This window comes from Balaenoptera acutorostrata, chromosome 13 (genome assembly GCF_949987535.1).
Source record: "Balaenoptera acutorostrata chromosome 13, mBalAcu1.1, whole genome shotgun sequence".
Taxonomy (NCBI): domain Eukaryota; kingdom Metazoa; phylum Chordata; class Mammalia; order Artiodactyla; family Balaenopteridae; genus Balaenoptera; species Balaenoptera acutorostrata.
In genome coordinates, this window is record NC_080076.1 from 67257455 (window position 1) to 67518186 (window position 260732).

Sequence of the window (260732 nt, forward strand, 5' to 3'; positions counted from 1 at the left end):
AAGTGGAAGAAAATACAGCTTGTGAAGGGTATGTATACCAAGGGGTGTTTGAGAGGGGAGTGGTCAGGGAAGGATTTTCTGAGGAATTGATTGGTAAAAATCAACTTTATTGAGGTATAATTTACATACAATAAAATGTATCCATATTAAGTTTACATTTGATAAGTTTTGACAGGTGTACATATCCATGAACCACCACCACCATCAAGGTAGACCAGTCACATCATCTCCAAAGTTCCGTCGTGCCGCTTTGCAATCAGGCCCTAGGCCCTAGGCAACCGCAGACCTGCCTTCTGTCACTATAAGTCAGATTTCTTTTTCAGAATTTGATATAATTTCATACCGTATGTATGCATTTGTGTCTGGCTTTGCTCCAGATAAAGTTTTTGAGGTTCATGTGTGTTGTTGCATGTATTAGCATATATCCCTTTGTATGGCTGAATAGTATTCCACTGTATGGATATATACCATCATTTGTTAACTCATTTCCCTGCAGGTGGACATTTGGCTGTTTCTAATTGGTTGGTTTTTTTTTTTTAATAAACTTATTTATTTTATTTATTTATTTTTGGCTGCATTGGGCCTTCGTTGCTGTGCACAGGCATTCTCTAGTTTCGGCGAGTGGGGGCCACTCTTTGCCACGTTGCGCGGGCTTTTCATTGCGGCAGCTTCTCCTGTTGCGGAGCACAGGCTCTAGGCATGCGGGCTTCAGTAGTTGTGGCACGCGGGCTCTAGAGCGCAGGCTCAGTAGTTGTAGCACATGGGCTTAGCTGTTCCGCGGCATGTGGGATCTTTCCGGACCAGGGCTCGAACCCATGTCCTCTGCATTGGCAGGTGGATTCTTAACCACTGCGCCACCAGGGAAGCCCTGTTTCTAATTGTTGGCCATGATGAATAAAACTGTTATGAACATTCCTGCACAAGTTGTGTAGACGTATGCTTTCATTTCTTTGGGGTAAATGAATTGCTGAGTTTAATAATGAATGTATCACTTTGTTATAAAGCAGAAACTAACACACCATGGTAAAGCAATTATACTCCAATAAAGATGTTAAAAAAAATAATGAATGTATGCTTAACTGTAGAAGAAACTGTTTTCCTAAGTGCATATACTATTTTACATTCCCGCTAGCACTTGATGAGACTTCTGGATGCTCCAAATCCTCATCAGCACTTGGCACTGTCAGTCTTCTTAATCTAGCCATTCCACTGAGTGTGTAGTGGCATCTTGTGGTTTTATTGAGGTATTTCCCTGATGGCTAATAATGCTGAGCATCTCTTCATGTGCTAATATGACCATTCACGTATCTTCTTTTGTGAAGACTGTTCAAGTCTTTTGCCCACTATTTTTTAAAAAAGATTTTTTTTAGAGTAGTTTTAATTTCACAGCAAAATTGAGAGAAAAGTACAGAGATTTCCCATATGCCCCCTCTCCCACACATGCACAGCCTCCTGTTATCAACGTCCCCCACCAGAGTGGGACGTTTGTTACAATCCACGACCCTACATTGACACGTCATTATCACACCCAAAGTCCACGGTTTACATTAGGGTTCACTCCTGTAGTTGTACATGCTATGGCTTTGGACAAATGTATGATGACATGTATCCACCATGATAGTATCATACAGAGTATTTTCCCTGCCCTAAAAATCCTCTCTGTTCTACATGGTGATCCCTTTCCTGCCCCTGCTCAGCGCCTGGCGACCACTGATCTTTCTATGGTCTCTACAATTTTGTTTTCTCCGGAATGTCATATAGTTGGAATCATAGAGTATGTAGCCTTTTCAGATTGGCTTCTTTCACTTAGTAATATGCATTTAAGTTTCTTCCATGTCTTTTCATTGCTTAATAGTTCTTTTTGCACTGAGTAAAATTCCGTCGTCTGAATGTCCCAAAGTTTATTCACCTACTGAAGGACGTTTTGGTTGCTTTTGGCAATTATGAATAAAGCTGCTATATACATCCATGTGCAAGTTTTTGTGTGGACATACATTTTCACCTCCTTTGGGTAAATACCAAGAAGCATGATTGCTGGATCATAGGGTAAGAGTATGTTTAGTTTTGTAAGAACCTGCCAAACACTCTTCCAAAGTGGCTATACCATTTTAATTCCCACCAGCACTGAATGAGAGTTCCTGTTGCTCCACATCCTCACCAACATTTGGTGTTGTCAGTGATTTTGGCCATTCTAATAAGTGTGTGGTGGTATTTTCTTGTAATTTGCACTTCCCAGATGACAAACATGGAACATCTTTTCATATGCTAATTTGCCATCTGTATATATCTTCTTTGGTGAGTGTCTGTTAAAAGTGTTTTGGGACTTCCCTGGTGGCGCAGTGGTTAAGAATCCGCCTGCCAATGCAGGGGACACGGGTTCGAGCCCTGGTCTGGGAAGATCCCACATGCCGTGGAGCAACTAAGCCCGTGTGCCACAACTACTGAACCTGAGCTCTAGAGCCTGCAAGCCACTGAGCCCGCGTGCCACAACTACTGCAGCCCGCGTGCCTAGAGCCTGTGCTTGGCAGCAAAGAGAAGCCACCTCAATGAGAAGCCCGCACACTGCAACAAAGAGTAGCCCCCGCTTGCCGCAAATAGAGAAAGCCCGCGCACAGCAACGAAGACCCAACGCAGCCAATAAATAAATTAATTAATTAAAAAAAAAACTGGCTGTTTTTAAAAATCAAGTTGTTTGTTTTCTTATTGTTGAGTTTTAAGAGTTCTTTGTATATTTTGGATAACAGTCTTTGATCAGATGCATCTTTTGCAGATATTTTCTCCCAGTCTGTGGTTTGCCTTTTCATTTTCTTGACAGTGCCTTCCACAGAGCAGACGTTTTTATTATTTATTTATTTATAAAATGTATATATATATTTTAATTAATTAATTTAATTTATTTTTGGTTGCATGGGGTCTTCGTTGCTGCATGCAGGCTTCCTCTAGTTGTGGCGAGCGGGGGCTACTCTTTGTTGCGGTGCACAGGCTTCTCATTACGATGGCTTCTTTTGTTGTGGAGCATGGGCTCTAGGCACGCGGGCTTCAGTAGTTGTGGCTCGCGGGCTCTAGAGCGCAGGCTCAGTAGTTGTGGTGCATGGGCTTAGTTGCCCCATGGCATGTGGGATCCTCCTGGACCAGGCCTCGAACCCGTGTCCCCTGCATTGGCAGGTAGATTCTTAACCACTGCGCCACCAGGGAAGTCCCTGTATATATTTTTTAAAGTCCTTTTTTTTTTTTAATTAATTTATTTTATTTTATTTATTTTTGGCTGCATGGGGTCTTCATTGCTGTGCGCGGGTTTTGTCTAGTTGCTGTGAGTGGGGGCTACTCTTCTTTGCGGTGCGCTGGCCTCTCATTGCTGTGGCTTCTCTTGCTGCGGAGCGCAGGCTCAGTAGTTGTGGTGCACAGGCTTAGTTGCCCCGTGGCATGTGGGATCCTCCTGGACCAGGGCTCGAACCTGTGTCCCCTGCATTGGCAGGAGGATTCTTAACCACTGCACCACCAGAGAAGCCCATTTTTAAAGTCTTTATTGAATTTGTTACAATATTGCTTCTGTTTTATGTTTTGGTTTCTTGGCCTGGAGGCATGTGCGATCTTAGTTCGTGGACCAGAGATGGAACCCGCACCCCCTGCATTGTAAGGCGAAGTCTCAACCACTGGACCACCAGGGAAGTCCCCAGATGTTTTTAATTTTAAAAAAGTTCAGCTTATGAATTCTTTCATAGATTGTGTTGTATCTAAAAAGTCATCACCACATCCACAGTCATCTAGTGTCCACCATTTTTTTTTTTTTTTAAGCTGCGCTGCATGGCTTGCAGGATCTCAGTTTCCTGACAAGGGATTGAACCTGGGCCCAGTGAAAGCGCCGAGTCCCAATCACTGGACCACCAGGGAATTCCCTTATTCATTTACTTTTAATGGATGTCCAGTGGTGCCGGCACCGTTTGTTGAAAAGACCATCTTTTCCCCATTGGATTACCTTGGCACTTAGGTCAAAAAAACAATTGATCATTGTTGTATCATAAAGAATTTGTCTGGCTTTCAGTGGGAAGCAGTAACCGCCATATTAGCAGAAGTGGCAAGCAGTAGGTTCTCTGGGGAGCGAGAACTCTCTGAGTCGGGGTCAGGAGAGGTCTCATGGAGAAGTCACCTGGAGCTGGCTTCCTGAGGACAGGCCCAGCTGGGGTTCCTTTGGAGGCAGGAGTGTTGAAGGATGGGACTGAAGGCCTGTGGGTCCGGTAGATGTGGAGCTTTCTGGAAGGCAGGTGTCAGCACTCTGGGAGCCCTCTGTGTGTTCTCCCAGCTTCTCTCTGCCACCTGCCCCATCTCCGCCTCTGCTGACCCGCTCCCCAGCTGCCCCCCCACCCTCGGCACCAGTGGCCACCCTGGCCGCTACTGGCCCTTGGTGAAGATTAGTGAGAAAGGATCCATCCCTCGAAATCCCGTGGTGCACAGGCTGTGAGCAGGGCAGGCGTCAGGCTGTGTCCCAGGTCTGGGACTGCATTGGTCACACTTAGGTGCCCTGGTCCCCAGCATGGACCATAGAGATGCCCCCAGCCCGGGCCTAGCCCTTGGGCCGTGTCCCACTTGCTGTCCACCCAGCCAAATTGTCTCTGAGAGTGTGGGGTGGGCGTTGGGAGTCCTTGTTGCCCAGGGAACCCCTCAGCAGGGCAAGGAAACAGGGACAGGACCCCGCAGACAGGAGAGGCCGTGCCAGGAGAGGTGGGGGAGATGCAGCCTGGCCTCAGGTTTGATGGGATGGGGGAGGGGCGGGGGTGGGGAAGGACCTGGCCACCAGGGAGGGAAAGCACAGTCACCCACACTGACCAGTGCCACCATTAGGGTCAGGCCTGTTAGTCCGTTTTCTGCTCCAGGACACTTGATGACAAAGCAATAAGATCAGGTAGCTTTTACTGAGCACATTCTGAATGCAGGCACTTTGCGCTTGTCCTTAATCTCGTTAAATCTTCACACAAATCTATGGAAAAGGAATTCCCCCAGTTTGAAATTTTGCAGCTGAGCCTCAGAGAGTTTAAGAGGCTCAGCCCAGATCACCCTCTCTGAACCATGTCTCATCCTGTGCGGGAGAGCTGGCCATGACCGCTAGCTCCCCAACAAGCCTAGGCCCTGCTTTTGCAGTGTGGTGGTCTCCTGGCAGACACCCCTCTTAAAATCCTGTACCTTCAGGTACAGCTCGGGGGGGGGGTCTCCAGCAGGGATGATGACCTCCCAGGTCTTCTTCCACTGTGACTGGAGAGGGAAGGTGTTTCCTTTGCTTGTCTTTGCTGCAACTTTTACCACATTCAGCGAACAAGGGCACAGGGACTGGTGCGTGGGGGACAGTTGGGGGCTCAAGGCTGGCTGGGTACTTGCTGTGAGTGATGAACCGCAAGTGCCCGGGGGAGGGATGGCAAGGGCAATGAAGCTGGCGAAGGGGCTGTGGGAGCCGGTGGTCAGGTGGACCGTCCGTGTACGTGGACCGATGGCCAGGTCCGTGTCAGGGAGAGGCAGCAAGAGGACAGCAGTAGCCCTGCATCATGGAGTCAGCAGGCCCTCCCCCTCCCCATGCACCCCTTCCAGCGTGGGTGACTTACGTCCTGCCCACAGAGATGTTCAACCGGGGTGGGGGGCACGGCTGCCAGCTTTAGGGGCCTGCCGGGTGCTTGTGTGGGCCGTATTCCTCCTCATCTAGCTGGCGTTTCCCTACATCCTGAGGTTTCCTTCCCACCCCCTCTCTGCCCAGCAGCCCTCAACTGTGGGGCGTGGCCCTCAAGAAGTCCTCTGTACCAGCTAGGAGCTGCCCTGGGGCTGCAAACGTCAGAAACCCTGACCAGTGGTGCTTCAAGCAGAGAGGGGCTTACTTTTCTCCTGTAATGTAAAGGCAGCTGAAGGGGATGGGCAGAGCCGCCAGAGCCCCAGGCTCCTCGGGGTTGCCACTCCCCCTCCTTTGCCTGTGTTTTTCCAGCTCAGGGTTGCCTGGCAGCTGCTGCACATCTGGCAGTCCTGCCCAGGTTCCAGGCGGGGGTAGGAGGAAGGGCGTAGGGTAGAGCCTCCATCTGCAGGCAGCTGCTTCCCTGTGGACCCTGCACATCACATGGGCCACAGCTACCTCCGGTGGCCATGCCTGGTTGCCAGTGGCTCCGGGGCAGTGAAGGTTCTAAGCAAACAGAATTGGGATGCTGTCAGTGAGGAGGGAGGGGGAGAGGATTTTGGGGGCCAAGGGCTCCTCGTGCGTGTGTGCTGTTGTTCAGCAGGTGATTATAGAGCCCCTGGGGATGCCGGGGGTGTTCCTGTTCTATAGCTCTTAGAACAAATTACCACAAATTGAGCAGCTTAAAACAACACACGTTTATTATCTCAGTTTCTGTGGGTCACAATCGAGTACAAAGTGACTGGTCTTCTTCAGGTCTCACGGCCGAAGTCAAGGCGTCTCCAGGTCAAGTAGGGAGGAACCCACTTCTGAGCTCATTCAGGCTGCTGGCAGAATTCAGTTCCTTGCGGCTGAACGACTGAGGGCCCTTCATCTTCAAAGCCAGTAACGGCACATCTGAGTCCTTCTGCTTCGAGGCTCTCTGACCGCCCCTCCTGCTGCATCTCTTACTTGAGCTGGAGAAAATTCTCTGCTTTTAAGGGCTCATGTGATTACGTTGGCCCCACCCAGATAATCCATGATAACCTCCCTACTGTAAAGTCTGTAACCCTAATTACATCTACAAAGTGCCTTTTGCCACGTAAGGTAACATATTCATAGGTTCCAGGGAATTGGGCGTGGTCATCTTTGGAGGCCCTCCGCCTGCTACCTAGTAACAGGTCAGAAGGTAGGCCACAGCAATGTCCCCCACCTCATGCAGCCCAGAAAGGAATCAGTAACTCGCAAACAGAGATATGGTGACGGCCTTGAAGGAGAGGACCTGACGGGGCCAGGAGCTCTGGGGCTTTCCTGATGAACTGAGCCTGAGGCAGATGAGGGAGAGTACAGGCCTACAGCGTTCCAGGACCAACGCCCAAGCCAGGAGCCAGGAGCCAGGAGCCAGGAGCACGGCCCTGAACAGTGGCTCACCTACAGGGCGTCGCAGGTTATTTGTTGGCGAGGCTTCACTGTGTTACCCACTTCCACTATCAGAGAACTGCCAACCAGGTGCTGGCTCCTGAGTCTTCTGGCTGGAGTCACTTGGGTCAGTTCTGTTCACATTTCACTGGGCAAGGCAAGTCACATGGCCAGATCTACTGCCAGGGGGTGGGGAGACAGACCCCTCCCCCAGGCAGGCCAGGCCAGGCCAAAGGTGGTGCCAGCTAACTTAGACTAAGGCGGGGTGGGGGCAGGAGAAGTGAGGATAAAGGGACAGTGGAGGGAGGCACATTTCACTGGCAGGCGATCAGGGGTGGGAGAATAGTCATGCACTTGGATTTGGACACAGGTAGCAGGACATGCGGAGTTGGCTGCTGGGGCTCAGAGGAACGCCCCGGGCTGGAGACAATGCGTGGGGTGCATCAGTGCATCAGTGGTAACAGAGCCCTGGGCACAGGAAGTCTGCTGGGGTGTGGGAGTGGGGAGGGATATGACCTGGGGCCCACCTGGAGGGATCCACATTTTACAGAGTATTTGCACAGCTGGGCCATGTGACCTCCTGCCTGAGGCTGCCTGCTCCCACAGGCATGGTGGCCTTGCTCTATCACATGGCCAGTGTCCAGGCCAGTGTGTGCTGTGCCACCTTAACCAGACCACACCTGCCAAAGACCAAGGACAGGACCTCCCTGGAGAGCTCTGAGACTTGGCCAAACCAGCATGAGCCAAACCCCCTCGAGTGCCTGCAGAGCTCTGCTCCCCAGCACAGCCCCCTGACCAGGGTCTCCTCGGAGCGGGAGTCGGGTGGCCCTCCTGCCCAGTAATGGCAGGGCCTGCGGCTCCTCCCTGGCCCTGTCCTCTTCCTGCCGTGTCATGGCTAACTTCATTCATTCAGCCAGCATTTAGTCCATGTCTCTTGTATGTTTGGCACCTACTAGGTGCCCCCTGAGCTGACCAACAGTGGAAGAGAGAGACTGCACCCAGGGCTCTGTGAGAGGGCATCCCCACAGGGCCTGGCTAGGGTGGGGCTTCCCTGAGGAGCTCAAGTTTCCAGACCTGCAAAGGGGTTGACCAGGGGACCGGATGGGGCTTTGGGGTGGGCTCTGAGACGGAGTTGCTGACTGCCTTTGGAACCCCTCCTACTCCCTGCCTCTCCCCTGGGCACCTCCCAGCATCCTCACCCACCCTGAAGAGCAGGGGTGCAGGGAAGGCCTCTGGATGGTGACTCGCTTGTGGCAGCCCCCTCCCACCTGCAGCAATGACCACCCCTCCCCATCACACACAGACAACACACACACACACACACACACACACGCACGCGCGCGGAGACTGCGGACACAGGAGGGCTTAGTGGAATGAGCTGGGACTCCATCTGCTTGTCTGGCTGTGATCTCATGGAGGGCCAGGGGCCATCTGTCCCGCTAAAAGCCGCATCCCTGCTGCTCCCGGCACACAGACGTCGCTGTGACTAGATGAAAGGGCTGACAAACGAGGGACAGGCAGATTTCTGGCCGCCGCGTGGAGAACGACTTTGAGGAGGTGCTCAGGGCCAAGGGCCGACTCTGCATGGGCTCCGAGTTCCGCCGGGCGGGCTGGGCCTCCGCAGGCGGTGACGTCACCAGGCGCGAGCGCTCCGCGGCCTCGGGGGCGGGGCCTCCGCCGGCTGTGGCGTCACGGGAGGCTGGGCCGCAGCCGCACTGGGAGGGGTGCTGGGCGGCGGTCACGTAGCTCAGAGGTTTCCCGGCTGTGTTTCCGCGCGAGTCGGTTGGTTCCTGTATCCCTGTCTTCGCCGTCATGCCGATATTCCTGGTGAACACCAACGTGTCCCGCGCCTCTGTGCCGGACGGGCTCCTCTCCGAGCTCACCCAGCAGCTGGCGCAGGCCACGGGCAAGCCGGCGCAGGTCTGCGGGGAGGGCCCGGCCAAGCGGTCCCGGGCTGGGGCGGGGGAGGTGGCTCCGGGATGGGGCTTGGGCGGGGCAGGCGGCTCCGGGATGGGGCTCCGAGAGGGGAAGGGATGGGGGCGTCCGGGCCGGCGAGGCCAGGAGGCCCGCTGACCGCTGCCCCTCCCCCGCAGTACATCGCGGTGCACGTGGTGCCGGACCAGCTCATGGCCTTCGGGGGCTCCAGCGAGCCGTGCGCGCTCTGCAGCCTGCACAGCATCGGCAAGATCGGCGGCGCGCAGAACCGTTCCTACAGCAAGCTGCTGTGCGGCCTGCTGGCCGAACGCCTGCGCATCAGCCCGGACAGGTGCGTGGGCGCCGGGGGACTGGGGGCGCGCGGCCACGGCGGCCACCTCGCAGCCGGCTTAGACCCGCTTCCTCCCCCGCAGGATCTACATAAACTACTACGACATGAACGCGGCTAACGTGGGCTGGAACGGCTCCACCTTCGCCTGAGTGTCGCGCCCCGGACTCCCCTGCCCCGGGCCCGCAGCCTAAGCGCGGTTTTCTGCCCGCCCCGCCCCCAGCGACCCCACCTACCGGGACGGAGAAATAAACGGTGTGGAGACTGCGGCTGCCTCGGGCTTCCTTGGCTTGCGGAGGAATCGGTGCAGGGCTGGGTCAGTGACTGGGCAACCAAGATCGGGAGGGGTGTCCCCAGAATCTGCAGCCTAGCCTCTCCACGCCCCCAGCCCTCAGCAGAGGGCCCAGCTGTGGTTGGCATCCTGCCCGAGGCCGCAGACCCCGGAATCCTACGGGAATTCGTTTTGGATCGTCCCCCACCCCCCACCTCCCGCAGAGGCCGGACTACCTCTTGGGCTAGGGCTGGCGGGGAAAGGGGGAGGGGTCAGAATCTGAGTGGGGGCGGGGGGGGGGAGAGAAAGCCTTCCCCACTCCGTCCAGGGTCACTTTTCGATAGGCTGCTGCCTCAGTGTGTTGACTTGGGAAATCCCGTTGTTCTGGAACTTTGCAACGGCTTTTGGGTCTGGTAGGAGGGAAGGTGCCCAGGAGGTGGAGTTCCTGGTTATGTTGCCCTGTTCACCCCAGTTCTGGGCCTGGGCTCTGCTCCCCTCAGGCACAGCAATTCCCTGAGGGAACATCCCCTGTAATTTGGGTACCATTCAGGTCTTATGGCGCAGCAGCTCTGAAAGCCTCCAGGTGGCTAGTTAACCCCACTAGGCCTCTGGAGGTCCTGGCGCTGAGGGTACCCTGTCAAAACAAAATCAGTGTCAAGGTCCAGTGTAACTGGGGTCTCCTGGCCTAGGATCCATTCTCCAAGTGCAGGGGCTCGCTCCCTCGTGGAGGCAGCGATAGGGCAGCAGGCAGTCCTCCAGCCACGAAGTGCTGCTTGCTCGGGTCCGGTCGCCTTTGGGCTGAACACTTCACCGCCCTGCAGCATGAGCGCCTCCATGGGCCCTGGCAGCGACTCCTTCCAAGTGAGGCCCAGCCATGAGCACTGGGAATTTGTGTGAAGGGCCAGCTCCACCCTTTCTGCACTGCCTACCCTGGGGGAGAAGTCCAGTTCATTGCAGCTGCTGGCACAGAGAAGGGGCTCCTCTGGCCACATGAACCCCATTCCTGGGGGCCTCACCTCTGGATTCCTGCTGGCCCCGAGCCATTGAAACCCTTTGTTCTTCCTCAGCCCCTGAGATAGACAAGAACATCCTAGATGGAGGTGATTTTTTAAAAATCCACAGAATTTAAGTGAATTTGTTTTTGGAAGCTGAGGGGCTCTGGGGAAAAGGGTTATTACTACCTGGACCAAGCCTCTGGAGCTCTTCCCTTCTGATGCTGGGAGTGAGGAGCAGGCCCACCTTTGAGTGATACACAGTGACAAGGGCCACCTTGTATGTGTGCTGGGGCCTGGGGTGGCCACGGGCTCCTTCCTTGGGACGGCTGCCAGTGGCCCAGCCCATGTGGCACCCACTGTGGCTTCAGTGTGAACTCCCAGCAGGCAGGGGCAGGAAGCTTCGGGTGCCCATCCCAGGCTTGTAGCAGGTCACACTTGCCCTCTGATTATGGTAACTTCAGAACAGCCCAGGCCCCAGGGCTGCCTAGCCCAGTCCCTTGGCACTTTCCACTTGGATCCACCCCCCACCCCACACCTCTGGGGCAGTCTGCCACTGCCAGCTTCCTCATTCAGATGCCTGAGGGCTGCTCTCCTTCAGTCCAGGTCCAGGGGGCACTCTCCACCCTCAGCCCCCAGTCAGCTCCCTGGATATTGAGGATTTACTTCCAGGACAGTGGGGACAGTCGTGACCTTTGAAAGGAGGAGAATCCGTTCAAGGGAGTCTGGAGGGTGTGGCCCATCTTTCGGAGGGGACGCTCCTCTTCCACGGAGGTCTTCCAGCTCACCTCAGTCTCATTCTGTCCTCAGTGAGGGGACTGGAGCCAGTCTCCGTGCTGGGGGAGGGGGTGGGGGGTGGGGGGTGGCATGGCTCCAGCTGCAGCCAAACATCCCTCAGCCTGGCTCGTGGCCTGGGGCCTCCCTCTTGGGTATGAGCACCTGCCCTGTGACAGGCTCCTGCCTCGGCCTGGCCTTTGTCACATCCCCTCAGCTCCCCAGCTGTGTGCCCCCCAACCCCCAAGTTCCCAGCACACAGCTTCTTCCCCCTGCTCTTGGCCTTCACCTTGATGCACCACACGAGGTCGTGAGAGCAGGGGCCTAGGTGTCTGTGAGCATCTCATCCGACTCCTTCATTTCACAGGTGAGGACACCATCCCAGTTCCCGGGGTGTGTCAACACCAGGTCACCACCTCCCAGGGTCCGACCTCACATTCCCTCCCATTGCCCCCAGCTAGGACTTTCACCTTGTGGCCTCACATGAGCCATGGGGGTCTCCCCAGCTGCAGGGGTCTCTGAGGGCCAAGGAGGCTGGGCGCCTGCTGTGTTGGGGAGGATGGAGGGGCTCCGGAGGGCAGAGCACAGCTCGCTGCCCCCATGAATCAGGGAGCGCCAGAGGTTCTGGTCAGCTGGGGTGTCACACAGCAGTGGCTCCTTGGATAGGAAAAAGGGGGCATCTGTGGATCAGGGTCCCACATTCTTAACCCTGCCCACCATGCTCCCAAGCCCCCTGGAGCTAGTAATCGTCCCTGCATGCCGAGGAGAGCAGCTGCTGCACCTCCCTCTCAAGACATCTGTCCCCAGCCCCAGTCCTCCCCCACCCCCCGCCCTGCACCCGGCCAGCTCCATTTCCTCTGAAGCATGGGCTCCGCTGCCCACCAAGCAGCCTGTCCCTTCCCCTGACGCCACCAACTGCCCCAAGGCCCACAGGGGTGTGTCGTCAGCCTTCAAAACAGCAGCAGAAACTCATTTCCAAATAACAGCTCGAACTGAGATGTGGGACAGACGGGGGTGGAGGCACAGACTGCCACCCGCTCTCCACCATTGCCCCAGTGGTACCGCGTCACCTGCCAGCAAAGACCCCTGGCTTCTGGGGCAACCAGCGCCTTCAGCCCCGGTTTGCAGCCCGGCACCTCCCTTGCCGGTGCCATTCCTTCTGCATCGAATGCCTTTCCCCCACCAGCCCACTGGGAGCCCCACACTGCACCCTTCTAGGAAGCCTTCCCTGAGGCCACCCAGTGCTGCACAATGCCAAGTCCCCTCTGCTTCAGCCCAGGCCCTGTGAGCTGCTCCTGGGTCCTGTGTCCCCCAGCACCCTCTGGGTGGCTGCACCCGGCTCTGTGATCTTTGCGCCGGTGGCCCGGAGGCCACTTGGGGCTTGTCCATTCTGGAGAGCTGGGCAGCGTAGGCTCCCCCCCAGGCCTCCCACCTTGTCCTCTGCAGGCTTGCCCCACTGCCCTGTCCCCTGGTCTGAGACCCCTGCCTCAGGGCCTGCTTCCCCTGGGAGCCTGATCTTAGGGACCCTGGGGTCGAGAGCCTGCTTGGCTCCCCTTCTGGGCCTCAGTTTTCCCCATCTGTGAAATGAAGAGATTCACCACATGTCTTTCCTACATATTCCCTAAACCACGGAGCTGACAGGACAGCTCAGCCTCAGGGACACGAGTAATGTGGATCACCAGGGGAGCTGAAGCAGGGAGCAGCGGGCCCGTGCCTGCACACAGGTCTTGGTATTATCTGGGGAGGTCAGCCAATCCCAGAGCTTAGGAAGTTTCCAGTGTTTCTGGGCTGCTGATGTCTTCCTTGACTCCTTGGCCCCCTTTGCACTAAGTGCTGGCCCCCAAAACTTTGTTTTTGTAAAGCTCCCTCCTGCCACCCAGCCCTTCTTCCCAGCTGTGCAAAGCCAGGTTCCAGTCCTCCAGGCCTCCCAGGGAGAATTCCAGAATGGGCTTGGAAGACGTGGGGGGGGTGGAGGAGCGGCCATACTGCAAACCCACCAGCCGCTGTTTGCCCAGATTTCCCCTCCTAGTGAAGTGAGCACACCTCACTTCTGTGTTTGAAGCCGACATAAAAGAGACAAAAATGGTCAGTTTTCAGAAATTGGCTCTGTCCCCTCACTCCTGGAGCTTCAGCCCCCCATCTGGGGACAGTGGGGTCTGGACTTGATATTCTCATAAGTCTACCCCCCCAAACATCCAGACAGGGCTCCAAATCCCAAAGCTACAAATGGGAAGTCTCTGCCACCATGCCCCTCTGTCACCTGGTTTCTTTTCCTAATTCTGCTCTCATTTTAATAGGTAATATATTTACATGGCTCAAATTCAAAGCATTCCAAGGATCCCCAAAGAGAAAGCTCCCTCCTGCCGCCTTCCTCCACCAGGCAGCCCTCTCTCAAATCCCTCTAGAGCTATTTTATGCACATATAACACCCCCACCCCTCCCCCCAACTTTTTTTTTTTTCCACAAATGGTAGCATATTCTACACTAGGTTGCACTTTTTTTTTTTTTACTTAAAAGTCTATCTCAGTACCTGAAGAGTCTCCAGTATTCCCTTGTTGGGACCAGCCATGGTTACTTACTTAGCCAGCCCCTATTGAGAACGTTCGGGCTCTTTCCATCCCTCCACTCTTAGCTCTGCGCTGTTGGCGTCCATGTATGTGTAGGTATATTTGGAGGATAGGTTCCTAGAAGTAGGATTAGTCAGTCAAAATCGATGCTGTTTTAATATGGCCAGATGTCCCTCCTAGAAGGGGGTCTAGGGCACCAACCCACCTGGCACAGGAGCATCCCCACCTGTTTTGACTTTGGGCTGCCTGGTGGGGAAAGGCTTTTCCCCAGAAGGTGTTAATTTGCATTTCTCTTCTTCCGAGATGGAGTGTCTTTTCCTCTAGTGAATAGCCATTACCTTTTCCTTTTCTGGAAACTAAGTCAAATCCTCAAGTCCATTTTTCCCACTGGGCTGTTTTTTGTTTTAGAGCTTTTTATATATCAGAGAATTTAACCCTTTACCATGAGTTGCAAATGTTTTCCCAGTTTGGGCCCCAGGGCCTCAGATGTCCCGAGTACTGCGTGGATGAAGTGCTCACAGGCCACATCGATGATGCTAGCAGTAAAAAGGAGCTGCCTCAAATTCCAAAGCTGTCAACTTAGCTTATGAATTAGGACCTCTTGTTGGTGCCAGTGCCCTGCTCCTTAAGGAGCTTCTTCCCTCCCACCACTAGCTCTGCGGGAGATGGGGGGGGCGATGCCCATCTGAACTGTTACTTTAACACATAAGCCTAGACCTTCCTGAGGATAAAATTGGCCAGTCAAAAAAGCAATGTGGGGACTTCCTTGGTGGTCCAGTGGTTAAGACTCCGCAATCCCACTGCGGGGGGCACGGGTTCGATCCCCTGGTCGGGGAACTAAGATCCTGCATGCCGCACAGCACAGCCAAAAAAAAAAAAAAGGCAATGTGGCGGGGAAATCAGGTGGACTCTCTGTCAGAACCTTCCAGTATTTTCCCGGGGAGAACCCAACTCTTCAGGGAGCAAGTCTCCTCTTTTGCTCTCTGATAATTCAGAGGATAATATTCTTGATTCTAAAATAAGCCCATTTCCTTCTTGTTCAGAAAGAAGTGAAAAGACCCTTTGGATTTCATACCTTTCGACTATTCTTTAAATTCTGGTGAACGCCCAGACTTCCACTCCAGCACTGGGAGCGGGGGGAGGGGCCGGAACTAGGCCCCTTCCGGTGAGGTGAGTGCATGGCTTCGGAGAAGAAGGTGAGTGACCCTGCCCACCAGCACGTGGGGCTGTGACACCCAGGTGACACTGCCCCCAGGGAAGCAGCCAAGTAAGAGGTGGCAGAAGCCTCCCATCAGCTTGATCAGCCGTTCAGACTGCGTGACTGATATGATACTAGGGACACCTCACAGCAAAGAGCCCAGGGCCTCCACACCACCAACAGCAAAGCACGAGGAGAGCTGTGCTCTGAGAAAGGTTCAGGAGGGGAGCCCCACTTCCAGGAATGAATCCTTCGGTGAAGGGCTGATTCCTTGGTGAGTTGCCGCCAGTCAGAACAAAACACAGTGACAAAGCCGAGAAGCAAGTGCAGGCTTTATAGCCCCCCTACCGGCATTTCAAGTGTAGACAAGGATAAGGACCCTGGTGATCATGGGTGGATAAAAAAGGCCAAAGAAAGACTCGAAGTGTAAATTCATACAAGTTTGACATTTAAAGCCCCTGTTGAGTCACTTCAATACCATATTTACCAGACAAGCAAGACAAAGAATAGTTAGAATACAGTGAAGACTGGTGCAGAAACAGACATTTTCCAGAATAGGATGTGACTTTACAGGTACCATACAGAATGTGACTTCATACGTGCAGAGAAGAGAAGCTGGCCGGGGAGTAAGGGAAACGAACAGTTCGAGAGTACATTGCTCTGTATCAGGGAATGAAGCCAAGAGGTGCCAATCTCTACAGAGCAAACTAACACCTGGGGGCGGGGTGGTCAATGAAGGACCACATAAGTGGGGAGACCACACACGTCCATGATTGGAGGCAGTGTGGTCTTCACTTCTCTCCATTCTGCCCTCTGATTCAACACAGTCCCAATAGAAATTCCAACAGATTTTGGGTGGAATTTGACAACCAAATTCTAACATTTATGAGACTCCAAAGGGCCAAGAGGAGCCAAAACATTTTCAAGGTGGGAGGACTTGCTTTCCAACGTCAAGATTTCTTAGCAAGCTATATAAATAAGGTGAAGTGAAATCAGCACGGGGCAGACATCTACACACACATATGGACCTGATACAGGATCAGGGCAGCTTGGAAATCTGTGTGACAGGAAGCACAATTCAATTAGCTGTGCAGGGCCACTGGCCACCACATGGGGAGAAAGCGCAAATTGGACTTCTATTTCATACCCACACAAAAATCAGTTCTCTGTGAATTAAAGACATAAAGATCATAGAAGAGAATATCATCTTAATGATTTCTTAAATGAGGTACACAAAGCACAAATGACCAAGGAAAAGATGGACACATTTGACCTTATATTAGTAAGACACCATGAAGAGTCAAAAGACATGCTACACCTAAAGGGTTCACATCCAGATAGTATTAAAAACTGCTACAAATTGGTAATAGACAACCCAATAAAAATTAGCAAAGGATTTTATAAGCCTCTTCACAGAACAGTATATCCAAATGGAAAAGGTGTTCAACCTCAGTAGAGATCAGGGAAATGCAATTAAAGGCACCACAAGATGCTACTGCCACCCATCATGTTGGCTGTAATTAATCCGCCCACAATCCCACTTCCAGGTATAGATCCTAAAGAAACCTGCATCTGGAAACAACCCAAATGTCCATCAAGAACAGAATGGATAAATAAATTGTGGCCTATTCACGGCATGGAATACAACACAGCAGTGCCATGAACAAGCTACAGGGACACTTACCACTATGGATGAATCGATTTCATTTATTTACAGTTCAAAACCAGGGAGCCCCAAACTACATTGTTCAGAGGCCCAGGCCTAGGTGGTAAAACTGTGATGAAAGCCAGGAAACAATTCCCCTCCCATCAAGACAGTGGGCCGGCTGGCGGGGAGGGTGGGAGCTGACCGGGCCAGGGCACACAGGAGTGGATGGGGGCTGCAGTGATATTTTTCCCTCACTCTTCTTACAAGTGTCTGTGTTATACTTGTTAAACTGTTATGCATTTTTCTGTGTGTATGTTATACTTCACGGTACGAGTGACCACACACACACATACACACACACGCACACACACACACAGACACACACACGAAAGGAAAGGGAAGGGAAGACCATCACCACATACCATGCAGAGGTGTTACCCAGGCCCCCACCCCTCTGAGACCTTGCCCGACTCTGGCCTGACAAGAGCTGCCCCACTGGCTGCCTGCTCTCCAGCCCACCCCCAGCCTCCCTGAGCCTCCAGCCACTGTGGGCCTGCTGAGGTGGGGGGCCCTTCCCCCTCATGGCCTCACATTTCCTTGTGAGGTGTTTCCATCCCTAAAGTAGCCCTCCCACCCTTGCCCCCCCATAACCTGCCGGCTAGGCCCTCCTGGGCTCTGCCGTGTGCTGCTTGCCTTCTGGCACACCCTATGACTCCCACGCTACGGCCGAGGCCCCAAAATTGGAATTGGAAGAAAGCAGTGGTCTACGCAGGCCCCTCAAACCCACCATGTTGCACACTGGAGTCAAGCTTTGAGTCCACACCAGTGACCCCACACAGTAGCCCATGTGAAGTCTGAGGCTCTGGGGTTGCCCGGGGGCCTTGGCAGTGCCCCACGGGGTTTTGGTGCTGTGAGCTGATGCCTAGGCTGTGTGGTCCTGATGAGAATCTCCACCTGCTATGTAAGCAGGGTCCTTGTGGGCAGGTTTGTGAGCCGCAGGAGGCCTCGCCTGGGCTCCAGAGAGCTTCCACCTTCTGGGCGGAGGTGGGGGTGGGTGTTCTCCTGGGTCAGTCACAGGGAGGTGGTGGCCCATGAGTTGCTGCCAGAACAGGGGCTGTGCAAGGTCCTCCTGCACCTCCAAGTACATCCGAGGTTCATCCCTGGAGCTGGGAGACAGAGCCTGCCTGGCCTGCAGGAGGTGCGGGGTTGTTAACTGACACAGCATCCCCAGCAGTCGGGGCCCTTCAGAGAAGAGGGGTTGAGATAGTAAAACAACTCAAAGAGATCACTGCACACCCAAAGCTAGCAAGACAGAGCAAAAGGCGTGAGTGGGAGCCGTCTGGACAGGCGTCAGGTTCACTGAGGAGAGCCAGAAGGGCCTGGAGTGGTTTGAAAAACACACCCTAGTCTCACTCCCAGAACAGGAGCAGCGGAAATAAGAGGAATGTCCTCAAAAGAACATGGGGTGTCAGGGGACAGCCTGGGCAGACATGAAGGGGCTGATGGGACCCTGGAGAGGCCAGGCCAACAGAGCAACTCAGGCAGGGGCCAGCAACGCTCCCTGGGGTGGGGGGGGCAAGGCTCCGGACAAGGCAAGGCCACCCAGGGAGCCAGGTGACTCAGAACACTCCTGAGAGGCTGCCGCTCCACACAGAGTTGGGAGAACTCTGCTCAGGGCCAAGATGGCTTCTGTGAGACCCAGAAGCCATCCACGAGCCAGCAGTTCTCAGAGGCTGTGGAGGATCCGGGCAAATGCAAGGATGGAAGATCAGCACCAAACACTGAGAAGATCTGGGGACGCCTTTTGGGACGGGAAGACTGGGGGGTAGGGTCCGGGATCACACAGCCCTAAGGGAACATGTTTTTAAATGTAGGGATTACGTCTCAGGAAGGCTCAGCTGAGCCCTACCAGAGGCGAGCAGAGCCAGGCACAAGAGGAGCCGGCAGCGGGGAGAGTGGCCGATGGACCGTCACTCTTGGGTCTCTGGGGTGGAGCCCTGGGGCTATTTCAACAGTGGATGCTGTGACCAAGCCGGAGTTGACTGGTTTTTCTTTCTCTTGCCCTGGGAGACCCCAAGAGACAAAATCTAGAGGAATATGTCAGAAAAAGTAAAATGTTTGGGCGAGAAAGTATTAAAAGGAGGGAAGGCACTGGAATCCAACAAAAATGGCCAGCCCTCTGTGTGGTCAGGAAAAGGGATGAAACCACCGCCAGGAGCCGACACAGCACAAGTGCACGGGGCTCAGCCTGGAGCCGCAGGCAGCAGCACAGCCAGCATGCTCCCAGGGCACAGAGCCTCGCACCGGAAACGAGGCTGCAGAAACAGCTGCCACGCCAGGCCGGAGTATCCCAGATGGAGAACAGACAGTGTCCTGAGAATCAACCGGGCAGAGCGGCTGCTCCCTGGCCCTTGGTTCAGGAACCTGCTCCAGGCAGGATGCACAGACACTGGGCAGAGCTCAGCCCTGGGTGCCCAGAGGGAAACCGAAAATTACGAGGTTTCGAACATTCTGGAAGAAAGAAGGTATCGTAAATGAGACTCTACAGCTGGGCTGTCCACAGCCATTTGTGAGAAGGCAGGAGTGGCACATATGCGCTCAGAGAGGAGAAGGAACGCAAAGTTGCTCCCTGCCCCGCCCAAAGCGTCCACTGGGCTAAGCTAACCCTCCACCAGGTCCAACCCTCAGGGAGTGGGGTCGGGGGCTGGCATCCTCTTTCCTGTCCACTCTCCTTCCATTCCTGCCTGGGTCTTGAGCCAGCAGGAAGAGAGATCCACATGGGGCTGAGTACTGGCTGGATTCTGAGGACACCCAGCAGGCTGCAGGCTGCCCGAGGGGTTGATTTCCCTGTGGCAGGCAGGGCCTAGTAACTCTGAATCCTTTAAAAGTGGGGCACATGACAGGCTAGCGGAAATCCTGAGGTGTGGAGAAGAACCCCGTTCCAGGAGCCATGCGTGTGGCTGGGCTGGCACGGATGCTTGGAGAGGGAGTTAACAGCTGGGCTCTCTGGGAAGGCTTTGGGCTTCAATCCTCGGACCTTAAGACTTTTAGTTTTTATTTCCTTGAACTTTAACCTAAAAGGGCAGAGGAATTTAATTTTTTGATATGAATTTCACCCTAGGAAATTCACGAGAGAGGGCATTTCTATGTTGACTTTTTAAAAAAAATAGATTTATTTATTTAGTTAGTTAGCTAGTTAGTTAGTTAGTTTTGGCTGCGTTGGGTCTTCGCTGCTGCCCGCGGGCTTTCTCTAGTTGCAGAGAGTGGGGGCTGCTCTTCGTTGCGGTGCGCGGGCTTCTCATTGCGGTGGCCTCTCTTGTTGCGGAGCACGGGCTCTAGGTGCGCGGGCTTCAATAGTTACAGCGCGTGGGCTCAGTAGTTGTGGCTCGTGGACTCTAGAACGCAGGCTAAGTAGTTGTGGCACACGGGCTTAGTTGCTCCGCGGCATGTGGGATCTTCCTAGACCAGGGCTCGAACCTGCGTCCCCTGCATTGGCCCGCGGATTCTTAACCACTGTGCCACCAGGGAAGCCCTATGTTGACTTTTAATTGGAATATCTTTGTCATTTTATCTCTTTGCAGAACGTCTGAGCCAAATTTGGACTTTGAGGTTGGCCCTAATTTAGGATGGAAAGGTTAGGGAGAGAATTCTTGGTTTGGGTTCTAGTGTGCCCTTGGAGTTCAATGATGCCCGGTTCTGGCCCATCCCGAGGCGGCTGAGGTGGGGGAATATTAACTGCCCACGGGCCCCAAAGGGGAATGGATGGAATGGGGCCCGCACCCCTCCCCCTGGGAAACAGTTGAGGCGGCCCTGAGGGCCCTTTCCCTCCCACCCCTTCCCACCCACCACTCTGCTCAGCAAGCAGCAGCAATAGCGCCAACCCATGAATTTGGGAAAAGAAAGTGGGCAGGTTTGATTTGGCTCCTTTGGGGCCTCTCTCGGGATCTGGCCCAGCCTGCCCTGTGGGTGCTCAGCTCCGCCCTCGCTCTCTTTGGGGGTGAAGGGGTGCAAGGTGCCCAGCGTGGGACGGTCTCTCTCCATCGCCCCAGGCCCCCAGCAGGCTGCTGACCTATCGTCCCAGCCCCACGCCCCGTCCCCACCTCCTCCCTGGCCTCCTCCTCCTCCTCGTCCATGCGGCCTTGCTGCCCTGACCGCTGCCAGCCTGTCCCCAGAACCCAACACCCATGCTCTTGGCCGGAAATGAACTCCAAACTATCACTTCAGGTAAGCTTCTTTTGTTTCTTAAAGGGCTCACTCTGCACACATTGGCAGAGGCAGACTGTGGTCAGATCATGGAGGCACCAGGTACCAGGTGGAGGAAAACCAACCAGGGGGGCAAGCGAGCAGGCCCCTGTACCCCATTCCCGCCAGTGCCCGCCAGCGCCAAGCCGCAGCCCCCTGCTGAGTTGGACCCCTTGCTCCTCACTGCCTGTCCCGGGCCCCACGGCTGCCCTATCACCGCCTGTGCTGGCTGTCCTCCCCGGTCCCCGGCCTCGGCTGCTCATCTTCCCTGCAGTCCCTGGAGAGGCAGCTGGGGCTGCACCAAAACAGCAACCCCTCAGTTTTCCAGGCTTTTCCAGTGGCCTGGGGCACTCACTTACTGAGCTTGGAGTTTCTGACCTCAGGCCAGTGCTCTCAGGGGCACCGCCTGCTGCTCCGCCTAAGGCAGGGTCGGCTTTGAGTAAAGGCCAGGGCGGCTTCCCCTAAGAGGCAAGGCCCAGGCCGGGTCCAGGGCCTCCAGGTCTCCTGTCCCCCTTCAGCCAAAAGGATAATGAGGGGCTCCCATGTGAGTGGCCTTTCCCAATTTCCCAAGCAATTTCCCCAGACATTACCTCGTGGTATCCTCACAACAACCCTGTGAGGTAGGTGTTAGTGGCCTTACTTTAAAGGGGAAACTGAGGCCCAGAGAGGTAAAGTAGGAGATTTCCCCTACGGTCACACAGCAAGTTAGCCGCAGGACCGGTGCCCGTCCTCACCCCCCTGCCCTCCCTCCCAAGCCGAGGCCTTCTTGCTTTTCTTCCAATTCTTCTTCTACACTTTTCCTCTCCCGTCTCCCCTCCCCTGTCCTATCAGAGGACAGGCAGGTTAAGAGGAGCTGGCCTGGGGCTCTGCCAGACCTGTCTGGGACCTGAACGGGAATCAGCTTTGCCGGCTCCCACCCCTCTGCCGCTCAGGAAGTGGCCTGTGGCTCAAGGATCAGCTTGACCAGCCCTGTGTGTGCAGGAGAGGGCGGGGTGGGCCCAGCAGGGAGAACTCTGCTCAGGGCCAAGGACCCTCTTCTTGTCCAGAGGAGGGCTTTGGGGGGGGTTTACAAATGCCAGGAACCTCCCTGCTGTGTGTACTGGAGGAGGAGAGCAGGGTGGGTAGGTGTGGGAGCCTGTGTGTCAACACAAAATGAGGCAAAATTAGAGAGTGAACCAGTGCCTGGCAATGGTCAAAGGTGTACACTATCTTCCCTTGAACTCTCCGGTGGCGCTAAATTTGAGCCTGGCACAGCTGTGATTACTCAGAGCAGAGGGGGATTTACAGCCAAAGTAAACAGAGCTGAAGCTTCAGGGCATGTGCTTATCCCTTCAGGGGCCCTAGCCATGCTTTCAGTTGTCAGGTGCTTTTGGAAAATTTGCAGAAAATACTTTTACAAGTTGGTTGAGGCCCATTGTGTTTTTCCACTGCAAATTTCCTCCATCACACATATCCCGTGAGCATTTGGGCATTTGGGATGTGGCTAAGGGGGAAGGTAAAACTGGGGGATCACTAATATATGGGTTGAGTGGGATATGTCCATGGGATTTGAAGTCACTCCTGTGTCTATCATCTTGGTGCATAAACGGCTTCCTGGGACACACTTACTGCCAAAGGAGAGGTGGGGGAATCACCTCTTCTGTGTAGGAAATATAAAATCATTGTCACAATGAAAGGTAATCAAAGAGTCTGCAGTCCAAAAATACAGGGGTGGGGCTGGGGGAGGGAGTATTTGAAAGGTGAAGGCGTGTCCAGCAGTTAAGAAGAATGTCAGGATATTTTTCTTGAGCTTGTGGTACTTGTTTTTAAAATTAATAATTTCTCAATCTAAATAATCGCTTTATATATAAAATAAGGTTGCTTATCATCTTGAGTGTGTTGACAATGACCTGGTTTTTCTGTTAAGCCTGCTTTTCCAACCGACTCTTTAGTCAAGACTTCAACGCCCACCACCCCCACCCCGCCCACCCCGCCCTGGTGCTTATGGGTCAGACTCTTATTGGCTGTTAACGGGCCCCTGATGTTCTCCACAGCTCTGTTCTCACACCAGGCCATCCCATTTGCTGCTCTTCAGCACTGAATACCCCACCTAATGCATGTGAACTGTAATGTGACCTGAAACCTTCCTTATTCCAAGCTTACTGATTCCTGCAGGAATCATCATCCCCAAGTCACACAGGAGGAAACTAAGGCCAAGGCCAATGCTAAGGCTGAAGGAGGCGACAGTGTTGAAAATGACAGCATAACATGAGGGATGAGGTCAAGGCAATTGGTGAGGTCAAGACAGCTGCAGTGCTTTGTCCCATGCCATTCCAGCTGGTGACAAAATAACTGTCTCTAACAGATTCCTGGCCAGGGCTCCTCCCCAACAGCAGCAGCCTTCCTCTGGAGCCAGAAATGCCTCCGTTTATATGGTTTCGTTCACAGGCCACCTTAGCTCTACTTAAGCAGGAAAGGTGAAATGACTTGCCCAAGATCACTCAGCTAGTAAGTGACAAATCCAGGATTCAAATCCAGGTCTCTGGACCCAGAGCACGGACAGGGAGAACGAGGGCAAACAGACTGGCAGCCCATCAAGCCAACCTGGCCCTGCTGGCAAGTGGTGGCAGCAGGCCCTGGCTGGGTAAGGTTGGCTCCAGTCCCTTCCTTCCCCAGTGGCTCCCCAAGCCACGTGGACTGGGCTTTCTGGTAACACGTCCTTGCATTACAGGGCCCCACACCCTTTAAAAGCACTTTCAGCATCTCACTAGGTCTCTGTAACCACCTCCGGAGAGGGTAGAGCTGCAATTACTTTACAGATGACAAGGGCAGCCTCAGAAAACTTTGGGGAGCTCAATAACCTCCCAGCTGTGATGTTCCCTGGCGTGATCAGCGGTAACGTGTCCACAAAGCATGAACAAGATTGGGGGGGGTCCCATGTGAAGTTTCTTATTGACAAGGGTTACTGTGAGGCTTCTTGCCTGGACCCCCTAGTCTTAGACTTGGTCCACCTCACCCAGAAGCCCTGAAATGGGTGGGACTGGGGTGTCATGACAGGGACTTCTCTTAAAACCAGTCTCTAGTTCTCACCAGGGTGGGCCTCCATGGTGATCTCTCCTCCTCCCATTGGCATCCCTTCCTTGCGTTGCTACTGTCCATCTGTCCCTTCCTCTTTCCCCTCCTTAACCCAAAGGTAAGTCTCCCACTGGTAGAGGGAAGACTCAGAGTGGTTAAGAGAGCTCTAGGCGCCAGAAAGAGCTGTGGTCAGACTTCCACCTACACGTGAAAGCAACCTCTGAGGACCCTTCCTGCTTCAGAACTGGGCTCTTGACTCAGGTCTCCTCCCTGCCCGCTCCCCTTTCCCTGACCGTTCTTCCCCTCCCCTATCCTGTGCGTAAAAAATATTGACATTCCAAAAATGAGTAGGGGTCTATTATGCTTTGCTCAGCGATGGGGCGTCTAGGGCTGGGGAATGACGCCATGGACTCAGCTTTGCTGGGAGGTCTGCCAGCTCTGTTTCTTCCACCTCCCCTTTTCCCTCCACTTTTTGAGTCCACCTTCTTCTATTCGCGCCTTCCTGTCTCCCCCTCTGGGACCCTGCACAGCTCCTTCCACTCGACACGGCCGGAGACTGCACCCTCTGCCCTCGCGCGGCGGGGTCTCAGCTCCGAGGCCCCAGACCCTTCCCTTCCGCCCCACAGGCCCCGGCGCTTTCTAGGCCCCCCTCCCGGGTGGTTTTCCCGCCCCTTCCCTTCAGCCTAGGCCGCCGCCCGGCAATAGCGGAACCACCCACCGCTCTCGGGGGCCCTGGGCACAATGGCCGCGCATGTCACCAGACCATAACGATCCAGCGCGCGCCGACCGTTGCCATGGCAACCCCCGCCCGGCAAGCTCCGCGCGCGGGGCCGCGGGGGCGGGTAGGGCTGAGAGGTGGTGGGTCCGCCCACAGCATGCTCCGCGCTCCGGGCGGTGCTCTGAGAGACTGTGCTCTGAGGGGCGGGGCGGGGCGGGGCTGGCAGGTCCCAGCGTGCTCCGCGCGGCGGGGCGGGGCCGAGGGGGGCCGTAGAGCCGGGGGGCCCTGGAGCCTGGCGGTCAGAGGGTCTGTGTGCTGGTGGTGTCTGCCAGAGGGGCAAAGTGAGGTCTGATAAAATGCTGTGCCAAGGGCCGGCATGAGGCACGCGTCCAAGAGAAGGGCCGTCTGGCGTAAGTTTTGTTTTTGCAATGACCTTTTTATTAGTATGGAGGTTTTAATTTATTACTATAGAGAATAATATACAAGTTACTCCTGTATCCCCCACTTGGGTCGGGCTTAAGTGAAGCCCTCGGGTGCTTCCACCTCAACCTCCACACTCGGGAATTTGGTGTTTGCCGTTAGGTATGTGTTTATAATTGAAGGAAGTCAGAACAGTCACCCCCAAATATGCTACTCTGGCATATTGACTATTTTGAGTCAGACGCTGGAAAAACAGCAAATGCAAGAAAAACACTGATTTTCTTTCTTTTTTTTAAAGAAAAAAGTTCTTATCTTTTGCCCAGTTTTCTACTGCGTTGCGCTTTTTTCCTTACCGATAGATTCTCAGGCTGGTTTCACTGGGGATTTACATTTTTAGGCGTAAACCTGGGGAATTTTCTTGCATTTCCTCTCCGGTGGCCTTTTCCTGTCATTTGTGAAGAACGCTTCTTATTCCGTGGCTGCATCCTAGCAGGGTCTCGAGAGGACGCGACGCACGGTCTTTAATCATCACAAAGCCTTCGCTTTGTGTTATAGTCAAGGGCTCCTTACAACCAACCGCGAGCCCAAACACAAACGTTTAGGGAATGGCCCATAAGCGTCCGAAACAGCACAGGTGAAAGCACACCATGCTTTCAAGTTTCTCGGGGTTCTCTTACCCACATTTCTACTTTCTTTTTTTTGGCTGCGCCCTGGGCATGCGAGATCTTAGTTCGCGGACCAGGGATCGAACGTGCGCCCCCTGCAGTGGAAGCGGGGAGTCTTAACCACTGGACCGCCAGAGAAGTCCCCACGTTTCTATTTTCAACAGAGTGATTTATTTGCTTATAGGTGGGGTGGGGCAGGGAAGGGAGGGCAGTCTCCCAGGGTTCCTTACGTGAGAAAGAAGGAAAGAGAGAAGGGAAGGAGGAGAGAAAGAGAAAAAAAGGAGGAAGGGAGGGAGGAATGAAGGAAGGAAAAAAGAGAAAGAGGAAATCCAGAAAGAAAGAAAGAGAAAGAAAGGAAGAGGAGGAAGGAGAAACAGAAGGAAGGAAGGAAAGAAGAAAGAAAGGTAGAGGAAATCCAGAAAGAAAAGAAAGGAAGGAAGAAAGAAAGGAAATCAAGAAAGAAAGGAGGAAGGGAGAAAGGAAGGAAGGAAAGAAGAAATAAAGAGGAAATCCAGAAAGAAAGAAAGAAAAGAAAAGAAGGGAGGAAAGGAGGGGAAGGGAGGAAGGGAGGGAGGGAGGGGCTTCCCTGGTGGCGCAGTGGTTAAGAATCCTGCTGCCAATGCAGGGGACATGGGTTCGATCCCTGGTCCGGGAAAATCCCACATGCGGCAGAGCAACTAAGCCCATGCGCCACAACTACTGAAGCCCGTGTGCCTAGAGCCCACGCTCTGCAACAAGAGATGCCACCTCAGTGAGAAGCTCACGCACCGCAAAGAAGAGTAGCTCCCACTCGCCGCAACTAGAGAAAGCCTACACGCAGCAACGAAGAACCAACGCAGCCAAAAATAAAAATAAATAAAGTAAATAAATTTATAAAAAGACAGAAAGAAAGGGAAAGAAAGAAAGGAAACCTCTGGTCCTGTGCTGTGTGCACCAGGGTGAGAGTCTCGATGGAGGCAGGGCTGAGTCTGGAAGCTGGTGAGGCTGCCAGGCCATCGGGGTCTTGGTTGGGGGGTAAGAGATGCAGGAGGTGGAGGGACAGTACTTGGTGATGGAGGGTCTGGCCTGAGCCTGAGGGGCGGGGGTTCGGGGGGCACGGGAGGAGGGCAGAGGGAGGTCCCAGTAGGAAGTTGGGATAGTTACTCAGAGGGGTGGGGTGGGCATGGGAGTGTCTGTGTGTGTGTTTCTGTGTGTGTATGACTCTGTGAGTGTGTGGGATTGTGTGTGTGGGGTGTATGTGGCACAGGCATGGTGGGAGGGAAGACAGAAATCCTTAAGAACCTGACGTGCGCGTCGCAGCGGACTTGAAGAACAGTGAAAGCTGCCTAGACTGAAGGGAAGCGGGGGTGGGGGTGGGAGTGGGGAGGTGGTCCCAGCCAGATGAAGAGAGCAGGGGTGGGAATATCCACCGGCTTGCACCGCCCCATGAAGGTGGAGAAGGACCAGGCTGGGGACCCTGCTTTTGAAAAACCAGTGACCAGCCCCTCACAGGGGCAGAGGCCATGAGGTGTGGCGGCTTGGCTGGGCGCCCAGCCAGCTGTGGAGGGAGTAGGCTTCGGGGAGGGGCATGGACCAGACCATGGCCCCCATTTTGGAGACCTGAGTAGAGGGCCGATGGGAAGCACAGGGATGGTGCCTGAGCTCTTTCTGGACCTGTACTCAGCCCCCTGCCGTGCCATCTGCATTTTCACCAGGAAGAACAGCATCCCTTTCGAGATGCACCCTGTGGAGCTGGCACAGGGTGGGCAGAGCTAGGTGGGCTCCATGGAGGGGGCGCCTAGGGGCCAGACCCTGCGCTGAGCCTCCTCTGCTCTCTGCCCCCCAGGGGAGCACCTGAAACCCGAATTCCTGAAGATGAATCCCCTGGGGAAGGTGCTTGCCCTCAGGGATGGGGACTTTCTGGTGGCTGAGAGGTAAGGTGCCCTGGGTCTGGGGCGCATTGCTGGGGGGAGGCAGAAGGAGGCAGACAGAAAGCTGGTAGCCCCTGGCTTGAAGATCTTTCCAGACTGCTGGACCCCTTCCTCCTTGCAGCCAATCCAGCTCGGAGGGCTGGGAGCTGGACCAGGGGGCTGCTTTGGGGCTAAAGCTAAAAGCTGGGAGCTTCAGAGTGGAAGTGGGTGTAGGCCACCCCCTAGGCCTGGACAACCTGGATGCAACCGGGAAGACCCAGGCTTGAGGGGAGCCCCTCCCCAGATGTCTGAACATGTCCTTTCAGAGTCACAGGAGCTGGGCAGCCCTGGGGCTGCACTGGGCTCTGAATGCCCGTCCCCTGTCCTCACTTTTTGCCCATGGGCAGGTCACAGAGCTTCATGCCCCAGGCTTCTCTTCTGTAAAATGGGGTAATAAGGTAACCACCTCCCAGAACTTGTCGGAGGATGGAAACTGGGCACCAAGTGCCTGGAGCCCAAGGGGGATCAAGAGTCAGGGGACTTCCCTGGTGGTCCGGTGGTTAAGAATCCACACTTTTGGAACTCCCCTGGTGGTGCAGTGGTTAAGCATCCACCTGCCAATGCAGGGGACACGGGTTCGAGTCCTGATCTGGGAAGATCCCACATGCCATGGAGCAACTAAGCCCGTGTGCCACAACTACCGAGTCTGCACTCTAGAGCCCACGAGCCACAACTACTGAGCTCACGTGCCACAACTCATGAAGCCTGCACACCTAGAGCCTGTGCTCCACAGCAAGAGAAACCACCGCAACGAGAAGCCGGCGCACCGCAATGAAGAGTAGCCCCCACTCACAGCAACTAGAGAAACCCCGTGTACAGCAACGAAGATCCAACACAGCCAAAAGTAAATTAAAGATAAATAAATAAATAAATTTATTAAAAAAAGAAGAAAAAAAAGAATCCACACTTCCACTGCAGGGGCTCGGGTTTGATCCCTGGTTGGGGAACTGAGACCCCACAGGCCGTGAGGTGCGGCCAAAAAACAATAGAGTGGGGGACCCTCCGAGCCCCTCCCCCAGACTCTGAGCACCAGGTAGAACTGGCCCAGGAAAGGAACTTGGAGACCCCCTAGGATGGGGTGTCTGTGGCAGGTCTGCCTCCCTCCCTCTGAGTAGGGACCCTGATACCAGAGAGCTGGGTCCCCAGGCAGAGAGCAGGCTGTAGTAGTAGGGGGGAGGGGGCTTGAAACCCAGGGAGGAGCAGAGCTTGGAAGGGAGGAATGGAGCAGTTTGGTGGGGGAAGATGCCACCTGGAGGGGACATGGCTGTGGGGAGATCCTCCCCAGGGGGTGGAGTTGGAGCACTGGCACAGTCAAATCTCCCTGCTAGTGAGAGATGGAGCCGCCCAGGCGGGGTGGGCAGATCTCTGACACCTCCTGCCCACAGCGTGGCCATCCTTTTATACCTGAGCCACAAGTGCCAGACAGAGGCACACTGGTACCCACCTGAACTGCAGGCCCACACCCGTGTGGATGAGTACCTGGCATGGCAGCACACGGCCATCCAGCTGCCTGCCACCAATGTCTACCTGTGTAAGGTGAGCCTCCCTGCCCTATCCTGCCTGGGTAGGACCCAGGACCCCCAGAGCTGGAAGGAACTGGTTGGCCCTTATATCAACTCCCGTCTACTGCCCTGGGCAGACATCACTAATCTATCACAGCTCTCTTTCCCCTGAGCCTGAATGAAACCTCAGAATCCTTCTGAACGCAGAGCCCCAGAGGGCATCGCTGATAAATGGCTGCTGAGGGAGAGGTGAAGAGGAGGTTGAGGAGGCTTGGAGGGCCCCAAGATAAGCTGCCGCCTCTCTTCCCAGCCCAGTCTCTCCTGCCCCACTTCTCCAGGCAGCCTGTGGATGCCGTGCAGCTGGAGCAGCTGTTGGGGAAGCTGATGCCTGCTCTGCAGCACCTGGATCAGGAGGTCCTGGCGGCCAGGCCCTTCCTGGCCACTGAGCAGGTCTCCCTGGCGGATCTGATGGCATTCACAGAGCTGATGCAGGTGAGGTTCTCCTGCCCACTTGCCCTCTGGGGCTGCTGTGGGCACAGGCTGAGCCCAGGCCCCAGCTGCCCTGTCTCCCCAGCCCACTGCCGTCGGCTGCGACCTCTTCTGAGACTGGCCCCGGCTTGCTGTGTGGTGAGCCCGTATGGAGGCCACCCTGGGCCTTGAGCTCGTCCAGAAGGCCCACAGGTGAGTGCTTCAGCCTCGGGACTCCCAAGAGGCCCAGTGGGACCCCCAGCTGGCCCAGAAGCTTGTGCAGAGGGTGAAGGAGCGGCTCCGCTGAGGGTCTGCCACGCCCCTGTGCTCTGCCATCTGCAGTAAACACTCTGTGTGCCCCCAACTCGTGTCCAGCCTCTCTCTGTCCCGGGAAGTGGGCTCTCCCCATTTCCAAATGGTCAGGGGATCTCCTGAAGTCGCGCAGCTCAGAGTGAGCAGCACTCAGGCCCCCACAGGGACCTTCCTCTGCCGCCAGGTGCCGAGTCCAGGTGCTCGGCCTGGCCACGGCCGGTCCCAACCTAGGCTGAAAGTTTCTGGTCTCCTCTGTGTGGCCCCTTGAGTCCCCTGTGGCGTCACCCCAATGCCCTGACAGCCCCCTGGGCTCCTATTTCTTTCTCCCCACCCATTTCTAGCCACAGTTCAGGCTAGATTGACCTGTGGGCACCCCCGCTCCCTGCTTCTGGAACCCTCCTGGGTTAGTTCTCATCCCGTCCTCACTCTGGACCCTGCAACGCCCCTTCGATTACGTTCTGCCATGAAGGCCTGGCCCCGGGAGCGCCCACGTGGAAGCCCTTCTCAGACCCGGGCCAGGAGTACAAACGGGCACCCCCAGGGAGGGGAAGGGCAAGGTCACAGCCACCCCTGACCCCTTGGCCCCAAGCCACAGGCCTCTCGCCAGCCTGTTCCTGGGTTTCTTCAGAATCTTTGCTGCTGTGAGAATTCCAGGCTTCCTGGCCTTATGACAACACCAAGTGAACAAGAGGTTCCAGAACGTGGGGGCCTGGGCCTGGGCTGGTGGGCACAGAACCAGGGCACAGGCTGCATTTTGGCTGAGGTTGGGTGTTTGCCGGCCGCAGCAGGGGCCCAGCATGGGCCTGGAGCTCTACCTGGACCTGCTGTCCGCATCGTGCCGTGCTGTCTACATCTTCGCCAGGAAGAACAGCATCCCTTTCGACTTGCAGTTTGTGGATCTGCTGAAAGGTCGGCACCTGCAGCTGCCCGGGTGGGAAGGCAGGACACAAGGTCGGGGCGTTTCTGAGAAGCGGAGACAGAGACAGAGGAGACCCCCACAAAGTCCAGAGGGGAAGAAAAGCTTCCCAAGGGAATTGTTGGTGGTGCTCCTGCCCCGCCTGCCTTTGCTGGTCCCCACGGACTCTGCCCCACTGTGATGAACAGGCTCTTCCGGGGGGAAGTGGGAAGAAGAGGGGCGGAGGGGCCCCCACCTAGCGTCCCACCTTCTCCTCGAGGGTGCCCAGTACCTCGTCAGCTGCAGCACCTGCCAATTAGGTTGGCAGAGGTCGCAGAGGCGCATGGTTATTCCTCATTTATTTCCATCCACACCCGTTCCCCCGCTCCAAGTGTTCAGACCTGCTCAGGGTGACCCCCAAGCCTGGGTGAGGTCCGTGGCCCCACTCTCCATCACCACTCCAAGCGGCTCTAAAACCTCAGCTTGCAGAGGCTGGAGCCTCCAGAACACAGAAGAGGAGACCCGGGAGCCCGGACATTATCAGGGTGGCAGTGTTTTCAATGGAGGCAGCTGGCCAAGGAAGAGTTAAAACTCCCCCTCCCGCCCCCCACCCACACATAGGGTTCTCTGTTCGGATCACCTGGTTGAGTGCATATGGAGGCTCTCTTTTGGATTCCATCTGTATGCTGGGGCTGGGGCTCCTGTGCTGGCACCTGCCCTGCTCCCCTTAGAGGGGCAGGGGGCCTAGGGTTGGGATCCAGGCCCCCAGGGCTTCTGTTGATTCACAGGCTGTGGCTTTAGGCCCAGAGTTGGGGGTGAGGGCTGGAGGCCTCCAGCTTCTGTGAGCCAAAAGGTTGTCCTGGTCACGGAGCCTGGGATGGGGGCAGGCATCCTGACCTGGTCCCTGTTGCGCCGCTGATTTGCCCCCTTACCTGGGGTGAGCCATGGTTTTCCTCTGGGACCCAGTTTTCCCTTCTTGAGAAAATGGAGAGAAAGGCATTTCTGCCTCTGGGAGGCCTGGGTCTCTCTTCCCTGGGGTCCCAGCAGCCTCAGACCTTCCTGCCCCTCTCAGGTCACCACCACAGCAAGGAGTACATCGAGATCAACCCCCTGAGGAAGCTGCCCAGTCTCAAGGATGGAACATTTGTCTTATCCGAAAGGTAACGGTCTTCCCTGGCTCTCCCACCATGTGTCTGCTCTTCCTGGGAGATTCAATGGCAGCCCTCCTGCTGGTGCCTATTGATTTTTTTTTTTTTTACTCTGGAAAAGTTCACACATACACAAGTAGAGTAAATAGTAAATAAGGAGGAGTATAACGAACCCATGTACCTACCCCTTAGTTCCAACAGTGGTCCACCCAAGGGCCCATTTTGCATCATCTATACTCCACTCTGTTCCCCTGCCTCCTGGCCACTCCATTCCTTCACCTGTAAATGTTTAGGAATGACCTTCTAAGAGATAAAGGCTCTTTAAAAAAAAAAAAAAGCATCGCCACAATACCATGATGACACCTAATAAAATTAACAATAATTCCTGTATTTCATCACATATCCTGTTCATATTTGACAGTCTCTGAATATCTCAGACATATTTTCTTTGCAGTTTGTGCCTTGGAATCAGGGTCCAAATAAGCTGCAAAGAGTGCAGCTGATTGATCCACCTCTTCAGTCTCTTTTCATCTCCAGCCCCCTCCACGCCCCACCTTGGACCTTTGCATTTTTGCCGTGGTTGAAGAAACCAGCTCCTTTGTCCTGTGGAATTTCCAATGGTCTAAATTTTGCTGACTGCATCCTCATGGTGCCGTGTAACATGGCTTTCTGTCCCTTCATTTCCTGTAAATTGGTAGTTGGATCTCAAGGTTTGGTAAGATTCAGGGTTCATTGTTTCTCAGCCTGCTTCACAGGTGGTCTCATAACTTAAAGTATATCTCCCAAGTGGACCATGGAATTCTGGGTGGCCCAGGGCTAGGTACATTTCTAGGACTGCTGTAAGAGGGTACCACCGACTGGCTGGCTTAGAACTACAGAAATGTATTGTCTCATGGCTCTGGGATAGAAGTCCGAAATCAAGGTGTTGGTAGGGCCATGCTTGCCATGAAGGGGCCAGGAAGGATTTGTTCCAGGTCTCTCCTAGGTTCTGGTAGCCTAGGGTGTTCCTTGTCTGGAAGATGGCCATCCTCCCCCTGTGTCTCTTCACATCGCTTTCCCTCTGTGCATGTCTCTGTGTCCAAATTTCCCCTTTTTTTAAGGACACCAGTCTTTTTTTTTTTTTTTTTGTCTGTATTGGATCTTCGTTGCAGCGCGCGGGCTTTCTCTAGTTGCGGTGAGTGGGGGCTACTCTTTGTTGCGGTGCACGGGCTTCTCATTGTGGTGGCTTCTCTTGTTGCGGAGCATGGGCTCTAGGTGCACAGGCTTCAGTAGTTGCAGCACATGGGCTCAGTAGTTGTGGCTCACAGGTTGTAGAGCACAGACTCAGTAGTTGTAGCACACGGGTTCAGTTGCTCCGAGGCATGTGGGATCTTCCCGGACCAGGGATCGAACCCATGTCCCCGGCACTGGCAGGCGGATTCTTAACCACTGTGCCACCAGGCGAGTCCCGACACCAGTCATTTTGGATTAGCATCTACTCCAATGACCTCATTTTAACTTGATGACCTCTGTAAAGACCTTCTTTCCAAATAAGGTCACATTTTAAGGTACTGGGTATTAAGACACAATTCAGCTCATAACCGTCTGTTCCCTGGCCCCCCCCAAATTCATGTCCTGCTCATGTGTGAAATACATTCACCTCATCCCAGCATCTCCAAAAGTCGTAATCATCCCAGCATCAACTTTAAGTCCAAAATGCCATCCTCTAAATCATCCAAATCAGGTATGGGTGCGATTCAGGGTTTGATTCATCCTGGGGCAAAATTCCCTTCCATCTTTGAACCTGTGAAACCAGACGACAAGTTATCCTGTTTCCAAAATACAGTGGGGGGACAGGCATAGGCTAGACATTACCATTTCAAAACAGAAGGATAGGAAAGAAAAAAAGGCTCATGCATCCCCAGCACGTCTGAAACCTGGCAGGACAAATTGCATTCGATTTTAAGGCTTGAGCATTGTTAAAAATCAAAATTCAACTGAGTAAAATTAAAGATTCAACAATTCATGAACAGAGCAGCATCCCATCTAGAAAGGAGCTCTGATGAGCTGTACAAAATGAAAGGCTTTTTATAGGCAGAAGGAGGCAGGAAAAGGAAGTTTCTAGCAAAGACTGGATTGTTTTAGTCAAGATCACCTTTCTTTGGGGAAGCCAGGGGTCTATCAGGCAGATGACCTCACTAGTGCTGGCCAGGTAATTCCAGATTAACTGGTTAAAGGTCACATTCCTGGGAGAGGCTGAAACTGCAGTTAGGTTAAGGTACTGAGTCTCGGTTTGCTGATGTGGGGCTTAGCACAAGTTACTCCATTTTGGGCCTTTCATTTCTCTCTTAACAAAATCATCCTCTTTAGCTCCATACTCTGTCCTCTGGGCCTATCAGGGTATTGGCCCCACCTTTTAGAACCAGTACCCCAGGCCTGTGGTGGCAGGACAGCCCTACTGGCCCCTGAGCCTCCCTCTGGGTTATTCTTTCCTTTTCTTGAAGGTTGAATAGCCCCATCAGCCCATTTCACAGAGGTGTCTGACAACCTTCTTTCATTTCACCCCATCTGTCTCCTTCAGTACAAGCTGTCAGTGTTTCTGCTGAAATGGTCCCTTAGATCCACAAGTCACCTGCCTAATATCTTTACCAAGTGATTGTCCAGCCACACCCTTGGTTTTCTCTCCAGAGCAGGGACCCCACCTCTGCCCTTGGCCTTCTTATTATGCCACCTTCTCACCCTGCTGGTCCTTCCCTCCCACCTCCCAGTCCTGGGCCTTAGAACGGCTGTGAATCCACTACCATCCCCCTTAGGCCTTCTCCAAAGACCCACCCCTCCCCCATCCCTCCAGCCTCCTGGCCCCTCTGCCCACAGGTGTCTATTAGGGCACTGAGTGAGGGGTAAGGACACCAGCCACGCAAGGCAGAAACTCAGTTCAACTAGTTTGAGTTTATTGGGGGATGTGACAAGCCAGGGGAATCTGGGCCTGGCTATGGTGGTGCTGATGCTTTCCCCCCCATCCCACCTGCCAGCTTTTCTCAGCATTTTCTCCTATTCCCACCACCAGCAACAGCTCTGTAGCCTCATCTTTGAAGCACCTGGTCCTCGCAAAACGAGCAACCCCTCCTTCGTGGGTGATCTGAAGTTCTCAGGAAGGACAGGGGTGGGCCCAGTCGAGTCACCTGCTTACTTGTGGGCCTCTCACTGGCCAGGGCACTGGGACCCATGACTGCCAGTCACCCGGGCCAGAATCACTGTTGGTGGAGTGGGTCCCTGCGGGAAAAGTGGGGGAAAGGGTGCTGGCCAGACAAAAGGCCAGATGCCCATTCCAGGGTCATCCCAGGGACTGTGATGTGGGCCGGGCGCCTGTCCCCCAGGAGGTGGGGCTCCTCCGGTCACAGGAAGCTCTGGTTCACCCTGGGGGCAGGGGGTGTCACAGAACGTGCTGGTGTGTGTGGGCCCCACTTGGTATCCGAGCTCCCAGTGTGGGAGCCGGGAGGGCTGAAGGCAGGGAATAAGCGTTGAGGACCGCAACCTCCAGGTGCAGGATCAGGAGACACGGAAGGTGTGGCGGTGGGGGCAGTGGGCGGTGGGCATGGACAGAGCTGTGCAGGCCGTCTCCGGCTGTCCCTGACCTCTCCCCACCCACCCCCCACCCTCTCCCTGTCACTCATGGGTTCTGCTTTCTCCAGATTTCCTGCACCCCCTCTTACCCCGTGTTTCCCTACGTGTTGTGCCCTGTCTGGACTGCCCTTCCTGACGCCATCCACCAACTCCCACCTGCCCCGCAGGGCCCCTCCCTGCCCTCGCTGATGGGGGCGGACTGACTGCCTTTCCCGGGGCCCTCGGGGCTCATCCTTCTCCAGGTGGGATGCCAGTGCCTAGAGCCCACCTGTGGCTGGAGGGCCCACATTGGGCCCAGCCCCGCTGGATGGTTCGTGTAGAGGGTTGGGGAGGCCAGAGGAGCGCCCTGACTGTCCTCTCTGCAGCGTGGCCATCCTTTTCTACCTGTGCCGCAAGTACAGTGCACCCTCGCACTGGTACCCGCCAGACCTGCACACGCGCGCCCGCGTGGATGAGTTCATGGCCTGGCAGCACACAGCCATTCAGCTGCCCATGAACAAGATACTCTGGATCAAGGTGAGCGGGGCCACAGCGGGGGCTCAAGCAAGGGTCCCTCCTTCCCTGAGCCTCATTTCCACGGCTCCCTTTCCTGCCTGCCTTACAGAGCTGTGGGGAATGTGAACCACTGAGTAGGAAAGAGCCTTATAAAGACAAGGTGAGGGGTGCCCAGGAGGGGCTGGTATCACTGAAGCCAGGATAGGATTCAAGACATTTCATTCCAAACTAGAAAATATCAGAGTTGGGAATTCCCTGGTGGTCCAGAGGTTAGGACTTGGAACTGTCACTGCTGTGGCCCAGGTTAAATCCCTGGTCAGGGAACTAAGACCCCGCAAGCCATGCAGCCAAAACCGCCCCCCCCAAAAAAAAACCACCAGAAAACCCCCAGAGTCCAAGGGCCCATAAAGACTACCAAATTTGAAGATGACAAATAACCAGTACATGTGTCCCTACTTCTTATCCTATGCCTGTGACAGATATCAGTAATCAGTCATAGGATTCTTTCCTGCTGGGACCTCAAATCCTTCTGAACAAGGGCCCCAGGCAACTTCTACCAATCAGAACTGCTAAAAGAGGTGACACCACTTTACATCCTTGGTACTGTCTACCACCTCTCTAGCAGAAAAGGGTACTGAGACCTGGAGGGTCAGATATGGCCTCCTCTCCCTCCCCTCCCCCACCCTGGCCAGCTGCTGATCCCGATGATCGCGGGTGAGGAAGTTCCAGCTGAGAAGACAGAGCAGGTGCTGGCAGAGGTGAAGCACAACTTGAAGCTCTTCGAGGAAAAGTTTCTGCAGGAGAAGATGTTCATCACTGGGGACAACATCTCCCTGGCCGACTTGGTAGCCCTGGTGGAGATGATGCAGGTGTGCGGTGGGGTGATGGGGGGTTGGAGCCTGGGCAGAGGAGGGACTCCTCTGTGACCATAACTTTCAGAAAGGCTGGTGAAGGGGGAGATATGGGGACTGTGGGAGCCACACCTGGGTGTCTGGCCTTGACCCGGGGGCCACAGGAAACAGGTTTTGAACCGGGGAGGATCGTGGTCATTCATGCTTCACCAAGAGTCCTCTGTGGGGGCAGGAGCTGGAGGGTCAGCGTGGGACAAGGAGAAGAACACAGTGTTTCTTGGTCAGTCGGCCAGGATCCTGGATGCCTCCTCCTCCCGCTGGACTCTCCGGGAATTGTCCAGAGGCTTCCAAAGTGTCCTTCCAGCCAAAGTGCCTCTTTTCCAGAGCTCCAGACAGATGGTTGTACAGAGCAACTCCCTGGCTCTGGGTCTGAGGGGCATCCGCTGTGCATGGGGGGACACACCTGGGTGTGGGGCAGCATTTATGTGGTTTCTATGTGCAGGGGAGAGTGGCCAGTTCTGACCTAGCTGGTGTGCAGGACGGTGTTGAGACCCTGGCCAGTATGCAAAGTGGCCCTGGTCAGTGTGCAGTGTGGACCAGCACCGGGAAAAAAACATTCCAATCTTTCTGTCCCAGGTGGTGCAGTCCCCTAAGTTTCACCCCCCCACCCCTTAAATTTAACCCACAACCCCCCAAACATCTTGTGTGCATGTTTCTTAGGCTGCCTGATGGCTTTCTCGTCCCAGCCCCTGTGCTTGATCACAGAGGGAGGTTCAACAGGGGGGAAAAATAACTGAATTCCTCCCACCCTCATCTGGGGACAAGGGGTTTCCCTGGAAGAGGGCAGGACCCCTGGGAGGTTTCATGCTGGAGAAGTGGGAACCCCTGGGCCAGGGGTCCCTTAGAGAGGGATTCAGGATCCTTGGAGCAAGACCAGCGACTGAGAGCCCCCAGGGATCTTCCATCCCCACCCCACATGTGTTACATGGCCTGCGACCCCTGACCAGGCCTCGGGGGTTAGCCAGCTCACTGTCCACAGGGACGGATGGGGAGAGCCCTGCAGCTGTAGGAGGGACCCAGGTGGGGCTGGTCCACAGGCTGACCATGCCTTCCTCTCTGTCTCTCCACAGCCCATGGCGGGCAACCATAACGTCTTCCTGAACAGCTCCAAGCTGGCCGAGTGGCGCATGAGGGTGGAGCTGGCCATCGGCTCCGGCCTCTTCTGGGAGGCCCACGACCGGCTGGTGAAGTTGGTGGAGTGGGACTGCTCCACGCTGGACCCGATGGTCAAGGAGAGGATCTGCGATTTGCTGCAGAAGTTCAAGTAGAAGCAGCCCAGCCTGCGGGCCTGGCCGGCTCAGCCCCCGGCGCCTCCTACCTTAGGGAAGACGCTGAAAATCACTGTTTGCCTAATAAAGAACTGGAACAACCACCACGGTTGCTGAGCCTGGGACGCACGTCTGATGTGGTGGGTCTGGGGGGCGGTCACAAGTCCCCCCAGCTTCCAAAAAGAATTTGAAAGTTAAAGGTTAAACATGATTAAACTGTCAATAATAAGAGTTGATGACTTCAGTGCTCTACTTTCACTAATGGATGAAATAGTGAGACCAAAGATCCCCAAGGAAATGGATGATTGAGCAACACCCTAAACCCATCGGCCTGCCAACTACACATAGCACTGCACCCACAACACAGAATACACGTTCTTCTCAAGGGCACATGCAGTATTCTCCAGTTTAGACCCTTTGTGAAGCCATAAAATAAATCCCAAGAAATTTAAACAGATTGAAATCATACAGTGTGTGTTTCTGAACACAGTGGAATGAAATGAGAGATCAACAACAGAAGGAAAACTAGAAAATGAAATATCTGGAAATTAAACAATCCAATTTTAAATAACCAGTGGATCAAAGAAGAAATCACAAGGGAAATTAGAAAGTACTTTGAACAAATGAAAACAAAAACACAACACACCCAAACTTATGGGATGCAGCAGAAGCAGGGCTATGAAGCAAATTTATAGCTGTAAAGGCATACAGATCTCAAATCACAACCAGCAGAAGAAAAGAAATAATAAAGATTCCAGTGGAGATAAATAGAGAAGAGAAAAACAGTAGAGAAGATCAATGAAACAAAAACTGGATTTTTGAAAAGGCTGTCTCCTGTGCTGTAGTTTTCAGCAAGACCCTGGCTCAAACTTCACTCACAACACTCAGGTTGTGCTTTTTTTTTTTTTCCTTTCAGCAGACAGTTACCATGTTTTTTTGTTGCTGAGAATAATTAAGAACTACTCAGCAAATTTCAGGTATACCATGCAGTGCTGTTAACTATAGTCACCATGCTGTGCATTAGATCTCCATAACTTACTTATTTTGGGTATTCAAAACTTCATACCTTTTGACCAATATGTTTCCATTTCCCCTCTCCCCCTCCAGCCCCTGGTAACCACCATCTACCCTCTGCTTGTTAGAGTTCCACTTTTTTTAGATTCCACACAGCATAAGTGAGATCAGGCAGTATTTCTTTCTGGGCCTGTCTTATTTCACTTAGCATAATGACCTCCAGGTTCATCCATGTTGTTGCAAATGACAAGATTTCCTTCTTTTCAAAGGCTGAATGAAAGATTCCTCTGTATGTGTCAGTGTATATTCTCCAAATTTTCTTTATCCATTCACCCCTTAACAGACGCTTAGGTTGTTTCCATATCTTGGCTATTGTGAATAATGCTGCAATGAACATGGGATTACAGATATCTCTTCCAGATCCTGTTTTCATTTTCTTTGGATATATGCCCAGAAGTGGGATTGCTGGATCTTTCAGTGGGATTGCTTCATCATTTTAAAGATGGGGAAACAGGCCCAGAGGAGGGAAGAAACAAACCCAGGGAACGAGATTGAGGCACTGTGCTGGCAGGAGCAGGAAGACCTGCTCTCAGAGTCCGGGACGCGCACTGGGGCGAAGTGAGTTAGCCCACCACGCTGACCGTAAGCCCTGAGGCTTTGCCTCTTGCTGGCGCCAGGATCTCTGCAGCTTGTGGCCAAGAGCGTAGATGCTGGAGTCACTTTCTGGACCTGTAATCACTGTAGGCCTCAATTTTCTCATCCGTAAAACAGGAACTTCTGACACACGCTACAACTAGGATGAGCCTTGAAGACTTTATGCTCAGTGAGATGAGCTTGGGCCTGGGGGCCCCCTGAGCCTCCACCCCCCGCCTCCCCCAGGGGGACCATGCGGAGCCCCCGCCCAGCCCGCAGACCCGCCGGGCGTCCGCGATTGCACCCAAGTGCGCGGCCCGAGCGCCAATGGGGAGCTACCAGGGGGGCGGGCCGCACTGCTGCTCCTCAGACCCAGCGCTGGGCTTGCTATGTTCCGTATCCCTTGCTTTGCGAGGCTGGTGCGCCCCCGCCATGGGCCTGGAGCTCTACCTGGACCTGCTGTCCCAACCCTGCCGCGCCGTCTACATCTTCGCCAAGAAGAACGGCATCCCCTTCGAGCTGTGCTCCGTGGACCTGCGCAAAGGTGGGCCAGGCCCGGGTCTGGAGGACCGAGAAGTCAGGGAGGGACGAGGAGGCCGAACACCAATTAGGGGGACCCCCCTCCGAGCCACCCCTGTCCTGGGGCCAGTGCCGAATAGGTGAGCCACCAGGGAGATACGAGATTCGGGGATCCCCAAACTCTGCTTGATCCCATGGAATGGACCACGGGGCTCAGCTGAAGCGGAGTAAAAAGTGGGGGAGGCATGAGGAAAGGAGGAGGGACGCTGCGAACAGAGGCGGTGCACCTGGGCATAGGGATGGGGCCCCAGGGAAAGAGATAGGGGCAGGAGGAGAGGGCTTTAGGGGGCCGCATGGGGGGTGTGGCAGAGTGAGTCCCTCCTTTGTGGCCCCAACTGCTGATGCTCTGGCCTGGGCTCTGTCCCTTCCTCCTCCTCCTGCTTTGCCTTCACTTACCTTGTCCTCTGCCTCTCTTATTCCTACTGGAAAGGGGGGCAGCCGATGGGGAGTTCTGGGAGTGGGAGGGGGACTGCAGGGGCTTGGCGAGCCCTGCACTCTTAGCAAGAGGGTTTGTTTCTCTGACAGGTCCCCAAGGTCCCAAGGGCACAGCTGGCATGGCAGCTGGGGTAGGGGAAAGCAGAACTCCCTTTTTGCTGGTGGGGCAAGTAGGGCAACTCTGCCTGGCTGAGCCTTCCACCCAGCGCCCCCAGCTCGGTGGGCCTCGCCTGCCATTCTGCCTTTGTGCCAGCCTGTCCTTCTGCCTGAATCGCCATCTCTTCCCAGCCTCCTCTGGGGACTGCCCACTTGTCCTTCCCAGGGGTTGCCTCTGCAGAGTGTGGGGTAGGGGAGAGGGCATGGGGACAAAGGGATGTCCAAACTGGGCTGTCAAATAGAGGGTGCAGTAGGAGGTGTGTTTCACCAGGAGAGGAGGGGAGGGTTCCTGGTGAAGGAACAGTCTGAAGGGAGGGAAAGGGAGGAGAGAGAGTGGGGCTGAGGCTGGAGGGGTAAGGCGGTAATGGATAGTTTATGGCTTTGAGCAGCTTCCCCCTGCTCCCGTGGTAATGGGGAACCACTGAAGGCTGTTGAGCACGGCAGCAGTGATGCTTAAGTGCCCTTCAGAAGCTTCTCTATGGCTGCATCTGAAGGAGCAGAAAACACTCATATGAGCTTGAGCAGAGGTCAGGGTCCTGGGGGACAGTGGGCTGCACCTTTCTGGGGAGCTGTGGTGGGACAAGAATGCAGAGCCTAACGACAGGGCCAGCTCTGTCCCCGGTGCCCAGGGCAGGGTGAGCAAGGGGACACACAGGGGCCTGTGGAAGTTGGTTGCAATAAGTGGACACCAGGAAGAGGCCACTTGTCTGTGTTTGGTGACCCTACCTTAGAGTCCACAGGGAAAGGGGCACCGTAGGAAATCACAGTACTCAGGGCACCAGCCGCCCGGCCCCTGCAGCTGGGGACACCATGCATGGGCGCTTGTGATGCTGGCAATGGTGGAAAGGCAGTGGGTTGGGTGTCTGTGAGGGCCCGGGCAAGGAGAGGCCCCACCCTGGCCGGAGCTTCTTGAGCTCTGTTTTGGGGGTGTGCTGTTGGGGGAAGGTTATGCCCACCAGGACCTGGCAAGGGGTGTCAAGGTCTTCTGCACCAGCTGGCAGAACAGCCTCCCACTCCTCCCACAGCAGACTTTCCCACACCGGAGAGCAGCCCGGGGCTGGAGAAGAGCCATGAAATTGGGGCCTGGGCCTTGCGAGGGGGGTGGCGTGGGGGGTGGGCGCAGCCAGGCAGGGCTTGGCGTTTTCCTCCCACCACCCACCACGATGGGCTCTCTGCAGGCCAGCACCTCAGTGATGTCTTTGCCCAGGTGAACCCCCGGCAGAAGGTGCCTGCCTTGAAGGGCGGGGACTTCATTTTGACCGAGAGGTAACTGGGGACCCAGGGCTGCTACCAGACCTCGCTAGAACCATCTTGTCCTAGCTCTCTATTTCATAGACAAGAAACTGAAGTCCTCCGAGGTGAAGGGCCCTTTGCCCAACATCCTACAGAGAGTCAGGGCTTGACCCCCGGCTCCTGCCTGTCCACGGTTTCAGTTCACAGGGATGGTTGGAAAAGAACGCATCTGTTTTACATCTGTACCAATCCTGTGGTTGTTGGTGATGGGTCCCCGGGCAGGGGTGCGGGGCAGGGTGGATTCATCCCCTCCAAGGGTTGCCCGCTGGCCAAACTTGTGTTTTGATGCCCCAGTGGTTCCATCTCTGGGCTGCCCCTTCCCTGGGTGGGCCATGCCCGTGGGAGGACCACCAGACATGTGCATGTTTTGCATCACAACAGTCCCAAGAAGTAGAAATCTCTTTAGGGAGGGTGAAATATTTTTCCAGTTCTGCCCCCTTCATCACCTAAGTCATGCCTCCCACAACAAGGGGAACCTGGAACTTTTGAACTCATCTCTGGAATCTTGAGGTGGATGCACCCCCAAAGAATTCCTCCCACCTTCTGCCAACGCCATCTTCCTCCCTGCTGCCCTTACTGTCCTGAGTCCTGTGCTGCCCACTGTTGACCGCCCAAGGGTACCTGCCAGGGGCAGCGTGCAATCTCTGCATTTCTCTGTCTCTTCTCCCCTACTTTGGGAGGTGCATGGCTCTCAGGGACCTGCGGCCCTCCTCGGAGCTTCCTTGAACAATTAGTTGGGAGCAAAAAGAGCAAAAAGACAAGTGAGCTGTTCAGCTGGGTGTGGATGCAGGGAACCTAGGCCAGTGGCAGATACAGAGGTTTTCTGCCCCTTTGGCTGGGGTGCCCAGCCCCTGGGGTATCCCGAGTTCCCGAAGGCCTTCCTATGGCCCCAAATTCCCACGTTCAGTGCCCTTCCAGGTCCACCACCGCCCCAACACCAAGGCAGCCCTCCTAACCCAGGGCAGGAGGGGAGCTGCAGGAGCGTTGTCTGCCCTGCTGGTCCGTGATCCCGCAGCACCCGCCCTCCCCCCACCCCCGGTGTTTCCAGCAGGTGCTTTAGGGGCAACAGGAAAGCCTTTTTGAACCACCAGGCCATCTGGGAGGGGCTGAATGTCGGATGACGAGAGTAGATGCAGACTGGAAAGAACTGAGCTTCTTTAAGGCTCAGCTTTGATGCCAACTCCTCCAGGAAGCTCTCTCTGGTTTTCCCATCAGAAGCTGTCTCAGAACACTTGGCAGGACTTGCTGTGGGATTTCACCTGGTGATAGGATGAGCTTGGGTATTACCCATAGACAGACTTTCAGTTCTGCCACCAAAGGCTGTGTGCCCTGGGCAACTCCCATCCCTGTTCTGAGCCCGGCTTCCTTGTCTGGAAACCGAGCAAATACCTTGGCACATAGTCAGGAAGGTTAAGGAAGGGACTCTGTATAAAGCCCCTAGCTCCATACTTTCCCCCACCCATCATGTCCTCCCCTCCCCCACAGTGTGGCCATCCTGCTCTACCTGGCCCGCAAGTATAAGGTCCCTGACCACTGGTACCCGCAGGACCACACAAGCCTGTGCCCATGTGGATGAGTACCTGGCCTGGCAGCACACAACCCTGCGGAGAAACTGCCTCCGGCTCCTGTGGCATAAGGTGAGGTGCCCCTCCCCAGGCGGGGGCAGTGAGCACATCGCCCCAAAAGGGCTCGGGCAACATTGCATTCTTCCTTTCAGTTTGAATAGCTTCTATTGATCTGACTTTGACTTCCTAATCCTTTCTTCTGTTTGCTGGTAAGCCCATCTAATACATTCTTTATTCGAGATATGTAATTTTCAGTTCTAGAAATTCCATTTGGTTCTTTTTTAGAGTTTCCATGTCTCTGCTGAGATTCACCATCCGCTCACCCACTTGGTCCATCTTTTCTTCTAAATTCTTTAACATATTTATAATAGTTACTTAAAAGTCTTTGTCAGCTAATTTCAACCCCTGGGTTCTCTGCGAGTCTGTCTCTATTGGTTGTTTTTTTATCCTTCTTGATTATGGGCCACATTTTCCTCTTTCTCTGTATGTCTTATAATTTATTATTATGTGCTGCACATTATGTACAAAAGGAGAGTAGAGACTGAATACATTTTAAATGCCCTAGAAAGGGCTTGCACTTTCCTCTATCAGGCAGTCTTGTTGGGAGGTTCCTCCCTTCCAGCTAGTCAGGAGTGGGGCTGGGATGTGGCATTAGTTAGTTTCAGTTCATCTTTGGTTTCAGATATCTGGAGGGTGGAATCAGGTTGCTCCCTTTCCTCCAGCAGGGATTTGGAATCTAAGCATCAACTACCACCGTGAGATGGCTCTGCTTTTCAGCCCTGCCCTAAGTTCCCCACGTGGCTGCTTCATCAGAAAACTCCTATGCTGATGGCAGGCTTGCACCCCTGCTTGCCTGGACCCCAGGGATGAACGTGGCTTACCTAGGGAGGACTCGTGCCCTCTGGAATTTAGTTCATTTAGTCCAGTGCTGCAGCAAAGTACAAAGTGAGACACATATGCAGTCTTAAATCTTCTAGTAGCCACAATTAAAAAGTAAAAAGAAACAGCTGAAATGAATATATTTTACTTAACCCAGTGTACTCAAAATAGTATCATTTTGGCTAATAAACACATGAAAATATGTTCAGTATCACTAATTAGGAAAGTGCAAATTAAAACTATAATGAGATACCACTTCACCCCCACTGGAATGGCTATTACATATATATATATATGAACAAAATAACAAGTGTTGGTGAGAATAAGAAGAAATTAGAACTCTTGTGCGCTGTTGATGGGAATGGTAAGTGGTGCAGCTGCTGTGGAAAACAGTATGATGGTTCCTCAAAAAAATTAAAAATACAATTACCACATGACCCAGCAATTCCACTTCTGGGTATATACCCAAGATAATCGAAAGCAGGGTCTCGAAGAGATGTTCGTAGCAGCAATATTCACAATAGCCATTATTCACAATAGCTGTGGAAGCAACCCCAGTGTCCATCAACAATGACACTTAAGTGCCCCTCAGTGGTTCTGCCTATGTTTTCCTCTAGGAGTTTTACTGTTTCCGGTCTTACGTTTAGGTCTTTAATCCATTTTGAGTTTATCTTTGTGTATGGTGCTAGAGAATGTTCTAATTTCATTCTTTTACATGTAGCTGTCCAGTTTTCCCTGCACCACTTATTGAAGAGACTGTTTTTTCTCTGTTGTACATTCTTGCCTCCTTTGTTGTAATTGACCATAAGTGTGTGGGTTTATTTCTGGGCTCTCTATCCTGTTCCATTGATCTGTGTCTGTTTTCTGGTGTGTATTTTACATGCACAGCACATTTCACCTAAGACCAGCCATATTTTAAGAGCTCAGTAACCTCTCGTTGCCAGTGGTTTCCATATTGGACAGAACAGGTTTAGGCTTTTTTCTTTTTTTTCTTTTTTTGTTCTTTCTTTTCTTTTTTTTAAAGTTCTATATTCTTTGAAGACTTTAAAGAAAAATAAGGTTATTTTCTTTTCAGTGTTATGGTGGGAGCAGTGGTTTTTGGGACTGTCATATCCTCATCAGAAGTACACTCCTCATTTTTGAAAGTGTATGGCTAATTCTGGGTCATGAGTTTTATTGTGTCTTCTATCATTTTTTTATATAAAAAAGGAAACATTAGAGAACAAAAGTCAAAAGACCTCTTTGTTGCCCTCATTCCTTCCTGAGGTGCCCCCTGCTCCCCAGGATCTGGTTCAAGTCCTTTCAGTTCACGATTTTCTACATTATTACATTTATGTGTAGCCATAAAAATAAAGTTTTGCTTTGAGTGCTTACAATTTTATATAAATGCTCTCATATCATTCTGGAACTTGCATTTTTCCATAGTGCTATGGGTGGGTCTAATTTATTTTTTTCTAACTACTCTATAGCATTTCCTGATAAGAATAAATCAGAATTTATTTATTACCCTCTTATGGTCTTTTATATTTAAAGAAGAATAAAAACACTTTTTAAAACCCTAAGAACTTTGGAACCACCCCATGGGAACAGAAGGGAAATGTAGACAGTCTGCTGCTGGGGTGAGGCAGAGAATACACGGGAGGTGGGCTTATGTGGGGTTTGGCAAACTAAGAGCCGTTGTTCCCCCCACCCTCCCACTTCCCCCACCAAGGAGCAGCTTCTCCCCAGCAGCAGCCTTAGATGCTGCGCTGGTGGCCAGGTAGGAATGCTGGCCCTGTGTGGCCAGCACCTTTATGTTAAAAAGAAGCTGGAAATTTCAGAATTTTTATATGAAATGTTTCCACTTTTAAATGTCAGCAAGTGATCCATAGTTTTAAAAAGTCTGCAGCTGAAGGAATGTCATTAGCCCAGCACTGGCCTCCAGGCCACCGGTGGGTGATCACTGACCCTGTCTACCTTGTTTGGGGGAAGAAACAGAAGCCGCCAGGGCTTGTGCACAATCCTAGTCCTGTTTACCTTTCCAGAGTCCCAGCCTCCCCAAGCAACTTTACCCAGCAAAACCCCAGACTGAGCATGAAGCTCCCTCCCCTGCTCCCCATCCACTGTGTCTCCCTGACAGCTCTGGCAAGCCTGAGGTTGTTGATGGCTTCACCCCAAATGCCCTCCTCCCAGAATCCTGAACGCTACCCTTTCCTGGCTCTTCTCCCTAGTCCCTGGCAGCTCCCTGGGTCAGAAGACGTCAGTTCCACGCTTGGCTTAGTCTTTTCTTAGCTGTGTGGTCTCAGGCAACTGTCTGTCTCTCTCTGGGCCTCACTTTTCCATTTACAAGATGAGCCCTGTATTATTATTCCCATATCACAGATGTGGAAATCAAGGCTCAGAGGGTTTGAGTGTTTTGCTCTAGTTCACATAGTTTATAAGCAACAAAGTTGAGACCTTAAAAGCCCATCCTCCTAATTATACTGTATGAGGTACTGATTTTATAATCTGGGGGAAAGAGGTTAAAAAATAATCGTTCCTAAGCCAGGCCCTCCCCCCAAAGTATGAAACTCATTGTTCAGGTCCCCTCTGAGTCATTCTCAAAGGGGTTTGAAGCCTTCTGTCAGATGCCCCAGGCTCAGATTGTGGGAGCAGGAATAGTTCTGGGAAAAGGAGTCCTTTAGGAATTTCCCTGTAGGAAAAAAAAATGCATGGAACCAGGAGGCAGCTCTAAGGGCAGGGAGGCTTGCCTTCCTGCCCCTGAGGCTGGGCTGGGCCCTAACCCCCCACTTTGCCTGCCCACCCACCAGGTGATGCTCCCTGTTTACCTGGGTGAGCCGGTCTCTCCCGAGATGCTGACAGCCACGCTGGCAGAGTTGGACATGACCCTGCAGGTGTTTGAGGACAAGTTCCTCCAGAACAAGGCCTTTCTCGCTGGGCCCCACATCTCTCTGGCTGACCTGATAGCCATCACGGAGCTCATGCATGTGAGTACTGTGGGCGGTTGTTGGGGGGACTAGGCAGGGGAGGTCCTAGGTGGCTGCTGAAGTCCTGCTCACACTGCCCCACCTGGCCATGGGACTGTGCTTATGTGTAGAAACCTTCTGGAGTTCTGTGGCCTCCAAACCAAGTAGATGCTGCCATACTTGGCCTCACCCATCCATCCCCATCCTGTCCCCTGTCTCCCTACAGCCTGTGGGTGCCGGCTGCCAAGTCTTTGAAGGCCGACCCAAGCTGGCTGCGTGGCACCAGCGCGTGGAGGCGGCAGTGGGGGAGGTCCTCTTCCAGGAGGCCCATGAGGTCATCCTGAAGGCCAAGGACTCCCAGCCTGCAGACCCCACCATTAAGCGGAAGTTGATGCCTAGGGTTCTGTCCATGATCCAGTGAGCCGGGAAGCCTCTGCTCTGCCCTTGGCAGTTCACAAAGCACCTTCCTTTCCATGTCCCATGGGAGGCAGACCCAGAGAGCAGGCGTGACTTGCCTGAGTCCCACTGCCCCTCTGCTCCCTGGGCCAGGTCCCCACTCATCTTCCACAGCTGCCTAAAAGCCACGATGAGAATGGCATACCCAGACCTTGTCTCCTTTAATCACTGCATCTTCTTTTCAGTTTGGGAAATAAACCTGGGCTCAGCCTGAGCCTCTGCTTCTAACTCTGACGTGTGGTTTATTTGAACTTCTTTCTGTCCTGACCTTGGTCTTGGCCTCTATTCAAAAGACAACCCCCTTTCCTAGGCCCCATGGATCAGTTTCTCCCTGATGGTTGTAAAGAGTGAAATTAACAAATGCCCCCTTGCCTTCTAGTTCTTAGAGAAAGACAGCAGGGGTATCGGGCATCCACTGGTGTTGGCTGTAGGCATGCCAGCTATCGCTTTGCTGGGCCAGTCACCCAGGACGTGGCCCTTTGGCACCAAGTATTGTAAATCACGAGTCCTGCATCTGTCCTGAGGAATTGGTCGGGAGGGGAAATCCAAACAGCAGCTCTCCTGGTCAGGACTCAGTCATGCGGGGCCTTAAATGCCACACTTAGGAGCTGCAAACCATGAACAGGAACGGAATGCTCAGCTTGCGTTTTAGAATAATATTCTGGCTGCTGTTGGGGGTTGGACTGGACGGTGGCCAGGGAGGAAGCAGGGAGATTTGGATATTGCAGTAATCCGGCCAAGGGTGACATGTGGAGGAGGGCAGTCCACTGGAGGGGGTGGAGAACATGGCCCCGCCCTGGGGGGATAGGTCTTCTTTAAACTGGGAGCCTGGGGCCCAGGAAGGCCAAGCTATTCTCAAGTTTTCCAGTAACCGATCCTCTTGCCAAGGGGCTTTCTCTGAGTCTTGGGTTTGGGGACAGGGTTTTTTACCCAGGAGGCTTGCTTAGAGAATGAGGGCATCATAGCCACAGACTTCAGGAGCTCCAGGCTTGTAGTTGGAGGGGTTTGGCCCTGAAAAGCAAGTGGGGAGGCCCCAGGCCCCCCTGCAAACCTCTAGATGGGCCCCACAGGGCTTCTGCTTTGCTGGAGGGAGTAGCCGGGAGTGTAAGGAAGGTTGGGGAGGGGCGGCTTCCTGAGGTGTGGACCTAGTCTTTGCTGGGTGCAGAGGTCCACACGCCCTCCCCAGCCTCCACCCTGTGCAGTGGGCCCAGGGGAGGCCGTGGCACCTCCTTTCTCCTCCTCTATTTGTGTTCCCGGGGACACTTAAGTCCTTCCTCTTTCGGGTCCCTCCGCGAGTGGGGGAAGGTGGCTTGGGCCAACACTTTCGACTCTAAATTCATTGAGTGTCTGCGTTGGAAGCGCCCTCAACGTCGTCCTCACAATATCATCCCCCCGCCCCATTTGACTCAGGTAGACATTGAGGTCCGGGTTAGGGGAGTGACCTGGCGGCGAGAAACTGTCAGAGTCCGTCTCCCTGTACCCTCTCCACCAGGAAAGGGACCCCAGCCCAGACCTCTGGAGAGGGAAGGCGGGAGAGCGAGGCCGCTGCTGATTGGTCCAAAGTTCTCCGGCACCATCCAATGGGCGGGGAGGGCGTGGCCGGGCTCGAGTAATCAGGCTGCGCCCGGCCGCCGGCTGGGTGGCCGGTGGTCCCTGCCCGCCGTTTCTGCCCCAGTCCTGCACTAATCCTAACCCCCGCCCCCGCCATGGGCCTGCAGCTCTACCTGGACTTGCTGTCCCAGCCTTGCCGCGCCGTCTACATCTTCGCCAAGAAGAACGGCATCCCCTTCGAGCTGCGCACCGTGGACCTGCTCAAAGGTGGGCCCGGCAGGCAGGCCCGGGGTCTGGGCCCCTCTGTGCACACGGACTCCCGGGGCCCCACGGTCAGGCGGCCTGCGCAGACAGACGGCAAGAGACAGACTCCAGTCGGAAACCGTGGCTTCGCCTATAAGTTGTGTATTTTCAGAGTCTTGACCTTTGCCTAGTGAATACTAACCGTTCTTCAAAGTACAGGTTAGGAAGGAGCAGAGCAGGTAGAGAGCAGTGGGAGTGTGGGGGTGTGGGGCCGCGGGAAGTGGAGTGACAGCTCCAACACCTCCACACCTGGGCTTGGAGATAACAGTGAACTGCCTCCTCATTCCCAGTGGAAGCAGCCCCCGTCTCTTGAGTTTCTGGGTCTGCTGGCAGGAGGAGGTTGGACACCTGCATCTGGTCTCCTCTTTACTCCTACCTATGCCTGCCTAGGTCCCCTCCATTTATACAGAATCCGGGGAGGGGGCAGGGCTGTAACTGGACAGTAGGATAAGCTCTGGATTCAGAGCCCCTCCTGCAGGCCCAGAGGGAGACCCCTGCTTGGCTGAGCCTGCCCACCTTCTGCCTCTGGTGCCCCAGCGTGAGCCACCAGCTGCTTTGATGCCAGGTTGCTCTGACTTTTCAATGCTCCTTGGGGTGGGGGCTGGGCACAGAGGCAATTTCTAGAGGGAGGATGGGTAGGGGTGATTCCGTCCATGCAGTAGAAGGGCAAAGAGGCCCACAGGCGGTCCTACGGCCAGGCTGGATCCCGGCTCCACTGAAGCCCTCCGACTCCGCATACATTACTTGGTGTACCCTCTGCACTGGTCCGGGCCAGGGAGGTATGCAGATGTGTTTCAGACCTGGGAATCCCTGTGGGGGAGGAGCCTTGAAGGTTTGGCACAAGAAAGAAAGAGGAGCTGACCTGCAGGAGGTTGAGTGGCTGAGTCGGGCAGGTATTGCTGGTGAGAGCGAGGTTTGCTGAGGGCCGGGAGCAGGTGTGGCTGGAGCTCTGGGGTGTAGACAGGTCACCCAGTTGGCATAGAGAGGGGGACTGCAGCGGACAAGCCTAGAGCCCAGGGAGGAGGCTAGAGTGTCTGATGCGTGGATGGAGTTGGCCGGGGCTGGGGTGGATTACAGCTGCAGTGAATCACCCTCCTCCCAAGTCCAAACTGAGATGCTACTTGACCCAGGTTCCAAGGTGGGGGTGGACACAGGAAGGGGGGACCTCCGGCAGGCTCAGCGTGTGTGATCCGCTGACCAGCAGAGTGGCCTCGTCTTCTCTGATGCCCCACCTGGATGGAGGCCTCAGAAAGTTGGTGCCTGGACATTGGGGTAGGGGGTGGGCAGAGACCTCAGAGGGCTCAGAGTTCTCCCCACCTGCCTCCCTGGTCTCTCCCACAGGTCAGCACTACAGCGATGACTTTGCCCAGGTGAACCCCCTGAGGAAGGTGCCAGCCTTGAAGGATGGGGACTTCACCTTGGCTGAGAGGTAACGGGTCCCTTGGCTGCACCAGTCAGCCATCTGTGTGTCCACCGTTGATGGCTTGGATCATGGCTTGTGTGCCCTGAGCCCCTTGCCAGCCCTAGGGTGGAGAGTGGGTTGAAGTCAGCAGAGCTGTCCAGGGCTGGGAGGGGTGCCTGGTCTTCCTCCTGGTGCTGTCCCTGCCCTGGAGATGTTGGGGAATGGTATTGGAGTCACTCTCATCCTTCGGGACACATGTTGGGCACTGCTTCCTCATGGGAGATTTCTCTGAGCGTACGCCCACTTTCTGAAATCTCATGACATTTTGTTTTTCACTTGGTGCCCTTAGTTCTGATGATAGGATGGCCCAACATAGAGCTGTGTGATCCTGGCTGTCACTTAACCTCTCTGAGCCTCACACTCCTACTCTGTACCAGAAACAGTGAAATGCTCCACCCCCAGGAGCTGGGGAAAGATGTGTGAGGAGCAGGGACCGGCCTCACCCAGGGCCTGGCCCCTGTGGAATGGTTAAAGAGTGACTGGGGCATGTCCCCTGCACCCACCATGTCCCCCAGTGTGGCCATCCTGCTGTATCTGACCCGCAAGTATGAGGCCCCCGACCACTGGTACCCCCAGGACCTGCAGGCCCGAGCCCGTGTGGATGAGTACCTGGCGTGGCAGCACACGGCCCTGCGAACAAGCTGCACCCGGACCATGTGGCAGAAGGTGAGCTTTGGAGCAGGGAGCCCTTCCTCGGTGACCGGGGGATGGTGCTTTCTGTCGAAAGCATTCCATTCAGACCTGAGACCTGAGAACACTAAATTCTAGAATGCCAGAGATGCTCCAGGGCAACCAACTTGTTTCCCAGAGGGGAAACCAAGGCACAGAGCCTGGGAATGACTCCCCCAATATGTCTTGATTCCTGAGCTGCTGGAAATTAATCTTGTGCCCTTTTGCACACTCCAGGCTGCCTGGGAATATCGTCTTTTGGGAGAGAAAAGAATCAAACCTTCACTTTGCTACACATGTACTTTCCAGATGGAGAGGTGTTAAGCGAAAAACCTCAAAGTAGGAAGAAATAAGATATTTCACTAAATGTTGATCTGATTTCTGGGTATGCAAGGATTTATAAGCCTAGTAACAGTGGGAGACTTAAAGAAAAGGCTAATCGATTTTACACAAAATCTGTGTAAGAAAAAAAAAGAATGAAAACAAGCAAAAAAACTGGGAAAGATCTTGGCAAAGAAATGTTAGAAAGAACATTAAAAAAAATTTTATTTTTTATTTTTATTTTTGGCTGTGTTGGGTCTTCGTTGCTGCGCGCGGGCTTTCTCTAGTTGTGGTGAGCGGGGGCTACTCTTCGTTGCGGTGCGCAGGCTTCTCATTGCAGTGGCTTCTCTTGTTGCAGAGCACCGGTTCTAGGCGCACGGGATTCAGTAGTTGTGGCATGCAGGCTTCAGTAGTTGCAGAGTGCGGGCTCAGTAGTTGTGGCACACGGGCTTAGCTGCTCCGCGGCATGTGGGATCTTCCCAGAGCAGGGCTCGAACCCGTGTCCCCTGCACTGGTGGGCGGATTCTTAACCACTACACCACCGGAGAAGTCCAGAATCCACATGCTGCAACTACTGAAGCCCGCGCGCCTAGAGCCCGTGCTCTGCAACAAGCGAAGCCACCAAAATGAGAAGCCCGTGCACCACAAGGAAGAGTAGCCCCCACTCGCCGCAACTAGAGAAAGCCTGGGCGCAGCAACGAAGACCCAACGCATCAATAAATAAATTAAATAAATAAATAAATAAATATGCTTTAAAAAAAAAATAAGATGCTCTTAGAAGCCCATCAAAACACAGGAGAAAAATGCGCAGAAGAAACCAGCAGAGATGTAACTGAAGGACAGAGAGAAAGGGTCAATAAATGGATGAAAACATGTAACTTCAGTAAAAATCAAGCAAATGCACATTAAAAGAGCATGCAGATACCATTTTTACTTATCAAACGTGCAGAGGTTTCTGAAATGTGAACTCTGAGTTATTATTGGTAAAGCACTTACATAGTGTCTGGCACAGAGCAGGCTCCCTGTGTGTGTGAGGGAGTGTGGACTGGCCCCTGCTGCCTGTATGGAACCACTGTTCTGGGGGCCCATTTGTTGTTGTTGTTGTTGTTGTTTTTGGCCGTGCAGTTTGTGGGATCTTAGTTCCCTGACCAGAGATGAAACCCAGGCCCTCGGCAGTGAGCGCTGAAGTCTAACCACTGGACAGCCAGGGAATTCCCTCTGGGGGTCCATTTGGCACAAAGAAGGTTTCCATAGCTTTACAAGCTGTGGGGTGAGGGGGAAGCCCGGTGCATTTGAGGGCAGAATGGAGAGAAGTCCAGGAGAGTGAGTATAGATGTTTGCCACTCAGAGTGTGGGCCATGGGCCAGGAGCATGAGCGTCACCTGGGAGCTTGGAAATGCAGAGTCTCAGGCCCCACCCAGGTGTACTGATTAGGACCGTACACTTGAACCACATCCCAGAGGGATCCGCACGCACATTCCCATTTGAGAAGCCTGGGGTGGAGTGGGAGGTGGGGTGGGAGAGGATGGCTGCTGCCCTGTGTTGAGGCCTTTGCGGTGAGGGCACCAGGGAGCCATGGAAGGCTTTATGCAGGGAGAAGATATGGGCAGACTTGGATTGCCGAAGTATCCCCCGGCTGCCCGATGTGATGACCCAGGAAGAGGTGGAGGCTGTCTGTGCCTGAGTAAGGGATAAGGCCTGGGCTGGTAGTGGCCATGGGCGGGAAATGGTAGATTGGAGTGAGGAGAAATGCGAAGGATGGCTGATAGGTGAAATGAGAGCAGGAACCATGCTGGGCCTTGGGCAGACCCTGAGCCCTCCCTCTGCCTGCCCGCCTACCAGATGTTGTTCCCTGTGTTACTGGGCCAACGGGTGCCCCCTGAGACACTGGCATCTACTCTGGCCGAGCTGGACAGGTGCCTGCAGCTGCTTGAGGACAAGTTCCTGAAGGACCAGGACTTCCTTTCTGGGCCTCACATCTCAGTGGCAGACTTGGTGGCCATCACAGAGCTGATGCATGTGAGTGTCGTGCGGTGGGGGGCCAGCTGGGCATTGAGGTACCCTGGGAGAGAGCCAGTGTACCAGCTCACATTGCCCTTTCTGGCTGGGGGGCCCTGGGCGGGTCACTTCCCCCTCTGAGCCTCAGCGTCCTCATCTGTAAAAAGGGGCTTAAAAACCCCACCCTGCAGGGATATTGAGCAGCTTCTCGGTATTTCCTGGAGGAGAAGCCCCAGCCTATCACCCGTGTGGCAGAGGAGGGAAAATCCACCCAAGGGATCCCTAAGTTGGGACATGCTGCCTTGTGCTTCCCTGGGTCCCACCCCTCCACCCGGCTCCCTCTCCCATAGCCTGTCAGCGCCGGCTGTGACATCTTCAAAAGCCGGCCTAAGCTGGCTGCGTGGCGCCAGCGCGTGGAAGCTGCGGTGGGGGAGGACCTCTTCCAGGAGGCCCACGCGGTCATCATGAAGGCTAAGGACCTGCCTCCAGCCGACACTGCCATGAAGGAGAGGCTGAAGCCCTTGGCGCAGCTTTTGTTGCAGTGAGTACCGGGTGGGCCTGCAGAACCACCGTCGACGGAGCTCTGTCCTCAGAATAAAGAAATGGCACTGCCTCCCCTTGGCTGTGAGCGAGACACCTGCGCAGAGTCCGGTCCACAGTGTCTTCCACATGCCAGTCCTGTGTTCCTTCTTCTGTCTGCCTGCCAACTTCACCCTTACCCCTTGCACGCTGACTTCCATGTGACCTCTGGAAATAGCTTTAGTAAACACAGATGTGACCCTGACCCCGGCCCTCTCCTGTTTGAAACTTACCCTGGTGCCTCACTGCCCTGAGGCTAAAGGACAAAGGATGAGTCACTGAACTTTAGATTTGAGGCTTTGCCCCCGTCCCTCCAGGGCACCCCCTCTGGTTTCCGCCAGTAGCCCAACATTTTCCTGGCCCCACCCCCCCCGCCCCAGCACCAACTCCCAGCTTCCTCCTTGGCCTCCTGGCCTTGGCTCAGCCTATTTCTGCTGCTTACCGGGCTCCCCCTCACCTTTCCTGCCTGGTGCTCTTCCTGGTCTTTTGGCATTTGTTACCACGTCCTTCTCCAGGGAGAATTCCTCCAACTTCTCACCCTAGGCCAAGTCAGGTGACCCCTCTGGGCTCCTCAGCCCCAAAGCTTCCCTCCCTCAGTCCTGGCAGGGAGCTGGTTCCATGCCCCCTGGGCTGGCACATGTCACAGTTGACTTGGTAAAGAGAGTCACAATCAGGAATCACCTCAGTCTCCTAGGTCTCTCTCCTCCCTCTGGGGTGACGCTGTCTCCCACAGGTGGGGTGCAGGGCTGGTTCATGAACCTCCTTGCAGGGAGGGAAATTTCAGGTTAGTTCCTGACCCTCCTGGTGCTGCTGAGGGGCTTTGCTCTCCCATGCCTACTCGTAACCCCGGCCACTGTCTTCTCCAAGCTACACCCTGGGTCCCAGACTTGTCACCTGTCCCTCAGGATGGTCACAATCTACCTGTCTTGTGTCCTAGACCCTCTGATATCTGAATCATCTAATAAACGAAGGAGACAGGGTCATGGACAGACAGAGCCTCAGCCTGCCTGCCTCCCATAGAGGCTCCTTTAATATGTGCACTTAAACAGAATTTTAGATGTGTAATTGAAATTGTTCATATACACCCATACAATTTCAATTATCTTTGTCATTTATAATTCAAACAACTTTACAACGCAGATGAGAGTACCATGTTTGGCTACCTCAACAGACTTACACGGTTTTTTTGTTTTAATTAATTAATTAATTAATTTGGCTGCATTGGGCCTTTCTTGCTGTGCGCAGGCTTTCTCTAGTTGTGAGTGGGGGCTACTCTTCGTTGTGGTGCGCAGGCCTCATTGCGGTGGCTTCTCTTGTTGCGGAGCATGGGCTGTAGGGGCACGGGCTTCAGTAGTTGTGGCTCATGGGCTCTAGAGCGCAGGCTCAGTAGTTGGGGGCATGGGCTTAGTTGCTCCGTGGCATGTGGGGGTCTTCCGGGACTAGGGCTCGAAACTGTCTCCTGCATTGGCAGGCGGATTCTAAACCACTGCACCACCAGGGAAGTCCGACTTCCACATTTTAAATAACAACTTTTGTTTCACCTATAAAAACATAGGGTCCCGTAAACATTGCTGGTAATTCTACTGGGACTTGGCGGCTCTCACCCCCCCGGTGGGCTGTCCTTCACCGTGAGGCAAGGTTGGCACAGGCACAAGAGGCCACAAAGGTAGATGTCTTTGGGGGCCAGGTAGGGATGCAGGGAGCCCGAGGGTCTCTGCCCAGCCCCACTCGAGCCCACACGTATCACCAGGTGTCCTGATCAAAAGAAGTGCAGATTCACACATGGAACGTGAAGTTGCCTGACTTGGAGGCAACCCATTTAAAAATAATTTTAAGCCTCCGTGACGATGTAACGTTTTTAGGGTGGAGCCTGGGGAAGGCTCCTACAGATGTGTGTGTTTGGGGGGGGGTGTTCAGACCTCCATCTAAATATTGGCTAAGAAGCAGATGACTGCAGTAGCGCCGGAAAGCCGCAGGAGACCGGAGACCTCGGCCAGTGTGGCTGGAATGGGGGTGGGGCCTGGCTGTGGGCGGGGCCTGGAGCGGCCAATGTCTCGTTGGGGGTGGGGTTACTCGAAGCCGGCCGGGCTACAGCACTTCCGGAAATCAGCGCCGTCGCACGCGGAGGCTGTCGGCCGAAGCCGGGGGTGTAGTCTAGGCAGCTAATCGGGGGGCGCTGTGTACCTGCCCAGCCAATGAGGAGCGGGTTTCCGCGGCGCCCCGCCCCTGCTCCCTACAGCCCTATCCTGGAGATCACCCACCTGGACTCCGTGCTTTCTCCCTGGCGGCTTTTCTTGCGCCTTCCCGCTAGAAATGCCGTTCGTTGAGCTGGACACGAACTTGCCCGCCGGCCGTGTGCCCGCGGGACTAGAGAAGCGGCTCTGCGCGGCCACTGCCGCCATCCTGGGCAAGCCTGAGGACGTGAGTATGGGCAGGGGAGCACGGAGAGGGAGGAGGTTGGCGGATGGGGTCGGGTTCTGTCCGCCCTCCGGCTTCCCCACCGCGACCCTGACTCTTCCGCGCCCGCCAAGTCTGACCTCCCGCTCTCCAAGACCCCGCGGCCCCAGCCGCCACGTCTGCTCCCTGTCGCCGTCCAGCCATGACCCCGACGTGACCTCCAAGGACCCCGGCCCGTGCCCCCAGCCCTGATCCCGCGGGGCCCAGGCTCCCCCACTCCGCGCTCCCCGGTCCTCGAGGAGCACCATCCCGGCCTACACCGGCTTCAGGCGAAACTTTCGTGTCCCCGCAGCGCGTGAACGTGACGGTGCGGCCCGGCCTGGCCATGGCGGTTAACGGCTCGGCGGAGCCCGGCGCGCAACTGCTCGTCTCCTCCATCGGTGTGGTGGGCACGGCCGAGGAGAACCGCGGCCACAGTGCCCGCCTCTTCGAGCTTCTCACCAAGGAGCTGGACCTGGCCCAGGATCGGTGCGTAGGGGCAGGGAGAGGACCCTGTTGGGACTTCCGCGAGACGGGGCAGGGATCCGACTTGAGGCCCTTCCTAAGGTTGGGGAAAAAATTCATTCCCCACCCTTCGCTAGAAGGATGTGGTGCCGCAGGGCGCCTTGCGTCCCCCGGTGGTGGGCCCACCTTGAGAGTGGTAGTGGAATTGAGTGAATTCCTGGCTCTGTAGTGGTCCCTGTGACACCTGGGCAAGGTGTGGCCTCCAGGACCTCAGTGTTTCCATCTGTGAAGTGGGAAGGCTCTCCTTTAACCACTCCCTGGGGGTACTGCATGGGATGGCACTATACTGCACCTGCCTTGACACTTGGTAGGGCAGGATGTTGTTACCCTGACAAAACCAAGGCCGTTTATCATCTGCCTTCAGGCTTCCCCGCATCTTAGGGAAACAGGTGTAATTTTCTAGAGCTTCTCCAAGCTGGTCGAGGAATTCTGGGTATGTCCTGAGGCTGTGACCTTTGGGCCTATGGCCCAGTTAGGTCCCAGGTAAGGTTCCTGGGAGGGCCACAGAGTAGTGGAAAGAGCATTGGCCTGAATGTCTGGAGACCTGGGTTCTGGGTCCCATGCAGCTGGAGGATCCATACAAACCTGGAAGTGAACCACCTCTGGTTTGTAGCCTTCTCTTCTGTGAATAGAGAGGCATGGATTAAACGATTCCCAAGAACACCTACAGCTCCCAAACCTGGTATTCTGTGGCAAGGTTAAAGTTTCTTCCTGGGTGAAAAATATTCCTGAGCCAATTCCATGCCTACGAGGAACTAAGTATATGAGAAGCTTGAAAGAACCTTCCAGAATGGAGCCTTCATTGGCCCAGAAAGGCTGGTGAAGAATGGTTACTTCTGGGGGGTGCTCAGACCTGATCCTCAAGCTGGGGAGTGATAATAATTCTAACAACATAAGTAATGTGTAATTTACTATGTGCCAGATACTCCATAGGTAACTCACGTGCCTGATCCCATTTGATCCTTAGAAGTTTTGTTCCCCTCTCCACACCCCTCATGTGGACATGCCATCCCCATGAGGTAGATACCTCCATTTTGCCTATTTACAGATGGGAAAACTGAGGTTGTCACATATACCTCCTTGGTCCCAGGCTATCCCAGGTATCCTGTTTCTTCACAAGGAACTTCCTATCACTTCTGTGAGAGGGGCACACTCACTCACTCCACAGACATTACAGGGGTGGTGGGGGGAGTCACCCTGTGCCTGGCCTTCTTGAGCCAGGCTTTGCGAAAACAGGCAGCTTGGGCACTGCAGATGCCCCCATGGGGCCTGCAGTTTGGAAGACAGGGTTCCCCTGTGAACACGCAGACAGAGGATATAGTGACCACAGAGGCCGCCATGTTGAGAGTCTGTTCTTGGTGGGTGATGATGATGTGCAGTCACCATTCCAACCTTGACATGCCCACTGCCCTGTCGGGGGTTGGGCAGAGAGCATTAATGGGTTGAGACAGGCTTGCAAAATGGCTGGTGGGCTAAGGCAGGCTGGCCTGGGAGCCCATGGTGGGAGTACCTGGCTAGGGGTCTTGGAATGTGAGGCATTAGCCAAGGAGCTGATGACATCTTTTTCTCTGTCTCCTGAAGGATAATTATCCGCTTTCTCCCCTTGGAGCCCTGGCAGATCGGCAAGAAGGGGACAGTCATGACCTTTTTATGATTGGCGTGGAGGGCGTCCAGGGCATCTGTGAGCTGGCAGCCCCTTCCAGAGAGGCCTCCTGGCAAAGTGAGGGCCTGGTGGATACCAGCTTCTGGCACCCCCACGTGCAGACAGGCCTGTGACCTCACGGTCCTCTTCCCCATCCTTATGACAAATAAATGAAGAGCGTTCTCTCTCAAACATGACTTCTCTACTTCCCTTTACCCTCCCCCGGCATTCTGGGCCACCCTGGGCAGCAGGGTTGGTTTATGAGGTGGGGACCTTAGGGAACCTGGGAGGTGGGATGTTCCTGTCTTCAGGGCCCCTGTTTCATGTCTTGTATCTCGGCTGCCCAAATCAGAGGGTGGAGGGCTCAGCCTGGAGGCCCTGCTCCCGATGCCCATGTTCAGGCTGGTGGGGAGGAGCTGGCAGCTGGTCCAGCCAGGGCCTTCCTGCAGACTCTGCTGACCAGATGTTCCTGTCCTCAGCCTGGGCTTCAGGGACCTTCCCTGGACATTGCCAAACTTCACCTTCTCCAGTGAGTCTTGATGAGAATTCACTGTAGCTGCGCGCCTTGTAAAAATCCATGTCCCAGAATGGCAAACCCAGAAATGCAACATCTGCTTCTAGAAATGGAATGAATGGGATCCCGCCCCCCCATCTAAAGAATATACCATGCTTTTGCATTTCAGAGGATATACAGATGGGGTGGGGGTAGCCCAAAGGAAGTCGCCTTTTGAGTTTCCTTCCAGATGCAGAGTTTACATCTCTGGGCACTATGTTTCTCTGCACAATTAAAGCTTTGATCATCCTTGTGCACCAATGAAATACCAAATTGAGATTTTCAGTCTATGCAGTCCACCTGGTTAATAAGTTAGTTTCCAAAAGAATGTGCCTGTGCCTGCTGTGTTTACCTGACGACCGCTGAGGACTTGTTAAAAGCTATAGCTTGGAGTTCCTTTCCCTGGCTCGCTGTCCCAGCTGTTTCTGCTCTCATTCCTTCTGCCAACATGGATGTCTTGCTTCCCAAAGGGGCTCAGGGAATGTTTGTGGGTTGAATGCAAATGAATGGTTGAAGTGCCTAAGGAGGGATTCAGGCCTAACCCTTGCCAGGACCATAAGGTAAGAGCCTCCTATCTGGTCTCGCCAGCTTCAATCTCATCCCCACTACTGTGAGTGATATCATCTGTTTGCTGTGAGGACTGGCCCCTCCCCCCACGCGGGCATTACCTCTCCCCGTTGTGGCCCTGAGTTTTACCCCCTGATAACACCATGCTGCAATGAGGCTCCTGCATGGCCAGCAGTGTTTCTCAACTCAAAACCTTGCCACACAGCTAGCTCCCTGCTGCTTGCACCACCCTTCCCATCTTTTTTCAACTTTCACTCCAGAGCATCTTTCAAGATACAACTCTGGTGGGAGCTGCATACAAGGTTGCAAGTCATCCACGAAAGTTTGAAACCATCTGTTTATGCTGTTTAACCCAACCCTGCCGCTTATACTCCTCTCAAAAATCAAGGTTGGCGACAATTTTTTTATCTACTAGCATATCATTAAAGCTTTACTGTACTGAACCGTCTATGAGTTCTTCACCATGGTTTTACTGTCTATAAATAAAGTCAAAGAAAAAGCCATAACATTCGTTCTTTAAGTCATTCTTGCTGGACTCAAGCCGCTATGAATGTCAACCAGTGTGAAGCCCTTCCCTAAAACGCTTAGCTCCCTGTGTCCCAGGCCCTGGTCAGAAACCCGTCAACGCTGGGCCCTCCTTCCGGCTCTGTTCTGTCACTTCCTCCCCGGTCCGTTCATCCCCCGCTCCTCCTCCCCCTTTTTCTTTTGCTTCAGTAGTTGCTTGTATCTGTGACTTTTAGGTTTCAAATCCTTTTCGGAACGAGGTGAGGTCCAGGTAATGTGAGAATGCTCTTCCGGCCCCAGTCCCTCCAAGTGTCCCCAGGTTTCCACGGCCTTCAGAACAGCTGTCGCAGGTTGTAACAGTAGTGCGGCCGTCACTTGGCAGCTGCTGCGGGCCAGGCCCCGAGCTCGGCGCTTCCCGGGTACGACGAGCTGTGGGGAGGGAGCGGGCGGGATTTGGGTAGCAGCAGGCGCTGAACCCCCAGCCGCGCTCAGGCCGAAGTGCAGGATTACGCCGGCCGCCTGCAGGGTCCTCGCGCGCCAGCTCTGCGGGGCGGTGCGTGAGCGCTTGCCGACTGGCTGGTGGAGCCGGCTCCGGAGCCAATGGGAGCGCGCCTTGTTGTGAGGCGCGCAGCCGGCAGGCGCGGGGGTCGGGCGGACAGGCGGTTGCCGTGGAGACGCCTGGTGAGTTCGCTGGCAGCGGGTTTGGGGCGGCCCCGGGTGGGGGCGCGGCTCTGCCCTGCCGGGGGCGGGGGCTTGAGGGGCGGTGGGCGCGGGGTCCGGCCGGGCGGACGCTGGGGCTCCTCGTGGGGAAACCGAAGCCGGGACCCGGAGCGGCCCGACTGGGCCCCGCTGCCGCGCGGGCCTCTCGTCGGCTCCTGCTCGTCCCGGGGGGCTGAGAGGGGCTCCGCGTGGGGGCAGGGGTCACAGTGGCCGCAGCGGGAGCCGCCGTCCGGTCTGCGGCTGCGGTGCCGGGCCCCGCGCTGACCACCGCCTCGTGTCCTTCTACTTCACCTTCACGGCGGCGCTGCGCGGTGAGCGCCTCTCACGGGTGGAAACTGAGGCCGAGAGGACGTGCAGCCGCTTGTCCCGAGTCCCCGGCTCCCCCGTGGGCCATTGGCTCCAAACTGCAAGCCTTGACTGCCCCACCGCCCCAAGGAGGCGGACCCGGGCCAGATAGAGCTTCCTGTTGCTGGCAGCTGTCTGCACAAGGGGCTCTGGGGGCCCCTCCACCTCTGGGGGCCCCTCCACCTCTGGGGGCCTGGGTTACTACAGGTCGTGCTGTGTATGCGGATTCCATGCGGCTGGGCTTCCTTCTGGGTGACTCATAACCGTTCTTAGAACTGGAGTATCCTCGGAGTGGTCTCGTTCAGGGGTCGGCAAACTTTGATTGTAGATATAATGATTTTTATAGTAGTAGTATGTCTTGTGGCTAAAGTAAGTATGAGTATACTTACTATAGTATAAGTATTTGGGTGCTATACTTTACTCAGTACTGTGGTCGCAGCCAAAGACAGTATGTAAGAGAGTGGTGGTGTTTCAATGAAATTTTATTTAGGGACATTGAAATTTGAATTTTATGTAAGTTTTATGTAATTTTCACGTGTCACGAAGTTTTTCAACCATTTAAAAATGTAAAAATCATTCTTTGCTCTTGGGCTGTATGGAAACAGTAGGCTAGTGAGCTTGCAGACACCTGATTTAGTCCAAAGACTCATGCAGTAGAGGAAACTGAGACCCAGAGGGGGTATCTTATGCCATGTCAGTCACACAGCCGGGTAGTGCCCCAACTGAGCTTATTAAGACCTAGGCTTCCCAACTCCCAGGCCAGAGCCTGCTAGGAAACATCACCACTTACCACTGGATCAGGGTACGAGGTGCTCAAAGTGTGCTGTTGTTATGTGTTCTGAAGGACATGAAAACTATAAAGAGTTTGAAAACTTGTGAGGTTTAACTCCTGAATGTGCTGTTCTGAGAAAATGCAACTGTTCTGCTGGGAGACTGAGAAATGAGTACCAGATACTTCCCTTCTCATCTTTATACAGTAGCTTTTTTTTTTTTTTAAACTCCTTTTTGTGGTTTCTAGGGTTTGTGGTGAATAATATGGCTATGGTCTTTATTCTCATATTGCTTACAGATGATAAATATATAATCTCAAATGGTTATTTCTTTGTAAAGTTTTTATTTTAAACTACTTTGTGTGTGTGTTTTTATTGAAGTATAGTTGATTTACAATGTTGTGTTAGTTTCAGGTGTACAGCAAAGTGATTTGGTTATACATACATATATATCTATTTTTTTTCAGATTCATTTACCTTATAGGTTATTACAAAATACTGAGTACAGTTCCCTGTGCTATACAGTAGGTCCCTGTTGGTCATCTATTTTATATATAGTAGTGTGTATCTGTTAATCCCAAACTCTCAATTTATCCCCCCCGCTTTGGTAACCATAAGTTTGTTTTCTATGTCTGTGGGTCTATTTCTTTGTGGTATATAAGTTCATTTGTATCTTTTTTTTTTTTTTTTTTAGATTACACATACAAGCAATATCATATGATATTTGTCTTTCTTTGTCTTACTTAGTATAATAACCTCTAGGTTCATCCGCGTTGCTGCAAATGGCATTATTTCATTCTTTTTTTAAAAAATATTTATTTAATTTATTTAATTTCCTTATTTTTTTGTCTGCGTCTGGTCTCAGTTTGTTTTTTTTTTTAATTTATTTATTTATTTTTGGCTGTGTTGGGTCTTCGTTTCTGTGCGAGGGCTTTCTCTAGTTGCGACGAGCGGGGGCCACTCTTAATTGCAGTGCGCGGGCCTCTCACCGTCGCGGCCTCTCCTGCTGCAGAGCACAGGCTCCAGATGCACAGGCTCAGCAGTTGTGGCTCACGGGCCCAGTTTCTCCGCGGCATGTGGGATCTTCCCAGACCAGGGCTCGAACCCGCGTCCCCTGCAATGGCAGGCAGACTCTCAACCACTGCGCCACCAGGGAAGCCCTGGTCTTAGTTTTGGTACGTGGGATCTTTTGTTACAGGGCGCGGACTCTTGGTTGCGGCGCGTGGGCTTCTCTCTAGTTGTGGTGCACAGGCTCCAGAGTGCGTGGGCTCTGTATTTGTAGACTTTTTTTTTTAACACTTTATTTTTATACATTTATTTATTTATTTATATTTGGCTGCGTTGGGACTTTGTTGCTGCACGTGGGCTTTCTTTTTAGTTGCGGCGATCGGGGGGCTACTCTTTGTTGCGGTGGGTAGGCCTCTTGTTAAGGTGGCTTCTGTTGTCGCGGAGCACGGGCTCTAGGTGCGTGGGCTTCAGTAGTTGTGGCACATGGACTCAGTAGCTGTGGCTCACAGGCTCCAGAGCGCAGGCTCAGTAGTTGTGGCGCACGGGCCCAGTTGCTCCGCGGCACGTGGGAGCTTCCCAGACCAGGGCTGGAACCCGTGTCCCCTTCATTGGCAGGCAGATTCTCAACCACTGCGCCACCAGGGAAGCCCCAGCCCATTTTTTTATTGGGTTGTTTGTTTTTTTTGATATTGAGCTGTAGGAGCTGTTTTTGTATATTTTGGAGATTAATTCCTTGTCAGATGCACCATTTGCAAATATTTTCTTCCATTCTGTAGGTTGTCTTTTAAACTACTTTTAGATTTAGAGAAAAGTTGCAACAATAATACAGTGAGTTTCCATGTGTCTCTCATGCTGCTTCCCTAATGTTAACATCTTATATAATCCTAGCACAATTATCAGGAACAGAAAGCTAGTATTGATACAATATTATTAACTCAACTACAGACTTGGTTGGAATTTTACCAGTTTTTCCAGTGGTCTATTTTCATCCCAGGATTGTATCCAAGATCCCGTATTGCATTTAGTCATTTCTCCATAGTCTCCACCTTAGTCCTTAACAGTTTTTTAGTCTTTTCTTAACTTCTTGACCTTGCTACTTTTTAAAAGTACTGATCAGTTATTTTGTCTAATATCCCTCAGCTTAGGCTTGTCTGATGTTTTCTCATGATTGGAGTGAAGTTATGCATTTTAGGCCAGAATAACACAAACATGGTGTCCTCAGTGCATCGTATCAAGGAGTTCAGGAGGTAGACATGTTTCATTACTGGTGATGTTTACTTTGATTGCTTGGTTTAGTTGGTGTCTGCCAGGTTTCAACACTGTAAAGTTACAGTTTTTTCCCTTGTAGTTAGTAGGTGTCTCTGGGGGAGATACTTTGAGAGGATGCAAATTCTGGTTCTGGCAAATCTATACCCACTGACCTTAGCATCCATCTGTGGATCTTTGTGGCCTTTGCCTAAAGGTAATTATGTTTCTTTCCTTCTGCATTTATTCATTGAAATTCAGTTGAAGGAAGAGCTATTCCTTCTCTCATTTATTTATTTATTTGATTATTTATTTATATCAGTATGGACCCAAGGATATTCATTTTATTCTGTGAGTTAAAATCTAATCTTACCATTATTTTGTTGCTCACTGTTTGGCTTTGGCTATTTAGGGTCTCCTTCAGGTTAGCCGCTGTGTCCTATCAACAAACCCTCATCATTTTTTTGAGTACTTACTTACCTTCAGGCACCACAGGATGTTCCAGGCTCGTCTTGTATTTTCTCTGCCCCAACCCTGGAATTGAAGCTCCTTTTTGTCTTTAGCCTTGAGGTATCCAGTCAAGATACTGTTTTATACAGGTTTGTTCTTTTCTTCCTCATCCCCTTCAGTGTGGTTATGTTATTTGTGATACAACAGGTTCATTACTAGTATTTATATCCCATTTTGGATCCCCCCTAGATCCTAGTTGATTTTGATTGTTTATTTTTGGAGTGTGACACGTGACCGTGGCTCTCAGAGTCAGAGCTGTGCACAAGGTATACGCAGAGAAGGGTCCTTCCCTCCGCATCCCCTCCACCCATTCCCGTTCTCCCCTGCACCCCTTCCCACTCACCTCCTGTAACTAACTGATCTCTCTGGTACCTAGACTGTCCTTTCATGTTTCTTTTGCACAAAGAATAGATGGTTGTGTATTTTCTTATATCCTCTTCTTTCTTATATGAAGGGTGGCATGCTATAAATATTTGTATTTGCTTTTTTTTACTTAACAATATGTCTTGAAAATCACCCTGTATCTGTTCGTAGATATCCTATTCATTTTTTTAAAATTTATTTATTAAATTTATTTATTTTTGGCTGCTTTGGGTCTTCATTGCTGCACACAGGCTCTCTGTAGTTGCGGCGAGCGGGGGCTATTCTTTGCGGTGTGCGGGCTTCTCATTGTGGTGGCTTCTCTCGTTGCAGGCTTCAGTAGTTGTGACATGAGGGCTCAGTAGTTGTGGCGCACGGGCTTAGTTGCTCTGCAGCATGTGGGATCTTCCCGGACCAGGGCTCGAACCCGTATTCTTAACCACTGTGCTACCAGGGAAGTCCCTCCTATTCATTTTTTAAAAAACAGTTTTATTGATATATAATTTATACACCATACAATGTACCCATTTAAAGTTTACAATTCATTGGTGTTTAGTATATTCACAGAGTTGTGCAGGTATCACCACAACCAATTTTAGAACATTTTTATCCCCCCAAAAGGAACCCTGTGTCTATTAACACTCACTTCCCATCACCTCCTCCCCCAGCCCTAGGCATTCACTAATGTACTTTCTGCGTATGTAGATATGCCTTTTCTGGACATTTCATAGAAATGGGATTATACGGTGTGTGATCTGTTGCTGCTTCCTTCACTGAGCATCATGTTTTCATGGTTCATCTGTGTTGTCAGTACTCCATTCCTTTTTATGGCTGAATAATATTCCATTGTACAGATAGACCACATTTTATTTATCCATTCATCAGTTGATGGACATTTGGGTTGTTTCTACTTTTTGGTTATTATGAATAATACTGCTATGAACATTTTCTCACTAATTTTGCAGCTGTGTATTGCTTCATTGTGTGGTTGTATCATAGTTTATTTATTCATCCACTCTATTGTCTGTGGACATTTAGGTTGTTTCCAATATCTTGCAGTTGCAAACTGCTGCAGTGAATAACCCTGTGCGTATGTATTTTTATGTTGTTTGAAGTATGTCTTCAGGGTAGATTCCCAGAACTGCTGGGTTGAAAGGTAAGTGTAACAAGGTAACAAAGGTCATTTTGTTAGCTATTGTCAAATTCCTCTCCAGAGAGGTCTTACCAATTTGCATTCCCACCCAGCGATGCCTGAGAGTAGTGCCTGTTTGCCCACAACCTCACCACTAGGGTGTGCTTTCCTGCCTCACTTTTGGCCAATGTGGTAGAGGAGAAGTGGAGTTTCAATGTTGTTTTAATTTGCATCTCTCTAATTATGAGTGAGTTCCAACATTTTTTCATATGTTTGAGAGCCAGTTGTATATCTTTTTGTGTGTGTGTGAATTGTTTGCTCATATCTTTTCCCCACTTTTCCATCAGGCTTTTGTTTTTCTATCCTTTGGGATTTTTTTTTTTTAAACTTTGGGAAAGTATACTTAACATGAAATGTACCACTTTAACTATATTAAAGTGTGCGTTTCCATAGCATTAAATGCATCCACGTGGTTGTGCAATCATCACCAGCATCCACCTCATCTTCCCAAACGGAAACTCTGCCCACTAAACAATACCTCCCCATCCTTCCCTCCTGCCAGCCTTGGCAACCACCATTCTACTTCCTGTCTTTATGAATTTGCCTATTTTAGGTACCCCATATAAATGGAATCATAGTTTTGTTACTGGCTTATTTCCCTTAACATAATGTCTTCAGGGTTAATCCATGTAGCATGTGTCAGAGGGTACTTCCTTTTTAAGGGTGAATCTTATTCACAAGGGTTCCAATTTCTCCACATCCTCGTCAGCACTTGTTAGTGCATGTGTGTGTGTGTGTGTGTGTGTGTGTGTGCAGTCTAGCAGATAACTCAACATCCTGGTCTATTTAATACTGTCCAGCAGAAGAAAATAACTAATTTCAATTTTAAACAAACGAAACAAAAGGAAGCAAAATCTCTCCATAGCCCTTTCAACAAAGAATGGGAGCAGTTTGCTAGAGCTGCCAGGCATCAGTGTATGGCGAGGGAGGAGGGTGGGGGGTGCTGAGGGCATGAGGCGCGGGTCCCATACTAGTCTTCAGGCAACATATGCTGCCTTGGTGGGGAGCAGGGGCGGAGGGAGGGCCTTTCTTTCTTAGTCCAGAATCTGGCAGCTGAATCGGTTGCTGTGAAGCCTGATCTGTCCACAGTCAAAGGCATGTGTGGAAATCCACTCCCAGAGAAGAGTGAGTCCTTGGGGAAGCTGGTTTGGCCTCTGAAATGTCGACTGAAAGACACCACCCAGAGTTGACAGGGACTTCATTCTCTCCCTTTGCTCTTCACAGGGACACTGCCCCTTGGGATGTGTGTGTGTTTTCCCCAGGTACAGGGTTTTAGTGCTATAGTTTCTACTTTTATCGTCTTTTTTTTTTCAGATTGTATGGTGGTCACAGTGCCCATCGTAGCATAGTTTATGGTCAAGCAGCAGTTTCCAGAGTTAATCAGCAGAATTCTTTTTTCTAAATGTGGAACCCAGGAGATAAAATAGCTATCAGCCTTGTGGGGTTTGAGTCTTCCTTGTCTGTGAAGAAGACTGTACTTTCTTTCTTCCTTGTAGGAACCCTTGGAGAACTCAGAGCCCATTGTGAAGGTCGTAGCTGTGAGCTCTGTTGGCAGTAGCAGTGGTCTTTTTATTTTATACATGTGGAGCACGTGTTCAGTCTCTGCCAAGGCTCATTTCCACTGCCTGCTGGGCCCTTCGGGGCCTTCTGCCAGCCTCTCAGGTGGGACTTTTCCTAGCTCCCTCCTCTGCCCTGACTGGCTTGTTTGGTGGTGCTGCCTCTTCCTCCCCGACCCGCGGGCCAGAACCCCCGCTGTTACCCGGCACCCCTGCTGCTCCCTCCAACCTCCCAGGGGCCCCGTTCTGTGAGTTTTCCTCCTGGAACGTGTTCCCCCCTCTGTCCCCAGTGCCACTTCCCCAGCCAGGCTCCTGGCATCTCTTTGTTTAATAGCAGCACATAGTTCACAGACCATACAGCTCGCCTACGTAGGGTATACAATTCAGTGAGTGTAAGTGTATCCACAGAGTTGTGCAACCATCACCACCATCAATTTCAGAACATTTTCATCACCCCAGAAAGAAGCCCTGTACGTGGTAGCAGTCACTCCCCATGTGTCCCTGTCCCCTAGCCTACTCTACTTTCTGGTTCTATAGATTTGCCTATTCTGGACATTTTGTATAAATGGAATCAGACAATATGTGGCCTTCGTGAATGGCTTCCTTCATTTAGCGTGTTTTCAAGGTTCATCCATGTTGTAGCAAGTACCAGTACTTTAATTTGTTTTATCACTGAATAATAATCCATTGTATGGACATACCACATTTTCTTTATCCATTTGTCAGCTGACAGACATTTGGGTTGTTTCCACCTTTAATCTGTCATGAGTAATGCTGCTGTGAACATTCATGAACAAGTTTTGGTGTGGACATGTTTTCATTTCTCTTGGGGGTGGAATTTCTGTGTTTGACATTCTGAGCAATTGCAATTTCACCATTTTTCGTTCCCATCTGCAGTGGATGAGGTTCTGATTTCTCCACGTCCTCACCAATCCTGTCATTTTTTTAGCAGATTTCACACTGGTCTGCCTACCTCTAATTTTTTTCCTTTTATATTTCCCTCCCACCCTCCAGACCCCCTGCCTCTGCCTCCCCGCCCTCCACCCCACTGCTGTCCCTTCCTGGGGCTTAACACAGGGCTTCCTCCTTCACCTTCCTCCATCCCTTTGAATGACTTGTTCTCCACCTGTTGCCTGTGTTTCTCTTTATTTCATTCAACTTTTGAAAAAATAATTGTTTATCGATCTGTTACCTCTGCTGAGCAGTGAGCCCTGGGGGCAGATGTCGGTCTCACTCCCCTCTGTCCCTGGCCCCTGGTCTGGCAAAGGCGGGCACTCCGTCCCAAGGACCAGGGGCTCCCCGGGTGACAGACTGAAGAGCCATCCCGAGGCCCACTAGCCTGTGTGCCCAGAGCCGGGAGGCCTGTGGGTTTGGACACAGGTTCCTGGTGACCTGGTGCTTCCCGGGCCCTCCCTCAGCCTGTTCTGCTTCCTCCATAGGAGCCACGTGGGCTGGCACTGCCCTGCTGGTGCTGGGCATTGCTGGGCGGCGCTGGGCGGTGTGCCGAAGCCTCTGACTATGGTATGTGCTGATGCTCACCTGCTCTGCGGTGCTCCGGGGCGAGGGGCGTGTTCTTGGCTGGGCCCTGAAGGCTGTCCGAATGGGGCAGCCTTCCTCCCCGGAGGGCTCTTGGCACCCTCGAGGGTGTGGGTGCCCGCTCTCCTGTTGGGTGGTTTGCAGGGCCGCATCACCATGGCTAGAGAGGCACACAGTTATCCCATGTCATTGGAATCTGTTTTTCCAATGCCTGGGTCTTCTGCTGTGTCGGGCCACTGCTGGGGTGTCCCCAGCCTGTTCCTTTTGTAGTGGACATGCTCCCTGAACAGGTTGGTGTGGTTCCCTCAGAATGTACCAGTCCTCCTTTTCCTCCGCATCTGGGGAAGCCGTAGCTGTTTGAGGCCGAGTGTGTTACAGAGTGTTGTGCGCGTTGTGGGTTATTGAAGAGACGAGACACGTCTCATCTAAAAGCAACTCTTCCGTCAAACCTCTGCTTCTAGATTCGAATCGCAGCCTTAAATGCCAGCTCCACGGTTGAGGATGATCATGAAGGAAGCTTTAAAAGTCACAAGACCCAGACAAAGGAGGCGCAGGTATGTGGTCCATGGGCTTCTCTGCAGCTGGACCTTGATTCTCATTTCTGTGGGTGGCACCATGTTTCAGATGTATCCCGATATCTCCTGAATGGGATTTTAGAGGAAAACCCTGTTTACAGAGATGGCCGGCTCTCCATCTCCTGTTTGACCTGCTTCACTTAGAGAGGGTCACGCTGAGGATGGTCACACTGTTTATTCTGAGTGTGCGTGGGCCCTTCTGCAGCCGGGGCTGGCTCTTCCCTCAGCCGGTTGTCTGTGTGGGCCTCAGGAGCTGGCACACCCAGGGGACGGCAGCACATCACTTTCCAGGGGGAGGCCCCGGAGGGTGCTGCCTAGCCCAGGTCTCACTGGTGGTCTGTGGGGAGCATGGATTCTCTGTCTTTCCTCTCTGCCACGAGGTCCGGCACCACTTCCATTCCAGCCTGCCTGCCTTCCTCTCGGCCGTCTCTCCCCCCACGTCCTACGCGAATATAACAAAGGTTTGCTCCAGTCTTTGTTTTCCCTGGAATAAGCATACACCTCCCCCTTCTCGGGAGAAGCCAGGACAGTGTGGAGCCCTCGCAGACGCTGCTAGTCAGTGGTCCCCGGCCCTCAGGGGTGTCAGTGGGGCTCAGCCTGCCCGGTGCCCCCTCTGCCCCTCCCAGCGGCGAGCAGGCTGAGGCAGAGCGGCACATAGAAAGCAGTGGAAGCTTTCCCTTCTCTCTCGGAGTCCCTGGGTTATTCCGGCTGGTGGGGCCACTCTCCCAGAAAGAGTCAGCGGGGCTCACAGAACCTTGGCATTGCTCTGCTCTGTGCCCTCAGCCTGCCTTCTGCTGTTGCTTAGACTCAGGTGAGCCCGTGCTGCTCGTGTCTCCTTGGGGGGCTGCTGAGGGGCTCTTCTCCCAGTGATGAGCTCCTGCGAGCTTGGAGCATTAGGACTGTTACCACCACAGAGCGTGCAGCTGACGAGTAACATGGCCTTGACGGCAGCCCCCTCTCACACATTGTCGGCTTAAAAAGACAAACCTTTGTGCTGTGTGAAAATGTCTTCTGTCTTGGTTTGCAGGAAGCAGAGGCTTTTGCCTTGTACCACAAGGCCCTGGATCTGCAGAAGCACGACCGGTTTGAGGAGTCCGCCAAGGCCTACCACGAGCTCCTGGAGGCGCGCCTGCTGCGAGAGGTGAGGCCCCAGAGGCCCTCTGCCCCCAGTTTCCCCGCCTGCTTGCTCTGAGGGTTGGGTGAGTCCAGAGAAGCATGCAGAACGGTTCTAGGTGCAGAGTAAGAGCTCCGTAAATGCCAGCTGCTCTTCCTACTTGGTCTTCACAGCCACTCTGCCAAGTGTGGGTGCATTGTCCCCAGTTCACAGTGTGGAGACGGAGGCTTAGCCAGGTGTTGGCTCAAAGCCATGCAGCTAGTAAAGCATTAGAGCTGGGAGTGGCATGCGGGAGCCGCTGGCTGGCTTACCGATGCTGTAAATGTCACCATCTAGGCTTGGGCCCTCAGGCGTGGCGGTAGTGCTGGGAGGGTTCCCTCTGTGTCTTTTGGTGCCCAGACGGCCCGCAAATCGCCTCTTGGTGGTCTGGCCTTTCTCCTCTGTGTACTTGGAACTGGGGGGCCCTTAAAGGACATCGGGGGCCACGCTTTCATTTTCCAGTGGAGGGTGGCTCCGGACCGGCCCGAGGGCCTGTGGCAGAAGCCAGCCCTGAAGCCAGGTGTCCTGCTGACTGCCGGCTGAGGCTTCAGGGCCTGGATGTCACTTTGCTCCTCTGTTTGCTTTGTTCTCAGGCAGTTTCGTCTGGTGATGAGAAGGAGGGGTTGAAACACCCTGGGCTGATGCTGAAGTACTCCACGTTTAAGAACCTGGCCCAGCTGGCCGCCCAGAGGGAGGACCTGGAGACAGCCATGGAGTTCTACCTGGAGGTGCTCCCCTCGGCCGGGTCTTCGGGAGTTCTTGGGGGAGGGGTGGGGTTGTTGTCTGGTTGGTTGAAGAGTGTGTGGTGCTGTGTCAGCTGTAGTGCCCAAGGCCCCAGCCAGTGGGTGACAGTAGCAAGTTCAGAGAGGGGTGCATGTGTGTTCTTCCTCTGCCACGCAGGGCACACATGACCATGGGTGATTGCTTCATTTCTCTGGGTCTCCAGGTCTACACCATAGAGTTAGAGTGATATAAAGAGGGTGCTGAACACAGAGCCTGACCCCTGGCACCCAGTACCTACTCAGACTCGTACTGCCATTATTTCTGTCAGGCCGGCTTACCTGTGTGGGCACCTCTGAGGCGCCAGCACCATGCACATGCTCACCCTCACACCCTCTGGCAAGGAGGGCGTCTTTATCCTCATTTTAGGGATGAGGATACTGAGGCTGGCGGTCACGCTGCTGGGCAGTGTGGGAGTATGGATATGAACCCACGTCTGTCTCCCACCCATGCTGTTTCTAGAATCCCAGAAGGCTTCTGTATTTTCTTTTAATTCTACTTCTTGCACTTCTTTTACATATCAAATATGTATGGAATACAGGTGTTCAGAGTGACAGAATGTATTAAGAACATGTTCTGGGTTAGATTAATTGGTCCACGTGACTTCCCTGTCATTCTTTGGGCAGTCTGGGTGGCTGGGCTGGTGCTGTGCCCTCCTGCCACCATGGATGCCCGCTCTGGGGAGCTGACTGAGTGTGCCTGTGCTGTGCTGCTACCAGGCGGTCATGCTGGACTCCACGGACGTCAACCTCTGGTATAAAATCGGACACGTGGCCCTGAGGCTCATCCGGGTCCCCCTGGCTCGCCATGCTTTTGAGGAAGGGCTGCGGTGCAATCCTGACCACTGGCCCTGCTTGGACAACCTCATCACTGTCCTGTACACCCTCAGCGATTACACCAGTGAGTGGGGCGTCGCTGCTTTCTGCCACGTGCTCGTGCATTGGGACCGAGGAGAGCGGGAGGCCTGGATGAGCTTGGAGCCAGAGTTAACACCGAAGGGCTTTCTGCCCCACCTTCAGGGGAAATGGAGATGCCTTTGCTTCCCTGCTTTACTCTGCTTGTCTTTCTTTCTCGGTTGAGACTTACCCCATGCATTGTAGTAGGAAGCATGTCCTCTGAGCAGTTTTCCCTTCAGTCTCTCATTTCGTCTCTGCGGTGTCCCGTCCTGTGCCTGTTCTTATAAGTTGCTGACAGATGGCCTAGCAGCTGCAGCCTGACTCCCGGTGCCGGGAGCTCACTCCCCCCTTTTAGCAGCTGGTCCTTCCACAGAGCAGCAGGGCTGCTGGAAAGATCTGTGCCAGACGGAGCCCTGTCTGCCTTCCAGTTGCTTCACTCTCTGACCCCGCCTGGCCCTCTGCTCGGCCCCTCACGGGCTGTCCCGAGGCGGGCGCTGTTGGGGTTCTGGGCCTCTTGGGCCAGCTCCTCCAGGCAGCTCTGTGGGAGGGCCCCGGGCAGGGCCGGGCGCAGGGCATCTGGCCTCGGGCACAGGCAGTCCTGGCACGGCCTGCTCATTCTTTTCAGGACAGACCTGCTGCCAGCACTTGTCCTCACGTTGAAGGTTACAGCTGGAAGGCTGACTCTTCGAGGCTTTTCCTTCTCTTTCTAAGGGCACATCGAGCAGGTGGAGCAGGATGGGGTAGCGGAGGCTGGGAAGCTGGGCCCTGCCCGCCACCCACGGGACTCCGTCGGTAGCTCTGTATAGTCAGGTGAACCGCGTGCAGCACAGGGCTGGCAGCGGGGTCGGCGTGCCCCAGGGGCAGGCTGCTGTGGCCCCTTCCCAGTTGTCCCTGCCTGAGGTGACCCTGACTTCTCCCTGTGTCCCCAGAGCCAGCTCAGCCCTCTGTCGCTTCCTCCAGGTGGGCCCGGGCGGGGGCGGGTGCCTTCTCCCTGCCCCTTTGCTGTGGGGCCTCTGCCGTCTGCCCTCCTCTGCACCCTCTGACCATCGCATGCTTGCATGTGGGGTTATTTCTGGACTTGGGCCCTTGTGTCCCTCCACGCAAATGTTCTCAGGCGTGTCCTTCCGTGGATGTCCGCACCCGTGGTGTGGATCGCCCGTTTTGACTCCAGTGCTTTCATCTTCAGTGACTGTGGGTCTCTCCCTGGGCTCTTCCTGGAGCTTGGGCGCCCCCTGGAGGCCCCAGCCTCAGCGTCCCGCCTTCTCTCCGGCACCAGGCTCAGTTCTCTCTCCTGGAGAAGCCGCACTTGATAAGCTGAAGTCTTGGCGGGAAGATGGGTTTGGAGGACAGAGCGGTTTATGTGTCTATGAGAGCCGCAGAACCACATCGAAGCCCCAGAGTATGAGCAGCCGGTACATGGGCGCTCGAGAGGAGTAGGCAGGCCTCCCTCTGCTGCGGGTGTGGTCAGCTCTGCTGCTGCTGACCAGCCCATCCAGAGGATTGGTGCCCCCCCTGGTTTTCTCTCTGCTCCCACCACCTTCCCAGAGGAAACCATGTCCTTCTCCTCCTTCCGGTTAGGTGGGAACCTCTGGGCCCCCTGTCCCTAGTTCAGTGGGCGGCTGGTGGGGCAGCCCAGACCCCCTCCTGCTTGTGGTGTGGGCACCGCTCTCCCGCTGCCCTTCTCCCTGACTTCCGCGTGGCATCTCTGCTTCTGCTCTAGCTTTCCTTCCTCCTCTCCTGCTCCATCCTTCTCTGGTTATTCCTGATGGGAGTGCCTTGCACCCACACTCAAACTCTGGAGCTGGGCGGGGCACGGGGCTGTCTGGTGCCCAGGCAGAGAGGAGCTGGCGGCCGTACTCCAGTTTGCCGACAGCTGGTTCCCGAAGGGTTTCCTCGAGGTGGGCTTGCTGGGCTGAGGGTCTGTGTTTGATGCCCATGTTTCCCCAGAAAGGTTGTTCAGCCGTCCTCCCTGGCAGTGTGGGCCTTTGCCCCTCGATCTTGGTATTATTATTTTCAAAAATCGTTCCCGATTGGATCGATTAAAGTGGTGTCTTGTCGCCATTTACCTGGTGTTTCTTGGACTCCAGAGCAGGGACTACTTCCCTGGCGTCACTGGCAAGGCCAGAGAGTCAGAGTGCAGCTTGGAGGTCACGCCTGTTTCTTTCCTGGCCAGCTTGTCTGTACTTCATTTGCAAAGCTTTGGAGAAGGACTGCCGCTACAGCAAGGGGCTGGTTCTCAAGGAGAAGATCTTCGAGGAGCAACCGTGTCTCCGCCAGGACTCCCTCCGGATGTTCCTGAAATGGTGAGTCTGCAGCCCGCCACCTCCTCCCCCAGCGGCTGGGGGCTGTTGAGGCCCCTCGCTTGGCAAACGGCTCTGATCTGCTTGGTTTATTGTTTCCCTATGCACCTCATATGGGCGGTGCCTCTGCCTGTCCGCTGCCCTCCTTCCCTGCTGCCCTCCTTCCCCGCTGCCCTGCGGCTCTCCTCTGGGTGCTCACGGCAGCCTTGTTCACCTCGCTCCTCGCTGCCCACCCTACTCCTTTCCGAGGCTGTGCTTCCTGTGTTGCCCGGCCTGCCTCTAATCGGGCCACCGTGCCTGCCTCCGGGATGAGGCTCATGCTCGGCAGCGTCGCCCAGGAGGCCCTTTGCAGTCTGACCCCCCAGTTCTCCTCATGTTTCTCCCTCCCCCAAGGGGAGAGCTCTCCCAGGGCCCTGCTGTGTCCTGTCTGGTCCTGCACCCTGGCTCCCACAGTGCCCTCACCTGGAATCCCCACCTCTCCCTATTGTGTCTTCGAGCCCCTTCATATTCCAAGACCCACATCCCCTCTTGGCAGCTTTCCAAGTTCGGGCTGCCTCCCCGCCCATCCTCCAGTGGAACCAACTCCTGTGCCCTCTGGTATTTCCTTGGCCCTGGGAGCTCACCGGTTGGGAGTTAGTGGTTATATTGGTGTTTATCCCTCGTAAGACTGTGCCTCTTATTCACATCTGTCCTGAGGGAGCTGGCCTTCTTTGGAGAGGTGGTTGATGAGCATGTAGGACAGATGACGAGTCCATAAGCACGTGGCTCCACGGGGGAGCCCTGTGGGGAGGAGGGCACGGGGCAGTGGGGGCAGGTCTCGCTGGGCCACCACAGGCAGAGGTGTGCCTGTGGGAGGCGTCTGGGGCCTCAAACTCCCACCCTTTCAGTTGATTTCCATAGACTTTGGTGAGCTTGGCTGGTCTGATGACCTTTTTTGGGATAGGTAGGACGGGAGAGTCAAATCCTCAAAAGGTTTTCAGCAAATAATTGAGAGCAGCATTTAATTTTTCTGTGGCTTTTCTGCCATCACTATGATCCTGTTAATACAGATGAAGGTGATGAATTGTAAGCGGATCAAAGGGCATTAATCATTTCTAGTGTAACGTGGGTATTAAGAATGCTAATTACTGCCCTTTCCAGCCCAGACTCAAGTGGTTATTTTATTTGTAGGAAGAATTAATGCAGATTAAAGGATATTAACTGCATCCCTCTGTGTAAGATTTCCATCTTGGCTCTACTGTGACATGGTCACTCCTCTCTGTCTCATGCACTCTCAGTGACATGTCCATCCACGAGGTGTCGGTGAGCGCGGCCGAGTCGCAGGCCATCATGGATGAGGCCCTGGGACTTCGGAGGAGGCGGCAGGCGCTGACTGTGCACGAGAAGGAGCCGGACCTGAAGCTGGTGCAGCCCATCCCCTTCCTCACGTAGGTCGTCTGGGTCTGGGCTGCCGGGTGGCCACTGGGCCCTGCTTGGGAGGGGGCTCAGCCCGCCCGGGCTGCTGCCGTGGCAGGAGCTGGGAGCACGTGGGCAGGTGGCTGCAGGAAGCAGGCCGGGCCTCCCCTGGTCAAAGTCTCTCTCTGTTGCTGTCCTTGACCCACCATCTGCCATGTTCCTGTAAGCCCCTCTCATCTGCCCACCCTAAGGGGAGAAGGAAACCAGCATTAGCCAAGCCCTGGACAGGGGACACCAGGACTCAGAGAGGCTAATGGTGAGGGAGGAGCTGATGCCAGGTCCTGGCTTCCCAATCTCTAGTCCATGCTCCCCTGCTAGGGCTGCTCGGCACCCTGGAAGGTGGGCCTCAGCGTAGCCCCAGGAAGGGTGGTCCTTGGAGTTGGGGTCATTTAGCCCTTCGGTGAGGTCTGTTCCTAACATCCTGACATTGACTCTCGAGCCTATAAGTTGAGAGTGTCTCATATGTGGAGGCAAGTCACGTGGTGGCCCACAGCTCCCCACCAGATGGGACAGACCTGGGTCCAGCCCTGGTGCCCTCGCCGGGTCATTATGTGCCACTCCCTGGAAAAGAGGGAGCAGCATCCCTCTCTTGTAGGGTCATCATGATAATTGAATCGAGTGCTCGGGGGTTGTGCAGAGCCAGCACGCAGGAGGGGCTGGCTCCGACCCACGTTACTGCTCCTACTTGTTCGTTCCCGCACGTTTGCGTTTCCCAGGAAACTGGAGGCAGTCCCAGGGGTACTTAGTCACCAGAAGGAGGGGCACGTGTGCAAAGCTGACAGGCCCCTCGAGGAGAGAAGCACAGCACCGAGAGCTCATAATGGGGTCCGCACTGCTCCGGGGGTTGGGGAAGGCTTAGGGCCAGAGCTGGAGTCCATTGGAGGAGTGGGCATGGATCAGGCAAAGGGGCTGGGGGCTGTGAGTGGGGTGTTGTTTCCGGGCAGGGGGAAGCCTGTGTAAAGGCCCTGTGGTATGTGGGGGGTGGTTTTGTTTGCAGAACTGAAAGCAAGCTATCGAGGGGAGAGTGCAGGGGGCGGGTGGGGGAGGGGGGGCCGGGTTGCAGTGGTGCGATGAGGCTGGGCGACACCGAGGGGACAGGCGGAGGCTTTGGTTTTTAGTCTGAGGGCTGGGAAGCTGTTCAAGGTTGGAAGGGTGAGTACATCATGCTACACTGTGTCATACCATAACACAGCATGACACACAATACAACACATGACTACATGTAAAACACAAAACAACAGACAGCATACAACATAACACATGCTACACCTCACCACAACAGGGCACACAGCACAACTTATACACAGCAAAACACACGACAGTCTCGGTTTGCATCCAGCAAGCCCTGGCCCAAGAGCTGTTCAGCCCCTTTGGACCATATCCCTGTCAGTATTCCTCCCCCAGAAAACCAGACTAGTGGCAGCAGGACAATGACCCGTCGTTTTAAAGATTCGACCTTGTAGGGAAGGGGTTCTTGAGTGAGTCTGTGGTTTCTCCGTGTGCCTGGTAGGTCTGAAGGGGCCTGGGGCTGAGATGCCTCAGGGCTTCTTCTGCGGGCAGTGGAGCGGGTGCGGGCTCTTCTCCAGCCCCGGCTGCTCCACGTCAGCCATCAGTAAACTGAGACCACCCCGCCCTCATGGAGGTGGCGGCCCTGAGCTCCGGGTACCCCGTGTTGTGTGCTGACCCAGGCGGTGACCCTCTCCCTGCAGCTGGAAGTGCCTTGGGGAGAGCCTGCTGGCCACGTACCACCACCTCACCACCTGCGAGCCCCCGCGCCCCAGCCTTGGCAAGAGGATCGACCTTTCCGACTACCAGGACCCCGGCCAGCCCCTGGTGTCCTCTGCCGTGGTGGCACCTGTCAGCGTGATCCAGCCGAGCCCCGTCAGCGCCAACCCCGAGGTGACCGTGGCAGAGCCCGTGCTCTCTTACGCCCCCGTGGCCACGGCCAGCTTCCTGCTGCACAGCCCCAGCCTGTTGGAGACGGGCATCCCTGCGGGTGAGCAGGCCTTGGGGTTGGCTTCGGGAGAGACCCTGTCTGCTGAGCAGGAATGAGAGTCGGGGTGCCCTGGCCTCTCCAGAGGGACGGGTCCTGCTGCCGCTCCTGGCCCCACAGGGGAGCCTCTGGGCCTTCTCGCAGGGCCTCCCTCGTCAGGGGTGGCTTCTGCAGTGGGGCCCCTGCAGGGAAGGGGTTGGCCTCAGGGATACAGCTCCTCAGACCACTCGATGCCCAGTTGCTCAGTGCTGGGGTAGAGTTCACTCCTGCTTGTGACCTGTGAGCTGGCGGGTCCCTCTGCTGGTTCTGCTCAGTTGCTGGCTTACACCCTGCACCCAGTGCTGCTGTGCACTGACGTTCTGAGTTCTTTAGCTTTAAGAAGCAGTCAGCATAGTTACCGCCATATGCAGTAGTATATGTTGGAATGGTTTTATTGGTTTCTATTGTCATTGGAGTTGTAAAAAAATTTCAGACTAAAGTTCCTGAGCCTTTCCTTGATTTTTGTATCACCGATGAAGAATACCTGGCAGTTAAGGAAGTTTCTGAATGAACCTGTATATGATTGTTTTTAACTTTTTAACTTAATCATACATGACACCCCTCTCTTCTCTGTATGATTTATGTGACTCTCTTGCCCACATCATGTCACTGGGCCATGGTGATGGACAGAGTCAGTGTCATTGCTACTTGCTCTGTTCCATCCCAGGCCAGCCAGTGGGAGGGGCAGGGGGATGAGGCGGTTGACTCTGAGACCCTGGCATTCTGTAGGTGTGGAAAGTAGCCTTGAGATCTGGCTTTTGGGCTCTGTGAGTTGGAGAAAGGGGTGAGACTTAAGCGGTTTGGAATGGATTTTTCCCAGGCTCCTTGTTGTTAGAGCAGACAGGAGATTTCCTGAATGTCAAAGAAGCCACAGGTTAAACCTGCAGGCAGGGTTATTATAAAAGAAGGGACCGAGTGCCTCGTGGTGCATTTCCCTAGCCTGCCTCTTGTGAGATTTCAACGTACTCTCTCTGTGAAGGTGATGTTTCTGGGGGAGATAAATCCAAGAAAGCGGTGAAGCGGAAGAAGATTTCTGAGGAGAGCGGGGAGACGGCGAAGCGGCGGTCTGCCCGCGTCCGAAACACCAAGTGCAAAAAAGAAGAGAAGGTGGACTTCCAGGAGCTGCTGGTGAAGTTCTTGCCGTCCAGGTACGGTGCACTTTTTCTGTTTTAGCAAAGGAAGCACACAAACCTCCTGCCTCTGTCACGTCTCTGGTTCCGTGGCCGCCCTCCCCTCCAGGCATGTCCTCCATCTTCTTGTAACATCTGTACAAACGGCCAACGCTTGGGTCTTCCTGGATTGGGGGCTTGGGTTTTCTTGCCTCTCTTGCCTCTGGATGTCCTGAAGGCAGGAATCATGAGTTTTGCGTCTTTTGGAGCTGGAGGTGACCCGCTCACTCCCCCGGGCCTTCCCTTGTTGCCAGGAGGCCTGGGGCTGCTGCTCCTCAGGTGCAGACGTGGGGATGGCCCGTGGAAGGGGCCCCCTGCGCTCAGGGAGGGCGCCTGCTTGGCTTCTCCAGGCTCGGCAGGGTTCCCTTGAACTCTGAGAAGGTGGACGGTGGGCTCAGGAGTCATCCCTTGCTTTCACTGGTTCGCGGTGTTCCTCAGAGGAGCCTCCCGGGAGGAGATGGGCCAGACTGCGTGGAGCTGGGGGGGCTGCGCCTCAGTGCTCCTTCCCTAGGTCTTCGCCAGCCCTTGGTCCTTGCCCTGTCACCTCCCTCAGATGCTATGGGACCTTGATGCCTGAGCCTTCCTGGGGTTTATGGTGCCAGTGCCAGACTTCTTAATGCCCTCACTGAGGGCAGAGAGCAGTCAGTCTCTGCTGGTCGGGCATCTCTCTGCCTTCTAACGTTTGGTGGGCACGTCTTGTCAGCTGGGGCTTCCTCTCTTACCCCCTGTGTGTTTGTGAGTTGACTCCATTTTATTCCTTCCCGGTTACTGGAGTGGAGCTTGGGAGGTAACCACGTGTGTTACGTGAGCATGTGTCCCAGGAGTCCTCAGCTAGCATTTTGGCTCGTGACAGTAGGTTTCAATGGTGATGCATCCAAGCGGAGGAGGAGGAAGAGCCAGGAGCTTTAGGTGGATTGTAAATCTGTTTTGCCACAAGGTTCCTGATTTTCCTAATTTGCTGCCTTTCTGTTTTTGTGTGGTGAGAGGGAAATGCTCAGAAGTGGAGCTGTTCTCAGTGAGTGGAGGACGCGGGCTCTCTGATCAGTTCCTCCCTAGCCGCCCCTCCAAGAGCAGATCTCCCTTCCGAGGGCTGCGAAGAGGAGGTGCCAAGGGGCCCGAGGACCATTTCCCCATCTCCCCTCCGCTCGTTGCCCCGCCCAGGGCCTTGCTCCCAAGCCCCCTTCGTGTGGAATAGTGTCTACCTTCTTTTTTATTCTTTATTTCAACTGCTGGTTTCCTGTGTGGTTTTCACGTCAGCTTCCTCGAATCGTCAGGCAGGGGCACACGGTGGCTTGCTGGACGTGGTCCCTGGGGCAGGGGCGTGCAGTTGTACACCAGGACGTCAGGAGGCGCCTGCCTGTCCATCCTCGGCGAGGTGGCGGGCTCGGCTAAAGTGGAGTCCCTGGGGGGGTCTGAGGTGTGGTGCCTGCTGGGAGAGGCCTCCCTGGGCTCAGAGAGCTATGAGGAGCTGTGGAGGGGCCGCCACCCACCCACTTTCTCCTCGTCCCCCAGGTCCCCCTCGGGCCTTGGCACCTGGAGGCCTGGCCGACTGTGCTGCCCAAGTGGAGCCTTTCGGCCTCTGTCTCTAGCTCTCCGTGGGGGTTCTTTCTCTCCCTTTCTCTCTCTCGCTAGAAGGTCAGCTTCCTGTGGGCGGGGCTACCACAACCCCAGCTGTATATTCTGGTGATCACCTGCTGATGGGAGGGGTGAGGGAGTGGGGCGCAGGCCAGACCCGGCCACAAAGGCCCAGGAGAGGCGGAGCGCCGCTCACCTGGGGCAGCCTCGGGTCCGGTTCAGCTCTCCTCTCTCTCAGGGGAAGGTGTTGGAACATGCGCCGTGGCCTTTGCAAGTTCGGTGTGTTCCGTGCAGGTTAAGAAAGCTGGACCCCGAGGAGGAAGACGACCCCTTTAGTAACTACGAAGTCCCGTCAGAAGCCAAACTGGAGAACTTCCCAAGCGTTGGGCCCCACAGGCTGTCCTTCGACTCAGCCATGTTCATGGAATCTGGTAGGACCCGGGCACCGTGGGCAGTGCTGTGAGGACTCCTTCCTCCCATTCTCCTGGAACTCGCTCAGGCCGCGTGCTGTGGGGACGGGTCTGGGTGGTTTTTCAAGGGTGGTCCAGGGGCTGCCTGGCTCTGTCCTGCCTGAGGTCTGTGGTCAGCTGGAGGAAGGGGGTAGGTACGCTGGAGTGTCCTGGCTCACACTCCACCGTGCTCCCTAGGGGTGCGGGCTTTGCCGGTCGAATGGGTGCATCGCGGCTCTTGGGTACAGCCGGGCGCTGTGCTGCTGTGCAAGGCCACACCCAGGGGTCAGCCCTCTCGTGCCCGCCTGGGCCTTGGAGGTTCAGACAGGTGTGCCCACAGCCGTGAGGCCCGCCCTCAGCGCCCCCCTGGGGTACATGGGCTCTTCCCGCTGGCGCCCGCTCTCATCTCCCAAACAAAATGGGGCCCCTGGCACGGAGGGTCCTCTGTTGAAGTCGGGTCACTTCCCCCGCTCCGGGCAGAGAAGCAAGACGTGCACGCCTTCCTGCTGGGGAACCTGAGCAACGGGGGCATCCTGGAGCTCATGATGCGCTACCTGAAGAGCATGGGCCACAGGTTCCTGCTGCGCTGGCCGCCGGGCCTGGCAGAGGTCGTGCTCAGCATCTACCACAGCTGGCGGAGACACAGCGCCAGCCTGCCCAACCCGCTGCTCAGGGACTGCGGCAACGGGCACATCCAGGTTGGCTGGCTGGGTGGCGGGCAGGCGGGGGCCAGGCATAGGCAGGGGACCTGGGCTGCAACTGCAGGTGGAGGTGTGGGGTTGAGACGGGGGGCGGGTCACGGGGGAGGGAGGTTCACGAGCGGGAGGAGAGCAGTGGAGAGGCTGGAAGGTGGAGGCTTGCTATGTTCTAGGCGCCAGGGACCTGTCGCTACCTGTTTTTTCAACAGGTGAGGAGACACAAGTGCAGAAGTGGAGGAAGGCTGCCAAAGGGATGTTGGTGGCTGCCAGCCGTGGGGGCCGAGCCTACGCACTGCCCTCTGCAGCCCAGGCCCTTGCACTCAGTGCCTCCCAGGGCCAAGAGAGCCAGGGTGCTTTGGCCCCTTCTCCCGTGAGAGGAGGAAGGCCGCTTCTGAGGGGGCAGCACTGGGAGCTTTCAGGGCCCCCTGGGTGGTATTTCTTGCTGGGGGCGCAGAGGTGGAGGAGCTCCAGGTTCACAGGTCTTCAGGGCCGTGTGGGTCAGGGGCCCCTGGCGGTGCAGCCTCCACTGGGACACCACAGGGACTGCCTTCTGGCAGCATCTGCCCAGGCCCGCTCCCCCAGGCCCATCTGCCCAGACTCTCCCGGGTCCTCCCGAGTCTGTTCCAGTGTAGATCCATGTGCCTCTCCTTATGTCCCAGCAGGGTGGAGTGTCGGGAGGGGCCAAGGCTTTGGTCCCTAGACAGACCAGCTTGGTTATTTCCCAGCTGTGCCCGTTGGCCAGGCTGGTGCCTCCTTACTGCTGAGTCTCAGCTTCCTGGTCCACCCAGGGAATGACGCGCCCACCCTGGGGGCTGTCAGGGTTGAGTGCCTGGCGCTTGGCAGGTGGCAGGGCTGCCTCTTCCATAGGACAGTCCCCGAGGACCGAAGGCGGGTCTCCCGGGTGCTCCCGAGTCTGTTCCAGTGTAGATCCATGTGCCTCTCCTTATGTCCCAGCAGGAAGCCAGTGATTACCACTTATGAAATGGAAAGTAGGTAGAGGGAAACTTGATGTTCTCGTCAGAGTAAATTTTAGTTTAGGTTCGTTCCATCCCCCGCCCTTGACCTATGTGACCCTGTTCCTGACCATCCGCGCCCGTCCTGCAGGACATGATGCTGATGTCCCTCTCCTGCATGGAGCTGCAGCTGGACCAGTGGCTGCTGACCAAGGGCCGGAGCTCTGCAGGTAGGCGACCTTCCGTGTTCTGTGTGGGGCGACTTTCTGGACCCTCGGCAGCCGGGAGGGGACAGGAGTGGGGGGCTGAGTCACACCTACAGGGAGTGCATTTCCTGGGTCGGCTTGTCAGGCCAGGAAAGACCCGGGGTCTCTGAGAAGCAGCTGAGCCCCAAGGGAGCCACCTGCCTGCTTCTGTTACTCAGGATGAGGGACGTGACATTTCCGTTTTCTCAGGTTATCACCTGATACTTTACGTGTCCCCAGTCATTGTCCCAGGTGATGTGGATCGTTCTGACTTACACCACCACCTGGTGAGCAAAGATATGCTCCAGATCAGTCTGCCGGATGAGGGCCTCTAGCTGCAGGGTCTCCATATCCCCATCTAGCCCATCTGGCTCTCTGCCGCTTGGGGGCTGTGAGGCTCCAAGGACTCAGGGCTGGGGGCAACCTCAGGGAGCAGAAGGGTGTCTGGGTCCCGCACATGAGGTTGACTCCTTCTGACCTGATGGTTTTCAGTGTCTCCTCGGAACTGCCCTGCGGGTGTGGTGAGCGGCAGGTTCGGGCCCGACTTCCCGGGAGCCCACTTCCTGGGGGACCTCCTGCAGCTGTCGTTTGCCTCGTCCCAGCGGGACCTGTTTGAGGATGGCTGGCTGGAGTTTGTGGTCCGCGTGTACTGGTTGAAGGCGCGGTTCCTGGCGCTGCAGGTTGGTCTGTGGTCGGCTGCTTGGGGAGGATGCGCTGGCACCTAGTGGGAGGGGAGAGAGCTGGCCGCGTGGTGGAGGGTGTGTGTGCGCACGTGTGGCACCTGCCTGGGCACTGGGCTCTGCATGAGGAGGTGGGACATGGTGGGGAACATGCAGCATCTCAGAAATCCCGACGCCCACCATCAGCACAGCTGTAGCGCCATGAGGGGCCTCATGGGCCCCCTATAGACCCAGCGAGGTTGCTTTGGAGCCTTGACCCTTTCCTTATGTTTCCCGAGAGAGCCTGAGCGTGTGTGCAAATGGGTGCAGAGTTTTTTGGGAGGGAATCACTGCCCATCTGTGTGAATGGAGCTTGTCTGGAGGGCCCGGGAGGGCTGGCTGTCCCCCAGCCCCTTGCACACTGTGGCATCCAGTGCCCCACAGTCGGTTCTGGAGCTGGAACAGGCCTGGGTCTAGTCGCGGCTCTGCCAGCTTCGCTCAAGATTTGGAGTAGATACTCAGCCTTGCTCTGATGTCCCGGTGTCCTCACCCCCACCACGAGGGTCATGATGCTCCCCTTGGAGCTGTAGTGTGAATCATTCGTTCATGCGTTCATTCAGCAGGTACTTACTGAGCTCCACCCGCTCTGTAGAGGGGATGGTAGTAGTTGGCTAAAACCGCCCTCATGGTGCCCCCAGTCTGGTGGGCTCAGGGGGCAGGCACCTGGTGCAGCACAGCGAGTGCCCCTCCTCTGCCCAGGGAGACATGGAGCAGGCCCTGGAGAACTATGACATCTGCACAGAGATGCTGCAGAGCTCCGCTGCCGCCCGGGCTGTGGCGGGAGCCGAGCAAAGAGACGTCGTGATCCGCCTGCCCAACCTCCACAATGACTCGGTTGTCTCCCTGGAGGAGGTGAGTGGGAGCTTTTTAATGGTGTTTTCTTGGTCAAAGGCCTGACCTGTCCATGCAGACTAGGAGAGCGGCCCACATGCTGAGCAGGGCAGGGTGGGACCCGGGAGAGGCAGCTCTGAGGCACAGGGTGCCACGGACTCGCAGGCACACCCCCTGATGGAGCGCTCCTCTGGGGGCCGGTGGCTGGGAGCCGGGGTGGAGGTGTCTGCCCACAGGGTGGAGAATGGCTCTTGCTCAGCTCTCTGGCCTGCGTGTGGCAGCAGCCCCAGAGGAACAAGAGGAAAACCCCTGCAGAAGCAGACCAATGTTGCTCTGGCCCTGGGGTGGGTCAGCGGTGTGTGGTTCTAATCCTGTCCTCACTGTGCAGCCTCTGACCGCAGGCCCACAGTTCCACATCTGTGACACATTCGCATTGGCTGAAAGCCTTCAGACTCTTGCAGGGTGGTTTCAGGGCCAGGCCTAGTGCAGTGCCCCTGCTGCCCGTGTCCTGCAGGCCTCCTGTGAGGAGAGGGTTCCGGGGGTTGGTGGTGTGTGCCAGCCTCTGGCCTGGGCTCCCTAGGTCTCTGCAGCCCCATGCTCCACGGTTCTAGGAGTCTGGTTTGCTGAACTGTGGCCATGAGGCTGTCTAACTATTTTCACAGACACTTTCTGGAACCCTTCTGCTTCTGTGGTAGTTTTGTCTTTTGGTATATTTGTTCTTCAAAGACTTGAATGCCTTGCCCTTAATAGAAATACTATTTATAAAGTGTTTTATAAGGTATTTACTTGCTGTAAATACTTCTTGGCTGGGTCTGTTAAATGCAAAACTCTGGGGGGCTTCCCTGGGGGCGCAGTGGTTAAGAATCCGCCTGCCAATGCAGGGGACACGGGTTTGATCCCTGGTCTGGGAAGATCCCACATGCTGTGGAGCAGCTAAGCCCATGCGCCACAACTACTGAGCCTGCACTCTAGAGTCCGTGAGCCACAACTACTGAGCCCGTGCGCTGCAACTACTGAAGCCCACGCACCTAGAGCCCGTGCTCCACAAGAAGAGAAGCCTCTGCAATGAGAAGACCGCTCACCGCAACGAAGAGTAGGCCCCGCTTGCCGCAACCAGAGAAAAGCCCGCACGCAGCAGCGAAGACCCAACGCAGCCAAAAATAAAAAATAAATAAAATAAAATAAATTAATTTTTTAAAAAAATGCAAAACTCTGGCTGCATTCAGGGAGCCCGTGAGGGCTTGGTCGTCAGGCAGTGATTCTGGGCCTTTTCCAGATTGACAAGAACCTGAGGTCGCTGGAACGGTGCCAGTCACTGGAGGAGACTCAGCGGCTGTACGAGGCTGGTGACCACCGGGCCGTCGTGTGCCTGCTCCGCCCCACCTTGTGCCCCAGTGGGTTTGACCGGGCCAAACACCTGGAGTTCATGACGTCTGTGCCTGAGAGGCCGGCCCAGCTGCTGCTGCTGCAGGTGTGTGCTGTCCCGGCCCCTCTCCTGCTTGTGCCTTCTGCTTGGCCGGAGTTTCTTCTCCGGGGGCTTGGAGGCAGCCCTGGAGAAAGTAGAGAGAAGTGGAGTAAAATCCGCCCCCTCGGGCACCGGGAAGACGTGGTGAGAATATACGGCGGGGAATTGGAACCTAGGGTTCTGCTGGGCTCAAGGTGAGCCTGCGCCAGGCTCTGAACTTCCACATGGCAGAGGGGGAAGGGAGACTAGTCAGGGCTTAGCCATCCATCCACCTGATGGTTCATCTGCCTGTCGTTCATTGCTTTTTAAATTAACTATTGAGTACATATAAAATTGATAAAATATCTATACAATGTAAAGAATTAAGAGAAGGTAAATAGTCCCGTAGGATTAAGTAGTTGAAGGAAAGGAACACAAGTGTGGTGTGTGAGGCCCATGTGCCCTGTCGGCTCCTTCCACGCCCCCGTCCTCAGCACGTGAACCTCTGCTGAGAGCTGGCCTGGCACCAAGCCTCTGCTGGGCTGCGTGGTCACTCAGCCTCCCCGCACCTCAACGTCTTGTCTCTGGAGCGGGGATGGTTATTGTACCTCAGAGGCCTGCTGTGGAGTTTCATGAGGCATGTGTGGGCGTCACGCCTGGCATGTGGCAAGCCCCAGATGGGTGCTGGCAGTGGCCGCTGCCGCCATCCTCGGGACGCGTGGAGATGGATGTGGAAGATGATACACAGGATGTGCTCATGGTGTGGGGTGGGCTTTGATTTATTATCTCACTGGGTCCTTCCTCTTCATTCTAGGAAGAGAGCCCAGTCTTCTCTCGGGCTTTTTAAAAATTTTTATTTTTTTAACCTTTTTAAAAATTTTTTTGGCCACACCATACAGCATGTGGGATCTTAGTTCCCTGACCAGGGATCGAACCTGCATCCCCTGCAGTGGAAGTGCAAAGTCTTAACCACTGGACCGCCAGGGAAGTCCCCTCCCGGGCTTTTTGAACTGACTTTCTTGAACTGGGAAATGGTTAAGAGGTGTGACTGGGAACAAGCGGAGGTGAAAGGGGAAGAATGGGGAGAGGAGGGCAGGGGACGAGCTGTGATGACCTCAGCGCCAGTGGCTGTGAGGTGGACAGCTGAGTGTGCCAGGGACAGGCCAGCTCAGTGGCTCAGGTGGTCTTGCTCTGTGGTCTGGAGCTCCTGGGCAAAGTGGGCGGGGGGCCCCAGGGGAGGGGGCTGCTGCTGGGGAGGCACCGCACGGTGCTGAGGCCCGAGATGAGGCCTGGGCCAAGTGCTGGGGAATCTGCTGGGTTTTGCCCCTTTTCCTCTTGAGAGCGTGTGTTTTCTTATTGATTTGGAATGCTTTTTATATATTAGAGATATTAATCTTTTTCTCATCGAATGTTTTTTCCCAGTTTGTTGTCTGCTTTTAAATTGCAGCTTGTGCTTTCTTTGACGTACATAAGTTTTGAAGTTTTAGGTCATTAAATCTCTTGATGTTTTCAAACAGTGGTGAATTTGTTCATTATGCTTAGAAAGCCTTTTCAAGGCTAGAACAACATTCATCCAGTTGTTGCACACACAGGATGGAGCTCCCACAGTGTACCTGACACTGGGCAGCGGGGAGGCCCCCTGACGGAACCTACTCTCCACAAGGGAGGCTGCAGGGGGCGTGTCAACAGACAGACAGAGGCCTGTGCGCCTTGCTTCTTCCTGCAGTGTTAGGTGTTGGGTTCATGCTCGCGTGTAACCCGCTTCACCTAGCTTTTGTAGGGTGGGGGTCTGACTTGGAATTCTCTCTGGGATATGCAGGAGGCTTGGTCTCCCTGTGTAGATGAGCTGCCTGCCACATTCTTCAGTGTAAGTGTACAGTCTCCTCATGGTTGCGTTGATTCTTAGTCCTGATACTTTGGGTTGCTATTTGAGCAGGACGTTTTTGCTGGTCATTATGTCTTCTAACTACGTTTATGGTTTATAGGAACCCTGTTGATTTTTGCGTGTTTATTTTAAATCTGGCCACTTCACTGCATTCCCTTTATTTCTGATGGTTTCTGTTTTGGGTGGATGGTCTGTTGCCACAGTCAGTGGTGATCTGCTCTCCTCATTTGTTGGCAGTTATTCTTCTGCTTTTTAGCTCTTTTCAGCCTCAAGCACTGGGGATCATGTCACATTAGAGTGATGGGTCCTTGTCTTGTCCCTGACTTTCTGTCAACCAGTCCCTTGCGTGTTCTGATCAGGTGGGGTTGGCTCCGGCCTGCGGCCTCCACCTCTGCCCCTGTGGGCTCTGTCACACCTCAGCAGCTCCTGCTCGGTGCTGGCTTTCCCTAAAGAAACACAGACCCCGTTTTCCTGGCAGTTAAGGCTCTTAAGTTGGGGGTGGTTTTGATCTGCGTTCAGGTGTGTTTCTGCCTGTCTGTCACCTCAGAGGGTGGTCGAGGTGGGCGGGCCTGCTCTGCATGCCCTGGACCCCTGTGGGGCCAGGCGTGGCGAGCGTGGCCGTAGCTCTCACAGCGCCTTCATGCCCCCTCCTCCCTCATTCAGGACTCCTTGCTCCGGCTGGAGGACCACCGGCAGTGCTTCGAGTGCTCTGACGTGGCTCTGAATGAGGCGGTCCAGCAGATGGTTAATGCCACTGAGGCTGCCGCCAAGGAGGAGTGGGTGGCCACGGTAACCCAGCTGCTGCTGGGCATCGAGCAGGCGCTCTCAGCAGACAGCAGCGGCAGCATCCTGAGGGACTCATCCTCCGCCGCTGGCCTCACCCGGCTCACCAACAACCTCATCCAGGTAACCCGGCTCCTTCCCGCCCGCCCGCAGCCCGGTTGGCCCTGAGGACGTACCCTGAGGGGAGCTGACCCTGCAGTGACGCCCCATCGCCCCAGGTCATCGACTGCAGCATGGCTGTGCAGGAGGAGCCCAAGGAGCCCCACGTGTCCTCGGTGCTGCCCTGGATCATCTTGCACCGCATCATCCGGCAGGAAGAGGACAGCTTCCGCTCCCTGTGCCACCAGCAGCAGCTCCAGAGCCCGGCAGACGAAGGTGTGGGGATGCGGTCCGGTGGGGGCGGTCCTCAGCCCGGTGTCCCTGCCTCTCATCTCTGCCTCAGGGCCCTGCGGCCCTGTCCAGGCACCGTGAGTGGGCTTGGGCTTGGGCAGCGGATGTTTCGTGGCACTTGGATGGAAGCAGAGGCTCCCCACCATGCGGTGGGGGGGGGGCGTGGCCTGTGCAGTGTTTCACGTCGGGTGCAGGTGGAGAGCACCGTGAGGAGTGGGCCTGCTCTGGGAGCCTCGTGCCGCCAGCTCCTCCAGTCCCTGCACAGCCCGTGGGCCCTCGGGTGTGGGCCCGGGCAGCTGGAGGGCAGCACGGGGCAAGCAGGCGCAGGTTCCACTTCTTGGCCATGTGACCATGGACCAGTCAGGCGACCGCCAGCCTCTGTTCCCCCGTCCACTCTGGGGATAGTGGCACCATCTCAGGGTTGTTGGAGGACCTATGGGGCAGTAAAGCCATTGTTGCCACGGCAGGTCAGTGCTGGCACGAGGGGTGCTGGTGCCGAGTGCAGAGGCCGCAGGGGTGAACCAGGGCCCTGTGTGGAGATGGCACTTGAGCCGGGTCAGCACAGTGGTAGGAAATGTGGTCGGTGCAAGAAATTACATCAAAACAACAGCTAAATGACATTTAAGCAAAGAGTGTAGCTCTACCAAATGGACTTTATTCCTTTGGTTTTCTCGCATTTTCAATCTAAACTTGGCTGATACACGTATACTTTTTATATAGCTATGATTACAATACACGTATTTATGTGTATATTCAACCAGCTTAAAAATGAATTTATTGGGGGGGTTTTCCTCAGTCATTTGACGGATCAGCAAAGCGCACAGGAAGGAAAGTCAGCTGTGTGGCCACAAGCACGGAGTCCACACCCGCTTGCCTTCCTTCCACTTGCTCTCTTGCTCCAAGTGCTTCACTCCTCAGGTGTCTGTCAGCTGCTCTCTGCTTGTCAGGCCTCCGTGGGTGAGAACCTCTGGCCTGGGAAGGTTCACGGTGGGGGTGACAGACGGGACCACTAGCAGCACCCACAGTGCCACGCCTGAGGCCTGACGGGGGACCGGGAAGTGATGGGGCAGCTGGGCAGGGACCCGGAAGGGCTGGGCATGTGGCTGGACTTGGCAAGGAGCCAGACCGAGAAAAGCTTTCGCCCCCGTGTATAAGCTATGTGGCTGTGTTCCATTGTCTTCACGATGCTAGGAGAGGTGCCCTGCTTTGCCCAACTCTCAGGGCAGCGGTGTTTCTCTTACTGGTCATTCTTTAGTCAATACCTCATGCACGTCTTTTTGCTTCTGCTGAATTGATTTTTTTGGATAAATTTTTAAAACGGTTATCTTTAGAGCGCTTGACAAATAGTGCCTCTGTGTTTTACAAAAAAGCTTCAGTGGTGAAAAAAAATTAAGGTTTACACCTATAAATGTAGGTGTAAAAAGACTTCTGGATTAAAGTCTCTTCTTAATTAATTATGCAAGCACAATATAGGTTTTTCTTGGTTTGCTTTTTTGTTTTTTTAGTAACAGGATTTCTTTTGTTTTATTTTAAATATCTGTTTATTTATTTATTTATTTGGTTGCACCTGGTCTCAGTTGTGGCAGGCGGGCTCCTTAGTTGTGGCATGCGAACTCTTAGTTGCAAGATGCATGTGGGATCTAGTTCCCTGACTAGGGATCGAACCCAGGCCCCCTGCATTGGGAGCGTGGAGTCTTATCCACTGTGCCACCAGGGAAGTCCCCACAATATAGTTTTTTAAAAAACTACCAGTAAGCAAGTAAGGGAAGGAGGACAGTGCAAGGCCATAAACTTCAAAATGGTGGGCTAGGGAAACAAAGATCCTGGTGTACTGGCCGCCGGTGTGGCCCGTCCCCTCCTCCACCCCCAGGAGGAGGACTGAGGGGACAGGGTGAGTGGACAGAGTCCTCTGTTCTGTAGAGAGTGGGCTGGTGGGGCTGCCCCCTGTATTGCCCTGGGCCTTGGCAGAGGCAGGAAGGGCTGCTGGGTCCTGCCCCTCCTGGTGGCAGACTACATGGAGGGCACTCTGGCCGGCAGTAAGGGGCCGGCGTGGGGCAATGTTGCATGCTGAGTTCCCTGGAGCAGATGCTGGGATGGTATATTAGGAATTTCTACTCGTGAAAGGAAGAGGGAAGCAGCGGGGAGAACAGGGTGCATCCTGACGTCGTCTCGGCCCCCGGCGGGGGCTCTGTAGCATGTCGGGCAGAGGAAGCCAGGCCTTTGCCCTCTCATCTCACTTCAGTCACTGGACGTGGCTCCCGCGGCTGTAGCCAAGCCGAAGGAACTGCTGGCTGGGGCCGTGTGCTGGCCGCACTGCTCTCCCTGGGCAGCCATTTAGGAGATCTCGGAAGAGAGGACAAAACCCCGGTCTCCCAGTGCGGACTGATGCAGCCCTGGTCGAGCAAGCTCCCTTCTTTTCCCTCAGCAGACACAGGCAGCGGAAAGTGATTGAGAGCAACACCTGCTGTGAGCTCACAGCTTCGAGGAAGGGCAGGCTGGTCTTCTTTGTGGGAGATGCCCCAGAAAATTCCTTTATGGTGATTGCAGCGCTGCCATGGTCTGAGGAGCCGCCCTGGCTGACCATGAGCAGGGTGGAGAGAGGTGACATGGCGGGCGTGCTGACAGGTCATGACCCACCCCTACCCCACAGCCCGCATCAAGTACAGGAAGGGAAGAAGGAACACACCATTCGAGAGACAGGTGAACTAGGCCTGGAAGAAAGCATACAGCAAGGAGCAGAGGCAGAGGCTTGTGGGTGATTGGCCCAAGAAAATCATTTGTTAAAATTTCTAAGACGATAAGCAGAATGAAATGAAATGGAAAACTGCAGAACTAAGGGAAAACGCTGCAAACCACATCTCACCATTATAAACTAATAAACTAAAACAGCGAGGAGCAGAGTGAATATGACTGAAACTGCAGGAGACGGATTAAGAGCTAACAGCACTGGAGAGAAGGTGGTAGATGTGGAAGACAGAGGTGGTCCAGTGTGAGGGTGAATGGGGCCCCTGATGGCAGCAAGGAATCTGATGTCACATACAGGAAGGGTTCTCTGAATTGTAATAAACACTGAATCTGCAGGTTCAAAGTATATACCAAGAAAAGTTGATATGCAACAGTCTACATCAAGATGCATCCTGGTGAAGGATCTATTTTAGGGGTAAAGACTTGTCAGGTTTCTAAACTGAAAAATCAATTTATCTTATTGGGACAAAGAACAGGGCTCATTTCAGATTTCTCCCTGGCAGTGTTCAGTGCAGTTGGGGTCATGTCCATATGTCTGCAGGGTTCTCAGGGCTGGAAAGTGTGGGCCCAGGCATGTAGCCAGTCGTTTGTAATTACAGTGGATTCCAGCTCCTTGAGTGCTTCTTAGAAGCATGGCTGGAGGATGAAGTCAGTAAACCAACATGAGTCAGGATGGAAAAGCCACGGGAAAGAGCTTGCGATGAGCACCAGATCCACTTAGAATCGGAGTCGAAATAGAGCAGCCGGGCTGATTATGGCTGCAGAACAGAATGTACGTGTTATAACCCTACTGCACTAGAAGCAGTATGCACAACCAGATTAGGAGCTGGGGGAGAGGAGTAAAAAGCTACCACAGAGCCATCACTGACCTGGTGTAACAGTCATTTGATGCTGTTGAAAATGGAAATGAAAGGACTTCCCTGGTGGTGCATTGGTTAAGAATCTGCCTGCCAATGCAGGGGACACTGGTTCGATCCCAGTCCGGGAAGATCCCACGTGCCGTGGAGCACCTAAGCCTATGCGCCAGAACTACTGAGCCTGTGCTCTAGAGCCCGTGAGCCACAACTACTGAGCCCAGAGCCCGTGCTCTGCAACAAGAGAAGCCACCTCAATGAGAATCCCGCACACCACAATGAAGAGTAGCCCCCGCTCGCCGCAACTAGAGAAAGCCCGCGCGTAGCAACAAAGACCCAACACAGCCAAAAATAAATAAAATTAAATACTTTTTTAAAAAAGTACAAAACAAATTTCATGAAAGAATCTTGATTCTGTTTTCTCTAGTACTTTCTATCCTAATGTGTTCTGTCCTAATCCTCTTTAAAAATGTTAGTTATAAGACCATGATGGGTTATGGCTCAGAGTTTCAAACACACCAAGGTATCTTTAAGGAACTAGTCATAGTTCTAGTGATGAACAAACATTTAACTGAGATTTGGTAGTTCTTTTTCCTTCTGTAGTAGTTAAACAGACCTAAATATAAGAATTTTTAAGTTAAGCAATGGTATGTGTAGTATGGGTTCCATTGTCATAAATGACTTGTCTCTCTCTTTCAAAATGTCTCATACACGCATAGAAAGATGCTTCCAGTGATGTTCACCAAATGTCACCCTGGTTATCGGGGGCGGGGGGGGTGGGGTGGGGTGGGCAGTGCTGCTGTTTGGTGATGGACCATTCCTTCCGTATACGGTCCTGTGTGATCTGAATTGTTTTTTGATAAGCATGTACTGCTTTAGTAAACCCAGTCACATCATTACTGATTTTAAAAGACAAAAAGATGAAAAAGGAAAGAGGGGGAACTCTGCGGCCCCTTGGTATAGACAGAGGAGGAGGGCCCACTGCTCCCAGCCGTGCTGGCACTGACCCTGTGTGTCGCCTGGTCTTTCCTCAGTGACAGCCGATCTGCCCATGCTCCCTTCCTCCCTCATGCTGCTCAACACGGCCCATGAGTACCTGGGCCGGAGGGCCTGGTGTTGCAACTCCGACGGGGCCCTGCTGCGATTCTACGTAAGTGCTGCTGGGGCACGCCTGCCCTTCTCTGGCCATTGTCACCCCGGGTCTAGAGTGCGTGCCCGTGCTTTCTTGCTTTCTTTCTCTCTCTCTCTTCCCCTCTCTCTCCCCGCTTCTCTCTTGGAGTAAAATTTAAACTATTGACTCTTTTTTTAAGTGATTTTAGGTTCATTTAGATTTTTTCTTCCATGGTCAATTCTGTTTTTGGAATACTGTCCATGTAAGCATAAAGTTGTTCACGGTATTTGCTGATGATTTTAAAAGTCTCTGGAGTACCTCTAGTTATGCCCCCTTTTTCATTGCTAAAATCATTTATTTATGCTTCCTTTCCCTTTTTTGAAAAACCAGTCTTTTATGAGGTTTATCGAAATTAGTTTTTTCAAACTACCAGTTACTGGTTTATTGACCTATTTTTTCTTTGCTTTCTAGTTCACTAATTGACACTTTATTTTTTACTTTCTTTGGATTTGCTTCGTGTTTTTTCTAACTTATTGAAGTAAATGCTTATTTTAGTGATCACCTTCTAATACATGTGTTGGAGATTATAAGTTTTCCCCAAGTACATTTTTAGCTGCATGCCATAAGTTTTGATATTTGCGATCTTTATTTTTATTTTAATTTTTTTTCTATGATAAGGTCTTTTTTTTTTATTTTTGAATTTTATTTAATTTATTTTTTTATACAGCAGGTTCTTATTAGTCATCAATTTTATACACATCAGTGTGTACATGTCAGTCCCAATCGCCCAATTCATCACACCACCACCACCATCCCCCCGCCGCTTTCCCCCCTTGGTGTCCATACGTTTGTTCTCTACATCTTTGTCTCAGTTTCTGCCCTGCAAACCGGTTCATCTGTACCATTTTTCTAGGTTCCACATATATGCGTTAATATACGATATTTGTTTTTCTCTTTCTGACTTACTTCACTCTGTATGACAGTCTCTAGATCCATCCACGTCTCAACAAATGACCCAATTTCGTTCCTTTTTATGGCTGAGATATTTGCTATCTTTATGTAACTGATTTCTAATTTTATCAAATTACGTTTGGAGGATGTGGTCTGTATTATACCTAGTCCTTGGTATTTGTCGAGACTTGCTTTTTGTCTAGTTTTGGTAAAAATACCGCGGATGCTTGAAAAGAATGTATGTTTGCTAATAGTTGGGCATCATAATGGTAGCCATTGCTCTGACCTCTGTAGATTCACCAGTTGACTATCATTCACCTCCTCTGAGATCCTCACTAATGTCTGTCTGCCAGAGAGAGGTTCCCTCGGCCCTAACGGGATTTATCGTCTGACATTATAACTCTTTAATTCACACCCCTCCACGGGAGTCTGAGCTTCCCAAAGGCAGGGACAGTGTCTCGATGTGCCCAGCATAAGACGGTGCTCAGTAGATATTTGGGGAGCAGATGAATGTCTAAATGAACAAGTGTAGCTAGAAACTGCAAGAAACTGCCTGGGGTGCTAGAAGGAGGGAAGGTGGGCAAATCCTCAGCACGCCCTGCGGAGCAGGGCCCAGATGGCTCCCAAGGGGGTGGCAGGCCCGTTCCAGGACACAGGCCCAGACAAGCTCCTCAGGTTAGCAGAGCTGATGGGCCCACTGTGCAGGCGGCTGCCGGCCCTCCCCCAGGTGCCTCTTCCTGCCTGCCCACCACCTAGGTGCGCGTCCTCCAGAAGGAGCTTGCTGCATCCACCTCTGAGGACACTCACCCATACAAGGAGGAGCTGGAGACAGCCTTGGAGCAGTGTTTCTACTGCCTGTACAGCTACCCCAGCAAGAAGAGCAAGGCCAGGTACCTGGAGGAGCACTCGGCTCAGCAGGTGAGGGCCCCCTGGGGGCGGGGCTTGGGCTCCCCTGGTGGGGGTGCTGTGGTGGGGGGGGGGTCAGGGGTTGGGGGGTGGGATTTGCTGCATCAGGTGGACTAGTCCCACCAAAGACAGTTCTTGCTTTCCTCGCAAGAACTAGTTTCATAAATGTTGACTAATCATTCAAAAATGCAGCATGGCAATTTTTCAGTAGATCTTTTTTCCTCCAATTCGAAAAATGCAGATGATTCCTTAGAGGGTTTCCTTTTTTTTTTTTTTTAATTTTTAAATTTTTTATTTATTTATTTATGGCTGTGTTGGGTCTTCGTTTCTGTGTGAGGGCTCTCTCCAGTTGCGGCAAGTGGGGGCCACTCTTCATCGCGGTGTGCGGGCCTCTCACCATCGCGGCCTCTCCCGTTGCGGAGCACAGGCTCCAGACACGCAGGCTCAGTAGCTGTGGCTCACGGGCCCAGTCGCTCCGCGGCATGTGGGATCTTCCCAGACCAGGGCTCCAACCCGTGTCCCCTGCATCGGCAGGCAGACTCTCAACCACTGCGCCACCAGGGAAGCCCAGGGTTTCCATTTTTTTGGTGTTTGGTTTTCAGACCACTAGTGGGTGTGTTACCTCAGTGGTCCTGAACACGGTCAATTATTCTTTGAGGGAGTCCATCCCCTAAGTGCATGCGACTCTGGGCAGGGTCCCCGCCGTGACTGCCATGGCATGCAGAGCGCCCTGGCCCAGAGCAAGTGCTTGGTCAGTATTTGGCAACCAGGTGACCTGCCGTCTGTCATGGCCATGTGGACTCAGAGCGAGCCCTCGGTTCCAGTGTTTGTCTCTATAAAGACCGGGTTTGTGCTGGTTCACTTTTCTGCTCATCACACACTTGGGTTTGGGGATTGCAGTCGGCGAGCAGATGTTTTAAGTATGTGGGAGTCATTTGAGGCTCTCCTCGTCTACACTGGACACTGAGCATTTCTGTAGAAGGACTCTCCCCCGTGTGCTCTCCCTGGACCGCACTATGGCCTGCCTCTGCCTTCTTTCAGGTGGATCTGATATGGGAGGATGCCCTGTTCATGTTCGAGTACTTTAAGCCCAAGACCCTTCCTGAGTTTGACAGCTATAAGACCAGCACCGTTTCCGCTGACTTGGCCAACCTCCTGAAGCGAATTGCCACCATCGTGCCCCGCACAGAGCGGCCAGCCCTGAGCCTGGACAAAGTCTCCGCCTACATCGAGGGCACCTCTGCAGAGGTAGGAGCTGGTGTGCCAGCCGTGTCCTGTCTCCTCCAGCACCTCCACCTGCGTGCCTTGGCCTCTCCCCTGCTCTGTGCCAGCTGGCAGGGCCCTGGGAAGTGAAGGGCCCTGGTCGCACCCTGGTGACACCCAAGTCCCTGGCTCCATGTCCCCTCACCCTTGCCCTCTCACCTGCCAGGTGCCCTGCCTCCCTGAAGGGGCTGACCCCTCCCCTCCGGTGGTGAATGAGCTCTACTACCTCCTGGCCGATTACCATTTCAAAAACAAGGAGCAGTCCAAGGCCATCAAGTTCTACATGCACGACATCTGCGTCTGCCCCAATAGGTCAGCCACCGGGTGCTGGGCAGGCCGGCTGCGGGAGGGCTGGGGACTCGTCTCGGAGAGCTCTTCCTGGGGCGGTTTGGGGTTTCCCTGCCCACAGCAAGGAGGCCAGGAAGAAGGAAGGAGAGGGCGGGTGGGCACTCCGCAGAGGCGAGGAAGGGCAGAGCCTTCTTCCCCAGTCCCTGGGGTGGGGGCGGGGTCAAAGCAGGCAACTGTGTCCTTCTGGTGCCGGCCCACAGCCCTGGGGAGTCGGCTGGGTGGACTCTTGCTTCTTCCACTGCAGTGTCTTTCGTTGTGGTTGTTTTCTTCTTTGGGGGCAGGGGAGGGGGCTCCTTCCTTCCTGGGATGCAGTGCGTTGATGGCAGGAGAGCCCATCATACGTAAGGCTCGTGCTTTCTTCCCAGTGGTCCCTGGTGGCCTCTTCTTAAATCATACTGATTGGCCTGATCCTCGTGAAGGGCCTGCTAAGCTCATACAGTCTGACTCGCTTGATTGAGAGGGAATCTTTTCTGATGGCTGCTGCGCCTAGGAGGGCCAAGGTCGGAAGGAGACCACTCTCTGCTGGTGACCTGTGCCTGAAGGGTCCAGAGTGGCCTCCATAGGCAGCCTTCCTGGGAGTTGTCGGGAACGGAGGGCTCTACCTTATCAGGCAGGACCCACCTGGCCGGGGGAGGAGGGCTGGGGTCTGGGTGGAGAAGCCAATGCATGACTCCCACAGCTGTGGGAAAGGCTCTCCCACAGCCCCTCTTGCTCAGCCTGTGGTTTCCTCCAGGCAGGGGCCTGTGTGGTGGTGGCCCTGGCTGTCCTCCCCGTGGTTGCTGCCGACTGGGGTCGTGGGGCCCAGGGTCGCCCTGGCTTAGGGTTGCGTGGCCCCGGGTGGTGGATCAGAGCTGCACTCAGGCTGGCTGAGTGCTCACTCCCTGCTGCTGCCACATCCGAAAAGTGACAGTGACAACACCCACCTGTCCGAGGGAAGGGGGAGCCTGGCTCCTGGCAGCACCCAGAGGAGCGTTTCAAGTTTTTGTGACAATGTGTCTGTGTTCTGCTTGCTTGTATTTGCAACAGGAGATGATGGTTTCTGTTTTGGTCTCATGCAGGCACGTGGGCACCTGCTGTGGTGTGGAAGGAGCTGCCCAGGTGGAAGGTCCCTGACCATTCCCGCCATGCTCTCTCCCAGGCCCCACCCCAGGAGAAAAGGGCGCTCAGGACCCCTCTCGAGGGGGGTCCTGCACTGTCCTCTCAGGTCTCTTCTGCTCCCTTATCTCTGGTCGCTTGGAGAGCAGCAGAAGTGCCTGGAAGCTTTGTGAGCTGCCCAGGTTCCCCTGACCTTGCACAGCCCAGGGACTCCAGGGGCCGGCTTTGAAGTTTGTGCCACGGTAGTGGAAGACTTGTCAATCTGCGGAGGGTAGCATGCCCGTGTGATTGCTGCCTTTTCTGTTCTCTGTGCTAGAGAATTCCAGACTCTTTCGAGGGCCCAGAAGTGGTCTTGGTGCCTCAGAGAGGCTCCTGCATTCTCACCAGCAGTTTCTCTGGGGTGGTCTCAGAATGATGGGGTCTCATCCATCACATGGTCCCCTCGCTGTCCATCTTGCTGCTGGTGCTTGAGCTGGAGAGGGCAGGGTCCCAGGGGGGAGTGAGGAGCCGGCAGAAGCTAGGTGGCAGGGGTCTCAGGAGTCTGGGCTGCTCTGTGCTGTTGGTCAGGGAGGTTATAGGTCATGAGGTTACGCCTGCGGAGCAGGCCCTTTCCTCCCCCTCAGAGCCATCCTGGGGGTACGTCCTCCAGGCAGGGGAGCAGAGGGCAGCAGGGTGCCAGCATCTGGCTATGCCAGGGGCGATCCTCTCAGGGTGGTGCCTGGGTGCCGTGAGGGGCTGGGTGACTTGTGTCCTGTGCTCTTCTCTGGAGGTGGGCCTGCGGGGCCATGTTTCCTGGCTCAGGAATGCCTGTGGTGGTGGAGTTAGGAAGTCTGGGGGGGGCCCATGTGCCCGTGGGCACCGTGTCTGCAGGGCAGTGAGGGCAGCAGTATGTTGAGCCGGGCTGTGTCATGACCACAGGTTTGACTCCTGGGCGGGCATGGCCCTGGCCCGGGCCAGCCGCATTCAGGACAAACTGAACTCCAACGAGCTGAAGAGCGACGGTCCCATCTGGAAGCATGCCACACCCGTGCTGAACTGCTTCCGGCGGGCGCTGGAGATCGACAGCTCCAATCTGTCCCTGTGGATCGAGTTCGGCACCATGTCCTATGCCCTGCACTCCTTCGCCTCACGCCAGTTGAAGCAGTGGAGGCCCGAGCTGCCCCCTGAGCTTGTGCAGCAGGTGAGGGGCGGGGGCGGCCGCTGTCCTGGGGTCCATGCCAGCTTGGTTCCTGGTCTCTGGACACTGGGTCCGGGGTGGGTGAGTCCAGGGCCAGTCTCCTGTGAGCGCTGGTCAGCCACCAATTTCAGGGCCATGGAGAAGCTGTTGTCTCTTCCCTGCTCCCTCAGAGGAGCTTGTTGAGTCCTTGTAAAATTCTTGACACTGTGCTAGGAAGTTTGAAGCCCCTCCTGGTGGGAGAATGTTCCCCTAGTGTGGGTGCTGGGGGTCTGGCCCGAGGGCTGTGCTGCAGGGGCTCCCTTGGCTCCTTGAAGAGGGACGTGAAGGAGCCACACGGCGTGTCAGTGTGGCAGGTGTGGCAGTAGGACACCACATGGTCTCATTCCAGATGGAGGAGCGGCGAGACAGCATGCTGGAGACCGCCAGGCACTGCTTCACTTCGGCGGCGCGCTGCGAGGGTGATGGGGATGAGGAGGAGTGGCTCATCCACTACATGCTGGGCAAGGTGGCTGAGAAGCAGCAGCAGCCGCCCACCGTGTACCTGCGGCACTACCGGCAAGCCGGCCACTACCTGCACGAGGAGGCGGCCCGCTACCCCAAGAAGATCCACTACCACAACCCCCCCGAGCTGGCCATGGAGGCCCTGGAGGTGACGCCGCGCTGGCCCCGGGCAGGGACGTGGGGAGAGGGTGGGCCGGTCTCACTGTCTCCCTGGGGATGAGGCACACGGTCCCAGTGACTTCCCTGCAACCCACTGGAAACTTCTTTGTGTGCAGTTCAATTAAAACAGCCTTTCCTCTCTCTCTCTAAGGGGTGCTCACCATCCTTTCTGGGGGAGGGAGCATTAGCACGCGGCGTCCCTGGCTCCGGGGCACTCGCGCCTGCAGCCTGGTCCCCAGGTGCATGGGAGAGCTCCCAGGCTGCAGGGGGTGCCCCGAGTACTATCCTGGTGGGACTCAGCCGGGCAGCTGCCGGCCCTCTGGACCCCTGGTTCAGGGTCTTGCTCTGCTCCTCCTGAGCAGAGCGCATGTGCGCTGCCTGGATTTGCATCTGTGGTTCCAGGTGTGTGGCTCAGTGCTCTCGTTGGTGCCCATGGTGGTACCGTGAGGGGGCCACTGAGGACGCAGCGCAGGCATGGGTGCACCAGGCTTCCCAAGGCCCTGGGCTTGTCAGCGTTACCCTTTCTCAGGCTGCCTGTCCGCCCCCACCGATCCCCTGCCCAGAAAGGTGCTTGAAATTTGGGGCAAAATCTGCTTGCGTATGCCTTTTTTGCATTTAGAGGGTTTTTTTCCGTTTATTAAATTAATACATGTTAATGGTTAAGAAAAATGTAATAATCAAATAATTCAGAAGTGTTTAAACTGAAAAGTTAAAGTCCCCACTGATCCTAGTTCCTCATCCGCAATAATCCACTTTAACAGTTTGGCCATGTCCTTATTTTTCTAGGCGTGTTTCCTATTAACATGTAGACACACAGTAACATTTTCTTACCATCTTTCATTTGTTTTTCTCATTGGACTAGATGTAGTGGAAGGAGCTGAGGCTTCCTTCATGTTCTCATGCCCCCTCGCCTGGCTGAGCACCCAGCCCCTTCTTCATGGGTGTGGCCTCTCCTCCACTCCCTCTGTGAAGGGTGCAGGCTGGGCGTGGCTTCGTGTGTGTATCAGGGAGCACTTTTTTTTTTTGGCCTTGCTGTGGGGCTTGCGATCTCAGTTCCCCAACCAGGGATTGAACCCAGGCCACAGCAGTGAAAGCACTGAGTCCTAACCACTAGGCCACCAGGGGTGTCCCAGGGAGCACTCCTCCGAGCCCTTCCCAAGGTCACGTAACATTAGATCAACGATGCCCTGTGCCTGGAGCCTTGTGGTGATCTGTGAGCCTTGTGAGCAAACAAAGAAGTCTCGTTTTAAAAAGTTCGCCTTTTTAAAGTGCTCCATGCTGAGTGGTGTATAGCAATGTTGGGCCACCTCTGGGGGTTCCTTGTGGAGCGTGGAAGGAAACTTCCTGTCTAGTGCTTCCCCGGCAGCATCCTGGTAGGTGTCCGCACAGCCCAGGCCCCATGTCCTTCCTCATCGCATTTCTTTCATGCTTTGCACTCGGCTCAGGAGCCCGTCCTTGGAGGGACTCCCGCTTGGGGCATGAGAAGGCTGCCGCCCAGAGGAGTGGCTGGCGTGCCCTGAGGCCGCTGCGGGAGGGCAGTCAGCACACTCAGCCTGGGCTCTCTCACTCTCGGGAGAACGACTGCTCTCTTTTTCCTGCATGTATTTTCCTTGGACTTTTGGCCTCTGCTGCTGTCTGATAGAACCAGTGAGCAGGCAGGATGCTGGCCCTTCAGGGCCCAGGGCCTTCCGGATGAGGGGCTGAGGCCACCCTCCCAGCACACCACCCGGGCTCTCAGGGGGCAGGCGCTCAGCTGGACCATGTGTCTATCTTGCTTTAAAAATGGCATTCCTCTTTAAGAATTTAACCTTGCCCTGGTGATAATTCCCCTCTGTTGTTGAGCCTTCATTCAAAATACTTTACCTGCTGCTTGGATGACCTTTGCCAGTGGAACACTTGGCTCTCCCTCGAGTTTGGCCACCTGGGCACATATGGGTGCCCCGCATCTTAAAATGGACTTTCTGGGCCAGTTTCTCTGGGGCCCACGGGTTGGCTGGAGGTGGAGGGGCTCTGCGTGTGGGCTCCTCTGTCCGGGGTGCCCGCTTGAGAGTGTGGCCTGGGCTGGACCACCAGGCATCTCACCTGGGTGGGTCCTGGCTGGTGTCTGTCTAGAACTGCCTCTGGGTGAGGAGAGGCTGGTTAATTGGGGCCTGTGGCCACAGCAGCCTTCGTGTCGCCCACTGTGCTGTCCGTGGGAGCCAAGTGGCACCCACACCTGGGTGGGAAGGTCAGGCCTGGTCACCTGTGGTGTGTGACACTTCCTGGGGGCAGTAAAGTGCCCTGAGCTCTCCTGGCTGGGGACCTGGGCCGCTGGCCTCATGCTTGTGAACGGACGAGTGTGGTGAGGACGGAGGAAAGGAGGGAAGGCCTAGGCCTGACTGCTGCAGCACTGCCTGCCTGCCTCTGTCCGCAGGGCGGCTCCGGGGCGGGGACACAGACAGAAGTCCCACTACTTGTGGCCTCAGGAGGCCCATGGTGCCGGGGAGACGTGTGTGCAGGAGCTGTCCACTCTCCGCGGTACCAGGAGGGGGCACGGGTGCTGGGTGGGGGGCTGTGCTGGATTAACAGCTGGTGGGGTGGGGGGGGGTGGGCAGTGCACCTCAGCAGCTGGGAGGGCTGCTCACACCCGCGTCCTTGTCCCAGGTGTACTTCCGGCTCCACGCATCCATCCTGAAGGTCCTGGGGAGGCCCGACTCGGGGGTCAGTGCGGAGGTACTGGTCAGCTTCATGAAGGAGGCTGCAGAAGGGCCCTTCGCCAGGGGCGAGGAGAAGAACGCGCCCAAAGCCTCAGAAAAGTGAGTAGCACATGCTCCCGGCGGTTGGGCAGCAGCTGGGCGGTGGGCATTGGGGTACGGAGGGGTCTGCTGAGTCTCCCGGAGCCTGCAGAGTCAGGTCAGGCCCGAGGCTCCCAGTGGCTGGGCCGAGGCCCTGCTGTTGAACCTGAGACAGACAGGCTGCATGTGCGTGACCATCACCTCCTCGTCCTTGGACGGTCCCTGGAGGAGCCGACTCCCCCTCCCGGCACAGCTCTGCCTGTGTGGATGCTGCACGCGGCAGCCTCCTACCCTGGCACCCTCTGCCAGGGCCTCTCCCTGGGGTGGGGCCCTCTGAGGGCTGCTGCCCCTTCTCCCGAGAGGCCGGGAGGGTGTGAGAGGCGGGGGCTCCTCTCGCAGCACCGGAGAGCTCGTGGTGCTGGGGCCCTCATGGGGTTCCCTTGGCAGGCCTGGGCCAGACCCCCGGGCCTCCCCTTGATTGCGGGTCACCCTGGCATCCGCGTCCTGGAGGTTTGGCTCAGCTTGCCCCATCTCTGGGCCCTTGCCTGGCTGGGCACCGTGCAGGCTCTGCCCAGTGCCAGAGAGACCTGCACCCGGGGCTGTCAGCTATGGGACAGGTGGGCACATGTGCGGCGGGTCACCAGGTGGAGACGGTGTGCCCAGAGACTGTAGTCATACAGGGCCCCCAAGGCACAGTGATATGGCCTTTTTGGGATTGTAATTTTTTTTTGCCTTAAAACTTATACAAATAATACACAAATACATACTAGTTATAGAAAATTCTGGTAATGTATAAATGTATGGACTAAAACGTGACAAATCCTTTCTCACCCCCAGAGTTAGTGTCTGTTCACGGTTGAGTTTCCCAAATCATGTTCTGTGCATTTGCGCACACTTCCACGTAAACATCCAGTTATAGGGGTTCTTTTATTTTATAAAAACAAGCTCCTGGAGGTGTTGCAGAGTTTGCTTTTTCCCAACAGCGAGTCTGGGACCCACTCCGTAGATGGTGCCCACTTGTCCGGGTGCGTGTTATTGCAGAGCACAGGTGCGCCCTGCTCTCTATAGCCATTTCCTTGCACGTTTCAGGTGTTTTTAACTTTTTTCTCAACATTGTTGCAGCATATACCTTTGTACACGTGTGAGCGCGCAGTAAATCCAGATGTTTTCTCTGTCCACACACTGATTGGGATGAATTGTGTCAGGCCGCGGGCGTCACACGAAGGGCGCTGACGTGGCCTGGAGGGGCGCTGGGCGGGTGCTTCTGAGGAGGGGTCTCCCAGGCGTGAGACGTGAGCTGACGGCAAGCGCAGCCGTGAGGGGTGGGCAGCTCCCGGCTGGGGCCTGTGGGGCCACCCCTTCAACCCCTGGACACGGGAGGGGACGGGTGTCACCAGAGGCGCTGGGAACAGGGGCCCCTGCCCTGGGAAGGGCACCATCCAGACCGGCACATGCCCCATTTCAGTGGGCCGCGGAGGTTCTGACCTGCGCCCCGACCCTCTGGTCCACAGGGAGAAGGCCTGCCTGGTGGACGAGGACTCCCACTCTTCAGCTGGGACACTGCCGGGCCCCGGAGCCTCCCTCCCCTCCTCCTCTGGCCCAGGTCTGACATCCCCACCTTACACAGCCACTCCGATTGACCACGATTACGTCAAATGTAAAAAACCCCACCAGCAGGCGACGCCGGACGGTACAGTCCCTGTTCTCCCTCCTGCCAGCCCAGGGCGGCACGCCAATCACGGGGGCGGGTGCTTCGGGGATGAGCCGCTTTGTTTTGCTGAGGGGGGTGCCGGGTCTGGGGTGACACGGGCAATGTTGCGGCTGTTCATTAACCTCATGGACTCACGGTGATCCTGTGCTCCCCAGACATGCTCAGGGTCGCCACCTGCCCCCGCCCACCTGGGGGCCTTTGCGAGCCTGCATTTCCTACCTGTGAGCTGGGGACGTGAAAGGGCGGTTGGGAGGCCGCTGGCGTCTGCAGGCAGCCCCGAGTGGCCCCCGCGTTATTACGGCACATCCTTCTGATGATTGGGGAGGGCCATGACTCTGAGTCTGTCACCCCGGGAATCCAGACGGGTTGGTGGTGGGGTCAGCTGGCTCCCCACATGGGACGGGCAGGTGGTGGTCGGTCACCCACATCCTTACTAACACCGGAGGCTTGCATGCCAGCCTCGCAGCTCAGTCTCTTCATGTTCCCCTCACCTGCACAGCACCGGGCCAACTGGTGGGCCTTGGGGACCACTAAGTGGAACCCTGGGGGCAGTGACAGTGCTGAAGGCCACCCAGGCCCTCACTCCCACGTCACTCAGCTCGGCAGGACCCAGTGCACGGCTCCTGGAGAGCAGGGCTTGGGAGCAGGGCCAGGGCAGAGCTGGTGGAGGGGGGCAAGGTGGCAAACTAGACTCCTCGGGGTGTGGTTTGTGACCCAAGAGGAGAGGACGCTGGCGGTGTCCCCTCCGGGGTTCAGGGTGTCCTGTGGTGTGTGTGGAGGGGCTGTGGTCTGAGCGCGTGCGGGTCTGAGCGTGTGCTGTGTGTCTCTGTCACCTCCCTGCCCACCCCAGAGCAGGGAGCATAGATCCAGGAGCTGACTGGCCTGATCTTCCCGCTGTGATACCGCAGACATTCCTGAAGCAGGGACCTTCCAGGTCTCACTCACCTCAAGTTAAACCCTGTTCTCTCCTTTTACTCTTGAGAATATTGAGAAAACACTGGAAATAAGTCCTTGCTTGGGAATTCCATTCTGCCAGGTACCTCCTGGAGGAATTAGCACCAGGCCGGTCTCAGGAGGGAGGAATGTCTCTCAGGGTGTCCCACGCTGGCACGCCTGTGTGTGCGTGGAGCCGTGGGGAGCAGAGCACTGGGGACAGGTGCCGGTGTAACATGTCCTGGGCGCCTGGTTCTGGAAGCTTGTAGAGGGAGCCACGCAAATACGCTCAGATATTATTTCAGTGGTTGTACGTTTTTGAATGGTTGTAAAAACTTTTTATGCAAAGTGATTCTTGTTAATGACGTGGAGCCTTTGAGATCCCATGGCTCGCTGTGGCCAGCCCCAGCTGGTTGTGCCGGGAAGCCCTGCGCTGGCCAGGCCTATCTACGGTGCTGTTAGAACTCTCAGCCCTCACCTCGGAGAGAAAGCGGCGTCCACAGCACGAGAATGTTTGGGGCCCTGAGCTAGCCGTGGTCTTGGAACATTGGAGTGGCCCTAGGGCAGCCTTGCTGGCTGCCGGGCAAGACCCTGGCTAGGGCAGAAGCAGCAGGCTGCCGATACCGGGGGACGTGCTGGAGCCTCCATGGTCTGCACCAGCCACCTCAGCTCCTACCTCCCGTGACCAGCCTGGGGTCTCCTGCTACAGGAGGTCGGGGGCCGGCATGGAGCCCCTGCCTGGCGAGGAGGACAGCGCCTGCGCCCAGCCCTGGTGCAGATGAGTGTGCAGAGGCTGGGGCCCTGCTCGAGGTCAGACGGGGCGGCCAGGGCAGAGCCACCTTGCTCCCGCCACCAGCTCTGCCCTCGGCAAGGACTTCACTTCTCTGAGCCACAGCTTCCGCACCCGTGGGACGGGGGTGACGTTCTCCTTGTGGGTGTTAAGCGAGGGTGCCTGCGGGTCACAGCCGCCTCCTAGACGCAGGCACCCCTGTCGTCGGAGCTGGCAGGGGCCCCGGGCGCCGCTGCTCAGCCGGGGGAGCTCAGGTGTGGGGTCAGTCACCCTGGCTTTGCGCCCTGACCCTCCAGCTGTGGCGTGGCCTCAGAAGAGGGGCAGGTGGCATCCTCTGAAGTCGGCCCCCGAGGGGCCCTGGTCCCCTGCACCACAGGGCCCATCAGGCTATCTTGCCGCCCGCTGGACGGGCAGCCGAGTGCCAGGCCCTCCCTGGGGTGTGGTGAGGAGACCCAGCCTCAGGGCCGCGCTGCACTTGAGGACGCCTCTGCTTCACCACCAGGAGCCAGCCGGGCTCAGTCTGACCTGGAGAGAGATTGAGGAGAGATTTAGGAAGATGGCTGCGGCCTATGTAGGGAGCTTGACAGTTATTCATTGTCTTAGTAATTACTTAGCATAGGAGGCCCCGGGGTGCTCTCTGAACCGGCCCCACCTGCACGCTTGTGCCCCCCACACCAGGGTGGGGAGCTTCCTGCAGCCCGTCCGCGGCCCTGAGGAGAAGTTCTTGGAACTGGCCCTCGGGCGGCTAGAGGCGCCCACGGCTGACCTGAAGGGCCCTGGCTGGGCCGAGAGGGACGGAGACAGACAGAGCAGGACCTCCGCTCCCGGCAGCCCCGCCTGCCTCACCTCTCCCTTCCATCCATCTTGGGATTCTCCGGCAGCGCTGAAATCTTCCACGTTGGAGTGTGTTGGGACCTTCAGGGGGCTTCCAGAGATCGCCGCTCACACAGGCTCGACCACAGCGTGATGAGGTTCCCAAACAAGCTCTGTGCTCCTCCCCACGTGCGGTGTGCAGTGTGCGCGTGTGTGCGTATATGTGCGCGTGTGTGCGTATATGTGCGTGTGTGTGCATATATGTGCATGTGTGTGCGTGGGGGCCCCACCACGAAGCCGTGCGTGCTCACTCCGTGTGGGGCTCCAGGCTGGGTCCTGGGAGTGGTAGCGGGTACCCGTCCTCACGGTCGCCCGGCGGGCTTGGCCGTGTGTCCTGTCCCCCGTGAGGGAGTGAGCTGAGGGCAGGAGGCTGCGGGGCTAGTTGGGGTGGAGCCAAGGGCACCTGGGGTCTCAGTGTCCTCCCCCACCCGCCCTGGACCAGTGGGGAGGCCACACTGGGGAGGTCCCCGCAGCCTGGAAGGCGCTGGATCTGTGCGTCTCCCTGTTGGAAATTCCCTGGTGGCAGGGCCCAGAGAGCGGGACACTTACAGAACAGCCTGGGCCCTGGCTTGGACTGGCCAGGACCCTCACTGTCTGGCTGTCGTGCTCCACAGCACCTTAGAATGTCAGAGCCAGAGCCAGAGGGGGCCTCAGGGTGGGGCTCTCCAGCCTGCCCAAGGCCCCGCCCATCCTGCAGCCCTGTGCCAGGTACATGGCACAGCCCTGGGCCCTGCCCTGCTGCGGGTGCTTGGTACAGGAGCAGGTGTGAATCCGTGAACAGCAGAGGGTCCCATAGAGACCTGTCCTGGTCTCTTGGTGGGTGGGAAGCCTTCCTGAGGAGGAAGCTTAGCTAAGATCTGAGGGGTGTGTTGGAGGTCACTGTCGGAGAGGGGAGGGCAAGCCGGGGTCAGGCGAGCGGGAGCCACAGGGGCTGGGGTGGGTGCAGGGTGCCCGTGTGGCCCCCTTTACAGTGTGAATTGTGGCTGCCCTGAGCCCCAGGGGTAGGTGTGGGCCGTGTGGGCCTTCGGGGCAGCCCGGCGTGCCTGTGCCAAGCCCCCTCACGACCATCCATCCTCACCTGCCATGCCGTCACCGTCACCGTCTGTGTCGTGTCCCATCTGTGCTCGTCCTTGCCCACTCGCCCATGCTGCCTCCACCAATATTGCCCGTGCTGCCCCTAACCCTGACCACTGTTCTCCAGGCTGTCCTCTGCTTGTGCTGTCACAGCTCGCTTCAGGGACCGAGCTGACCGCATGCTGACCCTCAGTCCGGCTCCCTGCTTCCCGGTGGCCGGGAGCACCTCCGTATTGCTGTCCTGTGGTTTGGAGAGTGTGTGTTTGATGTGCTTGGCTTCTGCCCCGGCCCATCGTCCCGGTTCTGGCCAGACGCACACGCAGCAGTGGCCTCCCTGCCCTGCCCGCCCGCCCGCCTGTCTGGCAGGCAGCTCAGTCTGTGTTTCCGTTGCTTTATTCTTTCTTGCTTAAAAAGGTAGCAAAGGCAACAGACTATAAGATACAAAGTGTTCTTTACAAGGACAAGGGTGTAAAAATGCTCACCGTGCGCTCTGCAGCCGTAGTGTCCTCGGCCTGGCCGAGGGGACAAGCCTACGCTGGGCTTGTCCTGCACATAGACCTTCGCCTCATGGAGCCCAGGTAGTCCTGCAAGTCCCCAGAGGGTGGGACTGGTGTCGGGCCAAGGAGGGAGGCTGGCAGAGGGCAGAGCCCGTCACCTTCTCTGTCCTCTTCTCCCTCATTCTCACCTTTTAAAAACGTCTTTGGACCATAGCTGGTCATGGCATCTGTTAGCGTCTGCTCTGTGCTGGGCCTAGGAGAGGGCGCCGTGGGGAGAGCCGAGATGAGATCTCAGTTGGGTCTGTGTCCCTGGGGCAGTGCTTGGTGTCATGAGGGAGTGCCATGAGCTGGCTCTGGGGTTTGGTGGATCGGGAGGACTTCCTGGAGGAGGTGGGCCTCCAGAGAGAGCTGCAGGGCCATTTCGGGTGAGGGGCCATGGGAGCAAAGACACAGAGGTTGGAGAGTCCTGTGGCATTTGGACACTGAGGTCACTGGGTGGGTGGAAGAGAGACCTTGAGGGAGAGAGCTTGGGAAGCAGCAGGGCCCGAAGGCCACAAGGGAGTGGCGTGGTTACGGTGTCTCTCTGGCTCTGAGAAAGGCAGGTTCCCAGTCATCCTCTGTTGGAAGAGCCTTCCTGGGAACCCCTCCAGGTAGCTGTGGGGTGCTGCTGTCACCTGACCTGCTCTGCCTCCCCTGGTATCGGGGTCAAGAGGCAGCTGCCCACCCGCCTGCTGTTAGGAAAACAGAGCTGCCCGAGGCCTCCCTGGTCAGTGCCTTGCCGGCTCTGGGAGCAGGGTGGTGCATGGTGAGGGCTCAGGGCAAGGGGCATGCCGTGAGGCCAGGTCTTCTCCCCATTCTTCCTTTTTTTTAAAATTAATTAATTAATTTATTTGGCTGCATTGGGTCTTCGTTGCTGTGTGTGGGCTTTCTCTAGTTGTGGCAAGCGGGGGCTACTCTTCGTTGCAGTGCGTGGGCTTCTCGTTGCGGTGGCTTCTTGTTGCGGAGCACGGGCTCTAGGCGCGCAGGCTTCAGTGGTTGTGGCTCATGGGCTCTAGAGTGCAGGCTCAGTAGTTGTGGCACAGGAGCTTAGTTGCTCCTTGGCATGTAGGATCTTCCCGGAGCAGGGCTTGAACCCGTGTCCCTTGCATTGGCAGGCGGATTCTTAACCACTGCACCACCAGGGAAGTCCCCTCCCCATTCCTTAAATTTTTTTTTTTTAATTTTTTTTTTAAATTTATTTTTGGCCATGTTGGGTCTTTGTTGCTACGCGTGGGCTTTCTCTAGTTGCAGCGAGCGGGGGCTACTCTTCGTTGCAGTGCGTGGGCTTCTCATTGCAGTGGCTTCTCTTGTTGCGGAGCACGGGCTCTAGGCTCGCAGGCCTCAATAGTTGCAGCACATGGGCTCCGTAGTTGCGGCACGTGGGCCCTAGAGCGCACGGGCTTCAGTAGTTGTGGCTCGCGGGCTTAGTTGCTCCGTGGCGTGTGGGATCTTTCCTGACCAGGGATTGAGCCCATGTCCCCTGCATTGGCAGGCGGATTCTTTTTTTTTTTTTTTTTTTAAAGGATTTTCTTATTTATTTATTTATTTATTTATTTATTTTTGGCTGTGTTGGGTCTTCGGTTCGTGCGAGGGCTTTCTCCAGTTGCGGCAAGCGGGGGCCACTCTTCATCGCGGTGCGGGGACCGCCCTTCATCGCGGTGCGCGGGCCTTTCTCTATCGCGGCCCCTCCCGTCGCGGGGCACAGGCTCCAGACGCGCAGGCTCAGCAATTGTGGCTCACGGGCCCAGCTGCTCCGTGGCATGTGGGATCTTCCCAGACCAGGGCTCGAACCCGTGTCCCCTGCATTAGCAGGCAGATTCTCAACCACTGCACCACCAGGGAAGCCCGGCAGGCGGATTCTTAACCACTGCGCCACCAGGGAAGTCCCTTCTCCCCACTCTGAGCATCAGGGTCCTGGCTCCACTGCTGCCTCTCTGGGGGTGGGTGGGGCGGGTTTCTGGTGTCTCTTCTCTTGGGGGTCTGTCCAGTCTCCTTGGCCTGCAGGAGGGCACCCATCCCACACCCCAGCCCTACTCTCGGTGGACAAGTCCCTTCCTGGCGGTCATCAGGGCCCAACTGGGGCAGGTTTTGCCCGGTTGAAAGATTTCTCAAAATATTGATTCCACCCAAGTTTACAGTTCTTAGAAACCTGTTGTTTTCTGGTCGGCAGAAAATTGGTGATCTTTTCAGGGCTCAACAGCCAGAGTTGCTGCAGTTTTGATCACACAAGCACGCGTCTTTTTCCTTGAGCTTTCATATAGCTGAGCTAATGGACTAGCTGGCTGTGGCCGTTCCTAGTCTTCCTGCCAGAGCAAATGGAGAAAACACAGCAGGGAACGTGCATCTTGTAACCAAAGAGCTCTTTCAGGCTGGCCTGGAAATCCTGAGAATGTTCAAGGGATGTGAACTGAGTCAAACCCACATAAAGAAAGCCCCGGTGGGACAGGGGCTTGTATCACCAGGCTGGGCCCCTTTCCCTCTGTGCCCCCAGCTCTGTTCGCTTGCCCTGGCTGTGGGTCCCCCTGGAGGTGGTGGTGGGGGTGCCCGGGCTGAGAAAGCAGGTCGACAGATGCACGTCCCTCTAAGGTTCAGAGGAAGGGCTGCGGCGGCCCAGGGGCGTGGAAGTGAACCTCTCCGGTGATTAACAGTAAGAGTGACATATTTATAACCCTGCCTCACGTATGTATTAGTGTGAGCAGGTTCTGTGTGGACAGGTTCTAAAAAAGCGCCCTGGAAGGGGCTGAGGGCCGGGTGGGTTGGTGGGCGTCACTCCAGTGTGCCAGGAACCAAGCAGGCCCTGTGGCAATCCTGTGTGTGTGTCGGGGGCAGAGGCGGGGGGGGGGCAGTGACAAACATGTTAAAGACCGTGACATGGAGGCCTCCAGCAGCCCAAGTGGCAGCTCTGGGATTGGAGTGCAGATCTGGGGCTCCCAGAGCCCAGAGGGTCGGCTGCCAGCCCTGGAGAAGCGATGCCTTCACACTGCCTGTCACCCCCATTTGGGGCTTATGGAGCTTGGGGTTTGCCTTGCAGTCAGGGGAGAGCCCCTCGCCGAGCAGGTCCCTGCCCCCACGAAGTGAGATGCTGATGCCCTGCACTTACCGGGCAGTGGACATGCAGAGGCAGCTATGGAGCTGCCTGAAAGGTCACTGTCCCCAAAGCCTGGTCAGCAGTCAGACGTGGGTGGAGAGGTGGAGCCGCAGAGCTGCCATTGGAAGTACAGGCCTGTTTCTTGGTGTCCTGTGTGCTGCCCGGCCCACCTGGGATGGTGCTGCCTGGTCAGTGTAAGGAGTGGTCAGCACCCTGTAGACAGGCCCTGTGTCCATTGTGGCCTTTAGGACTAAACCCTTGTGTGTCACGTCTGAGACATTAGAGATGAGATGGTCCGGGTTCTCTGAGGTCATACTGGTGATAGTTGAGCTGACATTTCGTGAACGTTCACAGTGTATCAAGCACTTTAATCCTCATAACAATCCCATGAAGTGGGCACATGTATTATGACAGTTCTACACGTCAGGAAACAAGTGTAAAGAAATTATGGCAACTGCCTAGGCTGTCCGACCCAGTAAGTGACAGAACAGGACCTGGACTCAGGCGGCTGGTGTCTCCCAGAGTCCAGGCTCTCAACTTTGCCAGAACAGTTTCCCATTCTGTTGTGAGTTTGCCTGCTAAGCAGCTCATGCTGTCCTGCTGGTGGCCCCAGGGCACTGCCTACTGGGCATCCAGGCTCTCCAGCAGCTGAGCAAGGGTTGAGGGCCAGACCCCAGAAGCCCCCATGGCACCAGCTCCCCTGAGATGATACGTGGCTGCAACTCAGAGGTGGGGAAAGGGCCTCACTTATTCAAGGTCACGTGACTAGTGAGCTTCACCTTCTAGTACACAAAGTTAAAGACAAAAACTAAGTGCTATTTTTTAGTGGTTGCCTTTTATCTCTACTATTGGTTTATTTATAATTATTTTTTTAAAATAATGTAGTGCCTGCATTAGGGTTAAGAAAATACATCTTCAGGTGATCACAGTCTGCCCTTGGAGGACGTGATCCTGCTTCACGTGCAGCGTGAACCTCCCTTCCCTCAGGCTGCTGCTCTCGTTCATTTCATTCTTACACATGCTGCCAGTCCATGATGCATGGCTGCTGGTTTCGCTTTCGTCAGGAGTTAGTAATAGTTTAGAGAAAGTAAATACAAAAAAGAGAGGGGAGGGTCACCTCTGAGCCCAGTTCTGTTGATCTTTTTGTCTCTTGACAATGTTCTTTTCTGCTTTTGCGTGTGTGTGTGTCTTATACTTTTTATATTGAACTTGAGATAGCGTGTGTAGGACAGAAGAGATTGAAATAACTGATATTCATGCCTGGAATGGGCTTCACTCTTAAGCTCCCAGGCGTCCGGTGGGGAAGTGAGGCTGACGAGGTGGAAGCTGAGCAGGGTTGGGTCTTGCTGTTGCTGTGGTTCCCTTGGTGCACCCTACCCCTATGCAAACTGGTGGCCTCCAGTTCCCCCAATGCTGCCTTGTGCTCAGGGTGGGGTGGTTTGCTGGAAGGTTTTCTCAGCATCTGTTTCCACCTTCTGCTTGCTTCAGGCTCTCTGTGTGCCCCTCAGGTGGGTCTCTCCATGTCCTCGCCCCTCTTCCTGTGGCAGAGTGCTTGGCTGTGAGTCTGTGCCTGCCAGCCCGGGCTGGGGGCTTGGCTGGTCCTCTGTTGTCTGGGTGCAGCCTCAGACCTGGCCGGCCGGGTCCCTGTGTCTTGGTGGGAGTGTTCAGGCCCTGGGCGATTCCCTGCAGGTGTTTCCTGTGGGTCTTCACCTGTGCCCTGGAGGCGACAGGGCTAACACTGGGCTTGCTGCCCCTCCCTTGTTGGCTTTGGCTTGCTCTGTTGGGGAGAAAGGTCCAGCCAGGGCTTCACACCCTTCTCACAGCAGCCTGCGCCCTGGGAAGATGTCCCCCAATCTCTCCTGCCCCACCCCCATCTTCCTCAGGAGCAGCTGGGAGGCCGTGGAGAGGTGCCCAGGGGGCACCCCCAACCTGGGGTCTGCAAGTCCCAGTGATCTGTACTGTCACTGCAGACCCACCACACGTGGCCTTTGGAGACTGGGTAAAAGTGTTGGCTGAGTTCTTCCCCATCGCAGTTATGTGTGCCTGTTGCAGTAGGAATACTGTGCAGTGGTGTATAATCACTACTGTGCGTCTCTTCCCAACCCTGCATTCAGATACATCACGTTGGTAGCTCGAAATTGGCCATGGTGGGAGTATTTACACCACAGAAATCAGTAAATGCTACAAACGAAGGCTTTCCCCTCCTGAGAGTCAATTGTCAAACACTTACCAGAACATCGCTCTTGGGGGAAACCCCAGGAAATTGGTGCCTCTGGTGAGTGGCTCGGTGGCCTCCAGGACAGGTGGGCCAGGCAGTGTCAGAGTGGCTGTGCACGGGGCAGTGGCCAGGCCTCTGGCCGAGAGGCTCCGTGGGAGGCCCCTCTGTTCCCCAGGTGCCAGGGTTCACACTGCCACCTCTGTCCTTCTCTCCCCAGAGCGCAGCCAGGAGAGCACGGCCGTGGCGCTCTCGGACTCCAGCTCGACGCAGGACCTCTTCAGTGAGCCTGCCAGCTCCCTGGAGGGTTCCCAGAAGCCCTACACAGAGAAGAGGCCGCCCGCTCCCAGTTCCCAAGTAGGACCGCCCGGGAAAGACCTTCAGGGGGCCGCAGAGGAGAGAGGTACGGAGACCTGACTCAGCGTGTGGGCAGGACTGCTGGGGTGTGCTGGGAGCCTGGGCAGCGCTGGACAACGTGCGTCCTGGCCTCTGCCCTCGCGCCTCCGCTGCTGCCCGGGGACCTCGGTTGGCTGAGCCACTCACCTCTCTGGGCCCCGCTGTTTCCCATGTAGGATGAGTGTGATCCCAGGCCTGCTCCTGGGTTGTGGGGTCAAACACGGCGTCTCAGGCAGGTGCACGCAAGCTCCTGGTATGCAGTGGGCTTTGGTGACGCTGTCCTTGTTGTTAGGACCCCACTGTGGCCCCGTGTGGGAGAGCCAAAAAGCCTTTGGGTACTGTATGTCACAAATGTGCTTTCTTTTTAGCCTGAACCCCTCCTTTCTTGGGGCAGGCCCTGATCTGGCCCTGGAGTCTGCCTAGCTCCTGTGGGGCCCCCAGGTCCCGCTGTGGAAGTCAGTGGGCAGAGCCCACTCCCGGGCTTGCTGGGAGGTTGCAGGCAGGCCGGCGGCCCTGGCACTGTGCTGAGGCCGTGGCTGGTCAGCCGGCCATGGGTTCTGAAAGCTTTCCCACTCTGGCTGGGCCGGGGCACACAGCCACTTGGTGAACAGTAGCAACAACAGCAGCCAGGCCTCCCAGCCTCCCCAGGGAAAAGCACTGGCTGTTCCCTTTTACTGGAGAAGAACCTGAGGTCCAGAGAGAGTCAGTCTGCAGCCTTATCCACTACCCCACGCTGCCTCTTTGGTGGGCTGGAGGGGCAGGCGGGGTGGGGGCGCTGAGCGTGGAGCCAGTGCTGCCCTCGGTGGTGGTGGTGGCCACGCCTGCCCTCTTCGGGCTGCTTCCCCATTCACGTGCACGGCCTGGAGGCGGGCAGCCCTGTGCCACCACCCACAGGGGCACCCTGAGCCCAGCTCGGAGCCCCCATCTCAGCTGCGTGCCAGCTGAGATATCCTGTTTCATCAGGGAGGAGACTGGAAGCCATGGAGACCTCAGCTGGGGGCTTGGGGTGCAGAGGCAGCAAGGGCCCGCGCCTCCTGCCCCTGAGTCGCCTGGGTCCAGCTCCCATCCAGCAAGAGTGTGGACCCAGCTATGCTGATCGCTCACCAAGGTGCCCCTGTCGCTGGTGGTGGACTGCCACGGGGAGAGGGCCTAAAGCCGAGGTGACTTTCTTTTCCTTGTTCTCAATTCAGGAAAAGCCGAGGAGTCCTCGGAGAGCACGGAAGGCTTCCGGGCCACAGAACAAGGCAGCCAGAAGCCTGCTGCCGACCCCCCGGCCTCCGCTGGCACCCCTGCCAAGCCCCCAACTTCTGTGCCTGCCCCGTGGGATGGGAGGAAGAGAGGGGACCCACTGGGGGAGCCAGCTGCCTTCCCCCAGGGGCTGCCGGCTGGCGCGGAGGAGCAGCGCCAGTTCCTCACAGAGCAGTGCATCGCCTCGCTCCGCCTGTGCCTCAGCCGCTTCCCTCAGCACTACAAGAGCCTCTACCGCCTGGCCTTCCTCTACACCTACAGCAAGACCCACCAGGTGAGCACGAGGCTGAGGGAGAGGGGTTGACACATCGGAGCTGGTAGAGGTTTCTGGCGGCAGTGGCGGGAGGGATGGGCGGAGGGCCAAGAGGCAGGTGGGCTGGAGGGGTCCAGCCTTCCAGGTGACAGGGGCAGGCATGGGGCTGCTCCCCCGGCAGGACCACATGCTCAGATTCTGGCTTTGGGGTGAGGGATGGGGGCTGACAGGCTCGTCAGCTCCTGCCTGTGAGGGCCTCGCTGCCGGCTCCCTCCCCCGTGGCCTTAGAGCCCCTCCCCGCCCCGGTCCCCAAGGCTGCATCTTGCGTGGACCTCCTGGCCGTCACCCTGCCCTGGGCTCACCTCTCCACGCAGCTGCCGGCCTTTGAAACCGGCTCCGCACGTGGGCTTTGGCGCTGGCAGCCTCCTCCAGCTTGGAGGGCAGATGATGTAGGGGCTCCCAGCGCTTCCCAGCCAGGCCTCTCCTGCTGGTGCTTAGCGTTTGTGGGGGGAGTGGGGCCTATCTGCGTTCTTTCACTCACCACACTTGCCCTGGAGGCACTGGGAGACAGCTCCCACAGAGCTACGTTGGGGCTGGGGGGGGGGGGGGGGCGGGAATCAAAATTATGCAAATGAGCAGATAAAGCAAGTCCCATCATGACAAACCCTACAGGGAAGACAGTGGGGTGCACACAGGCTGGGGTGCCGCTGCGCTCTGGGAAGGTACCCTTCTGCTGAGACCCCTAGGGTGGCTGCGGGTCCAGTGGGGACATGGTGGCTGGAGGGGAGGGGAGGGGAGGGCAGTGCCCAGACAGGTGAGCGGTTGGTGGGGCGGCCTCGGGGGTCAGGCTGTGGTCTCTGCTTTTGTCTGCTCAGTAAGACCTGAGCTCAGCAGCCAGAAGCTGCTGGCCCCTGGCTGGCTTCTCTGTGGGACGTTTGAAGAACTAGGGAGGGCAGTTGACCTGAGATGGACCCTGGCGCTGGTTGTGACGGGAAGGTCCTGGATGGGGTTCTGTGGGGACCGGCTGGTGTGCTCACGTGGCTTGGTTGGTTTTCATGGAGCAGAGCAGGTGGAGCAGAGCAGGTAGAGCAGTTGGCAGGCCTGGTGGGGGCACCTCGGCAGGGGCTCCGTCTCAGCTGCAGGGCGTCAGGCTTTCCCAGCCGCCCATCGCTGCCTGGCCTGCACTCAGCAGTGCACCTGACCTCCGGTGCCCAGGCCTTCTAGACCCAGGCAGACCTGGATTTTAATAAAACTCCCACTTGAACAGTCTGTGGGGGCCCTGTGGCTGATGCTCCCCTTCTCCAGAAGCAGTTGCTGAGGCGGGATGTAGGGTGCAAGACGCCTCTTAGGGAAGGGCGGCGGAAGTCAGGGTTGGGCGAGGGAGAGCTGGGCTGCGATGTGGGCCCCACGGAGGCCTGCGGCGCCCACACCCGCCTCCCCTTTAAATGGCTTTAATCTGAGCACAGGAGCTGTGCCCATAAAGGGCTCCACAACCTGTTCCCTTGCTGAGTGGGCTTTTTAAAAGTGAAAAACAGTATTTATGTCAAAATTAAAGAAAAATTGGAGGGGGGCTATTCATAGTTTTGCCAGTATAACAGAGAGTACGCTGCGTGTGTCTCTTCTCTCAGCTCTTGAGCACTCACACCGTTGACCATCGGGGGTCGTGTCCTCTGCTTGAAGTCAGGGAGCCTGGCTCTGGGAGCCCAGGCCCTGTCACTCCACTGCCCCCCAACGTCGTGAGTGTGTCCATGCTCACAGTTGGCTGTTTGCTCTTTCCTCGAATTCCCCCAGGTCGTCTAGGTCCCCTGTGATGGTCTGTGGCGGCCATGGGGTGGGGTAGGGTGGCTGGACTGGGTGGAGGAGACGAGGCTGCCCAGGTTGTCTGCTCCTCAGGCGTCACACCCCGTTTCTGCATCTCCTCGGTCACTGTGTGCCCAGATTCACTGCGTGGTTCTCCCAGAGGGAGCGCTGTCTCAATGCGTGAGCCCCCCTTTCTCCTGCATCGGCCATGGAGAGCCCCCAATGTGCACCCGGGCCTGGCCGTGCCCAGGGGGCTCCGTGGGCTGCCATTTGCTTCATCCAGAGGCTTTGCGGAGCAGTTTGTGAACACCTCACTGCCTCAAGGGCTGAGCGCGGGAACCTGTCGAGGCAGCCCGCAGTCCTGGGGGCGTGGCCAGAGCTCTTAGCAGAATCAGTCACTGAGCAGCAGCGACCACTTCCCACGCAGCTGTTGGGTAACAAACGCTTCCTGCCGTGTGGGCTCAACAGCAGCCTGTTTCTTCATCAAATCCGCCTGTGGGCTTGGCAGTGGCATCTCCCTGTTGCCATCTCATGGCTCAGTGGCTGCCTGGAGCAGAGAGGCCCCGGTGGGTCCTTTGTGCTTCTAAGGACACTATCAAAGTGAAAAGATGATCCACAGAATGGGAGAAATATTTGCAAGTCACATATCTGATAAGGGACTTGTATCTAGAATATATAAAGAACTCTTACAACTTGTTAATTAAAAGGCAACCCAATTTTAAAGTGGGCGGGACTTCCCTGGTGGTGCAGTGGTTAAGAATCCACCAGCCAATGCAGGGGACACGGGTTCGATCCCTGGTCTGGGAAGATCCCACATGCCGCAGAGCAACTAAGCCTGTGCGCCACAACTACTGAGCTTGCGTTCCAGAGCCTGTGAGCCACACCTACTGAGTCCACGTGCCACAACCACTGAAGTTCGCGCGCCTAGAGCCCATGCTCTGCAACGAAGAGTAGCCCCCGCTCGCCGCAACTAGAGAAGCCTGCGCACAGCAATGAAGACCTAACACAGCCAAAAATAAATAAATAAATAAATAAATAAATTTAAATAAATAAATAAAAATGGGCGAAGGGTCTGAATAGACATTTCTCCAAAGAAGACATACAAACAGCACAAGAAAAGATGCTCCACACCGTAACCCATCAGGGAAATGCAGTTCCAAGTGACCTGAGATGCCCCTTCGCCCTGCTGCAGTGGGCTAGGGCCCAGGCCTGTGTCTGTTTAGGACTTGTTTGGTTAGGGCTGCCCCCTCCAGGAGGGTTGGCAGAGCTGTGCCCACCACGAGATCTCTGGGGAAGCCCTGACCGACTCATTGTCAGCTTGTGCTCTGCTCTGGGCGGTCCTCTACCCCCTGGGCCACCAGCTCATGTGTGGGACCCTCAGAGCCTCTGAGGAGTGGGCAGGTGTGAAGGGACTGACCCTCCTGCACAGGCTGTGTGCCCTTCTGTAGGCACGTGTGAGTGATCGGGGCCAGGACCTGGCATCACAAGGGCAGGTGGCCACAGCACAGAGCTGCCCACCTGCCTGCAGCCCTGCTCCCCTCTGGGCACATAAAATGCCCCCCACCCCCCAGCCTCTCCACGCAGACCCCAGCCTCTCCACGCAGACCCCAGCCGGGTTCTTGTCAGGCTTTACTCGTGTGGTTTATAAAGTGAGAACTCGATGTTTTTCTCAGCTTAGGAACCTTGGTTATGCACTTCAAAGTCTGTGCCATGTGGTGTGAAGAGTGCTGTGCCTTTGGGGCCAGAGTCAGTGAGACAGATGGGCCTCTCTCCATGGTGTGGAGCCCATCTGTTTGACTAGGTCAAGCCCTCTGCCGGCCGTGTGCATCACAGATACTGTTGTTCACGTTTGGAAAGAGGGGTGAACCCATCACCACGTCGTCCCACGGCCACCACATGGCAGGAGTGCCTGTGCTTGGCGTGCCCTCCAGGGCGCTCACGCATTCCGCAGCAGGCTCCCGGGGGAGGAGAGTGGGGCGAGAGGAAGTGGGTAGGAATGGGCGCAGGAGTGTGGCCGTTTGGGCAGGGCGCCCAGGAGGCCTCTCTAAGCAAAGACCCGACAGGCGAGGGCACAGCGAGGAGCTATCGGGGAGAGGCCTCCAGGTGGACACACAGCCGACACGCATGCCCTGGATGGGGCTCAGCCCGCAGCCCGTGTGATTAGCCAGGCAGGAGGGGAGGGCCAGGAGGCGGCAGAGCTCAGGAGGGCCGGTTAGGTGGGGAGGAGTTGTGGGGCGTCATTCTGAGTGAGGTTAAAGCGTCGCAAGCCTGGGGGGAGGGGGGACGTGTGTGGCCGTGTGTGACTCGGGCGGCTGTGGGGAGAGCCAGTGGGGTGGCCGTGGGAGCCCACCAGGTCTCAACGGCACCATCCAACCGCTGATCTGAAGAGCTGTTAATGAAGGAGACAGGGGCCTGGACCGGGTGGGCAGTGCAGGCCGGGGTCAGCCGCAGTGCCCCTGGAGTGTTTGCCCTTTGGTGGCCAACCCTTGGCAACCCCTCAGGGAGGGAACTTGGGAGAGAATCTCTCTGGCCTCACCCCCACCCCAGCCTCCTACCTCCCAGTGCTGCCTCCCTTCAGCGCTCAGCAGTGGGAGGGCGGAACGGGCGGTGGCAGGGCCAGCTCCTGGGAGAAGGTGTGGGAAGGGCAGGGAGCTCTCCCCGAGGCACCGTGTGTGTACACAGTTGCTTTCCTGTCTTCATTCCTGGGGTTCTCAAATTGACGCTAGGTGTGGCCTGATGGCCACTGCCACCCTCCAAGTGGGCAGTGGAGGTCCAGAGAGGCGGTCCGGCTCTCCGAGGCTGCCAGGCACTTCCACAAAGATCCATGTGCACCACCCCACACCTGCGTGTAGCTCTGCGAGCAGACCGGACCTCTGAATGCCTGTCCGGGGGACCAGCGGGGGTGTTTTCCACAGAAAAAGCTCATGCTCTGGCCTCCCCGGCTCCTGAGTGCTCAAGCAGTCCTTTCCTAGGCTCCCCGGTGTGCTGAGCCCTGGGTGGGCAGCTGCTCTGCACCCTCCAGTGCCCTGGGCTCCCCCGCCCCCTCCAGTGCCCTGGGCTCCCCCCTCCCCAGTGTGTGTTTCAGTCTCCTTCTTGCCTCTGGGCCTTAGCCTGTCCCCTTGGCTTGATGGGCTGCATTTCCTTCAAGCTCAAACTCTGCCCATCTTCCTTTGATTCTTTTTTTTTTTTTTTTTTTTTTGGCTGCGGCAGGTCTTAGTTGCTGCGCGCGGGCTTTCTCTAGTTGCAGCTAGTGGGGGCTACTCTTCATTGCAGTGCACGGGCTTCTCATTGCCGTGGCTTCCCTTGTTGTGGAGCACGGGCTCTAGGCGTGCAGGCTTCAGTAGTTGTGGCACACGGGCTCAGTAGTTGTGGCTCACGCGCTCTAGAGCGCAGGTTCAGTAGTTGTGGTGCACGGGCTTAGTTGCTCCACGGCATGTGGGATCTTCCTGGACCAGGGATCAAACCCGTGTCCCCTGCATTGGCAGGTGGATTCTTTTTTTTTTTTTTTTGGCAGGTGGATTCTTAACCACTGCGCCACTAAGGAAGTCCCCTTCCTTTGATTCTTTCCCCAAATATCTGTCCCAGCCTTTCTATGGACCCCCTACTGATCTAGACCCTGAGGAGCCATCAGTGAAGAGGTCAGTCTGTCCCTGCCCTCGGGGCTGACAGACAGCGGGGCGGTGGACGAGGCTGTTTGAGGGCTGTGGGGGTGAGTGGGGCGGCACGTGGGTTTGGAGTTCAGAAGGGGGGATGGGCCGGGCCTGCTCTGAGGGAGGGGTGCCTTCAAGCAGAGGAGAGCCCCTCACCAGGACCCCCGCCCTTGAGCCGGTGAGGGGCTCCAGCCCAGTGAGTGGGGCCAGGTCACATGAGGCCTGAGAGGGGGCCGCCTGCGTCCCTGGGGGAGCACGGTGCTGAGCACAAGGCAGAGGCCGAGGCAGGTCTGCGACATGAACCCCACCCCACCCCACCCCCGTGGGGCCCAGGGAAGATCCCGGCCTTGGGGTCCCGGCCTGGGCCAAATGCAGGCTCTGCCCCGCCCTTACTGGCTCTGGACCTCAGGCAGCGCTGGAGGCCACTCTCCTTGGCAGTTCCACGTGGTGAGGGTCACAGTGACGTGCTCTGCCTGGGTGGCACACGTCGCCCCACCCCACTGCGAAGCTGCAGGTATGCAGGCGGGTCAGGTGCCCCCGCCGGCCTGGTGCCTGTCCGTTCCCCACGGGTCTCCTTGTCCCCGTCAGCTCCATCCAGGGCCTCGGATGTGAACCTGATAAGGTCTCCTGAGCCGTTGGTCAGTTCCGTCTGGCCCACCTGGGGGCTGCCCGGGGCCTGCTGACTGCCGAGTCTGTGCGAGGCTGACAGGCCCGCAGTTGGGCCCACGCTGTCTGTGCTCTGCTGGGAAGGCCTGCTCTCCAGTCCATGAGAAGGCCCCAGAGAAGGCCTGGCTTCTCACCCTGCCCTGGGTTCCACCAAGAGGCACCACTGCCCAGAGAGCAGCAGCCTGAGCACTGGACAGAGCACCCCGCCCCCCGCCCCAACAAGCACGCATCCCCGGCGTCCTGCAGAGCCCCAGCTCTCCCAGGCTCACGGCGGCAGCTGCCGGCCTGACAAGTCAGGCTTGAGTGTTTGGGCCGGTGGGGGCATCCCCTGGCAGAAGGTGGGGTGCTGGGTCCGTGCAGCAGCTTGCGAAGTTGTCAGGGTGAGGCGTCCCTGTCTGTGCCCTCCTCAGGCAGTCTGAGGCCACGGTCTCCTAGGTCAGCTGTATTAGGCAGGAAACCAGTTCCTGAAACGCACCCCACAGCCAGATGATCAAAGCCGGCAGCCGGGGCCGCCGGGCACTGCGGGATGGATGTCTGCAGGAGCTGCTGCTTTGCCCACGCAGCCTGGAAGGAGGGGACCGCCTCCCTTCCCCGTGGGCGCCCAGAGTTGCCCACACACTCACTTGCAACCTACTTCTTGCTTCCCCAGAACCTCCAGTGGGCCCGTGACGTGTTGCTAGGTAGCGGTATCCCGTGGCAACAGCTGCAGCACATGCCGGCACAGGGGCTCTTCTGCGAGAGGAACAAGACCAATTTCTTCAACGTGAGTAGTTTGCCTTGTTGATTTCCGCGGCTGCTGGCTGCCAGCGCTTTTCACGGAAGGAAGGTGTGGGAATGGACCCCGGCGTGGGCGTTCCCAGGACGCGGGATGGCAGCAGCCTCAGAGGGCAGGCTGGGTGGCACAGTTGAGAGTGCGCCAGACTCGGGAGTGAGGCCCTGCTTGCCGAACGACTTCTGGCAGGTCGCTGCCCCCTCCGGGCACCGGTTTGCCAGCTGTGGGGAGAGGCCTCGACGAGCTCGGTGGTTCTCTGGGGCCGCGGTGGGCAGTGGTGAGAGGGGCTCCAGGCCCGTGCCCTGCTTCCCCTGGAGCAGCCCCACGTGCCCCTTTGGGGTCCTGGGCACCTGGAGATTCTGATTGGAGGCTGGTCTGCTGCTGAAAAAAAACGAGTGTGGCCAGTGCTGGGTCTTCAGTGCCCTTCCAGCTCTGATGTTCCATGTGAAGTAGAGACCCACCCTCAGGAAAGACATGGCCCATCCCCGAGGCCCCGTAGAGCCCACATCCGCCCCTCCTTGCCAACCCGCCTGGCCTGGGCCTCCCGCATTTGCTCTGCCCTGCACAGAGACCACCGGCCCCTCACTCTGCTCCACCTACGGGTCCTCCCCCATCCTCCTCACCTGTCCTCAGCTGGGTGGCTTTGGCATGTCACATGGATCCTCTGAGCTTTGGTTTCTTCTGTATTTTCCTTGCTTCCCCGTCACACCTAGAGAAACCGAAGGGCAGGATTGGCCTGGACAGGAGCCGAGGGGGGCAGGTCTTGGGTCTGGAGGGATGTGGCAGAGGCTGGTTCTTGAGCCGTATGGGCAGAGTGAGGTCCCTGCTGAGAGCCGGCTGGGTGGTGGGTGTCTGGATTCATGGCTTTTCTCCTCTCCCAGGCTTGAGCAGGGACTGGGCAGGGGCTCCAAGCCTGGGAGCCCTGCTCCTGCCAGCCCTCTCCCTATGGGTATTTTATAGACAAGTGGTAGATGTAACCCGTAATCAATCTGCATGGTACCAAGGGATTTGCTGTGAAAGAGATGCTCCCTCCCACCCAGATGCCCAGGCCACAGCCACTGTCCCTCGTCCTGCCCGCTTTGGAGCCTGCGCCCGGAGACGCACACAAGGGCAAAGTGCACGTGCTCCTGCCCCTGGTTTTCCTTCACTTAAGCGTGTGTCTTAGAGGGTGTTTTTGAACTTGCTGTTCTTTTTAATAGCTGCCTGGTCCTCCCATGTGGATGTCCAAGGTTTACTAACCACCCCTATTGATGGGCATTTAGGTTGTTTCCAGTCTTCCACTGTTGCAGACAATGCTGGTGTATACGTCTTTGCACACGCGTGGGGGGTCCACTCCTAGAATACACTCTGAGAGACAATTTCCGGGGCAAGGAGTTTGTGGGGCCTTGAAGTTTTAGCAGATGCTACCCTCCGATCCAGCTCCTCCCCAACCCTGGACTTACTGACTTTCTCTATTACTGAATGGTTTCATGTGTGCTTTTCAGTGGGTGAAAAACACTTGTGTTCTTTGTGAGTGGGACTGTGATTTCATGTAAGCAGTTTTAATTTTTTCTGTGTAGTTTCTACTCATGTTCATTTTCCTATTGGATTATTGGTCCTTTTGTTATTGATTTACAAGAACTGTTTCTATATTAATGAAAGGGGCCCTTCTTCAGTGTTCTGCAAAACTTTCTTCTGCAGTTGCTGAACCAGAGTGAGAGCCAGGCGGGTGGCTTGGTTCCCCTGAACTCCTGCTTGCTCTCCTTACACGTGGGCCTGAAGAGTGACTGAAGACCCAGTTAGATAAGGGGAAGTGGCCTCACTTGGGAGCTGGTGCATGGTTGGTGCTCGGGGAAAGTTTCCCTCCGCCCCGCCCCCCCCCCCCCCCCCCCCACCGGTAGTGCTTTGCCCTTAAAGGCTGTGCAGTAATGTTGCAAGGAGGGACCCAACCCCCCTTTCTTCCTTCCGGGTCAGGCACCAGCCTTCCTAAAAGCAGAGTTTAGGAGGCCAGCCCCTCAGATGTCTGCTTCCCGCAGCTCCTCCCGTGGTTTCCAGAGCCTTCCAGAAATGAGCCCCACAGGCTGAACGGGACGTTTTGCACGGTTTTGCCTCTTCTGGGTCAGCTTTTGTTTCTCTGTGCATCGCAGTGAAAGGTTAACCTCTGGGCAGAGGGCAGACAGGTGCTGGCACCCCCTTTTATGCAGCACCCAAGGGACAGGCACTCCGGCTGGCTGGTGACAGCACGGCCCCTGCTGAACCACCCACTCTGGCCTTGCCATTGCTGCGGCTGGACCCTCGGGGTGGACGTGTCTTCCAGCCGCAGCTGGCTCCCAGCGCCTCAGGGAGCGCTGGCCCTGCACACGTTTGTGGGACAGATCTTAGCAGGAGGGATGCCACCTGCCTTGTTTACGAGGAGTGTTTAAGGCAGCCCTCGGCTGACTGCTGCCCTAGCCAATGGGCTGGGCTGACAGCTGGGCTGGGGGTCAGGACGAGCAGGCTGGCTCTTCTCCCTTCCAGCGCTGGGGTTACTGCCCAGGCCTGGGGTGGGGGCGGGGGTGGGGCAGGGACTGGCCCTGTGAGCAGGTGTGGGGAGGCAAGGGCAGGGCCATCCAAGCCCCCACCACCCTGGGCAGCGCCCTCATCCTCAGGGCCTGGGCTAGGAGACTTGCCTCTTAACTTTTTACTGGCGATTTCTGAAAATCATGTGAGCCGCATTGTCATTGGGCCACATCGTCATTGCAAACCGTTGAGACGCACAGCAGAGCCCACACCCCTGGTCTCCCACCCCAGGCATCCTGCCCTCCTTAGAGGTACCTCTGTGAGCGGCCGGCTACTCCCTTTTCTCAAGTGTATGTGTACCACATCAGACAAGTTTGTCATTCTGCTTTAAAAAATTTGCCTGTGTGTATATGTGTATGGGGGGGTGCTTTTTGGTAACTTGCGCTTTTTCGCCGACACTAAGTCTTGGGGACATTCCCTGTAAGGGGTGCAGGCCGCCCGTGGCTGTGTGTCCTCTGGGTCCCGAGGAGGCGCTCGCTGCGGGTCTGTGGACCGTCTCCCTGACAGCCCGTCTCCAAGCATGTCCTCCTGGTATGGCCAGCTCCAGCTGCCGTGGGCCCTGCCGCGGGACACTCGCGGGCTTGCCCCTTCATGCTTGCCCGGTCGTGTGGGCCTCTGTAGCCTGCTGTGGGGCACAGGGAGAGAGCAGGACCCTCAAGGAGTCCGGTTGGCTGGAGGCAGGGCTCCCACGGGTAGTGGGTGCTGCTTGGCCAGGGAGGGTGCCAGAGGGAGGCCGGGGCTGAGGCTGTGCCGGCTGGGGCTTCTTGGGGAGCATGAGGGGCTGGGCAGAGGGCTGGGTGCACAGGGGACCGGTGGCCTGGACCCTGCAGCAGAGACCTGGCGCATAGCGACCCAGCCATGCGGTAGGACGAGCATCTGAGGGAGAGCAACGAACTTGGCGCATCTCCATCACCCCCCCCGCCCCAACGACTTGACTGAGGCACTGGCTCCCACCCACCCCTTCTCTGCCGTGGAAAATCCCGTCTGTGGGCCATGTGCCGGGCAGGCTGGATCCTGGCCCCGGGCTTGAGTCCGGGGTGGCCGCAGCCCCACCCAAGGGCCCCACACCCCGCCCTCTCCCGACAGGCAGAACGGTCTGGCCTTTGCTAGAACAGAGCTGGGAGTTGTTGGACATTGCTGGTTGAAGTCCTGCGGCCCTCCCCGCCCTGGCACGGCTTGGCCTGGGCCCTGGGGAGGGGCGGGCAGAAGGCGTGTGGCCACATGACTCAGCGGTGCCTCCTCAGGACGACCGTGCAGGGAGCTGGGACCCCAGGGAGGACACAGAGGCCTGGGTGGGAGGCACCAAAGTGGGGCTGGGCCTGGGGGTGGGAGCCCTCCTGAGCCAGTGCCAGCCCTGAGGGGGCTGCAGGGATGGGCTGTCCGTCCCTGGGCAGAGGAGACCAGGAAAGCAGAGGCCACAGGCTTGTCTCTGAGTGCCTGGAAGGTTCCACGGCTTCCTGGGCAGGTGTGTGCACCCCTGGGTGGGGGGCCCGTGGGGGCTGGAGCCAGGCTGCTCTGTCCAGGGCAAACTTGTCTCCCGCTGGTAGTTGATTCGGAAACGTTCCCATAGTAACCAAGCCAGAGATGGCTCTCCCTCCTTCCCCAAAATGTTTGCTGATTTTAGCAAGCAGGGTTTTTTTTCTTGTTTCAACCCAGTTTCCAGCCACCGTGAAAGAAGCAAAGGGAGCGAGGGCCTGGCCGGCACTGTTCCTGCTTCCCAGGCTGTGCAGGCGTCCACGGCTGTGGCCTGAGTTTGAGGGAGTGGAGGGGGAGTGCTGGCCTGCGGGGCCTCCTCCACGGCTGCTCCCGCCCCATGAAGAGGTCCGCCCTCGGCTCAGGAAAGCAGCCCTCGGCTCAGGAAAGCAGCCCGCGCCTGGCGGTGGCTGGCAGCCCCCAGGGCAGGTCCCAGGGCCGCATCGTCACTGAGAAAAGCACAGACTTTAGGCCCCAGCAGGTTTGGCTCCCAGCCACTCACCCCTGACTCAGCCCACACAGGGCATGGGGTTGCTCATTGGCAGGATGGTCATGACAGGTGGATAGGAGCCCTCGGCACACTCTTGGCCAATCACACAACTCACCCTTAGGACAGGAAGTCAGCCTGCTCCAGGCCCTGGGGCTTGTCTGCGGATCCGGTGGTGCTTCAAGAGGGCAGTGCTGGGGACCAGAAGGAACCTGGCTGGAGGGTGGAAGGGCCTGCCTTGGCTCGAGTGGAGCAGCCTGAGATGTGGATGTCGCCGTCCCCATCTACCACCTGGGCCCCCTTCTGTGTGTCCTGGCTCGACTGTCAGTTCCCGTGGATGCAGCTGTGTTCCTTCTTGTCACTGCTGCAGACGCCACTGTCTGGCTGTCTCGGGGTGCCTCTACCTGCCCTCTCCCCCGTGGATCGGCGGCTTCAGTTCTTCACTGGTACAGGAGGGCTGCTTCTCCCCGGTGCCAGGAGCTCCAGGACAAGCGCTCCTTACCCAGTGCTCCCACGCACGCCTGACGGCTCTGCCGAGCTGGGCCAGGTGCCTTCCCGCCGGCCACTGCCCTGCCCCTCCGGGCACTTAGAACCGAAGGAGACTTTCATTTTGGCCCACCTGTGGGGTGACCGGGGAAACTGGAGCACCTTCCCACGCCCAGGCCTGTGCCTTTGCCTGGGCTCTGGTGCACTCTCCTCTGCAGCCACCACATACCCTGTGGCTCTGTTTGTCCTGACTCCGAGTTGCTTAAACTGATGGGAGATAGTCATCAGGAGTCGTCTTTGTTTCGTTAAGTGTTTGTGCCCTGGAGCCTGATGGCTCGCTGAGGGCCCTGATGTGGGAGGAAGGGCCCCCTGGTTGGGCAGCCAGCTGCCGGACAGCTACCTGCCAGAGCTGGGGGAAGGAGAGAAGGTCTCTAAAGCCCCTGGCACCCTGGGCTTCTTGGCAGGAATCCGTCTCACTGATCCTACTCTGACTCGCTACCAGTTGGCTGTGTGACCTGGGGGGTCCCCCAACCCCACCCAGTGGCAGATGCCGGTGTTAGGGAGGGGCAGGTGCAACGGGCCCACCTCCCAGGCCAGGGGCCTCTGAGCCCCAGCTATGGCCCAGCCCCAGGTATGGCCCACTGTGTAGGCCAGGCCTCAGCCAGCACCCTTCCCCCAGGGAGAGAGCCCGTGGTGCTGGGCAGGGCCTGGCCTCTAGAGCTCAGTGCGCCTGGGCATCCGTAGATGGGGGCCTCATCTAGAACAGCATTGCCATTGCCCCTGATGCACCCCCAGCACAGTGCCCGGCAGGCGGGTGTGCCTGGTAAATGTGAATCCCTCCCGCCCTCTAGAGGTCCCTGGGACAAGGTCAGCTAGGAAGCAGCAGCCCCTAGCGAGGAGGCGCCCAGCCCTGGCCAGGCCCTGGGGTCTGTGCCTGGGACAGCCACCTCCTGTTGTGGGGCCAGACTCGGCCCCTCTTCCCCCTACCCTTCCAGCTCAGCGCCTGGTGGGCCGGCAGGCAGCCCCTGCCTCACTTGCATACACCCGTTGACTGAGTCAGTGGCACCGCCCCCGCATGCCAGCCTCAAGTTCAGGGCCTTTGCAGGCTCAACCCAGGGAAGAGGTGTTGGTCTCCACCCAGTTAATTATACCCACCCGCCCCTGGCAGCAGGGCTTTGTGCTGCCTCCTGGCAGTAAACAAGCTGCAGCGTGTCCGTGTGGGGTGTTCCGGCCTGCGGGTGCCCCGGCATGGCTTCTCCAGAGCGGAGTCTGCCCGCCCGCTTGGGCCGGGGCCAAGACAGCCAGAAGAGGAAGCGCCCGCCTGACAGCAGACCGACAGCTTTTCCGAAGTTGGTCCCGCCCACGTCACCTTCCCTCCACTCGGGCCCGGCTGTGACCCGGTCACCTTCCACCTCGGCTTGTCCCTCTGCCCACACCTCGAGGCGAGTGTCGCCTGGGTGTTAGACCGGCTCATGCCAGGCCCTGGGCTGGCCAGGCCCTGGGCCAGTTGACAGCAAGATCCAGGGCCCACAGGCCAACCCACGCAGTGGCTGGATTATTAGTCCCGTTTCACAGAGGCGCCAGTAGGTGAGGTGCCTTGGCCAAGGTCCCACAGCCAGTCTAGGCCGGAGGAGGGATGTGGACCTTGTGCTCTCTGGTGCTGAAGCCGCGGGTGGCAGCCGGCAGTGCCTGTGAGGAGGAAGGGCGGAAGGCCAGTGCTGGCTCCACACTGGGATTGGCCCATTGGCGATGAGGAGGATGGTGGCCTGGTCAGGGGGCACGGGCATCTAGCCCTGCCCTGGGAGGTGAGGCCGCACGCCAGGTTGATGGGGGGTCGGGGTCAGTAGCTGGCTACGGTGTAGACCAGGGCCTCCCCTGGGCAGCGGGGCCATGTGGACATGGCCTCGAGTGACTGGCTGGCTGGGCCCCGCCACCTCTCTGTGTAGACCCCCAGGCCCACCCTGCTGGGGCTCCCGAGGCATAGCACAGCGGCAGTGAGAGTCCAGAGCATCTGTGCCTGGTCTGGCCCGGCCTTGGACGGGGGGCAGTGGCAGGACTGGCCCCATTTACGGGTGCTCACTCTGGTCCCCACAGCACGTCTGTGGTGCGCAGGCACTGTTACCGTCCCCAGGTACAGATGGGGAGGCTGATGCCGGTGGGCATTTTAGGCTGTTAAAACCAAAAGCCCTCTTCTAGTCTCTGTCCACCAGGCTGGACAGCAGAGCTTGTGGCCCTGTTTCCGGGCCCTGTTCACAGCCCCTCCCAGGCTGCCTTGGCTGCTGTGGGTCCTGGGAGAGAATGTCAAGTGGGCCTCTGCACAGTAGCTGCCAGCAGCTGTGACAGCGGCCAGGGCCCTGGGGAGGCTGGTTCTGTTATACCCCCTTTGAATGAGGTACAGGGCCCAGGGAGTAGCCCAAGGTCACACAGCTAACAAGTGGCCAGGCTGGGATTTAAATCCAGGTGTGTCCCACTCCAAGGCCTGCTCCCTTAGCAGCTGTGCCATTTGGAGTTCAGCAGCCACATCTGGGCTATAGAGAGTGTGGGTGTCGGGGAGGTGAGTGTGGCAGCTTGTATCCCGCGCCTCTGCCCCCTCCTGGGGTGGGGGAGAGGTCCCTTGCTCCTCCCTTTCTCTGAGACCTCCTGGTGGCGAAGCACTCTGTACGTGGCCCTTGATTACCTTCCATCATGCCATGAGTGAGACCCACTCTTGAGGGGCACCAGGTCTCTGGGGGAGGCAACCAGGTGAACAACGGCCGTGGGAGCCCAGAGCTCGCAGTGGGTTTGCCATCACTTTTGCACACATGCTTTTTGAGACCCTCAGGCCTGAATAAAGCCCCACCACTCCTGGAGGTCAGAGCCCGTAACCTGAGGGTGAGCAGGAGGTCGAGAGAGGCAGAGGAGGTGGCGTGGGGGTGCCTGCACCACAGAGCAGTGGGAGCCGGGGGGGGCCCCGTGCCCGCAGGGGCGGGCCAGGTCCTCGCAGGGCAGAGGGGCTGGCAGGGGGGAGATGTGACACCAGCTGACGCAGACGTGCTGGAGGGGCTGGGCTGGGACAGGGCCAGGCGTGCTGCTGGCCTCCACTCCTCTGGGCGCCACTGCTCACAGCAGCACGTCACCACTCACAGCAGCGCATTGCATCCTTAGAACCCACAAGGTGTTGGTCGTGCCGTCATCCCTGCCTTACAGAGGAGGAAACCGAGGCCCAGCCACACGGCACATGGGCACCTGAACCGGGATCCAGACGTTCTGAAACAAGTCGGGGCGGTGGGAACGCAGCCAGTGGACGGGCCCCAGAGACAGGCAAGGATGGGCCCAGCGCACCTTCCTGGACCGACAGGGTGACAGGCAGGGCCATAGGGACAGAGAGTGTGAGGGCTCAGGTGGATGTGGGCCCAGGGGTGGGCCCTGGGTCTGCGTGGGTGAGTGAGACACAGGGTGCCTCCACAGGCCCGCAGTTCATCGTCCTACCATTTACCTGAGGGTGGTTCAGTTCCACGTGCTGGTGTCGACTGATTCCCAGAAGAAACTGGGATTCCTTGTCACCAGTGGACACCCCTCCCGGGCCTCTGTTCCTGTCCCCACCCTCGATGGAGGGGGACCGTGGCAGGTCACCGCCTGCCCCATCCTCGCTGCGATCACTGAGGCTGTGCACAACACCGTCCTGACATCAGGGTAAAGGACACCCAGTCACGTCAGTGGGAATTAGAGAACAGAAAAGAAGGGAAAAGTTTAAATTGAGGAAATCGAACACTGGGCTGTAGTAGGAATCGCTGCTGTGGCGCTATTTTTAGCATTATTGAGTTGATTGATGGGCCGGTTGCAAAAGCAAAGTAAACAAAAGAATCACTTCAAGTTCTCCAAGGGAAAAGGCCCAGTTTTTAAGAGTCTTTAAAAGGTTAGCAAACTTGTGACTTCTTAGCATCGCCCTGAGCTCTCCTTCCTTCCCGTGTCCTCGGCTCTGCAAGCTTCATGGGACTTCACAGCCTCCAGCCCACTGGGCCTGGTTCAGCCTGGAGCAGGTGCCCAAGGCCTTCCCGTCTGCAGGATGCCCGGGCCCCCGCCCTGACAGGACCACAGCGGTCATAAATCCCTGCCCAAGCCAAGCCACCCCCATTCACAGCTAGACTTTAAAAAACCAATCAGACGTAAGCAGCCTCTGGACGGGCTGCCCCCACGTTCATTTTTGCCTGGCCCTTGGGGACAGTTTCTGTGTCCAGGTGTGGGCTCACCGCGGTGGCCGTGCCAGGATGCCTGGGCAGAAGGCGGCAGTGTGCTTCAGCCCTTAGCATTCTCGACCCCACCATGATGGTCCCCCAGTGGGGCACGGGACTTGCCCCGGGGCCCACATCCTGCGGGACAGCCTCCACCCCGGAGTTTCTGGCCAGCCCCGGGACAGCAGTGTTTGTATACGCATCCAGAATGGTCAGGAGCTTGCTGTGTAACATTCCTGAGAGAAGAACATTTTCCAGTGTGCACTGCTTTTCCCACTGCAAGTTATTTCTCAGAGGCTTGCTCCTGGAATCAGTGTCTCCGCTGAGTCTTTCTGAGGCAGGCACGTATCAGGCTCAGCTTCATCCCCCTGGGACACTGCCCCAGGCAGGCGCCGTCTGGAGGGCGGCAGGGGGGCAGCTTCCGGAGGAGGCCCAGGGCCCTCTTGAGGGTTTGGAAAGTGGAGCAGGGCAGGCAGCTGCTCAGACCACGGATGGCAGGGAGCCGCAGGGAGCCGTGGGAGAGGGCTGAGGGAGGGCTGTGTTTCCTGAGGCCGCAGGAGCAGGACCCAGCGGGGCAGGGCCAGGAGAAAGGGGGCTCCCCAAGGCCTCGGCTGTGGCAGAATCGCTGCAGGAACCTGTCCTTTGGGAAGGAGGGTGCTTGGCTATGCCAGTCTCTGCTTAGTCCTCTTGGCCCATGGAGTGCTGGGGCTCACTCCAGATGCAGGCCCTCCCTGTGGCTCCCGGCCTGTGGGAGGGCAGTGGCTGTGGCCTGTCCCCTGGGCTGAGGTGGGAAACAATGTCAGGGAGCGGGCCTCTGCCATGGAAGGGAGGCCACAGGGCTTGCTTCCATGGGGCACAGAGGAGCTCGGGGACAGCAGACATTTCTTCCTTCCTGTGGCCCCATGATTCCCATCTCACGGTGAGCAAACTGAGGCCCAGCATCGCGCAGCCCGCAGGGAGCAGAGCTTGGATGCTTCTCACCCCCTGCCCACTGCCCTCCCCACCTAGCCTGCGCCCAGCCCGGCAGGAGTGGAGGTTCAAGCCCACCTCCGCCCTGGGCATCATCCTGCTTGCCTGGCCCTGATTAGCTGGCCCCACCCCAGCCCGGCAGGAGGGACTCTGAAGACCACAAGCTCTGAGCCACAGAGCCAGGGAGTGTGGGGGCTGCGGCTGAGCCAAGGCTCGCTGCTTCTGCCGGGGGGCCGCCCCCGTGGGCCGGCACACCTCTGACCGAGTCAGGTGCCCTGTGACTGCACAGACCCAACCTCCTCATCTGTGAGATGGGGGATGTGAACGTCCAGCGCTTGGCACTCGAGAGCCCTGTGGTCCCAACAGTGTCAAGATGGCCACAAGCCACACACTGGGCCCCAGAGAGCAGCCTGGTGCAATCAGGACGTGACCATTCCGGGCCCACCCCTCCCAGAGTGCGTGACTGCCTTGCCATCATGCCTCCAAGCACCTGTCTTGACAGTGAAAGCAGCGGGCAGGAGCGTACCCCCCCCCCAACAGAGGATTCTGGGGGTGGGAGGGGGCAGGGTGGAGAGCAGCTATGGGTCCCTAAGGGGTCTGGCAATGGGTGGGGGCATAGGGGAGGGCAGGGTGTATCTGGTGGCCTTTGCCTGTCCCCCATCCCCTCAGGGCACCGTGTCTGTGGCTGCTGCTCATTCGCCTCCCCTTCCTTGCGGGCTTCCCGGGTGTGCCCTGGGTAGCTCAGAGTCATCCTGAGCTGGAGTGGAAGCCCCGAGGGAGGACGGCCTTCCTGTGGCGATGGGCGCTGGCCCAGGAGCCCGAGCGCAGGGCTGGGCGGCAACCCCATGGCGTGGAGCGGGGCTGCTGCAGGGGGCTGGAGTGTGGATGGCCCAGCGCCCCGTCCACATGGGGCCCGACCCACAGATCTTCCTGTGCGCCTGCTCTGGGCCTAGCCATGCTGCCCTATCCTCGGGGTTTAGCCCTGCTTTTGACTTCCTGGTCCCGACCCTGACCTCAGTTTCCCCATCTCCAAAGGCGGGCCAGCTGGATGAGGTCAGTGGTTTTCCAACCCTTTTTCCAAAAGAGCCCTTTCTCACACACCCCACTGGGAAACACGAAAGGGCAGCTGCTCCCGCAGAGACAGGAAGGGCTGGGCCCACCTGCTTGGGCTGTACCGCCACCGCCCACTCCCCAGAGGAGGGGCATGAGCCCTGGGGAGGCTATGGGGTCTCTGCCCTGCCACCACACTGGCCACCCAGACAGGGCTTCCCCAGCTTAGGAGCCAGGCCGTCTTTCTGGGGTGGCTTCAGGCTGGGAATTTCTCTCTCTCTTTTTCCTTCCACTTTTCCTATTTGGAAAATTTGACCAAGTTGCTTCTGAGAAAGTGGCATTGGGTTTGAAATCCAAACCAGAGCTGAGGGCTCCAGGGGCCCCTGCCTGGTTTCCATGGTGATGGGCTGTGGCCACCACACGCCCCTGGGGGCAGAGCACGTACTCCGTCACAGGCCAGGCTGAGGCCACTCACAGGCCGCCCACGCCCTCACCCTCGACTCTGCTCCTGGCCAGCCTCAGGCCCTGCACCATGCCTGGCCCCACCCATAGCTGGTGGCTTTGGGCAAGCCGCTCAGTATTGGTAAGACTCAGTTTCTTCATCTGTAAACTGGGGCTGACCAGACCCACCTTACGGGGTTATCGAGGATCATGGGAGACCATTACCACATGTGCCCCGGGGCCACTGTGTCCAGGAGAGGATCCAGGAAGGCCCTGGCAGGAGGAGGAGGCAGGTGGGGGAAGGGACTTCATGGAAAAGAGCACACGGGCTCACTGGGGTCCGTGGGAAGGAGGCGAGGTGGCTCGGGGCCAGTTGGGAAGGATGTGCAGGAACTTGGTTGATTAAAAACAAATTTTGAGATGTTGATCTCTAATTAGGTATAAGAAGTCTAAAATTAAGGTATGCCAAAGCAGGTGGAACTTCCCCATGAAGCCCAGCCCCTTGCCAGGGTGGCACTGACTCTCAGATAACGTCCTGTCACACCCACCCCCCAGCTCCCCATGTGGGGACGCTGGCAAATTTGCTTAGGACAGACGAGCAAGGGCCCGCTCCGGGCTGCAGGGGAGGCCGCCCCAGCCCCAGCGGCTCAGTGCTGGGCTTTATTTCCAGAGAGGGACCCGCCTGGCCCTACTCAGAGGAGGGGTGGGGAACCCTGGGCACCAGGCCCCCCTTGGGTGGGGAATGAAGCCGGCCCTGCGGCAGGGGCACCACAGGAAACCCATGAGGAGGAGACGGCGGTGCTCGGGCGCAGCGAGCTCTCGGAGGGAGGGCTCGACCTGCGGGAGCCCCTGCCTCAGCCCCCCCTTCCTCGGGGCTGGGTGTGAGCAGTGCACCCGGCACCCTGCGTGTGCCGAGGGTGCAGGAGAGGGGGTCGGCCAGCTGCAGCAAGGGGAAGGGGGCAAGGTGGCCGGACAGACCAGGGAGAAGGTGGTCCAGGAGAGGGAACAGAGAGAGGCCAAATGGCGCGTGAGGGTCGGCACTGGGCAGGGCAGGTGGTGCTGGAGAGGGCAGGGCTGGCCGTCCCCAGGGCCACCCACGTCCATGGTCATCCAGAGGCACGTCCGGGGGAGGGTGCACTCTAGCCAGAGAGTGATTGGATATGTGCTGCAACGCTGCTTGGCTCGGCTCGTGGACTCAGGCCTCTGCAAGTTCCGCCACCTGCCAGCAGGAGCGTCCGGCAGGTGTGGGGGCCCTGCTCCCAGGGGCCGGTCCTCGTCCTCTTTCCTTACAGCACAGTGGGAGGCCCCCGGGCCACAGCAGAGGCTGCACGGCGCTCTAGAGAGGGGAGGGATGCTGCGCTCGTAACATCTCGCATTTGTTCTTCTGGTTCGGGGCACCCCTGTAGGTTGGGGACAGAGCCCTGCTCTGCAGGACGAGCCTGGACGAGTTTGTTCCCCTTCTGATGTTCTACACGAGTGTGAAGGGTTTGGGGGAGGTGGCGGGTTGTAAGCCTGCTTGGGACCCGAATGCCAGTGGAGGCACCAGCTCTGCCTGGGATGTCAGCTTTGTCTGTGGTCAGTGCCTGACCCCCGCCACCCCTTCAGCTCGGCCCCTCCCTGCATGAGGATCCTGTGCTGGTCATCCAGGGAAGACACCTGGCACAGGCCACGGCCACTGCCACCACTTGTGGCCTGAACCTGGCCCCACTTACTCAGCACAGATGCCCCCGAGCCCATAAAGGCCATTCATTAGGAGCCAGGGGTCAGATGGTGGATGGGTTGTCCTAGTTTTCTCCATGTGCACATCAGACATGGCTTTTCTAGGATGCGGGCTCCCCTCCTGAGATGAAACGGAAGCAGCTCAGCAGCCCTCCAAAGACTGGGCTATTCTAGAAGCCTGGACGGTATCTCTCATTTCCAACCCTGACGTGGGGCGGGCTCAAAGGAGCCAAGTGTTAGCACCCTCTTGCTCTGAGGAGGCTCTCTTGGGCCCCATCAAACACACGCCGAGTCCCAGATCACCCCGAGAGGCATCAAAGCCTGCTGGCCTCTCTTCTCCTCGCTGCCCATTCCCCAGACCCCTGGCAGTCCCTCTCTCCATGAGGCCACGTGCAGCCCCACTGCACACACTAGGCACCCCTTGCCCTCCACGTGGTCCCATTGGCCGTCCCTGATCGTCCCAGCCACCCCCACCCCCGCTGCCATGTGGGGAGATCCCTGTCCATCAGCATCCAGCCCACAGGCCTGCCACTTCCTGAAGCTGCTCTGTCCCCCACCCCAACCTTGTTTCTCTCCCTCTGAGGCCAGCTCCGCTCCTGAGCCCCCAGCTGGGCTGGAACTGCCAGGTCAGCCAAGCTGACATGGGCCATGGCTGTGTCAGTGCCTGCCCACGACAGCCCTGGCATCCATGACCGAGACCCTGGCTCTGCCCCATGGTGACTGGGGCCTTGGGCAGGCCCTGCAGGTCAGGCACTGGTGGAGGTGCATGCACACTCGTGTGCTCATCCCCGTGGAGCTCAGCGTGGCATGGGCACAGCTGTCTGCTGAGGTGGATGCTGCCCTGGACCGAGGGACAGGGGTCCTTGTGCCCGGCCCTCTGTGTTTCCCTGGGCAGGTCCTTGTTCCCCACCTGTGTCCTTACTCATGGATCAAACAGGCAAAACAGCTGGACTCGGTGACATCAACGATACTTTGCAGCTGCAGAGCATAGTCTGAGCTGCTTTTGAGCGCCAGAGGCCCTAGTGAGAATGAGATGGGGCTGCAGCTGGGGTCTGTGTGCCCAGGGTGGAAGGCGAGCTTCTTTCTCAGCCGTCAGGGAAAGGTGAGGAAGCTGGCTGCCGTGGGCCTGTGAGGCTGGCACGCTACCGGCAGAGAGATTGCTCAGGCACACGACACACAGAGCCAGCATCCCACAGCGGAGAGGCCTGCACCTCCAGACCAGCTGGCAGCTCAAAGCTCCAGTGCTGAGAATTTGGACTGTTAACTCTAAGAAGCATTCTTGCTACCTAAAAGGCAGCGTTGGACTTAGCCTGGGGAAGACTGCAATTAGGTCAAGGCGGGGGCTGGGGTAACGGCCGGCAGGAAGGAACCAGGAGCAGCCTGCAGGTCTGCATTGGGTCAGGTCTTGAGAAGGGGTGGCCGTGAGAGGCCACTGGGCCACATGGTCCCATGGGCAGCACAGCCGGTGGCACCTTGGCCAGCAGCTAGCTCTAGGTCTGGGTCTTGGCTTTGCAGGGCCCGGAGCCCACCTCTGCTGGGGGTGCAGGCCTGGGGTGTGTGAGGCAAAGCACAGGTGCGTGTTTCCAAGGAAGGTGTGGCCACTCGAGGGGGCTGTGCTGCCCGCAGAGAGGAAGGTGACCAGAGAGGTGTGAGCAGGCCCGCCACACGCTCTGCACGCCGCCCCGGGTGCAGGCCTGGGCTCTTGCACACGTTGGTCCATTAGTCTGACTTCCACTTCCCGGTCCACCACACGTCTCTTGGCCTTGGAGTCTTCCCTTCCACTTGCATAGGGATGACAGCCTCTACCCCAAGCTACTGTTTGTCCTCTGCTGCTCCTCACTCAACACGGACGCCTTGAGACAGTCTGGACCTTGTCTCTGACCACCCTCAGGCCAGGGGCTACTCACACAGACAAGGCTGGAGTCGTCCAGTCTCACTTCCTCTGGCTCCTTCTGGCTTTGGCGGCCATCCCTGGGGTCCCGGGCTCACAGCTCCCCCTCTGCAGCCCTGACGGGCATGCAAGTGCTTCACCTAAGAGATGGTGGTAGAGCAGAGAACGAATGGGGATAGCCAGGTGGGGGCCGCAAGAGGAAAGCTGGCTGCCCGACTTCCCAGCATGGACATGGGTGCAGCCCCGGCCTGCCTACCTCCCCGCTGGCCGCCAAGGGGTGCTGGGTGGATGGTGGCTGGGGATGTGAAGGTCAGGACTTCCCAGGGCTGGCCCTTGACCGGGGATGGACCAGAACCTCTTCCTTAGGGCTGAGGAGAAGAAAGACAGGGTCCTGTAGGCAGTGAGGCTGCCTGGGGTGAGGGCCATGGGGGGAAGGCCTGGGCTCTGGGCCGAGGGCAGGAAGGGGCCTGTGTGTGGGCTGTTTCCTTCCCCAGCTCAGCCCTGGCCACCTCTTCCTCCTGCTGGCCCCCAGCCCCCCATCTGGAAGAGGTCAACGAGTAAGGCCCAAGGCAGGGGGAGGTGGCTCTCAGGGCCAATTACCTGTTGCCCTTGCCCTTGCCACCATCTTCCTTGTCTTCTTAGTCACCCACAGGTCCTGGGGCTAGAGTGGGGAGAGGGGTCTGTCAGGCAAAGCCCCCGTGGGGATCAGGTGATGTCCTCAGATGTTTGTTTTCTTCTTATGATGGATTGTTGAAGTTTGCTCTGGGGGGTTAAGGTTAGGTGTCCCTTGGAGAGGCAGTGGGGCACCCTGATAGTGTGGGGCTCGTCCTGCCCTGAGGTCAAGGGGCTTCTCAGGTGCCAGGCCTGTCTGCAGCACGGGGCTATGCACCCCCCTCTGCATCAGTCCTCCCCCCAGGAGCCTGCCAGGCTCAGGCAGTCCTGGGGTGCTTGCTGTGACTAGGCCAGTGACAAGGGTGATTCCAGGGGCAGGCTGGAGCACACCCTTCAGCACCCTGGCAAGGTGGCCAGGGACACCCCCCCCCCCGCCCCCAGGATTAACCCTGAACAGCCAGCTCACAGGTTAGGCCAGCCCCTCCCTGCTCACGGGGGCTCCTCCTGGCCATGGGGGAGCAAGGTCAGGGTGGCCCCAAGGGTGGCATAGTGCTGCAGGAGCTCCCACCCTCTTAGGCCCTCAGGGTGGCCCTGAGGTGGGGAGCAGCTGTTTCTCCGGGGCGGTAGTCAGAGGCCTGTGTCCTGCACATCCAAGTGCTTTGTGGGCAATTAGGACCCTCATAGGGTGCTGACAAGTGCCAGGTGGGGCACAAGGTTTTTTCAGGCCCCAGAAGTTCTCAGGCCCACCAGTCCCGCTATCACAGTGCTGTCGCATGAAGCCCCGGGGGGATCCCCATGTGCACAGAAATGTTTCCCCCTGGGGGGGTCAGGGAGGGTGGTCCCCACTTCCTTGTTCTACGGCCTGGCAGCTAGAGACGGTGATGCCCATCTCTTGGGGCTCTGGAGAGGGCTGGGGTGCAGGGTGCTGTGTGGTGCTGGAGCAGGCCAAGGAGGTGGAGCCCTCAGGAGCCAGCATTCGCCCGGGGCATATCTCCCCAGAGCTCCTGAGCTCCCCTTGCCCACCATGGCCTCCCGCCTGCTGTGACAGCAAGACCCTGAGCCCCGGGCTGCCCCCACCCGCCGCTTCCAAGCTGTGTGGGAGGCCTCCTGCACACAGGGCCCTGTTTCCAGAGAACTACCCGTTCCACACGCACCGTTTCTTTCTGGCCCAGATGTGATGCCCACACACATCTTCAGCCTCCCTGGGTCTGACTCGACCTGTGCAGGGCATGAGCGTCCCATGTCTGCTCTAGCCCTGGGGACAGCTGGGGGGAGTGTCCCCACCTGTTCTGGAGCCGGCCAGGCCTGGGGGTGGCTCTCAGCCATACTGGACTTCCTGCTGTGTGACTCTGAATCTGTCCCCATGTGTGGGTGTCATGACGACATGAGTGTGGACAGTGAACAGCTGTTGTGACTTGAGGACATGCGGCGGGAGCACTCCTCGCCTGAGACCCAGCCCAGTGGGCATAGCCTCAAGGTGGCCTGTCTCCCTGCAGCTGTGTGGCCTCTGGGAGCCCAGGGCCAGACAGAGAGTCCTGATCCTCCAGGGAGTGTGAGCCACTGCCTCTGCGCCCCCCGGAGGGAGGGCAGGCAGGGAGTGCACAGCCCCCTGGCTGAAGGTTGGCCTTGGGCCGATTGGACTGGGGCACGTGGCAAGCCTGGGAAAGCTGGTGGGCAGGAGCCAGCCGGGGCAGGACAGGTGGAAACTATCTGGCTTGGGGAGATGTCACCAGGACAAGTGTCACCAGGATAGGGACCTGGTGGATCCGAGGCATCTGGGTGTTTGGGGAAGGAGGAAAGAGCCGGGCCCTCGTGGTGCTGAGGGCGGGGAGGGATGGTGGGGAGGTCGGTGCCTGGCCTGGGGGCAGCGCCTTTGCTCGGCCTGTCCTCAGCTGGGGCAGGAGAAGCAACTAGGGCGGCCAGCTCCACAGGAAGCCAGAGAGGAAGGTGCTGTGTGCTCGCTGGGGCTGTGGGTGCCGGGGGCGTCCCTTCTGAGCCCACTCCTCTCAGAAGGGGCACAGTCCCACTCCTGGCACCCGCAGGCCTCTGCAGGGCTGCCATATGCCGAGGCTGAGGGGCTCTTGAGCCTGCCTGGCTTCTGCCCAGCCCCACTCCTCCCCCCAGTGTCTAATGCTCCTGGGGTCTCACAGCCAACTGGAAAACGAGCCCCCTCCCAGCTGGAAAGCCCCCTGGGGGATGCCGTGATGCCCCTGTCCTGCCCTCCCCGCTGAGGATGGGCCTGGGAGAGTCTTCACTCCGGCTCCCACTGCCCCACTGGGTCAGCAAGGACATCCCCCACTCACCCACGCCTCTGCCCTGCACCGGGCCCTCGGGGCACAACTCCAGGGGCCCCGCGCACAGAGCGGCCCCGTGCAAGGCGAGGACAGCCCCGGCCCGGCGCGTCGCTGGCCCCTGTCGCCCTGCCCTCCGCACTCCTGGCCGCCCCTACCCGGCTCGGCCTGGGACGCCAGGTCCCACAGCCTCCCGCGGTGAGGGCTGTGCCCCCGGTACCCTCAGCGGCCCGGCCCGGAACCCGCGAGGATTGGCCAGCAAAGTCAGCCGTGCCGCTGGGCCCGCTTCCAGGCCGAACAGCGAGCGAGCGCCCGCGCCCCGTCCGGCCCCGCCGCCCCGCCCCGGCCCGCCGAGCCAGCGAGCGAGCGAGCGAGCCTCCGCGCCATGGCCCGGCGCCCGCCCTAGCTCCCTGCACAGATGCCACAGCGGAGCCGGCGGGTAGGAACTTGCCCGGGGCCGGGGCGGGGGCCGGGCCGCGACAGTGTCTCCCCTCTGCCCGCGGGCTCTGCGCTCTCCCGAGCTTTGGCTCAGTTCTCCGGGCCGGCTCGTGCGGCCGCCCCCCGCCTGGCCCCCGGCCCGCCCGGCGCAGCAGGAAGCCCGCGGGCCGCGGTTTCCCGGGCGCCGCGGCAGAGGAAGTCGGCAGGCGGCGGGGCCGCGGCGCCCCCTGCCCCCGGCCGGGGCCCCGCACAGCGCCAGGTGGGCGACGGGCGGACCGGGGCGGGGGACGGGGGCGGGGCCCAGGGGAGAAGCCCGCCCGCGAGCCTGGGGCGAGCCCAGCCGACCCGCCGGGGCCGCGAGTGGGCGCGCGGGGGTGTGCGCTGCTCCGGCCGCGCGAAAGCGAAAGCCGCTCGCTTGCCGACCCAGCAACTTCGCGGCGGGCGGCGCGGACCGGGAGCTGCGCGGGCCACTACCGGGGATGGTGAGCCGGCCGGCGGGTGGGCAGCAGCACCCCGCGCGGTGCTTCCCCGGCTATAAATAGCTGCCGTGCGGGGGCGGGAAGATGGTGCCGGGGCTTGGCGAGCGCCGGGCCTACGCCAAGCCCCGGGCTGGGCGGGGACCCTGCCCCGCCGCAGAGTGGGCGGGAGGGGGCGGAGGGGTTCGGCGCGGAGGCGAGGGGGTCCGACGGAGTTGCCGGGTGGGCTGCCTCCGCGCTTTTAGTTTGTCATTTCTGCTTCTCCCCGGAGGGGGAGGGGACGGACGGCCTGGCAGTTCTGGGGATCCCGTGTGCGACATCTGATTTGGCAGAAGACGCTGGAAACGGGCGGGCACCGGCCGCAGGCAAATTGCAGGCTTCCCCAGCCCTTGCCTGCGCTGGGGACTCATTACCTGTGGATGGTGCGGGGAATCCCTTTCCCTTCGCAGCCCAGCTTTGGACGGCTCCTGGGGGCAGGGCCAAGGCGCCCCTGGCGGCCTCTGTGCAACCCTAAGGCCAGAGAGGCGGCCCTGATGGTTTTGCAGAGGAGGCTGCAGGGCTTCCTGCCCCCAGGGGTGTTCAGCCTCGCCCGCCCCTGGCGCGCCCTTAACCCAAGGCCTGGAGCAGGATGGTGGCTCCGATTGCTGTGGGAGGTGCAGGGCCCTTAGCTCTGCAGGGCATCAGGAAGATGGGGAGATGGCAACCTGGAAACGCAGTCCTGGCCCCAAAGGCCTCAGGACTCCACCAGGGCAGTTCCTGGAGGCGATGGAGCCATCTGGGCTGGCGGTGGGAGAGGTGATGCCCTGCTGGCCTGCTTGTCTGTGATGTTCACCCTACTTGGGGGCAGGCAGGGTGGAGCGGGAAGAGCTGGGTAGGCTGAGTTCTGCTGCCAGCTCAGCTCCCTGTTGGCTGTGTGCCCTGGAACTAGTCTCTCCGGGGGAGGTGTAAGTGGGGTCATGTGTGGGAGAAGCTGGGAAGGTGCCCTGTGAGTACTGTCGGCCCCAGGGACTCATGGGCACCAGATGCAGCCCTGCACAGCCCTCTCTGCCCTTCTCCGAGTGGTCTCGCTGCTTGGGAGGTTTGCGTGGGTTTACAGGTAACAGGTGTCTCCCCAAGACTGTGGAGGGCGCCGGTATTCTCCCCAGGGCTGCTCTTGACCTCAAGGCCTCACAGTCCAGATACCAACACTTTCTTTGCTCAGCTCAAGGTTGGGCTGCGGCACTGAGGCTGTCCTGGAAACAAAGTTTTTATGCTTCTCTGGGAAAAAAGGCTCCTAAGCTCCTACCCTGACACCTCTTCTTGCTGAGGGGCTCCCTCTCGCCCTCCTGCTCCTACAGCCCCCAGCCCACTGCTCCTCGGAGTGGGATGCCAGCAGGCTCTCCTGGCCTCGCCTGCTCGGAGCGCTGAGTCACTGCTACACCCATGCCAAGGGGGGGGGGGCTGCAGGAATCCCTCTGCTGGGGAGGCGGGCTCTCCCTGGGGTGCTCGCAGCATTGTGTTCTCTGTGAACAGGGATGTTGGGCTGAGCGGCTGTGGGAGGACTTGCTCACCTGTCATGCTGTGGGCGTGGGACAGGTCGGGGCTGGGAGGGCCTGGGCAGGTGGGACGCTCCCTGCATCTTAGGTCAGGAGCCCAGGCACGGCCTCCAGGACAGCACCGGCTGCTGCATGCCCACCATTGTCCCCTCTGTGGGGAGGGATCCACCCCGAGGAGAGGGAGAAAAGCTCTGTGGGGAAGGCTGTTCAGCGACATTCTTCCTAATGATCCTGAAGACTCCGCCCCAAATGTCACCCAGGAGGGGACTGAGTGAGTTAGGGTACACCTGCAGGGTGACGCACTGGGGTCCTTTTAAGTGATGGGGAGTTTTTGATGGTGCAGGAAAATACGCATGCTCTATTACTGAGTTAAAAATTAAGATGAAAGAATTCACGCTCCTCTGTACCTTCTGCTCAAGACACTTGGGTCACAAGGTCGACTCTAGGGGACTGCCCATTTCCCCTCACTTGGTAGGGGCTCCCCTCCCTCTTCCTCCAGTTCCTGCTCCTTTCTGGCTTCCTCCCTGGCTTTTCCTGTACAACCCCCTCCCCAAAGTCCTTGCTCTCTTAGCCCCTTTTTCCTTACCCCAATCTCTCATCTGTCCCCTCGCCCTGGATGGCAGCCATCTGTGTCTGCTTATCCCACCAGCATGGACCCCTTTGGGGGTGTGCCTGACCCATCCATGTGATCCCCCAGTCCCTGGGATGCACTTGGCTTTCTGTGCAGTTGCCAGGCTGAGCTGCCCTGGGGGACCCAGGGGCCTCCCTAGCACCTGCGGGGGCTCTATCTGGGGTGCAGACTCCCCCAGGCCTGACCAGGCCTTGGCTCAGGTGCAGCGCTGGCAACTCCCTCAGAGCCGCCCGAGAGCTGCACCAAGGTTGTGGGGACTTGGGGCCAGGGTTTGTGGTCTTGACCGGGAACATTCCTTTTGTGGAGGGTGTGCAGGCCTGCCTGGTGGCCCCCCAGAAGGTCAGCTCTATTCAGGGGGTGGAGGGGCCAGTAAGCAAGAGAGACTCAGCCCCTCCTGCCTGCCCACCGGCGGCAGCTCAGAGTCTGGGGGGGCTGCGTGGCAGGATTCAGGCCCTCAGGACTGGCTGCTGCCCACGAGAGCTAGGTCGGCCCTTGACACCACCCCGTGGCAGCCCTTGCTCAGGCTGGGCTGGGCCTGGGAAGGCACCAAGCAGACGCGGGCCCTTCTGGGTCGCCTGCCCAACCACCTGCTTCTACCTCTTCCCGCCCTCCAGCCTGCTGTGGGTCCCCTATCGCCTTTCCCTCTTCACTTCCTACATGAGGCTCCTAGGTGCAGCTGCTTCTCGGCCTTTCTGGGTGCTCCTAGCTGTCGTTACTTTCTCCTCTGTCCTTCTGTTTGAGCCACACCTGGTGCCCCGGCTGGGCATGACCCCGGTGGCAGCAGAGTGGGGAAGGGGCCACATCTGAGTCCTGTGGGTGGGGCAGCAGGGGACAGTGGGAGGAGCCCAGGATTCCGGGAAGACTCCCACAACAGGGCCCCAGGGACTTGATCACGAAGACTCTGAGGCCCTCAGGGTGCTGGGGAGGGCACTGGCTCCCCCGTCCCTCTGAGGGCAGGGCTTCCAAGTCCCCAGCTGAAGACTGAAGTGACTTGGTGTCACTGCCTAATTCTCTGCACCCCCATTTCTACGTCTGTAAGTCACAGGTCGTGTTGCTGACTTCTTGTTCCTTTGTGAGCCTTCAGGGAGGGCGCAGAGAGTGGGGGACAAAGGGGTCTGGCCCCTGTGTCCTGGTCCCACCCCAGGGTCACTGGGCAGCCTTGGGCGGGGTTGATTACACACACCGACTGTCCCTGCCGGTGTGGGCATAGGACGAATCCGAGTCTCCACCCACTCCGCATGGCCTGAGCCTCACCCCCTTCCAGACAAGCCTGGCCCTGGGGCTGAGTGTGGCTCGGATGGAGTGGAGCCCGACTGGGCCGTGCCTCTCTCGGCCTTCTTTCCTGCCCTGGCATTTCCCGGCCCCTTGTTTTCCTGGGGAGCCTTTGCCTGGGCCCTTGGAGTGGAGGAGCCTTGACTGAAGGGTGGGGCCCGTGAAGGTGACACATGGGGCTGGGAGCCCTGGAACTACCCTGAAGTATGCCATGGAGAATGGCCCGAGTGGTGGCCCAGCAGAGGGTGGTTGGGTTTGCCCTGTGAACCAGAACTGTGTCTGGATCTCTGCCCTCCGTCTGCCAAGCTCGGAGTTGGCCCCGGGTTGGATGAAGAGGCTGTGCCGGCAGCCCTCCTGGGGTGCAGGGAGCCCGGGCTCCTTCTGGCCCACACTGAGGCGGTTAGGGAGGTGTGGACTGGCTGGCCGATCAGGAATCTTGGGGGAAAGGAGCCCCTGCCCCTCCAGGAAGAAGCTCTCCCAAGACCACAATGTGCTGGAGACAGCGTGAGCCATGGGCCGAGCACGCCCTTAGCCTGGCAGCCAGGAGCAGTGCTCCATGCCAGTGGGGCCATCTGCTGTCCGTCCCTTCCCTGGGGCACCACCTGCCGAGGCTGCGGTGACCAGAGGCCAAAACCTCATGGCCCTCCTGCCCAGGCTCTGGCCTCGCCTTGCTTACCAGCCCCCCTTGTAAGTGGATGGCACGTTCGTGGGCAAGGGTGCAGGCTGGCCCAGCTGCACCCCACCATGCCACTGACCCAGCCTCAGCTCCCTCGGGGATGTCTTTAAGGGTCCCCAAGTAGGGCAACCCACCCCAGCTCCCAGGACCCCTGGCCTGCCCAGCTGTGGGGCTCAGCTGCTGCAGCTCGGTTTCCTCAAGAGCAGCAGGAGGATGCCCAGCTCTCGGGGCTGCAGGGAGGATTTGGTAACTGGTATTAAGCGCTCAGCCCAGAGTCTGGGGTTCCATGAATTATTCAGGTGGTTGCAGTCTGTCTCGGTGACCTCATCTGTCAGCCAGGAGCCCAGAGCTGTTCTGATGGGCTGCAGGGTCGGCTGGGACACTCCGTATGAGCCGCTTGGCACACGGGTGAGCTCTGAGCACAGTCCTGGCATTTCTGAGTGCTCTGAGGCCGCCGCTGCACCCCCTGCACCACCCGCGGCTCTCCAAGCAGGCGGCATCCCAGCCAGGATGGAGTGCCTGCTGCCTGGGAGAGGGGAGTCTGGGGGACAGCACAGTGAGGAGGGGGCCTGAGTCGTGGCCCCCCAGCCCCGCCTGGCACCAGAGCTGCCTCGCTCCCTCGAGGCACCCTGTCCAGGACTCTTCTTGTGGGCTGCCTGCTGTGTGGCTCCGACTTGCTGGGACCCTGCTTTGGCCTGTCCTTCAGGCCCCCCAGCGCAGCCAGTCTTCCTCTCACACACTGCTGCCCCCGTTCTTCTTCTCGGTCCCAGCGCGCCCCCTGCCCTCCCTGGGGCCTGCACACGTGCCCTCTGGGTGGGTGCATGGGGGCCTCTGCTGCTGAACTCTTGTGTGAAGGGATGCAAACTGGACCTGTCGTGGTGGCTGCGTCCTGGCTGCCCGAGGAGGGGCTGCTCAGCACGCTGAGTCAGTGGCTGAGGCGGGAGGGGCCACATGCCTCCGGGCTGGCTGCCGTCCAGCAGTGTGGCTGGGGGCGGGCTGCCCCTTGCTGGCCCAGGCTTCCCAACTACACAGCAAGCAGGTTCAGCCAGCTGTGTGCCTGGAAACGTCCATGATCGTGATGCACCAGACTGTCAGTGCCGGGCTGGGAGAGCAGTCCCAGAGGGTGAGACGGGCAGCGGGTAGTGCCTCCGTGTGACAGGGCAGGTGGCAGGCAGACCCCTCTCAGTGTCACCCGGAAATTGTCTTCATTGAGGCATTGCCTGGCAATTCCCAGTGGGCTGGCAGTGGCGGGGTCTGGGTGGCAGACCGAAGTGGGGGGACACCGTGCCCTCCAGGGAGTTTCTCAGCGTGTGCCTCGGCTCGTTTTGGCACCCCCAACCCAAGGGAAAAAAAAAAAACAGGTAAATGCCTTGTGTCACCGCCCCGTGCAGGCTGTGGTGGGGACCACGGTGATGTCTGAAGTGCCTTGGCGGGCCGGGCCCTTCTTTGGTCTTACACTGCTGGGCCTGGCACCCTCCTGGCCACTGCCATCACACCTGGGGGCGGGGTACCTGGGCCACTCTGGCTGTCCCTCGTTCTCTCCAGTGGCAGCTTTCCCCAAACTGCTGCAGAAGCCACGCCTGCCCAGTAGGAGATGCAGCATTGGTGTTAGTGCAACAGGAGACGGTGGCCTCGGGCCCCCGGTTTTGTCTGAACGGGGGCCCAGCCTGCCCGGGTGGGCCCTCCGTGTCCACTGTGAGCCTGGGGACCAGGCGTGCAGGCTGCGGGGACTCAGCCCTGAGGGTTTCAAGCTCCTCTCGTTTTTTTCTTTTTTTATAAATGTATTTATTTATTTATTGGCCGCGACGGGTTTTTGTTGCTGTGCACAGGCTTTCTCTAGTTGCGGCGAGCGGGGGCTACCATTCGTTGTAGCGCATGGGCTTCTCGTTGCAGTGGCTTCTCTTGTTGTGGAGCATGGGCTCTAGGCACGCGGGCTTCAGTAGTTGTGGCACACGGGCTTGGTTGCTCCGCGGCATGTGGGATCTCCTGGACCAGGGTTCGAACCCGTGTCCCTTGCATTGGCAGCAGATTCTTAACCACTGCACCGCCAGGGAAGCCCTCAAGCTCCTCTCTTGCCCAAATGGATCAGGCCTGGAGGCGCTCTGGCTTCCTTCCCAGGGCTGCTGGAGCAGGGAGGGCGCCGTGGACCGTCCTCCAGCTCCCACGGGAATAGGGCCCTGAGAGGGGCTCCACCTGGACACCCTGCTGTGGGCCCCACGTGGGCGAGGCGGCGGTGCTCACGGCTCTGTCCTTCCTGGGCAGGAGTTTCTCCAGGGGTCAGCTGCAGGGACCCATCTGGGAACCTGCCCCGGAGATATGGCTCAGAGGTGTGAGCTTCTGTTCACTTGTCATTCCCTCCCTCAGCCATCCTGGGCTTCACCTCACCTTGACTGGGTCTGAGCGGGTGTCAGACCCCATGCTGGTGGTGGGGCACCGCAGGGAACCAGACCTCGGGGCTGGTGATAGGCAGGGTGCCAGGTGCAGCGATGGGCTAAGCACGGCCGGGGTGGGGGGAGATGGCAGTGGGGCTCCCCAGAGCCAGTCCTGCCCCCGCTCAGCCGTCAGACAGTGGAGTTAGCCGGACGGGAAGTGGGGAGGGGATCCCAGCCAGAGCAAAGTGCCGGGCCAAAGGTGTGTTGAGGGAACCCGGCATCCTGGGAGCTGCCGGTCATTTTCGGCGGGCCTGTGAGTCTCTGGGCACTGCTGGAGGGAGAGCCGTGGGTTGGGCCCAGGTCTGGGCCTGTCTGGCCAGCACAGCTGCTGTGGTATGGCGGCACCTTTTGACCCTCAACCTCACGAGTTCCTAGAGTTTCCCTCTAGGAAAAGGTACCATGCTAAGTCACCACCTGTGCAGGAGACTCGTAGGCCCCGACTTCTCCCAGTCCTGCCATTTGACCAGGCGCAACCCGTGTGCTTCCCGTGGGGGCCGATCAAGTAAACGGAGGCCGTGCAGGCTTTCAAAAGAGGAGGGTGCAGAACTATGCACGCGTCCTTGTCTCCCATCTGTGGGAGGAAGCAGGTGGGGGGCCGCACTCCCGTCCCCTTGGGCCCCAGGGCAGGCTCCGATTGCAGCGGCCCTCCTCTCATGCCCGCCGCGTCCATCCCGCAGGGCATCTGGCGGATCCCCGTGGACGAGATCGACCGGCCGGGCAGCTTTGCCTGGCACATGAACCGCTCCATTGTGCTGCTGCTCAAGGTGCTGGCCCAGCTCCGGGACCACAGCACCCTGCTGAAGGTCTCCTCCATGCTGCAGCGGACCCCGGACCAGGGCAAGTGAGTGCAGCCGCCCGGCCGGCCTGCCCAGTCCAGCGTGTGTTCAGCCCTGTGGGGGCGGCTGGCACTGCCGTAGTTCAGAGCACAAGCACGTACTGCCTGGAGCCCCTCGGCCCCGTCTGCCTGGGGAGTCTACACTAGCAGGGAGCCCAACCCAGTCTTTCTCTTCAAGGCCCTCTCTGTCCCACTGTCTGGAAACCAAACACCAGCGCCCCTGCCCCAGACTCCCCGGGGCAAGCACGGGCTCTCCCCACTGGGTTTGGTTTCCCCACTGAGACTCTGGACAAGCCAGCCCTTCCTCCTGCTTCCCCCAGCTCAGGGCTCCTGGGGATGCTGTCCGCTCGTGGGGACAACAGGTGTCCAAATGACAGCCAGGGTCCCCAGGTGAAGGCCAGTAATAGTGGGCCGAGCCACAGGGGGCCTGGGCCTCAGAGATAACCAGAGACCTCTTGGGACAGACAGGACTGAGGGACAGCTGCCACTTGCAGTGGTTGGGGGGGGTTCCCAGGAGAGACGCAGCTCAGACGTGGCATGGCCCGGCTGCGAGGCCTCCTGCTGCCAGCACCATGCCTCACCTCTTCGCTGTCTCACTCACCTGTGCCGTGCCAGGGGCTGGGGTGGGGGCTTCAGCAGGGGCCTGGAGCTCCCTGGAGATGGGCTTGTGGGAGAGAAGCCGGGGTCCCCCAAGCTCACTGAGCCTGGCCTGTCCCGCCCTGCCCCTGGGGCTCACAGCCCAGCTCAGGGGGGCCCAGGACACAGTGCTGGGCGAGGAGGAGGCTCGGGGAACACTTCTGGGGAGGGGACCCCAGGCGGGTGGGACTCGGAGGGGCACGGGCCGCCATCCAGCTCTGATGCTCTGGCCACCCCCCGCATGCCTGCAGGAAGTATCTGCGAGATGCTGACCGCCAGGTCCTGGCTCAACGGGCCTTCATCCTCACTGTGAAGGTGCTGGAGGACACACTGAGTGAGCTTTCGGAGGTACACCCCGCCCACCCTGGGCAGGTCCCCACACCCCCACCTGTGGGCAGTACTCACCTGCCTCCCCAGGTGGGAAGGTCAGTTCAAGGAGGAACTCGCAATCACCTTGTGTGAGGCACTGACGCGCTTGGCTAAAGTGAGCTCGTGGTTGGTGAGCAAGGTGGTGACGCTCCTGAGGCAGCCCTGCCCGGCAGGACCAGCTCAGGAGACAGCAGCTCTCACAGTGGAGCAGATGGCAAAGCCAGTGGCCCCGCACCCTCACCCGCCAGCCCCCAGGAGCTGGTGCACACACGGTCCCTCTTCACAGCTGGGTACCCTGAGGGCCCGGAGGCCGGTCACCAGCCTAGCAGGCGGGGCCGCTGGGAGCCAGGGCCATCGGGCTACAATGCCCCCCTGCCCAGCAGAACTGGCTGGGCCCTGGTGCAGGGGCTCACAGTGGACTCGGCTCTGCAGCTAGCACACTTGGTGGCCCTGGCAGGTCACTTCCTCACGAGGCGCCTGCACATAGAGAAGCCGTTTGGCGAGGGCCAGCTGGTCCTCAAGAGCAGAGCCACCTCCAAGGCCTCATCGGCCCCCGTCAAGGCCGGAGCTTCAGAGCAGGGAGGGCCTTCCCAGGCAGCTCTCCAGGCCCAGCCCTGGCCAGCGGGCAGATGGGCAGAGCCTGAGTGGCCTTTGTGGGTGGGCAAACCTGGCGCCCAAGGGTGCTTTCTTGTGGCAGAAACACCAGACACACTGAGTCTTACCATTGGTTTCCTCACAGGGGTCAGAACGCCCAGGGCCCAAGGCCTGTGGCTTCCCCGGAGCCAGGATGACCACCGACGTCTCCCACAAGGCCAGTCCTGAGGATGGCCAGGAAGGCCTCCCGCACCCCAAGAAGCCCCCTCTGGCTGATGGCTCAGGGCCAGGGGCCGAGCCAGGGGGCAAAGCAGGCCCCCACAACCACCGGCCTGTGGCTGTAGACGCAGGAGATGGTGCAGACCAGGGCGGGGAGCGGAAGGACAAGGAGAGCCCCCGGGCAGGCCCCACAGAGCCCATGGACACGGGGGAGGCCGCCACCCGTGGCTCGGACTCGGAGCGGGCGCCACCCCTGCAGCCAGGCCGCCCCCCAAGAGACTGGGGCCCCGAGAGCCGGCCAGCCGAGCTGTCCCTGGAGGAGCTGAGCATCAGCGCCCGGCAGCAGCCCAGCCCGCCCACACCGGCCCCACCAGCCACCGCCGCTGCCCCAGCCACCGCCCCTGGACCCAGGACAGGCAGCCACCCTGAGGAGGCACCTCCACGGCCCAGCCGCAAGAGGAAGCTCCTGGAGGACACAGAGTCCGGCAAGACCCTCCTGCTGGACGCCTACCGAGTGTGGCAGCAGGGCCAGAAGGGCGTGGCCTATGACCTGGGCCGCATCGAGAGGATCATGTCCGAGACCTACATGCTCATCAAGCAGGTGGGTGGCCTTGGGGCGGGCCTGGCGGCACTGTTCCCAAGCATGATCACTGCCAGGCCACCTGGGGTGGGCTTTCAGAGTCATTCCTAGTCACCTCTGAGGTTTTCTACTGTGAGCACGAGATAGGTTCAGATATGTTAAAATTCTATTTGTCAACTAAACGTTAGTAAAGCTGGGGAAACATATACCAAAAAGAAAAAGGAAAACAACATGCTTTTAAATGTTTATATTCACCCATAAAGGAAAGGAAGCCACTTTGCAGAAATCTTGTCAAGTCTGGCACAGGGAGCCGGGGCCCCCGAGTAGGGGGCTGCAGTGGAGGAGCCCTTCTTATTCTGTTTCCTTTTTTAAAAAAAAACTCCATTAGCCATATGTTTTTTTCTGTATTTAGAGAAAAATAGGTTCTTTCCACAGGAAGAACCCTGCACTGTGACTGGCTCGTACAGGGTGACCATCCTGATACACTGTTTTGTTTTTAACTTGTGTTAATTTGCACTGCAACTTGTGAGTGTGTCTGTTTTATCACCACCTCACAAGCATCCAGCAATAACTTTTTTTGTTGCTGATAAACTAGAAAAAAAGCCCTGCATTCCCTGCTGGTGAGGGCGGGCCCTTTCACCACTCCAGCCTGGCTGTCTCCCTCATGCTCTGCCTAATGCTCATCCAGGGCAACCCCCAGGCCTCTCCGGCCTCATTGCCCGCTTGAGGGGCAGGTTCTGGCTCAGAGTCCACCAGCCTCAGCCCCCGAGGATGAAATAGTACAGCCACAGACATGAACGTGGCTTGGCCAGCTGGGCCCAGAGCAGTGACCCTGGCGGATGGGCCTGGGAGACAGGGCTGGGGTCCTGGGGGGAGCAGCAGTGGGAGGGCTCGTCCTGGGAGCTGTCCTCAAACACCAGGGGCCGGGGGAAGGCTGGCCACCCGAGGCCCCTGCCCTCTGACGTTGGGCATCTCCTTGCTCAGGTGGACGAGGAGGCTGCGCTGGAGCAGGCCGTGAAGTTCTGTCAGGTCCACCTTGGGGCCGCCGCCCAGAGACAGGTAAGTGTGACCCTGCCTGTGCCAGCCTCGTCATGCAGAGCCTGCCCCGGGCTGCAGGCTGGTCAGGTGGGCCCAGGGGAGATGGGCAGCTGAGCCTCAGGCCCTGAAGGAGCCCCTGACCACCCGCCTGGGGGTGCACCAGACCCCAGCTCTGACTGTGCGTGTGACATGAAGGTCCCCTCACCCCCGCACCTTTTCTCTAAACAGGGAGGATGTTCCCTACTTAGTCGACTTCAACTGGAAAGGTCGCTTCTTTGCACAGAGGTGGAGCTGGGATACGGGGCTGATAGGAGCAGGGTGGGCGGGGGTCCTGGTGTTTGTCCAGCATCGTGTTTTGGGAAGGCTCCCTGCTGTGGGGTGGAGAGGGTGGGCTGGGGCAGGGGCCAGGTCAGGTGAGCCACAGGTGGGGATGATCCCGGGCCAGGTCACTAGGTCAAAGGGCAGGTACGTGCCATTTGGGTAGGTGCGGCCTCTTTGTCCCCAGGGGTGGCCTGACTGCCCTGCCCCAGCAGCAGGCCCGGCCTTCCCAGTCCTCACTCTTCCTTGGGCCCCCTGGGGAAGGGTGTCATGAGGGAGTCCAGAGGCAGGAGCTGAGGGCAGTGGGCGTCCAGCTGCAGCCGGGGAGTCGTGTCCTAGTCCCTCAGTGGCTGGCTGCCCCTCGGTGTCCAGATGGGCTTTTTCTCAGTGGAGTGGGGCATCGGGCCACTACCCCACCTGGGCTCTGGGTCCGAGGCAGCCCAGGGGTTCAACCTTCACCAGGTGGGCTGTGGGCCAGACAGGTGGGCCAGACCCCCAGCTGGGGGCAGGAATCCCTGGAGACAGGTGCCCCACTGCCGGCAGTCCCCACCGCCCTGCTATTGCCAAGGCAGCAGAGTTCACAGTGCAGCCACCTCGTCACAACCTCTGCTCTGTGGGACAGAAATGACTGCCCGGGGCCCCAGAGCAGGGTCGGGGCCAGGGGTCCCCCTCCTGCCTCCTCCACCAACCCAGATTGGGGGAGGTGGGCAGTGATCACTCCAGAGAAAGGAGGGCTGTTTCTGATGCAGACTTTTAAGGTGCTTGAAATGATAGAACCACACAGGAAACCCCCAGACAGCTTCCCCCTTAACTGGTCTCTGGTCTGAGGTGAAAGGGGGTGCTGAGCTGGCAGGAGCCAAGGGCAAGGAGGGGACATGAGGAGATGGAGGCCCACGGAGGACCAGCACCCAGCTGTGACCTGGCTTGTCAGAGGAGCCTAGGAAGCGACCTCAGGGATGACAACCATGTCGATCACAGCTGTCCTGGGCCCGCCTCTGGCCAGCGCTGCGGGGGAGGTGGCCGTGGCCCTGGGAGCCACTGCTTCCACCCATTTTGTGTCCATTTTGCTGGAGGCATTTCCGAGTTGCCACACAGCCCGACACACGCCAGGAGGGTGCTCGGGACATAATTAGAGACTGAGTGCCATCACCCGTGGCTCCCGCAGGACAGGGACACAGCACCCACCTTCCGCATGTGTCTGCCCACGACAGACAGGTCCTGTCCTGCCCGCCCTCCCACTGGAGGTCTGGGCTCATCCCAGACGCTCACTGCACAGCAGAGTCACCAGGGTGACCGCACCCCGTGAAGCCGGGGATGGGGCGTCTCCAGCAGAACAAATGTCAAAAGAGACAGGGTCACAGGGGAGCAAGGTGCTCCCAGCAGGCGTGAGGCTCCCGCACTTGCAGCCCCGGGCAGGGGTCTCCCCGGCCCTGGTGTGGGCTGGCTCAAAGAGTATGGTGGGCCTGGGGCTGGTGGCCTGCAGGTTGGGGCGTGGCTTAGGCACTGGGGTGCAGCCCTCAGCTCTGCTGCCAGAGGCCGCGCGGGGTCCCTGCCCCACCTCGCATCTGCTCTCAGAGAGCTGTGGCCGTCACACCGCCTGGGGAGTGGGCTTCAGGTGCAAAGTGGAAAAGGCCTAGCGGCAGAGGGAACTGTGTGCACGAAGACAGGGAAGCCCTGAAGGGCCCGGCTCCCTGAGAACCGACGGCCCGTGGTGGGGGAACCACGGGGCAGCCGAGGCCAGGCTGCCGGCAGGGGCCACGCTTGGGGCCACCTCGGGTGCTGTGGCTGTGGGGCTGCCCAAAGCCTAGGAGCTGACTCTTGCGGTGTCATCCCGGCTGTCTCAGGACCCCTCCACCAGTGGCCTTGGGAAGTCGCCCTCCAAGACTGACCTCCCGTACTGCGGTCCCCCCTTGGGGGCCACAAACCTGTGCCCCGGGTCATGGCTGGCATGTTCCTCCCAGGCTGGCACCCAGGAGTGGAAGGGTGAAGATCCCGGCCAGCCTGATGCCCCTCCACTGAGCCCCTGCCAGCGTGGCCTGGACGTTCTCCTAGGGAGGGACTCTGGGCCCCCAGCGGTGTCCCGAGTTGGCAGAATGGGCCTCCCTGGTAGCATTGGGGCCCAGAGCGGGGCACCATGACAGGTGTCCTGGGGGATAGCATGGACTCAGGCCTGCCCAGCTGGCCTCCCTCACCTCCCCTTTGTCCTCCCAGGCTGCAGGGGACACACCCACCACCCCAAAGCACCCTAAGGACAGCCGAGAGAACTTCTTCCCTACAGCTGTGGCCCCTGCAGCCCCCGACCCCATGCCGGCGGATACCCCTCAGCGGCCCAGCGATGGCCACACCAAGCCTCGTCCTGCTCAGGCTGCCGCCCCGGTTGTTGTCACCTGTCCTCCCTCAGCGTCAGCCTCTACCCCAGACCCGTCCAAGGATCCCGGGCCCCCACGGCCACACAGGCCCGAGGCCACCCCCAGCATGTCCTCTTTGGGCCCAGGTGAGTCCCATCCCCTTCACCTGGCGGTGAGGCCCGGCTGGGCCAGAGCAGGGCCCAGACCCCGTTGCCAGCCAGCGGCAAGTCCTGCTCATTGCATGGAGAGTGTGGGCGCCTCCAGCCTGGTGATCCCTGAGAAGCTGTCTCCACCCCACCCCACCCTCATGGCACCCACCTCACCATGTTTCTCCTCCCACGAGGATTCAGGAGTGGGGAGAGGGTCCTGACCCCAGCACACACGAGACCTCTCAGGTCTGTGAGCAGTCCTGGGTGCCTGCTGGGCTGTGGGGCAGACCTGCCCAGCCCCTGCGCCCCCGGGGCGAGGCAGACGGAAGCCAGCCAAGCTGAGGCGGGGGCTGCGGAAGGATGGGGCTGGCGACTCTGTCGGCAGGAGGGAGCCCCAGTTCCTTCCAAATTTAGATGCCACTGGGAACGGGAACGGCAGCCCGCGGGCAGGGGCAGCCAGCAGACCAGGGAGGGCAGACGCTTCAGGACAAACACACACACGCACACACGCCCTGCACCTCTCCCTCCCTGCTCCGCGGACCCGGGGCCAGGCTCCCACCTGCCCGCACATCCCTGCTCGTCCCCGAAGGCCAGGCTCACCTGTCCACCAGGAGCCATCCACGTGGAGGGCCACAGCTGGGGTGCTACTGTCTGCCATGCAGGCTCGGCCGTGTCATTTCCTGACCCATCTGAACAAGGGGACAGTCAGCCCTGGCAGGAGTGCCCGGCCGGAGACAGACCTGGAAGCCCGGTTAGCCGTGACCAGGAGTGCTGCTCCCACAGGCTGCTCTGCCCAGCTGGAGACTGAGGGCGCGGGTCCCTAGTTTGCTCTGAAGGTGGGGAAGTACAGGGACCCTCTACGCAGCCAGTCACAGCGGTGCTGGCCACGGCCTGAGACAGTCACCTCCCCTGGGGTAGCCCCTGCAGCCGAGTGTTTAGGGAGGAGCCTCTGAGGCCGAAGGGCCACAGGTATGGCTCCACCCAGTGGCCTGGGCGTCCCCTCCTCTCTGCTGTCCCATGTGTCTCGGTGTCCACCCCCAGCAGAGCAACGGTGGCAGACGGTGAGCACGGCCCTACAGGCGGGTTTTGCTGGGGGTGACTTCACAGGGCGGTGGTAATGACCATCCATAGCCCGGGGAAGCCCCTCCACGAAGACCTGGCTGCTGTCCCTTGGCCTGTCGCCACCCCAGAGGATCAGAACTTCGGGGGCGTCAGGCCATCAGCTGGTCCCCTGGGCGCTCTCAGGTTGTTGGTGGCCTCAGGTTCTCGCCAGCTGTTGGCTGGAGGCCTCAGTTCTCCACTGCGCGTCCCCCCAGAGGGGCCCTGACACTACCCATCGCTGCCCCCGTCTGCTCACCTCCCTGTTTCCTTGGGTGTCTGCCCGCCACAGGCCAGGGCTTGACTTCCTGCTGACGGTGCCTGGCCCATGAGTGATTGAGGGTCCCTCTTGCTGAGGTGGTCAGGGCTCCAGGGGTGGGGAGTGGGCGCTCCACGCTGTGGGACCAGCTGGGTCAGGACTCAGAGCAGGGGAGCACCTGTCTGTGAAGGGTGCCGCCCACCGGACGGGGTTGAGGGGGCCACAGTGCCGGCCTCGTGCCAGTCGAGAAGCCAGGGAGAGTCTGAGCCTGAGTCAGGGGCGCCGCCAGGACACTGGGCCTTGGGGACTCAGCGACCAGGCTGTGAGTCTGCCTAGGGAGCAAGGAGAGTTGCCCCGATGGCTCAGGATTCCAGCCCGTCCCCCTGCTTCCACAGAGCCTGAGGCCTGGGGGCTCGGGGAGCCCCAGATAGCTCTTCCCTGAAGGCTGAGGCCCCAGGCAGGTCCCTTCCCCGTTGGTTCCCCCCACCGCCCCGCCGTGGTCCTCCTCACAGGGCCGCCTGGCCTGGGAAGCACCTCTCCACATGCTTGAGTGTCTGCTGGACTTCCCTGCCTCGAGTGTCCCTCCTCCTCTGGCCACCCATCAAGAAGGGAGGCCAGACCGTGCCCTGGGGGCAGGAGGGACTGATACCTGCCTCCTGAGGGCAGACCTCGCTTCCTGCCAGCCTGGCCTGTAGACTGCTCGCAGCAAGGTAGCCCCCTGCCCACCCCCCAACCCAAGCAGCCCCTCCAGGTTGCTCAGCCAGGCCCTCAGTGTTGGGCCCAGCCAGGCAGGGCTTTGCCACCTATGGAAGGCCCTGGACCAGACAGCCACCGGGCCTGCCTCGCATCGTGGGTGCGTGTGCAGTGCAGTGACCCATTCCTGCCCCGGGGCCACAGGATTCCTGCTGCTCCACCTGCTCCGCGGGGCCCAGGAGGGCAGCTCTGGAGCCTCCGAGGCACTCATCCCTGCCTGTGGCAGCGTGTGGAGCTGGACCCTCGGAACGAAGAGGCTGTGACTCTGACTGCCGGGCAGTCAGAACTGAGAAGGGAGGGCGTGGCTCGCGGCCAGGCAGCAGGGCAGGTGCTGTCCTCCAGGAGCTGGAGCCGACAGGCAGGAGGCCCATCTGTCCCCCTGCCCAGCCAGGGAGGGGCCAGCGTCACCACTCCTGGCCAAGTGGGGAGCTGCAGGGTGTTGGGGTCATGGCCGGCGTGGCAGGAGAGTCCGGGCCTGAAGGGGAAGGAGGAGGAATGGGAGTGCAAAGAGGCCGGATGTGGCTGGGGGCCCTGGGGGCAGGCGCACCTGTGCCGACTGACCACCTGGCACCACAGAGCCTGATTCCCAGCCTCCTCCTCGTGCCTGGAAGGTGTGGCCTGGCAGGAGGGTGCCAGGCCCGCCACCGCTCCATCTACTTTGTCCTTAGCTGGATTGTTCGGTTCCAGTGGGCACTCCTGTAAGCTGGGGTGGGGCCCCCGCTGTGTCAGGTTCATAGCATGTCCACAGGGGGTGAGCGGTTTCCTGCTGGTACCAGCCTGGCCCCACCCCGGCGATTGTTCCAGCGGAGCCCCTGCGCGGCCATGGTGGAGGTGGAGGCCCCTATCCCGAGGGTGGGGGGCGCGTCACCCACAGCCGCGCTGTGTCTCCACAGAGGGAGAAGAGCTGGCAGGAGGGGCGGAGGGCACGGGCTTCCTGCCCCAGGAGCCGCGGTGCAGCGAGCAGGTGAAGACGGCCCCCGAGGGCCCTCCGGCAGAGCCGCACTGCTGGCCAGCAGAGGCGGCCCCCCGGACAGGCGCCGAGCCCACGTGCAGCCAGGGTAAGGCCAGTCGGGAGCAGCCCATCACGGCCCCCAGGGCCAGCAGTCAGCGGGTGCTTCTCGACAGAGGGGCCTGGAGTGGGCCTGGGGGCGAGGTAGACGAGAAAGGCAGGCCAGGCAGGGGAGGCCTGGCTGGAGAGCTTCCTCGGGGGAGGGAAGGGCCCCGAGACCCCCCCCACCCCTCCCCCTGCCTTCCATCCTCTGCTTCACAGAGGGGAATAGCTCGGGAGGTGCTGAGCCCAGGCCAAGGTGGCCTAGCCGAGAGGGAGGGGTGCCTGTGCCCAGATGGGGCCAGGGGAGGGGCAGGTGTGGGGGGGAGGAGTCAGGGGTGGGCAGAGGGCTGGCCGGGTTGGGCGGAGCCAGACGGGCATCCGTGTCGTGTCTGTGTCTGTGTCCGTGTCTGAGTCACAGCCCGTTCCCACCAGCCGCCTCAACCAGCCAGGCCCCTCGGGGACTCCTCAGGGCTGGGGCCTCTCGCAGACCCCACTCAGGACAGCAGGGCCTGGTGCCAGCCCGAGGGAGTCGGGCATGGGGGCTGAGTGAGCCCCGCTCCTTTTAAAGCCACGGAGCAGCGGAAGAATGTGGACACCAGCCAGGCTGCGGCTCCTGGAGGCTGCCAGCCCACACTGCTGCCTCGGGCTCCGGCTCATCCTGAGGCGCGAGGGGAAAGTGGATGCTGGCTGAGTGGCCGGCTCTGGGCCCCAGCATCCTCCCTGTGGCGGGAACGACCGATAGCATGTGTGTCCTAGTGATCTTGGGTGGCCTCGGCCTGCAGCGGCTTGAAGCAGGGTTTTGGTTCCCGGCCAGTGAGAGTGCTGAACCCTAGCCACTAGACCAGTGGTTAGTGACAAGGCCCTGGCCCTTCGGCTTTGCAGAAAAGAATTCCCACAAAGACAGAAAGTAGTGAAACAAGTAAAGTGTTTATTAGGAGGAAAAAGTGTACAGTACATGTGGACAGACACACAGGTGGGCTCAGAGAGTGGCGCCCTCCTGGTAGTTCGAATCACTTATATGGGGCATTTCTTCCGGGTTTCCTCTGGCCAATCATTTTGATTTGCCTGGTTCCGAGTCCGTATTTGGTATATCTCAGGATCCTCCCCTGTGTGCGCGCCTCTCTTAGCCGAGATGGATTCTAGGGAAGAGATCTATATGGGTAGTGAGCATCACTCCACTTTTGCCCTCCAAGGAGCTTTCTAGTCAGGAAGGTCTCTTTGACTTGAGAATGAGGAATATGTGGTCTGTTATTTCTCATCTGGGCAGGGCCCAGCCTCCTTTCTCAATTGTCCTGCTATTTTCATCTTGGAGTATCTGTCTACAGGGAGCGAACTCCAGCTGTTCGCCCTGGGGGCTCGTCTATCTCCTGCCTCACTAGGATGGTCTGAGAGCTCACGTGCATGCCTGGGAGGTGCGGGGCTTGCCCGTGTCCCAGCCCTGGGCACCCAGTGAACACTGTGCTTTTGGGGGTGCCCCACAGCCGAGAGCCAGAGCCGGGCCCTCGGGGAGGCAGAGAGACAGGAGGAGGCCTGGGAGCCTGGCAACCAGCACAGGCCTAAAGAGAGAGGGTAGGGCGGTCTGACGCGGCCAGAGGAGGCGTCTTGGTGCCTCTGTGGTGCAGGGTTTGCGGGGGATGAGGCCCAAGCAGGGGAGGGGCAGGCGGGCCCGGGAGGCTGAGAGCCCGGCTCAGTCCACTGGGTCCACCCTGCAGTTGCCAGCTCCAAGGTGCCCAGTGGTGGGAGTGCCCAGCCACCCGAGGGCCACCCGGGCAAGGCTGAGCCTGGCCGGGCCAAATCACGCCTCCTGCCCAACATGCCAAAGCTGGTCATCCCCTCGGCCACCACCAAGTTCCCCCCTGAGATCACCGTCACGCCGCCCACCCCAACCCTGCTCTCGCCCAAAGGCAGCATCTCAGAGGAGACCAAACAGAAGCTGAAGGTGACTGCAGGTCCTGGGTGGGACACAGGGCTGGGGGCGGGGGGTGGTGGTGGTGCCAGGCTGCCACTGACCACTGCCCCGCCCGGTCTGTGCAGTCAGCCATCCTGTCTGCCCAGTCGGCTGCCAATGTGAGGAAGGAGAGCCTGTGCCAGCCGGCCCTGGAGGTCCTGGAGACGTCGAGCCAGGAGTCCTCGCTGGAGAGTGAGACAGATGAGGACGATGACTACATGGACATCTGAGGGCCACTCCCCATGCACCACCACCACCCACACCCCCCCCACACCCCGCCCGGCGGGGCGTCCCCACCGCAGGGCCACAGGCCACGGGAGCCCAGCAGGGCCCGCCTCCTTTTTTATGAAGTGTTTTTCTTTGTAAATGTGACTGCCCCCAGCCAGGCGGCCGCGTCCACCCTCCGCGGGCTCTGCCTGGGTCACGGCAGCGGAGGGTCCTTTTTTGGTTGCTTTTCTAATAAAGATGGAACAGTCGTCTTGGCCTCTTTGTCCCCTGGGGTGGCGATCCCTGTCCAGGCTTTCTGGGCCTTCCTCCCCCAGGCCAGGTCAGGGCCTGACCCACAGGCACCCGGGGAGCAGGCGGGAGCCACACGGGGCAGACACTCCTGGGAGAGACAGCAGCCGGGCCTGGAAGGAGCACAGGGGTGAGGGCACGTCCCTCCAGAGTCAGGGTCAGGAGGGTCCCAGCCGTGCTGAGGAGGTGGCTTGCACCCCAATGTGATGGGCACCCTGGGGAAGGCCCTGAGAGGCAGGGGGCAGCGCTGACCTCCCACCACACTCGCCCTCCGACAAGACCAGCCACATGAGTCGGGGGGCTCGGTGTGAGATACAAACATGGGGCCCCAGCAGAGTGATGCTGGCCCCACCATCCCGGCTCCAAGCCCGTCTGTTCTGTGGGAGCACCTGCCCTTCACAGCGTCAAGCCCCTCCGTGCCGTGGGGGCCCAGCTGCCAGCCCCACAGCTGGGGGCCGGTCCTGCTCTGGGGGCCTCCTCTGAAAGGCGTTCTGTCCGGGGAGGGGACAGAGACCCTTCTTGCTGCGCTGTGCCCCTTGTGGGCTGGACGCTGTGCCCCCACCCCCCCACCGCCTGGGAAGAAAGGCCCAAGAGGCTGGGCACTGCAGGGTCCCCAGCCCAGGCCCGGCAGAGCCACGTGGGAACCCAGGGCGCTGAACTGGCACTGACTCAGGCCCTTCTCAAGGCCACAGGGCCTGAGGGGACCAGCAGTTGCTCAGCTGAGCCCCCTGGGCCCCCACGCTGCACTCCTGGCTTCTGGCGCAGGCTGGGGAGAGGAGGTGGCCACCTTCCTTCCCCCGGTCCACAGACCCCTTTCCTGGGAACAGCCCAGCTGTCTCCCAGGGCCCTTCCTGGCTGGGGCGCAGGACACCTCGGACCCTCCCCAGGAGCTTCCTCCCCTAAGCCGTGCTCTGGGCCCAGGCGAGTCCCAGCACCAGCCCCCAGGCTGGCTTGGGACCTCAGTGCCCACACCCAGGGCACCTGCCCACAGAGGTGCTCTGAACACCCAGTAATCCGCTTGGGACTTCTGATTCCGACTCCCCCGGCTGGCGCCTGACACCTGTGGCAGCCCGGCTCTCTGGAGCAGCTGCGAGGGGGCGGTGACCAAGGAACAAGGCTGGCCGACCCCCGCTGCCAAGGCCAGTCATGTGGCCAAAGCCTGTCCGCTACCTTCAGTTCCCTGAGGGGTCCAGGACCCTGTCTCCTTCAGACGTCTTGAGAAACCGCCACTGTCTGCCTGTCCAGACCCTGGGCCCAGGTGGCAGAGCCCAAGTGAGTCCTAGGCCTGGGTTCCCCCCATACCCTGACCTTGGAGGCTCCCAGAAGACGCCTGCCTCTCCCCGTGACTTAACTGCCCCCTACCTGTCTGGGCCTCAGTCTCCTCACCTGCATGAATAGGAGGAAGGTATACAAAGAAGAGATTATGCAAATATCGAGAGTGAAAGGGCAGGGGCCCAGAGAGCCGGGCCAAGGGGATACCAGGGTCCTGGCCTCAGCTCCCACCCCACCCCCAGGGTTAATTTGCCTGAGGCTAGGCCCCTCCCTCCTCCTTCCCCTCCCCCCTCTCCCTTCCCCTCCCCCCTCCCCCTTCACCTCCTGCCTCCTCCTTCTCCTCCCCCACTCTCCCTTCCCCTCCTCCCTCCCCCTTCCCCTCCTCCCTCCCCCTTCCCCCTTCCCCTCCTCCCTCCCCCTTCCCCCTTCCCCTCCTCCCTCCCCCTTCCCCCTTCCCCTCCTCCCTCCCCCTTCCCCCTTCCCCTCCTCCCTCCCCCTTCCCCCTTCTCCTCCTCCCTCCCCCTTCCCCTCCTCCCTCCCCCTTCCCCCTTCCCCTCCTCCCTCCCCCTTCCCCTCCTCCCTCCCCCTTCCCCTCCTCCCTCCCCCTTCCCCCTTCCCCTCCTCCCTCCCCCTTCCCCCTTCCCCTCCTCCCTCCCCCTTCCCCTTCCCCTCCTCCCTCCCCCTTCCCCTCCTCCCTCCCCCTTCCCCCTTCCCCTCCTCCCTCCCCCTTCCCCTCCTCCCTCCCCCTCCCCCCTCCCCCTTCCCCTCCTCCCTCCCCCTCCTTCTCCCCCTTCCCCCTTCCCCTCCCCCTCCTCCCTCCCCCTTCCCCTCCTCCCTCCAAGGGGGATCCCCACAGAGCTGTGTCTGACAGCTCCCACCCTTCCTGAGAGGGAGCCCTCCCCCAGCGCCCACACAGCCGGCCAGCAGCAGGCACCAGCAGGAAGTCACTTGCTCCCTTACCCCACCTGGCTGTGGGGAGGAACTGGGACCCCCTGCTCCCTGCAGGGAAGCTGAGGTGCCAGGCCTGTGGCCTGGGACCCCAGGGGCTGGAATCCTGGGATTGCAAGGACAACCCTGCCTCATCCCCACTGCAGCATCCCATCCCCTTCAGGAGCCTGGCCTGGCTCCCCAGAGCAGGCCCGGGGGTGGGATCCAGGGTCTGAGCTGCAGCCTCCGGACATCTGGCTTCAGGACGTGGGCCCCCTCCCCGAGTCGCGGGCCGAGGGCCAGGAATGTGCTAACTGGGCAAGTAGGGCCCTGCTAGCGCATAGGACACCTGTGGACTTTGAGAGGGGACCCGGGTGGGGTGGGGCAGCAGCGTGGGGCAGGGCCAGGCCGTGGGGAGTGAGCCGCCGCCACCTCCCAGCCACTGCTGCTCTGGCTGCAGACACAGGCAGGCACCATGAAGCTGTCTCTCCTGCCCTGGGCCCTGCTGCTGCTGGTGACAGCCCCCGGCCCAGGCCCCCGGCCTGCAGCAGGTACGCCCACACGCTGCCCTTCTGTCCCCCGTCTGTCTGTCCATCTGCCCGCTGTAGTCAGACCTGGGGCAGAACTTCCCTGGGCTCAGCCTCTGTCCATCCGTCGGGCCATCTGTGACCATACTGGGGGTGCTAAGAAGAAATTCTGGGGAGCCCAGGGTCAAGGGGCTGCTGGTAGGGATGGGGGGTTCTGGGCCATGCCTACCCTAAGCTGGCTGGGAGCCAGAAGGCGGTGGCGGGCTGGGAGGGAGGTGGCCAGGGGGTGGTGAGCTCAGGAAAGCCCTTGGCCTGCACCTCGAGCCCCGATGGACGGTGTGTTTGTACATGGAGGAGCCCCCAACCCCACTGGGCCCCCTGCCTGGCCAGAGGCAGGATTCTGGGTCCTTCTCAGGGTGGGCTGAACCCGAGAAAGTCTAGGGGAAGGCCACGCACTCCAGAGCCAGGACCCTGGCCCCCGGGCTGGGCTGGCCTGCGCTAGTTTTTGCCAGCTCCCCAGCCCCCTCCCCGGCCTATCTCCCATCTCAGGGAAGCACCAACACCTTCCTTCCACTTATCTCACAGTCATCACTGGGCCTCCTTCCCCACCCCCTCAAGCCATCACAGTCTCGGTCAATAAATATTTATTGAGTGCCAGGCCCTGTGCTGGGTGAAGTAGGGCCCGCAGTGGTGGCTCAGGCCCAAGCCTGACCCTTGACCGGCCCCTTTGGGGATGGCAGGGAAGGGCCAGATGGGACGGGCCTGCACCCCACCCCAGTCTCTACCCTCCAATCTGCGCAGCCAGGCCAGCTCCAGGGCGATGGGTGCCCACAGCCCCCCACCAAACCACCCTGTCCCCTCTCCTGGCCTGGCTGGGTCTCTGCTGGAACTGTCCCTCCTCTCCCCTAAACGGAGGGGAGAACCCCTGGCCTTCTCCCCCGAGGGTGGGGCCGTAACCGGTGAGCCTGCACTGCCCAGCGGAGTGAGATGGGGCAAACTTGGCCTGGGCGCCAGCCCCTAGTGGGCCTCCAATGGGACTCTTAGTAGCCATATCCCAGACCCCAGATCGGGCAAGCCAGCATGGTTCTTCTCCAGGCTGCCGGTCCATTGATGCTTTAGGAGTGGAGACAGGTCCCCGGCCCATGTCAAGGGGTCAGGCACGTGTAGCCATCTGAGGACGCCGTCAGGTACGGGACTTGTTAGCTAAGGGTCAGTCTGCCCAGGGCTCCTCCCGAAAAGTTTTATGTCTGAACACATTTCCCCAAATCTCCCCTCATTCTAGCCAGTCATTCAGGCCAACTGGACTAGGAGTCACCCCACCCCATGGGCCCTATGGGTTTCCACTGGGTCCACGTGGTGGTCAGTGCAATTCCTGGTCAGCTTTCTCCTGGGGGTGCTTCTAACAGGCTCCAGGGGGAAAAAGATGTGGGCCCTGTACATGGGGTGGCCAGGCTGGGCACTCAGGGCCCTCTCCTCCAGGTGCCCAGGGGAGCTGCTCCCGCCGTTGTGGAGTCCAGCATGGGCCGTGCTCCTGCCACCCGACCTGCTTCGGCCTGGCCAGATGCTGCTTGGACATTCGGGACTTCTGCCTGGAGATCTTGCCCTACTCGGGCTCCATCATGGGTGGCAAGGATTTTGTGGTGCAGCATCTCAACTGGTCCAACTCCACTGACGGCGTGATCTGCAGGTGGGAGGCCCGAGGGCTCTGTGCACGCTGGGGCCCAGACCCACTGGCTGGTTGGGTGGGGCCCCCGGGACAGAGGACTGGGACGGCTGGCCGGATGGGTTCCCCAGGGAGGAGGCTGGGAGCCTCAGAGAGGTCAGCCCACGCTGGCCCAGCTTCTCCTGCCTCCTCCACCCTCACAGCTTTAAGGAGAGCATCCAGACCCGCGGCTTTGTGGACTCCTCGGACGAGTGCACTGTGTGTCACCCTTGCTCTACGAGACCGGCCGCATCCCCTTCACGCTCTCCATGGACAATGGCCACTCCTTCCCACGCTCAGGCACCTGGCTGGCTGGTGAGCCCCAACATGCTGGTCCAGACCGGAGGCACCAGGCCACACCCTCCCGGGCCCAGGCCCCTCACAGGGACTTTCCTGGCACTAATCTATGCACACCTGGCTCGCCCACTCTGGGTGAACCAGTCCCTCTGGAGGCCTGCCCGACTCCCGGGGTGCAGGCTCCCCAAGCTCCTTTCCCCGCCGCTGGCACCCATGCAGGAGTTCCAGCCCAGAGGGAGTGTGGCTCTCTGCCAGCCAGGGGAGGGGAGCAGCCAGGTGGAGGACAGAGGCCTGGTTATGGGTGGGGGCAGGGCCCTGCCTCTCCCAGTTCCTGCCCTTTCCTGCCACCAGGGGGAGAGCATCGCTCCCGAGGGACTGCTGTGCTTTGTCCTTGGGAGGTCCCCACAGCTCTAAGAGCCCCGGGCCTCTTCCCCTGGACCCCCTGGGCCCCGGGCCTTCACTCACCCCTCACCCTCGCCCCCTGCCCCCTGCCCAGTGCACCCCAGCAAAGTGTCAGAGTCCGAAAAGAGCCAGCTGGTGAACGAGACCCGCTGGCAATACTACGGCACTGCCAGCACCCAGGGTAACCTCACCCTGACCTGGAACACCTTGGCTCTGCCCACGAACTCCATCACCATAGAGCTGTGGGGCTACGAGGAGACAGGTGAGGCCAGCAGAGTAACCCTAGGCTGCCTCTGTGGGGCCTGGTGGGGTCAGGAGTTTGGGGCTTGCAGAGATGGGAGAAAGGGGATTCCAGGTGGGGGGAATCCAGGTGGGGATTTCTAGTGGGAAGAGTGCAGGCAAGAAAGGGGAACTGGCTGGAGCAGCACAGGGAAGCTGGGGAGCCCTGGCTGTTTGGGTACCAGCTCTAGGAGGAGGTGTGGCCATTCTCCGCTCCCAGATACAAGGCTTATCCTGGAAACAGAAAAGGTTGGCTCTGCCCCATCCTCTCTGAGTCCCTGGATGGCTGGCCGGCCCTGGGCCTGGCTCCCTCCCCAAGCAGGGCAGGGCCTCCTATGGTGGTCATCTGTCCACCCTTCTGTCCATCTACCAGGCTGCTCTGAGCACCAAAGACCGGCGTCCCACCCCCCCCCACCCCATGCCTCGGGGTTCCTCAGACAGGCCCGGGGGCTGACAAGGCCTTCTCTCCCCCAGGGAAGCCGTACTCCAAAGAGTGGACGGCAGCGTGGTCGTACCTGTACTCCTTGGCCACAAACATCACCAACTCCGGCTCCTTCACCTTCACACCAAAACCAGCACCTCAGAACTACCAGAGGTGGAAAGTGGGTGCCCTTCGCATTGTCAACAGCAAACACCACGCAGGGGAGAAGTAAGGGCCTCCCTGCAGAAGATGGGCTGGGGCCTGTCTGCCTGCTGCCCCCACGCTGGACGGGGAGCCAGGGCCGAGGGCAGGAAGGGTGGCCCCTAGTGTGCGTGTGTCCCCATAGGGACGTGCACGCACTCTGGAGCAATGAGCACGCGCTGGCCTGGCACCTGGGCGATGACTTCCGGGCAGACCCTGTGGCCTGGGCCCGAGCTCAGTGCCTGGCCTGGGAGGAACTGGAGGACCAGCTGCCCAACTTCCTGGAGGAGCTGCCCGACTGCCCCTGCACCCTGGCCCAGGCCCAGGCTGACTCTGGGCGCTTCCAAGTGAGCCCCCCCCCCAGTCAGGGCCCAGTAGGGAGCGAGGGGACAGGCGAGGTCAGCTGCCCCCACTAGGCACACGGCTGTGCCGCCCAAGGCAGTGCAGGGGGAGGCAGGTAGAGACCTGGGAGGTAAGGTTGGGGTCTGAGGGCCCAGGGCCCCAGAGGGGTTGGCTCCCAGGGAGGGGATGACAGAGCCCAAAGCCAGTGCAGGGGACAGCAACCAGCCGCTCTGCAGGCGGACTACGGCTGTGACATCGAGCATGGCAGCGTGTGCACCTATCACCCAGGGGCTGTGCACTGCGTTCGCTCCGTGCAAGCCAGGTGAGCCCAGAGACGGTGGGTAGGGTGCGGGGTGGGGGCTGGGGGCAGGATGCCAAGGCGGCCCTGACCTGTCTGTGCCCCCAGCCCCCTATATGGCTCAGGCCAGCAGTGCTGCTACACGGCGGCGGGCACACAGCTCCTGACAGCCGACTCCACCAGTGGCAGCACCCCGGACCGCGGCCACGACTGGGGCGCACCCCCATACCGCGTGCCGCCTCGCGTGCCGGGCCTCTCCCACTGGATCTACGATGTCATCAGCTTCTACTACTGCTGCCTCTGGGCGCCCGAGTGCTCCCGCTACATGCAGAGGCGGCCCTCCAGCGACTGCCGCAGCTACCAGCCCCCGCGCCTGGGTGGGTGCTGCCTGGGCAGGTGCTGGCCAGGGCGGGGCCTCAGGCAGGGCAGGGCCAGGGCAACCTGCCTGACCCTCCGCTCTCCACAGCCTCCACTTTCGGGGACCCACACTTTGTCACCTTCGATGGCACCAACTTCACATTCAACGGACGCGGCGAGTACGTGCTGCTGGAGGCCTCTGGGACCGACCTGAGGGTGCAGGCACGGGCCCAGACCAGGATGATGCCCGAGGGTGAGGCTGGGCCCTGAGGCTCTGGGTGGCTCAGGGTCATCCCTGGGGAGGGGGAGGCTGAGCCGAGTGGACCCCATTTTGCACCCATCATCCCAGGCTCTCAGGACCGAGGCACAGGGCTGACTGCTGTGGCTGTCCAGGAGGGCAACTCAGATGTGGTAGAGGTCCGGCTGAGGGATGGGGCTGGGGCCCTGCAGGTGCTGCTGAACCAGGAGGTGCTCAGCTTCGAGGAGCAAAGATGGATGGACGTGAAGGGTGAGTGGGATGGTGGGGGCCCCACTCCCCTGCCCTCCCCACCGGGGCCTCCACACCTCTCTCTTGCCCTGGCAGAAAGCAGGCGGAGGTGTCCAGGGCGCAGATGGGGAGGTGGAGTCAGGGTGTGAGGGCCGACAGGCCACCTCCACGCATGGCCCTGGTATGGGGGCTCCCTTTAGGGCCTGGGCACCTCAGATCCACCGCCCGGGGTGGTGGAGTGTCATAGCAGGCTGGGCCCTGGGGATGCCCTCCCCTGCCCCTGAGCCCATGGGTGCCGGCCCATGCATCCTGGGGCTCTGGGGTCACGGCAAGGTGCCCGCAGGGGCAGCCCTGACCCCAGCTCCCCCTGTGTCCAGGCATGTTCCTGTCAGTAGCTGCTGGGGACAGAGTATCAGTCATGCTGTCATCAGGGGCCGGCCTGGAGGTCAGCGTCCAGGGTCCGTTCCTGAGTGTGGCGGTCCTGCTGCCCAATAAGTTCTTGACCCACACACGAGGCCTCCTTGGGACACTCAATGACAACCCCTCAGACGACTTCACCCTGCGCAGTGGCCAGGCCCTGCCCCCCAGTGCCAGTTCCCGAGAACTGTTCCAGTTTGGGGCTGACTGTGAGTGACCACAGGCTGGAGGGGAGGGGGCACCATGCTGGGGGGTGCTCAGTGGAGGTGGGGGGGAGCCCCCAGGCCCTCCCACCAGCCAGGCCTGCTGCTGTCTCCCCAGGGGCTGTGGAGAACGCCTCCTCCCTGCTCACCTACGACTCCAAGTTCCTGGTGGAAAACTTCCTGCTCCGGCCCAAGCATGACCCCAATTTCCTGCCCCTCTTCCCCGAGGAGACCACCTCCAGCCCCAGCCAGGCGAGTGAGGTGGCCAAACTGTGTGGGGACAACAATTTCTGCAACTTTGACGTGGCGGCCACCGGGAGCCTGAGTGTGGGCAACGCCACGCGGTTGGTCCACAGGCAGCACCTGCTTCGCGCGCAGAGCCTGCAGCCCGGTGAGGGCGGCGGTGGGTGAGGGCGGCGGGCACCGGGCGCTGGGACATGGCCCCCCAGGCTGGTGGCTGTGGTTAGCAGCTTAGGCCTGTCGTCTGTGCCCCACCCCTGCCCCAGTGGTGTCCTGTGGCTGGCTGGCCCCGCCCTCCAATGGGCACAAGGAGGGGATGAGGTACCTGGTGGGCTCCACTGTCCACTTCCACTGCGACAGCGGCTACAGTCTGGCCGGGGCCGAGGCCAGCACCTGCCAGGCTGATGGCACCTGGTCCCTGCCCACCCCGACTTGCCAGCCAGGTGAGGATGCCCCGCCCACCTACCGGCCCCTCCCACCAGCTCTCGGCCTGCCCCCAGCATTGCCCCGCCCACGCGCCCGCCCCGCTTACGTGCCCCGCAAGAGTGCGCCTTACGCCTTGCCCCGCACGAGTGCGCCTTACGCCCTGCCGCCTTTCCAGGACGGAGTTACGCAGTGCTGCTGGGCGTCATCTTTGGAGGCCTGGCGGTGGTGGCTCTCGCCGCGCTCGTCTACGTGCTCCTACGCCGCAGGAAGAGCAACACGTGAGACCCCCCCCCCCCGCCCTCCCAGACCCCCGTCCGACCCTCCTAGGCTCTCCTGGCGCCCCCGGGCGCGGGTGGGACCACTGGGCCTGCTCTAGACCCAGTCTCTGTTGCAGGGCCGTCTGGGGTTCGCGACCCTGAGGAAAGCACGCTTGGCCGGCGGCACAGGGCACACAGAACCTCCCCGGGGCCAAAGACCAGCCTCCCAAACTCCCAAGAACGTGCACCCCAGTACTTGGATCCACAAATCCCTACCACCATACACCTGGGACACGGACACCTGAACCTGAGCCTTTAAAGCCCGGTGCCCTGCTCTGTCACCAAAGACCCGGACCTTGAGTGGTCACTGTGGAGTTCCCGAGGCTCTGTTCCCCACATACCCCTGACTCTTAATTCCCCAGGCCCGAGACTCCGTACCCTTGAATTCTGAGGCCTGTCTCCTGAGCCCTAATACTCCAGCACCTGATATTCAAAGGCCAGTACCTCAGATCCCGTGCCCATGATGCTGATTCCCAGTATACTGAGTCCTGGTGCCCCAACAGGGAGCCCCAGGGCCGAGCTGCCTTGATTCCCAGACCCTGGGCCTGGCCTGAGACTGTAGGTGGGTTCAGACTTGGGTGTGGAGAGTCACCCTCTAAGCTCCAGGCTTGTAATTCTAAGTCTCTGGAACATCTCCTGAAACACCCCTCCCTGCCTGTTGGGGGAGGAAACAAGCCTTTGGTGCCCCTTCTCTGGTGTCCTGATGCTTGTGCTGTGCCTCGGTTCCGGGGAGTCCCACTGTTGCCCTGTGCGGTCCACAGCACCCAGAGCAACCTGGGTCTGAAGCCTTCGTCCACTGGCAGGTCACCTGGGACCGGTCTCTCCCCAACCTCTGTCTCTCCATCTGTAAAGTGGGATCTAGAACAATGACCACGTTGTGGTGGGGAGGGGAAGGGTTCTCCATGGGGTGCTACGCTGGGCACTCAAGAGAAGGGACAGGGCTGGGCGGCCCACCCTCCCCAAGTGTAGGGAACAAGCAAGCTGGCAGCCTGGCCCTGGGCCCCCCACCCTGCCCTGTCACAGCCCCAGAGGCAGTCTGGTAATGCGATGCCCAACTGGTCCCGGTCCCTGAGCCCTTTGCCCAGGAGTGTCCAGAAGCTAGTACAGGGCCCAGGCCTCATGCCACCGCTGCCCCGTTTGTAGCAAGGGTGCTGAATGGGGCCTGTGGGCAGGCCTGGGCAGGGTAGAATGGGGTCAGCTTTGCATCATAGGTGTTAGATGGAGAAAGCACCAGGGAGTGTGGGGTTGGAGGTTGGCGCCCCCTGGCCAGGGCGGGCAGCTCTGCCTGAGAGGAGTGAGGGGCAGGGGGTTGCCCACGAGATCTGGAGCCCTGGGTGGGAGGCTGTGAGTGGAGCCCCCTCACCTCAGCACCAAGAGTGGCCACGTGGGGGCAGCAGAGGGTAAGAACAGTGGAGGCGGAGGCTACACAGGGAGCCAGGCCATCAGGGAGAGCAGTGCAGCTGGGCCAGCAGGCTTGTGGTCACAACCTCGGCCAAGGTTCATGCAGGCCCACCTCTATCTCCCTCATCTGGGGGGGGGGCCTCGAGTGATCCCCCAGTCTCAGAGGTTGCATGGGTCATCTCCCTCATCTGGGGGGGGCCTCGAGTCATCCCCCAGTCTCAGAGGTTGCATGGGTTGCCCAAGGTCATCCAGCTGGCACTGACCATTCGGATCGAGGCCAGGCCTCCCTACCTCCTCAGCCTCACCTTTGGCAGAGGGGTGGGCAGGGGCAGCGGCAGATCCCGTCTGCAGGGATTCCTGGAGTGTGCACAGTGGGGCACATTTGAACAGAGCTAAGACGAGATTGGGGGGGTGGGAGTCCTGGGGGTGGTGCCGAGGAGACTCTGGTGGAGGCGGCTGGGGTCAGTGCTTCTTGTCCTTCCAGACCCCACCCACCTCCCCCCAACCTCTGGGCTTCCAGCTCAGGACAGGGGGGCTGAGGGCCCACCCTTTGGCCCCTGGGCAGGTACTTTCCTCTCTGCAGATGAGGTAAGGCAGGGCTGGCCTCCCACCAACCTGAGCCCCAGTGCCTCCCTTGCTGAGCCAGGTCGGGCCAGGCCCTTGACAGTGGGTGAGGGTCAGGTTCCTGGTCAGGGCAGGAGGGCAGGGGCAGCGTCACTGCTTCCAGACTGGCCTCAGAGGTGTGATTGGTCAGAGGGCTTTCCAGGTAGAGGAATAGCCTGGGCAAAGGCTCAGAGGATGGGCAGTGCACTCAGGTCTGAGGAGTAACATGGAGGGCAGCAGCAGAGGTGCCTCCCCTGTCAGGCTTCATCCTGAAAATAAAGCATGGCCTCCCTCAGGCTCCCTACCCTACTCTTGTCCCTCTAAGGCAGGCCCTGGAGCTGCCCTGGCAGGAGAAGGGATCCATCGTGGCCCTGGCCCCAGACGTCAGGCCTTCCCAGTGCCAGGGGCCGGCCAGGCTGGGAAGCCCCAACACCTGGCAGGGGTTTTCCCAGGGGCCCGTTGGGAGTCTGGGGTGCTGCAGGGCCTGTGTGAGGGCACAAGATCCCAGAGCTGGGCATAGACTCCCTAGAAACATAAACAATAGGCACCCTGGCCTCAGAGAGGTGGTCTCCCCAAACTGCAGCCCTAGGGAGTGACAGCACCAGAACCCAGTGGCCAGTCCCCTGTCCCTTGTACTAGTTGGGGTTTGGAGGATAGTAATCCAGGGACTTGGAAATGCAGGTAATGGGAGAGCTGGGAAGTGAAATAGGAGCCAGTGAGGGACAAAGGGTGGGGGAGGCCAAGGAGCCAGGCCAGGTCCCCAAGAAAGTGAGAACCATGTGGTTTCGTGGGGCCCTCACCATAGAGGCAATTGCCCCACCAACAGAGGCCTCTAGCCTCCCGAGGAGGGGAAGCACCACTTCCCCTCCAGCCTCCCACTTGGGCCTCCTGTTGGCTGAACAGTGGGAAGGGGCTGATGTGGGGGGAAGGGACCAATGTGCGGAGTAGGGACCCCTCCACCAGGCTGCTTCCTCCCACACAGCCCCAGGTGACCGAGTCCCTGCCCCGGGCCAAGCCTCTGCTGGGAGACCCCTGTCCCCATGGTCCACGTTGCTCTGGAGGAGGATGTGATCGGTGTAGGGCATTGTGGGAGCAGGAGGCCAGGTGGGTGCTTCTTGGAGGAGTCTGGCTCCAGCTGAATTTTAGAGGACAGAAGCCATTAGAGAAGTGAGGTCCAGTAGATACTCTGCAGCCACACAGTCTGGGTGCCCTTCTGAAAGCACTGGACTACATTCCCCAGCACCCTTTGCAGTTGGTGCAGTCATGTGACTGGTTTCTAGCAGGAGCGGGTGGGGCAATTCCAGGGCTGGTCCTTAACACCTCCACAGGCAACCCCCTGCAGGCCCTTCCCCATGCTCCCGATGATGCACAGGTGACTGGAAGCCATGCCAACCTGGGTCCCCAGCACGTGGAAGGATCTCCCCATCCCCACCTGTTCACCCATCCAGTACTGCTTTGGGAACAAAAAATAAACTTCCCTTGTGAGTAAGCCATAGTACATTTTGGGGTCTATGTGTTGCAGCAATTGGTCCCCTGAACTATACACAACAGGCAGAGATGTGAAAAGATGGCCTTATGTTTTTCATTAGTGTTGAAGATAAATACTATGTGCAAAAGGTTTTAAAAAATTCAATGGATCTTGCAATGTTCATAGCAGCGTTATTCACAATAGCCAAAAGGTGGAGGCAACTTAAGTGTCCATCAACAGGTGAATAGATAAACAAATGTGGTCTATCTGTACAATGGAATATTATCGGGTCATAAAAAGGAAGGACATTCTGACCACTGCTACAACATGGATGAACCTTGAGGACATTATGCTAAGTGAAATAAGCCAGACACAAAAGGACAAATACTGCATGATTCCACTTACATGAGGTCCCTAGAGCAAATTCATAGAGACAGAGGGTAGAGTAGAGGTTTCCAGGGGCTGCGGAGGGGAAATGGGGAGCTGTTGTTTTTGGCAAGTTCCCTGACCAGGGATTGAACCTGGGCCATGGCAGTGAAAGCACCGAATTCTAACTACCAGACCACCAGGTAACTCCTGGGAGCTGTCAATTAATGGGGACAGTTTCAGTTTGGGAAGATGAAAAGGTCGAGATGGGTGGTGGTGATGGTTGTGCAACTATGTGAATGTACTTAATGCCACTGCGCTGGACCCTTAGAAATGGTTAAGACGGTAAAGTTTTTGTTATTTGTTTTTTTTTTTAAATTTATTTTATTTATATGTTTTTGGCTGCGTTGGGTCTTCATTGCTGCGCACGGGCTTTCTGTAGTTGCGGCGAGCGGGGGCTACTCTTCGTTGTGGTCCGCGGGCCTCTCATTGCGGTGGCTTCTCTTGTTATGGAGCATGGGCTCTAGGCACGTGGGCTTCAGTAGTTGTGGCACGTGGGTTCAGTAGTTGTGGCACGCGGGCTCTAGAGCACAGGCTCAGTAGTTGTGGCGCACGGGCTTAGTTGCTCTGCGGCGTGTGGGATCTTCCCAGACCAGGGCTCGAACCCATGTCCCCTGCATTGGCAGGCAGATTCTTAACCACTGAGCCACCAGGGAAGTCCTGTGTTATTTGTATTTTTTTTTAGAATTACAACACTGAATTTTTTTTTTTTAATTTTTTTATTTTTAGCTGTGTTGGGTCTTCGTTTCTGTGCGAGGGCTTTCTCTAGTTGTGGCAAGTGGGGGCCACTCTTCATTGCGGTGCGCGGGCCTTTCACTGTTGCGGCCTCTCTTGTTGCGGAGCACGGGCTCCAGACGCGCAGGCTCAGCAGCTGTGGCTCACGGGCCTAGTTGCTCCGCGGCATGTAGGATCTTCCCAGCCCAGTGTTCGAACCCATGTCCCTGCATTGGCAGGCAGACTCTCAACCACTGCACCGCCAGGGAAGCCCTGTTATTTGTATTTTACTACAATTAGAAAATTTTAAAACTCAAACAGAGGAATTTACTTAGTCATTCCCCAGGTGGTGGACAGCCTTTTGCTTCTTCAAACGCTGTTGTGCTTGGTAAGTAAGTTCAGGTTCACCTGTAGGGGAAAGTCACACAAGATGATGGGCTGGGTTTTTTTTTGTTTTTTAAAAAAATTTATTTATTTATATTATTTATTTTTGGCTGTGTTGGGTCTTTGTTGCTGTGCCCTGGCTTTCTCTAGTTGTGGCGAGTGGGGGCTGCTCTTCGTTGCGGTGCGTGGGCTTCTCATTGCGGTGGCTTCTCTGGTTGTGGAGCACAGGCTCTAGGCACACGGGCTCAGTAGTTGTGGCACACGGGCCTAGTTGCTCCGCGGCATGTGGGATCTTTCCAGACCAGGGCTTGAACCTGTGTCCCCTGCACTGGCCGGCGGATTCCTAACCACTGCACCACCAAGGAAGTCCGATGGACTGGTTAAACGACACATTTGTTTTCCTCCTAGAGTTGTACCTGCTGACACTCACCACCAACCTACGCGATTGCTGGGCCCCCTACACCCTCATCAGCATACGGAGCCTTCAGATTTTTTGCTTTTTGTCAGTTAGTGAAACACACTGTGGGGCCTCCGTCAGGCTGACCGGCTTTCCCGGAATTCCCTTCCCAATGTGTTTTGGGTTAGGACCACAAGAGAGATTCCTGCACAGGATTGGGAGGGTGGAAGGGAATTGGCAACCTCTTTTGTAGGTCACACTCCTTGTGGCACGCCTGCTGACCCAGCTCATCAGCACCAGTGGAATCCAGGCAACTACTCCACCTCCTCCCAGTCCACCCTCAATCCATTCTCCTGGGTCAGGTGTGTGACAAAGCGGTCCAGCTGCTGCAAGAAACCTTTGTCGCCCTTGGCAACAAGAAGGGATGTGGGCTTCAGCCCATCCTCATGGGCTCCAGTCAGCTCTGGGTCCTCCCTCCACTTTCCATCCATCTTGCCTCCTGACTCTGCCACATGGACCTCAGGCTGCAGCATCCCATGGGAGACAGTAGCCTTACAGGGACCCCTTGCCCAGTTCCCATGGTGTGGGCCCTGCTTCTTTGATGGAACTCTGCTAAATAAAGTATAACTTGCAAGCAAGAGAGTGCACTGCTCAGGGTACAGCTTGTGAACATGCCCAGTGAACCACCACTCTGGTCACCCCTAACATTTTCTCTATCAGACACTGTCCTCTCCCTCCTCCTCAGGTCAACCACCAATTTCTCACCCCATAGGCGAGTTCTGCCTGGTTTGTCCTTCACACAGGTGGAATCCTAGAGTCGACGCTCTTTGCATCTAGCTGCTTGTGCATATTATGTTTATGAGATTCATCCATGTTGAGGTGTTCTGCTTTGAGTTTTTAATTTTTTCTGAGTGTTATATCAGCTAATGAATTTGTTTAACCATTTTCCTGTTGAGGCGCTTTGGGGTGGTTTTCAGTTTGGAGCTATAATGGCTAGTGCTATAAACATTCTTGTATGTGTCTTTTGATGCACAGATGTGTTACCGAACCAAACGTGGGTCTGCTCGCCTTCGTGCAGTAAAGCCAACCTACTGACACCAAGTTGTGCTGAAGGAAAGTGCAGCGTTTATTGCAAGACCAAGCAAGGAGTCCAGGTAGCTAATGCTCAGAAGGCCCAAACTCCCTGATGGCTTTCAGGGAAAGGTTTTATTTTATTATTAATTTATTTATTTGGTTGCACCAGGTTTTGGTTGCGGTTTGCCAGCTCCTTAGTTGCAACACGTGGACTCCTTAGTTGTGGCATGCAGACTCTTAGTTGCAGCATGCATGTGGGATCTAGTTCCCTGACCAGGGATTGAACCTGGGTCCCCTGCATTGGGAGTGCGGAGTCTTATCCACTGCACCACCAGGGAAGTCCCTCAGGGAAAGGTTTTAAAGACAGGGTGAGGGAGGGAGGTTTCAGGGTGCGTGGTCAGGTCGTGGGCATTTTTCTGATGGGTTGGTGGTGAGGTAATTGGGAGTCAACATCGTCATCCTTCTGGTTCCAACTGGTCTGGGGTCTATGTGCTAGTGGGCAGCATGCAGTTAACTTCTTCCACCTGGTGGGGGTTTCAGTATCTGCAAAATGGCTCAAAGGACATAGCTCAGAATATTATCTGTAGCCCTTGAGGAGGAACTGAAGGTCCTTGACTTTGTTTAATGGCTAAACTATTATTATTTTGTCTTGCTTGGCTATTCTCCTTTCTTTCTGCATTTGTCACTTCTCTGATTAAATGTATTCTCTGGAACTCAGGGAAGGCCTTGGAGACTAAAGTTTTTCTATAGACAGAGAGGCAGGCAGAGGACATTGGAGGGGGCAGGGTCTATTCCAGGAAGGCCCCATAGGGTCCTGGTCAGTTACAGACATATGCATTTATATTGGGTAAGTTCCTAGGAGTAGCATTGCCGGGCATGAGGTAGGAGTGTGGTAGTTTTATACTGTGGTAATACTGGTTTTCCAAAGTGGTTTTACCAGTTGATGTTCCCACTGGCGGCGAATGGCAATTCCATTTTGCCATATATATATATATTTTTAAATAACCTCTGTATTTGTACTTCGTTTATAGAAGTGGAATGTTAGTGTGGGATCTTAGTTCCCCAACCAGGGGTCAAATCCATGCCTCCTGCAGTGGAAGTGTGGAGTCTTAACCACTGGACTGCAAGGGAAGTCCCCATTTTGCCATATTTTTGCCAACACTTGGCATTGTTGGCCTCTTGAATTTTGGCTATTCTGATGGGTATATAGTGGTAGCATATTGTGGATTTATTTTGCATTTTTTTTTGACAACTAGTGAAGCTGTGCATTTCTTTGTATGTTCATTGGCCATCCAGAGCTCCTCTTTTATGAGGTGTGTTCAAGTCTTTTGCCCATTTTCCGTCAGGTTATCTGGAGCTCTCTAATTGATTTGTAGGAGTTTTTTATTCTGGGTAAGAGTTTATTGTCAGATATAAGCACTGCAGATACTCTCGTATTCCATGGGTTGCCTTTTCACTATTTTAATGTCTTTTGTTGAACAGAAGTTCTTAATTTTTATATAGGTCAGTTTATCCATTTTTTTCTTTTACAGTTAGTACTTTTTGTGTCCTGTTTAAGAAACACGCGCCTTCTCCCAAGTCACAGAGCTGTTCTGTATTTTCCTATAAAAGTGTTATTGTGTGATATTTTATAATTAGATCTGCCAGCCATCTGGAATGATTTTTGTGCATGGTGTGAGGTAGGAGTCAGGATACACATTTTTCATCTGGCTATCTGATTGACTCAGCACTGTTTATTGAAACAGCATTCCTTTCCCATCGCACTGCTGTGTCTCCTCTGTCAGAGGTCAGGTGACTTTCTGTTCTGTCCCATTGCCCAGTTTATTTTTGATAGATTTTTTTTAAAATTTATTTTATTTATTTATTTTTGGCTGCATTGGGTTTTCGTTGCTGCGCGGGCTTTCTCTAGTTTCGGTGAGCAGGGGCTACGCTTCTTTGCGGTAAGCGGGCATCTCATTGTGGTTGCTTCTCTTGTTGCGGAACATGGGCTCTAGGCACATGGGCTTAAGTAGTTGTGGCGCATGGGCTCAATTGTTGTGGCTCGTGGGCTCTAGAGCACAGGCTCAGTAGTTGTGACGCATGGGCTTAGTTGCTCCATGGCATGTGGGATCCTCCTGGACCAGGGATCGAACCTGTGTCCTCTGCATTGGCAGGTGGATTCTTAAACACTGCACCACCAGGGAAGCCCTGCCCAGTTTATTTTTGCACCAATACCAAATTGCCTTTATTACCATAGCTTGTTCCTGACATCTGGTAATGTGAGTCCTCCTTTATGTTCTTTTTTTTTTTTTAATTGGCCATATCTTTCCTTTTTTTTTTTTTTTTATGGAGCAGTTCCCATGATCACTTGAGTTTAGTCTATTTTTTTTTTCACACACACACACTGTATTTTATTTTTACAAGAGATAAATAGACTGACACCAAGCATTGACATGGATGACGACAACAAAAGCAACAATTCCCAAACATGAAACACACTCATACTATGTCATAATATTGACATTCAGTCCAGCAATCCTCCACTGTAACAGCTCCTTTACTTTGCAGTGAAAATTGATTTGTATATTCTTTGCCTCTGAGTCCTTGTGAGATTTTTTTTTTTTTAATTCAGACAGAAAGTCACAAAAATTATACTCATCCTCATCAGTTCACTCAGTCCCATGTAATTGATTTTTTTTTTCATCTTGATCTTTTGTTAGCACTTTTATGAGTTCATCTGTTTTTCATTAGAGTTCTGAAAATGCTTATTCATTCAGTTCAGCAGTACAGTCAGTTACCAGAAACCTGTACTTGTCAGAGTTTTTTCCATGAATTTCTTGAAGATGAAAGCCTTTTACAGGAACATATTTGCAAAAGCATCAGAGTACACCCAGAACTGTCTGTAAATGACAAAAGACTTAAAAATGACCACTGTTAAAGATTTGATGAAAGCTCATAATAATGCAGTTGATAAGAAAATTAGTTATTTCTGAGCTATACATTTTAAAGTAATAACTAGGATTATTACTTATAACATTATACCAGAACATATAAGATTTTTAGAAATTTCATGTAATGTCTGAAACATTTATATTAACATATTTCCATACATATTTCCATACAAATACAAATATAAGATTTTTAGAAATTTCATATAATGTCTGAAACATTTATATTAACATATTTCCATACATATTTCCACACAAATACAAATATAAGCTTTTTAGAAATTTCATGTAATGTCTGAAACATTTATATTAACATAATTCCATACAAGTAACCCAATGAAAGTTTAGTATTAGTTGTTTTGTTTGTTTGTTTGTTTATACTGCAGGTTCTTATTAGGCATCAATTTTATACACATCAGTGTATACATGTCAATCCCAATCGCCCAATTCAGCACACCACCATCCCCACCCCACCGCAGTTTTCCCCCCTTGGTGTCAATATGTCCATTCTCTACATCTGTGTCTCAACTTCTGCCCTGCAAACCGGCTCATTTGTACCATTTTTCTAGGTTCCACATACATGCATTAATATACGATATTTGTTTTTCTCTTTCTGACTTACTTCACTCTGTATGACAGTCTCTAGATCCATCCACTTCTCAACAAATGACTCAATTTCGTTCCTTTTTATGGCTGAGTAATATTCCATTGTATATATGTACCACGACTTCTTTATCCATTCGTCTGTTGATGGGCATTTAGGTTGCTTCCATGACCTGGCTATTGTAAATAGTGCTGCAATGAACATTCGGGTGCATGTGTCTTACTTACTTACTTACTTACTTACTTACTTACTTATTTATTTATTTATTTATGGCTGTGTTTGGTCTTCGTTTCTGTGCGAGGGCTTTCTCTAGTTGCGGCAAGTGGGGGCCACTCTTCATTGCAGTGCGCGGGCCTCTCACTATCGCGGCCTGTCTTGTTGTGAAGCACAGGCTCCAGACGCGCAGGCTCAGCAATTGTGGCTCACGGGCCTAATCGCTCCGCGGCATGTGGGATCTTCCCAGACCAGGGCTCGAACCCGTGTCCCTTGCATTGGCAGGCAGATTCTCAACCACTGCGCCACCAGGGAAGCCCACATGTGTCTTTTTGAATTATGGTTTTCTCTGGGTATATGCCCAGTAGTGGGATTGCTGGGTCATATGGTAATTCTATTTTTAGTTTTTTAAGGAACCTCCATATTGTTCTCCATAGTGGCTGTATCAATTTACATTCCCACCAACAGTGCAAGAGGGTTCCCTTTTCTCCACACCCTCTCCAGCATTTGTTGTTTGTAGATTTTCTGATGATGCCCATTCTAACAGGAGTGAGGTGATACCTCATTGTAGTTTTGATTTGCATTTCTCTAATAATTAGTGATGTTGAGCATCTTTTCATGTGCTTCGTGGCCGTCTGTATGTCTTCTTTGGAGAAATGTCTATTTAGGTCTTCTGCCTATTAATATTTTATTTATTTTATAATATATTTTATTTTATTTTTATTTATTTATTTGGCTGCACCGGGTCTTAGCTGCAGCATGCAGGATCTTTGTTGTGGCACGCAGGATCTTTTTCTTTAGCTGAAGCACGTGGGGTCTTTAGTTGTGGCATGCGGGATCTAGTTCCCTGACCAGGGATCAAACCCAGGCCTCTTGCATCGGAAGCTCAGAGTCTTAACCACTGGACCACCAGGGAAGTCCCTCTCCTTCATGTTCTTCTTCAAGATTGCCTGGGCTAGTCCTGGTCCTTGGTGTTTCCATATGAATTTTAGAATCAGCTTGCCAATTTCCACACACACACACATACACACACACAAACCTGTGAGGATTTTTTTTAGGATTGCATTGGATTTATAGGTGAATGTGGGGAGAATTGGCATCTTCACAGCACTAAGCCTTCTAGTCCATGAATGTAGTATAATCCTCCATTTATTCGTTTTCTTCAAATTCTTCAGTTATATTTTGCAGTGTTCAGTGTAGAGGTCTTGCATACTTGTTAGTCTTACTTCTAGGCGTGGATTTTTTTTTTTAATGCTATTGTAAGTGATTTCAGTTCAAAAAAGTGTTTTCTATTTATGAATGATGTAGAAATATCATTGATTTTTGTATATTTTCCTTGATTCCAGTGATCTTGTTCAATTGACTTATTTCTAACAGTTTACCTGTTAAGTATCTACAAATATTGACAGTTTTATGTCCTCCTTTCCAATTATACCTTTTGTTCGTTTTTCTCACCTTATTGCCCTGGCAAGGACTTCTCTTTCAGTATGGAAAGGAAATGATGAAAGCTAGCAATGCATGTTTCCATCTCAAAAGGAATTGGTCTCAATCTCAAAAGGAAGGCTTGTATGTTTTACCATGAAGTATGATGTTTACTGTAGGGTTTTGTAGCCGCAACTTATAAAATTAAGGAAGTTTTCTTCTATTTCTAGTTACTGAGAATTTTTATTGTGAAAGTTGGCAAATTTTATCAAATGCTTTTCTGCATTTATTGAGATGGGGAATGATTTTTCTTCTTTATTCTATTAGTATGTTAATACAGTGAATTGCATTGCTTGATTTTGTAATGTTCAACCAATCATGCATTCCCAGAATAAACCCAAATTGGTAGTGATGAATTTATATATATGAATTTGGCTTGCTCAGATTTCATTTAGGAATTTTGCACCTCTGTGCATGAATGAAATCACCCTCTACTTTTCTTTCATGAAGTTTCTTTGTCAGGTTTTGCTCTCAGGATTATGCTGGCCTTATTAAAAGATGGGCAATGTTTTCTCTGTTCTGTTCTCGGGAAGAGTTTGTGTAAGACTGGTGTTTTTTGTTCCATCAGTGTTTGGAAGCGTTCACAGAGGAAGCCTTTGGGCTGGAGCCATTTGCTTTGTCCCTGTGGATCTCATTGTTTTTTTAATTGGCGCATTTATCAGTGAGGTTGAGCAATTTTTTATATGTTGAAATGGCGATTTGTAGTTCTCTTTCTGTGGTCTAATGAGTCATATCCCTGTGCATCTTTCTAATGGATACTTGGTCTTTGATATTAAATATTTAAATATTAAAGTAACCAGCCCCAGATCACGTATTGAAACTGTCTTTCTGCAAGGTTTTCATTGGTCTTTTGAAATATTTTTCACATCAAAATTTTAAATTTTTATATGTTCAAATTTATCCTTTTTTTTTTTTTTTTTAAATTTTTTGGCCACGCCGCATGGCATGTGGGATCTTAGTTCCCTGACCAGGGATCAAACCTGCCCCCTGCATTGGAAGGGCAGAGTCTTAACCACTGAACTGCCAGGGAAGTCCCAATTTATCCTTTCCTTAGTATGGCTTTTTTTTTTAAAAAATTAATTAATTTAGGCTGCGCCAGGTCTTAGTTGTGGCACGCGGGATCTTTAGTTGCCTCACACGAACTATTAGTTGCAGCAAGCGGGATCTAGTTCCCCGACCAGGGATCGAACCCAGGCCCCCTGCATTGGGAGTGTGGAGACTTACCCACTGGACCACCAGGGAAGTCCCTTTAATATGGCTTCTTGATTTTATGTCATGCCTAAATAAGGACTTCCCCTTTCTAAGAAGATAAATAAAATTTTCTCTCATTTTTTTTTTTAAATTTATTTATTTATGGCTGTGTTGGGGTCTTCGTTTCTGTGTGAGGGCTTTCTCTAGTTGCGGCAAGTGGGGGCCACTCTTCATCGCAGTGTGCGGGCCTCTCTCAATCGTGGCCTCTCCCGTTGCAGAGCACAGGCTCCAGACGCGCAGGCTCAGCAATTGTGGCTCACGGGCTTAGTCGCTCCGCGGCATGTGGGATCTTCCCAGACCAGGGCTCGAACCCGTGTCCCCTGCATTGGCAGGCAGATTCTCAACCACTGCGCCACCAGGGAAGCCCTTCTCTCATTTTTTTTACAATATTTGTATGGTTTTTTTTAAGGTTTCACTTTATTTATTTATTTATTTATTTATTTATGGCTGTGTTGGGTCTTCGTTTCCGTGCGAGGGCTTTCTCTAGTTGTGGCAAGCGGGGGGCCACTCTTCATCGCGGTGCGTGGGCCTCTCACTATCGTGGCCTCTCTTGTTGCGGAGCACAGGCTCCAGACGCGCAGGCTCAGTAATTGTGGCTCACGGGCTTAGTTGCTCCGCGGCATGTGGGATCTTCCCAGACCAGGGCTCGAACCCGTGTGCCCTGCATTAGCAGGCAGATTCTCAACCACTACATCACCATGGAAGCCCTGTATGGTTTTATTTTTAACTGTTAAATCTTTGGTCCAACTGGCATTTAATTTGGTATAAATAAAAGGCCGGGGTCCCACTTTACTGTTTTCCAGGTGGCTACCCACTTGTTTTAATACTGATTGTTAGCAATTCATCTTTTTCCTACTGCTTTGAAATGCTCTTTTAGCAGACAAAATTCCCATATATTTGCATTTCTTTGTGAACTTTGTGTTGTGGTTGATTGATTTCTGAGGTTTATTCATATGCTGTTTTAACCTACTGTATGTTTACAGTGTGTTTTAAAATCTGATGGCTTGGTTTACTTGAGTTTTTTTTGTTTGTTTCACAAAAGCACTGATGTAATTCAATGAGGAAAATGAAGGTCTTTGTAATAAATGATTCTGGACTGGTTGCCCAGGCATTTATTTTAGTTTTCCCATTTAGGCCTAAGATTCATCTCGAATTAATTTCTGTATATGGTATGAGGTAGGGGTCAAGACTCATTTTCTCCATCTGTCTCCCCAGTTTCCACCTCTGGCACTTACTCCACAGGGCCCTGGGAGCTTTAGTACGTCAGTATTCTCATTGTAAGATGGGGCTCATCATAGCTCCCTTTCATTAGGGAGAATTACGTGAATTAATACATGTAAAGCAATAGAGTAGCACGGAGCCATGGTCATTGTCCAACAGATGTTACTGTTGTTTTGAGATATTTATTCATGTTAAGGGAATATCCATTTATTTCCATTTTATTCAGTGTTTTGTTGTTGTTTTGTCTGTGGGGTTTTTTGTTTTTTTTTTTTAAATCAAGAATGAGTATTGAATTTTGTCAAATGCCTCTCCATGAGAGAACTCTGTGATTTTTCTCCTCTGGTGAAAGAGGAGGAATACAAGTCCCTCTCATGGACATTCCCAGCAGTACTGGTGTCGGCCCCACCCGGACACTCTGTCCTTTTGAATGTGTTGCTTGGAGTCTCCTTCCTTGTATTTGTTTGAGGAGTTTTGTGTTGAGTTTCCCGAACACAATTGGTCTTTGGTGTGCTTTGCCAAGTTTGGGGCTAGTCCTATGCTGACTTCATAAAGTGAATGTGGAAATGTTCCTCCTCGCTCTACACTGTGGCGGCTTAACTGGCAAGAGAGGCCTCTGATCCTAATGGCAGGACACACTAAGCCTGGGAAACTTTCCAGAAGGGCATTTGTGGTAGGCCAGTGTTCCTGCCACGTTCTCAGTTTTTTTTGCGATCATTGACATGTCTAGACCTTTGCTCTTTCTTGGACCCGTTTGTCATTTATAGTTAAGCTTGCCAGATTTAGCAAATAAAAATAAAGCCTGCCCAATTAAATCTGAATTTCAGATAAGTGGCAATGTTTTTAGTATGTGTTAAGTATCGCAATTCTACTTATATCATCCTAGAAAGTAATTTATTTTGTCAAGTTTCCAAATTTATTTTTATTAAAATGAGTAATCTTTTCTAGTACTTCTAACTTTCTCTATAGCTTAGGTTATTTCCCTGTTCTCATTTCTTTTTTGTGTGTATTTACACGTCCTTCATTTTTACTAATTGGCTAGCTAATAGCTTATATATTATATCTTTTTCAAAGATCTGTTCTTCTGACTTCAAATTTATCAATTTCTGCTTCAGTTGTTACTAAATTCTTCCTTTTGCCTTCCTTACTGTTCTGATTGTTCTTTTACTAACTTCATATGTTAGATACTTTATTTGTTTTGATTATTATTAATGTAACTATTTAAGGTAATATATTTTCCTCTGAGCCCTGCTTTAGCTATATTCTGTGGGGGCTGATCTATATTGATGTGAATGTTATTTTGAAGATACCGCTTTGATTTCCTCTGTGTAACAAGATGTTTAAAGAGGCTGTAAGAGTCGCTAACTGGGCTGGGAATGCATCTTGGCTGGCATTGCTTGTGGTCCAGGTGGGATGTGGGCAGGGGCCGAGCAAGTAACCTAGGGTGGGATGAGCAGGGAGCGAGAGGAATGGGCTTCCTCCAGGGGCACCCAGGAGCCAAGGAGGGCTCTGTGTGGCCTCATGGCAGGATCAGGTATGCATTTTCCAAGGCTCATCACTGTCACGAGTAGGAAGTGGATCGAGGCTGTGGCAGCGGCAAGGAGGCAGAAACGGACAAAGAGATGGAACCAAGGCCAAGCCACAGAGATGGAGGGAGGGGACTGGGTGACTATCATGGAGGGGGGAGAGGGGGGCACCGGAGAACTTCCGGCTGCCTCAGAGCTGGCTTCTGGTTTGGTGTGTTGAGTCCGAGACACCTGTGGATCCCAGGTGCTCTGGAGGTGGGAGGTGAGTGGGTGGGTGGATGAGTGGGTATGTGAGTCTGACGGTCCAGAAACCTGGGCTAGAGCCTGGGCAGGGACCCATCAGCTCACAAGTGGTAACTGAGGCTCCAGGGGGCGGTGAGGGTCCCAGGGATGGCAGAGGGTGAGTCAGGAGTGCAGGGACACCGTTATCTTGCTCTGGGGATGCAGCTGGGAGGCACTGCAGCGAGGGTGTCTGTTGTCTGAAGGCCCTCAGTGTGTAGTGCTCTGTCCCAGCAGGCACAGGAGCAACACCCAACCCGTCCTGTGCGGCTGAACTCCGGGCACAATGGGAGGTGATGGATCTGTAGTGGCGCCCTTCCAGGTAGAGGTACGCCCCTGTGGGATGTTTGGGGTGAAACAAGAACTCCCAGGACTCGGCATGGGGCAGGACCCACCCCCCCAAAAGGGAGGGCGGCGCACCCAGGAGCTGGCAAAGCCATCCACGGTGGCTGGGGGATCGTGGGTCTCAATCGGGGGTGGTTTGGTGACTGGCTGTGGGGGTGGGTTGACGCTGCATCTAGCAAGGGGAGGCCAGGGATGCCGCTCCGCCGCCTACAGTGTGTGGACAGCGCCCCCGCGAAGAATGACTCACCCAAAACATCAACAGTGCTGAGGGTGAGAACATGTTGGAGTTGGGGGCTGGGGAGGGCTTAGGTCTTGCTTCATCCAGCCTTTTCCTGGCACGGAGGACAAGCTCCAGGACGGGCCTGGGCCAAGGGCCCCCAGGAGCCAGGGACAGGTGCCCCCAGGCCACACCCCTGCCTTCCTCCCAACGGGTGGGTCCGGGCAGCCATGTGTGGAGCCCCAGCAAGTGTCCAGGGGTGGCCTGGAGAAGGCCCAGCCCGTGTCTGGTTTCCCCGGCTCCGTGGTGGTGTGTGTGGAGGGCTGCAGCTCACCGCACGTGCTTTCTGAAGGTCCCCTCCCCACCTCGACCCTGAATCAGGCGTGGCGCAGCCTCTTCTTCAATCTTGGACTGGAAGATACACAGCTGGAGAATGGGGCTTCGGGGGGTGGGGGCACTGCCCTGGCTGAGAGGCCTGGGGAGGTTGGAGGGGTCAGGGCAGGGCCACAGGGGCTCTGGGAGGGGAGGGCTCGGCCCCCACAGCCGTCCATCTGCTGGGCTGTCCCCACCTCTTGAAGCCCCAGGCTGACCGTCCAGCCAAGGGGTCCAGATTCTGCCGGAGCGCTCGGTCCCATGGACCAGGCCAGCCTGGGTGCACGCCAGGCGGGATCCCAGCTGTGGGGAGGGAGCAGCCTCTTTAGTAGCCTGAGGGCTCCCCACCCTTCCTGGGGTCTGCTGCGGCGTACACGCAGGCCCCGTCCTGGGACACGGCCTGGACCACGTTCAGGAAAACGGGCCTCTCGGTCTGGTTCTGGCCCCGGTACTGGAGCCCCTTCTTCACCTCCTGGAGAGCAGAGAAGGCTGGTCATGGAGGGGCTGGGACCCGGGCAGGGAGCTGAGGACCCTGGCCGAGGAGGCAGGACTGGCAGGGGCGGTCTGGGAGAGGACAGAGGGGCGCTGGATGCAGCCTCGTCTGCAGGCATGGAGTCTACAGCCTCCCACTCCAAAGGCCCCAGAGGAGAAGCCTGGACTCCAGGGGATATGACAGGAGGACATCGCCCGAACGAGAAGGAAGCTGAGATGCAGGTTCACTTCTGTCCTGGATCAAGGACACCAGGGGCCTCAATGTGATAAGCAAGGAGTCCAAGGGCTTCTGTGGAGAAGGTAGCTTTCAAGGTTTTGAGGACCTTGAAAGCAAAGTCTTCTAGAAGGCAGAGCTTGGGCCCTTTGGAGTCCCAGGTCACCCATACGTAAGAAGGGCCCAACTTAACATCTGGCTCCTGCCCTGGACAGGAGGAATGGCCCTGATGCCAGCATTGTTCGTGGCTTAGGACCTGCCATCTCAACACCAGCATGAGAAGACGGGGGTCCAAGACTCTCCAGGGCCCCGCTGGTGGAGGAGTCAGCTGGAGGCTTCTGAACACCCATGAGTCCAAGGACATGGACCCCAGGCCACAGGCACCAACGGTCCCCAAGGGTGAGGCACTCCGAGCACAGGCTGTAAAGGCTCATGTCTGAGACGGTGAGTGTGTGGAATTGGAGGGCATCAGGGCCTAGGTGTTGGTGTCTGAGGGCCTGAGTACATTGCTTCGGGGCCTGGTCCCCACACTTGCCAGTCTGTGACCCTTCACACAAATCCTGGCACGTGGAGACCTGTGTTACTCGGGCCCCACATTCCCACTTAAGGCCAAGGACCCCCGCCCACCAGGGCCCTCGGTTCCAGGTGCCCTGCAGTCCCCAGAACCAGGGCCTCCAGGACCTGAGCCACGGGTATGGTGAGGTCTCCAGGCGCTATGGCCTTGGGTGTATCTCTGCCTGACACGCTAATTACCTAGTGTCCTTAGGTTGGAAGGCACAGGCAGGACCTGTGGTCCTCGGAGACTGTTCCTTAGGGTCATAGTGGCCAAACTCCAAAGCCCTGAGGAACAATGACCCTCCTGGCCTCAGGCCTGGGCCTTGACTCTGAGGGCCCTTGGAGACTCAAGGTCTCCACCCAGCACCTCAGATGTTCTCCATGGGAGGCCCTGACCCGTGTGGCCAACACTCTAACTTCCAGGGAGCTGAGGGCCGTGGGCTCAGGGTTCTCTGGATTCCAGGCTGTCAGGTCCAAATTCTCAGAGTTGAGGTCCTTGGAGAATGGTGTTCACAGAGTAAAGACCTTCAGTCAAGGTCAAGGAGAAGGGCCTAAGAGGAGGAGTCCTGGGAGAGCGTCAAGTCCTCCTGCCACAGGGAGGACCCTGCACAGGGAGGGAGGGAGGCTGGGAGGGAGGGCCTCGGACTCTGAGAGTTTGGGCCTGACGGGCTGAGGTCCTTAGTCTCCAGGCCCAAAGACTAAGGTTCTCAGGACTACACACCCCCTTGTACTCAAGGCCCCTTACTCTGTGGTCCTCAGAATTCCAAGGGCCCTGGGAGGCGGCCTTGAGACCAGAGAAGCTCATAACAGGAAAAGCAGCTTTGATGACCTTGAACCCCAGCTGCTTGAATGGACCCTGGGCATGAAGTTTGGAGCCTTGAAAAGCCGCTTGTCTTTTAAAGTGGGTCCTAGTGAGGGCATCTGCCAGCCCAGAGACCTTCCAAGGAGACCAGCCATCTGCCCAGGCGGAGGGGAGGGGCTGGGAGTCCCACAAGAGAATTTAGCTCCTGGGCCTGCTTGTGTGGGGATCCAAGAACCCAGTGCCCTGGAGGGAAATCCCTCTGCAGACTCCCAGGAATAATAGACTCCTTTACAAATAAACCCGCAGATAAAAGCTGCAGGTCACACAAGGAAGCAGATCACCATGAGGGAGAGTCTGAGAGGCCGCAGCCGGGGAGAGTAGCTTCCGGAGAGAATGGCCCAGAAAGAGCAGGGACCAAGGTGCAGGGGAGCTCGTTCTGGGAGTCATGTGAACAACACCCTGTCCCCTGCCGTGGAGACTAGCTGCCTGTTGCCTCTCCCATGGAGCTTCTCAACTCCTGGTGGCCCCCAAAGCCGAAGTGCACCGGGCACACTCAAAAGCTGAGGCCTCATCAGGGGCTCTGAAGGCAAGCACTGAGGCGTCCGCCTAGCGGTGGCTTGGCCCACGGCCTCACCTGGCTGAAGCTGGGCTCGTATTCTACCCGGCCCTTGCCGTCCACGTGCAGGATGGGGGCCGCAATGGCAGCTTGCAGGTCAAGGCCCAGCCACAGCTTGTTCATGATGGCCTGATGGGGTAGAGAAGGATGCAGGCAGGGAGGGAGGGAGGGGCACCAGCCACCCTCCCCAACCCCTCCCAGGACAGCAGGACAACAGGGCCGCCCAGCGAGGGTACATTCCATCCAGGAGCCCCCAGACTCACCTGGGCCACAGCAGAGATGATGAGCTCCCCGCCAGCCCCGCCAATCACCAGCTTCGACCCCTGGGCTGCGTTGACCAAGATGGAGGGGACCATGGATGACGGGGGCCGCTCGCCTGGAACTGGAGGCCGGACGGGTATCAGTGCAGCCTCGCTTCCGAGCCAGCGCCCCCCGGGGCCGCCCCCTCCATCCCTGTCTCTGTGCTGGGCCTGCCCGGCCTTCCTGCCTTCCCTCCTCTCGCCCCGGGGCACTGTGCTCACCGGGAGGGGGGGTGACTCCGGAGCCCCGCGGGTGCCTCCAGCACAGGTCCAGGAGCTCGTTGTTGAGGAGGATGCCCGTGCGTGGTGAGTACACCATGGCTCCAAACCTGTGGACAGAGGCAGAGCTGGGCGTGGGCCATGGGCTCCCGACACACACGGGCTGCGCCCCAGCCCTCCAGAAGCCCCTCGTTTTAGCAGCTGCCCTCCAGCATCCTGGAACTGCTCTTCCCTCCCTGTCCCTGCCCCCAAAGATCCACCCTGCCCCCCACCACGGCATCCTTCTGGTTGTAAGGCCCGTCCTCATCCTGGCTCAGGGCCACCCCATCAGCAGCCTTTTCGGCCAGAGGTGTCAGGGTGTAGGACCCTTTTGACACAGGAGAGGGAAAAACAAGGTACCACTCGATGGACACAGCCAGGGAGGTGCTGGGAGGCCAGGCTGGGGGTGAAGGGCTCAGGTCTAGGGACTGGAGTGGGGCTTGCCCGCCTGCCCCTGGCCCCACGTACGGCGTATTGATGGTGCTGGTGGCGGACACAGCACTGCCATCCTCCCCCAGCACGGACACGTGGGCCGTGCCCATCCTGTGGCTCCAGGTCCCGGCCAGGCTGTAGTGGCTGAGCTGGTGGTCACCCCGGCTGTCGATCTGCTGGTGGATATGCTGGGCCAGAGCCTCCCCCAGCAGGTCCTGGGAGGCGTTCTGGGGTGGGCAGACAGGTGACGGGGTCAGTGAGAGGCCAGGTGGGGTCACAGAACAGAAGGTCCCCTAAGGGTGTCAGAGACGCAGCGCCACCACTGCCCTCCCGTACCTGCCTCTCCAGGGCTCCCTTCAGTACCCAGACTGCTCCACCCTCCCTGCTCTGGGCCACTGCCAGGCCATCCTGTTCTAGAACCAACCGTGTACACATTCCTCCAGCCTCACCCGCCAGGCTCTCAGGGTCTGTGGACGGAGCACCCGTTGGCCTGAACCTCCCTTCATGCTGAGCCCTCGGGCAGGGAAGGGGGCTCTCCACCAGCTCAGGGCACCTCACCTGGACCTCCGGGTGGCTTCGAGGGTCCCACAGCCGCCACCTCTGCCCCCTAGCAAACTTGAGCGTCTCCACGAGGTGATGGTACAAGTTCACCCTCCCCTCGGGCCTGGCCACCGACTCCGCGGAAAAGTTGAACCCTGGGGAGGGGGTGGGCGCAGGTGGGGGTCATCCTGTGTAGTGGGTTGAGAAAGATTTGTCCATGTCCTAATTCGCAGAACCTTCGAATACTACCTTATATGGAAAAAGAGTGAATATTACCTTGTATGGCAAATGTGTGATTAAATTAAGGATCTTGAGAGGAACGGATTATCCTGGATTATCCGGGTGGGCGCTAAATGTAACCACATATATCCTTATAAAACAGACACAGAGAAGAGGGAGGCTGTGTGACCACGGAAGCTGAAATTGCAGGGATGCAGCCACAAGCCTAGGAATGCCGGCAGCCGCCAGAAGCTGGAAGAGGCAAAGAACAGATTCTCCCCCAGGCCCCCCGGAAGGAATGTGGCCCTGCAGGCACCCTGATTTTGAACTTCTGGCCTCCAGAACTATGAGAGAATAAATTTCTGTTGTCTGAGCCACCAGGTTTTGGTAATTTGTGATACTTTGTTACGGCAGCCACAGGCAACATCAGGCAGCCCGCAACCCCCCTGCAGGCTGCAATAGGCTGGGCCTCAGCGCTAGCTGCACACACTGGACCGGCAGCTCACCACCTGCAGAGCCACTGCACCTGTGCCCTGGGCCGGGGTCACCTGGGGGCACTTAGTGGGTAGGTGACGGCAGACCCTTCAGCAGAGCCCAGGCGTGGGCCACACCGGAGGCCAGCTCTAGAACACACCGTCCTGGCCCACTCAGCCCCGTCTGCAGCGTCTGAGGAGGGGGCTGAGCTGGAGGAGGCAGTGGCTACCCAGAGCCTGGCTGGGCCTGGAATTCAGTTCACGGGCACCGGACCCCCGGGCTCCTGGGGGCCTCACCTTTGAGCACGTTGAGGACAAAGCTGAGAATCGCGCCCCCTGCAGGCGGTGGCGGTGAGTACAGGGTGTAGTTCCCCAGGGGCACCTCCAGGGCATCCACCACCTCAGGCCGGAATGATGCCAGGTCCTGCGGGGTCAACTGGCTGCCTGGGGTGAGACAGAGGACTCCATGTACAGACGGGGAAACAAGGTGCAGAGTGTCAGCCAGGGACCCCAGTTCACACAGTGGGGCCCCCCTCGTTCCCTAGCCTTCCAGGCCCAGAGGGGTGGTGCTGGGCCTGTGGGCAGTGGCCTCAGGGCTGGGGGATGGGTGGACAGAGGCCAGGGACGGGCAGGTCGGAGGGGAGAGTGGGAGAAGGTGGGGGAGGCATGCTGGCCTCTGAGAGACTGAGGGTGGCCGACTCCAGGCCCAGGAGCACCCCCGCAGCCACCGATGGCTCCCGTCTTGTGGCCCTAACCCTCGGGGCCCTGCTCCTCGGGGGCTTTGACTGCAAGGTCCCTGAGACCAGCAGAGGGCAGGACTGGGGCAACGGCCTCTCCAAGCCCTGGGAGCAGCTGGCCCCCTCTCGGAGGGGAGGGGAGGGGAGGGGAGGACTGGACCCACCCTCAGCCCTGGCGCCCAGACCCCTCTTTCTCTGGTGGAACGGGCCTGTGGGGCCTTACGTACTGACCTTCCTTGGCAACGTCCTCCAGCAGTATCTGGCCCAGCCTCCCTGTGTAGAGGGCCTCTGCGCCTTCCGCAGCCACGGTCTCCAGGGTGGCGGCCAGCGCGGGCCACGGGAGTGGGTCGTGAGGACTCAGGGGTTCCGTCCCATTGAAGAAGAGCTGCCTGGGGGGTGGGGGGCGGCCTCAGGGTGAGGCCAGGTCCTGGAGGGCAGCCACACTTCTGCAGGGACCCTACAGGGAGGGAGTCCTGGTCCGGGATCCTGAGGGGCTGCAGTGGACATGGGGGCAGATTCTCCAGGATTGGGTGGGGCTGACACCCCTCATGTCTCTCATCACCCAGGCCCAGGGAGGACACGCCCCACCCCCCCACCCCCCGCCAAGCCGGCGTCCACCCAGGGCCTGACACCCGGTGCTCCTCCTGGTCAGTGGGCTGGCCAGGTGGGCGAGTGGGGCAGCCAAAGCCCTCCTGCCAGCCCAGAGAGAGTGGGGGGGGGGGAGGGCAGGGCCCAAATCTGCGCCCTGGGAGCCCCATCACTTTGGCATAAACTCTCTCTGGCCTGAGCCCTCTGATGAGGTTCTGCCACGTGGAACCGGAGGTCTCTGAGCTGAGACAGTGACATACTGGCCATCCAGGGCCCGGGCCCCCAGAAGGTTGATCCACTGGCTTGAGGAGGGGCTGGGCTGAGGAGGGGCCCTGGGCCCCCATCGGAGCTCACCTCAGGGATGATGCGTGCAGGGAAGGGCGCAGGTAGCTGCTGTGCAGGAAGCGGCTCAGGACGCGGGGCACGCGGAGGCCCCCCCGGAGCAGTGCGATGGTGGGCCCGAAGAGCTGCGCCCAGGGCAGGCGGCCGTGGCGGCGGTGCGCCTCAGCGTAGCCGCGGAGCTCCCCAGGCACCCCGATCCACTGGGCACCTGCATGGCACAGGTGTCACGCCCCTGCCCCTGGGCCGCCCCCCTTAGCCCCTGGGGGCTCTCCATCACTCCACACTTGGCTGCCTGGCCCCCCAGCCGTGGCAGCCAGAGCGAGCCTTCTGGAGCCCACTTGGGACCACGGCCCTCCCCACTCACACCCCTGTGCCTCCCCATTGCCCTCTGCACAAAGTCCATGGCCAGGCCTGTGGCGCCCAGAAAAACTGGCCCCATCCCCGCCCACCACCCCCAGCCCCCCAACCCGTCTCCACTGAACTCTCTGGGCCTTCGGCTGAGGTGGTCCCTCTGCTTGGATCGTCCCTCCCAACTCAGAGAGCCCTCCCCCGGGAAAACCCGGGGAGTCAGGACCTCCGCAAGGGCTCCCCATCCCCAGCTGCCACCCCTCAGTGCCAGGGTGGTTCAGCCATCCATGAGGGGCGCTGCCCCTTCAGGGTGGGGGGTTCTGGTCAGCCCCAGTGGTCTGGTGGGGTGGGAGCGGGTGGCCCCTCTAGGGCCTCACCTGTGCCCAGAGGCTGGGCCTGCTTGCACTGGTCCAGCAGACCCGGGACGTGGCTGGCAGGTACCGTCTCCCTGGCGTTGATGACCTCCACCTTCCCTGGAGTTGGGCAAGGCGTGTGGGGTGTCAAGGGCACCCCGGTGGCTGCTAGGCCTCACTGCACACCAACGGTCCCCCTCAGACAGCCCCGGCCCTGCTCTGGGCCTCAGTTTCTCTCTCTGTACCATGAACTGGCCTCTGTGCTAACACTTGGTTTCAGCTTTGCAGAGGTTGGGGGGCACCAAGAGACCCAGGAAGGGGCATGGGTGGACAGGGCAGGTCGGCCATACACTCAGGTGGTCTACAAGCACCTCACTGTTAGCACCCGTGGACGAGCCCATCCTCCCCACGGGGGTCCCGTATGGACTCACCTGTGGATGCATTGTAGATAGTGAAGATGACCCCTCCACCCAGGCCCATGCTCTGGGGGTTGACAACCCCGGTGCAGACCAGAGCCGCGATGGTGGCATCCACGGGTGAGCCGTGCTGCTGGAGGATGGCTCTAGGGAACATGGCACAGAGTAAGTGGCCTGGCTCCCCTGCCCCGGCCTCCCGACCTGGGCTGCTCTGCTAGCATTCACTGGGGAATGGGGACAGGTGGGTGGCCTGCCTGCTGCCACCAAACCGCACTGGGCTGCCCCCTCAAGTCCAGCCACTCACAGGTGTACAGCACTCTACAGATTGCAAATTGTGATGCCATTTACACTGCCCCTGGCTGTATATAAGGTGCATCTCAGTTTACAAAGTGCTCCAGCTGCCATTACTTGCTAGGTCCTCCCAGCAGCAGTGGCTCATTTACAACAGGCAGAAGCAGGCCCGGGCCAGCCCCTCCGTCCCTCCCGGCAGCGCTGGGAGCCCAGCCTGGCGGATGCCACTCCTCATCTCACTGGGGACACACTGGCCCAACCCCTTCAAGACTGGACTTTTTCAAGTGACCCCGGGATCCTGTGCTGCCATCAGGGCTTAGGACTTGGGCTGATGGGTTCCACAGCCCCTCCCAGGGCCCCACGGTCTGTGGGAATGCTCTCAGGCCTCAGTCTCCCCATCTGTCCATGGGCAGTGAGGTGTGAACCCTTCAGCTCCTAGGTGCTGGTCAGACTGGCCTGTGCCGAGGAAATGCCCATCTCCCTGGGGCACAGCCCTGCACAGCTCACTGGGGGCTGCCTCTTCCCTCACAGCCAGGAATCCTCCCCAGCACCTCAAGGTCACAGATGGGAAACCAAGGTCCAAAGAGGGGCTGGGCCTGGGTCCCCTTCCCCCACCACTGACCCCAGCACCTTCCCAGCTCAGGCACGCGGATCCGAGCGCTCCATGCTGGGCTCACCCCTCCCCGGAGCCACATATCCCTGCTCTGGGCCCACATGCGGGCACACATGGGCGCCACATGGACACAGGTAATCTTGGAATGGGAAAGAGGGCACGAAGCCAGAAGTATGAAAGAACTAAGATTCTACATCCAGGCACAGAGAAACACACATTTTAATTAGAATAAAACACCATAAACAAAGAAAAAAGACAAACTGGAAAAAACAAATTTAAATTCCCATCACAAAGGCCGCATCTCACTTGACCTCGGAAGTGCTTTCCGCACTAGGCTTTCAGGACCCCCACCTACCACGCTCCGGTTTTCCTCCCACCACCCCAACCTCAGGATGTTGGAGGCCCCAGGCTCAGTCCTTGGTCCTGGTGCATCTATGTCCTCCCCCAGATGAGTTGATCCAGGCTCAGGGCTTAAAATGCAACCTCTGTGCTGATGACCCCCAAATTTGATCTCCCCTAAACTCCAGGAACTTATCCCCAGCCATCCACAGGCTACCTCCCCTAGGCATCTAAGAGGTATTTCACTCTAAACATGACCTAAACTTCACTTTTTCCTTCCCTCCCACCTCTGCCCCCAAACCGCTCCTTTCTTAGTCATCACGATCCTAGAAAAGGACACAACCATTCACCCTCAGGCCATAAACCTCAGAGTCGTCCTTGATTGGTCACTTTCTTTCATCCCCATATCCAACGGCCAATCCTGCCTGTTAGTTATACCTCCAAAATACACTTAGATTCCAATCCTTTCTCATCACCTCCTCCACCACACCACCACCCTGGTCTAAGCCACCAGCATCTCTCACCTGGGTTACTGTAACAGTCTCCTATCTGGTCCCCTGCAGCTGCCTTGCTCCATAGGTTTTAAAAAAAATAATCTGTTAACATGTAAAGCAGACATCCTAGTAATGAAAGACTAAACAATTCAGACCAAACTTCCACAGACAACTAGAAAAGCCAGACAAATAGAAAACATCTGCTCAAGGGCATCAGAAGCAGGAGAGAAATACAGGCCTCTGAGTGAGAGGAGCCTGGCTTTTGGAGCCGCTTTTCCCCTCCAGACGATTGCCAGTCCTGGAAGAGGAGGCTGAACGGCCAAGCAGGGCTTCTGACATCCTCCAGTGCCTGGGGCTGGGTGTGCTGGGGGACCACACCTGGGGACAGGACCACACCTGGGGACGGGTCCTCACTCCGAGTAACAGTCAACTAGATACAGAGCAGCTCTTACAAGCACGGCAGCCCAGCTTCAGACGATCTCAGCCACTCAAACTGGATTAAGGCCATCCCAGAATGTTGATATCCTAGGCCTCAAATTATTATTTTTTTAATAGATCTTTATTGGAGTATAATTGCTTCACAATTACTGTGTTAGTTTCTGTTGCACAACAAAGCAAATCAGCCATATGCATACACATGTCCCCACATCCCCTCCCTCTTGAGCCTCCCTTCCATCCTCCCTATCCCACCCCTCTAGGTCATCGCAGAGCACGCAGCCGATCTCCCTGTGCTATGCTGCTGCTTCCCACCAGCCAACTATTTTACATTCAGTAGTGTATACATGTTGATGCTACTCTCACTTCCCCCAGCTTCACCCTCCCACCCCACGTCCTCAAGTCCATTCTCTGTGTCTACCTCTTTATTCCTGCCCTGCAACTAGGTTCATCAGTACCATTTTTTTTTTTTTTTTTTTAGATTCCATATATATGCGTTAGCATACGGTATTTGTTTTTCTGACTTACTTCACTCTGTAAGACAGACTCTAGGTCCATCCACCTCACTACAAATAACTCAATTTCATTTCTTTTTATGGCTGAGTAATATTCCATTGTATATATGTGCCACATCTTCTTTATCCATTCATCTGTCGATGGACATCTAGGTTGGTTCCATGTCCTGGCTATTGTAAATAGTGCTGCAATGAACATTGTGGTGCATGTCTTTTTGAATTATGGTTTTCTCAGGGTATATGCCCAGTAGTGGGATTGCTGGGTCATATGGTAGTACTATTTTTAGTTTTTTAATGAACCTCCATACTGTTTTGCATAGTGGTTGTATCAACTTACATTCCCACCAACAGTGCAGGAGGGTTCCCTTTTCACCACACCCTTTCCAGCATCTATTGTTTGTAGATTTTTTGATAATGGCCATTCTGACCGGCATGAGGTGATACCTCATTGTAGTTTTGATTTGCATTTCTCTAATAATTAGTGACGTTGAGCATCTTTTCATGTGTCTCTTGGCCATCTGTATGTCTTCCTTGGTGAAATGTCTATTTAGGTCTTCCGTCCATTTTTTAACTGGATTGTTTGTTTTTTTGATATTGAGCTCCATGAGCTGTTTGTATATTTTGGAGATTAATCCTTTGTCTGTTGTTTCATTTGCAAATATTTTCTCCCATTCTGAGGGTTGTCTTTTTGTCTTATTTATGATTTCCTTTGCTGTGCAAAAGATTTTAAGTTTAATTAAGTTCCATTTGTTTATTTTTGTTTTTATTTCCATTACTCTAGGAGGTGGGTCAAAAAAGATCTTGCTGTGGTTTATGTCAAAGAGTGTTTTTCCTATGTTTTCCTCTAAGAGTTTTATAGTGTCTGGTCTTACATTTAAGTCTTTAATCCATTTGGAGTTTATTTTTGTGTATGCTGTTAGGTAGTGTTCTAATTTCATTCTTTTACATGTAGTTGTCCAGTTTTCCCAGCACCACTTATTGAAGAGGCTGTCTTTTCTCCATTGTATGTTCTTGCCTCCTTTGTCATAAATTAGGTGCCCATATGTGCGTGGGTTTATCTCTGGGCATTCTATACTGTACCATTGATCTATATTTTTGGTTTTGTGCCAGTACCATACTGTCTTGATTACTGTAGCTTTGTGGTATGGTTTGAAGTCGGGACGCCTGATTCCTCCAACTCTGTTTTTCTTTCTCAAGATTGCTTTGGCTATTCGGGGTCTTTTGTGTTTCCATATGAATTGTAAGATTTTTTGTTCTAATTCTGTGAAGAATGCCATTGGTAGTTTGATAGGGATTGCATTGAATCTGTAGATTACTTTGGGTAGTATAGTCATTTTCACAATATTGATTCTTCCAATCCAAGAACATGGTATATTTCTCCATCTGTTTATGTCATCTTTGATTTCTTTCATCAGTGTTTTATAGTTTTGTGAGTACAAGTCTTTCACCTCCTTAGGCAGGTTTATTCCTGGGTATTACATATATTTTTTTGCAAAGGTAAATGGGAGTTTCCTTAATTTCTCTTCCTGATTTTTCATTGTTGGTGTATAGGAACGCCAGAGATTTCTGTGCATATAGGCCTCAAATTATTTCTAAAAAATTTTAACAATCTTTATACACGTTCACTAGTGCTCAATTAAAAAGGACTAAGCCCTCTTTCCAGCCAGTGCCGAGCGATGGGCATCTCTCAGGACAACTGGCACAAGCACCATAAGACCTAGAGCAAAAGGAAGCCCTACAACCAGAAGCGGAAGTGTGAGCTGGGATGCCCCACTGCCAACACCAAGACTGGTCCCCGCCACAGACACACAGTCCGCATGTGGGGAGACAACAAGAAGTACGGGGCCTTGAGGCTGGACGTGGGGAACTTCTCCTGGGGCTCGGCGTGCTGTACACACAAGACAAGGATTACTGATATTGTCTACAATACATCCAATGATGAACCGGTCCATACCAAGACCCTGGTGCAGAACTGCATCATGCTCACCAACAACACATGGTATGCCCCACTATGCCCTGCCCCTGGGCCGCAAGAAGGGGCCAAGCTGACTCCTGAGGAGGAAGAGACTTTAAACAAAAAACAATCAAAGAAAATTCAGAAGAAATATGAAGAAAGGAAGAAGAACACCCAAATCAGCCGTCTTCTAGAGCAGGGGTCCCCAGCGGTCTGCAACCTATTAGGAACCGGGCCGCACAGCAGGAGATGAGTGAGCAAAGCTTCATCTGCTGCTCCCCATCACTCACATTACTGCCTGAAAATCGCTTGTATTACAGCCTGAACCATCTCCCCACCACCACCACCCCGGTCCGCGGAAAAATTGTCTTCCACGAAACCAGTTCCTGGTGCCAAAAAACTTGGGGACCACTGTTCTAGAAGAGCAGTTCTAGCAGGGCAAGCGTCTTGCATGCATCACTTCAAGACCAGGCCAGTGTGGTCAAGCAGATGGCTTTGTGCTCGAGGACAAGGAGCTGGAATTCTATCTGAGGAATACCAAGGCCCCGAAAAGCAAATAAATCCTCCTCCCTCCTATCTTATCTCATGTAAAAAAGGTGTTTATTGTTATAAAAAAAACGACCAGGCAAACAAGGAAGGAAGACAGCACAAAGCCCAAGAGAAAGCATAGATAATGAAGGAAAAGACCATAGGATCTCCAGATTATGAAGGGTCAGACCTCAGACTTTGAATAACTATATGCAAGGAAATAAAAGACAAGATTAAGAATTTCATCAGAGAACTGGCAACTATAAAACATGAAATTAGGAGCTCAATGCTAACAGGAGATTACCAACAGTTTAAACACAAATTTTAAAAAAAGATTAATTCAATACAAAATATCCAAATTTAACTACAGAGAGAAAAAAGGATAGAATAAATAGAAAATAGATTGAGACATAGGGGAATAAAATACGTAACCAACAAGGACCTACTGTAGAGCACAGGGAACTATACTCAATATTTTGCAATAACCTATAAGGGAAAAGAATCTGAAAAAGAACATATAACAGAATCACTGTGTTGTATACCTGAAACTAACATGACATTGTAAATCAACTATACTTCAATTAAAAAAAAAAGGAGAGAGAGACACATAGGGGATAAAATTATAAAAAAAATATATCATACAAACACTAACCAAGAAAGCTTGTATAACTATATTAATTTCAAACAAAGTAGACTTTTAAAAGAAAATATTATTAGAGATAATGAGGGACATGTTATTATTATAAAAACCTCAATTCAACAAGAAGATATGAAAATATAAATGTATATGCACTTAACAGTTTTAAAATATATGAAGCAAAAATTGGCAGAATGAAAAGAAGAATTAGACAAACATCACAGTGGGAGACGAACACACTTCTCTCAGTAACTGATAGAATAATAAGAAAAAAAATCTTCTACAGTGAGGCTGTAGAAGATTTGAAGGACATCATAATAATAAACTGACTGAACTGACATATACAGAACACTGCGCTCAACAGCAGTGTTGCAGACACATTCTTTCCCAGAATGCACAGAATATTTTTAAAAATTGATCGTTTTCTGGACCTTAAAGTAAGTCTCAACAAGTTCACAGAAATTAATTAGAAAATCCTCATATATTTGGAAATCAAGACAAACACTACTAAATAACCCATGAAACAAAGAAGACGGTACAATGGAAATTAGAGAATATTTTGAACCAAGTGTAATGAAAATATCGTACATCAAAAGCAGTAGGATTGGGCTTCCCTTGTGGTGCAGTGGTTAAGAATATGCCTACCGGGACTTCCCTGGTGGCGCAGTGGTTAAGAATCCACCTGCCAATGCAGGGGACATGGATTCGAGCCCTAGTCTGGGAAGATCCCACATGCCGCGGAGCAACTAAGCTGTGCGCCACAACTACTGAGCCTGCACTCTAGAGCCCGTGAGCCACAACTACTGAGCCCACATGCCACAACTACTGAAGCCCGTGTGCCTAGAGCCCATGCTCCGCAACAGGAGAAGCCACTGAAATGAGATACCCGTGCACCGCAACGAAGAGTAGCCCCTGCTCGCCACAACTAGAGAAAGCCCACATGCATCAACGAAGACCTAATGCAGCCAAAAATAAATAAATAAGTTAATTAATTAATTAATTAATTTTTTAAAAAAAGAATCTACCTGCCAATGCAGGGGACATGGGTTCAAGCCCTGGTCTGGGAAGATCCCACATGCTGTGGAGCAACTAAGTCTGTGAGCCACAACTACTGAGCCTGCGCTCTAGAGCCCACGAGCCACAACTACTGAGCCCGCATGCCACAACTACGGAAGCCCGCGTGCCTACCGCCCGTGCTCTGCAACAAGCGAAGCCACCGCAATGAGAAGCCTGTGCACCACAACGAAGAGTAGCCCCCGCTCACTGCAACTAGAGAAAGCCCACGCGCAGCAACGAAGACCCAACGCAGCCAAAAAATAAATTAAATAAATAAATTTTTTAAAAAAAGCAGTAGGCTTATCAGCAATGGTGGGAAGGAAGGGAAGGGGAGACAGTGGGTCTGGAGAACTCCCAGACCACCCACTGGTTCTCACAGGGAAGCCTGGAAGACCAATTAACCCAAGAACCTTTGTGCAGATGAGTTTTACAGGTTGAGTTTTGCAGTCTCCAGCTTATGGGTGAGTGAAAGGTGGCCAAGGGAAGTTTGGAGGGTGCCGAGGAGTTCTGGGTCCTGAGAACTCTCCACATGGGGGATCCCATTCTCTCTCCAGAACAGAGCCCTGCACGGGGGGGAAGCCAGTGGGAGGAGAAGTCAGACTGAGCAGGACAGGAACGACAGGGGCAAAGGATAGTGAAGATGTAGATGTTTTCAAAAAGTTATGGAGGCAGGGAATTCCCTGGCAGTCCAGTGGTTGGGACTCTGCGTTTTCACTGTCAAGGGCCTGGGTTCAATCCCTGGTCAGGAAACTAAGATCCCACAAGCTGCGCAGTGCAGCCAAAAAAAAAAGTTGTGGAGGTGATCAGAGAAGACAAATACCAAAAAGTAGGAGGCCATATATATTTTTAAAATCATTTTGTGAAAACAACAAAAGGAACCAAGAGCCATGATGCTATAAAAACTATTCTGACTTACCTTCTAAACTCAAAGTACAGGAAAACTCATCTTCCTTAAACATGAACAATAAAAGGTATTGAAGCCACACCCGATACAGAGTTGATATAAGGAAAAAAGATAATAAAAATCAGAATAATGTCCCGTGGAGGCATGCCAGAAAGACAAGCCCACAGAGCAGATGTAAACTGCAACTTAATATTTTTAAGATGTGCTAAATAAATTAAAAGAATTATAGAAGCAATGAAAGAACAGTATACATTGGAATTAGAAAAACCTTAAAGTGAAGTGACTGGAGAAGCTGAAGACTTAAAAACCAAAATTATAGAACTCAGGAAAGAATGAAGCATAAAAGAAAAATTATCAGAAGTGAAGCCTAAACAAGGATAAACACAGAGCCAATACCTATAGAGATACATTAAAAGAAAGATAAGATGAAAAGGGGGAAATTTTTTTCAATCAAAAAGAAATGAAGAAGGACTTCCCTGGTGGTCCAGTGGTAAAGAATCTGCCTTACAATGCCAGGGGCACAGGTTCGATCCCTGGTCAGGGAACTAAGATACCACATGCCATGGGGCAACTAAGCCTGCGCACCACAACTACTGAGCTCACATGCCTCAACTAAAGAGCCTTTGTGCCACAAACTACAGAGCTCACGTGCCCTGGAGCCTGTGCACCACAACTAGAGAAGAGAAAACCCGCATACCACAACTAGAGAGAAGCCCACGTGCCGCAACAAAGAGCCCACACACTGCAACAAAAAGATCCCTCATGCCTCAACAAAGATCCCGCGTGCTGCAACTAAGATCCGACGCAGCCAAAAAATAAATTAAATAAATAAATAAATAAATAAATAAATAAATAAATCTTCTTAAAAAAAACGAAGAAAGAGATTTTAAAATACAGATATAAAGAAGATCAAACATACACTTAATAGGAGTCCCAAGGAGGAAAGCCAAATCTATGGAACATAATAAATAATAAAAACTACAATTCAAGGTAACTTTTCTGATTAAAAAAAAATTACTTGTCAAAAGCGCACTCCACTGCATAGGGAAATCAATTCAGAATAGCCAATATAGAGATGTATTCAAATTAACCTATTGGATATTAATAAAAATTAATAATTATTTGGGCATCTAGGTAAAAAGGACTAAGTCTCTTATAAGAGAAAGAAAATCAGATTGTCATCAGACTTTTCAACATCAATGCTTTATGCCAGAGACAGTGGAGTGTTATAATCAATACATTCAAGGAAAGAACATGTGAGCCAAGGATTTTATATCCAGCTAAACTGACCTTCACCTCCAGGGGCCACAGACTGTTATAAACATGCAAGAACTCAGTGAATATTTTCCCCATGAACCCTTCCTGAGAAATCTCATAAAAAAAAAAAAAACTTCAGACAACTCAAGTAACTGGAGAGACTTTGCCATAAGAAGTGGGACTAAGAATTAAATATATACTGACCAGTAGATCTAAGACTAAAAATGATGGTTATAACGGAAACAATATAGAGATGGAATGGCTATTGTTCTGAAAATGTAGGTACAGTAGTACAACCATTACAAAAATGGGGTAGGGATGTTGTTTTGAGGACATGGTTGTTGTCGTTCACTCATGGGCTAAATAACAGATATAATAGATTTAAAAAAAAAAAGACTCTGGCTTTACAGGCCCCCAGTACTGATAAAAGTAAATTTGCCTGTTTATTGCACATAAAATTGGATGTTATGGATGTGTTAATTGTGCCAATGGAAAATTTACTTTTGATGATTGTATGGACAGAAAATCCATCTGGTGGGAAGAGGGAAAATTAACTGAAAAAAGAAATGGGAGAAACAGCTAAAGCTATTATGGGTCGTGAGGTCTGTTGTGCGGATATAAGAGGAAGGTGGGGTGAGAATGGAAAGGATATATGAAAATAAAAGAAGCTCACTGCTTGACTGATAGGTATTAACTGACAGTAAAAGGATATCCCTTTAGACCCTATGCTGGGAGATGGGAAGAACAGGAGGAAGTTACCAGGTAGTTTCAGTATTACTCATAGTGGGGAACGGTATCAGTCAGGGTTCTCAGACAAACAGAACCAATAGAATATACATATAGGGAGAAATTTTTATTTTGAGGACTTGGCTCACGTTATTGTGGAGGCCGGCATGTTCGAAATCTGTAGGGCAGGCCAGCAGGTTATAAATTCAGGGGAAAGCTGATGGTGTAGTCTTGAGTCTGAAATCTGTGGGGCAGGCCAATAAGCTGGAAACCCAGGCAGGATTTCTATGTCCAAGTTTTGAGGTAGAATTCCTTCTTCTCTGGGGAACCTCAGGTTTTGCTCTTTATGCCTTCAACAGATTGGGTGTGGCCCACCCACATTATGGAGAGCAATCTGTCTTACAGTCAACTGATTGTAAATGTGTTTTGTTTTCGTTTTTGTTTTGGCCAAGCCGCACAGCTTGAGGGATCTTAGTTTCCTGACCAGGGATGGAACCCATGCCCCCTGCAGTGGAAGCACAGAGTCCACCAGGGAAGCACTGGACCACCAGGGAAGTCCCAACTGATTGTGAATGTTAATCACATCTACAAAATAACCTCATGGTCACGTGCAGACTAATATTTGACCAAACAACTGGGACTGAGCATCATAACCTAGTTGGTACATAAAATTAACCATCAGAGGAGCCAATAGAGAATATTGAAAGAGTAAGAACTATGAGGACCATATCGTATATATCTAATATTGTTATTATATTTACCATATAACATAATAAAGATATCAACATAGGGCTTCCCTGCTGGCGCAGTGGTTAGGAATCTGCCTGGCAATGCAGCGGACATGGGTTCAATCCCTGGCCTGGGAAGATCCCACATGCCACGGAGCAACTAAGCCCGTGCACCACAACTACTGAGCCTGTGCTCTAGAGCTTGCGAGCCACAACTACTGAGCCCGTGTGCCACAACTACTGAAGCCCATGCACCTAGAGCCCATGCTCTGCAACAGGAGAAGCCACCACAATGAGAAGCCCACGCACCACAACGAAGAGTAGCCCCCGCGATTAGAGAAAGCCCGTGCACAGCAACAAAGACCCAACGCAGACGTAAATAAATAAATAAATAGTATTAAAAAAGATACTAATATAATTATAACCATTATAACAAACATATAAACCTTTCTCAGTATCAAAAAGTATATCAGAAAGAGAAAATAAGGGATATATTTGATTATTTTGCAAAAAACAGAAATAATTTTAAAGAGAAAAAAGAAAAGAAAAAGATATATATATATATATCTATATACACACACATATGCATTTGAAAAAAGAGAAAAGAAACACAGGAAAAATAAATCCAAAACAAATGAAAACGATTTCCTCTAAAAGAGAGAATAGGAACAGAATAAAGGTCATATGGATGAGAGTGAGACTTTTGAGAATACCTTTTTATACAGTTCTGACTTGTATTCAGACAGAAAATTAAACAGAAAGGATGAAAAAGAAAACCCTAAAATTGAATTTTAATTGAAAAAAACTAAGCTAATAGTATATTGAACTGTTAACATAATCACACAGGAAAAAGAACTTAATTAACTGCCCATCTTTCATGGGATATATCTTAAGGACCAAAAAAACCTCTGCAAAGACATCTTGAATTTTCTCTAGCAGATTCATTGTTCATAGTGCATTGTTGAAGTAATTCTCAAACTTTTTTGTGAGTACCTGGGGATACAGCAAGTAAGTAAATATATGGACATTGTTGGGAACTTCTCTCATAGTTGCAGAGACAAGACGGGATGGAGAAAGATGCAGAAGACCCCATCATAGTGGATTTGAACTGGAGGTGTCAGAGATTTTACATTTTTTCTTGTTCTATGCACTGATACTACCTAGAAGCAATGGCATCCCAATAATAATGAACCCTCTTAGCATCCAGATTTTCATTTCTAAAATACCATTCTCTACCAATTCCTGATTTCAGGTTTGAGGGAATATACGAGTAGATCCTGGAACATTTTGTGTACAAGTCAAGAAAATTCTCTAAGACTGATGGATTTGTGTAAAAGAACATAGATGCTGGCTTAAAGGGGCTCTCACTGGTCAAATTTGTGACAATTTGAGCATCAGAAAGAGTAAAGTGATGGATTATAACATAGTGAACTAAAATAATCCATGAGTCAATAGTAATACTCAAGAATATCTGGGTTGGGGAAGGGGGATCCTTTTTATAGAAGAATGCCAGCCAATGAGTGGTGAAGAAATGACTAGTTTAGAAATCGCCTTTTTGCAAACACAAATGTATCTGTTGAGACGAGGATAAAAATAGATGCTAAAACATGGGGTAAATGTTGTTTGAGAAAAGGATATTCGCCGGGTCTCAAAGTATCAAACCGTACGTTACTAATTTAATAGGGAAATGGTACCCCGTACAACGGAGAGATCTGGAAGACACCAGCTTTATGAAGTGATCCAACTTGGCATCACAATGATGAGAGGGTCTCACATTGTGTTCCCTCTTGTGTGATACAATGGGAAGGCAAAATACCACCTATCTTATATTGTGTTTAACCTGAATCTGATCGTAAATAAATTATAAAAACAAACCAAGATTGTAAAGAAAGACTGATACAACCGAACGGACTTCTTTAATGTCACAGAATATCAACTTTTTTTTTTTTTTTTTAAAGCAGGGGATTGTTCTAGATTAAAGAAGACTAGAGAAACATGACAATCACTGGATACTGGATCTAAAAAGATAGATGGGGTGGGGGTGGGATGAATTGGGAGATTGGGATTGACATATAAACACTAATATGTATGAAATAGATAGATAACTAATAAGAACCTGCTGTATAAAAAAATAAAAATTCAGATAAAAAAATAAAAGTGAAAGAAAGAAAGAAAGAAAGGAAGGAAGGAAGGAAGGAAGGAAGGAAGAAAGAAAGTAAGAAAGAGAGAAAGAAAGAAAGAAAAAGGAAGAAAGAAAGATTGGGTCAATTGGAAAATTTTTGAATTGGACTAGGTATTAGATACTATAATTGTACCAAGGTTAAATTTCTTGAGTGTGATAATGGCATTAAGGTTATATAGGAGAATAATCTTATTCTTAATAGATACATGTTTGAAGTATTTAGGGATAAAGTGTCATGATAAATGCAACTTATTTTCCAAATATGTGGAAATATAGATATATGGAGAGAGAGAGAGCACGAGAAAGAGAGAGACAGAGAGAGAATGTGGCAAAATATGAACAACTGGTGAATCTAAGTGAAGTGTATATGGGTATTCTTTCCATTTTTCTGTGGGTGTAAAACTTTTTCAAAATAAAAATATGAACATTTAGGGGAAGAACAACAAAAAACTTGTGGAATACAGCTAAGCCAAACTTTGAGGGAAAATTATAGCTTTAAGTGCATGTACTAGAAAAGACTTTAAAGATCAATCATCTATGTATCCACCTTATAATTTGTTTTTCCCAAAATGTATCTCAAGATGAATATTTTTTAAAAAGCAACTTAAACTCAATGGAAGGAGGAGAAAAGAGTCAAGATAAAAGTAGAAACTAATGAAAGAGGAAATAAATGCATCATAAAGAAAATCAACAAAGTCAAAAGTTGATTCTTCCAAAATACAGTAAAATTGATAAAACCCTTATCAAGACTGATCAAGAATGATAAGAGAAAACGCTAGTTACCAATATCAAGAATGAAAAAGGGGCCTCATTACAGACTCTATGGACATTAAGAGGATAATAATGAGAGGACGTTATAAACAATTATATGTCAACCATGACAACTTGCACAAACTGGACAAATTCCTTGGAAAGAACTTACCAAAACTGACTCAAGAAAAAATAAAAACTTGAAAGTCTTATACTTGTTAAAGAAACAGAATCTGTTATTTAAAACCTTCACATGCACACAAAGAACTCAAGCTCAGAAGATTAACCAGTAAATTCTTCCAAACGTTTAAGGAGGAAATAACACCAATCTTAAGAACAAGAAACAACAACAACACAAAACCTATTCTTGCAGACTATGGAAAAGGAGAGGACATTTCCTAGCTCTTTTTATGAGGCCAGTGTAACCTTGATACCAACACCTGACAAGGACATGAGAAGAAAGGAAAATTACAGACCAGTACCTCTCATGAATATGAAGAAAAAAATCCTAAACAAAATATTAGCAAATCAAACTTAGGCATAAATAAAAATGATATTAAATCATGAACAAGCTGGGTTCCTTCCACGAATGCAAGGGTGGTTTAACATTTATTGCATTTTTTTTTTTTTTTGGCCGTGACACCCGCGGCATGTGAGATCTTAGTTCCCCAACCGGGGATCAAACCCACGTCCTCTGCATTGGAAGTGTGGAGCCTTAACCACTGAACCGCCAGGGAAGTCCCACTGCATTTTTTTAAAGGGAGAAAAATCATTTGATTGTCATGATAATGCAGAAAATGCATTTGATATACAATTTGACAGAAAGATGGGCAAAAGATTTTAACAGAAATTTCACAGATGAGGATACCCAGAATGACCAATAATCACTTCCAACCCCTCAGCATTAGGTGTGGAGTTATTTCTGTCTCCCCCCACTACGAAGGCAAGAGCCTTGACCATCTGGTTACCACTGTGACTCCAGGACAATGGCTGGCAGGTGGCTGGTGCTGCAGGTAGCCAAGCATCACACACCTTCACGCATCCACGACACCCGCCAACATGTACCACGAACACGCTCATGTCCACAGGCAGGATGGTACACGCTCGGGGCCACCTGGGCTGGGGTTCCTACTCACCAGGCACGTGCCTCTCCCTCCTTGAGCCTGGGTCTCCTCAGCTGTGAAGGGGCCAGTTGTGGCCAGCAGAGAGCCGCGGTGCAGAGCAGTCACACTTCTCTCACCTGCCTGTCCCCAAGGAGCTGGGAGGCTGCTGTCACATACACACTCGGACACGCACGCTCACACGTGTGTGTGCACGATGCCCAGGTATACAGGCTGTTTCCTCCTGAACCCCAGAGGGTTGGAAGTGCAGTAATTTCCTGGTGAGCCAACCGGGAGTCCAGAGAGCCGCTAGGGTCATAAGGGCTGGGAGGGGAGGAAGGGTGACATCACACCATAATCCTGTGAGCCTTCCCCACAGCAGGGTCCCCTGTTGAGATGCCGACCACATCCAGACCAAGCCACTGTTACAACAGGCCAGGGACACCTCCTCTGGGCCAGGCGTGCTCCGTGACAGAGGTGCCAACATGAGCCCCACTTCACAGGTGGGGAAACTGAGGCTTGTCCAGAGTCCCCTTTCTCCTCTGCACCGAGGGCATGACCCACAGGCCGACTCCTGAATGGGTCTGAAGCAGCTGACGAGACCCAACCTGCGGGGCCCAGCCCCCCCGCCCCGCCCTGACTCCAGGGCCCCACAGAACAAGCACCCTGGGCTCCCTGCCAGCCCCCTCTACAACTACTCACATGGCCACTGAAGCTCTGGCCTTTACGATCCAAGCCCAGGGGCTGGGCGGGCTGGAATCCTGGGCGGAGGATGGGGACCCTGGGAAGACCCCACCCTCCAACAACCCCGGAGAGATTCCCTCTCTGCAGGGGGCAGCAGAGCAGGACAGTCCCAGCTGGGCCCGCTCATGTTGTGACACCCAGCTGGTCCCTTCTGTGCAGGCCTAGTTTCCTCTACGTCAAGTGGAACTATGAACCCTCCACTCAGGATCCTGTGTGGCATTTCCGAGTGGTCACAGCAGACAGACATCACAAAGCCTAAAAATCACCACTAACCCTGAAGTCTCCCTAGAAGGCAAGCACTCACGTGGAGCCTCGGAACTCCCAGTTTGCACATGAGCCTAACACACTGGCATCACACAGGATGGGACGGGCCCTCATTGTCACCGTGCTTCTATTGTGTGTACACTAGGCTTGGAGCCGGTCCTCCCCCAGGGACTCTGGCTGCTGCAGGAGTCCCAGCCCCACTGAGAGAACCCAGCGCTCACAGGGTGGAAGGAGGTGGGGTCTAGGAGGCCCTTGCAGGATCTCCCCAGCCCTGCCAGATCGTGTGAGCCCCTGTCCCACAGCAGCTGTGGCAGCTCCAGGCTCTCTCCCACCCCTGGTTTCTTAGAACAAGAACAGGAAGTGGAGCGCCAAGGACATGAAACACTTGGGGGGAACCACATCTGCTCACCTCACCAGCGAGGGTTGCAGAGCAGAGACCCCAACCCCCGGCCCTCCAAAACCCCCAACAAAGACTTGGGGAGACACAACAGGCCCGGAACCCCCTCGCAAATCCGTGGAAGCAGCCCCCCACCCCTGGGGGCCGCGTCCCCATCAGTGGTCTCTGGGTCTGAAGCCCCGACTTGTTTGCATCTTTGCAAATATGGGCTCAGGGGGGCACAGCACCTCTGCAATTCTCCAGAGCATTGGGAGGGGTCATTCCCCTCCCGGCCCCTGGGAGCCCCCTGGGAAGACCAAGCAGTCTGCCCCCAACTTGTCCCTGTCATCCTAGAGTGAGCCCTGAGGGAGGGGACAAAGCACCCTGAGAAGAGCCTGAGGACCAGGCCAGAAGGGGGCAGGGCAGGGACAGACGAACAGACAGATGGAAGACGAAGGGAGGAAGGAATGAATGAAACCAAGGGAGAAAGCACGGAAGAGGGGTGACCCTGGGACGAAGGGAGCATGGATGCCATCTGCTCAGTGGTGCCCTGGGTGGGACTCAGACACACTGCCCCTTGGTCCAGGACAGTCCTCTTTGGTTCACAAAGCACTTCTGATCCTGACAATGGCCCTTGAGGCAGATATTCCGGGAAGCAGACTGAGCCGGCAGGGAGGGGGCTGCTAGCCCAGGCTCCCACAAGCCCAGAGTGGGGCAGGGGCCAGGAGGGGCGTCCTGCACATCCCGTCCTGGTAGGCAGCGGAAGCCTCCTGTGGGCTGGGCTTCCTGGAAGAGCGTTGGGAAACATCAGCTGGGGCCCCTCTCCACAGCCCCCCTGCCCCGGCCCACCAAACATCAAACAGTCACTATGCCTGCCACTGGCCTGGCTCCAGGCCTTGACACGCAGAGGGGAGGCCGTGGGGGACATGATGCCATCAGAGGCCAGTTTCCCAGGGCCAGGAGGGGAGCCTGGTCTTGGGCAGCACTGAGTGCACCCCGGCAGGCAGTCCTTACATATGGAGCCCCTGAACCCCCTCACCCATGCCCCCGGGGGAAGACCCCAGCCTTGGAAAACTGCCAGGGCTTCTCTGAAGGGGCCGGGACCAGACAAGCAACACTGCAGCAGTGCCCTTGCTGGGCCTCCCAAGCCCTGGAGCTGGGATCAGCCTCACATACCACCTCTGCTCTGCTCTGCTCTGCCCACACTGTTGCTACCCTAAACCCCTGTCTGTCTCATGTGCACACCTGCTACCTGGTCTGTGCAAGGGCCCTGGGGCTGCTTCCTTACTGGAGGCCAAACCCACACGACCCCCACAGGCCAGCACACACACACGTGTGCCTTCTCCACACTCTCGCCACTGGTCACAAAGTCTCCGGGAGGGGTCAGGGCCAAGGGCCACCCAGTTCCCACCCACCTCCTACTCACCGTCCAATGTCCGAGCAGATCTTAGAGTCCGCAGCAACCGCAGCATGGGCAAACGCCTGGGGGCCACAGTGGACGCGGTGCCAAGAGACGACCACGATAGGCACAATGATGGCCAGTGCCAGCCCCAGCCCCAGCAGCACCATGCTGATCGTGGCCCCGTGGCCCTGGGCCATGGCTCTGTGGCCCCGGGGGAGAGAGGAGGTAAGTGGGCACACAGACCAGTGGGCGGAGATATACAGAGAGACAGGTGGATGAATGGACAACAAGGTGAGCAGATGGACTCACAGATGATGGGACAGATGGACAGATAGACAGGAGCCAGAGACAAACAAATGGATTGACAGCCAGATGGCTGGACAGAGAAGGAAGGTCAGATGGACAAGTGGACAGAATCAGGATTACAGATGGATAGACAGACAGGTTTCCAGGCGAACAGCGGGCAGCCAGGCAGACCGGTGGGAATGTGGACGGGCGGCTGGCAGCAGGGCTGCTGCCTTCCTCCAGCGCCCGCCTCAGAGGCAGAGCTGGCCACCCGCCTGGACTTCCAGTTTTCAGCCCCTGTCTTGGCCCTGGCAAGACGCCAGGCAGCAGGGCGTCTATGGGGAGTTTTTCCTGCCAGAGAGGAGTCAGCAGCGGCCGTTAACTCCCTCACTGCTGTTCCCACCGCCTGTCCCCTGAAAGCCTTGGTACAATCACCCCTCCCACCGGCTGCCAATGCCCAGGGCTACCCTGTCCCGTCCTGTGTGTGTGAGGACTTGGTGCCTGCTTGGCTTCCCGGGGGAAGCTGGGGTGCAGGGCTCCCAGGACCCCATGGCTGCTCCCCGGTTCCCAGCAAAGCCAGGACAGCAGAGTGCAGGCCTGCCCAGGATCCTCCCCTGGATCAGGCTCAGTGGGGCAGGGGGCCAGGGCAGAACCCCAACTCACCTCCTCTTCATGGGGCCCCGCCCAGCCACAGCTCACCGCAGCATCCTCAGAGCCAGAGGACACTGGGGTTAAAGGGGACCAGAGGCAGACGGAGGGGGACCCAAGGCAATGTCAATCAGGACCCAAGTTCAACTCCCAGCTCAGCTGAAGCCAGGGCAGGGGGTGGCAAGGGGTGACCAGGGGTGACCAGGAGGGGTCTTGGCTTTCCTGTCTGCTCAGGGGAGGCGACTGGAACGCCAAATGCCCAGGACAAGACTTCTGTGTGGAGAATGCAGACAGGGCCTGCGTCCAGCCCTTGGCACACAGTGCCCACCGGACTGTCTACCCCTGGGGCCTGCTGTCCCGGAAATGCCACTGGGCCTCAGGGAGCGGGCTTCCCTTCCACCTGCATCTCTGCCCATCCCTGGTGGCGTGTCTGCTTCCCTCTTCCTGAGCTGACAGCGCCTCCTCTCCTGGGAGCACCGGCCTGCACCCTGCCCTGCCCAAGCCTCAGGGTGCCCAGCTAGGAGGTGGCTGGGAGAGTGGGGGCCCCCCGAGGTGCCCCCTTTGACCAGACTCAGCCAGGCACAGGGTGCAGGGGCTGGACTCCCACCCCCAGAGCCCCCCAGAGCCCCCACATTCTCCCAGCTTCCTTTCCAGCTGAGCTTTGCCCTCCCCAGGTCTCTTTACCCCTTCTGGCACAGCAGAGAAACTGAGGCACGTGCCCGCACAGCCACAGAGCCTGCCAGGCCCCCTGTCCGAAGCCCCTGCCAGCCTGAGCTGGAGGGGCTACTGGGGCACCTTTGGGGGGTGGGGAGGGCTGCGGGCACCTCCCACCACCCCCACTGGATCCCCAAACCACAGTGACATTGCTCAACCAGGAACCAGAGTGCATTCCTGGGCCAGGGCCAGCCCGGGAGGCGGAGGAAGCAGGGACAGAGAGGTCGGCGGGGTCAGGGTGGGACAACGCCCCCTCTCCCCAGCCTTCCTGGTCATGCAGAGGCCAGGGTGCAGGGACCGCTAGAGCGAAGGCCCAGGGAAGGAACAGGCATTGTGCTGGGCTGGCCAGAAGTACGGTCAGGGAGGCCCAGCCAGGAAGGGCCCTGGACATCCCTGTCCAGGAGATGAGGGGCAGGAAAGAGAGGGGAAGCCGTCTCCAGGCCCCAGGGGGCAGCTGAACCCCATAACGGCTGGGGAACTGGGGTGCACCCTGTCCACGTGCTGGGGCCCAGGGAGTTCCAGGCCAGCCCCCACCTCCGCTGGAGCAAGGCCCACCCCTCAGGCCTCAGTCTTCTCCCCCTGCAAATTGGCCACAGCCTTTCCTCTGGGGCTAAAATGAGGAGAGACCTGCCCACCCCACCAGCTCAGCCTCCATCTTGTCCCCCCATCCCCCAGGGACCCCAGAGATGTCACCCTCCAGGGCTCAAGGCTCAGACATGGGGGCACTCTGCAGACCAACACCCTGTTTCCCTGTGGGCACATTGGAAGCATCAGGATTTTCTGCCTCATGAAAGAGAGCCCAAACCTGGGTTCTCCTAGCCCTGTGCCCCTGCCCTCAGGGGCCCCCACTGGTGCTCACTAGGCAGGGGGATGTCTTGCTGTCATGCTGGAACCCCCTCGCCCCTGCCCACCTCCCCAGGTCTTTCCCAGCACCTCACCTCAGGCGTTACAACTGTGTATAAAGGATGAGTTAGGAGGCCCTGAGGGAGGGCGGGAGGGGCTGGCCCCGGTGGGGGAGGCTGGGCGCTGCGTCCTGTGGTTCTCCCCCACCCAGAGCCACCCTCCCTGGGGCGCTGGTCCAAGCCCTGACCCTTGGGGATTTGGCAACCTCTTCCAGTTCACGGATCCCTGAGAACCGGGCCTCCTTCTGGAGTGGATCACAGCTTGGGTTTCACTCTGGGTTTCTGCTTGGAAAGCCCCCTGGGCCTGGCCCTGACCAACATGTTTTGCTCCAGCCTCTTGCCCAATCCCACCCCCAACCAGACCTCAGCTTCACCTCAGTGTGTGCTGGTTATGGTGAGGCTGGACACCCACCGGGCTGAAGAGGTACCAGGGTTCCCAGCATCCGCGGAGGAAACGCCGGGGCCGTGAGCCCCCTGGTGGCTGACACTGGGAAGTGCTGCTGCCCAGCCCAGTGAGGAAGTGGCCTGGCTCTCGTCGTGGGGCTCAGGGTGAGGAAGAACAGTGCTTGGCATGGCCCACCCTGGGCCCCCACCCCAGCCCTGCACCCCCAGCTCCCGCCCCGTTCCAGTGAAAATGCTGAGGCTGGCTCCAGTGCCTGAGCTGTCCAGACCTCTGAATCCCTTCTCTCCATCCTTCCCTGCCAGGTGGCCCCACTTCACACAGGATGCTGAGGCCCAGGGAATTGGGAGCCGGCCGGCAAGACCGCCCAGAGCCTGGCACTGCAGCCCCCATTTATTGCACTGCTTTGCCGCTCACAGGGGAAGCATGTCCCCCAAAGTCCCACTCCCAGCCCCCCACCCCCAGCGGACATCTCATCCCTGGGCAGCTGGTCCACCTTGCCTGCCTGAGTGCTCAGTAGCCCGCAGGCTCCCCGCCTTTCCTGGAGTCTGAGGCAGCCGCCCAGCCGCCAGCTGTGCGGACAATGGCCTGTACCACAGCAATGAAGGTAGAAGTGACCTCGGTGTGGTGGTGCCGGGTCTTCAGGGCTGCAGCCACTGCCTGGGGGTGGGAGGGAGAGGGAGGCCTCAACGGGGGCCCAAGACACCGTCTGAACCACACCTGTGTGGGCCTGGGCTCCACAGACGCAGGTGGTGCCATTTCTGGCTGAGTGGCCACGAAGAGCAAGTTGGGGGCAGCTGGGCCGATTGGGTCTCATCGGAGCAGGTGGCCTGGCCCTCACAGCATGGGGTGCAAAGTGGCCCAGGCAGCGGGCATGAGGGTCATCTGCCCCAGGCAGAGGACAGCAGCCATCGTCCACTCCACAATGACTCAGGAGATCCAGGCCCTGTTCCAGGATTCCCAGGGGCCCCCAGTGTGACTCAGCACCACCCCCAAACCTGGTCAATGTCTTTCTCCAGCGTCGTGGTGTTGGGCAAAAGCTGGTTGTGCAGCCGGGGCTCCTCCACTGCCTGTTTCACATCGTAGCCGAACCACAGGCTGTGGATGATGGCCTACGGATGAGGGGATGGGGTCAGTGTAGCCCACTGGGCAAGGGGCTGGGGCACAGGCAGGTGGCACGTACCAGTGCAGTGGACGTGGTGATCTGCGTGCCCCCAGAGGCACCCACCACCATGCGGACCTGGCCGTCCTGACCCACGATGATCGCCGGGCACATGGACGAGAGCGGCTGTTTCCCTGCAGCCGGCCGGTGGGAGGGAGGGGACAGAGGAGCTGGTCAGCTGCCTGCTGGGACACCAGCCCCCTCCCCACCCAAGCCCTGTGCCCCACACCTGGCGTGATAAAGTTGGCCGGTGAGGGGGGCACCCCGAACTGGTTGATGATGTTGGGGGAGCTGAAGTCATCCATCTCATCGTTGAACAGGATCCCGTTGGCCCGTGACAGCACCTTGGAACCGAAGCTGCAGACCAGCTGGGTCAGAGAGCTGTGCCCGCCCCTGCTCCGTCCCACCAGCCCCACGTGCCCACCAAAGTGCCAACACGCTCCCTGGGGAGGTGGGGGCAAGCACTCTACCAATGTGGAGCCCCCCTTCTAGGACACGCAGGCAGCCCCGGCCCACCCGGCCGCCCAGCAGCCCTACTAGAGGTTGATGGTGCTGGTGGCCGACACGGCACTGCCATCCTCCGAGACCACGGACAGGTGGGCGGTGCCCCCGTCATCTGGCGTGTAGAACTCAGGCTCATAGTAAGAGGCCGGGTGAGTGGTGTCATCGGAGATCTGGGCCCGGAGCTGGGCAGCGAAGAACTCGGAGCTCATGTTGCGGACCACCTGCCGAGACCCCAGAGCTGGCCTGAGGAGGTGAGGGAGGTGGGGAGGGGGACGGGCTTGTGCGAGCAGCTCTCAGGAAGCCCCCAACCATGGCTCTGACCACAACCCTCCTGCACCCAAAGTGTCACGTGGCCCGTCTGACCCCCTCTCCCCAGCCTCTGTCTCTGTTGCTGTCCAGCAACTCTGAATGTCTGTCCGTCCTTGGAGTCCCCACTCTCATTGCATCCAATCATTCATTCATTCAGGGAGCTTGTAACTTCATGCCCAGCACTGGGGAATCAGCAGGGAACAGACACGCAGGTCCCCACCCTCACAACAGGGAAGACAAAGGCAGGCAGGGATGTGCTGGAAAGAACAAGCCAGGTGAGGCGGGTGGAGTGTGATGGGGTGGGAGCAGAGTGGTCAGGGAGGGCTTCCCAGGGAAGGTAATATCTGAAAAAGCCACCTAAATGGTAATGCAAAGGCCCTGAGGCAGGCCTGTGAGTGACAGGCAGACAGTGAATGGGGTTAGGGAGAGAGGAGGTTGAAGATGCCAGCAAGGGCTGATCCCATAGGTCCTTACAAGCCCTATAAGGACTTCAAAGCCACCTGTGCTTAGGGCAGAGGAGTGAGCAGCTGATGGGTGTTACCCCTCCAGCAGCTGTGTCTGGGTGAAACCCAACTGGGAGGCTATGATATCCACCAGGTGAGAGATGCTGGGGGCTCACCAGGTGGAAAAGAGGAACGGAGAAAGGCCCCGAGTCTTCAGTCTATAGTGGCCGCTAACTGGGGAAGGTTGGGAGCCTGACTTGGGACAGGAGCTCGTCGGACCCTGAAGAATCTGTCTCAGGTGGGTGATGGGCCACACCTGATGTGTTGAGTTCATGGGCAAGGCAGGGCGCAGGAGGCTGAGCAGAGGAAATGCCTCCAGAAGGTTCCAGCAACACCCATGAATTAAGTGACTAATCCAAGGGGAAAACGTTCAGCCTGAATCTACTTCCAAGGAAACAGGGTTGAATCCGGGAATTGGGACATCCTAAAAGACAACTGCCCTGGGCCTTAAAATCAACAAAACAGCCCAGGGGGTCCATTGAGGCTAAGAGACGGCAGACGTGACAGCAACAGCAGGTGTTAGCTTGACGGGCCCGGGGCCTCAAGACACGGATGGGACCCTTGGGGAAAGGCCGACCAGGCATCTAACAAGGAAAAAACAGGGAGAGCAAGGGGGAGACAGATGGAGACGGGGAGAGAGGAAGGAAATGTGCCAAAACGTCCATAACCTTGCAAATTAAAAAGTCAAAGGAGGGAGGTGCTGGTGAACGTGGTAAGATGCTGCAGAGAGTGGACCGAAGGGGAAACGGAGGCTGGTCTCAGAACCTGGCAGTGCAGGTGTGGAGGGAGGAAGGGCGGGCACGAGGAGAGAGGGCTCCAGGTGGCGGCCAAGGTTGCCCCAAGGGGGACCAGAGGGACGGGGCAGCAGCTGGAGGGTTCTGGACCCACAACCATACTCCTCTTTCGGGAATGACCCATCAGAAAGGGTAGACTGGGAACCCAGGAGGGAGAGCAGCAGCGTAGGAAGGGCGTGCAGAGTCAGAGAGTGGATGAGCAGAAGGCCAGTCTCAGCCGGGAGGGAGGGCAAAGAGGGGCATGATGCAGTGGCTTCCACCAGCTCAGGGATGCCAGGTGCTGAGGTGGGGAGCAGTGAGTGCAAAATCATCCCCGGGAAAGAGAAGAGGGGCTGCTGAGCAGCTGCGGGAGGTCACAGGTCAGTGTGAGGGGGTCTGCGGGTCTACCTTGCAGGGAGGGGGGGACCCAAGTAGGTAATGAGGGATGTGATCGGGGTGGAGGTGGAGGTCCAGCCTGGAGCCGGGGCACCTGGCGAGTGGGTGGGTTGGGCAGTGCAGGGCCTGGGTGGGGATCTGGGAAGTTAGCTCCTGGGTGTGACCAGGGAGCATGTGGCCGGGGCCTCTGCCCACCTGGAACACTGGTCCCCTCCCCTGAATCCACCCTCCTCCACCCTGAGGGCTGTGATGCCCCTGTGCATTCCTCACCTCGGCACTGACCACTCCAGAGCCTTCCAGGCCAAGGACACAGCACATGCAAAGGCCCCGAGGTTGGAGTGTGGCAGAGGAGGGCACTATCACTCACTGACAAGTCTGTCTCTCCCACCCTGTGAGCTCCGTGGGGCAGAGGCCAGGACTCAGGGTCAACAGTCCATCCCAGCACACAGTAGGCCCGAGGGCAAGTCAGTGGCAGAAATAGATGAATAAAGCCTGAGTGAGGCTGGGGTGGCCATGGGAGCCCTCCTGGCATCTCCATGGTAGGTCCCCCACCCATTGAAGGCCAGCCCCTGCCCCTTACCTCAGTCACATTGACAAACTTGGGGTCCCCAAGCAGGGTCCTCTTGGCGTAGGCAAACCGGAAGGCCTCCACTATGCGGTGGTAGGTCAGGCCCTTCTGCTCAGGCGTCTCCACGCTTGCCCGGGAGAAGTTGTACCCTGGTTGGGCAGAGCCGGGCAGGTTGGTGGTCCCGGTGGCCCCGGGACATCCAAGCTTGGCCAGGACAGCTGAGTGCCCTGAAGGGGCGGGTGGTCCACGCCTCCCTGACCCACTTGGTTCACCTTGAGAAGGGGGACGTTTAATAACCAACAGCAGTGGCTGCTTGGGAGGCGGGGGAGGATGGAAGGAAGCAAGGGTCCCCCAGGTCTGGGCCTCGCATGTCAGCCACAGGGCTACCCAGTCCACGGGGTCATAGATGACCACTCAGATTTACCAGACATGCCCTCTGGACCAGGCCGCCCAGCGTGAACTCTGGCACTGAGAGCCACCCTGTGACCCCGAGACCTCGCACGGCTGTGCCCACACCCAGGACGCTGCTCTGCAGGGCCACGGAGGGCAGCTGACCTTTGAGGATGTTGAGGATGAGGGCCAGCACTGGCCCGCTGAGCGGGGCACTGGGCACATAGAGCTGGGTGTCCCCGAGGCTGATGCTGAGTGGGTGCTCGATCAGCCCTGCGCGGTAGTTGTTCAGGTCCTCGGCCGTCACGATGCCCCCTGCATGGGGTGACACGGAGATGGGGCACACTTCTGGGGGGCCATCAAGCGGGGAGCCCTGTCTACTCCCAGACCTCCCTGACGGTGCTACCTCCCCCTGGCCAGGTCCAGGCCAGCGCCCTCCACCTGCTGCCCCACTGGCCTCTCGGTCTGTCGTCTGTCCTCTTGGCGGCCAGAGGATCTTCTCTAAGTGGGAAATATCTGCTCCCATCCCCCACTTCCCCTACCTCCGCCCCCCCTCCTCCTCCTATGACTAATGGGTGGGTGGAGGGAAGCTCTTAATTCTCTAGGGAAATGGTTCCAGACATACTAAGTATTTACAGGCTAATTTCCGATGTCAGTGGTAAAGGTTAACATGCTAATCACCCTCCTCCCTGACACACTGGCAAAACTAACATGAAGAGGCCATGGCTCAGTGAGGGAGAGGCAGCATGGGGCTCCCGAACCTATGAGAACCTGCCCACAAGTTCCCAACCGCAGGCCCTGCATGCAGCCCCTCCCATGCCTCGCTCACCAAGCCCACCCTCATCCCCTGTGATCCTCCTGGAGAATTAAAAGCCCTCTCTCCAGGCCTCTAACTGTTCTCTCTGCTTACAAAGTCCAACCTCACCTGTGGCTCAGGCACCACCCCCTCCAGGAAGTCCTCCAGGGTCTGTACTTTAGCGCTTCCCCAACCCTGGCTCCTGCCTACACCTGCATTCCCCCCACCAGGGTTTTCTCTCCTGGACTACAGGGTTCCTCTCAGCTTTGACTTAACCAGGAGCTGTGGATCCGTGTGGCCTGTCATTAACTGCAGACGCATCTGTGACCCTCCCCTGCCAGACACTCCCTGAGGGCCCAGTGTCCAGGCCAGGTAGGACTCAAGGACCCCAGGCTCAGTGTTCCCGCTGTGGAGTTCCTGGCCCCAGGCCCCTGAGGTCGCCCGCTCACCGGCCTCCTGGATGTCCTTGACAATCTGGGCCGTGAGGCTCCCGTTGTAGAAAGCCTGAGCGCCCTCCAAGGCCAGCGTCTCGTAGGTGTCGGCCAGCCGAGGCATGGTCACTCGGTCCCCCTCCCGCAGCACCTTCCCATCCCGGCAGAACACCTCGCTGGGGCAGAGGGGGCTCCCGTGAGGCAGGCAGGTGGGGCGGACTCAGCCACCCCCCTCACACACACACACACAAGAGAACAAAGGATGGGGTGCCCCTGTCCACAGAATCCAGCCCAGGTGGGGCCGGGACCCCACCCCCAGGCTCAGAACGGGCAGGGTTTTGGTCCCTCGTTCAGCGCAGGTTCCTGAAAGTGCCACCCGCTCATGCCCACCAGTAGGGACCGTAGACGTACCACAGCTCAGGGTGCCGCTGGATGGCAGCCTGGCTTCTCTGCAGGGCTCCCGCCAAGCTCTTCCCCACAGGGAAGCCCTGGCGGGCCAGCTGGATGCTGGGCTGGAAGAGACGAGCCCAGGGCAGTCGCCCGTGCCGCTGGTGTGCCAGCTCGTAGCCGCGGATCTCGCCTGGAACCGCCACCGACAGCCCACCTGCGAAGGAGAGGGACACAGCTAGTGGCTCCACAAGGGGGATGTTCCAGGCACATCCCCAGGTGGGGCCAGTGAGGCTCAGGAAGGACATAGATTTTTTAGGTCACGTCTGGACTCAGCAGGCATGAGTGTGGCTCAGCTCGGCTGTCTGATGAGGGCACAGGAGCGAGGGGCGGTAGCACGTGTGCTGGGTCCCGCTGTCCCAGGCCTGGATGCCTGTCTCCGCACGTGCCACCGTGTCTGAAATCCTGTGCCAGGCCCATGGTTGCACAGCGAGAGTATAAGGAAGCCAGACCTCACCATCTCTCAGTTCGAGCCTCCTAGGCCATGAGGCTCCTCATCCCATAAGACTCAAGTGTTCCTCCAAAACCCGCCAAAGCCCCCGGCACAAGCCCAGGCCACTCTCAAGGCTGGGCTGGTCCCAAAGCAAGGGCATCTCTTCCTCTCTTCCATTGTCCCAACTGGGACCTGAGCCCAAACCCCTGCCCTGTCCCCTCTCTGGGTCTCGGTTTCCCTATCTGACCATAAAGAGTTTTGTTTCCCAGCACTGTCCTTTGAGGAGCCATGATTCCCCTGGAAACAGAGCCCTGGACCCTGGTTGCCCACTAGGCCTCACTGCCCCCCGCCATGCCCTAAAGCCAGCACTGACCCAGAAAGTTTCAGCCACAGCCTTGGCTCCCAGGCACCCTCCTGCTTTCACCCCTGATATGCAGGGTAGGGGGCCACTCCCAGGCTTGGCGGCTGCAGCTCTCAAGCTGCCTCTCCCACCCTGAAGTGGGGCATGAGGTTCCAAGAGCCGGGTTGTTATGACATTGGCACATCCCAGAAGGTTTGACACCCAGCACACAATTCCTCCCCCTTAAATAAGTGCTGCCCTGACCTTGGTCAATCAGGCTCTCATGCCACACTCTCACCAAGGTCACCAGTGACACCCACGCTGCCAGCGCAGGGTTTCTTTCTCATCTTACCTGGCCCATCACTCTCTCTTCCTGCGTCACTTCTGCATCTCCCTGCCCTCTCCTCTGTCTGCACCAACTCTTGGTGTCCTCCTCCATGTCAGGCTGCAGGGTCCATTACATGCTGACAACTCCCAAACTGACTCTTTGGCCTGCTCCCCTCATGGCCAGATCTGACGATGCACCTGCCCACTTGAAAAAGGTTTCTCAAACTTAACACCTTGCCAGTCTCTGTAAGGGCCACCCTGTCCTTCCAGGTGCAGACCTGAGACCCCAACTCACCCGAGACTCCTGGGTGAGCGTCACACCCAACCCATCAGCAAATCTGCAGCTCCGCCCTCCAAGTGTGCTCGGCCCAGCCACCAGCCACCAACTTCATCTCTCCCTGGTTATCACCGTGACATCCTGATGCGCCACCTGACGGGCAGGTAACTTGCTCCCCCTCTTTCACAGCAGCCTGAGGGGGGTCCCATCAGAAAGCGGCCAGATCCACCCAGGTCCCCCCTCCGACTCAGGGAACACCTTTACCTCACTCAGACATGATGACCCATGAGGTCCAACATGACCTGGGCTGTTCTACCTGAACCTGTGTCCTCCTCTTTCTCCCCAGACACCCCCACGGCTGCCCCCAGCCCCAGCCTCTGGGTCTTTGCTCACATGCCCTGACCAGGGTATCTGATGAACCCACAAGCCCTCCAACCCTTCCCACCTCTGCTTCCCAGGCAGTGCTGGGGCACATGGCACACCCATGTGTGCTATCTCTCCCTGCTCCACCTGGAATGTGCATTTCACCTGTTACCTTTGTTTCTACTGGCTTAGGGAACAGCCCCTGACGCTGTAGGAGGTGCCCAACAAGCCCTAGTTAAATATGTGAATTCCAAGCATCCAAAGATGCTAAGTCTGTAAGATTCCCACACTCTGAATGATTTCATTTCTACACTGAGTTTCCCAATGAGTAAAAATTCAAAGACTGTGTTGGAGGGGATTCCAAAACGGCTGCTCTCAGCACCCTACCCAGGGTTCCACCTGCAGGAGGGGTCCTGCAGAGCCTGCAGGAGGGGTTCAGACCCACTATGGCCTTTAATCCCCACCCCTCCTTCCCTCCAACCTCATCCTGCAATCCACTGGGGGTCCTTGCAGGGGTGCCCCCTGGTGGCCACTGATTTTCCTTGGCTGCCTGGGGAGTTGCAGGGATTTCCTTCTTGGCTTAAGGACAGGTTAGAAAAAAGAGACTCCTTCCCATATTCTAGAGAGCTATCCCCACAGATGAACAAATGAACGAACGAATGAATGACTTGGATGCCCTTTAAAAACCCAGGGTTTAGATAGCCTGGGTTCAATCCCAGCTTTACCACCATCCAGCCGTGTGACCTTAATCAGTTTACATGACCTCTCTGGGCCTCAGCATCCCCACCTGTAAAATGGGAATCAACACCACGCTCCCCGTGCCAAGCGTACAGGGAGGATTCAAGGGGCTCATTGGTGAAAAGGGCTGAGCAGAGTGCTGGCCCCAGGACCCCCGGCACATGCAAGCTGTTGTAATAGCAATCACTCTCTCCGTGTTCCAGCTCCGGGTGGCCCTGGAGGGGCCTGAGTGGAAATAACAGAAGCTCTCTTTACCCTCTGTGATGATGGGCTTGACCAATCATTATGGAGGGTTTTGTGGGGCCAGGAAGGGATGGGATGGGACTGCCAGAGCCACTCCCAGCCCCAGATGGGGTGGGGGGGAATATGGAGGGTGGGGGTGTGCTCATGCCTTCCAGCAGCTCGTCCTGGCCCTGCACCCACACCGAGCCTGCACTCACCTTCCTCTGACTGCTCTGAGCTGTTGAACATGCCGGCAGAGGCCAGCTGAGGGGCCACCTCTCGGGCGTTGATGACCTCAGCCTTTCCTGGAAGGAGAAGCATGTGGGCAGTCCAGACCAACACCAGCCCCTCACTTGTGTGAACCTAGGAGTTGCCCAGCTCTGCCTGCCCAGCCCAAGTGCAGCCTGAGGCAGGCAGCCCCACCATTCACCTCCCACCCTGCCAGCCACTCACGTGTGGTGCTGTTGTAGATGGTGAGAAACAGGCCACCCCCGATGCCCATGCTGTGTGCGTTCATGAGCCCCACGCACAGCAGGGCCGCGATGGCAGCATCCACCGCTGAGCCGCCGTCCAGCAATGCATCCCTGCCAGTGGCACGTGCCGGGAGTGAGAGCCGGCGGGCTCTCTACCCTCCGAGATGCGCACCCCGCCACACACCTCCCCACCGCCTGGCCACCCTGCCCAAAGGAGGATGGAGAGGAGCCCATAGTTTTTGATTTTTTAATGTAAAAAATTGTTGTATTCTAAAACCAACGGGCTTAAATGTTCCTCTTTTTCAAGCAAACAGATGTACGTGACTTTTATAATTGGAAAAAAAGGGGAAATTGTTACTTTTTATTAATAACATCTTTTTTCTGTTTAAGTTTTTAAGTGAGAATTGATCTTTGTACATGTGAGCTAGGGGTCTAAAAATGAAACAGCAGAGTTTATCTGAAGAGACAGACACCCTTGAACTGAGAAAAGGGCTCAGCTGGACACTGGGAGACCCACACCCTGCTCTCGGGGCCAGTGTCCCCTTCTCCCCTGACCAGAAGCTGCTGAGAAGGTCCAAGGACAGGATAGGCAGCTCCACGCACACCGAACACCCCTCATCCAGGCAGCCCCTTTACCAGTGGGGAAACTGAGTCCCAGAGAGGCGAGGGTCTTGCCCAGGTCCACTTACGGTGGCTGTCTTCCAGGGCCTGTGTCCCCACACCCTGCCCCACTCACCTCCCGATCTCTGAACAGCGCTTGGCATCCGCGGCCACGGCAGCTCTGGGGTACACGTGGCTGTGGGGCTTGAAGGTCTCAGGCAGCCAGACGCAGAGGCCAATGATAAGGAGCATTAGGACCACGGCCACCAGGGCCAGCAGCATGGACCGCTTCTTCATGGCTTGGCGGGCATGGGGGATGGGAGGGTAGAAGGTCAGGGGACCACTGCTGACCTGGCCTTGGGCACATCCTCGTCCCGCAGAGCACAGCACAAAGTCGAGCCTCAGAAATATGTCCTCATGTCTCCTTCCGGCCCCCAGAATGCATGGGCCACCCAGCCCCCAGATTTTTGCTCAGGCCACTCCCTCTGCCAGAAGCTCCTGGTCCCACCTCTGCCCCCGCAAATCCTCCTTCTTATCCTCGGGGCCCCCTCCCAGTAAGGACCCCATCTCCAGCAGGGAGCCCCCCGGATTTCACTTCCGGAGAGGAGCCCCTGATACTGCAGGACCTTGTCTGTCTCCCCACAGTGGCAGAGCCCTCCACCACCAAGCAGGTCACTCCGGGAGGCACAGGCCTGGCCTGATTCCTTCCCGGCACTGTTCTTGGGTCCCCAGAGTGACCTGCCACAGAGCGTGGGTTTCAGCTTTTGTTGTGCCCTCAAAGGGGGCACCCACAGTCTCCTGAAATCATCAGATGAGCCACCGCGGGACCAGAGCCTACCTTCCTTGGCGGGTGGGAGCCCTGAGCCTCCCGGGGAGGTGGCCACAAAAGATGGTTTTGGCTGAACAGGCCGGAGAAGTAACTGGGACCTCCTTCACACTCTGCAGGAGACTGTGGCCACAGAATCTGCTCCAGGGAGACTCCCAGACCACGCAGTCTGCTCGTTCTCCTGAAAATGGAGCGGGTGTCTCTGAAGCGGGCTGGGCCCGGCCCTCCGGGGAGCAATGTGAGGTGTCTCTGCCTCTGATGAACTCTGCCAGCCACTCCCATGTTGGTGAATATTCCGTCCCCACAGTGCATTTCTCCCCTGCGCAGCAAGGGGGTTACACAGAGCAGGGCAGGGAGCTGTCACGTGACCAAGGGGTGCGGGCCAGTGTGTCAGCCGAGGGGATGGAGCGCGGGCTCTGGGGCCAGCCTGCCCCGTCTCACCTGCGTGGGACCTTGGGTAAGTCACTCACCATCTGACCATCTGTCCAGTGGAATGGCAGAAGCGTCTGCTGGGAGTATTGTGAAGATGAAGTGGGTGGGAAAGTGTGAAGTGGTAGGTAAGTGTTGGCTATGTTGGGGGTGCCTGGAGGCCTGCGTGTGGCAGAGGGGAGCCGGTCAGGCTCCACTCGCCATTTATTTCCCTGTTGACTTCCTGCCAGGCTGTGAGGGAGGGATGGAAGTAACCCTTGGGGTCCCCGTGGCAATGGCAGCAGGAGAGGGGTGTCACCCCAACGGGGGAGGAGAGGTGTGGTGACAGAGGCAGGGTGCCCCTCTCCCGGACTCAGTTCCCTCTGAAGGGCGATGTCTGCTGGAGAGCCCAGGGCTGGAACCCCTCTGGCTACCCTGTGCCTATTCACAGGGTCTCCTAGAGCTGGTCCAGGAATGGAGTCCCACCCAATGTGGGGGCATCCAGACCCCAGCACAGAAGGGCTTTCTCCTCCCCAGGCTCAGGGGATGCTCACACAGCAGACTACCACCCCACACCCCCAGCAGGGTCCAAGCCAGCCCTCCTCTCTGTCTTGACGACCTTGACCGAACCTAGGCACCACCGTTTCTCGCTGGACACCCTCCCATCCCCCACCAGCACTGCCTGCTCTTCTGTCCTCGGAAAAGCAGTTAGAAGGCAAGGCTCTCTCCAAGAAGCCAGCCAGGTCCTGCCGCCACCGCTGCCCTGAGGACAGTCCATGCCCTCTGCCAGGCCTGACAGCTCTCAGGGCGTACCCCGGGCCCTGGCAGGAGGCCAGGTCAGGGTTAAGGGTTCCTGATGGAGGCAGCTGTGCTGGGAGGTCTGCGGAACCTCGGGACCTCGGGAGCTGGGCTGGCAACCTGAGGCATCTGTTCCAGACCTAGAACTTTCCCATCATATGCGGCGGGGTGGGCGGGGCAGGACAGGGGCCGGTGCCCCCCTCCCCAGCACAGGCACAGCCCCACCCGTCAAGGAGGCCCCCCCAGTCCTGTCCACTGGGTCAGGCCACTCTGGGCAGCTTGGGGGCATGGCCTCATTTCTCCTGGGCTTGGGACCATCAGCTGAGACCCCACCCCCACAACTCTGGGTCCTCCTCTCCACCCTCAGGCCCCTAGACGAGCCAGCCAAGACCTCCTGAGGTCCACGCTCCAGCCCCCCCCAACCATCTGCCTGTGCATCCTTCCACCCAAGGGCCCAAGTGGGCTCCCCAAAGGGCAGGGGGTACCCTGCGAGGCTCAGTCTACCAGGGAGTGGGTGGAGGGGTGGGCCGCACTGACCCGTCCCCTTCTCCCTGGGCAGGGCAGTAGGGAGGCCTGACTCAGCCCCCCATAGGCAGCCATCCCAGCCCTGCGGAAGACACCCTGCTGGGTGACTGTGCTTCCGTTTCCCATCCCCCACACACGTTTTTCTCAGCCTCACTAAAACAACGTCCAAGCTCAGAGGACTGGCTCTCACCCAAATCAGTGTCAGGAAGGGAAACTGAGGCCAGAGAGCAGGTGCTTGACCTCCAATAGCGACCCTGCTCCTCTTGACCCCGGTGGGCTTACCTGAGGCCTGGGGGCAGCGGGGGCCCAGGACAGCCTCTGTTCCCCAGAAGACAGCTCTGGGCTGGGACACTGGCTGGGGAGGAAGAGGCAGATTTGTCTGCCTGGGAAAGTCTTGGCCACAGTGTAGGCCAGGCCCCCCCACTCCCAGGAGCCGCCCAGAGCCACGCCTGCGGCCCGGGCAGAGCTTCTCAGGGGGCCTCAGAGCTGGGCTGGGATCTGGGGTGGGGGTGGGCTCCTCCCAGGAGGAGCAGAGGCAGGAAAGGAGCAGGAGGGGCCGGAGGAACTCACGTGCTCACCTAGTCCAGGGGGTGGGGGATGGGGGTGGGAGGGGTGGGGGGGAGAGGGGGAGAGACCTGCCAGGGGGCACCTAGAATCCCTGTGTACGTCAGAGTAGGTGGAGAGTGGGCAGTCCTCAAAGAGAGGTCTGGCCTGGCAGGGAGGATGGCCGGAGGGTGGCCGGAGGCTGCTGTCGTGTCACGGCAACAAGGAGGCACAGAGACTCGGCCTATTGCCAGGTGACTAAAGTTCACGCAGCCCTGGGAGGGCCCTGGAGGTGGGAGGTGCTGTCAGCAGTGACCCTTGGGGTCCCCTGGATGGTGGCAGCAGGCAAGGGGTGTGGCTCCAATGGGGAAGGCGAGGTGTGGCGACAGAGGCAAGGCGTTCCTCCTCCCGGACTCAGGCCCCTCCAAAGGGTGGGTGTCCCCCACAGGCTTGCCCTGTCCTTGTTCAGAGTATCTGAACTCCAGGGCCAGACATGGTGTCCCAGAGATGGTTCCTGAGGCCGTGGAGCAGGGGTGTCACCAGCACCAGAGCAGAACCCAGACCTGAGAGGCTCACCACACCCCACAGCTGGACGGCAAGGGGACCTCCCTGGAGCACGGCCCAGGGCTTCAAGTCCGGAAGGTTCCACCACCTATCCAGGAACATTAGTGCCCCAGGCCCAAGGAACCACCTAAACAGCCTGGAAAGGCAGGGCCCAGAGATGGCCAGAGCGGGGTCCAAGGTCACACAGCCCACCAGTGCACACCTGGCTACCCCATACCTGCCCCAAGTTGCTGCATGTCCCTGACCAGCCCACCAAGGAGTCCAGAGTCAGGAGCAGCTGCAGACCCGCCCCAGGGAACTTGGACACTGCCCCATCCCCCTTTGGCCCTCGTCAGCCAAGGAGAAGCATCAGCCACTTCCTGAGTCATGCCTCCCTCCCCCGCTCCCCAGCTCGCTGTGCCGAAGCTGCCCAGGAGCCCCCACAGCCCCCATCTGTGACATCTAATCCTCAATAACCCCGCAAGGCTGCACCATTTGATAGGTAGAAGGAGACGTGGAGGCTGACCAGACATTGCTGCCTGCTCTGGGTCACACAGCCAGAAGGCCTGGTCCTGTCACTCAACTGCCCTTGGGCGGGCTTGGCATGGAACCCACCCAACGCACTACCATGAAATCCTCAACCAGCATGACCCTGGGATGGGGGTGCCATGACAGCTCTTTCCCTAGACACCATCCCCTCCCCTGCAGACCAGGGTAACTAGGAAGATGGACAAGGCAGGATCCAGGGACCAAGGCCCAAGACATGTCCCTGAGGACTGGACATCAGCCAGGAACATCAGGGTATTTGGTCCTGCCTGAATGGCTGCATTGCAGCTCAGTCGGCTGGGAGGGGTCTACAGTGGAGAGCCACAGGGCTCTGTCTCTAGCCTGCCTGAGGCTGCTCAATGGTTTTCTCCCTGCCTGGGATGGCATGAGACATGGCAGAAGTGGCAGGAAGGTAAGAAGAAGGTCTGAGTGGGCAGAGGATGACCCAGACCCCACAGGTGACCTCAACAGGAAAACCCTGGGCTGAGGCAAGTTGGAGGAAGCCCAGCAGCAGCTGCAGGTTCTACGGAAGGGAGACAAAAGCGAAGGTGTCTCAAAGGCCACGTCAACTGAGGCATGACGTACAGAACAAAGAAAGCCCTTTCTCACATATCAAGTGTGTCACATTCTGTCCCAGTCAGCCCACCACACCCACATGCAGAGAGGGGACCTGGGGGCAGTGGGTCTGGGCTGGAGGTCTCCTCCAGACCCCACGGCTCCTGTCCTAGGCACAAAAGGTGGTGAGTTCTCTGCCCCCAGGAATATGCAAGCCTCACCCAGCCAGAGTTACTGACCCTGCCATCAGCACCACCCCCTCCCAATACACACACCCATGCTGAATCTAGGCTGAGCGAGCATGTTCCAGGACGCAGCAGAGAAGACAGCATGAAGAAGAGTGAGACAGAGCAGACAGCGTGGGGTTTCTCTGTTAATCCTCCAACCCCAGAGTCACAGGGGTGAAACTGGGCACAGCCCCAAACCCATTCACAGGCCGGAAGCCGAGGCTTAGGTAGAAGCGACTCGGCCCTGGAGGCACATGGATGGACAGGTAGGCACCCCTTCACCTTCCTTATCACCAATGCCCACAGTGAGGAGTGATGTCCCCTAGGTATGAGAACACAGCTCTGGGCAGGAAGCTTACCATGACCCAGACCGGATTTGGGATCTGTCTCCCTTGCTGCCCACCCTGGTGCAATAGGGTTGAGAATTAGAAAAAGGCTCCTTCCCCAAGACCTGATAACCACTACCTGCCAGAAACCTGTCAAAATAGCTATACATGCCTGCAATAACCACAAGGGGGCGGGCGCCCCCTGGAGTTGTGCAATCACCCCTTGTACTTGTACTGGCCATGCCCCACCCCCACCATGAGAGCAAACCAGAGCCCGAGAGGAGCAGATGTGGCCCCAGGACACAGCGCCTCAGCCCCCATCACCACTCGCCTCCACTCCAGACCCGCCACCTCAGTGACCCCACCACCACCCCAGGCTGCCCCATCCTTCTGGGCCTCAGTTTCTCCACACTGCCCTCCTCCCTCTCAATCCAAGAAGCCCACTTCCCCACACTCCTCCACCCACCCCACAACTGTAGCAGAGTCAGCCAGAAAGCCTTGTCAGGCAACCTCAAACCCACTTACTGGAAAAGAAACAGACGCTCCCAGCCCAGACCCAGTCAGACCAAGGGCCTAAGGCTCTGCCCATCCGTGTGACCCCTCTGCAGGATCCGTCCACACAAGCCCCACCCCCATCACCCTGAAGGGCAGCTCACTCCCATGACGCAGGTGTATAAACTGAGGCCCAGAGAGGACGGGGGACTCCTCCAGAGCACAGCCAGGACATAACAGAGCTGGGGCTGGAACCCACTCCTCCAGATGCCTCCGAGAGGCCCCAAGCCTGAGCTCCCCACTCCTACGATGTCCAGCAGCTCAGAGATGGTGAGCTGAGCTTCGGGGTCACATAGCACTGGGGTACAGCCAGACGCCCATCCTGCCCCAGCTCACCTGGCTGCAAGGCTGGTCCTCCTTCTGTACTCCAGCACAGAGCAGAGTCCCCAGTGCCCAGCTCCTCCCCTCCCTCCCCCTGCTGGCCTGAGTGGGGGGAGGCTTTAAAGGCACAGGAACCTTTCCAGGTGGGAAGAGGACTGGTTCCTGGTCCTATCCCTGGGGCTGTGTGACCTGGGACAGCGGGTAGCCTCTTCAAGCCCAGTGGGGTCCCAAACCCTGAATAAGAGACCTGAGCTTTGAGGGCCTCGTAGGGCTACATGAGGCTGGGTTTCAGGCAGAGGCCAGTTAGGCCAAGGGTCCTCTGGGAGGAGGAGAACTCCTGGCCACGTACAATATCCAAAGAGGGGTCCCACAGTGCTGGGGCACAGCCAGATGCCTCCATCAACAGGGGTGGGTGTGTGAGCATCAGAGGCCCCGCCAGGTCTGAGAAGCCTGACGTTTTCTCTAGAGTTCTTGGTCAGGGGATGCCCTCTCCCCCGCCCCCGGGGCTGCAGATGTCCACAGGCTGTCACTCCAAGGACCCTGGTCACCGTCACCAGGACAGAAAGGAGTCACATGACCCGGGGAGCTTTTCCTTATCCCTCAGCTTTCTGGGGTTGAGGAGGCAGGCTGATGGAGGATGGGGCCATCTGCTCACGTCCCCCCACCTGCTCCAGCCCAACAGGATGGGGTGGGTGCCCCCACAGGACTGGGAGGCCCAAGCCTGCCCATTCTTCTGAGGTCCACACACAGCCTGCTGCTTACATGTATTCATCCATCATTCATTCATTCACTCACTCTCCCATCTGATCCTGGCCCATTCAGATTCTTCTCTCAAGGAGCCCCCAGCCAGACTGAAGATGGGATAGTATAGTCAACCAAGGAGGAAGAGGAGCCCAGGACCCCCAGGGAGGGGCAGAAACTATGGGAGGGATCCAGACAGCACTGGGATTGGACTGTGGAGGCCAGCCAGGCAGAGGGAACAATTTGAGCCTGGGGCATCTCCGCAGCAGTGAGGGTACAAGGGAGACTCTTGACCGCCCTGACCCTTCCCGAGCCCTGAGGCATCAAAGCTGGAAAAGGAAGTGGCTGAGCTCAGACCCTGAAGGCCAGGCCAGTGCATCTGGACTTTGAGAGCCTGGGGAGGCTGGTGAATGTGCCACCGGGCTGGGTAACCCATTAACCCCAGCTCACCCATTAAGACCCTGGTGGGTGACCATTAGCTCCTCAGCCATTCCGGGAGTCAGGCAGAGGGCAGGGGCCATGGGAAGAAGGGAGTGTTGACGGGGCGCTGGCTGGGGGCTGCCTGAGCTTGGGTCTCTGTGTCCCTGCTCCTTGAGGAGCTCCCCTGGGTCAGGCTGGCCTCCAGCCAGGGGAGCTGCCAAGGCAGCCTGTGGGCCCCACCCCACCATCCCGAAGCCTTTCATCAGCTAATCACCCCTGCGGCGCTGGCACCAGCGACCTAGAGAGTGTGGGGGCCTTGGCCAGACAGGAGGCTCAGGCCCTGGACCAGTGGGCAGGGAGGCAGGCACCTGGCCCATCCCCCCGTCTGAGAAATGGGCCCACAGAGGCCTTGGAGGCCACTTTCCTGCTATAACAGGCTCAGGTCTGCCCCACTTCTATGCCTGGAAAAACAAAGCACTGGTGGGGCAAGCAGGGTGCTCCTGGCACAGGAAACCTCAGCCTAAGTGGAAAAAGGACTTACCCAAAGCTACTCGGCAGGACAGCAACCCAGGAAATGGGGAAGGACCTGCAAACCACTTCCTGCCAGTGGTGCCCCACCCTGCTGTCAGGTCCTGGGAGGGGCTGTGTTTGAGCCCCCGGAAGTGCCAGGTGAGCCTGTGCCCCAGGTGGGCCACATCTGGCTGGTAGAGACACAACATCCTGGGCGTTCCCTGGTGGCCTAGTGGTTAGGATTCTGGGCTTTCACTGCTGGGGCCTGGGTTCAATACCTGGTGGGGAACTGGGATCCCACAAGCCACGCAACTCGGCCAGAAAAAAAGACACAACATCCCAAAATGCAGTTGGGAGCCTCACAGTGAGTGAGCCAGGCAGGCAGGTCCAGACGCAAGCAGCACCTAACCCATCCTCCAGAACTGCTGGGCCAGGATCTCAGGGCCCACCGGGAGTCAGGAAACCTAATATCATCCAAGACATTTTGTGTTCCCTGGTATCTGCACCAAGGAGATATCTGGTCAGTTGGCTGAACAAAAGTTCATCTTCATCAACTTGAGGACCACAGAATCTCAAATGTTTGGCCTCTGAGCGCCTATCTCCATCACCCCAGAAAGGTCGGCTTGCACACCTGCCCTGACAGGGAACTCACTACCTCTAAGGACAGTGAGACTGGTTGTTTGGCAGGTTCTTCCCAATGTCAAGCCCCAATTTCCCTTCTTGGAATGCCTTCTGCACCTGCTTCAGGGGGACCTGGCCTAACACCCTACCCACTGTCAGAGGCCACAGAGCAGGGCTCCCCACACCCTATGGCTATTTGGCCACCACCTCTCAGAGCCACACAGACCACACTGAAGGGATGGAAGGAGAACTCGGGCTTGGTGAAGGGGCTGGTGAGGCCCAGTGGTGGTGGGAAGTGAGCTCTGGCCAATTGCAGGCATAGGCAGAGAGCCCCCTGTGCCCCAGACACTCCCTGGCGCCCTTGGAGCGGTTCACCTTCTCAGCACCCACCTTTGATGTGAGGACAGAGGCTGGAGCTCGGGCAAGTACATGGGCCTCCAGGGCTAGCAGCTTGTTAACACCTGGGAACTTCCGGCAGCAGAGCCAGTCTGGCACCTGCTGGACCAAGTCTAATTCCCAAACTCATAGGCAGCGCAACCAAGGGCATGGGCTCTACAGTCCCTAGGTTCAAGTTCAATCCCAGCCCTGATGGCCCAGGGTATCCTCTTCCTGCCTTCAGTTTTCTATCTGGAGAGCAGGGATCATTAAAATAGTTGTTGGGCAGATGCACTGAGACGGCCATGCACAGGCTGCTGTGAGCACCATGACCTCCATGGTCCAGCACCCGGGCCTGCAGCTGCCTCTCCCTCCTGGATGAGCAGCTCAGAGCTCAGAGGTCATAAGTGGCCCCCTCCTGGCTGCCCCATCCTCCCTGCCTATGGCTCCCTGCACAGGTAGCATTTATCACATCACCTCATAATTATCTGCGGTGTCTGGGAGCTTCAGGGGGTGGGGGAAGAAGGCTGCCTCGTCCACACCCCAGCCCCCAGCCCAGCACATGGCTTGGTCTCCCGGAGAGCTGACATACTCCTATCTCCAGGTGGGGGGATGGGTGCAACGCCCAAGCCCACCTGTCCATGGCTGCCATCCCCCACCCCGTGGCCCTGCACAGGGCTAAGTGGATGCGCAGTTCCGCTAATGCCAAAACTGCCCCACACTCTCCATGCACACCCTGCTCAGCCTGCCTGGGCTTGTAGAAGCCCTGCACCCACCCCCCTTTTTCAGCATCTTTTTGGCCCCCTTCACTGAAACATCCTGTTGGCTGATGTTTCAGACGCCTTGGGTTAACCAACAAGCCGGAACCTGAGCTAGGCAGCTACCCTCCCAGACCTCCACCGGCCACGTTAGCCAGGGCCTAGCCCTGGACAGCAGCCCACGCATCCTCACCGGCCCTGTCCAGCAGCCCCTACCTCTACACCCCCTCCCGCTCACCACACCTGACCCCCAGCCCCCCGCACCGCCCCCTCTCACCTGGCAACTTCGCAGGGTCCCCAGCCGCTCTACTACTGCATCCCCAGTGCTCTGAGCAAATCCCTCCCCCACTGAAAAACCCTTCAAAGATTCACGTGGCCCTCCAGATAAATTCCTGTCAGCTGGGGCCTGCCCCTTTCTCTGTGCGATTCACCCACTGCCCTACTGCTGGGACTTTTCCATCAGGCCCCAACCTCAACGCCACCGCCTCCTCATTGAAGCCCTCCTCTGTCTCCTGGTCTGATGTCTTCCTGGGCTCCCGCAGTGTCTGGGACCCCCATCACAGCTCCCCACCTCCGCTGTTCCTTTAACCTCCTGCGTGTTTGTCTCTGAAGTATCCACAGGGCCCAGTGATCATCAGTAAATGTAAGTATAATGGCTGTCAGGTGGCTGGGTGGATTCGGCATGAAGCCACGGAAGATTGATTAGAGCCTACACATGCCACGTGCATGTGTGCTGGACGCTTTCCTTGCTGCGTCTAATCCTACACCTTTGCCAGATGGGCATTCTATTTTCCCCATTTTACAGAGGAGGAAACAGTTTTGCAGAAGCTACTGTAGTGGGCTGAATAGTTTCCCCCAAAATCTACATCCATCTGGGAGCTCTGAATGGGACCCTGTTTGGAAATAGAGTCTTTGTAGAAGTCATTAGTTAAGATGAGATCATCCTGGGTTAAGGTAGGCTCTAAATTCAATAAGGTAGGCTCCCTGTAAGAAGGGAGACACACAGACACAGTGAAGGAGGACTTGTGGCCATGGAGGCAGAGATTGCAGTGAAGCAGCTACAAGCCAAGGAAGGCCGAGGACTGCTGGCCATCGCCAGAAGCTGGCAACGGGCAGAGAAAGATGATTCCCTAGCACCTTCAGAGAGCACAGCCCCGCCAACACCTTGATTTCAGACTTCTGGCCTCCAGAACTGGGAGAGAATACATTTCTGTCGTTTTAAGCCATTACCAAGTTTGTGGTAATTTGTTATGACAGCCACAGAAAACTAATACCACTAACTACCTTGCCCATGTTTATATACCCCAAAAGAGGGCAGGTCCAGGGGATTAGGAGCTGGGGCCTGAGCCTACACCTGTGACCCCCGTGGTGACTCCTAGCCCTGCAGGAAGCTCACAACCTATTCCTTAGAGCCAGATCCAGGGGAAACTGTCTCCATAGACTGTCTGTCTGCTTTCTTCCTCCTAGTGAGTTCCGAATCCATCCTGCATCCGTCTCTGCAGTGGCTGCCAGGAGGCTCAGTGGCACCTGGCTCCTTGCTGAGGTACCATCAGCCCTGGGCTGCCCTTCCTCCTCCTGGGCTTGAAATATCCCACTGGCTGGGTAGAGAAGACGCCCGAAGGTGGGACAGGTCCAGCTGCAGCACCAGCCACAGCCCTCCACCTCACCTGCTGGGTCATCAGGACCCTGCTTCCCTGTCATTCCACCTGCGCCACCAGCTGTCAGTGCTACTTGTCTCCTGGAAGTTCCCACTTGGGGCCCAAGATGCCCCCAGCAGGGCCTGGGGTCCGTCCACCTGACTCTCTGGCTCCCCAACCTCCCACCTCGCTGGCTCTCAGGGGTGGTAAGGCTGCCCGAGAATCCCTGAACCTCCACATCAGCCCTGGGGACACCTACAGAGTGTCCCCAAACACAGCTGCCACCCAGCTGTGTGTGGGGCTGTGTGTGGGGGGACACACAGCCCCCCACCTACAGAGTCTCCCCAAACACAGCTCAGCTGCCCAGGGCAACTCCAGGGAGAGGGGCCAGCAGGCTTCAGTTAAGCATACATGGAGGCCGGCCAGTGGGGGGACAATGCTCCCACTCCCGAGGGCACAGCTCTGTCTCTGGGGTCCCCTGTCCCAATCAGGTTAGGCCAGAAAGAGTTAACCTCGCCACCCCCCACAGGAGGCTGAGGGAGGCCCATGCAGGGATTTGGGCCCAGATGCCACCCCTCCCTCCTTTCCTGGAAAATGTTCTCCAGGAATCTCTCAGCCAAGGACACAGAGGGTGGGGCAGGGGGTGAGGGGTGGGGCTGGGGAGCAGTTCTCCACTTTCCATGGGACTCCAAGCTCTGGGCATACCCCCTCTGCCGCTGCCTGATGCCCCCCCTTCATGACATCCAGGCTCAGCCCTCCTTTGCCTCCCTCCGCCCCCACCCCCCCAACCTCGGCCTTCTCGCTTTTGAGGGGACAATGCCCAGACCTGGCTCAGCCTCTGGAAGGATATGGTCACGATCTGGGAATCATCCCAGCTCTGGCTCCAGCCCTGAGATTGGGGTGGGGGAGGTCCTACCAGCCTGCCAGCTCTGGGTAGGGGTCTGCGAGGCCCCTGGGGCAACGGGGCTGCTGCTGAAGTCTCTGGCTCAGCTTAGCGACAGCACCTTGGCCCTGGAGGAAGGCAGGCCGGGCAGTCATGCAGGTTTGCCAGGGAGGAAACCTGTGGTGCCAAGGTGGCCCCAGGACAAAGCTGGCTACATAGCAGGGAAGGGAGGTGTCTGGGTCCAGTCGCAGATGGAAGGAAAGAAGGGCGTCCAGGATAGGAAGGCCCCAGGAACAGGCCCAATGGGGGCGCCCAAGCAGGCAATGACAAGGGCTGGGGTTCAGTGGGTGGTCAGGCCCTCTGCCTTGTCTCAGGGGCTCAGCCCCAGGGCACCACAGAGCCCAGCACTCTGTCTTGGACACAGTCCTGGGGGGGCAATTCTTAACTCAGAAGAAGGAGCCTAACTCTGCCCTCACTTACCACAGGCCCTCGGACAGCCTCCCCTCCCCCTATCGCTGTCCATGATCAACCCCCTGCACCCGTGCCCAGCTACACTGTCCTCCCAGACCAGACACACCCTCCTTGCTGTGGAGGTCAGGGTCTGGAGCCCCCTACCCTGGGAATGTGAGGGGCCCAGAGCTGGGTGGGGGGTGCTATAAGGGGCAGCAAGCCTCCAACAAAGACCCCTCCAGCTAGTGGGTTCCTGGCTCAAACCTGGTCCCTGGAGTAGCCAACCCCCACCCCATACACTTTCCCCACTTCTGTCACGGGGAAGACTGAAGCAGGGGCAGGTGTGGCTGGCCTGCTGCCAGCCTGCCCACAGCCAGGCTGAGATAGTTAACCAGCATCCCCCATCCCATTTATCTCCCAGGTGGCTGGCAGAGGAGGCCGGCCTGCCCAAGTCTGCCCCCAACCAAGCAAGGAGGGGTGATAAACATTTGTCAACTCAGAAGTGTCCACGCAGGGTGGACAGGTCAGATGCTACAACTGCTCGCTGCGGTTGGGGCGGGCGAGATTCTGAAAGCAGGCGCTGGCACTGTCTAAAGCTGGCAAACGGCAGCGGAACCCCCACCCACCCCGCCCTGACTCCAAGTCCAGCGCTCTTTGCCCCGCCAAAGCGACTGTTCCACAATCAGCACGGGGGCGCGGAGCCTTTAAAGGCGCCGAGCGCCACCTCGTCCCGGCGGCTCCAGTTCCTGGCGACAGGGCTCGAGCCAGGTCTAGCGCGGGCGAGGGCCTCCTCCAGCGACACCCCCAAACCGAGTGTGGGAGCTCTGGGGCCCCTAGCAGGAACCCTCCCCCCTTCCTCCGCTTCGGCCCGGCCGGGGCGCGCAACCTCGGATCCCGCGCTCCCAGCCCGGAGCATCCCGGGCGGGGCCAGGGGCGGGGCGCAAGCGGCCCTGCCTCCAGCCGGCTCGGCGCCCGCCGCGCGGCGACCATGGGGGCGCGGCTGGGCCGGCGGGCCGGGCCCGAAGCGGGCTCGGAGGCTGGGGCGGCGACGGGGTGCGGGCCGGCGCCCTATGAGCGCCGGGTGCGCTGGCTCCGCGAGATCCAGTCCACGCTCCGCGAGCGGCGGCCAGAGCGCGCCCAGCAGCTGCTGCGCCTCCTGCGCCAGGTGAGAGAAGCAGCCAAGCAGCCGGCCGGCCGGCCGGGGCTGCAGACCGAGGAGGGGCCGGGGGGAGATGCGGAGCTGGCCTCGGGCGCGCGGGCCGGGCGGGTTCCGAGGGGAGGGGACGACTGGCTTCCGGGGGTGGGGGTCTTGTCTGGGCCGGAGGGCGAGGGAGGGAAAGCAGTCAGCTAGAGTTGTGGGGTCGGGGGGACTGTGGGTGTGGAGGGGGTCCCATGACTGTATGCGTCTCTGGGGTTTGAGGTCAGTTGTGGGTGCTGAGGGTGCTCCCAAGCCTGGAGCTATGAGTCCACATTCAGGCCCTGCCAAGAAAGGAGGGCGGCTGGGAAGAGGGCAGGTGGGAGTGAATCATCTTGTATTGAGGGACAATGGGAAGAGGATGGTTCCCCCCTCCAGGGTGAAGGGAGGCGCTGCACTGGACCCCGGAGCAAGGACCTGGGGAAGGGACAGCCCAGCTGGTCAGCGGGTGCAACCTCTCCACGTCAGCTCAGACAAAGCCACAGCACACAATGCCCATCCTCCTAGCAGGCAGCTCTCGCCCATTGAGTACACACACCTGGCATCTGTACATCACAACATCACATCACGACGGGCGGGGGCTCTGGTTCCACATACACCAGGTACCTGAGTCCCATATCCCTAGCCCTGGGTTGCCTTAAGAGACATGAGTTCTGATCCCAGCATCACCACTGAGCAAGCCACTCCTCTCTCTGCCCACATCCCTATACCCTGCAGCAGCTGCCACCACAATCTGCCCCATCCTGTAAGCCGAAATCAGCTGTGCCGGTGGTCTTTGACCTGCAGGTGGATGATTGGGAAACTGAGGCTTGGAGAAAAGCAGTGAGCCTAGGGCCACAGAGCAAATTGGGGGCCAGCCAAGGCCAGAGCTCACCCTCCAGTCTCCCAGCTCTGCTCCTCCTGCTGCACTGGGTTTCATTTCTCTGGGCTCAGCAGGCTGGAAAGGTGGGGCTGGCCCTTTAAGAGGAGCTGTCCACATCAGCAGAAGGCAGGCTGCGGTCTGGGACCCTGACTGGGTCAGCCCAGGCTCACCAGCCATCCTTCCCTTCTACTGGATCCTCCCTAGCTGTCATCTCCAACTTGAGCCGTGTTTAAAATGCAAACAACAGAGCAGCACAAATCAGCCAGAGACTATTCAGAGGCACTATCTCTGTCCAGCATGGCGTCTGCAGCCCAAGGCACCAGCTGGAAATTTTAGCTGGGGAACGAGCTAGGTTGCCCACTGGTGTCCCAAAGGTTGGAATTTGAGGCCCAGTGAGGGGCCTGTCCTGCCCCATAACCTTCAGGGACTCTGCAGTTATGGACCTTGGTCATTCTGGCCTGGCCTGGCCTACTGTGCCCTGGGCTTATACACAGAACATGTTACTCCCTGGCTTGGGGAGGGCCCACATGGGGTCTCGAGGCCCCTCCTGGCTGTGCCTGTCCCATCAGCTTGTCGGCATATCCTCTAAACGGACCCCCTAAAGGACACCACACCAGGCCTATGGGAATAACAGGAGGAAGAGGCCAAGGGGTGAAGGCAGGAAGGCCAGGGCAGGCCAGGGACCTGATGGTGGGATCTGTGTGAGGGGTGGGAGGCTTGGAGGCTGGACAGGAAGGCTGGTGGGCGAGAGAGGGTGTGAAGGCCAGGCCACGGGGAGTTCTGAGACTGCAGGCTGTGTGCGAGTCTCTGCCATCACACAACCTTGAGAGCATTTGGTTTCCACTGAAGGGGTTAAGGGGTCAAGTGTGTGTTTCGTAGAGCTGGCTCTGGCAGCATTAGGGTGGACGGGAAGGGTATCAGGAGGCCGGGAGCCCCGGGAGGAGGCTGTGAGGGGATGAGGCCTGAAGCTCCTTGAGCAGTGGGTTGGGGTGGGGAGAGCTGGGCAGAGGAGGGATGAGGGAAGAGTGCGGGGTGATTCCTGGGCTCTGGCCCAAGTGCCTGGGAAGATGGGATGGTGGCACCCTTTACTGAGCGGAGGCACAGGAGGCGAGACACACCCAGTCTGAGTTGCCTTTGTGTCGTATGAGCTGAGAGAGAGAGAGTTCCACCCTGACAGGAACAGTCTGGACCCGTCAGCAAAGAGGTGGCAGCCGCAGCTCAGGAGTGCTCGGGGATAGGTGGATAGAGGCAGGGGGCCCAAAGGGAATGAGGAGGGCAGGGGCATTTGGGGATCATCAAGGAGCCCCAGAGAATCCCCCAGACAAGCCCAATCCCAGAGGAGCCAGGGGGCCTCAGCAGAACGTTTCACCTCCAGGGAACCAGTCTAAGGGTTCCCAGACCCACTTACCGCCTCCCTGAGGCCCCCGATGCACCGACCCTCTGCTCATCCAAAGGGTCCACCTGCCCCAGACAGTTGGCCCATCGCCACTGTGGGGAGGGCTCCAGCAAGCCTCAGGGGGGAAATGGAGAGAGGGGAACGGATGTGAGAGCCTCTGGCTGGCTGGGATGGGGGCTAGGGGAGGGAGGCCTCGACCCCTGGCTCACTCCACTCTCACTACCTGCAGGACCTGGGCCTCGAGGGGACCCTCCTCACAGACATCCTCTGCAGGAATGTGGCCTTCCTCAATCTGGTGGACCCCATCTCCCACGACCTGCTTGTGAACCTGGCCCGGGACCTGCAGTGCCCCAAGTCGGTGAGGCACGGGCCCCAGGCTGGGTAGTGTGGTTGACAGGCCAGAAGAGCCCAGAGCTGGGAGCTAGGATCTGGGCCCTCACCTGGTCTGCTGCGTGGCCTTAGGCGGGTCACTGTCCCTCTCTGGGACCTGATGCCATTTTCAGTGTATGAGGCTGGCCAGCAGCTGGAGCACATGGGAACTCTCCTTTCCCAGCCCTGGAAAGTCATCTGTTGGGTAGACCCGTTTCCTCTTTTTTTTTTTTTTTTGGCCCTGCAGCACAGCATCCAGTATTTTAGTTCCCTGACCAGGGATTAAACCTGTGCCCCCTGCAGTGGAAGCACGGAGCCCTAACCACTGGACCGCCAGGGAATTCCCTAGACCCGTTTCCTGAATTTCAGCACTGTGCGCCAGGCCCTGGGACCCAGGCAGGTAGTCGTATGGGGACCCTTCGGGATACAGGACATTCTGACAAATCCATTGATGTAACCAGGCTCCCAGCCCCTGAGTCCCAGAGCCAGAAGAGAGCGCCCTTGGCTGGAACCCCTGTCCACATGTTCCCACTGCGTCCCACAGCAACTCAAGCCACAAGAAAATCCCTCCTCGTGTTGAGCTGGCACCTGCCACCTGCAGCCTCGACTCCCCTCCTGCCACCGCGTCTGCCCAGAACACCTGTCCCCACCTGCTATGTTGGCACCTGCGGATGTCCTGCCATAAGCATGGAAGGTGCCGCACTCCTGACACAGCCTGTGGCCGGCCCCCAGCCCCCGGCCCTTTGTCACAGTGAGCCCCCGTGTGAAACAGGAATGCCCACTGTGGGCCCTGCCAGCTCTGAACTGCCACGTCCAGGTGCACTTGTCACTGAGGGGTCTCTGAGGCTAGCCTAGAGCCATCGCGGTGACCCCTGGGGCTTGCTGCCACTGTGTGTGCCCGCTGTTAACAGAGGAACTGGATAAAAGAATGTGCTGGGTGGTGGAGCGTGCTTAGTGCCAGCTTGTGGAAAGCAGTCCACCCCGCATCCTGCCCGAGCTGGGCCTCTGCAAGGGCCCACTTGGGAGCCAGAGAGAGCCAGGTGGTGGTGCTGGAAAATGGTAACCCTCCCCGCTGGCAGCCCAGACCCAGGCCCCACGGGTGCGGTCTCGCTTGGAGAGTGAGAGGAAGAAGAGCGTGCTGACCTGGCTTGTTCCTATTCCCTGGGGGTGGCGTCAGTGGAGCAGGGCTCCCTGGAGAGGCCTGGTCCTGCCTCCCCCTGTGGTGAGTCCCAGGGAGGCACCGAGGGTAGTCAGGGAGCCAGCGGCTGATAGCCCGAGACTCTGGCCCAGGGCCTGAGGACAGGGAACAAGGGCCCATTGTCTAGGCTTCCTCCCGCCGGGCACCACGGGCCTCGGACCAGCCTGTCCAGCTCCCAGTGGGCAGCCTCCCCTGGCTCTGTGCCAGGCCACGGGGCAGGGGGGCGGGGGTGGAGGGGGAAAGCCAGTGGGCGGCTCAGTGATCCGTGATGAATGGCTGTGCGCATGCACACACTTGGGTCCCCAAGGCCTGGGGGCGCACAGGGCTCTGCCTCCCCTGACAGCGCTGCCCCCGCAGGACTATGAGCTCTGGAAGTCCTCGGACAAGACCTGCCGGCAGCTCATCTACCACCTCACCCCTCACTCCAAGTGGCAGCAGGGGTCCAGCCTGCCCCGAAGGAAGACCCAGAGCTGGTAAGGGAGCCCAGACACAGCCCAGCCGCCTGGCCCCTGGGGGTCCCTTCCCAGGCCTCTGTCAACAAGAGCTGGGGCCTGAAATCCCACCCTGCAGGCCCTCACCCTTGGCTGCATCACAGCCCGTCACTGGCCGGTGTCAATGGAGGCGGATGCTCCCCAAGGCCAGCTCCTCTCCGTGTGACTGCCTCCTGCCATCTGCCTGTCCCTCAACGCCCTGCCTGTCACAGGGCCTGGCCCCCCTGGGGGCCTCAGCTGGAGTCAGCAGTCCCTAGGACAGGCTGGGAGGGAGGTGGAGTCTGGGTCATGATTCCCATTTTCCAGGGAAGGAAACTGAGGCCAGGGGAGGCAGAGTGTCTTGCCCAAGGCCACACTGCCCTGCTTCCTGAAGCCCTCTGGGGACTCTTTGCCAGGCTGCCTGAAGCTGAGGCCTCCACGGCCAGCCCAGTAGCTCACTCTGCAACGGGGTCCCCCTTAGTCACTCCATCACAACCTCGTGGCCACAAACTCAGCCTGGGAACAGGCCACTGGCACCTGGGCCCTGGTGCTCTCCCCTGCTTGCCCCCCAACCTCCTGCCCCCTCCCTCAGGCCTGGTGGCCCATGCTGAGCCTGGAGCCCATGGGGTTGTTCCCTGCCTTGGCAGGTGAGGGCCCTGGAGGTGTTCCCACCTCTGTCAGCCCCCAGGCAGGCCCATGTTCAAATGACAGGAGAGAACTAGAGGGGGTTCTGGGGGTAGTGGGGGACCCTCCTCAGTCTCTAAACCTCCCTTCCAGCTTAGGACACAGGGAGCCCTCCCCTAGGGCAGATCCCACCCACATCCCCCAACATGGCCCTCTTGCTTACCCTGGGCCTGTTCCCACATCTATCCTTATTCCAAAAGGGTCAACCTTAGAGGAGGCACGTGAAAAAAAAGCATGGGCTCAGGGGTCAGAACACCCCGATTTGGAGACCTGGCTCCCCCTTAGTGGTGTGTGACCGTGGAAGGGTCACGTCACCCCTCCAAGCACCCGTTTGCTCCTCTGCAGAATAGGATAATCATTCCCACCCCACTGAGTTGGCATAAAAATAAGAGACAACAGATGTAACAGGTGTGGTGATGCAAGCACACAGAGGGTTTTTGTAACAGCTCATGGAGCCTTAATGCAAGTGCATCTAATCCTCACAGGCAGGTCGCCTCTTAACCAAAGGGGACTAAGGCTCAGAGCGATTCAGAGTATTGCCCGTGGCCACTCATCTAGAAAGTGGCCATCTGCAGGGCCTGGGCCTTGCTGCCCTGCGCTGCCCTGACGGAGGGGTCGCTGTCTGAGGCAGGTGGGGCCCTTGCTCAGTCCCTCCCCACCCTCGACCCTCCCGCAGCCTCAAGAGCAACCTCCAGAAGACTCTGCCGGCGGGGGAGACCGTGAACCTATCGGGGATACCACTGTCAGTACAGGACGTGCAGCATATCATGCACTACCTGGGCAGCCAGGGCGCCAGGCTGGCAGTGCTGGACCTGAGCTTCACGGGGCTGAGTGATGAGCTGCTGCACCAGCTGCTGCCCAGCCTCTGGACGCTGCCCTGCCTCACCCAGCTTCTGCTCAACGGCAACCGGCTGACGCGGGCTGCCGCCCGTGAGCTCACTGAGGCCATCAAGGACACCACCAAGTTCCCGGTGCTGGCCTGGGTGGACCTGGGCAACAACGTGGATGTGGCCTCCCTGCCCCAGCCCCTGCTGGTTGGCCTGCGCCGGCGGCTAAGCCAGCGCACCTCGCTGCCCACCATCTACGAGAGCCTGGACCCAGAGCCTGAGGGTGGCGTGGCCGGGGCCACGGCCCTTGCCTCCACCTGGGGCTCTGCAGCTGCTGGGCCAGGGCCCGAGCCCCAGGCCTGCTGCACCAGGTGACCCGCTGCCCGCCCTGGCTCCTTCCTGACTGGCAAAGCACTCGAGCACGTGGGAGGGGGTGATGGAGGTGGAGTTACCCCCCAGGACCCAGATCCAGTGCACAGAGGAGGATGGGCTCATTGGAGACTGGATGGTCGGTCCAGGCTGGAGTCTCAGCCTTCCCTCAGCAGGCACCTACTGTGCAGACCCCACAATAAAGGCTGATGCCACCTCCACCTCAGCCTTTCTGCACTGTGGGCCTCAGGGCCACTGAGCACCAGCCCTGCGGCTGAGTTTGGGAGAAGGGGTGGCTGGGACTCAGGGGCCTTGCCTGCCCAAAAGGGAGGGACCAAGCTCACACTGATCTCCCCTGGGTGCTCCCTGGGCAGGGTTCCCATGGAAACCAAAGAAGGGGGGAGGGTCCATCTGTGGTCGGGGAGTTAGAGGAGGCCTCCAGAGACCTGGCACTCATGTCTGGGCAGTGCTTGGGCACTTTGAGGAAGGAGCAGGGGAGGAGCAGTTTGGGAGCCCAGAGAGGAGCACAGGCTGCTGACCTCCCCATCAGGGCCCCCTGGGCTGGGCACGAGACTGTGCAGACAGGGGGCAAGGATCATTTCCCACAGGGCACAGCACTGCCCACCAGCCCTGGTACCCACCCCCCAGGCCTCCTGTACTTGGCGAGTGGGCAACGCCATGGGGTGGGGGGGGAGAGACATCAGGCCAGAGACAAAGAGCTCTGTGTTCCCTCCAGGCCCTGGGGGCCCACATGCAGAGTCCTCCCCCCATGTGGGACCCCAAGAGAGCATGCAGGGGTGAGGTGGGCACGGCCCACAGCGGTGGGGGCCCCGGGGGAGAGCAGTACTGGAGCTGTCCCAGCAGGGAGCCGTCTCCTGTCTTCCCCAAGCAGCACAAGGGCAGGCTCCAGACCAGACACCACAGTCACCTCCCAGCCCAGTGTGGGGAGCTGGAGTTCAGCCCCACTAGGAGTTGGGCCGGGACAAGGAAGGAATTTCGAGGTGTCGGGTGGACTGAGGCTGCAGCAGGGGAGCCATGGCCCAAGGCTCCCCTGCAGCGCTGGGAGGTCAGGACTAGGGTAGCTGGATCCTGCAGCATGAGGAGAGACCCAGCAGTGGAGAGAGCCCCACAAGCCAAGGAGAAGGTGGGGGTCCCCCGGGCCCACATCCCTGGGCCCACCAGCTGACCTTCCCCCATAGCTCTGGCCCACAGGGGACTGTGAGTCAGCACTGATTACACACGTCCCCAGGCAGCCGGATGCACGACGGCCTCTTGGGACAGAAGGGAGATGGCCAAGAAGGGTGACGTCGGTCCCAGGACCAACAAGAGGCAGTGAGGAAAAGGAGCTCCTCTCCTGCGCTGCCTGCCAGCCCCGAGGTCAGGCCCCGCCGCTCTCACTGCTTTTGGCGGAACCCCTATCGGGAGAAAGCCAGAAAGGCATGAGGAGCACCCGGTTCAGCCCAGCTCTGCTCCCTCTCCGGCCCCCGGTCTCTCCTCTCCTCTGTCCACCATCCCTTCCAGCTCTCAATGCTCCATCCTGGGGTCCTGGACCCTCCCTGGCCTCCTTGCTTTAAAGACATGAGCCTGCGCAGTGGCTTGGGAGCCACAGAAGTATCTCCCTGTGTCCCCTGCTCTGGGACAGGGGGCTCAGGCTCCCCAAGGGAAGGCAAAGCGGGTGGGGGTAGAAGGGGCCACAGAGAGGAGAAGGATGAAGAAGCCGGCCCAGGGCCGGGCAAGCTGATAAGCCCGTGTCCTGCAGCTCCCGGCTGGAGAAACGCCAAGCTGTCTGTGTCCCTCCTGCCCCTCGCTCCCTGCCCATCCCTGGCCCTCATCTGCCCACAAACCTTGAATGTGACGAACATGACCACTCAAAGAGATTCTTACCAGGATGGTGTGAGGACCTTGGCCGGGTGTTGCCAGGCGAGCTCTGGGAGAATCCAGGCGGAGACAGCTGTTCTCAAGCTCCCGGCCTCTCAGATGGATGCACGCAATGCACTGGCTGGGCCGGAGCATGAAACAGCTGGAGAGAGACAGGCTGCCCTTGTTCCCACGCAGGTGTCCAGGGCCCCTTCGAGGGGCCCTTACGACCACCAGCAAGGCTACTCTGCAGGCAGGGACACTCCAGTAAGTCACGCAGCCTGGTGGGCAGAGTGTGCCCTCCAGGCCGGCTCCAGCCCGAGTTCCAGACCAAGGAGGCGCTAGGTGGGCCTCGCTTGGGCCGGTCCTCTCCTAGGCCCAGTCTCGGAGGCAGACAGACCTGGCCTGGTCCCACCCTGTCACCTGCTGGTGGTGTGGTCCCCTCGGGGTCTCTTCCCTCATCTTGGGAACGAGGCTCACGAAGCCTCCCCTTATCCTGCTGGAGTGAGGCTGACACAAGGATTGGAAAGTGCCTGCCGCGTGGGGGGCACAGGGCAGATGCTCTGTAGTGTCAGTGGGGCCTCCACCCAGGGCTCTCTGGGTGGGAATGGCAGGAGCCCAAACCTCGGGACTAGACAGGGCTGAAGCCATTTATTTATTTAAGAGTGCTTCTGTAGCCTCTCTCGGGGCCAAGCACTGTTCCGATGGCTTTACACCCCTTTAATTCTCTTTGCACTTGTAGGAGGTGAGTGCTATTACCACCTCCGTTTTGGAGGTGAGTGAGCTGAGTCAGGGAGAGGTTGAGTGACCTGTCCAAGGTCAAAGGGCTAGAACTGGAGATGCCGAGAAGTGAGCCAGGTGGCCTGGCTTTAGTCTGGGATGCTAACCCCTGCCTGCTTCACCCAAATTCCTGCCAGGGGAATTCCACCAAGCCCTGCCAGAGGCCATTCGAGGCAGGAGACATCACGGTGGCCCTGCTGGCAGGTGCCCTGCAGTGGAGAGCGACCTCCAGCTGCACTGCCCAGGAGCAAGACCAGGCAGGACCTCCCTGGCCTCCATTTCCTCATGTGCAAAATGGGTGGGGAGGGGAGCCCTCTTCTGGGATGGAAAGGGACTGGTGAGGAGTGGGTTTGGAAGTACATGTCAGACTGAGCTCCACTCTGGGGTGTGGGATCCACGCCCACTTCCGGTGGCCTGGCTGGGACAGCTGCAGGTGAGGTGCCTTCACCTCCTCAGGTCTTGCTAGGATGTTGAGAGCATCAAAAGGAAAGATGTAGAAAAGATGCCTGTTCTCTGCAGGACCTCGGTGACCAACACTTGGGAACTTCTGTTCTGTCCCTGAAGGGAGGACATTTGAGTCCAGATAAAGTTCTTTAAGATATGAGTCTCCACAAAGGTCAGCCTCTGCAGACAGTCTTTTTGAGAATCCAGAATCTCAGATGACTGATCATCCCAGTGGCTGATATTAACCCAGCACAGAGGTTTTTCTCTAGGTCCTGGAGAGAAAGGAAAACATACTTCTTCCTCTTAGAGATAGTTGCCAACCAACAATGGAAAGCAGTATTTCCTTTCCCAGCTGTATACTTTAATTTTATTTTTTAAAAATAATACCGGGGGGCTTCCCTGGTGGCACAGTGGTTGAGAATCTGCCTGCTAATGCAGGGGACACGGGTTCGAGCCCTGGTCTGGGAAGATCCCACATGCCACGGAGCAGCTGGGCCCGTGAGCCACAACTACTGAGCCTGCGCGTCTGGAGCCTGTGCCCCGCAACGGGAGGGGCCGCGATAGTGAAAGGCCCGCGCACCGCGATGAAGAGCGGTCCCCGCACCGCGATGAAGAGTGGCCCCCACTTGCCGCAACTAGAGAAAGCCCTCGCACGAACCGAAGACCCAACACAGTCAAAAATAAATAAATAAATAAATAAAGTAGCTATAAAAAAATAATAATAATAATAATACCGGGAGTTCCCTGGTGGTCTATGGTTAGGATTCAGCACTTCCACTGCTGGGGCCCAGGTTCAATCCCTGGTCCAGGAACTGAGATCCTGCAAGCTGAGTGGCGTGGCCAAATAATAATAATAATAACAACAACAATAATGATAACAATACCTTATTTAAAAAACAATTCTTCGGGCTTCCCTGGTGGCGCAGTGGTTGAGAATCTGCCTGCCAATGCAGGGGACACGGGTTCGAGCCCTGGTCTGGGAAGATCCCTCATGCCGCGGAGCGACTAGGCCCGTGAGCCACAGCTACTGAGACTGCGCGTCTGGAGCCTGTGCTCCACAACAAGAGAGGCCGCGATAGTGAGAGGCCCACGCACCGCGATGAAGAGTGGCCCCCACTTGCCACAACTAGAGAAAGCCCTCGCACAGAAATGAAGACCCAACACAGCCATAAATAAATAAATAAATAAATACAAATTAAAAAAAAATGTTGTGGAGAACTCTGTCTCTCTAATCTGCTCTGCTCCTTTTAAAATAAATAAATAAATAAATAAATAAAAATAAAAAACAATTCTTCATTGTCATACAACTAAAATACAATTAAGTACACTTCCCTGGTGGTCCAGTGGTTAAGACTCGGTGCTTCCACTGCAGGGACTCGGGTTTGATCCCTGGTCGGGGAAGTTCCACATGCCATGCGGTACAGCAAAAAATAAATAAATAAATAAAAAACGTTAAAAAAAAAAAAAAAAACCCAATTAAGAGGACATCCCAAGTGTTACAAGTTGAAATTGTGCTACATGGCGCATTCTGACTTGTGTATAAATCCATGAAGTAAACGTATCTGTCACACCCAAAAGTCTCCTTGTGCCCCTTGGCAATGTCTCCCTCCCACCGTCCCTTTCCCCTCCTTCCCCAAGCAACAATTGACCTGCTTTCTGTCTCTATAGATTAGTGTGCATTTTCTAGTTTTAGATAGATGGAATCATACAGGGTGTACTCTTTTTTTATATTACTTCTCTCACTTGGCATAATTGAAACTCCCACAGTGATGCATGTATCAATGGTCCCTTTTAATTGCTGAGTAGCATTCTACTGGATGGATGTACCACAGTTCACTCACCTGTTGGTGGACATTTGTGTTGTTTCCAGTGTTTAGCTATTACAAATAAAACTGCTATGAATATCATGTACAAGTTTTTGCATGAACAGATATTTCCTTTTCTCTTGGGTAGTGATATCTCAGTGTGGTTCTCTCTTCTTGTAATATCTTTGCCTGGTTTTGGTGTCAGGGTAATGCTGGTCTCATAGAATGAGCTGAGACGTATTCCCTTCTCTTAAATTTTTTGGGAACGGTTTGTGTAAAATTGATATTATTTCTTCCTTAAATATTTGATAGAATTCCTCAGTGAAGGCACACAAGCCTAAGGTTTTCTTTGTGGGAAGGTTTTCAACTACAATTCCAATTTCTTTAATAAATGTAGGGCTTTTCAGGTTAGCTATTACTCCTTGAGAGAGTGTTTGTATTTTGGATCTTTCAAAGAATTTGTCCATTTCATCTAAGTTGTGGAATTTGTTGACATGAAGTTGTTCATAACATTCTCTCTCTCTTTTTTTTGGACGTCGCGCAGCTTGTGGGATCTTAGTTCCTTGACCAGGTTTTGAACCCGGGCCCTTGGCAGTGAAAGCACAGAGTCCTAACCACCGGACTGCCAGGGAATTCCCTGTAACATTCTCTTTTAATATCTGTGGAATCTGTAGCAGTCACCTCTCTCATCCCTGAGACTGGTAATTTTGTCTTCCTCTTTCCGTGCCCCCCCCCATTGCCTGAGCAGTCTGGCTAGAGATTTATCAATTTTATTCATCTTGTTAAAGAATCATCTTTTGGTTTCACTGATTATTCTCTATAGTTTTCTATTTCATTGATACCCACTTAGATCCTTACTTGTTTTCTTCCACTTACTTCAAATTTCATTGGCTCTTCTTTTTCTAGATTTTTGGGGGGCGGGCAGCTTGTGGGATCTTAGTTCTCCAACCATGGATTGAACCCGGGCCACGGCAGTGAAAGCACAGATTCCTAACCACTGGACCGCCAGGGAATTCCCTCTAGATTCTTTTTTTTTTTTTTTGGCTGCGTTGTGTCTTGCTGTGCATGAACTTTCTCTAATTGCGGCGAGCCGGGACACTCTTCGTTGCGGTGCGCGGGCTTCTCCTTGCGGTGGCTTCTCTAGTTGCGGTGCACGGGCTCTAGGCACGCGGGCTTCAGTAGTTGCAGCATGCGGGCACAGTAGTTGTGGCGCACGGGCTCTAGGGCTCACGGGCTTCGGTAGTTGTGGTGCATGGGCTCAAGTAGTTGTGGCTCACGGGCTTCAGTAGTTGTGGTGTATGGGCTTAGTTGCTCCGTGGCATGTGGGATCTTCCCGGACCAGGGATGGAACCTGCATCCACTGCACTGGCAGGCAGATTCTTTTTCTTTTTAATAAATTTATTTATTTATTTATTTTTGGCTGCATTGGGTCTTCATTGCTGTGTGCGGGCTTTCTCTAGTTGTGGCGAGTGGGGGCTACTCTTTGTTGTGGTGCGTGGGCTTCTCACTGCGGTGGCTTCTCTTGTTGCAGAGCACAGGCTCTAGGTGCACGGGCTTCAGTAGTTGTGGCTCGCAGGCTCTAGAGCACAGGCTCAGTAGTTGTGGCACACGGGCTTAGTTGCTCCGCGGCATGTGGGATCTTTCCAGACCAGGGATTGAACCCGTGTCTCCTGCATTGGCAGGCGGATTATTAACCACTGTGCCGCCAGGGAAGTCCCATGAAATCTTCTTGTCTGATAGTAATATAGCTGAGATCATTGACCTGAGACCTTTCTTTTTTCCTAATAAAGGTGTTTACTGCTACTTAAAAAAACAAAAGCAAAAACGCACGATGTACAAGCTGTGAGTGGAGTTTATCCAGTGTTTTACTGAGGACTGTAGCCTGGGAGAGAGCCTCTCAGATAGCTCAAGAAACTGTGCAGAAGAGGTAAGGGGAGAGGTCAGTATATATGTGATTTTGGCAAAGGGGGTAGGTGCAACCAAGCACACATCTCAGTAGAAGGTTGCTGCTAGTCACAAGGAATGCAAATCTTAGTTAATGATTTAGTGCTTTTCTAAGGGAAGATGCAAGAATCCAGGTTCATAAAAAATTTCTCCTGAAAATATCTAACTATCTTATGGTCTGTTCTGCCAGTTTTCCCAGAGCACAGAGTGCCTCATTCCTGATCTCTGCCCTGAACTCTTTTCAGGGTGTGTCGAAGGTCAATGGCTGCAGTGGCTTATATTCAATCCTTGTGGAGCCAAATGTCTAGTGACATTCTTTAGTGGGTAGTGCTATAAATTACTTCTCTAAGTTCTGCTTTAGTGGCATCCCACAAATTCTGATATGTTGTGTTTCCATTTTCAAGTCAGTACAGACTACTTTCCAATTTCTCTTTTGGTTTCTTCTTTGATCTATGGGTTACTTAGAAGTGTGTTATTTTGTTTCCAAATATTTAGAGATTTCCCAAGGATCCTTGTGATAAATGATTTCTAATTTAATTACAGTGTGGTCAGACAACATAATATGGCTTGAAGCCTTTTGAATCTTGATAAATGTTCTGTGTGCACTTGAGAAGAATGTGTATTCTACTATTGTTGGGTGTCCTGTGTTAATCAAAGTCAAGTTGACTTACCATGTTGTTCGAGTCTACTATATCCTTGCTGATTTTCTGCTTACTTAGTCTATGAATTATTGAGAGGAGAACTGAACTCTGACTGTACTTGTATTTGTCTGTTTCTTATTTCTATCCATTTTTTGTTTCATGTATTTTGAAGCTTTATTATTAGGTGCATAAATGTTTAAGATTGCTATGGCTCCTTGATTAACTGACCCTATCATCATTATGAAATAACCTTCATTATCCCTGAAACCTACTTGTCTGATATTAATATAGCTCCAGCTTTCTTTTGACTAGTGTTAGCAATGGTATTCTTCCCCATCCTTTTACTTTTAACCTATTTATGTCTTTATATTTAAAGTGTTTCTGGACTTCCCTGGTGGTGCAGTGGTTGAGAATCTGCCTGCCAATGCGGGGAACACAGATTCGATCCCTAGTCTGGGAAGATCCCACATGTTGTGGAGCAACTAAGCCCATGCACAACTACTGAGCCTGCGCTCTAGAGCCTGTGAGCCACAACTACTGAGCCCACATGCCGCAACTACTGAAGCCCGTGTGCTTAGAGCCCGTGCTCCGCAACAAGAGAAGCCACCACAATGAGAAGCCCAGGCACCGCAACGAAGAGTAGCCCCCACTCACTGCAACTAGAGAAAGCCCGTGCGCAGCAATAAAGACACAAATGCAGCCAAAAATAAACAAATAAATAATAAAGTGTTTCTTGTAGGTAGCATGTAGTTAGGTTTTGTTTTCTTAATCCAATCTGACATTCTCTACTTTTTAATTGGAGTGTTTATACCATTTACATTTACTGTGATTATTGATATGGTTAGACTTAAGCCTATCATCTTGCTATTTATTTTCTATTTACCCCATCTGTTCTTTTAAATGTATTTATTTATTTATTTTTGTCTGTGTTGGGTCCTTATTGCTGCACACGGGCTTTCTCTAGTTGCAGTGAGAGGGGGCTACTCATCGTTGCGTGGGCTTCTCATTGCGGTAGCTTCTCTTGCTGCGGAGCACAGGCTCTAGGCGTGCTGGCTTAGGTAGTTGTGGCATGCGGGCTTCAGTAGTTGTGGCTCGCAGGCTCCAGAGCCAGGCTGAGTAGTTGTGGTGCATGGGCTTAGTTGCTCCGTGTCATGTGGGATCCTCCCGGCCCAGGGCTCGAACCCGTGTCCCCTGCATCGGCAGGTGGACTCTTAACCACTGCGCCACCAGGGAAGCCCCCATCTGTTCTTTGTTCCTCTTTTTCTTTTTCTGCCTTATTTTGGTATAATTATTTATTTATAAATCTCCTCTGTTGGCTTAACTCTTTCTATTGAAGTAAAATCCACATAATATAAAATTCTTCATGTTAACCATTTTAAAGTGTGCAATTGAGTTGTTTTTAGTACATTTTCCATGTTGTGCAACTATCAACACTATCTAATGACAGAACATTTTCATTACCCCAAAAAGAAACCCCATACCCATTAAGCAGGCACTCTGTATTCTCCCCTCTCCCAATCTCTGGCAATCACTAATCTGCTTTGTGTCTATGAATTTGCCTATTATGGACATTTCATATACATGGAAACGTACAATATGTGGCCTTTTGTGTCTTCTTTCACTTACCATGTTTTCATAATTCATCCATGTTGTAGCATGTGTCAGTAATTCATTCCTTTTAATGGATTAAATAATATTCTAATTGTACGGATATACCACTTTTGTTTACCCATTCATCAGCTGTTGGATATTTGAATGTTGGCATAATTCTTTGTTATTTTAGTGTTGCTTTGGGGTTTATATTATACATTTTTAAATTATCACAGACTTCAAGTAATATACCACTTCTAGTATAAGAAATTTACAGTAGTATATGTTTTCCCCTCTTGGCCTTTATGCTAATATTGTCATGCATTTTACTTTTACATGTCATAAGCGCCGTAATACAATCTTCACTCGTTTGTGTAGATCCAGATTTCCATATGGTCTAGTTTTCCTTTTTCTAGAAGGATGTCCTTTAACATTTTTTGTATAGCAGGCCTCCTGGTGATGAATTTTTTTCAGCCTTTGTGTGTCTGAAAACATTTTATTTTGCCTTCATCTTAAAAAGATTTATCTCCCCCCAGGTATTGAATTCTAGATTGATAATTTTTTCTGTCAATACTTTGAAGTTGTTGCTTCACTGTCTTCATGTTTGCATGGTTCCCAATGAGAAATGTCATCCTTATCTTTGTTCCTCTAATATAACATTTTTTTTTCTCCAGCTGCTTTTTGGAATTTTTCTCTTCGCCACTGGTTTTGAGTTATGATATATGCTTTGGTGTCATTTTCTTGTGCTTGGAGTTCATTTAGCTTTTGGGATCTGTGGGTTTATAGTTTTCATCCAGTTAGGAAAGTTTTTGGCCATTATTACTTCAAGTACTTTTTCTGTCCCCTCATCACCTCTCCTTTGGGGACTCCAACTACCCATATATTAGGAAACTTGGAGTTGTCCCAAAGCTCTTTTCTTTTTCAAATTCTTTTTCTCTGTGTGTGTTTCACCTTGGATAGTTTCTATAGCTTATGCCTTAAAGTTCATTGAGCTTTTCTTCTGTAATGTCTAATCTGCTGTGAATCCCATCCAGCTATAGAAATTCAATGAGAAGTTTCTCTTTCTCTTTTCCTTCTCCTTTCTCCTTCTGTTACACCCCCTCATCCTTCTTTTTATTTTTATTATTATTATTATTATTTTGGCTGTGCTGCATGGCTTGCGGGATCTCAGTTCCCCAGCCAGGGATTGAACCCAGGCCACGGCAGTGAAAGTGCTGAGTCCTAACCACTAGACTACCAAAGAACTCCCTCGTCCTTCGTTTTAGATTGTACATGTCTCTACTTAACTTTTTGAATATCTGAAAGAGTTAAAACAACCGTCTTGGGCTTCCCTGGTGGCACAGTGGTTAAGAATCCACCTTCCAATGCAGGGGACACAGGCTCGAGCCCTGATCTGGGAAGATCCCACATGCCATGGAGCAACTAAGCCTGTGTGCCACAACTACTAAGCCTGCGCTCTAGAGCCCATGAGCCACAACTACTGAGCCCACATGCCACAACTACTGAAGCCCACATGCCTAGAGCCCGTGCTCCACAACAAGAGAAGCCACCGCAATGAGAAGCCCACACACCGCAATGAAGAGTAGCCCCCGCTCGGCGCAACTAGAGAAAGCCCGCACACAGCAACGAAGACCCAACACAGCCAAAAATAAATAAATAAATTTATAAAAACAAAACAAAACAAACAAAAAACACAACCGTCTTAATGTCCTTCTCTGCTACTTCTAACATCTGTGTCAGTTTTGGATGTTTTGATTATTCTTATTACGGGTTGTGCTTTCCTGCCTCTGCATGCCTGGTAATCTTTGACTGGATGCCAGACATTGTGAATTTTACTTTGTAGGGTGCTAGATGTTTTTATGTTCCTATAAATCTTTTTGGACTTTGTTCTAGAATACAGCTAATTGACCTGGAAACAGCTTGATCCTTTCAAGTCCTGTTTTTATGATTTGTTAGCTGGGTCCAGAGCAATGCTCAAACTAGGGCTAATAGTTCATTTACGAGGCGAGACTTTCCTGGATACTTGTCTTAAAATACATCATATTTTTGTATTATTCATGTTTAATGTTTTTTTATTGAATGTTTTAAAATTTTTAAAATGGTGCTTTGACATCTTGGGGCCTTGCTAATCCTGGAGAGACTGCCCCTCCTAGAGTTAGTTATTTCCTAGAGATAGTAAACAATTTGCCTGCACAGTATACCTTTCACATAAAAACTAACCAATCCAAAGTCTACCCGCAACAATGTTTAACTCTCACACACCAAGCCATTATCTGCCCTGCTATAAATCACCACAGGGCCAGGTACCACATAACTGTAGACTACCCCTATAGCTCAAAGCCCTCTGATTTGTTCAAATTATCCAACTCTAGACTTACTCAAACTGGCCTACGCTGCCTCACCCATGCTTTCCCCGTGGAAACCATAAGAGGCTCTGGGCCATGCTCTCCTTTCACTCCTGCCTCTTGACCCACCTGATGTTTCCTCGTGTGACCCTGCATGGCATGGCATGCTCCCTGCTCTTGGGAATTGTAATAAACTCTTCTTTCAAGGAAGTCATCTCATGTCTGTCACCTTATTATACCTGTTTAAAATAAAATTCTTGGTATAATAGTCTATCCACTATCCTGTGAGTTGAGTTTTTCTCTGGCCGGTGGGAAGGCACTGTTATAATCCTTTTTGATGGTTCCTTCTCCATCCTGTTTCCTCACACTCGTATGCTGATCGGTATTCTGAATATTCAAGAGGGATCTTCTGCAGACCTCCTGGGTCCTCTGTGCAGCTTTCTTCTCCTGCTGTTCTGTCCTATGAACTCGAGCTGCCTCCTCAACCCAGATAGCCTGGTGGTTCCCCCTGTGTCATAGTCTGGAAACTCTCACAAGGCAGTAAGCTCACCTTATTTGTTTCCCATCTCTCAGGGATTACTCTCCTTTAATGTCCTGAGTTTTGATTTTTTTTTTCAGGTATGAGGGTAAGTCTAGGCAATTACCTCCGTCTTGGCCAGAAGCAGAAAAAATCCTGTGTGCTTTGACTTTATTTTTTTAAAAAGGTTATGAAATACTCAGCAGGTGAGTATAGAAGCTGAGACAGTATCAATGAATCAACTGAGTCTAAACCCTCCCTTGTATAGATAACAAACCAGAGGCTTAGACAGAATTGGTAGTGGAGGTAGTCAGAGCCAGAATCCATTTCTTAAGTCTTGGTCTAGTTATCTTTCTATGACATCATCCTTTGTTCTGTATCTTCTTTACCTTGCCAAGTTGTTTTCAATTTTAAAGTAGTATATTTTCCAAGAAAAGACATGTTTTTTAAAAAGAGAGAACGTGGGGCTTCCCTTGTGGCGCAGTGGTTGAGAACCTGCCTGCCAATGCAGGGGACACGGGTTTGAGCCCTGGTCTGGGAAGATCCCACATGCCGCGGAGCAACTGGGCCCGTGAGCCACAACTACTGAGCCTGAGCGTCTGGAGCCTGTGCTCCGCAACAAGAGAGGCCGCGATAGTGAGAGGCCCGTGCACCGCGATGAAGAGTGGCCCCCGCTTGCCACAACTAGAGGAAGCCCTCACACAGAAACGAAGACCCAACACAGCCAAAAATAAAAATAATAAATAAATAATAAATAAAAAAATAAAAAAAAAAAAAAGAGAGAGAACATGCTTAAATATTCAGACCTTCATATGATCTTGAGACTGCCCCTTCCCAACTTTGGCAAAAAGTTGGATGTGTACTCTCTAGAGGGGGTTAGAAGGTTTCTGGACTAGGAAGCCTTCCCAGAGACCTGGAAGATGAAGTGAATCTGGACATGAATACTGAAAATCCCCAGTCCTCTTCCCCTACTGAGCTCCCAGTAGGCCAGCAGTTCAAGGTAAACCCACCTGACAAGACTGAAGGTTTCTCCAAGGAATCTGACCAGCCCAAGAGGAAAGTCCTAAAGATATGGACATTGGAGATTTACTCAAAAAAGTTCAATCAGGTCACCTTACAAACATATATTCTTTTTAATACCCTGCTCTTAAACGTAAGTAGACTACCAATGATTGCCAGGCAGCTAAGGAAAGTCTATAACATGAAAAGACTAAAACAGAAAGGAGTAAGAAAACATCACGCAGGAGATGAAAGTTTCAACACAGCATATTAATTAACGTCCTCAGAGATAGGAAGATATTGCAAACCTGGAATGAGGTCCTATTTTTTTTTTTTTGCCCGTGCTGCACGGCATGTGGGATCTTAGTTCCCCAACCAGGGTTCGAATCTGTGCCCCCTGCAGTGGAAGCGTGGAGTCTCACCACTGGACCGCCAGGGAAGTCCCAAGGTCCTATTAAAAACAACAAAACAGGACTGGTGTTCCCTGGTGGCGCTGTGGTTAAGAATCCGCCTGCCAATGCAGGGGACATGGGTTCAAGTCCTGGTCCGGGAAGATCCCATATGCCGCGGAGCAACTAAGCCCGTGTGCCACAACTACTGAGCC

At 56.3% G+C, this 260732-nt stretch overlaps 10 protein-coding genes, 1 long non-coding RNA gene and 1 pseudogene across 32 annotated transcripts; 9 read left to right on the plus strand and 3 right to left on the minus strand.

The window, feature by feature from the left end:
• Positions 1-8733: 8733 nt before the first annotated feature.
• On the plus strand, positions 8734-9577 carry MIF (macrophage migration inhibitory factor). The gene is made up of 3 exons (XM_057526362.1): positions 8734-8965; positions 9139-9311; positions 9394-9577. The coding sequence occupies exons 1-3, from the start codon at positions 8858-8860 to the stop codon at positions 9458-9460; spliced, it is 348 nt and encodes a 115-aa protein (XP_057382345.1). The 5' UTR covers positions 8734-8857; the 3' UTR covers positions 9461-9577.
• A 5421-nt stretch (positions 9578-14998) lies between these two features.
• LOC103002828 (glutathione S-transferase theta-4) lies at positions 14999-40306 on the plus strand. Of its 9 annotated transcripts, XM_057526355.1 has the most exons (10): positions 25147-25182; positions 27683-27770; positions 28373-28650; positions 29647-29800; positions 30874-30997; positions 32056-32143; positions 36100-36250; positions 36922-37098; positions 37313-37507; positions 38211-40306. In XM_057526355.1, the coding sequence occupies exons 4-10, from the start codon at positions 29693-29695 to the stop codon at positions 38406-38408; spliced, it is 1041 nt and encodes a 346-aa protein (XP_057382338.1). In that variant the 5' UTR covers positions 25147-25182; positions 27683-27770; positions 28373-28650; positions 29647-29692; the 3' UTR covers positions 38409-40306. The 9 variants fall into 9 exon arrangements, with proteins under 9 accessions (XP_057382341.1, XP_057382336.1, XP_057382343.1 ...); XM_057526353.1 differs by lacking the exon at positions 28373-28650 and having other exon boundaries at positions 25041-25182; XM_057526356.1 differs by lacking the exon at positions 27683-27770 and having other exon boundaries at positions 25059-25182.
• A 181-nt stretch (positions 40307-40487) lies between these two features.
• LOC103002551 (glutathione S-transferase theta-1-like) lies at positions 40488-48591 on the plus strand. The gene is given in 6 exon segments (XM_028162348.2): positions 40488-40599; positions 42404-42491; positions 44004-44067; positions 44069-44155; positions 47752-47928; positions 48134-48591. Coding segments are annotated over 6 exon segments (723 nt in total). The 3' UTR covers positions 48329-48591.
• A 1379-nt stretch (positions 48592-49970) lies between these two features.
• On the plus strand, positions 49971-55451 carry LOC103003757 (glutathione S-transferase theta-3-like). The gene is made up of 5 exons (XM_007196311.2): positions 49971-50181; positions 51559-51646; positions 52195-52345; positions 54512-54688; positions 55018-55451. Exons 1-5 carry the CDS (start codon positions 50070-50072, stop codon positions 55210-55212), a joined length of 723 nt encoding a protein of 240 aa, XP_007196373.1. The 5' UTR covers positions 49971-50069; the 3' UTR covers positions 55213-55451.
• A 1887-nt stretch (positions 55452-57338) lies between these two features.
• Positions 57339-60041, plus strand: LOC103004027 (D-dopachrome decarboxylase). The gene is made up of 3 exons (XM_007196312.2): positions 57339-57667; positions 57996-58171; positions 59789-60041. The coding sequence occupies exons 1-3, from the start codon at positions 57560-57562 to the stop codon at positions 59859-59861; spliced, it is 357 nt and encodes a 118-aa protein (XP_007196374.1). The 5' UTR covers positions 57339-57559; the 3' UTR covers positions 59862-60041.
• Positions 60042-61725: 1684 nt separating this feature from the next.
• On the plus strand, positions 61726-163235 carry CABIN1 (calcineurin binding protein 1). Of its 8 annotated transcripts, none has more exons than XM_057526250.1 (37): positions 61726-61744; positions 70619-70700; positions 71177-71269; positions 72318-72431; positions 73037-73171; positions 73943-74123; positions 76293-76422; positions 77697-77846; positions 79584-79870; positions 80886-81054; positions 82945-83081; positions 83580-83797; positions 84902-84980; positions 85488-85675; positions 86414-86566; positions 87822-88016; positions 90538-90780; positions 90876-91032; positions 95681-95796; positions 97465-97626; positions 98656-98862; positions 99044-99189; positions 101239-101500; positions 101886-102146; positions 104801-104952; positions 106443-106621; positions 116372-116554; positions 117738-118069; positions 124814-124927; positions 151242-151405; positions 152287-152383; positions 153144-153818; positions 154782-154856; positions 157365-157647; positions 160654-160818; positions 162524-162750; positions 162846-163235. In XM_057526250.1, the coding sequence occupies exons 2-37, from the start codon at positions 70698-70700 to the stop codon at positions 162987-162989; spliced, it is 6576 nt and encodes a 2191-aa protein (XP_057382233.1). In that variant the 5' UTR covers positions 61726-61744; positions 70619-70697; the 3' UTR covers positions 162990-163235. The 8 variants fall into 8 exon arrangements, 7 of the variants coding, with proteins under 7 accessions (XP_057382233.1, XP_007196375.2, XP_007196378.2 ...); XM_007196313.2 differs by lacking the exon at positions 61726-61744 and adding an exon at positions 62047-62154; XM_007196316.2 differs by lacking the exon at positions 61726-61744 and adding an exon at positions 62047-62154 and having other exon boundaries at positions 106443-106534.
• On the minus strand, positions 139769-144512 carry LOC130704600 (uncharacterized). Its single transcript, XR_009005014.1, has 3 exons — positions 144432-144512; positions 140802-140862; positions 139769-140341 (listed from the first exon to the last, which is right to left on the minus strand). It is a non-coding gene; the product is annotated as an uncharacterized LOC130704600 (long non-coding RNA).
• A 2701-nt stretch (positions 163236-165936) lies between the features above and the next one.
• SUSD2 (sushi domain containing 2) lies at positions 165937-173081 on the plus strand. The gene is given in 16 exon segments (XM_007196321.2): positions 165937-166025; positions 167481-167688; positions 167868-167905; positions 167908-168018; positions 168497-168664; positions 169156-169330; positions 169449-169650; positions 169882-169967; positions 170052-170320; positions 170410-170553; positions 170650-170808; positions 171165-171413; positions 171526-171798; positions 171914-172090; positions 172249-172351; positions 172468-173081. Coding segments are annotated over 16 exon segments (2463 nt in total). The 5' UTR covers positions 165937-165949; the 3' UTR covers positions 172493-173081.
• A 16517-nt stretch (positions 173082-189598) lies between these two features.
• On the minus strand, positions 189599-215799 carry GGT5 (gamma-glutamyltransferase 5). Of its 7 annotated transcripts, XM_057526655.1 has the most exons (13): positions 214295-214384; positions 211521-211808; positions 196991-197121; positions 196584-196679; positions 195871-196066; positions 195160-195317; positions 194489-194635; positions 193518-193654; positions 192996-193186; positions 192492-192598; positions 192234-192352; positions 191989-192099; positions 189673-190072 (listed from the first exon to the last, which is right to left on the minus strand). In XM_057526655.1, the coding sequence occupies exons 3-13, from the start codon at positions 197037-197039 to the stop codon at positions 189908-189910; spliced, it is 1476 nt and encodes a 491-aa protein (XP_057382638.1). In that variant the 5' UTR covers positions 197040-197121; positions 211521-211808; positions 214295-214384; the 3' UTR covers positions 189673-189907. The 7 variants fall into 7 exon arrangements, with proteins under 7 accessions (XP_057382635.1, XP_057382640.1, XP_057382638.1 ...); XM_057526652.1 differs by lacking the exon at positions 211521-211808 and having other exon boundaries at positions 189599-189763; positions 214295-215799; XM_057526651.1 differs by lacking the exon at positions 211521-211808 and having other exon boundaries at positions 214295-215799.
• On the plus strand, positions 201339-202176 carry LOC114235773 (40S ribosomal protein S8-like; annotated as a pseudogene).
• Positions 215800-217432: 1633 nt separating the features above from the next.
• GGT1 (gamma-glutamyltransferase 1) lies at positions 217433-233482 on the minus strand. The gene is made up of 15 exons (XM_007196320.3): positions 233457-233482; positions 230111-230183; positions 228110-228278; positions 227408-227570; positions 226652-226782; positions 226417-226503; positions 223463-223655; positions 223070-223227; positions 221990-222139; positions 221447-221583; positions 218919-219106; positions 218611-218738; positions 218403-218515; positions 218218-218331; positions 217433-217879 (listed from the first exon to the last, which is right to left on the minus strand). The coding sequence occupies exons 4-15, from the start codon at positions 227566-227568 to the stop codon at positions 217733-217735; spliced, it is 1707 nt and encodes a 568-aa protein (XP_007196382.2). The 5' UTR covers positions 227569-227570; positions 228110-228278; positions 230111-230183; positions 233457-233482; the 3' UTR covers positions 217433-217732.
• A 7120-nt stretch (positions 233483-240602) lies between these two features.
• Positions 240603-247432, plus strand: LRRC75B (leucine rich repeat containing 75B). The gene is made up of 4 exons (XM_057526798.1): positions 240603-241001; positions 243519-243647; positions 245214-245329; positions 246687-247432. Exons 1-4 carry the CDS (start codon positions 240825-240827, stop codon positions 247210-247212), a joined length of 948 nt encoding a protein of 315 aa, XP_057382781.1. The 5' UTR covers positions 240603-240824; the 3' UTR covers positions 247213-247432.
• Positions 247433-260732: the final 13300 nt, after the last annotated feature.

What these genes read in the sequence shown, in the direction of transcription:
- LOC103003757 (XM_007196311.2), top strand. Translation starts at nt 50,070, where the DNA reads ATGGGCCTGCAGCTCTACCTGGACTTGCTGTCCCAGCCTTGCCGCGCC. An exon ending in CCCGGACCATGTGGCAGAAG is followed by an intron (nt 52,346 to 54,511) that starts GTGAGCTTTGGA and finishes CCCGCCTACCAG; the next exon opens with ATGTTGTTCCCTGTGTTACT. An exon ending in CCATCACAGAGCTGATGCAT is followed by an intron (nt 54,689 to 55,017) that starts GTGAGTGTCGTG and finishes CCTCTCCCATAG; the next exon opens with CCTGTCAGCGCCGGCTGTGA.
- LOC103002828 (XM_057526353.1), top strand. Translation starts at nt 25,149, where the DNA reads ATGAGGCACGCGTCCAAGAGAAGGGCCGTCTGGC. An exon ending in CAAGAGAAGGGCCGTCTGGC is followed by an intron (nt 25,183 to 27,682) that starts GTAAGTTTTGTT and finishes TCTGCCCCCCAG; the next exon opens with GGGAGCACCTGAAACCCGAA. An exon ending in ACAAGATACTCTGGATCAAG is followed by an intron (nt 36,251 to 36,921) that starts GTGAGCGGGGCC and finishes CACCCTGGCCAG; the next exon opens with CTGCTGATCCCGATGATCGC.
- GGT5 (XM_057526651.1), bottom strand. Translation starts at nt 214,467, where the DNA reads ATGGCCCAGGGCCACGGGGCCACGATCAGCATGGTGCTGCTGGGGCTG. An exon ending in TGTCCTCAACGTGCTCAAAG is followed by an intron (nt 193,655 to 194,488) that starts GTGAGGCCCCCA and finishes CCCCCTCCCCAG; the next exon opens with GGTTCAACTTTTCCGCGGAG. An exon ending in ACGAGCCCAGCTTCAGCCAG is followed by an intron (nt 190,073 to 191,988) that starts GTGAGGCCGTGG and finishes CCTTCTCCACAG; the next exon opens with AAGCCCTTGGACTCCTTGCT.
- CABIN1 (XM_057526250.1), top strand. An exon ending in AGCCATGTTCATGGAATCTG is followed by an intron (nt 83,082 to 83,579) that starts GTAGGACCCGGG and finishes CGCTCCGGGCAG; the next exon opens with AGAAGCAAGACGTGCACGCC. An exon ending in CGGACCCCGGACCAGGGCAA is followed by an intron (nt 151,406 to 152,286) that starts GTGAGTGCAGCC and finishes GCATGCCTGCAG; the next exon opens with GAAGTATCTGCGAGATGCTG.
- MIF (XM_057526362.1), top strand. Translation starts at nt 8,858, where the DNA reads ATGCCGATATTCCTGGTGAACACCAACGTGTCCCGCGCCTCTGTGCCG. An exon ending in CCACGGGCAAGCCGGCGCAG is followed by an intron (nt 8,966 to 9,138) that starts GTCTGCGGGGAG and finishes CCTCCCCCGCAG; the next exon opens with TACATCGCGGTGCACGTGGT. An exon ending in CTGCGCATCAGCCCGGACAG is followed by an intron (nt 9,312 to 9,393) that starts GTGCGTGGGCGC and finishes CCTCCCCCGCAG; the next exon opens with GATCTACATAAACTACTACG.
- LOC103004027 (XM_007196312.2), top strand. Translation starts at nt 57,560, where the DNA reads ATGCCGTTCGTTGAGCTGGACACGAACTTGCCCGCCGGCCGTGTGCCC. An exon ending in TCCTGGGCAAGCCTGAGGAC is followed by an intron (nt 57,668 to 57,995) that starts GTGAGTATGGGC and finishes GTGTCCCCGCAG; the next exon opens with CGCGTGAACGTGACGGTGCG. An exon ending in CTGGACCTGGCCCAGGATCG is followed by an intron (nt 58,172 to 59,788) that starts GTGCGTAGGGGC and finishes TGTCTCCTGAAG; the next exon opens with GATAATTATCCGCTTTCTCC.
- GGT1 (XM_007196320.3), bottom strand. Translation starts at nt 227,568, where the DNA reads ATGAAGAAGCGGTCCATGCTGCTGGCCCTGGTGGCCGTGGTCCTAATG. An exon ending in CTCAGAGCAGTCAGAGGAAG is followed by an intron (nt 223,656 to 226,416) that starts GTGAGTGCAGGC and finishes TCTCCTTCGCAG; the next exon opens with GTGGGCTGTCGGTGGCGGTT. An exon ending in ACCAGCACCATCAACCTCTA is followed by an intron (nt 218,739 to 218,918) that starts GTAGGGCTGCTG and finishes GCTGGTCTGCAG; the next exon opens with CTTCGGTTCCAAGGTGCTGT.
- LRRC75B (XM_057526798.1), top strand. Translation starts at nt 240,825, where the DNA reads ATGGGGGCGCGGCTGGGCCGGCGGGCCGGGCCCGAAGCGGGCTCGGAG. An exon ending in TGCTGCGCCTCCTGCGCCAG is followed by an intron (nt 241,002 to 243,518) that starts GTGAGAGAAGCA and finishes CACTACCTGCAG; the next exon opens with GACCTGGGCCTCGAGGGGAC. An exon ending in CGAAGGAAGACCCAGAGCTG is followed by an intron (nt 245,330 to 246,686) that starts GTAAGGGAGCCC and finishes ACCCTCCCGCAG; the next exon opens with CCTCAAGAGCAACCTCCAGA.